Source organism: Callorhinchus milii, unplaced genomic scaffold, assembly GCF_018977255.1.
Source record: "Callorhinchus milii isolate IMCB2004 unplaced genomic scaffold, IMCB_Cmil_1.0 Scaffold31, whole genome shotgun sequence".
Taxonomy (NCBI): domain Eukaryota; kingdom Metazoa; phylum Chordata; class Chondrichthyes; order Chimaeriformes; family Callorhinchidae; genus Callorhinchus; species Callorhinchus milii.
Window position 1 is genome coordinate 1,741,765 of NW_024704772.1, and position 278,947 is coordinate 2,020,711.

The 278,947-nt window shown below is 49.1% G+C and overlaps 19 protein-coding genes, 2 long non-coding RNA genes and 1 other non-coding gene across 36 annotated transcripts in view; 10 read left to right on the top strand and 12 right to left on the bottom strand.

The window, feature by feature from the left end:
- Positions 1-1,084, top strand: part of LOC103189245 (transcription factor AP-4) — an 8,076-nt gene extending 6,992 nt beyond the window's left edge. For both annotated transcript variants that reach the window (XM_042345122.1, XM_042345123.1), the window contains exon 7: positions 66-1,084. In XM_042345122.1, the coding sequence (XP_042201056.1) occupies positions 66-356 (291 nt within the window). In that variant the 3' untranslated portion in view covers positions 357-1,084. The remainder of the gene's footprint in view (positions 1-65) is intronic.
- Positions 1,085-3,967: 2,883 nt separating this feature from the next.
- st13 (ST13 Hsp70 interacting protein) lies at positions 3,968-14,563 on the bottom strand. Its single transcript, XM_007909578.2, has 12 exons — positions 14,330-14,563; positions 10,904-10,961; positions 10,259-10,334; positions 9,665-9,735; positions 9,241-9,307; positions 8,552-8,636; positions 7,833-7,943; positions 7,075-7,177; positions 6,253-6,369; positions 5,714-5,774; positions 5,313-5,416; positions 3,968-4,311 (listed from the first exon to the last, which is right to left on the bottom strand). Exons 1-12 carry the CDS (start codon positions 14,437-14,439, stop codon positions 4,183-4,185), a joined length of 1,092 nt encoding a protein of 363 aa, XP_007907769.1. The 5' UTR covers positions 14,440-14,563; the 3' UTR covers positions 3,968-4,182.
- A 306-nt stretch (positions 14,564-14,869) lies between these two features.
- Positions 14,870-21,616, top strand: xpnpep3 (X-prolyl aminopeptidase 3, mitochondrial). Its single transcript, XM_042345157.1, has 10 exons — positions 14,870-15,199; positions 15,925-16,041; positions 16,573-16,980; positions 17,165-17,367; positions 18,050-18,112; positions 18,384-18,497; positions 19,039-19,124; positions 19,604-19,787; positions 20,196-20,316; positions 20,973-21,616. Exons 1-10 carry the CDS (start codon positions 15,142-15,144, stop codon positions 21,134-21,136), a joined length of 1,518 nt encoding a protein of 505 aa, XP_042201091.1. The 5' UTR covers positions 14,870-15,141; the 3' UTR covers positions 21,137-21,616.
- A 621-nt stretch (positions 21,617-22,237) lies between these two features.
- rbx1 (ring-box 1, E3 ubiquitin protein ligase) lies at positions 22,238-25,575 on the top strand. Its single transcript, XM_007909576.2, has 5 exons — positions 22,238-22,357; positions 23,760-23,838; positions 24,522-24,592; positions 24,710-24,795; positions 25,215-25,575. Exons 1-5 carry the CDS (start codon positions 22,283-22,285, stop codon positions 25,225-25,227), a joined length of 324 nt encoding a protein of 107 aa, XP_007907767.1. The 5' UTR covers positions 22,238-22,282; the 3' UTR covers positions 25,228-25,575.
- Positions 25,576-26,778: 1,203 nt separating this feature from the next.
- Positions 26,779-26,850, top strand: trnaq-cug. Its single transcript has one exon. It is a non-coding gene; the product is annotated as a tRNA-Gln (tRNA).
- Positions 26,851-30,241: 3,391 nt separating this feature from the next.
- Positions 30,242-81,062, bottom strand: LOC103189241 (histone acetyltransferase p300). Of its 2 annotated transcripts, XM_042345158.1 has the most exons (31): positions 80,946-81,062; positions 58,853-59,568; positions 52,409-52,585; positions 51,851-52,127; positions 51,370-51,483; positions 50,663-50,905; positions 49,855-49,963; positions 49,179-49,319; positions 47,816-47,933; positions 47,260-47,434; positions 46,405-46,482; positions 46,070-46,182; positions 44,673-44,831; positions 43,656-44,087; positions 43,067-43,252; positions 42,676-42,829; positions 42,175-42,293; positions 41,214-41,453; positions 40,636-40,724; positions 39,653-39,733; positions 39,330-39,386; positions 38,694-38,771; positions 37,654-37,721; positions 37,213-37,363; positions 36,885-37,031; positions 36,069-36,182; positions 35,475-35,640; positions 34,786-34,953; positions 34,045-34,206; positions 33,517-33,798; positions 30,242-32,792 (listed from the first exon to the last, which is right to left on the bottom strand). In XM_042345158.1, exons 1-31 carry the CDS (start codon positions 81,016-81,018, stop codon positions 30,444-30,446), a joined length of 7,536 nt encoding a protein of 2,511 aa, XP_042201092.1. In that variant the 5' UTR covers positions 81,019-81,062; the 3' UTR covers positions 30,242-30,443. The 2 variants fall into 2 exon arrangements, with proteins under 2 accessions (XP_042201092.1, XP_042201093.1); XM_042345159.1 differs by lacking the exon at positions 44,673-44,831.
- Positions 81,063-84,824: 3,762 nt separating this feature from the next.
- Positions 84,825-85,447, top strand: LOC121851308. The gene is made up of 2 exons (XR_006085880.1): positions 84,825-85,060; positions 85,168-85,447. It is a non-coding gene; the product is annotated as an uncharacterized LOC121851308 (long non-coding RNA).
- Positions 85,448-87,637: 2,190 nt separating this feature from the next.
- On the bottom strand, positions 87,638-100,899 carry l3mbtl2 (L3MBTL histone methyl-lysine binding protein 2). 2 transcript variants are annotated; one of them, XM_042345160.1, is made up of 17 exons: positions 100,846-100,899; positions 99,135-99,309; positions 98,676-98,809; positions 97,929-98,049; positions 97,410-97,489; positions 96,725-96,842; positions 95,937-96,071; positions 95,549-95,637; positions 94,852-95,083; positions 94,285-94,367; positions 93,885-93,989; positions 93,563-93,710; positions 93,012-93,091; positions 91,206-91,443; positions 90,556-90,624; positions 90,082-90,180; positions 87,638-89,477 (listed from the first exon to the last, which is right to left on the bottom strand). In XM_042345160.1, exons 2-17 carry the CDS (start codon positions 99,295-99,297, stop codon positions 89,371-89,373), a joined length of 2,001 nt encoding a protein of 666 aa, XP_042201094.1. In that variant the 5' UTR covers positions 99,298-99,309; positions 100,846-100,899; the 3' UTR covers positions 87,638-89,370. The 2 variants fall into 2 exon arrangements, with proteins under 2 accessions (XP_042201094.1, XP_007907765.1); XM_007909574.2 differs by having other exon boundaries at positions 100,802-100,898.
- Positions 100,900-103,619: 2,720 nt separating this feature from the next.
- Positions 103,620-108,566, bottom strand: LOC103189239 (chondroadherin-like protein). The gene is made up of 4 exons (XM_007909573.2): positions 108,410-108,566; positions 106,205-107,887; positions 104,578-104,744; positions 103,620-103,949 (listed from the first exon to the last, which is right to left on the bottom strand). Exons 1-4 carry the CDS (start codon positions 108,518-108,520, stop codon positions 103,772-103,774), a joined length of 2,139 nt encoding a protein of 712 aa, XP_007907764.2. The 5' UTR covers positions 108,521-108,566; the 3' UTR covers positions 103,620-103,771.
- A 4,503-nt stretch (positions 108,567-113,069) lies between these two features.
- On the top strand, positions 113,070-118,601 carry LOC103189238 (chondroadherin). Its single transcript, XM_007909572.2, has 4 exons — positions 113,070-113,318; positions 115,533-115,986; positions 116,386-116,993; positions 117,478-118,601. Exons 1-4 carry the CDS (start codon positions 113,082-113,084, stop codon positions 117,970-117,972), a joined length of 1,794 nt encoding a protein of 597 aa, XP_007907763.2. The 5' UTR covers positions 113,070-113,081; the 3' UTR covers positions 117,973-118,601.
- Positions 118,602-122,211: 3,610 nt separating this feature from the next.
- rangap1b (Ran GTPase activating protein 1b) lies at positions 122,212-135,391 on the bottom strand. 4 transcript variants are annotated; one of them, XM_042345163.1, is made up of 16 exons: positions 135,316-135,391; positions 132,115-132,236; positions 131,562-131,689; positions 130,015-130,074; positions 129,568-129,747; positions 128,829-128,963; positions 128,130-128,288; positions 127,578-127,691; positions 127,258-127,357; positions 126,488-126,572; positions 125,639-125,837; positions 125,010-125,120; positions 124,115-124,223; positions 123,859-123,947; positions 123,515-123,636; positions 122,212-122,869 (listed from the first exon to the last, which is right to left on the bottom strand). In XM_042345163.1, the coding sequence occupies exons 2-16, from the start codon at positions 132,224-132,226 to the stop codon at positions 122,800-122,802; spliced, it is 1,773 nt and encodes a 590-aa protein (XP_042201097.1). In that variant the 5' UTR covers positions 132,227-132,236; positions 135,316-135,391; the 3' UTR covers positions 122,212-122,799. The 4 variants fall into 4 exon arrangements, with proteins under 4 accessions (XP_042201097.1, XP_042201098.1, XP_042201095.1 ...); XM_042345164.1 differs by having other exon boundaries at positions 132,115-132,239; XM_042345161.1 differs by lacking the exon at positions 135,316-135,391 and adding an exon at positions 135,212-135,307.
- A 1,890-nt stretch (positions 135,392-137,281) lies between these two features.
- On the top strand, positions 137,282-155,344 carry zc3h7bb (zinc finger CCCH-type containing 7Bb). The gene is given in 24 exon segments (XM_007909570.2): positions 137,282-137,611; positions 139,978-140,077; positions 140,473-140,512; positions 140,811-141,008; positions 141,628-141,786; positions 142,312-142,392; positions 142,716-142,760; positions 143,192-143,234; positions 143,468-143,721; positions 144,191-144,443; positions 144,794-144,858; positions 145,294-145,477; positions 145,713-145,874; positions 146,305-146,510; positions 147,087-147,187; positions 147,832-148,013; positions 148,203-148,273; positions 148,644-148,777; positions 149,269-149,374; positions 150,614-150,722; positions 150,986-151,119; positions 151,638-151,680; positions 151,683-151,800; positions 152,363-155,344. Coding segments are annotated over 23 exon segments (2,949 nt in total). The 5' UTR covers positions 137,282-137,611; positions 139,978-140,009; the 3' UTR covers positions 152,556-155,344.
- A 1,881-nt stretch (positions 155,345-157,225) lies between these two features.
- Positions 157,226-159,874, bottom strand: LOC103189235. Its single transcript, XR_489049.1, has 2 exons — positions 159,822-159,874; positions 157,226-157,510 (listed from the first exon to the last, which is right to left on the bottom strand). It is a non-coding gene; the product is annotated as an uncharacterized LOC103189235 (long non-coding RNA).
- On the top strand, positions 159,788-166,981 carry LOC103189236 (TEF transcription factor, PAR bZIP family member). 2 transcript variants are annotated; one of them, XM_042345106.1, is made up of 4 exons: positions 159,788-159,946; positions 165,247-165,546; positions 165,747-165,970; positions 166,457-166,981. In XM_042345106.1, exons 1-4 carry the CDS (start codon positions 159,850-159,852, stop codon positions 166,670-166,672), a joined length of 837 nt encoding a protein of 278 aa, XP_042201040.1. In that variant the 5' UTR covers positions 159,788-159,849; the 3' UTR covers positions 166,673-166,981. The 2 variants fall into 2 exon arrangements, with proteins under 2 accessions (XP_042201040.1, XP_042201041.1); XM_042345107.1 differs by lacking the exon at positions 159,788-159,946 and adding an exon at positions 163,938-164,215.
- Positions 166,982-178,554: 11,573 nt separating this feature from the next.
- LOC103189233 (protein Tob2) lies at positions 178,555-193,058 on the bottom strand. Of its 2 annotated transcripts, none has more exons than XM_042344969.1 (2): positions 192,978-193,058; positions 178,555-179,799 (listed from the first exon to the last, which is right to left on the bottom strand). In XM_042344969.1, exon 2 carries the CDS (start codon positions 179,722-179,724, stop codon positions 178,804-178,806), a length of 921 nt encoding a protein of 306 aa, XP_042200903.1. In that variant the 5' UTR covers positions 179,725-179,799; positions 192,978-193,058; the 3' UTR covers positions 178,555-178,803. The 2 variants fall into 2 exon arrangements, with proteins under 2 accessions (XP_042200903.1, XP_007907760.1); XM_007909569.2 differs by lacking the exon at positions 192,978-193,058 and adding an exon at positions 181,782-181,909.
- A 7,341-nt stretch (positions 193,059-200,399) lies between these two features.
- On the bottom strand, positions 200,400-214,758 carry phf5a (PHD finger protein 5A). The gene is made up of 4 exons (XM_042345126.1): positions 214,639-214,758; positions 213,307-213,330; positions 201,233-201,399; positions 200,400-200,731 (listed from the first exon to the last, which is right to left on the bottom strand). Exons 1-4 carry the CDS (start codon positions 214,688-214,690, stop codon positions 200,642-200,644), a joined length of 333 nt encoding a protein of 110 aa, XP_042201060.1. The 5' UTR covers positions 214,691-214,758; the 3' UTR covers positions 200,400-200,641.
- Positions 214,759-216,112: 1,354 nt separating this feature from the next.
- On the top strand, positions 216,113-228,843 carry aco2 (aconitase 2, mitochondrial). The gene is made up of 18 exons (XM_007909568.2): positions 216,113-216,155; positions 217,819-217,958; positions 218,366-218,624; positions 218,889-218,981; positions 219,572-219,730; positions 220,606-220,756; positions 221,259-221,363; positions 221,793-221,884; positions 222,421-222,526; positions 223,111-223,268; positions 223,923-223,996; positions 224,746-224,857; positions 225,172-225,294; positions 225,569-225,724; positions 226,258-226,449; positions 226,617-226,749; positions 227,233-227,354; positions 227,828-228,843. The coding sequence occupies exons 1-18, from the start codon at positions 216,120-216,122 to the stop codon at positions 227,957-227,959; spliced, it is 2,343 nt and encodes a 780-aa protein (XP_007907759.1). The 5' UTR covers positions 216,113-216,119; the 3' UTR covers positions 227,960-228,843.
- Positions 228,844-229,957: 1,114 nt separating this feature from the next.
- On the bottom strand, positions 229,958-236,139 carry LOC103189253 (GATOR complex protein WDR24-like). Its single transcript, XM_042345078.1, has 10 exons — positions 236,063-236,139; positions 235,378-235,760; positions 234,805-234,982; positions 234,299-234,371; positions 233,487-234,226; positions 232,984-233,090; positions 232,520-232,630; positions 231,668-231,999; positions 231,072-231,256; positions 229,958-230,315 (listed from the first exon to the last, which is right to left on the bottom strand). Exons 1-10 carry the CDS (start codon positions 236,137-236,139, stop codon positions 230,147-230,149), a joined length of 2,355 nt encoding a protein of 784 aa, XP_042201012.1. The 3' UTR covers positions 229,958-230,146.
- Positions 236,140-237,567: 1,428 nt separating this feature from the next.
- On the bottom strand, positions 237,568-242,230 carry polr3h (polymerase (RNA) III (DNA directed) polypeptide H). Of its 3 annotated transcripts, none has more exons than XM_042345065.1 (6): positions 242,090-242,230; positions 241,021-241,117; positions 240,222-240,308; positions 239,319-239,382; positions 238,820-239,042; positions 237,568-237,670 (listed from the first exon to the last, which is right to left on the bottom strand). In XM_042345065.1, exons 1-6 carry the CDS (start codon positions 242,198-242,200, stop codon positions 237,659-237,661), a joined length of 594 nt encoding a protein of 197 aa, XP_042200999.1. In that variant the 5' UTR covers positions 242,201-242,230; the 3' UTR covers positions 237,568-237,658. The 3 variants fall into 3 exon arrangements, with proteins under 3 accessions (XP_042200999.1, XP_042200997.1, XP_042200998.1); XM_042345063.1 differs by having other exon boundaries at positions 237,568-237,674; XM_042345064.1 differs by lacking the exon at positions 237,568-237,670 and adding an exon at positions 238,201-238,574.
- Positions 242,231-247,437: 5,207 nt separating this feature from the next.
- On the top strand, positions 247,438-250,998 carry csdc2a (cold shock domain containing C2, RNA binding a). 4 transcript variants are annotated; one of them, XM_042345067.1, is made up of 4 exons: positions 247,438-247,637; positions 249,359-249,565; positions 250,167-250,289; positions 250,836-250,998. In XM_042345067.1, exons 2-4 carry the CDS (start codon positions 249,390-249,392, stop codon positions 250,996-250,998), a joined length of 462 nt encoding a protein of 153 aa, XP_042201001.1. In that variant the 5' UTR covers positions 247,438-247,637; positions 249,359-249,389. The 4 variants fall into 4 exon arrangements, with proteins under 4 accessions (XP_042201001.1, XP_042201002.1, XP_042201000.1 ...); XM_042345068.1 differs by having other exon boundaries at positions 247,438-247,562; XM_042345066.1 differs by lacking the exon at positions 247,438-247,637 and adding an exon at positions 247,843-247,892.
- A 2,648-nt stretch (positions 250,999-253,646) lies between these two features.
- On the bottom strand, positions 253,647-258,697 carry LOC103189228 (phosphomannomutase 1). Its single transcript, XM_042345069.1, is given in 9 exon segments — positions 253,647-254,024; positions 254,563-254,678; positions 255,121-255,196; positions 255,489-255,588; positions 255,844-255,935; positions 256,308-256,345; positions 256,348-256,383; positions 256,885-257,002; positions 258,375-258,697. Coding segments are annotated over 9 exon segments (753 nt in total). The 5' UTR covers positions 258,450-258,697; the 3' UTR covers positions 253,647-253,922.
- A 6,235-nt stretch (positions 258,698-264,932) lies between these two features.
- LOC103189227 (desumoylating isopeptidase 1) lies at positions 264,933-273,512 on the bottom strand. 2 transcript variants are annotated; one of them, XM_042345071.1, is made up of 8 exons: positions 273,488-273,512; positions 270,909-271,019; positions 270,312-270,494; positions 267,074-267,095; positions 266,473-266,542; positions 265,923-266,032; positions 265,480-265,602; positions 264,933-265,075 (listed from the first exon to the last, which is right to left on the bottom strand). In XM_042345071.1, the coding sequence occupies exons 3-8, from the start codon at positions 270,409-270,411 to the stop codon at positions 264,985-264,987; spliced, it is 516 nt and encodes a 171-aa protein (XP_042201005.1). In that variant the 5' UTR covers positions 270,412-270,494; positions 270,909-271,019; positions 273,488-273,512; the 3' UTR covers positions 264,933-264,984. The 2 variants fall into 2 exon arrangements, with proteins under 2 accessions (XP_042201005.1, XP_042201004.1); XM_042345070.1 differs by lacking the exon at positions 273,488-273,512 and adding an exon at positions 273,253-273,315.
- Positions 273,513-278,947: the final 5,435 nt, after the last annotated feature.

Sequence of the window (278,947 nt, forward strand, 5' to 3'; positions counted from 1 at the left end):
GGGCGCACTAACCACTGAGCTACAGGACTCCACACCCTGATGAACTTTCTCTGGTGGCTTTCTAGGCGATTCAGCACATCGAAGCCACGCAGCAGGGTATCGAGGAGACAGTGGTGGTGGAGACAGAGGTGGTGGAGACAGAGGCGCTGGTCTTGGCGGGCGAGCAGTACGGTGTGAAGAGAGCTGGGGACTGGCAGGGGCTACTGGCTTCCTCGCAGCTCCTAATCAGGGGCCCCTTTGGCCACCCGGAGCCTGAGGTGCCAAACCCTGCTCGGAGAGAACTGCTGGCGGCTTTACAGAGGCCCAGAGGGGAGCAGATCCCCTCGGTATTAATCGCAAGAAGTGGCGTGCACTAAAACTGTGCGTCTGAGAGGGACAGAGGACTGACATGGCACCTTCTAGCGAGATCACAGGACCTTTGCGTGTCACTTTTCTCTCCCAGTCTCGCACCCTTTTCCCCCTCCAAGCGAGCTGCGTCCTCCCACCACACAACTTGCGTTTATAAATAGCGTCCCTCACGCAGGGTGACAACACAGAGCACTTAAACACACACACACACATACAGTAACCCCACATGTCTCCGTGCAGACGTCACACCTCATTGCCCCACCGACCGTGTCAAAGTGTGACGTTCCCAATCCGGTGGCTGGTTGTTGGCGATTCCCAAAGAATGTCGTCTTTAAAAGGAGATGGTGAAAGGGCAGGGCATTGGGATCAAAAGATCCGTCAAGTGCTTTAGAACCATAAAAATTTAGGAGGCTATGCGTCCCTTCCTGCTGGCTCCTTCCCTGCCTACAGTCCCACTTCCCTGCCTGCGCCCCCCCCACTCCATACCCCTGGAGCATTCTGCCTCAACCCCAGCAATGAATCCCATGTGCTTCAGGATGTTTGCCCTGGAATCTGGAACTCACTCTCTTCCCCCAAAAGGTTGTGTGTGGACCGTAGCTGGATCCGTTCACATTTTCCATACTGAGTTGGATGGATATTTGTTAGGTCAGGACATCAAGGGATATTGGGGCAAAGGCAAGTAGATAACTACTTGCATTTATATAGCGTCCCTCACACAGAGTAGCGTCCCAGGGAGCCTAATGGAGTTGAGGTACAGATAAGCCATGATCTAATAGAAATAGGCTCGAGGGGATGAATGGCCTCTGCTCCTATGTTTAAATACACAGGAGGATGGTTGCTGGTTTAAGTCATTCGAATGTCACTCAAAAGGTCACTGACCGACTGGACAGGACTGGCTGAGTTGCGGACGTGTTTTTTTTTTCCATGTGTGCCCAAATCTTTCGAGCCAGGCGTGGGTTCCACCTTTCAGGAGGAGGGTTCGGGTGCCAGCCTGTGCCCTCTCCCGTATCTGGCATGATCTGGGCAACGGACCTTTGTGGGGTTCAGCAGAAGCCTCGTCAGAATGGGCAGCAAACGGCACAATGCGGTGCGGAGAAGTGGCAGACGTACTGAAGTTAGGATCTCACCCTATCGCTGCCTTGCCAGCCCCTTTGCGCTGTGTGCTTATGTCTGCGCGTATTGTATGCGCTTGTACAGCAGGCTTGTGCCTGTGCGCGCGCTTGTGTCTGGATGTGCGTGTGCGCGCACGCGTGCTGCAAGCCTGTCCGTGCGTACACGCCGCGTGCTTGTGTCTGCATGCGTTTGCGTCTGTGTTGTGTGTGCGCTCGCGGGACTGGGAGAGAGATGTACTCACTTCTGGAGCACTTATGTCACGTTTCGCAAGACTTGTAAAGTTTTCTCTTCCCCCTGAATGTTTCGCATTCTGAGCTGCGATGTGGCCTTAAATCCCCTTTTTCCTTTAACTTTCCCCCCCCCCACCCCTCCAAGCACAGAACTGACATTTTGTCTTATTTTTATATACAAAAAAAACAGGTTCCAAGAGGATCTTGGACCAGACTTTCTCTCTTTTTAAAATACATTAAACAAAATTATAATGCTATAATACTATTCATTTACCACTGTCCAACTGAGAGACATTATGCAGCAGAAGGTTTAATAATAATCCTTGCATCCAATGTGGCGCCTTATCACTCTTCGAGACATCTCAAAGTGCTTCACAGAATATATTGTAAAGTGTATTGACTGTATATTTTGTGGGCAAAGCCCTCCCCCATGTCTCCTGCTTGTGTTACTTTACAACTCCCCCACCAGGAGTAAACAGTAAACTTAAGCGAGTAACGGGGGGGGGGTGCGGGGAGCTACTAATGTAAAGTACTTGACAAGAATTGGGGCTTGGCTGTGACAAACCCCCCACACCCCCATGCACACACACTGTTGTATCAGCCAAAAAAGCAATGCAAATAACAGCTGAGTTCTCACAGAGGCCGTTAGATGGCGCTCTCCCCAATCAGACACCATCTTGGGAGGAGATGGTTTGGGAGCAGTCTCTCCCCCCCCCCCCCCCTTACTGGATGTAAAGAGAATAACATCAATGGTAGTCCAGGTAATAATAATAATCCTTATGGTAATAATAATCCTTGCTTTTGGTATAGCACCATTCAGGTCAGGAGGGCATCTCAAAGCGCTCCATAGGAAACCCTGTACAGCGTAGTGACTGTTTTGTGAGCAAAGCGAGGCAGCCAATTAATTGCTCACATGGGGTTGTCCCACAAACAGCCCTGAAGTGAAGTGAATGACCAACTGGGGGATTGTTGGCCAGGACACCGGGAGAGAGGGCGAGAGAGAAAGAAACTCCCTTCTCACCACAGGAGATCTTTAAAGTCCGCTTGAACAGGCAGACGGGACCTCGGCAGACGTCTCATTCCAAGGGGGCACCCCCCCCCCAACAGGCAGTGAGAGATTTAACAAAAGGAGAGATAGGTTCATAAATTGTAAAAACCCGCAAGAAATGGCAACGGTTCCCTTTGTCCATCGCTCAACCAACGGCCACTCACTGTGGCACCGACTATAAAACTGCTTTCAATATACACTTCTCTGTAAAGTCTTTCGTGAAAAAAAAAAAAAGTTTTTCTAAAAGTCCCTTTTTTTTTACATTTCTAGGATTAGAGAAATGTACATTTGCAAAATGTCCGATTAAAAATTATGAACTTTTGTTACAAAATGGCTGCCGTGCTTTTTTGAAGGAACCTTTCTCTCCGGTGTCAATAATAATACTTGCATTTGATATTCCACCTTATCACATCTTCCAGACATTAATTCTGTGTTTTACGTACCTGGTTGAACGTATCCAAACCAGAAGTTCTCTCAAAGCTTAAGCCGTGCGTGTCCTGAGTACACCAGGTAAGTCCAGGGCAACTGTGAGCAGCTCATTAAATCCGGCCTCTCGATAAATAATCCTTGCAATTTGATAGCACCTATAATGTGGAAACATCTCAAAGTGCTTGACCAGTATTACCACCGGGTGAAGTGACCGCAGGCAGACGCAGAAGCCAATTCACACGCAGCAACGATAGTAAAACCTGCATTTGACACAGCGCCTTATGTTATTGAGACGTTTCAAAGCGCTTCACGGGATGGATTGTAAGCAACGTCAGCAAGCAGCCATGGTCAATTGATCTGGGGGATTGTTGGGCAGGACACAAGGAGAGAGAGAGAAACTCTCTTTCGCAATAGCGTCAGTCCACAGTCGTGGATTAAGCGACCAAATTTTTTTTTTTTTTGGAGAGGGATTATGACCCCCTTAAAAACGATGCACCAAGCAATTAACAACTGGGTTCCTACTTACTGCTGCGTAAACAGAGGTGTGTGGGGTAAGGAAACTTGGCTACAGGGTCAACCCGGGTCTTCTCGCTTGTGAGGGGAGCGCTCTAACCGATACACTACAGGACTCCACATCCTTCTACTGGCTGAGCATCCATCCTTATGCCGGTCTCACAATACAGTGGCAATGTGACAAGACCTTGATGTCTCAGCAACAAAAACCCATCCATCACCCACCCGCCCGCCCTCCCGCCACACCCTCAGGGACAATCATTATTAATATGGAATTATTAACATCTCGTGTTCAAATAGCAACAAGTTGCCTTTTAATTCAAAAAAAAAAGCAGAAATCCAAAATGTCAGAGTGTGGCTCAAAAATATAGCAAGCAAATCTAAACAGGTTGTAGTTTTTTTTTTTATATTGACCCAAGTAGTGCAACCGGTTCTCCTTCCCTCTCCCCCCCCACCCCACCCAGTTAGGACTTTATTTCCTTCGTTCAGTGACCTGCTTCTTCAAGGCTTAGCGCCAAATTTGGAGGAAAGTTTGCCCACGAAGTTCATGACTTTAGGATTGTTCTGATACTTCGAGATGTTGGCGGGATTCTGGGCCACATCTTGGAAAGCTGCCATTATTTCTGGGTCCTGGACCGGAACAGAAAGGGTTTAACACAAGGGGTCGAAAGACACAGACACACACAATACAGAAGTAATCCCTCGGGATAATTCATCATGCATTTTGCTCTGCTGTCAGTTCTCCCCCCTTCTCCCCCCAGCAAAGGTTCATGGCAAATCCGTTTCACACCGTGCAGTAAGAAATAACAACAACAATCCTTGCATTTGATATAGCGCCTTATCACGTCTTTCAGATGTCTCAAAGCGCTTCACAGAATATACTGTAAGGAAGAAATAGCGCCTTAGCTTGTTGAAATGTCTTGAAGGAAATGTGCGTTGGTTTAACTCACCGGAGTTTAAGGTGTGAAGACGTTTAGAAGTAAACACATTTTGTGGGCATGTGGCCCAGCAAAAGTGAATAAGCATCTACTTGTTGGCACTGACAAGAAGGACAAAACAATACTCTCCGTACCCCCCCCCACCTACACGTGCTCTCAAGACCTAGGTGAATTGAGCCAATAAAACCTGTGCTGAGAAAGAGAATAAAAAAAAGAAAAGAAACCTAACCTGGCCGATGGATTTGCTAAGTGTGGAACCACACACAAAAAAAATAAACAACATCCACTGACAGAAGCAACCAGAAATAGCAACAACACCCAGAGCTTGATACTTCACACCTTGCATTCTAAACTATACAATACACTTTTAAATTGACATCCCAAAGTGCTCAACACTGCTGACTGGGGTTGAGGAGCCGAGGTGGGGGAGATGGGCGTTGAATGAGGCGATGGAAGGAGTTGGGAGTTCCAGAATGGCTAAAAAAGACCGCCTGTCGATGGTGGGGCGGATATGGTGAGGGGGGCATGAAGCAGGCAGGCTGGTGCTCACACAAGAGCGCTCAGAACAGCCGAGGAGACACAACCCATGGCACAACCAGCCCCCGTGCACCACCACAACAAAATGGCGCTGCTGACACCATTACTGCGAGCATTACAAACCCCATGCAAACCCCACCAATCTAACAGGTTTACCTGCATGGCTCCAAGCACTTCTGGGTCACCAAGAAGGTCGTTTAGCCCTGGCATTCCTGCCATTCCAGCCATCCCAGGCATCCCTCCCGGGAAAGCACCAGCTCCTAAAAAGAGGAAAGAAAAAAAAACAACCCTGTTTAAATAAGGAGATCGGCACATCATGGCTTAAAGCTGCCTGAAGATCGGGCCTTGGTTTCGGTCTGTTGCGAGCAAGCTGCGCTGCTTCAGGAAGTCAAGTGGGATTCGAAAACTCCGGCTGATGTCAGGGACGTCCAAACCCAGGGCCTGACCCACGCGAGAGACCCTGGCATAAGGGCGTTCCCATCAGTCAGTCTCCCTGGCCAGTGATCTGCCTGTCATTTCCGGAACATTCCTTAGTCCATCCCCACCGAAAGACTAACCTGGGAAACCTCCGAATCCGGCCGCTCCTGCTCCCGATCCCTGTCGCCGAGTTTCTTCCTCCTAGAGAGAGAGAGGAGCACAGAGGAGGTTTAGAGGATGTGCCATTCTGTCCATTGACAGGTCAGGTCAGATCGGATCAACCCAGAGACATTCAGCATTAAAACAAAGCCAACCTCCAGGCCATTAGGTCACAGCCAACGTCAACTCCAACCGGATAATAATAACAATAATCCTTACATTTGATACAGCGCCTTATCACATCTTTGAGACGTCAATCGACTAACAACCGGGTTCCTATTTACTGCTGGGTAAACAGAGGCGTGTGTGTGTGTGGAGTAAGGAAACTTGCCCAACGTTTCGCCTAATGGAAATCAGGCGAGCGCTCTGACCAATGAGTTACAGGACTCCACTTAGGAACAGGAGGAGGCCATTCAGCCCCTTGAGCCTTGGTTAGGATTCAATAGACCCCCTTTACCATATATTATTACAGGGGCCTCGCTGAAATCACCATGTCATCTCTCTAAACAACCCCACTTACTTTCCGTGCCCTCTCATGTTCCTCCTTTGCCTTCTTCACCCTCTCCATTCGCTCCCGAACCGCCCTCTCTTCACGTTTCCTCTCGTACTTCCTTTTGTGGTCCACAATTTTCTGGGCCTGAAAACAAGTGTGTTTCACACTGAATTCCCCCACAAATCTCCCCATACAGTGCCTCCCCGCTACACAGGGCAGAGCCCAGAAGAGCAACGAACATCTAACAAGTAATATGGCTGAAACCCACGAATGCCGCTTGAGCTCCAGTGTAACATTTAACAGCATAGAAGGGTGTGGGAGGGAGTAATGAGCACTGGTTGGGCCGAGCAGCCTGTTTCCGCGCTGTACAGTATTTGTATATGTTTGTAAAATCTGGCACATTCGATTCATTTTGCCATGTCTTTTCAACCGCGCTGGCTGTCCTAATCTATGGGTGTCAGCCGTTTACCTAGACATCCTCAACATTGTTTCCAGAAGAGTTCCTTGCTGACTTATCACAGCCCCTTATACAGGGTAGCGCCCCGGAGCGCTTAACAGTGGCGAGCACAACACCAAGCTGGGGGGAGTTGACCGTAGGCACAGTCAAAGGCAAAGGTCGTCAGGGCACGACCTGAAGATGGGGAGGGAGAGGGGCAAGGCGGAGGGATAGAGGGAGAGAGAGAGAGTTCCAAACTGGCAAATTCAGGGACCAAATACGTTGAAAGCGCAGCCACCAATGGTGGAATGGAAGGAACGAGTGACAAGCAGGAGGCCGGAGCCAGTCGAGTGGAGGCAGCGGGTAGTGGGTTGGAGGTAAGCAGGTCAGAGCAGTAGGGAGGTGCCACTTACCCGTGGTTGGACCTCCTTCAGCATGCTGCTGGTGTCCTCATCATAGTCCAACTTACAGGCTGTGGCCAAGTCCCGGGCTGCTTCCTCCCAGTGTCCAAGAAGCCTTGTCCCGGGCAGAAGAGTACATAGTTAACAATTGATGACACTATCCGATCTCACACATCAAGGTTTGTTACTAGTTGTGGAATTTCTCTATGTCTAACACCTCAATGTTACACGATAATAAATAATAAGTAATAAATAAATGCAAATCCTTGCATTTGATATAGCGCCTTATCACGTTTGAGATGTCTCACAGGGCTCGACAGGATATACTGTAAAATGGAGTGTGTGTGTGTTTTGGGTGCGAAACATAGCAGCCAATTGCGTACAGAAGTGTCCCACAAGTAGTTATGGATTGAAGTGAGCGAGGGGGGGGGGATTTTTGGCCAGGACACCAGTAGAGAGAGAGAGAGAGAGAGAGAGAGAGAGAAAAAAACTCCCTTCTCTTTGGATTATTTGCATGGGATCTTTAATGTCTGCTAATATAGACCTATATAAAAAGGGAAGCTCAGTTTGTGTGTAATGACTGCCAAGGTCTTAAGCAGCTGGACAGCAGAGAATACATTTAGAGACAATAAGGCTGCTCATTATTATTCTCCAGGGTTAAACTTTCTGAACTAGATTTCATCCTATTATTTACCCTCAGTGGCAAATACAGTGACCATCAGTTTCTCTCCTTCCCCTCTCTCTTACAGTGTAATTACCAGCTCCTTTACCTGTGTGCTTTTCCCCTCCACTTGTAGGGCTGGGCTGAGTCGGGGTTGATGCTGATGGCTTTGTCACAATCCCGAATAGCACCGTTTGGCTTCTGCATTTTCACATACACACTGGAAAGAAACACCAGCGCACGTCTTAAGAGCACATTCACTCCTCAGAAACAATAAATGACAATTGTTTATCAGCCATCACCGTCGCAAAGATCCCGGGAGCGGAGGGTGCAGACGGGCTGATACGGTGTTCGGAGGTCGCAGAGGTAGAGGGGAGCGAAACCATAGAGGGCTTTGAGGGTAATGTTGAAAACACGAGCAGAGCGAACAGTGCAAAACTAAGATACAGCTTAACGCCCGTCAGCAAACATACCATTTCTAGACCAATTATGGACCCACCCTGAGATTACATTACACAGCCTCAAGGTAGTACATATTAGATCAGGGAGGCAGGTCCCAGTTCATATACAATTAGGTTTCCCTTTATTTTATCCTCTTTAAGATTATCTCCTGCAAATATGCGGGAATCCCCAAACCACTCAACGTACAGAAAAGTCACCTGGACTTTTCCTTCCAGCCTCCGGGCATCGCTGTCCTCCCCTGGAGACTGGCAACTCCCTCAGATCCGTGTTATCCCGAAGAGTAAGACCTCGTGTTCTCATGGGACACTATATTGGCGCACGGGACATTGAACATTTCCAGAACACGCCAGTGTACACAGCCCTTACCTGGCTCGTTTTGCAAAAAGAATGGCCGAATGTGGGTTCAGTTTAATGGCATCGGTGAAGAATTCCATGGCTTTCTCAAGATTTCCTGTGGGATCGAGAGAGAAAATGTCATGAGGGGAGCCTCTATTATTATACAATTATTGTTATACACTTATACGATTGGAATCCAGTGGTTTCAGTCCTTAAATCAGGACAACTCTCCCATCGTAAGGTGCACACAACACCAACAAATGATATTTACGCAGCGCCTTTCACGTCGGGAGGCTGTCCCAAAGTGCTGGACAGTCAGGGATCTGCACGCGAGCTTGGGGTTGGGATGAGGAGGAGTGGAAGGGAGGGTAGGGGAAGTGGGGTGACCGAAGGCACGGTCGAAGTGGGTGAGGCGAAGTGACCGTGGAATGGAATTCCAAAGGGTGGGGGCAGAAAGACCGCCGATGAACAACACTAGAAAACAGCCATTGCTGTCAACACGACAGCCAATCTGTGATGAGCAATGTTCCTTGCACCCTCCTACCCCACACCCCCCACCCCATATGACACACACGTACTTTCCCCTCACACAGACACACACAAATACATACGCTCCCCCACCCACACCCCCACACGCACCAGGTGTCCCAAAGCCTGTGTGCTTTGCATAAGAAGTCATCCAGTTAACATCTTATCTCTGACATCCAGATAGCACCTACCTTCACCTAGGGCATTAATGGCCTCCACTTTCTTCTCATTGGCCTGGTCCATCAGCTCCTCAGTTACCTGGAGAAACAAATTACAGGAGTCATCAAGTCCCCAAAGCTACTGAGCGGAGGCAGGTTTTGGTTAACCAGGTGTCTCGGTACACGTGGAAGCCCATCACTGTGCTTAAGAGTATGCAAACCAGACTGAGCGTGAACAGCTACCTGAGGACCTGTGCGCAAACTTATGCGCAAAATTGGCTGCTACGTTACGCTCACAAAATGCACAGTCACTACCACTCGACAGTAGTAGCAGAAACGTCTTGCAGACGTAAAAGGGCACTTTTGTCAAATGCAAAGATTATTATTATTATTATCATCATCCTCCTCCTCGGGACTATGAAAGCTACTTTGAGAAACGTAAGGGATAATCTCTTACCTCGAGATTTTCGTCTCCCATTTCCCGAAAATCTTCAGTATCTGGCTCAATCACTCCTTCATTATCAATCTCTGTGGAGAATAAGTGACACCTCCTTAAAAACCTGACTCTACACTTAAAGACCACAGCTTAGATTCAATCCCTTTTGAAAGTTGTGACTGAATCTGCTTCCAACCACCCTTTCAGGCAGTGAATTCCAGGTCGTGACAATTCAAGCTCAACTTACTGTATTTTTGGGGGGTCAGCCGGGGGGGGGGGGGGGGAGGGAGGGAGGGAGTCTGACACACTCGGAAACCCATCACAGTTACTCAAGTGTCTCCAAACCAAGATGAGAACTCCATGCCTCCCACCTACCCGTGGAAATCTCAGAGATGAATTGCTGGAATGGAATGCGCGTTCTCTCTCCCTAAAGGGATGAATCCTGTTTACCTAATTCCAGATGGCAGGATGGCAAGAACTTGGGGGGTGGGGGGGGGAGCACAGCTTGGCTCAACTTAACAACTGTAATATAACTTGAAACCATAGCTGGGGTAGGAGGGAGGAGCCCAGTGTTTTATGAAGGGGCCTTTGACGTGTTCAGCAGGTAACACTCACCGAGGTCACTCTCTTCACTCTCTGTGGGAAGCTCTGGCCCTGGAGACACATCAGGTTTCTCTTCTGCTTTTTCCTTCTGTACAAAACAGATTATTCAATTATTCATTGGCGGCCGAGCCTTCAGCCACTATGCCCCGAAACTCTGCAACTCCCCCTCTGCCTTGCCACCTTCCTTTCCATTTCTCCACCCTCCCTCTCCCTAGGGTCCAAATCCCTGACTGTTCTGTTCAGCGCCTTGGGTTGCCCTTTCGACGCGAAAGGCGCTATACAAATGCAATTTTGTATTGCATCTTCAGGCCTCTCCCTCACCCCCAGGTTGTGCTCCTGATATTGTCAAGGGCTGAAACACCACCCTGTGTGAGGGACTCTGTGTAAATGTAAGTTGTTGTATGAATTACGACAGCCACAAAACAAGCAGTGGGGGTGAAATTTGTTGAGTGACCAATTTTTTTTAAAAAAAACTCTTAAAAAAACAAATTGGGGAAGAGGCATTATTCCTACTCAAGGATACAGTTCTCATGAGGTTGTACAGTACAGCGTCTCATAACCCAGCTTCGTTACCTCCCCAAAACTCTCCCTTCCACCAAGGCTTCAGGAAACACACCAACCCTACAATATCCCCCACAGCAAATCCACACGCCTTACCTTTGGAGAGTCCATAAATTTCGGGTGCTCAGCTGCAGGAGGAATGGTGGCTCCTAAACTATAAAGGAAACGCACGTATGAATTTTAGTTTGTCACTCCAACATGGAAACACAGTTAGAACAAGGTTCAGTTGCATGTCTGAGGTAGAGTAATGGCTGAAATGCAGCAATGGGTCCCCAGAAACCTGAGGAACTTGCCTGCTGCCTATACGCTAAATGGACAGGTTGTAATTATGCACTTCACTAAAAGTAACTGTCACCAATACAATGAATTTCACATGGAATGATTGGCTTGAAATGCTTCACAATTATAGTGAGGGGCACCAAACAGGGAGAAGGGAAAGCGGAGTCATGTACCGTAGTGGTCAGAGGGATCGCCTCGCAAGCACCCGGGTTCTAGTCTCAGGTGGGGTGAAACCTTAGGTAAGTTTTCTTACTACACACACGCACCTCTGTTTACATAGCAGCAAGTAGGAACCCGGTTGTAAGGGACATTGCTGCGGCGTTTTGCCCACAAAATACACACTGAATTTCCTTTACAATATGGTCGGTGAAGCCCTTGGTGACATCTCAACGACACGATAAGGCACCATATCAAATGTAAGGATTATTAAAGAAAGGGCCGTTCGTCAATTCACTCGTCTGCCCTCCCTCGAGAGCGCGTCCAGGTAACAAAATTGTACAGGAATAAAATGTGCCTTGGTTTGTTACTGTGGCACACACCACGCAAGGCAATCCACAGCATTTGTGCAAGAGCACCTGTTGACATTCATTTCAATGGTCTGGGTCTTTAGTTAGCAAAGTGAATCAAGCAGCTGAAACAATGTGAATGAGAGGTGTTATTGTCTTGCACGTGTGGAACCCCACCACAAAGCGTACGAGTTCCACATAATATTCCATCTGCAGGTGGAAATTTCTGTATCCGTCCTGGAGTGGGTAAGAGCGGGGAGTGAGAATAGTCGGTGGCTCTTTCAAAGAGCCAACACAGGCACGAATGGCCTCCTTCTGTACAGTAAGATGGTAAATAATAATAATCCTTGCATTTGATATAGCGCCTTATCACGTCGTCTAGACGTCTCAAAGCGCTTCACAGAATATTCTGTAAAGTAAATTGACTGTATGTTTTGTGGGCAAAACACAGCAGCCAATTGCGAACAGTTGTGGATTGAGTGACCAAATTATTATTTTTTTGAAGGAATTATCGATCTGCCAATCGAAAAACAATCGGGTTCCTACCTACTGCTAGGTAAACAGAGGCGTGTGGGGTAAGGAAACTTGCTCAAAGTTTCTCCCCGCCGGAAATCAAACCCAAGTCCTCTGACTTGCGAGGCAGGCACTCTAACCACTAAGCTACAAGACTCCAAGATTCTATGAAAAGGATGGGTGGACAATTTGATCTTATACAAGACTGAGTGACACATATTTCCCCTGGTAAATTGCCTCTGCTCCATTCAGCACTAATCTGGGTCAGGCTTTCTGCAGAGCCAGAGATCTATCTATATTACAGCGTTGCTGAGAAATACCGCACAAGATAGAAGGGGAAAAAAAATCCCATTTATTCTAAATGTTCTGAAATCCGCAATGCCTCATTTGGTGTAGAAGAGGTAAGTGGATTATTCTGAATTTAAAAAAATCTCCCAATTTAAAAAAAATAATTCTGGTTACTCTATCCATGACTGTTTGTGGGACACTACTGTGTACAATTGGCTGCCACGTTTATTAATAATAATATTATTATTATAACCTCTCAAATCACTGACCAGGATAGCACAAAATGGGAGGAAAGCGATTTTGCCTGCCAACCTTTAATGTTTCTGACATCTGACCAACACGTTAGCCACTAACATCCTCCTCCATTAAAGACAGACGTGGTCCAAATGTGAGAAATTAAGATTTCATGACCCACTTTCCCGGACTGCAGATTCCACCTTTTGCAAACCAATCCCTTGTCGAGGAAATTACATAATCAAGTCGTGTTAAAAAAACAACTATCTTCAAGTCATCGTCTTTAACATCTCAAGGAGGGGGAAGACGTCTGATAGCAAGCGTGGGGGTGGGAGGGGGATTATGAGTTGGGGTGGGGGCTTAGGAACAGCAACCTTGTTTTTTCTGTTGAGCCCCTGCTTCTCAGCCTCTGCCTTGGGAGAGACAGAGGGGTCATTGGGTTGCCGTTAACCCTGCAAGCCAAAGCCCTAGAGGGTAGGGTGGTCCTAGCTGGACAAGCAGTGGGAAAGTTTATCAATGGCAAGCGATGTGGTTTTTAGCTGGTTAGACCCCAGCAGTTACCCCCCAAAGCACACTCTGGGCTCCCCACAAGCCTCGGCTCTCGCCAACCTGCGCCTAATACTTTCCGGAATTAGGTGAGCAGGGGGGCGTCCTGCCAGAGAGAGAGAGAGAGAGCGCATTTCATTCCAACAATCAATCTCTGGGATTGCCATGTGTAGGTGGGAGGCAGGGAATTCTCCGCTTGGTTTGGAGACACTTAAGCAACGGTGACGGGTTTCCACATGTCAGACAAAAAAAATTGTGTGTGTGGGGGGGGGGGGGGGGAGAGAAAGAATAGAATATGAGTTGGGGGTGGGCACTAGAAGTTATAAGGGGAGACTATGAGTGGGGGTGGGACCAGAGCCAGTAGACTTGTTTTGGTTATTATTATTTGGGCAGGCGACGGGGGCTGTGGGAGTGGCGGTGGTGGGGGGGGGGGGGGGGCTGGGGATCTGAGACATCTCGAAGCGCTATATCAAATGAGACTATTATTATGATAGCCTGGGGGGGGGGGGCGCGCGGAGACCATGAGGTAGAGAGGGTGGGTGGGGAAGAGGAGAGAGACGAGTTGGGGGGGGGGGGGGGATACGAGTTAGGAAAAGGGGTGGGCGGGGGAGGACGTTGCAACAAAAACAGTTGAGTGTGGGCGAGCGGGGTGTGGGGGGTGAGGGAAGAGAGGGAAATGGCGGTAAAAGCCTCCCACCCCTCATTCAGCCTCCCCCACCCCCCACACATGGCCCCTCACCCACACAGCCACTCACTTCCCCCCCCACACACAAACAGCCCCTCACCCCCCCCACACACAGCCCCTCACCCCTCACACACACACAGCCCCTCACACACACACAGCCCCTCACCCCCCCACACACAGCCCCTCACCTCCCCACCCCCACCACACATAGTCCCTCACCCCCCCCCATCCCACCACACAGCCCCTCACCCCTCCCACACAGCCCCTCACCCCCCCACACAGCCTCTCACCCCCCCAGACCCTCACTCCCCTCACCCCACACGCACAGCCCCTCATTCCCCCCCCTCACAGCCCCTCACCCCCCCTCACACACACACACACAAAACCCCTCACCCCCCCCCACACATCCCCTCACGCTCCGCCCCCACAGCCCCTCACACACACACACATAACCCCTGACCCCTGAGTTACCTCTCGAGCCACTGCTTGAAGAAGCTCAGCTCGGGCAGGTGCAGGACGGACGGGTTGCTCTGGCACAGCTGCACGAAGGAGCCGAGGTCGCGCACCTTCTGCGGGTCCATGACTGACCGCGCGGCCGTCTGGTCTCTCAGTGTGAGGCGGGAGGGCCTTTCCGCCCCTTTCCAGAACCTTCCTGCGCGGGCAGGGCTGCCCGGCGCGCCGCCTGACTCATCTCACTCCAACCCCCGCCCCACCCACACGCAAACCCCTCAAACTCCCACCCCACCCCCACCCACCCACCGTGAGCCCCCACCCCCAACCTGATTCCGCGCCACCCGGTTCCGTGGCCAAGCTCCCGCCGTTTCCTCTCGCCCTTCCACCCACCACCCTCTTCTCGGCGACCGGCATCGCCTCGGGCAGCCATTTCCTCCCGCCTCCCCGCGTCTAACCAATCGGGGGCGACGGCGGTCGGGACCGGCAGCCAATCGGAGCGCGGCGTGGTTTGGGGCGACGTCACGGAGACGGCGACGCGACCGGCGGAAGGACCCCGAAAGGGCTCCATGGGGCAACGAACAACATGGCCGCCTCTTAGAAGCGAATGGCGAGGGAAAGGGAAAAATAGTTTTTATTCCTTCATATTGAAGCGATTTCCCACCAGTTTACAAGTCCAAAGTGACCAGACCAGCCCCATCCCATAAAAAGTCCCGAATTTAGCGGGGCTCCGTCGTGCCTTTAGAAATAACTTGTCAATTGGGTGCAAATGACCCCCTCCCCCCCAAAAAAAAAGGTTTATATGTACCAAAACTTATTTTAACTCAAAAACTATGTTCGCCAGGACAGTGAGACAGATCAGTGGTGTGGCGAGGAATTCTAGGATGCAAGGTCAGCATTTCTCTGGTCACCCCCACCACTGGCTTTTTAATGTCTTCCCCCCCACCCCCTCATCACCTTAACATCCCCTCCTTCCACCCCCCCCACCCCCACCCGCCCCCCAATTCAATGGCTTTCGATTAAATTTTTCGCCTCCGCCAAGCGCACGGGTCGCTCCGCTCGACGGTACGTTCGGCCGAGCGCTTCGAGACGTCTCGGTGACGCGACAAGACGTCTCGAACGCAGCAGCAGCGATTTATTATGGTTATGACCCCCCCCCCACATTCACACACACTCTCTCTCTCTCTCTCCCCTCTGTTCTCTCACGCCCCGCGTCTCACCCGCAAACCAGCAGAGGGTCTGGTGTCCGTCCAGGCTGCGGTTTGCGAGGGTGGGGTGGGGGGGGGAACGTCCCCGTGTGCAAATCGCCCGCAAAACACACACCGGCTCCACTTTACGGTAAAATCCTGATGCGGTCCTGCTTTTTCCAACAAAATGCACGGTCGAGCCACTTCACATTATATCCCGTGAAGCGCTTTGAGGCGTCAACAACAGTTTTAAGGCGGTATATCAAATGCAAGGAATATTAGTGAGACATTGCAAATTAGCTCTTCCGTTTGCCTACAAATTGTAGAGTCACTTCGCAGTAAATCTTGTGTCTTTCTGATGTGAAATACTTATTATTATCAGGAAGCTAAGTTGCAATATTACGCTATGCCTCCGTTCATTCCTCCCAGGGTGTGCTGCCTGCCTCCGGAGGCAATTCGGTATAAAGCCTGTTGAACATAAGAGGTTTCCCCTTCGCTATCTCGGGCAGCCCAGCCCCTTCACACACCCTCATCTCCTTAAAGCAGGTAAAGTGAATAACTCACTCACAGTGACACTGAAACCAACCAGCCACACCAGCATGTTATATCAAGCCCCACATCAGTCTAACCTGACGCTCCAATGCATCTCTAGGGGTGCGTTGTATTGTTGGGGGAACTGTCTTTTGGATTAGACGTTAAACCTGGGTCTCGCCTGTCTGTTCAGGTGGATGTTAAAGATCAGGTGGCACTATTCTCCAAGTCTCCTGGCCAACAATGCCCCCAATGAAAAAAAAACGTTCACTCACTTCATGGCTGTTGGTGGGAACGTCGCTGTGCGCAAATTGGCTGCTGCGTTCATCGTCAAAACACGTCGCACAAGACGTCGCATTTTACAGCGTATCCTGTGAAGCGCTTTGAGACGTCCTCGGTGACATGATAAGGTGCTGTATTAAATGCAAGGATTATGAAATCCTGTGAAGCGCTTTGTGACGTACCCCCTGACGTGAGAGGCGCTGGATAGAATGGAAGGGTTCTTCTTATTGTCATATCACAGAGCGGTTTGTGCTTGACTTGCAGATGAGGTGACCCCAGGATTGACGCAGACAGAATACGCCCTGCGTCGTCACAAGCTGATGAGCCTCGTCCGGCAAAAGGCCGAGACCCTCGGATCATCCGAGCAGGCGGTCATTGTCCTGTCCAATCCCACCTACTACATGACGAATGACATCCCCTTCCCCTTCCACCAGAACACCAACTTCCTCTACCTCTGCGGCTTTCAGGAGCCTGACAGTATCCTGTTGCTGCACAGCCACCCCGGGAGCAGCCTGGCTTCCCACAGAGCCGTGCTCTTTGTCCCCAGGAGGGACCGGAGCCGGGAGCTGTGGGACGGGCCGCGGTCCGGGGTTGACGGGGCGGTTGCTCTGACTGGGGTGGAAGAGGCTCACAACACCGAGGACTTCAGAAACTACGTACAGAAATTTAAAGGTTGGTCATGTGGAGCTAACCAGCAGCTTGTTCTTATACAGCGCCTTAATTTAGAGTCCGTTGCAGAGCGCCTTTAAGAAAATATAATAATCCTTGCATTTGATAGCAACGTAGGAACAGGAGGAGGCCATTCAGCCCCTCGAGCCTGTTCCGCCATTCCACTTAGATCACGGCTGTGTTGCAGAGGAGGGCTGCACCGTGTGGTACGACCAGGAATCGGTCGCTCACCCGAAGCTGCACCAGGATTACCTGGAGCCTCTGGTGCGGGTCAAGAGCAGCAGCGAGAACCGGATCCAGCCCGTGAGGACCCTCATCCAGTCTCTACGGCTCGTCAAGTCAGCCGCCGAGGTCAGGTTGTTGACCACAGCTGCAGGGATCACCTCAGAGGTAGGAAGCTATAAGAGGGTCTTGTGGTGGAGATAAGGTTCAGGGTCTTTCCTGCTCCATCCGTCCTACAACAACCACTTGCGTTTACATAGCAGGCTTTAATGCCGGGCATCTTGAGGCAATTAACAGTGGTGGAGCCTGGGTGGGCAGGTGACAGATTGGGCTTGAGGGAAGGCGGTGAAATGGAGTTAGGAATATCGAGGGCTGGAGAGTCGGAATGCTTCACAGCTGTTATTTCACAGGGTGTATCTGTGTCTCTCCTCTCCTGCCTTCACCCCCCCCCCACGGAAAGATTAATAACATTAATTAATCCTTACGTTTGATATAGCTCCTTTCACGTCAGGAGGACGTCACAAAGTGCTTCACGGGAATTACTGTATAAAGTGCAATGACTGTGTGTGTTTTGTGTGCGCGATTTGTGGGTGAATGTCTCAGAAACAGCCACAAAGTGAGTGACCCATTTTATCCAGGGAATTGTCGGCCGGGGAGACCAAGAAAGAGAAATTCCCTTCTCTTTTTGAATAGTGTTACGGAATCTTTAACGTCCACCTGAACAGGGGAACGTCTCATCTAAAGGATGATAAACGACAAAACCCTCTGTTTGTCCACAGCTGTATTTCAGTTAGGGAGATTCTCTGTGTTGTATTTAAGTGTTGATTTCTACCCCTGCTGTTCATTGCAGGCTTTCATCAATACAATGGCTTCTTCCAAGGTACCAGTCGAAGAGTCCTATCTGTACGCAAAGGTGAGCTGTGCTGAGTTAGGGGTAGAGTTCGTTTCTGTGTATTTGGGGAGACAACAGGCAGTGGATCAGGACAGGGAACCATGTGAAGGTGGAGTCGTTTTCCTGGCTCACAGCCTTCCTCTTCGACCGCATCTTTGGTTACCCACCTACCCCCACCTTCCCTGCCCTCCACCCCTGCTGATCCCAACCCCCAGCTAGGGTCTAAATCGCTGACCTGACCTGTCAGCGTCCTGACATATAATTTGTTGTTGTTGTGGATGATCGCCCGCAGTTTGACTTTGAATGCCGGGCTGGAGGGGCGGATTTCCTGGCTTACCCACCGGTGGTTGCTGGGGGCAACCGGTCTAACGTGCTGCACTATGTGAAAAACAACCAGACGATTAAGGTAAGGACCCGAGCCTTGTTTTTCTGAAGATACATCTTTACGTTGGGAATTTTTCAGGTTTTTTTTTGCACAATCATTCGTGGAGTCCTGTAGTGTAGTGGTTAGAGCGCTCGCCTCGCAAGCAAGAGGACCCGGGTTTGATTCCTGGGCAGGATGAAACCTTAGACAAGTTTCCTTACTCCACACACACGAGTATCCAGCAGTAAGTAGGAACCTGGTTGTTAGTTGACTGGCAGATTGCTTTTCCGGGGGTATAACCTTAAAAAAAACTCAATCCACGGCTGTTTGTGGGAAACTGCTGTGCGCAATTGGCTGCCATGTTTCGCCCACAAAATATACAGTCAATTCACTTTACAGTGTATCCTGTGAAACACTTTGAGACGTCTCAACGACATGATCAGGCGCTGTATCAAATGCAAGGATTATTATTGTTATTATAATAGAGTGGAGGAGCAGAGAGACTGAGGGCGGGGGATACAGAGACATGATCGAATTTTACGATTTCCCCAAACCTAACACTTCTCACCCGTGGTCTTGTCAGGACGGAGAGATGGTGCTTCTGGATGGCGGCTGCGAGTACTTTGGTTACGTCAGTGATGTGACTCGCACCTGGCCCATAAATGGCAGGTGAGTGCCGGGCTGGCAGACGAGAGCTGGCAAGTCGCGGTCGGTCCGTTAGCCTCGCCTCTGGACACCGAGGAACAGACACAGCCGAGCTACAACACAAAACATTTTTTTTTTTTTACTTTACTCACTCACTCCATGACTGTTTGTGAGACGCTACTGTGCGCAATTGACTGCGACGTTTCGTCGTCCACAAAACACTTTACAACACTCTATATCCTGTGAAGCGCTTTGAGAAGGCTCTCAATGACGTGATAAGCCGATTTTTCAAACGCAAGGATTATTATTGTTACATTTACACCCAGTAACTTTCTCATCGAGGGGGACGGAGGGGGTCTGTGGGAATCAAGGGTGTTTGTTTTTCTCCCTGATGCCTGTTGGATAAAATCGAGGTCCGATTTCGGGGTCGAAACCTTCTAATTCTGCGTAAGGCGTAATCTTGTCTTTAAAGAGGCTCGTCTGATGCTCTGTGCTGTGTGCAGGTTTACTGGGCCACAGTCGGAGCTATACCAGGCTGTCCTTGATGTTCAGAAGTCCTGCCTGAGTCTCTGTATGCCTGGCATCACCCTGGATGGTATCTATGCCTACATGCTCGCCCTGATCAGTAAGAAACTCAGCGAGCTGGGCATTGCGAATGCTGGCTCCAAGCAACTGGATGTCTACAAGGTAAACAACAATAACTCATATTCATATAGCGCACCTCACACGGGATAACATCTCGCAACGTTTAACAGTGACGGAGCACGACGCCGAGCAGGGGGGAGGTGACCGTAAGCACGGTCGAAGAGCGAGGTCTTCAGACATGATCTGAAAAAGGCGAAAGAGGGTGAGGTGGAGGGATTGAGGGAGAGAAAGACAAGAGTTTCGGGGCATAGTGGCTGAAGAGGGTGGGGAAGAGGGACCAGCAGGAGACCAGAGCCAAAAGGAGGCAACGGGTGGTGGAGTTGGGGAGTGAGCAGGTCGGTGAGGTGCCAGGACGCGAAGGGATTTGTAGACAAGCGAGAGGATGTTTCCGGCAGTGCAATTTGCCATTAAAATGCTCGCTCCTCTCGATTCTCTCTCTCCCTCTCTCAGGGCGCTCGCAAGCTGTGTCCACATCACGTGGGCCACTACCTGGGAATGGATGTGCACGACACACCAGACATGCCCCGCTCCGTGCCACTGCAGCCGGGGATGGTGCTGACCATTGAACCAGGTAAGAGGGTAGGAACGTAGGTGAATGCAGCAACCCGCAGGGCTAACCTTAGTCCTCTGGCATCTGCACCAACAACATTTGTATAATACCCTTTGTGTGGGATAGCGTCTCAGAGCGTTAAAACAGTGGCGGAGACCGACACTGACCCGGGGAGAGGGGGAAGGTGACTGTAGGTGCGGTTGAAGAGAAAGGTATTTTGTAGGCGAACCCAACCATCAATTTGCGCACAGTAAAGTCCTCACAAATGGCCATGGAGTGAGTAACCATTTTTATTTGGGAGCTTGTTGGCCAGGACACCGAGAGAGAGAGAAACTCTCTTCCCTTTTCTAATGGCACCAAGGGATCTTCAACATCCACCTGAACAGGTACAGACGGGGAGCTCAATTTAACATCTATTCCAAAGGACGGCGCCTCTGACAATTTAGTGCTCCCCCCACACACTAAGCTCAAAGTCCCCGACTTGGGGCCTTGAACCCACAACCTACAGACTCCAAGGCCAGAGCGCTACAGATCGAGCCAACAACAACAAAAGACATTTATATAGTCCCTTTCACGTCGGGAGGACGTTCCCAAGGGAGTGGGACAGTCAGGGCGCGGTTCAAGAGGTGCATCTTGAGATGGGACGATTGATACAGACGCTCTTCTTTGTACCTCAGGGATCTACATCCCGGAAGACGAAATGTCCGTCCCGCAGAAATTCAGAGGTTTGGGAGTGAGGATCGAGGACGATGTGTTGGTGACGGAAGAGGGACCGGTCGTTCTCTCTGCGTCGTGTCCCAAGGAGCTGCTGGACATCCAGGAGATCTGTCTGCGGAGCTAGTGGAGTGTCCCATTCCCAGGCACTCTCCTCACTCGCTCTCAATGGTGCAAAACTCCGATCCAGGCTGTCGTTGGAGTCCTGTAGCGTATTGGTTAGCGCTCTGCTCGCTAGCGAAAGGACTTGACTTTGATTCCTGGGCAGGTCAGGGCGAAACCTTAGGCAAATTTCCTTACACACGTCTCTGTTTACCCAGCAGTAAGCAGAAGCCCGGTTGTTTGTCGATTGGCTCTCCCGGGGGGGGTAATAATCCCTCCAAAAAACAATATACATGGTGACTCAATCCACGACTGTTCGTGGGACACTGCCGGCTGGCGCCACTGTAATAAAAGGGACAATAAAATGACATTTTATTGGATAAAAGGAAATAACAAGAAATTCCCGAGAAAACAATACGAAAAAATTATTTATAAGGTGACACGGTTTTCGTGGGGTTCAAATCGTTACGTATTCTTCTAATAAAACCTATTAAAATGGAACGAAGAACGGAATTCTGCAACTTCTTCGGCGTTCCTCTCCGCCGGTGTCCGGGCCGACGCAATCCCCCAAATAAAAATCGGCCGCTCGCTCCGCTGACGGTCCGATACACTGATCCTCGGGACGTCCTCCCGACGCCAAAGGCGTTGGACGCAAAGGTCATTTTGTTGTTGTGGTCGTCCGCGGCCGTTTGCGGGACGTGGCGCGGAGGCGGGTCAACTGGGAGTCGAGGCGCGCAGATCGGCCGTGAGCTAAATAGAATGGCCGGACAGGCTCGAGGGGCTGAATGGCCTCCCCCTCTCTCTCTCCTGCGCCTCCTGTGCAGGTGATGAGATGACGATGGTGGTGCTGATGCTGAGGAGGTTCCAGGTGCACTGGTGAAGCTGAATGGGTTGAATGGCCTCTGACGGTGCAAGTGCAGCGCGGACAGTGGGGGGCCGCCAGGTGGCGCTGTGCGGGGCGGGCGGGCGCCACTGAGCGTGCGCGGCGGCGACGGCGGTGGTGGGGAGGAGGGGCCGCCAGGTGGCGCTGTGCGGAGCGGGCGGGCGCCACTGAGCGTGCGCGGCGGCGGCGGCAGTGGTGGGGAGGCGCCGCCAGGTGGCGCTGTGCGGGGCGGGCGGCACTGAGCGTGCGCGGCGGCGACTGGGGGGGAGGGGCGGCCAGTGGAGCAAGATGGCGGCGGCGATGGATGTGGACGCTCCCAGCGCGACGAACAGCGGCAGCAAGAAGCGGTTCGAGGTCAAAAAGGTCTGAGGCGGGAGGGGGGCCCCGGGGCCGCGGGAGAGGGGGGGTTTGTGCGGCCGAGAAGTTAAAATAAACAGACGGGGATTTTTGTTCCCCCACAAAAAGGCCACCGGAAGTGGGAGCAGTGACTCTCTCTCTCTCTGTCTCTGTCTTTCTGTCTATCTTTCTCTTCTCTCTCTCTCTCTGTCTCTCTTTCTGTCTATCTTTCTCTCCTCTCTCTTCTCTCTCTTTCTGTCTATCTTTCTCTTCTCTCTCTCTTTCTGTCTATCTTTCACCTGTCTCTCTCTCTCTCTCTCTGTTTTGTCTCCTTCTGTCTCTCTTTCTCGCCTTTATTTCTCTCTCCGTCTCTTTCTGTCCATCTCTCGTCTTTATTTCTCTTTCTGTCTGTCTGTCATTTCTCTCTCTGTCGTTCTCTGTCTCTCTCTCTCTCTATATATATATATATTTCTCTCTTTCTGTCCGTCTTTCTCTGTCTCTCTCTCTCTCTTTCTGTCAGTCTTTTTTTGTTTCTCTCTCACTGTCTTCTTTGTCTGTCTGTCTGTCTCTCTCTCTCAACAACAACAAGATTCCATTTATAAAGCGCCTTTCACGTCAGGAGGACGTCCCAAGACGTCCCTCTCCCTGTTTCTGGACTGTCTGATGTCTGCGCTGAGTGCTTTCGGATATTTTGATTGCGCGCCTCAAATAAACGCCTCACCTCTTGCGATGGGGTGGTTTGTTTGTGTTCTTCGCTCACCTGTGTTTGGTGCTGTGAGTCAGCACATCTAAACCTCGTGTGCGACGGGTGAAACACAGTTGACTGAAGGCTACTAAAGGATTTGGAAGTGGAATGTTTTCCGGGCCAAAGGCACTCTCTCCCACAGGGTTCTTGGATCTTCACTTTGTTAAATGGGGGCAGTGAACCCTCCCACTCAGCTCCTGTCAACCCCGCGAGCCGAAGCCCAAACGGGTAGCCCAGCGGGAAAGCTTGGCCAGACAGCGCTCTCGATGGGCAAGCCGTGTGGTTTTAGCTGGTTAGACTCCAGCAGTTACCCCACGCACACTCTGGGCTCCACTCCCCCACCTCACTGAGAGTTGGCTCTTGCCAACTTGTGCCTAATACTTAGGAAAGCAGAATGCGTCTCTCCAGGGGGAGAGAGAGAGAGAGCATTCCACTCCAACCGTCAATCTCTGGGATTTCCACGTGTAGGTGGGATGCATGGAAATCTCAGTTTGGTTTGGAGACTTTTAAGCAACGACGATGGGTTTCAGCCAACCACCCAGTTGACCCCAACCCCCCCACCCAAAAAAGTCTTACCTTTTGCCACTCACTCGAGTACATCACTCGAAGATTTCTTTGCGTCTGCTTTAGTCCTCGTCACCTCCTCTTCCTCACTGGTCTGTGTTTTATTCCTTCTGTCTGCAGTGGAATGCGGTTGCTCTGTGGGCCTGGGACATCGTGGTGGATAACTGTGCCATCTGCAGAAATCACATCATGGATTTGTGTGAGTACCTGTGAGCAAGGGATTGAGAGCAAGAGAATTCTAACTACACCGAACCCGCGGCTACCAGAATAATAGGGGGGTGGGGGGGAGATCATATCTCTGGTCCGACAAAGCCGTTTTTTTTGGCCGACTGCTCAACCTAATCTCAGATATTTAAAATAAATTTAAGTAAAAAATAAATCCTCCCTAACATTTAAAATTAAAAATGCCTTAAGGATGTCCTGGCGTCGCGAAATGAGCTATATATACAAATGTAAATTTTTTGACAAATTTTAAATAAAATAAAATAGATCAACAATAGTTCTGTTCTCACCACTGGTGAGAGGCAGCTCTGTTGATGCCCACGGATAAACCGATCAGTGTCAAACTGTGGGCATCACGTAGGCTGGTGGGAGTTTGAAAACGTGGGGTGGGCTATCGAAGCGCGGAAATATTTGTCAGACCTTGTCCTGGTCCGTCTTATTCCGAATACTTGGGATCCGGACAGCCGGGGTTTACTGTAATGAGTAATAATCCTGCTAATCAGTAAGAATGTTCCCCGGTCGGGCATCACTGTTTCGGGCTTAGTTGCAATGCCTCTCTCTCTCTCCCCCCACCCAATCAAATTATCTTCTCATATTCAAAGCCTCGGGCTTTCTCAGAAAGAGCCGGGTGTATAACGTACTCTCTCTTCTAACCTACAGGTATAGAGTGTCAGGCAAACCAGGCTTCAGCTACTTCAGAGGAATGCACTGTGGCCTGGGGTGTGTGTAATGTAAGTGTAGAAACATCAATGGTTCATTCAGCCCATTTAGTTGATGACCTAAACTGGCAGTTACCAGCTTACTGTACATTTCTCTGGACTCTAACCCGCCTCGTTCCTCTCTTGCAGCATGCTTTTCATTTCCACTGCATCTCACGTTGGCTGAAGACCAGACAGGTCTGCCCTTTGGACAACAGGGAGTGGGAGTTCCAGAAGTAAGTGTGGTTACAGTGTGCAGAGGGGCTTCATCCAGTTAATACAGGGGAGGCGCCTTTCACAGGTGGTTGTGTTTAGTGTGCTGGGCCTTGACTGAATGTTACAGCCTATTGGATCCCACCTGTATCTTCCAGTGGGATATATAAGAACCACAGTCATAGCTGTCTTCATAGGGGTGACACAGAGGGCTAGAGGGTGGGAGGCATAGGTTAGAGGCATAGGAGCTGAAAACTCAGGCAATGATGGTGGGGCGGAGAAGAGTAGAAGATAGAATATTGGAGAGATGAGGAGGTGCCGGGAGAGAGCTGATGGATTTGTAGGTGAGGATAAGGAACCTTTAAATCTATCTGCTGGGAGAGAGAGGCCATATTGTACCCCACTAATTAAAACTAATTGCTTTCTCTCTTTCTATTTTCAGGTATGGACATTAGATAAAAAGATACCATTTGTTTAGCGACCTCCGCAGTAACCCTTCTCCTCCACGATATCCTGACCTGTGTTCGGCGTTCCACCCACTCTAGCCCAGAGTTTGGCAAGGAAAACTTGTGACACACACCGTGCTGTCCAGTAGTCAAATTTGTGTATTGTAATAAACACAAATATCAGAAATGTGTTTAGTTCTGTTCCTGGAGGGAGGGAAAGCATTATTCCGCAGGCGTTTTATTTTTGTGACGTCCCCTCCAGACTCCAAAGCACTCACAGGCACGGGAAATACCAAGGTCCAACTGATCCCTGTACTGAAATGTATTTAATTTAATAAAAACCTGTTTGAAAAAGAATATTTTGTCATGTTTTGGAGGTGGGAGGGGTGGGGGGTGGTAACTGTGAGCAACGTCTGACCACTTTGCGGGGACGTTGCTGTGCACAAACCGGCTGGAGCATTGGCCCACAAAAGTAACTGCGCGTTACTGAAATCCCGTGGAACGTTCAAAGACGTTTCAGCGACACGGTAAAGGCAGAAGATCAAATGGAAGCATTATACTGCACTCTTTGGGCTTGGATTATATATTATATTATACGCCGAATCTGCTGAGGCGAATCAATTTCAATTCACATTTGATGAACCTCGAACACCACCACCGCAGACTTACAATAGCGTCTTTCACATCAGGAAGACGACATCCCAAGGCTCCGGCTCCGGCTTCTCGTGCGGGTTCCTTATACGTTAGAGCAATATAGAGCGCGTCACTCGGGGTATCTGGAAGGGTATTCCAGAATCGCTGAGGGACACTGCTTCGCGCAAACCGGCTGCCGCGTTGCACCCACGAAATACACAGTCAATCCGATGACGCGCTTTGAGACGTCTCCACCACGCGACGTCGCGGCACGATGTCGATCGCAAGTATTATCACCAAATGCGAAGATTATTATCGGATCAGAATCCTACACTACCCTTTCAGTAGATCTTTTTTTTTACTTCGACAACGTTCGAGGAGTTAAACTGTCCCGGGGGGGGGGGGGGGGTGGGGGGGCTGTCGTAATCTCAATAAACAGCAGCCAACGTTAAGTGTAACACACACTGGGCAGGGAGGGAGGGAGGGAGGGGGGGAGGGTGCGTGGGTGGGGGGTGTGGGGGTAAAGGGAGAAGTAAAATAACATGAAAATGTCCTTTTCACAGTGTTTTTTCACCTGACGCCGGTACGGAGGTACACCGCGTTTGAAGCCCAGGGCGGGGCGGGGAGGGGGGAGGGTTATTAGAAAGGTACGGTTTGTTGGGCGGCGGTGGGGGTAAAAAAAAAAAATTTGGGGTGGGAGGGCGGGGGGGGGGGGGGAAATCTACCTCTAAAAGGGGAAGGGAGTTTCAGTCGCTCGGGAGGAACCCGTGAACAAAGGATCAAGTCTTTCTCCCGCTTTTTTTTGGGGGGGGGGGTTGGAGGGGGTAAAGGGCCAATGGCAACAAAGTCACCAGTCGGGGTTTAAATGGATACTTTTTCCCGCCAAATGTCTGGCACTCTAATACATTACAGCTGTGAACCACACGTGGTTCCATGGTGTAATGGTTAGCACTCTGGACTCTGAATCCAGCGATCCGAGTTCAAATCTCGGTGGAACCTGTTCGTTTTTCCCCCTTACTCTCTGCCATATATATTACGCGTATATTATATTACACACATATACATATATATCTATTTATGGATCTATAGATACGCAAATTTAAATAACCGTTCAAGTCGTCTCAAAGGGACGGTAATGAATCGTAAAATAAAAATCAATAGTAACGGGCTCGCTCGATCCACAGGTGTCCGTGGGACGCTGCCGCGCGCCTTTGGCGACCGCCTTTCGCCCGGAAAAATAGTCGATTCATTTTACAGCAATATTGTAAATTGAGGCGTCTCACTGACGTGATACATCAAATGGAAGGATTATTACAACAACTATGAATGGCTTTGATCTCCCCCCCCAAACAAGTATGAAACATGTATTTGGGAATTTTCTTACATCTGAAACGTTTTTACAAGGATTCGGGGAATTTTTCTGTCCCCAAGTCCTTGCCACGGTGTCAGTTCCCTCCCTCCCCCCCCCCCACCCGCCCGATAAAATTTGGCATCATAGCTTACACGTACTGTATGTTCGTATCTTTTACCAATCATTAGGATTATTATTAATATAATAATCCCTGGTTTGAGGGAATTCGGCACAAAGGAGGGATATTGGAAAGGACCCCGAATCTTAGCTCACCTCAGGGTGTTGTTGAAACAAAGAGTGGAAACAGCCTGTACGGGTGGATGTTAAAAGATCCCACAGTGCTGATCTAAAAGAGTTTCTCTTACCTGGTGTCCAGCCCAACGATCCCCTGAATACAATTGGTCACTCACTCCCTGGTTGTCTGCGAAACGGGCCGCCGCGCTTCGCCCACCAGCTACTCACACGAGAGCTCGTCTGCTGACCAGCACGGACAGATAGAGACAGGTAACCGGCGAGTCAGCGAGCGCGACGTCTTTAACTTTGGGCTTGAACCTGGGTGAGAGCGCTGCTAGCGAGTCAAGGACACTGCACCTCTAACAAACGCACGTCCGCATGAGCTTCGGACTACGTGATTCCAAGTCCCAACACGGGGCTTGAACCGACAACCTCCTGACTCGAGAGAGAGAGAGAGAGAGAGAGGGGCGAGAGGGCTACCAACCGAGTCACTCCGCCGGTGGCACTTTGTGGGTCGTTCCAGCGACACGATAAAGCGCTACGTCAAACGGATGAATTTATCGTCGTTAAAATCTAATCACTTGGAAAATGCTATCGTAGTATCTCCTCCACCTCTTCTGAAGAGCGACCCAGACCCGAGTTGCGGAAACACCACGCGATCTCCAGTGGGTGTTCTTCAGGTGTTGAAAGTGGACAGTTTGTGATAGCAGTCATTTGACCAAAGGGGACGAGGGCTATCGAGGCAAGTCCAGTTGTGTCCTGGCGAATAATCTTCTAGGTAACTTGGGACATTCACTTCATGCTCATACACAGATAGTCCTTCCACTTGACAGCATAGTCTCTGTGAGGCATTGAACGTTACAAACACTGTACGAAATGCATATACAGTAAAACTAAATCATACCATCGCCCAAGTCGTACATCTGCCCAGGTCCCGTTGAATTTCCTATTATTTCTACGTTCCACATACTCATACTTTGCACAAGTCATATTAAATATATCGCACCAACCGATACAAACTTTGTGAGGTTTACTGTACATTATTATTATTATTATTATTAATTATCCGGTTACACACTTTTCCGCAGATACCATTAAATCGCAAGCAGTAGAAACGTGGGCAGATTCTTTCCCCAGTCGCACCGCTGTGGATTGATCTGACCTAACCCCATCCCCAACTTAGACAAGCTACTTCACATCAGAACAAAGTTCAGGGTCTGCGTGCTTCAACAACACATATTTACACAGCGACTCTCATGTCGAGAGGACATCCCAAGGCACCGAACAGTCAGGGATTTTGACCCGAGCTGGGGGTTGGGATCAGGAGGGGTGGAGGGCAGCAGGAGGAGGGTAGGGGTAGGAGGGTGACTAAGCGTAGTCACAAGGAACAAAAAAAATGTGATCACTCAATCCACGACTGGTTGTGGGACACGGTTCACGGTGACAATGACAATGAGATAAGGCACCATATCAAATGCAAAGATTATTATTATATCATTATAATAATCTCCATCATCCTCTGATACTTTACACCAAACATGAGTGAAGCCAATTGCTAAGTATACTAATCAGAGTGATAGGCACTGGATAAATCCAGGAAGCTCGCAATGGTTTTCACTGAAAAACTAAACCACTTTCTTTCTTCTCTGTGGGGTTGTTAAGAGTCAAGGCTCCTGTTTGCCAACGTCAGGAACTTGTTATCCACCGACCTGGGAAATGTGGCCAATAATCTTCCAAATCCTGTCCGCCAAAAAAGAAAAATGCACTTTTATTTCACTTTCTCCCGACAACATAGGCGAAGAAAGCGTGGATTAAAAACAGGCAGTGACACTGTTGCACACAGTTTATTCAACAATATGGTAAATAAGAAAGAAATCAATTTGAGCAGTCTATACAGTGATCCAAAGTTCGTATTTATAATTATCAATAAATTGCATGATTTACACGGTTTCAAGATAGGGTTTTTTTTCCTTTTTTTTGCTTGCCCATTTGTTTTTTCAAGTTTTACACAGAAGTCTCAAAGAGGAAAAAAAAACCAAGAGATGTGTTCAATAAAATCAGCCACACAGTTCTTTCTCTTCTCCTAAAGGATCCTTCGAGAAGTCTCACCAAAAAAAAAATAAGTAAAATCGTCACCAAGAAACTGAAACAAACTCCCTCCCACCCACCCCCCCAACCCCCCCACCCACCCCCAACAATATTCTACATCCGCAGGACGTTTAATTTGGCAGCTGCCAGTTTGTGCAAGTCTCTCGATCTAACTGTACAAATCAGTAATACTTGAAATTTCTGCTCAAACCCTTTGTATAGAAGTGAAAAAATTAAGGGAGAAGGAAGGAGGGTAAAGGGTGGGGTTACCAGGTACAAGAGGTATTGGAATTTTCACTGTCAAAACGGTCATGTAATCGAACCTGGACGCAGGCCTCATATTTTTTTTTTTTCCCTTCTGTGTGAAATGCTTTGTGTTAAATGGACAAAAAAATGCTTACAAGATTTTCTTTCGGAAGTTAGAAAATAAAAATATGAATTCAACTCTCCTTTTTTTTTCTTAAAAAACGTAAGTCCTTGGGCTGTCCGCAATTGGAATTGAAAAAAAAATAAAAATAAAAACAGAAACGGGGGTTGGGGGGGGAGGGAGGTGGGTGGGGGGGGGGTGGAGAGGGGGAAGAAAAAAAAAATGAAAATAAACCGAAACGGAAAAAAAAAAATGAAAACAAACGAACACAGGGACTGACTCTGTGGTCACTCCGGCCGTCAACAAAAAAATATATTCTTTTGTATAATATCCCTCGTTTTTTTTTCCTCTCTCTCTCTCTCTCTCTCTCGCTCTCTCTCTCTCTTTCGTCTCAATAAATCGAGTTCGCTGAATTCCTGGGATTGGGGGGGAAAAAAAAATAGTCCTCCCGAGAAAATTCAAAACGTTTTTTTTTGTTAATTCAGTACAAAAGCCCTAAGGAAAGACGAGGAAAAAAAAAAAAAATTGGGGGAGGAATTAGCTCCCAAAATGCTACAAGATGTCTAGTGTATTGTGATTAATGTTTGTGCCCGTCACGTCTGGGTTGTCCGAACCCAAGCCAAGGTCGTTGGGGGCCCCGTGTAACCCGGCCATTCCAGGGTTGGCGAGCTGAGAGAGCATCGCGCTCTGGTCCGGAGCGGAGAAGTGTCCTTGATCCATGGGGTTGGCCTGGCCGCCCACCATTCCCGGGTGCGGGGAGTTAGTCTGTGGCGAGACGCGGTGTGGCGAGGGCTGAGGCTGCATCCTGGGCGAGGGGCTGGAATGAGGCGGCTGCGACTGCGGGCGGGGCGAGGGGACGGGCTGGGGCGAGCGGACCTGGTTGCTGAGCGAGGATGGGTGCTGGCCCTGGAGGTGCGGTGATTGGGCCTGGCCCGAGAGCATGTGCTGCTGGGGGCTGATGGGGTTGGGCTGGGCGGATGAGCCCATCTGTTGTTGTTGCTGCTGCTGTTGCTGCTGCTGCTGCTGCTGCAGAAGTCGCTGCTGGAGGGCCTGCTGGAGGCTGGGGTTGCCCTCGGCTCCCATCGCCCCCTGCGGGAGCTGGTTCATCTGCCCCATGGCTCCTTGCTGCATCGACATGTGGTGCTGCATTCTCTGCGGCTGAGGCATGGGGTAGCCCGTAGCCTGCGGCTGTTGAAACTGGTTGGCCATCCCCCCGCCCATGCCTGGACCCCCTTGCTGCTGCTGCTGCTGCTGTTGTTGTTGTTGCTGCTGCTGCTGCTGTTTCTGCTGCTGCATGAGCTGCCGTCGGATGAGAAGATCCCTGAAGTGGGTCATGCTGGGGTGGTTTATGGGCTGCCCCTGTACGTTCACCCCGGCCATGCTCTGCTGCTGCTGTTGCTGCTGCTGTTGGGGCAGGTTAGGCCGCTGGACCACGGCCTGCATGGGGGCCAGGCTCTGCATGCCTGGGTTGCCGTGCATCCCGGGCTGGCCCTGCATGCCCGGCTGCGGCTGCATGCCCGGCTGCGGCTGCATGCCCGGCTGCGGCTGCATGCCCGGCTGCATGCCGGGCTGCTGCTGCATGCTCTGCTGCTGCTGCTGCATGGCGGGTTGCGGCTGATACCTGGCGGCCCTCTGCTTGATGAAGGCAGCCATGAGCTGGGGGTTGGAGCGGAGGATGGTGAGCACCTGCTGCTGCTGCATGGGGGAGCTGGGAGAGCGCAGAGTCCTCAGCAAGTCCTGCAGGGCTCCGTGGGAAATGGCTCGGTTCGGCTGACCCACCACCACCCCTTGCGCAACCTGGCTCATGGCCTGCGTTTGCTGCTGCTGTTGCTGCTGTTGTTGCTGCTGCTGCTGCTGCATGGTCATCTGCTGGCTTTGCTGCGACATCTGCATGACCTGCCGTTGCATGCCCGGCTGCACGGGGTGAGGCTGGGCCATCCCTGACTGTGCCCACTGCGGTGGGGCCTGCTGCATGCCGGCCGGCCCCATCCCCTGGTCCATGTGCATGGGGCCTCGCTGTGCCTGCTGGGGGCTCATGCCCTGGATCTGGCTGATGGGCGCCATCTGGTGGGGGTTCATCACCCCAGGCCGGTGGTAGGGCTGCTGGTGTGCCATCTGACGCTGGGCGTCAGCTGCCCGCTGGATCTGCATGGCTATCTCCACAGCCGCGGCTGGTGGCGGATGGGCGGGGGCCACGGCCTGGGCGGAGGAGGGCAGCCCCTGCCCCACGGGCTTGCCCTGCGGGAGGGGAGCTTGGGGCTGCCCTCTAGCCATGCCGGTGTAGGGGGAGGTCATGGTATTGGGGGGTTGGGGAGGGGGCTGGGCTTGGGGAGGGGGTTGGGGCTGGGCCGGGGGGGTGGGCTGGGGTGTCTGCGGGGTGGTGGGCTGCTGCCCGGTGGGGGTGGTGGGAGCCGTGCCGCTGGGCGAGGGGAGGCTCTGTTGCCCCACCGCCCCTCGTTGCTGCATGGTTGCCATCCTGCGGCGCAGCATCTGTGCCTGCTGCAGCCGATGCTGCAGCTGTTGCTGCCTCAGCTTGTGCTTGATGTTGAGGCAGAAGGGCACGGGGCACTTAGTCTCCTGGCAGTGCTTGGCGTGGTAGCAACACAGCGCGATCAGCTGCTTGCAGATGGGGCAGCCTCCATTGGTCTTGCGCTTGCAGCCCTTGGTATGTTGGACCACCCGCTTCATCTTCTGGCACGAGGGCAGAGAGCAGTTGGCGTTGCGGCACTGGCAGGCGTGGACCAGCGACTGGATGCAGCGCTGGATGCTGAGACGCCTGGAGTCGCCCGTGCTGGCTGACGAGCCCTGCGAGTTGCTCTCGTCGTCTAGCCCGAGCCCCAGCTTCTCCATCTTATGCTCGTGTCCCTTGATGTTGAAGCAATTGACGCACAGGTCATAATCCTACGAGAGAGAGAGAGAGAGGGGGAACATGAGAATTGCTAGACTAAAGAATCATAAAATCTTACAGCATAGAAGCAGGCCATTTGGCCTCTTGTACCTGTGCTAGGTATTTGAAAGAGTTATCCAACTGGTCTCACTTCCCCTGCTCTTTCCCCATAGACCTGCACATTTTTCCTTTTTAAGTACCTATCCAATTCCCTTTTGAAGACCAAGATCCATCCAGTTGGCCTTAAACCATCCTGACAAGTCACGTGCAGAGAGGTCATGTCCCAAACTATAAACCGTAGCCCAAGATATTATTTAACAATACATTAGAAAATAATACGGTTACTCAATCCATGGGACGTTAACCGACCCCAAAGAGTTTGCTCTGAAAATCGGAATGAATCAGTGTTTTATGCCTAAAGGCAGCTTTTTGAAATCGCTCATGAGTCGATGTGCTTGTGTGACTGAATTCGACACCTCTAGCTCCCTGAATGGCCTAAGGTCATAGTTTGTTCACATGGCTTGCCTGAACCCAAATCTCCCTTCAATGGCTTGAGCTTGGGTCAGGTAGGAACCTTCTTGAAACAAGTGAATGGACCGAGGGAAGAGTGATGTGCGATGTGGGTGCGATTTAGTACAGACCGCCCTTGGCTGCAGTAGTCTAAGCCTCAAACAATAATATATAGCGCCATTCAAGCAGGGCAGTGTCTCAGAGTGCTGCGTTAAGAGCAACACGTACCTCACAGACCGTGCAGTGCCACCTAGTCTCCACGTGGTGCTTGCACTCGTTGCACGTGTACACGAAGCGGTCCTGGCCCTGGTTGTGAAGTTCCACTAACATACACATGGTGGACCACTTGGCCCTTCTGAGCGAGGAGAACTCCATGTGTTTGTCCCGGGCCAGCGTCAGGAAGGCGTCTCGCCCGTCCATCAGGTCGCAGGCTATCAGCGGGTCAGGGTCCATGATGGTGGGCAGTGAGTTCGAATTGGGTCCCGCGATCAGCCGGATCACAAAGAATACCTGTGAAAGCAAACGATGAATGATAAGGATTAGAATGGGACTTGGGCAAATGTGCAACTTTGGCGATTATTGGCTGCCGTGTTTTGGCCGAACAAAATATACAGTAAATCCACTTTACGGTATATTCTGTGAAGCATTCTGAGATGTCTTGATGACGTGATAAGGCGCTATATCAAGGATTATTAGCATTATAAGATTTATACAGATGAGACTTCAATGTAGTTGGATGTGAAAGAGATGGCAGACCTCCTTGTGTTTCTCCATGGTAGCATAGAGTTTCTGGGACAGATCATTGGACACGTTGGGCATTCCCGGCTTCTTCTTGTTCCCTCGGCTCAAGCTGCTCTTATTCTTACTCGTTTTCTTATTGTTCTTTTTCTTGGCGCTTTTGCTGTCTCCTTTCTTCCCCTTAAAACAGAGAACGTTAAAGAGACAGTCATGCGGTGCATCAATCAGTCAAGTCAGTAGCGAAACGTTATTTCAACCCACGACTGTTTGTGGGACACTGCTGCATTTCGCCCACAAAACATACTCTATAGTATCTTCTGTGAAGCGCTTCGAGATGCTCAACGCACATGTTAAGGGACGACGTCCACACGAGTAACTTGGTTCAATCCCAAACTCCTGCTGCTTTCCCCATACCCTTTACTAGATAATATTTCCACTGTTTCTCCGACAAATCAAAGGTGCTATATATCAAATCAAGGATTACTATTATTATTCTTTACTATGAGTTAATGTCAAAAGCAGTCGAGTTCCGCTTGCTTTCTTGTGTAGCTTTATGCATGAAATGGCAGATGAATACAGTTCAGGGAGAAGCACTGTGCAGTTTTGAGAAGCTAAAGCAACATTGAGAAACTAGTGATCGCACAGATTCAACAATAACAACTTGTATTTATATAGCGCCCTTCACACAGAGTAGCGTCCCAGAGTGCTTTCGTTCGTAACCCCCGCCAACCCTAACCCATGCTGAGTGGGGTGACTTACATCAGTGCTCTCACACGAAGTGTTGTTCTCCTCTCTCTTCCTCTCCTCCTCCTCCTGTTCCAGTTCCTTAATGCTCTCCTCTAACACATTCGGCCAGAAGTCGCCTTCAAAGTACGGGAGCTCCTTCGCACTGGTCAGTCGGTCCTCCGTTGCCTGCTTAAATATATCCTGCAGGGAAAAGCGAATCCTCCTTTAAACTGTGTTAACTCTACCAATGCCAGACTGAATGGAAAGAACCAGACAACAACAACTGTATAGCGCTTTTCACGTCAGGAGGACATCCCAAGTTGCTGGACAGTAAGGGATTTGGACCCAAGCTGGGTGTTGGGATCAGAGAGGGTGGGGGTAGGAGGGTGACCGAAGGTGCGGTTGGAGAGGAGGGTCCTGAGACGTGCTTTGAAGGAGGCGAGGGAGAGAGCGAGGGGAAGGGACTGCGGTATTATTATTATTAAAGCGCTCAGAGACCTTACTCTACAGGAATTTACTGTATTTAAATGTACCGCTCCCTCTCTCTCCCTTTGCCCCCACACTCCGAATCCTGATAAATATACTGAGAAATTCCCTTCTCTTTTCCCGACAGCACCGTGGGAGATCTTTAACGTCCGCCTGAACAGGGCACGAACGGGGAGTGAGGTTTAACATCTCATCTCAACCTGTTGTACCAATGAAAGCCTTGTACAGAAAGATACCTTGTAATCATGAATTATTCGCTCCGTCACCGCCTTGTCTAACATCTTCTTGTACCACTCCTGCAGTCTTTTGGGCTTGGGGATTTTCTGGTCCAGTGGATGGCAGTGGAAAATATAATCATCCCCCTCACTAGGGGGACAGGCCCAAATGTGACCAGCCGTGTATCTGGGGGAAAGACGAACACGGCCACGTTAGACTAGTTTAGCGATACAAGAGGGAGAGATAGAGAGGAAGGAGAACACAGGAAGAAAAGAGAGAAAGGAAAAGATTGAGGAACAGAAAGTCAGACAAAGAGACAGAGAGACAGAACAAGAAGTCGAAAGAGAGAGCGAGAAATAATGCAGAGAGAGAGAAGCACAGAGAGAGGAGAGATAAGGAAAGATACTGAAATAGAGAGACAGGCGAAGAAAGCGACGAAGACAGATTGAGAGAAGCAGAGAGAGAGATACAAATATTGCACAGAGAGCGAGAGAGATGGAAGCATAGGGAGGAAGAGAAAGATGTTATTAAAGTCTGATTTGCATATCAAACTGTCAATACGATGTTTCTGGCTAGAATTCTGCCACATCCCAACCGCGGGAGCATTCACTTACCCCAGTTTCCTCACGTATTCTAAATAGCCAATCAGAATCTCATGATAGACAGCCGTCCTCAGGCATCGGGGGCGGAAGAAATGTACACTGTCCAGGTATGATATGTACACACGTCTGGAGATGGAGAGAAAAAAAAACCATTGAATCTCCCAACTGAGAGCATAAAACTGAGAGACGTACTCCTGCCCGCGAAACTGCTGCGCCAATTGGCTGCCGCGTTTCTCCCACAAAATATAATCACTTTACTTTACAGTGTATCGTGTGAAGCGCTTTGAGACGTCTTGACGACGCGATAAGGTGCTGTATCAAATGCAAGGATTATTATTATTAAAATACACTCAGGTTTATAACATTCCTTCTAACTAATCTACACAACCCAACTTCCCTTTGGTTTTCAATGTTATAAGCCTTATTGGATATTCAGAGCAATTTTTTGGTTTGGTTAAGTTCGAATTCTGGATGCCCGGATTAAGGCACAGGTTAACTGTACTGTCAAGCGCTCTCACTTTCTGCCTTTCGATGGTGTTTATATAAAAAAAAAGCCACCTCAGTTCTCTCCCCACCATTGGCGAGCAGACCTTCAGCCTCTCTGCCTCACCATCTGTCCATCCACAGTTCCTGTGCCTCGTCGCCTCCCTTGCCTCCTTCAAGACCTGTCTCCTCTGACTGTATCTTCGGTCATCCTCTTACACCCACCCTCCCCACCCTCAACCCCTCTTGAACCCAACCAATAGCTTAGGTGGGGATCCCTGACTGTCCAGCGCCTTGGGACGTGAAAGCTACTGTGTAAATGTCATTTGTTGTTGTTGTTCTCACCTCTGATTGGGGGGAGGGCAGTCAGAGCCGTACTCCTGCACGTGCATGCCAAAGAAGCACACGTCCACCCCGTCAATCTCCTCGAAGGCAAACAGAGCTTTTGTTCGATAGGGGAAAGACTCCGCCATCTCACCGTTATCTACAAACCTGCAGAAAAACACAAGGTGCTTCTAAAAACAAAAAAATGCCATCACAAGACAAACAGCACGAGACTCACAAGTAGCTATCAAGGCTAATCCAATTGGTTTGTTCAGAAGCTATCTAGATGAGCACCAGAGCAGTAAAACATCAGTGGCGCTAGACAAATGTAGTTTTGTTGTTGTCTCACCTTGTCTTCATCCCTGGTTTGACTTCCACAGTTTTATCGGAACTGTGCACCACCCGAACAGTGCATTCGCCTGCCTCCGGATGATTTTGTCTGCGGAGGAAGTCGTTTATCCTGGTTTCCAGGTAAACACCCAGTTTAGTGGTTGGTAACCCTACAGAAAAGAGAGTGAGAGAGAAGACAGTTTTTAAACCATTCATTAAGACTAAATCCCCTCTCCACTCAATGCTGTGATTTTGAAGCACTAATTGCAGGAATAGATCTACACTGAGTTCAATATAGTGTCACCACACTTGACGGTAAATCCCGTGAAATGCTTTGAGATGTCCTAAAAGCGCTATATCAGATGTAAGAATTATTTTTATCATCACCCCTTTGGGTTAAAGGTGCAATTTTTGATCTATCTACTTAACGTCATACACCCTGTCAAGGCAGGTTACTTACTTTTTGCACAGAATTTGTTTTCTTTCCTGGTTTTCCCAATTTTCTTTAAGCAAGGGTCACAAACGAACCTGAAAGAAACAGTGCATATTCAGCAGGGCTCTGATGTAATACCTGGCATCTCACAATCTAATGCTCTCTGCTAACTTATGAGTGTCAGATTAACCTCCTGGAAACCCTTAAGAGGAGTTGAGGTATCTTTGGGTAAGGTAGGCTCCTTTGAAATTGAGACATTAATCTTTCAGTTTTTTTGGGGTGAAAAGCTTTCACCACCCATTTTAACATGTTTTGAACCCTCCAACCAGGGAACCTCAATTCATAAGCTTAAAAACCTCAGCATCTATTTACAAGCTTAATATGTTAATAATAATACTCAGTCAGTTGTACAATGACAGGAACATAGAAACAAGAGGCCATTCAGCCCCTCGAGCCTGTTCCGCAATTCCATCAGATCACGGCTGATCAGTACCTTAACTCCAATAATAACACTAATAACAATATCTACTTGAACATCTACCATCTAAGAATCATTGTGCAATATTCCGTACCCTGGGTCTTGCTCTTACGCTTCAACGGAATCAAAAGGTTGCTGAAAAAGCTTTCACCAACTTCTTTCAGACCCAAACAGTCTCATTCCCTACAGCCCACTTTAGAGCTACTCTCGAACGTATCCCTTGCGAGTCGACTTAATATCGTCACCGATGATGAAAGCCCTCGATAAGTAAAACACTCAACAGAAAGACAAGGGGATTTGGGGAATGAAAATACATTCACAATGGCTGTCCCAGTCCTCCTTCCCTCCGCACAGAAAATTTCACAAATAATTGCTTTGAATGGTTGCTTCCAAGTTGCCAACATTTACAATGATCTGAAATTTGAAACTGATGGCCTTGAGGCTCGAGCTAAATGAAATTTTCTTCAGTTTGTGGGATAAAAAGCACAAAGAACATTGTTAGTATGGAATAACTTACATCCTCCCTCAATAATGTTAGCATTTACATAGCAAAAGCAGCCCTTGTTACCTATAATAGTATATTACTTACCCTGAGGGCCAAATAAGTTCATGGTGAAGGACACAGATCTGATGCATTTTCCGACCACATTCACTACATTCAACAAATCTGCAGAGAGAGAGAAAAAGAAGCCTAATGTGTTAGCTAAAGGATAGAAAGTCCTTAGAACCACCTTGTAAACAGCTCCCAGTTCTATAGTCTGCTGGCAGAGATCTTTAGTATAAGGCAGAGAGAAAACAACTGAACACTCACCCTGGTAACTTATTGGCTATAACCGATATAGTAGCCAACTTCAGGGATGATAGCAATTGCCTCTAAAACTGATCAAAGTGACCAATTGGTCTTGGTTTCCTGCCAGATTCATAATATAGAGAAGGACAGCCAAAGGGTAGAGCGGATCAGGCACTGCTGTGAATCTCTGCAGAGCGAGTTCCCCATTTTGACTGTACCATAGGGAGAAGCAGACTTTGGCTACAGAGAAGGAACAAAATGGCAACTCATTCAGGCTGGGTTTGTATCCCTCATGAGCTGTGTTGGCACAAGCCCGGGTACACAGTGCTTTCTTAGTCAGAGAACAGACTGTAAGCCGAGGACCCAAGCATTAGGAAAGAAAAATAAATGGAAGCTATTTATTACTGAGGAGAGAATTTTGCTTTAAACACTTACGCTTCAGGGTCCAGTGTATCATTCTTCTTTTTTGAGAACTGCTCCTTCGAAATGGTCCTAAAAAGGTAAAAAAGGAGGTGTAGGTAGATACAGGGGTGGAATGGATTTGTGTGTCTATTGGTCAAACACTAGCACACACGCAATGGACTGTTTACAAGAGACACATTAAGTGGTATGGCGAAAGGGCATTGGTGTGGTAAGATCCAATACGCTTGGACTTAAATTCATAATCTTCTGACCCAAAGGTGACAGAGAGTGCCACCAACTGAGCCAGGTTAACACCTCCTGGGGTGGGGGGAGAAGAGATTTTAGATTACACTTACGTCTGAGGCTGTGACGGGTCATCGCCGAGAGAAACGGTCTCCCCTTGAATTTCATTGAAACATTTCTCGCAGAAGTGATATCTGTTAATGAGAAAAGCCACACAGTGAACACTGAACACTTATGTTCAGTCAACTGAGAAGCAGAGACTGCAAGTAGGAGGGGGAAGAAGGGGCAGGTCATCACAATGGAAGCCGTTCATCTATATCAATACTTTGGGATCAATTTGTGTGTAGGGTTTTTTTTCTTAAAAGAAAACACACGGTAATTGAGGGCATCGGAGCGGTTGGACAGTTTAACAGGCCAACACATTCCAAAGATAACACAAAAAAACCTCACAAGCCAAACATTTACACTCAATTTCCCTGAATGAGGTTTTGCAAGCCGCGACGATCATAGTTATTATCGTTCAACCATAAATACAGCTCTGACCGTCCCGTGACAGGCCCTTTACACTTTTAAGCCCGTTTGACTGCCTGGGAACTGTAGGAGAGTTCAGAGTAGGTGTGTGTGAACATGGCCAACAGCAAATTCATTCCAATTCACTGCACCAGTTAATGAACTGCAATCATCTTGAAAGCTTCGTGCAGGTCACTCGAAAAGAGTAACTGAACAGCATGACTACCCGACCAGCTCGATCCAAAGGGAACCCCTACACCCCACCCCACATACCCCTCGTTCTTTCCATCTGAAAGGAGTTGGGGTGAAGACAGATGAAGGGGCAAACACCAACGCTGATAACATGGGTTAAATGGCCTCATGCTGTGCTGGAAGATTTCTATGATTCTATGGATTCAACAACTTGCATTTATTTATACAGCGCCCTTCATGCAGGGTAGCACCTCAGAGCGCTTAACAATGGGGGAGTTTGACACCGAGCTGGGGGAAAAGGGGAGCTGACCATAGGCATGGTCCAAGAGGAAAGTCTTCAGGTACAAGCTTGTTCTTACACAGGGGAAGATATAAGGGAAAGCAACTATCTTACCTGTTCTGATAACTGTAATAGGTAGAATCCCGAGGGATTGTACACAACTGTTTTCCATAACAACAGAGGGTCTGGGGAGAAAATTCCAGCTACGAGAGAAAAAGAGAGTTTAACAGTGGATTCCACAGAAAATTCCAAGCAGAAGAGTTCCAGAGGGCTATTGCTGGCCAAATGTTACAGTTAAGGCCATTTTAGCAGTGACACATTTTACGTTCTTTAAACATCAAGCAGGGTTACTACAGTGAAACTGTACATGTTGGGGCTGGCAGAATGATTGCTTCGGGGATCACCTGGACAGGATGAGAACAGAGAGAAGATAGGAAGGAGCTAGAGGGCTTTTTATGATGTAGTTGCAGTGAGGTTGATGGCAAAATGTGCTGGAATCGGTTTCAGGAAACAGAGATTGTATTTATTATCAAAACCTGCATTTACACAGCGCCCCTCACGCAGAGTAGCGTCCCAGAGTGCTTGACAGTGGGGGAGGAGGGGGCGGCGCATGGGGAAGGTGACAGTATGCACAGTCAAAGTGGAAGGTCTTCAAGCGGGACCTGAAGATTGGCAAGGCGGAGGGAACTAACCTTTCTTCCACAGCAATATCCCAGGCTTTGCATGACAGGGTCGATCTCCTGCTCGAAGACCTCTGCCAGCTTAGTACAGTATTTATACACACGCGACGTCTTGCGGTTGTAGGTCCACGCATTGTTGAACATCAACCAGATGTCGTCCACATATTGCCAAGGCTCCTGATACTGGCCAGTGTCTAGCTTGCGCTTGATTGTAGAAAGGTCCATTGGAGTTTTCACTATGTCAAAGTAGTCCTTGAAGAGAAGAGAAGGTTTAGTTCCCTACATTCCTTGAAGAAACAGGAGGAGGCCATTCAGCCCCTCGAGCCTCTTCCACCATTCTCCTTACAGTTACGTGAGTTACATTCTCACTACACTTATATAAATAAAGCTTGGTTCCCAGCAACGCCCACCCCAACTTTTTAATATTATGTTTCGCTAAAGACTGTTAGCTTGGCCAACGGTATTTAGTCTCTTCTTGCAGGTTCACTAAAACATCTGCGCAATATACTCCATGCTAATTTCATTTCACCAATGAATTTTATTGCGAGAAGACTAAAATTGTCATCCTAAAATGACACAGTACGCAACAGCATGGAAACGGGCCATTTGAACAGCCCAACAAGTCCTTGCCGGTGTTTATACTCTACCCAACCCTCCTATTCCCTTCTTTCCTTTTCCCTCATGTATCACTGATTTTGGGGGCAGGCGGGTCAGCCGGGTGACTTGACACGGAAACCCACCACCATGTTAAGATCCAAACCACACTGAGAATTCCAAGTAAGTTGATGAACAAGCTAGAATACATACCCAGTGAAAGACATTTCAACACAGATAGTTCTTAGTGTAATAAAGTTATGTCCCTTCCTTCCTCTGTTTAGGGATTTACCTATCCTTTATCCAGGATAGGTAAATCCTTAACCAGAGAAAGGAAGAGACAGAGCAAGCACTAAACATGGCTGGAAGCTGTACGTACAGGAATACCCAGGAGATGAGGATCCACAGGCTGCCGAAAAGGAAGTGACTCAGGGTCCTGACGGTAAAGTGCTTCCAGTGTTGGCATTAGTGCCTGTCGCAATTCCTCTGGCTTAAAAACTAAAGGATGAAGAGCGGAGNAAAAAATGAGCAGGCAGAACTTAATCCTGGCATTATCCAGTCTTTGTTGACATCAAGTACTTCATGGAATATACAACAACAACTTGCATTTATATAGTGCCCCTCACACAGGGTAGCGCCTCGGAGCGCTGGACAATGGCGGAGCACCAGGCCGAGCCGGTGGGATGACCATAGCACGGTTGAAAAGGAAGGTCTTTAGGTGCGATCTGAGGTGGGGAAGGAAGGGGCAAGTCGGAGGGAGAGTGGAAGAGTGTTCCAGAGCACAGTGGCTTAATGCGCAGCCACCAATTTATATAAATGTGTGTGTGTATATATATATATATATAGGCAAAACTTCTGGAAAAAACAAAGATGTGCTTACTCTTTTTGCGTGACTGACCACTCGCAGGGGATGACTGAGTCGCTGAGCTTGTGCTGTCTTCTTCCTCCTTTGCTTCAACTTTCATCTCCGGTTTCTTCTCATCAGCCTCCATTGGCTCCTGTTTACACTCTTCGGTCACTGGCTCTTCCTTTACCTGCAAACGACATCCAGAGTAGTGCTGTTACTTAATAATAATCGTTGTATTTGATATAGCACCTTATCACATCTTCGAGACATCTCAAGTGCAAGTGGAGGTTATGGGGGGGTGGGATTGGAAGGAACCAAAGGCACGGTCAAAGAGAAAGGTCTTTAGACGGGTCTTATAGGAGGCCGGAGCATTGGGCCGACAATTAAATGTTCCCGTGAAATGTGACACTGGGTTTGTTCTTACCTCCAGTTTTTCTTCCTGTTTCGGCTCAACAGGCTCCGCCTCAGTCTCCTCCTCCTCCTGCTTCACCTCCATCTTCACATCGGACGCTGGGGCCTCAGCAGCCGCTTGCTGGGAGTTTGTGTCCGTGCTGCTGACCGAGGCAGGCGTGGACACACGACCATCCGCACTCACTGCTGACTGCGAAAGCTGGGAAAAGCCAGAGGAGGCCATCAAGATAAACAAATGACATTTACGGAGCATCTTTCAAGTCAGGAGGACGTCCCAAGGTGCTGGACAGTCAGGGGAGGGGTGGAGGGAAGGCAGGGAGGGTAGGAGGGTGACTGAGGTCGCAGTCAAAGAGGAGGGTGTTGAGACAGATGTTGAAGGAGTCATGGGAGGGGGAAGGCGGAGGGAATGTGGGATGGAGTCCCAAAGGATCAGCTCAACAGTCTAGATGTGAAGCAACAAGCGCCCAGGAACGAACCCAGGTCCTCTCGCTTGCAAGGCAAGAACGCTACCCACTAAGCTACAGGACTCCACTGATAAAGAAACCAAAGAAGGAATCCTACGAACACTGACGTAGATTCCTGTTGGATGTTCCTCTACTTACTGGAGTGCTGGGATGTTGAGGCTGTATTGGTGCGCTTGGCGTCGGGGTAGTTGGGGTTGTGTTCTGCTGTGATGCTGGCTGCTGCTCCCTCTGTTGTTGCTGCTCTCGTTCCCGCTGCTGTTGTTTCTGGCCGGCCGTGACTGGGGTCTGTGGCTGGCCTGGCGGAGGGGGAAGCTGAGGCTGCGGTGGGGTGTGGGCCTGAGCTGGTGGTGGGGGCATGGACTGAGGCTGGGTGCTGTTAGGAGGTGGGGTTTGCTGGCGCTGTTGAGGAGGAATGCTAGGTGACGTCAAGTGTGGGCTCCTCGGTCCCGGAGAGGGGGAATTCTGATGGAGCGAAGGCTGAGGAAGTGGTGGAGGGCAGCTGAACTGGCTGTTCTGGCCTCCTGGCTGCATGGAAGCTGAACTGCTTACAGGCAGCGAGGAATTCTGAGCCTAGGGAAAGAAATGATAGTAAATAAGGCCATCAGAAAGCTCACAAGCAGTCGTTTATTGTGGCATCTTTTACTCTGTGATTGCATGAACTGTGTCGATTGAATACAAGCAATGAACAAGTCTGGTGGAACAACACAGCCCAGACTGTGAGGCGTTTTAGGTTAAGTGCACAAAGTACTGTAGCTAGCCAGCGATTCTCCTATACACTAAAAGAAAACATGTTATATGAATCAAAGTATAAAATCAACAGATATTCAGAAGGCACATCCATCGATTTAGATATAGAGCAATGTTCCATCAACAAGACCCCAATGATGTACCTCAAGCCTTAGACTCAAAAACACAAGAAATAGTTTGGGACTTGACATGTCCATGCGACCGCCAGGAGGGTGGAACAATGAATGACATTTACACAGCACCTTTCACGACGGGAGGACGTCCCACGGTACTGGATAATCAGGGATTTGGACCCGAGCTGGGGGTTGGGATCAGGAGGGGTGGAGGACGAACAATATGGACATTGGTCTTCTTTGGTTTAGCAATTCTTATGTTCTTAATGGGTTTATAAGCGAGAGAGTTAAATACCGGAGACATGACTGGCTGGTTGTTGGCCTGCGTCATGGTGTTGCTGCTCGTATTCATTCCAGGAGAGGAGACTGGGAATTGGTTCTGCGAGAGGAATTGGTTCTGAGCAGGGTGCTGACTAGAGAGAGGCTGCGGCATGCGGGAAGTGGCTAATCCCATCTGTACACAGAGAGAGAACAGCAATACTGTGAGGACATGCACAAAGCTATCGCAATATAGGTTTTAATGCCATCCTCCTTCTACACATCTTAATACCAATCATAGCAAAGCCAAGTTCAGTTAAGAAAATAGGTAAAACCGTGGTGGTGGGATTTGACAAGATGATCTGTGAAGGGCAACATGAGGCACTATACACCGCTGACCCCTTGAATAATACTAATCCTTGCATTTGATATAGCGCCTTATCACATCTTCGAGCTGTCTCAAAGCGCTTCACAGGATACACTGCAAAGTGAGTTGACTGTATATTTTGTGGGCGAAACGCAGCAGCTAGTTGCGCACAGCAGGAATACGCACAGCCAGGTGTCATGCATTCAGTTCCCAAACTCAGCCATGCTGCTGTGTGGAAGCACAGAATTCCAAGTCTTTTCGGATGAGGGAATCTCTTAGGCACCTCCGCCTCCCCCTTCTACCCTTACCACTGCCACTAGCAGCTGTATTCAGAATATTAACACCAGCCCCACCCACTCCCATCGGCCTGGGATTACGTAATGGCACTGCATATCACTAGTGTGGCTTGAGCGATAGGTCAATACAGGCTAGCAAAGCAACGCAAGACAAACAATACAATAGTAAAACACAAGAGATTTGCAGAGACATGCAAACTAATGCTAAGTGTACTATTTCCCAGTCAGTGCACTGGGTTTACGTTAACATTTAAGACAGCCCAAGGGCAGGTATTTAATATGAAGGTTGGTTGGCACCTGAACTAATTGTAACCTCTGTCACCAGCTGTAGGCGGTGCACTCCCAGTTTCGGCTGGGTTAGAGGCAGGGCTGCCAATATGACTCCATGATGCATTTGTCGTTGGGCTCGTCATTTACCAATAATACAATCATTTGACCTAGCGCCTTATCACATAGTTGGAATACCTCAAAGCGCCTCTCCGAATTTAGTGACTGTGTATTTGTGGGCAGCCAATTTGTGCACAGCAACGCCTCACAAATAGTCAAGTGAAAGGACAATTTTTTAAAATATGTTTTCAACAACAAATCATATTTGCATGGCACCTTTCACGTCAGGAGGACGTCCTAAGGCGCTGAAGAATATCAGCCGTGCTCTTGTGTCAAACCCAACTGTGTGAATGACTGGCGCCAACACATATTGAACCGAGCTGGGCTGATGTTGTCCTTGGTTTAATAGTGAAGTGATCCCTGATATTAAATCACAAACCATACCTGGCTCATAGGGCCCGTTTGGGTCATCTGTCCCGGGTGTGGCAGTGGAGGGGTTGAGCGCTGTCCCAGACCAGGCATTGTCATATTTGACATCTGCGGAAACTGGCTCAATCCTGGATTGATAACATACAACAAGAACAATTTGTTGAGTGAAAAGACGAAAGCAGACAAGTGTAATTTGTGAGCGAAACACGGCAGCCCATTGCACACAGCGGCGTCCCACAAACAGTCTTGGAGTGAGCGGACAAATTTTTTTTTTTGAAGGATTCAAAAACTCCGCAGCGAAAACACCCTTTACACGTTTATAATAGGACAATCAGAAGGTTTGAGTTTACCACTTGGAGTCGACATCCGGTTCATCATCTGGCTTGGCACATTTGACCGCATCATGGTTGGGTCAGCAAGAGGCCCGTCTGAAACACAACACGACAGGATTGTGTTTAAACAAGCGCACAAGATGGTTGGTACGCAAACAACTTAAAAAAAACAAATAGCGCCTTTGACATCGCGAGGACGTCCCAAGGCGCTGAAATCTCACGAATGCTTTGCAGGTTTCCGTTTGCCCAGTGAAGTCAACGGCTAAGCCCAGGTTCGAATTATTAACTCGCCCTTCATTGATTTATACCCTCAACAGGCCAAGATCCTTCACGATACACAGATCACGCTAACCTAGTGCCTGCACCACCTAATTGTTATGTACACTGTGTGGGTGCTTGTAAGAACACTTTCGAGATCTTAACATGGAAAGACAGACGCTTAGGAAAGGATCAAGGTCATCACGCTCCTTTGGTTGTTAAGGTTTCCGATCTGAGGCAATTTTAGTTCCAATCTTTTCCTAGTGGAGGATATTAGAAAAATAATCTAGAGTCTCATTTAGTGATATTCGGAATCTTATGGAATTTATGAGTAAATTTATGAAGCACGGCTCCCTAGGGAGAAAATGGAAGCAGAAAATGAAATTTGTTTCAAGAACAAATGAGATAGATTTCTGCTGGAAAATAATATCTTGGGATACAGTACATAGATTGGGGACATGACATGTCAAGCGACTGCCAGGATGGTGGGAGGCGAACTAGATGGACCTTGATCTTTTTTTGGCCAGAAATTTCTTATGTTCTTATAATCTCTGGGCTCCGCTAAAACTCTTTGACCAAGTTTCACATGCAAGGAAGAAAGGCTTAGCTTCTTACTGGGAGGGAGACCGGCCTGCAGTTGGGCCAAGCTCGGGGGCTGGTTTGCCCCAGTGGGTAACATGCCCCCTTGATTGGGCATCACCCCCTGCTTCTGAAGCCTCGTGCGCCGCTTCTCCTCCAGCTCTTTCTGAATCTTGTAGATCTTCTCAGCCAGCAGGTGGTAATATTCCGCCTGAAATGTTAACAAGGTAGACAAAAATGGAATTAAAAGAATATAGCGCGCGTGAAAAGCACAATAAAATATTTTACACTGTACTGATAAATATAGGTTACACATTGTGTCTTAAGGGGGGGGTAAAGAAAGAGAAAAGAGGTGACGTACTCTACATAAGCATAATATTGCCTATTGTAACAACCCTTATGTTATAAAAATAATAACAATCATTGCATTGGATATAGCACCTTATCACTTCATTGAGACATCTCAAGGCACTTCACAGAATACAGTTCCACTGTTGGCCACACCTTATTGACAGGCAAATACTGAATGGTTTAATTCCAAAGCTGGCAAGATCCACTACTGCCCATACCCTCTGAATGCAACACAACTCACCCTGCTGTTAGCAGATTCATACATATCTCCCTCCACCTTCCGTGCGTAAGCCACAAGGTTTTCCATCCGTCGATCTTTTAAGGCCGCCGGGTCAGGTGTTGGGAATATGGCTTGGACTCTGCGGATAAAACAGCAGGCGGTTAATTGAGGACAAAGCTTTGGTTCCGAAATGGTTCAATCGAACTGCTTAACAGTCCTCAAAGCAAATGCTTCAAAATCGCAGATGAAGATCAATTCAGAAAACAAGTCCCTTGAAATGCAGTGTGCAAGACTCCCACAACTTACTCACCTTCAGGGAGAACTCATCCGAACAATCCATTGATATCTAATGTGTATGGGATTGCACTAGATTCTAAAATTGTACTGAATCCTGGTTTACTCCAGATGAATGGATCAGAGAGGTAGGGAGGTGCCAGACCGTGGAGTGATTTGAAAGTGAGAATTTTGCAATTGATCTGTTCTGCACCATTCAAGCCTGGTGAGGACTGGGGTGATGGGGGTGAGGACAGAGGCTGCAGATATTTTTTGGACCTCACTTATAGGAGCTGGGAAGCCCAATAAGGAAGGCATTGAAGAAAATGAGGCACAAAAACTCATTGACAAATTGGTTTTCGGTTTCGGATTAGATATTTGTAAATCATGACATTGTATTCCACAAATACCATAGCAACACGAGGCTTAATCCACAAGTACTCGAAAGGATCAATATCAATTCAAATATGTGTGTGTGTGTGTGTGTGTGTGGGAGGAGGGGGGGGAAACAGTGATAGACACACAAGATGATTTTGACATTTAAAAAATGTGTCAAAATAGTAAGTGGTTATGCAGATGAGGACACAAGAGAGTTAGCCACCCACTCTCAAAGTCCAATGGGGTAATAAACTCATCTGCAGTTATAAATAAGTTACAGTATTTAGAGCTTAAATAGACAGGACTACCCACCCCCATACATATTTAAGTTAGCAATGTTGCCTTCAAGTGCTTGTTTAAGTGCCTTGTTGCTACGGGGTCTAATGGACGCTGTGGAATTAAACAAGGCTGATTTGCAACCATAACATTTAATAAGCGGTGGTCGATGGAAACTGAAAGCCAATGCAATATTTGTGAATGAACTTGTGTGAGGGCTCACGGTGTAACTGGGTGTAGGAATATGAAAGCTGGCTTGCAACAACGACCACAATATGCGTACACACGCGATTTCCCACCTGAGAAACAACTGAACCCACACATCATCCATTGTTGCAACGTCCTCAACCAACCCCACCACCTTGTGTTTTTACACGGCGCTTTTCACGTCAGGAGGACGTCCCAAAGCGCCGCACCTTGCGCAGCCCTTCCCTCACGTCACACCGCGCGCACTTACAGCTTGTGAACAAGGTGATTGCGGAGGTCCTGCGTCACATCTTCGTGCCATGGCTTCCGAACGCCTGTGCTGGAGGGCGGTGCTGCTGTGGGCACGGCACCCAGACTGCCAACGCCACTCGTTCCATCACCCATCAACGGGCTGAAAGCGTCGAGAGATTGTTGTGAGGACAAAATAACAATACTTGCCTTTGATACAGCGCCTTATCACATCTTCGAGACGTCTCAAAGCGCTTCACAGAATAACTGTAAATTGAATTGACTGTATACTCTGTGGACGAAACGCGGCAGCCAATTGCGCACAGCAGCGTCCCCACAAACAGTCACGGATTGAGCGACCAGATTATTATATATTTATTATTTATTTTTTTAAGGGATTATCGTCCCCGGAAAAGCGATCCGCTAATCGACTGACAACCAGGTTCCTACTTACTGCTTGGTAAACAGAGGCGTGCGGACTAAGGAAACTTGCCTCATATTTCTCCCTGCCTGGGAATCGAACCCAGGTCCTCTCGTTTGCGAGAAGAGTGCTCTAACCACTGAGCTACAGGACTCCATACTACAGGAAACACACATATATATATACACACACACCACAAACACACACTTTGTGTCCACAATGACTCCTAGCAGAAAGCAGTCTGAAAGGAAAAGCAAAGAGCGGACACTCAACTTACTTTGGTGAGGTCATGGACGAGATCAACATAGCATCGTGCAGTAAGCTGGACTGCTGGCTGGATGCCTGCACTCCCATACCCCCTCCATTCACACCAATTTGACTGGAACCTGTAAAAACCACACACATTAGTGATCAATTTTATTGTATTTGCAGACGGGTGACTGAGATGTAATCGTTGCGTCCGTTCACTTGCAGGCAATAATTCCCCAGCACTGCTTCAATATATTTGACACCAGTGGAGTTGATTTGTTCTTCCCACACTCCAAACGTGCACTTTACGTAGTAATGCAGAAACAAGAAAACGCCAGTCAGTTACTGAGCCCGTTTCATTGAGTTTAAAAAGCGGTGGCCATTTTAATCTGATTTTTCTGCCTTTGCCCTACATCCCTTAATATCCTTGCTTGCCAAATATCTATCCATCTCCCTTTTAACCAAGCGTTCATCACACCTAGGATGGATTATGCCAACTCCCCGCTTGTCGGCCTTCCCAACTCTTCCTCCACAAGCTGCAGATCATCCAGAACTCTGCAGCTCGTGTCCTCTCCCGCACCAGGCTCCGTGAATCCATCACCCCACCATCGCCTGGCTCCACTGGCTTCCCATCCCTCAGAGGATAGAGTTCAAAATCCTTACGCACAGAAGGAAGCCATTCGGCCCATTGGGCCTGACTTGTGACCCGTGTGACTATTTTTAACGCATGCGTAATGTGATCCGCGAGCTGCAAGTTGGCTACCCCTGCTCTAGGGGATCATTATAATCCAGTAACTAGTTTTCAGTACTCAGTTTGCATTGCCGCTTGTACCTACCCATAGTATTCATCGACCGCATGGACTGATGCCCCTGTGAAGACTGAGACGATTGTTGGTTCTGAACCTGAGGCTGAGGCTGCATCTGGTTGCCCTGATACGTTAGTCCGAGCGCTGCATATGCTCTCTCTATGGAGCTTGGGTCAATCTGACTGGTAGTGTTTAAACTTGGCGTGTTCGGCTGTCCGACCCCCACTGACCCTAAAGAATTTCCTAATCCTACAGCGGCTCCAGCTAGTAATGCTGCGGAGAGAGAGGAAAAGAAGGAAAAACAGATCAGTCCAAGTTCAGGTACATTCCTTGCCCCAGTTCAACTTAAGTTCCTTAACTCCTTTTCCCAGCAAACTGAGTTTCAAACACGCTTCACTAGAACATGGAAAGCTTAAGGAGGCATTTGTTGTTTTTTGCTGAACTTTTAACATAACTTAAGACTCATAAAAATATAAGAATGGCTAGACGAAAGAGGACCAAGGTCCGTCCAGTTCGCCTTCCACCATCCTGACAGTCACATGCACATGTCATGTCCCAAACATATACTGTATCCCGAGATTCTTTTTCCGAACAGAAATCTATCTAATTTGTCCTTGAAAGACTCTCGTGTTAAATGCATTAACAATCAGTGGTATATTATGAAATCAAAATGGAGTTATCTTTATCCCAATTCCTTTTAACAATTGGGAGCCATTGCCTCTGGCAGGTGAACTTACATTGCTGGTTTCGCTTGTCCCCAGCATTTTTCAGAGGGAGACAGACAGGACAATCATGCCTTGTGCAATTCTTCCAGTGGGAGATGATCTGACGTGATGAAGCACAGTGTGCGACTGCAAAGAAGCAACAGGAAACACATGTGAAACTCTACAGACTTAAAACACTCAAGGCAGTTACAACAGTAACTTCACTCTTCACCCACTCAAATAAAAAAAAAATTTATAAAGCAGACATTATAGTTTCAGATTTGAGGTTTCCACACAGGTTTTCACAAACTGTGCCTTCAGTTCCTACATTAGGTGACGGATTCCAACCACCTCGGGTATTTCTGTACTCGATTTGGAAAATTTCACTCGAATTCTGGGTACGAATTATAGGCAGGATTTGAAAGTGTGGACGAGGGGGATTGAGGGAGAGAGTATACAGCATAGAATCGAGCGCTGCTGCCGATGGCTGATCAGCAGGTTGACTGGTACTCACCCTGACAGGACTTGCCAGCCTGACAGTGGGTCATGTGATTGAGGACATTCTTCATGGTCCGGCAGTGTGGCAGGTTGCAGGGCCTGACTTCCCCGTTGGCCTGCTCTCTGCGCTGACACTTGTGTGCGTGGAGGAGCAGGACCAGCTGTTGCTGGATAAGCTTGCGTTTCTCAGGATCGGCTGTGGGCGCGGAGCCCATTCCCTGCCCCGGGGGCTGGCCCATGCCTCCCTGCTGCACCTGAGACGGCTGCTGCTGCTGTTGCGGCGGCGGCTGAGCCTGAGAGAGAGAGACGCACACGCACAAATGCATTTCATATCATTCCCGTCAAGTCAACCCATCAATGACTTCAATCCGCGACCGTTTGTGGGGACGCTGCTGGGCACAATTGGCTGCCGCCTTTGGCCGACAAAATATAGTCGATTCATCCCCACTGGGTGCCCCCATTCCCCGATCGGCTTGCTTCATGTCCCCCGGCCCTGCCCGCTCCACCACCGGCGGTCAGGCCTCCAGCATATCTCTGGAGTCTCTTCGATTCACCCCTTAGTCCAATCACTCACCATGTTTGGCATCCCAGCCACAGCAGCAGATTTCTTGTCCATTGTAAACTGAGGCAGGCTGTTCACCAAGCCACCCTTGTTCTGCAACTGTGGCCCAAGGCCGCTGCCACCCAACTGCTGACCAGTGTTCTGACCGTACGGCTGTCCGTAGGGACTGGGGTTCCCCATCATTCCCATCTGTAATTACACAAAAAAAAGGATTAAAATGTTATTTTTGTTTGGAACAATACCCTTTGAACATCAGTGCGTTTTTTGCGTGCAGATAGTGTGTGTGTATATGTGTGTGTGTATATACAGTGTGTGGGGAGTTTAAAAGAGAGTGAGAAAGAGGCAGAAAGCCACACAAACGCTCCAAGACGCTACCCTGCGTGAGGTGCGTTATATAAACACAAGTTGTTGTTGTAGTGTATGTATAGTGTGTTTGTGTGCGTGTGTTTGGGGGGACGGGGGGGGGACGGGACGGGGGGGGGGGGGGGGGGCGTTGAGAGAGAAAATAAAAAAAAACATTTGCCTCATTGGAAGAAAATGGCTTCCAGCTGCACTGGCAAGAATTCGGCAAAAATCAAACGCGTGTTCTGCGCAGGATGAGGAACAGGAGAAAATGTCCGTTTGAATTTCACGGGACAGATCTCACGGCTAAACTGAAAGGAACCCTGCCAGCTTTCTTGCCACTAGATGGATGACGAGTTCACCAAGGCCCCTAGTGGCAGAAAGCCACACGACGCAAGGTTAAAGCTTGCGAAATAACTGGCGGAGCTGCTGAGCGCTTTGAGTCATTCATCAACATTCGAACGAACACACCCACAAGTAAAAAAAAATACACACACGCTTTCCTTCCTGGTTTTAACCTGCTCGCTTAAATTTTCTTTCACGCTGGCTTACCAAGATCCTCACACTCGGGCACTTTAATTCCCTGGCACCTACCTTTTCACCCACAAAATATACAGTCAATTCACTTTACAGTATATTCTGTGAAGCGATCTGACACGTCTCTAAGACGTGATGAGACGCTATATCAAACGCAAGGATTATTATTACTCTACGAGAATGATCTTGGTTCAGATCTGGAAGGTAGGCTACAGTGTAAGCGGTTTAGAAACTTGCCGATTTATTTCTATAACCCATTGGGTAGTAAATGTTTTATATAGAAAAGTAGAATGTATGCAAACTTAATGCTAAACCATTCAATAGGTCAAATGCCCACGTTTCGCCCACAAAATATAGTCAAAACCGCTTTACCATATTTCCTGTGAAGCGCATTGAGGTGTGATATCAGATGCAAGGATTATTTGAATTGCAGAGAAACACACCAGAACTCCCAATCGTAACCATGTTGAAGTGGGGAAACAGCCAACCCGCACCACTTGCACAGATGAGGGAAATCGATACAGGACCATTTACTACCTAACGGCTATCTGCTAAGGAATATTGATCGGGGAGCGTGCTTTCAAGCTCACAGCCTGGGTAAATATATGGCACAAGGATTTCATGAGGAGCAAAAAAGGAGAACAATCGTGGAGTGCTAAAAATAATCCTTGCATTTGACATAGCCCTTTTAGACAACACAGAGTACAGTGAATTGACTGTAAATTTGTGGGCAAATTATATTTGTGTTAAAAAGATCTAAGAGCAGCAGGTGATGCTACTATAATTCTGCTGAGCAATCTTGCAACGTATGCTTGCAGCGCCACCGAAAATTACCACTTCAATCGGATCCAAACTGCACATAATCAGTTTTCTTTCTGACCACTAAACCACATGATAAGGTAGACAGCAGCACTTAACCTGTGGAAGCAGCAGGCTTGATGGGTGAAATAACCTCCTTGTGTTCTATGCTTTCTTACAACCAAAAAGCAGGTCCGCAAAAGTGTTTAAAATTTCGGATTAAAAAAGCTTTTTAAGAATGTACAATCAACAGATTTTTAGTGCACGGGAATACATGGGTAGAAAGAAGGATGTTGGAAAATAGCAGAAATAGTCCAGTTAAAGAGATAGTCAAAATAGAAATTAATAATAATAATCATCATCCTTGCTTTTAATAGTGTCTCGTTGAGACATCTCAAAGTGCTTCACAGAATATATTGTAAAGTGTGGTGACTGTATATTTTGTGGGTGAAAGACATCAGCGAATTGCACATAGCAGTGTCCCACAAGTGTTCGTTGAGTGACCTCAATTTTTTTTTGATGGGACTATCACCGCTGGAAAGTGATCCTCCAATTGACTATAATAAATGCATGATTGAGATAGGGCAATTTGAGAGAAACTGGGGGGGTTGAATAATACACCGTACTTGTAAATCTGTACAACTAATTCAGATCTGGAACACCTTATGGCTGTAAAGCCATGAATACCTTGGAAAGCAACGGGTCTGATCCTGGCTATTAAAGTACCATCGTTCTAATGGTTACATCACAGGACATGAACAGGCAATTAAGGGTTAACAGCGATATTGCCAGAACTCAACAGTGCACAGACAAGCCATGTGGCAGAACGTTTACTACAGTAGCATATTCTAAATTACAGTCCCAACAAACTACGATGAGTACTGCCGAATGCTTCTTGAATGGAGATGCACTAGGTGCGGTGGATGAGGAATTTGGCTCGAGGATCGCAGATCACTGACAAATCGGTTGACGGGGACAAGTGGCAGTCAAAAAGGTCATCAAGATGTCTGGGCGTGAATATAATAAAATGCTTAGCGGAAGTTAAATGGATTAAGTTTTCAAAACGATTGTAAAAAGCTGATCAATCTTCTCCCCTCTAACGACTGCCCCTTCCTTTTGCTGGATTTCACTTCTAAGGACCCCAATCTACTACCTTGTCCCCAAGTGGAGTCCGAGTCACTCATTCCACAACTGTTTGTGGGGACGCTGCTGCGCGCATTTGGATGCGCGTTTCACCCACAAAACACACACTCAATTCACTTTACAGTATATTCTGTGAAGCGGTTTTGAGACGTCTCAACGACCCTCATCGGCGCTATATCAATGCGAGGATTATTATTATTATTTATGTAATGACAATGAGCACTGGTCAAGTGTTTCACCGCAAGGGACATTGGAGATGAGAACAGTCACTTCATGTGATATCCATATTCACTTGCACAACAATCTTTTGGTAACAAGTGCTTACTAAATTTCACCACTCTAATCCAGGAGCCAATTTGTAGCGTCTCCAACAACGATTGGCTTCCTTAGCACAAACATTTGCAAATGAGTGAACTATTTGAAGTAGGACATGTATTAGTGTGGGAGAGTTACTCCGTCGTCAACTGACAAACGGGAATCATTCAAAATCTCAGCACCCTCACAAATCCCTCTGCTTATTATAGAGGCAAAGGGAAATTAATGAAGTGCAAATGATACGGTCTTGATAATAATTATCATTACATTTGATGTAGTGCCTCATCAAGTCAGGAAGATGTCTCAAAGAGCTTCACAAGAGATGCTGCAAAGTGAACTGCACTACATCTGCGTGATTTGTTGGCAAACGCGGCAGCCAATTTGCACACAGCAACAGGCATGAATTTTATTATTGGCTTGCTTCTCAAACATAACATAGGGTTTGTGAGAAGACTTAAGACAATTACAATGTGAAACGTCTCATCTTAAATCTTTTTTAAATATGTCCAGGTGATATGTAGCGTATACTGGTGCGCAGAACTTAAAACAAATTCACAAATCTGCTCTGATTACACATGATAGTTGCATAGATTTTATCAACCTTTATGTCTGAATCAGGATTTCAGCCCATCTCAGGACATTTTAGTGTAGCACTAAACCAGCTTTATTTTAAAACAAATCAGATTTATAATGTCCAAAAAAAACACAGCTATTAAGGAGTATGGCAAAAGGGCAAGTTATTGGGATTATAGGATCTTCCAAGAATGGTGGAACTAGCTTGATGGGCTGAATGGCCTCTTCCTGATCCTGTTTTCCTAAAAAAGAAACCCCATTGGTGGAAAATGGTAAGCGTAACCATTTCTGTTATACCCAAATTAAATAGGTTTTGGGTGGACCTATTTTTGACACACAGGTGCTTCCTACATTTAACAACTTGCATTGATTTTGCACCTTTGACAGAAAAATAAAACATCTCAAAGCATTACGAAAAAACTGCTGATTCAAAAGGAAGCGAACGTCATGTAAGTAAATACAAATAATCCCAGGCTACAGCTTCCCACAAACAACGGGGCGAGCGGCCAATTAAGGTGAATTGGAGGGTAAATTTGTACAAGGAGGGAAGTGTAAACGGGTTGACCAGAAGAAAGACGGACATTTTGAAATGGCAATAATAATAATAATAATAATCAATGGCAGGGTGGCCCCTTTAAAAAAAATGTTTCACCCACAAAATATACACTCAATTAATTTTACAGTACAGTGCTTTGACACATGTCGAAGAGACGTGATAAGGAGCTGTATTAACATTATTATTAGGTTACTAATGTATATACTATCAATAAACTATTATTAGATTAATAATATTAACATCAAGCACTTTGAGACGTCTCAAAGACGCTATAATCCACTATATTAGTAATTAGTTATTAAGTCTAGCTGAAGCACAAGGCAGACAGAATTGAAATTATCATTAATAAAATTACCATTACTTTCCAAAAAAAATGTAGATTGTTTGATTCATTAAGAATGGATTGACAAGCTAGCAGCAGGACCCGCGAGTGAGTGCCATTTTCTGCTTCAGGGAATATCATCACCGATCATTGTTGTGTGCAATCTCACTCGGAATGAAGCAGAGAACGATGGATTGAGGGCCTACGTTTGCCTCTTTAACTGGCCGTTTACCCTCCTTGATCCAAGTCTGCGCACATCCCATCACTCTCAGGTCTTAGCCTCGTACTATTCTGCTCACCCATTACCCTCAATTTCCTCATATTCTGTCAATTTGTGACTGAATTTACATCTACATCAGCAACTCCATCAGGTCCCCTCAAAGTCAAGATACATACGGTACATCCCACAACTCAGTAACTTCCTCAAAAAGCAGCTCAGCTCACTAGAGACTAAATGTTCAAAGGCAAATACTTGACAAACAAGGTATGCCCAATTTGTTCATTTTGTTTGACTACTATACATGGCAACCTAGTAAACCTTTATTAATAATAATCCTTGCATTTCATATAGCACCTTATCACATCTCAAAGTGCTTCATAGAATATACTGTGAAGTGGTTGACTGTGTATCTTGGTGGCGAAATGAGCCAATAATTGCGCACAGCAGTGTCCCACAAACAGCCAAGATAATTAATTTAATGCAGAGACTCCTTAATGGCTCAATTAGTGAAGCTTTTCCCCAGTGTGAAAGCGAGCCTTATAGACCCAGAGGATATAGGTTAAGTTCGGAATCATCTTCCTAAATCACGATCCATTGATGCCTCCTTGACCTATGCAGGGCGAGGACAGAACTTCCTTCCCTCCCACAGTATAACTCGCACAGTTTCGGCTCACACAAGAAGAATGACTGCTTGAGTGGAGTACTGGAGGAAAACTGACACCTGTAGAACGATTCACTGGAAAGAGTCAGCACCTGTGTGCATCAACGTCCCCCAAACAGCCATGCAGCGAATGACCAATTTTATCGGGAGGAGGGGAATTGTTGGCCAACAGAACTCCTTTCTATTCGTACGATAGTATTTACCATCCACATGAACGGGCAGATGGGACCTCGGTTTAACGTGTTATCCAAAAGGCTATTAAACTAAAACCATTAACTTCCTCTTTCTCTTTCCAATGCTGAAAAACCGTGCTGTGCATTTTTAATCTTATTCTGTTTTTACTTTGGTTTATTAGAAATGACCAGTTTATTTTGTTCCTTAAACCTTCCTGTCAATCACCTGTAGGCGCTAAGGTTTTGCAAGGTGTGGTTTCATAGAAATCCGTAAACCTCTGCTACTCATAAAGGGAAGGTTGTGGGCTGCCCAACACACTACCTTTTCTCGGCAACGCATGTGCCCAATTGGCTTCCCACAAAATATACAGTCACTACACTTTACTAAAAGGAAAATCGGTGTGGTTAAAATTACCACATATTTTCCTTTGTAATAATGATAATAATCCTTACATTTGATACAGCACTTTATCGCGTCATTGAGCGCTTCACAGAATATACTTTAAAGTGAATTGACTATGTATTTTGTGGGTGAAACGTGGCAGCCAATTGCGCACAGCAGCGTCCCCACAAACAGTCGTGGATTGAGTGACTAATTTTTTTGGGGGGGATTATGACCCCAGGAAAGCTATCCGCCAATTAACAATCGGAATACTTCTTACTGCTAGTTAAACAGAGGCGTGTGGAGAAAGGAACTTGTCTAAGGTTTCGCCCTTGATACTCACACACACAGTTTTTTCCCTTCCGTAGTTCAATCCAATCGCATCAATTGGTTCCATCAGGCCTTGTGTGGACGTAAAGCGCACAATATCTTACCTTGTTCATAGCCCCAGCTTGGGGACCTTTGAGACCGGCTCCCATCTGCGGTGATCCCTGTGTCAGTGTGTCAGCGAGCATGTTATTGGGGTTGGACATGCCAGGGTTGGGGTACTGCATGTTGGGTCTACCCCTTCCTGCGCCCAGAGAACCGTTCATCACCTGTGCCTGCATCATGCTCGGAGCATTGCCACCGCTCATCATGGCTGGGTTCATGTTAGCGTTCATGCTCATTCCACCTTGGTTACCCGAGCTGTTCACACCGGGAATCAGACCCGTTGCTGATGTGTGAAGCTGATCGTGTTTCTGTGGGTTCATAGCTTGTGGTGTTGGCGGTCTCTGGTTTGCTCCGCTTGCTCCCATCCCCATATTAGGAGGAGATCCAAGGCCGCCTTGAGTTAAGGGGCTCTTGACCATACTGCTTAAGCTTCCTATATTAGGACTGTTCTGTTGACTTTGGCTGCCTACCGACTGGACTGGGCTATCCATGGATCGGGATGAGGCCCCCCCAGAGCTGACACCCCCCAGGCCCATGTTGAGACTGGAACCGCTTCCTGCTCGTAAGAGTTCGGAGAGCTGTTTGTGCTTCGAGGCAGCGTCCATGCCAACGGCTGACAGCTGAGCCAGGTCACCGCCATTAGACAGGCCTAATGGATCTGGAGGGATCAGTTCATCCGGCAAGTTATTTTCAAGCTCCAGAAATAAGGATCCGAAATCTGAAAAGAAAAAGATAAGCATTACAATTCCCATCATCAATGACAACTATCTTTTTGTTTTAAAAAACGAGAGTGCTCTATACATTTCCAACTAGCCATGGCATCTATATTGCTCCAAAGTGACCAGCAATGCTTGAGAGGGTCACCAAGACAGTAACGCAAGCTAAAAATTAAGGGAATAGAACGGTAAACTTCACAAAATATACTGTGGTATCAAACATTGCTGCACCACTCAGCCCTTAATCATATCTGTGTCTTAAGCAATCCCACAATGTTACATCACAACACAAATACTTTGCATTTTTAAGCTGTAAAGAATGCAAGATTCTGAACTATTATATTTAGCTTTTAGAACTATTATATTATATTCTAAACTATGTCTTAAAGCGCTTAATTACAAATTTCTGACCAAAAGCAGAGGTGAAAACATTTTTAGGAAGATTTTCAAGGCAGCGAGATGGTGAGGGAGGTGAAGAGGTTTTGGAAGAGCCTTCCAGGAGGCAAAGGAGTTTGGAAAAAAAGGTTTGGCTACCAATTGTCAAAAGGGAGAAAATGAGAAAGGAGGAATATAGCAGAAAATAAGGAGCAAGAGATCTGGAAGGGTTTTAAGATAGGCAAGGATGAGATCACAGAGGGATCTGAAAGTCAGGCCAAGTATTGTAAAGTCAATTGACAGGAGTAGTAGAAGTCAGTGAAGCCTGGCAAGGATTGGAGCGATGTTACACAAAGCACAGTGCTGAAAGAGTTGGGAGTTGTTGGAGAATAGAGTTAGAGAGCCTAATGATAGGAGCAGAGGTGACAAAAAGATGTTTCAGCAGCACAGAGAATAAGGTAAAGACATAAGTAGACAAAGTACAGAGATGGAAAAAGGTAAAGTAATGGATTTTAAGCACAGCTAGGGGTCAAGAGTACCAAGATTGTGCACCAGATGATTAAGCCTGTGCGAGGAGCCAGGGAGGGTTGATGAGAGTCAGAGCTGGAGGCAAGAATGGAAAAAGATGTCTTTCGTTCAGCTGAAGGAAGTCAATGCCTTGATAGTCAATCCGAACAGCAGAATAGAAAGAACGCCACGAAAATCAAATCAGTAGCTTTGATTACCTGGCCCACCATTATTTTGAGAAAAATGTAAAAGAAATAAATTAAAATGGACAAAAAAGGATTTATCCTTAAAATCAGTCTACTCAGCAGAAATGCTGGCGTATTTTTGTTGCCCATTTTACGGTTTCATAACTTTCTATCGATTCTTATGAATGTAATACACTTGCTAAATTCCAACATTTTCCGTCAATTATTTAAATGAGAAACTCACAGGCTTCACTAAAATTGATTAATAATCTATTTTAGATTAACATTACCACCTAGAATATTACTTGATATAAATATATGTGGGTTATATATAAATATCAAGTAATATGAAGTAATATAAATATCAAGTATACATCAGTTTCGCCCACAAATTACACCGCCAATCCACTCTACAGTCTAGAAGTCCTGTGAAGTGCTTTAAGGTATCTCGACGATGTGATAAGGCACTTTATCAAATGTAAGGAATGTTATTAAAATACTTTCAAGAATAGGTGGTGCTTAACTAACGTTTTCAATCTTACCAGATATATTTGAGGACTGTACGATGTGCAGAATACGTGGGGCACGGAATTCTATCGTCTGCAGAAAAAATGCTCTAACGCCTACTGAAAGATACCAACTACACTTCCACTGAAGGTACAGTAAGGCATTTGCTTTGTGATTACACCCTGAGTTATAAAATCTCCTTGTTGACTGTAACAGTGCCAGAGCTAATAAAATCCTGATCAGGTATACTGAGCTGGTATTCCACCATGCCACCCACATATAGACTAGACTGACTTTCCAGTCATGCTGCCTGTTCAGACAATAGCAAATGCATCACAGGTGAACAGAAAGATTCCCCTGAGTAAGAAAACGTCAGGCATCTCCTAAATCAACAACAACTTGCACTTTTATGGTGCCTTTCACCAGTCTAGTTTTTGTGGGGGAAGGGGTGGAAAGAGAGGGGAAGGGAGTTAGCCAATGGTTTGGTCAAAGATAAAATTGATCATTTACTTCATAGTTGATTGTGGAACATTGCTGTGTACAAATTGGCTGCCAATTTTTCCGCCAATATATAGTCACTGCACTTTTTAGTAATCGTGTGAAGTACTCGGAGACGTCCTGCTGACCTGAAAGGCACTATGCAAATGCAAGGATTATTTATCTTAACTATTGCATTAATGTTTCCTGAACCTTCTTTTTCATGTGCCATTCCTGGTGTCTGTTGAATCCGTTCATAACTCAGTCGCCTAATTCCAGCTGTTATGTTGGTGTCAGCTTGATGCAGCAGGTAGCCTCTGGGTCAGAAGGTGAATCATGTCAAGACTCAAACACAGGTCTAGGCTGACACTCCAGTGTACTACAGGGAAGTGCTGCACTGCCGGAGATTGGTCCTTCAGATAAGACGTTAAACTGATGTCCTGCCTTGCTTGCCTCTTCAGATGGACGTTAAGGATCCTATGGTACTATTCATAAAGAGCCACTTGGTGTCTGGGACAACAATTGCCCACACTTATGAGTTATTCATTTGTTTTTTTTGTGAGAACTAATTGGAGCAAACGGCTTCTCCATTTGCTTATAATATAGTCAATATACCTGATGGCAATTATGGTGCAGCACGTTTAGAAATTTAAAGTGATCAAAGCAGCTTGATGCAGGTTACTGAATTACTAAAGACCTGTTTGGCTTCATCAGTCACATCTCCTTGGAGTAATCTCAAACGCAAGAAGCTCCCAATTTATCTCAAGATACAGTACAGACATGGAAATCATCAATATCTAAGATCTGGTCCAAATTTAAAAAAAAATCAAACTGGAAAGAAAGAAATGGTAACTGTAATGAAGATCTCCAACCCATGAGATAATTAGTTGGATTCCATTATTTTACGAAAAAGGGAAGCAGTAAGATTTGGGAGTGCAGAAAGTTTCAAGAGGGAAGAGAAATAATTGACTGTGAAGGAGTTTGGAGAATATACACGTGAAAATGGTGCTGGGCAAAATGGACTGCTATGGTCTGTAAATTTTTGCATTGCAATACAATATATTTCTAAATGGGACTGGCAACCAAAGAAAAGCTACCTCACATGACAAGTGTCCAAGATACATGAAGAAAATAGGGGACAGGAACTATATATAGACCGATCAACCACCTTATGGTTCGGAACTATTACTGCAATGCAGCATTTTATGTCAAACACGTCACCTGGCTCAAGCAGCCAGTATGGCTTAGTTCCAAAGAAATTTTACTTTTATCTGTACTTCCAATTGACAAATAATCTCCTAAATGGTATCTCTTTTTTCAGGTATGGCGGACTAGCAAATTGGTAGCTGAACAAACAGCTGTCAACCACGACAATGTTTAAAGCATTGCCACTATTACAAATTTTTCTTCATTTTTCCATTCCAGGTTGTCTGAAGAGGTGCAACATTCTGCATTCAAATTAGGATGAAATGAGATCTGAACAAATTGTTGAACTGATTAATAATACTTGCATTTGATATAGAGCTTCATCATGTAGTTGAAACATCTAAAGCACTTCACGGAATAAGCAAAATATGTGCAACAGTGTTCCACAAACTGTCATGGAGTGAGTGATTAATTTTTTTTGAAGGAATTATTTACTAATTACTATTACTGCTAGGTAAACAGAGGCATGGAGTAAGGAAGGAGTAAATCCTTTAACCAAGTCCTCTACCCAATACATTACAGGACTCCACGCATCCACGAATACTAGTTTCCCAGAACATTAAGATAAAGACTGGACCTAAGATTTTTGTGTTTAAGAAATACTGAAGTGACTATTGCAACCAATATTTGGGATTGCAGACTGTTCTTTTGTGGGCCTTTAAAGCAATCAACATGGAATTCTCTCAGTCAGTTAGAACCTCCACTCAACGAGTGATCCACCTGACCATAACTCTCATGTTAAGACTTTCACTTTCCATATCACTACAGAAATCGATTGAAAAAGTCCAACTTCAACCAAGAGTGAAGAAATGTTTTCTTTAGGCATAGGAAATGAACATTAAGAAAATTACTTTTACGGTCACTTTGGGGGAGAATTATGTCAAAATTTGTACACATATTACCTGCATCTTCCCGCATGGGTTGTGTTAAATTTCACCCACAAATATACAGCCAATTCACTTTGCAGTCTATTCTGTGAAGCGCTTTGAAATGTCGAGAAGACGTGAAAAGCACTATATCAAATGCAAGGATTATTATTATTATATTATTATAAATGCCGAACATATAGCGGTAATGGTAAGAAATTTCAAAGCATTTATAACAGGTGACTGATACCAAACCCATTAAGAGTATCCTTGAGCTACTCAAAACTACAAATGAACAGTGAAATCAGCATGTGAGCAGTTGTACAGATCTACTCGTATTTACATCGTGTGTTTCGTGCAAGACAAATAATGCTTGTGCTGTTCTTGTCAAGAGAATGTCTCAAAGCACTTTACAGCTTCACTGCAATGTGTAGTGTGTTTTCTGGCAGCCAATTTGCACCCAGCAATGTCCCACGAACAGCCACAAAATCAATGACCAATTCTATCTGGGCACTGTTGGCCAGGACATCAGGAGAAACTCCTTTTGAGGGGGAATCTTTAGACTTTCATTTGAACAGGTAGATGAAACGTTGGTTTAATATTTACAAATATTTTCTGTGCATTGCACCCATGTACAGAAAATGTGATTGAGAAAAACGTCAAGGGGGCAAAGAAAGGAAAAAAAGGAAGAAAGTGGCCATTTTCAGTACAGGAGATCAGTATCTGAACCCTCCCAGTTGACAGAAGATCCGCTTTATAATTGAGGTACTACTATATCAAAGAGTATATAGGAATATTAAAAGTACCGTCAAATAAATTATTATAAACTTTGTCTTGAATTTATCCGACTAATCTATCTCTCCTTTCCGCCTCAATTTAATTCTTCACCAAAGAGCTATCTAATTTCCCGTTGAATTTGTTAATACAAATTGCCTCCACTCCCTTCCTGGGCATGTATTCACCAATCCCCTTTGCGACATAATTAAACACGAACACAGTTCACCTTCTATCTTCCAAGTCTTTGAATATTTGTCCCTTATACAGATTTGTATGTTGAAGCAAGGTTTCAGTTTACCCACGCTCTTGAGGATGTCAAATACTTCATTAAGATCTGATGAGTCTTAAAACAAAATAATCCTAAAATAATCTGTGCATTTGATACAGCGCCTTTGATGTTGGAAAGGCTTCTCAAAGCGCTCCACGGGATGTACGATAAAAAATTGTTAGCGATACGTGTTTCTTGGGCAAACGCAACAGCCAATTTGCGCACAGAAAATTGTCTCACAAACAGCAATGACCAAATTTTTTCAGTGGGGTAGTTGGCCAGGACACCAAGAGAAACGCCCTTCTCCAGTTCAGGATGAAAATCTCCCGTTTCTGTAGCTTTTGCTCATAATTCCAGTACCCAATGCCAGTTGGTCAACCCAAGTTGCCCCCTTCACTGTATTCTTCTCAGCAATTCCTCTCGATCTGGTCAGCCTGTTGTCAATTATTTAGACACCTCCGAGCTTGCCATGATTTCCAACCATGACCACTTTGCGTTATGTCACTGCTTTCAGTCTTAGTTGAGCTGCTAATCAGAGCAGTGCAGTACTGAGCATTCCACCAGAAAGTAGAAAAGGTTAGCAGGACAGCTCTAACCTGTCGCGATAGTTTACAGAGCGCCGGGTTCGCCAGTTTAGGAGCAATAAGCATTAAAGTCTCTCAGCAAAGCAGACAGGTGAGTGGCAGGAAGAGCAGAGGGACGAGAGTACAATTTGAAAATCACGAGCGGAACATACAGTAAAGAAGTTATAAGGCAACAGCTTGAGATGCGTAAAATTTCAGAATAGTCTTATAATGGAGCGCAATCAAGAACAGCAGCAACCCTGATTCACCAAACGCATGACCAATGATAGCACTGAGCACCAATAATAATAATCCTTGCTATAACGTCTTCGAAACATCTCAAAGCACTTCACTGAATATAATGGAAGGTGAATTGACTATATATTTTGTAGGAGAAACGCGGCAGCCAATTGGGCACAAGCCGTGTCCCACAAATAATTGTGGATTAAGTGAACAAATTATTTTTATTTCATATTTTCTTTTTCCAAAGGGTTTACCCCCTGAAAAGTCAATCGACTAACAACCGGGTTCCTGTGTACTGCTCGGTAAACAGAGAACTGCAAGCACGATGTGAAGCTGTGACGACAGATCGTTAGGTCGGAAATATTGTTGACCACAGCCTAACTATGGTTACAAGCAAACCCTCAATATGAAGCAACACGTTCGAAGTGATTCGATTGTATACTCGCACATAATCTGGGTTTGACCTTAGGAAATTCCCTCAACACTAATACTAGCATTAGTACCATTGGAGAGATAGAGAGAGCAGAGAGAGGGAGGGAGGAGAAACAAACAGAACAGAGCAACAGAAACAAACTAGGAAAAAAATGACAAAAAAGACAAGCAATTTATCATTTATTTTTTGAAAATGCGCTCCTTATCCACAAATAACTTCAGACCGCCAGCCCTGGGAAGGCAAAGTTGTGATATAACATTCTAGTGTGTACGTAAAGCTCATGAAAATCCTACACGTTTCATTCACTGCGATCAGCTAACTTGTAGCTGGTCAGGCTGACAATATGAGAACATTTTGCTATTCAGTAAATGAACAGAGGCACTTTGGAAGAGTTTACGTGTAAAAGCGAATGGGGATAAACTATGCAATATCCTACAACATTGCATTTGATACACTTTATTCATTCGTAATATGATACAGGACATCATTATTCCTGCCCCAAGTACAAACATAATATAGCGATCACGCAGTATTCTACAATTCCTATTGAAAGGAAGAGGAGGGTTCGCCGTTGAACCACTAGCAAACTGGTTCAGAATTATTTCAGCAGCGGCAGCCATGTTCTGAAGGTATTCACCATTTCTGCTGAAACGTTAATATTACCCAACAATGTCGCCTTGGAATTAAACAGAATTTTTTTTTTTTTTTTTTTTTAAAAACGTGCCTCCTTTGGCTCGATTTCAAAACGGTGACGAAGAAATTCTCGTCAGTATTAGCTGCCATGATTGTCAATTGTGAATTCGTCCAGATTCACAATGCGTTGTGGTTCACAAGCTACAATCCACGTCAATTTACAAAATGAGGTGCAGCGTTAAAATGGTCTTGCCCTGTCAAGCAAAAGCTTATCAAAGCACTGTAACTGAATACACGGTGCTGCTAGCAATTGTGCGTACAGACACACGCGGTACATGTTTAAAAACATATACACCCAGTACAAAATTACATTCCTATAGGGCCTTTCACGTCGGGAGGATGTTCCGAAGTGCTGGACAGTCAGGGAGGGGGATCAGGGAGGAAGGAGGACCGGGGGCTAGGAGAGTGGTGGCCGAAAAGGATATATATTATATATATATTCTTCCTTCCAATAAAGTGTTCCTCTTCAGGGAAGACAAAAAAAAACGCTGTGCATTGATATAGCATCGTTGACCATCTTTCAGTGAGTCACACAAGTACTGTCCACCGACTTTGCATTTTACTATCACACGCCGTGTCCTTATAAAATAGTGGTTCGAACCCTCTTAACAGAACAGACAATTGATTTTGGCGTTAATTGTGCTTCGCAAACCTTGAATGTGTCAATCTGAAAAGCTCAGACTTCGGAAAGTCTGATCTGGCCTCTGTGATTATTTTACTGTTTGGCCAGCAAAGTCTGAATTGCAACAATTAACTGGAGCCGCAATGTTAAATAAGGGCTGCAAAATGGAGTGCAACGAGTTTATACACTTTTAACTATTAAAAAAAATTCACAAACACAGGGATGAAAGACTACACAAAATACCGAGTGCTTTCTCCCCCCTCTCTTCCGCCTCAAGAAACTTTTGGACCAAACGTTAATCTCACGTTGGTTTTGTAAAACCCCCCAAAATTAAAAATCATGTTTATCACCAGAATGAGTTGCATTCTCGATCAGATTTTCACCAAAACTCACCAAGTCAAAGGTATTATACAGTTAAATTTAAAACGACCAAATACTTTGCGCTTGAATGCAGTGCTTTATCGTATCAATGAAACTTCTCAATTTCACTGAAATGATTTTACTATGAAGTGCCGTGACTGTGCATGTGTTGGGAAACATGACAGCCCATTTGCACACAGCAACGTCCCACAAACAGCCATGAGGCGAATGGCCAGTTTTATCCAGGATTGTTGGTCAGGGCAGTGAGAGAATCTCTCTCTTTTAGAACAGTGCTATATGAAATTTAAAGGCCATAATGCGGGGCTCCCCCAGAAAATATGAATATGAAAATATGAAATATGAAAATATGAAGTCGGTGGACAAATGTTGCTTCATTTGATTTTACTCGGGTTAGAATACAATGCTAAAAAAAAAACTACGGATTGTTAACAGATTTAACAAATGATATTTAATTCAAGCAGTCAGTCATTGATACTATCTAAATTTTAATCCTGCTTGAAATCCAGTCAAATCCATTTTAGACAAAGAAAATACTACCCAATGAACAAGGGCAGTTAAGGCTCTCTGATGTAAGCAAATTCATGTTATAAAGCCATAACCATTTACTGTAACAAGTGTAAGATACTGACCAAACTTCCAGCGCAAGCTGTTTCCTTAGGTTAACCAAACTGAGTTAACTGTACATTTTTTAAAAATACTGTAGATATTTTCACCCAAGTTCTGAATGCTAAATGAACCACTTGGGAGTCAGAAACCAGTTCGCATCAAACACAAAAACCGCCAAGCTCATTTCAACATATCTTTCAAATAGACTTGAAGAGATACCACCCAATTAAGTTTGAATAAAAAAAATCCCTACCATTTAAATACGACCTCAGATCAACTTTTTGTTTGAACATTATATTTTCCTCCTTTATAATCCCAAACAAGGCATAAATCCACCGGCATAGTAGCCCCATTGATCCTTTCTTTGGAACTACAATACCCAATGGATTTTTAGTGACTCACTGTTCAGGAAACTAAGTGTAGAAAATACCTCCGTCATTTAGATCTTAAACTAGAAAATGAAACTGTTTACGGGCTGCTCACAGTCTGGCTCGTCACTACGGACATGACTGTACAAGAAGCTGAAGAGCACATGAAACATCGAAACCAACTCCAAATGAAATTTTGTCCTTTTAGAACTTTTATGGAGTATTGTGAGTATTTATGCTGAGACATTCGTGGAGGAGCTAAAGCTTAATTGGTTTAAACGTCAAGGGTCACAACTTTGAGGTAAGTGAGAAATACTAATAACCCTTGCATTTGATATAGCGCCTTATTGCCTTGTCCAGACCTCTCAAAAGGTTTCACACAATATACTGTGAAGTGGCGCTAATATGTGTTTTGTGAATGAAATGGGATGAGAATAGACAGCAACTGTGTGGGGTAGCAACACAATGATCTGAGTGAATTCAGTCTATTCGGAAACTCATTACTTTCATAAGTTATAATACTGAATCAAATTGGAGAAAGGAGGCAAAGAATTATTTGCAGAATTTTCTCTTACTGCAGATACAGTAGAATAAATTGTGCAATAAGTTATGAGACAACCAAATAACTGCAAATGAACGGTTTAATTTCAATGAATTCTCCAACTATTTGTGTTTCAATTTAATGGCAGTTTTCTCCCACAAAATGCAGTCAATCCACTTACAATATCACAAGCACTTTGAGACATCTCAATAACGTGATAAGGCGCTATATTGAATGCAAGGATTATTTAAGTTGAAAAGGAAGATAGTAACAAACAAGTGACTTCCACTTGTAAATGGAGTCTGAATAAAACTGTAATTGATGTTGGCAATTTGACGGTTAGACACAACAGAAATAAAATCATTCCCCACAACTGGGAGTCGCAGCAACTACTCCAAAAATCAAATAAACTTCAAATTCTGCTGAGCAAAAGGCATCACTTCACACTGCAGTCAACAGGCTTTGAAAAGCTAATCACTGCTGCACTCGACTGATCAGATCTACTCTTTTAATCTCAGTCCTACAGTTTGGAGCTTCCGTTTTTCATCATGTTGCTCAACGATAAAACAACCCGAAGGTCTAAAACCCTAAATATTCACCTTTGCTTTCGAATGACGTCGTACTATGATCGTTTTGGTTGATAACATTCGAGTGAAACCGACTACAACATAAGCAGTACCGCTAATTTCATTGGAAACTTTTAGCCACTTCTCCAGCCGTGACTTTGGGTGGAATTGCATCATATAGTATGGCGCACGCACACACACACCCACACCGAGCAGGTCCCCAGGCTCTGTCACGTTACTCACACAGCCATTCACTCAACGCAGCACTACTAATTTCAATGTTGGAAAGTTCAATGTTCAATGCGCATATGGGTAGATCTGGGCTTGGCATCACTTACATACACCTCTCTCCCCCTCCCATCCAATCCTCTTCAACTTACTTGGGAAAAATGCCAGATATAAAAAGACTAATTCTGCCTGTGGTAGGTATAGCTCCCTTGAAGGTGTAAATTTGTAACCGAAATTGGGGTTTTAAAATACTGGAATCTATTCAGATTTTTTCTCATCCCTGCTTAAAAACATCGGAGGAGCGAGTGAGCGAGCAAGCGAGACTACATGATGCAATTGCTGTAAGCTCGTCTGCCCGGCCAATTGTATTTTTACAACAATGATTAAAAGATTCTATTTTTAATAACGGGGCTGAGTGATGAGCACCATTTTAGACAAAAAAAAATCAATTCGATTGGAATCTACTCGCTTTATAACATCAGTTCTATTTGTCTGGAGAAAACCCGGTCAGTTCAGAGGTGAAAATAATTAACTCTTAAGTGTATCAGGATCCAACAGCACATCAGTTCTGTCTTGAATATCTAGTACCGCTCAGAATTTTAAATCCCCAGCAGAAAGCTTAACGATACTCTTTGGATAAATACATAGTGAGGTAGTGAATTCCCACAGGTCAGGATGATCCCAAATTTAATCCCCAATTTTGCCGTCAACTAAAGCAGGGGTCCCATATCACCGTTAACCTCAGCAAGCCAAAGGGGGAGGCAGGAATGCTTTTGGAACTCCTATGGAGGGCATTGGATTCGGTTCCGACACACTCTCCGTTGCATTCGCTAAGCTCCAGCGTAAAACACGTCAACACGAGCAAGGTGCTGGAGGTCTGTCAGTAAGCATGGAAACAACTTTCCAGCAAGTGACCGTCTTCAAGGAGGAAAGGTGGGGAAAACCAGATAGAAATGAAACCCAGCACTGTGAGCTCTTCTCTTCGAGATCTTATAAGTCTAACCTATTCTCAGGAATGTTGCAATCCAAAGTACTTTTTTTTTAAACACTAAAAGGATGAACATTGATATAAGGTTCTCACAATGATACCGTCACAAGGTTATATGGAAAATTTGTTTCAAACCATAATGTCGATTACGAATAATAATACTTGCATTTGATACATCAAATACTACATCACTGAGACATCGCAAAGCGCTGCACAGAATATCCTGTATTTTGTGGCTGAAAATTACTGTAAATTAGAATGTTTTGAAGTTCCCCCCCAAAAAAAATTTACGACTATTTATTTTTCAGGAAAGCTCCATTTCAAAAGACTTTCTATTGGCACTGAAACGTCCTAACTTGAATTAAAATCACTTAAATTGACTTATTTTAATCGGTCACATTTGTTAAGATTCCATGACATAATAATAGTGTACGAATAATTTGAGACACAACAAGGGTAGTATTGCCCGTCAGAACCAGGCAACTTTGGGTCCAAGGTTCCCAAAGCTTTGCACTATATTGGTCGTCTAATCAATTCGGAATTAATTGCTATCAACATCTCCAATATTGTAGCATGCGATTAACAGAATGGCAGAAGGAGAAATAGATGGACCGTGTCTTTTTTTTTTTGTCTCGTGCCTTTGACATACTTCCTGGGTGAGCCTCGGCAGGGAATGTCGGGAAGCCAACGGATTGAGCAGCCTGATCCTGCCCCAATAAATACACACAAACACTTCCCAGCAACTAGGAGTGCCTGAAAGCAATGAATGAATTCTGTTTGACATTTCTCTCCCTAGTTCAAGAGCCCTAAAGCTTTGACCAACTGAGCTCTGCTACAACCATCATCAATCTTTGGTAATCTACAAATTCAACATACAGAGAAGACTAGAACCTGGAGCTGACCAGGTATTCATGGCTGAGTTCCAGACTTAGCTCAATCAACGAGGACATGAAGGATCCACGTTTATTGTGTACTTTAAAAGGCCCCAAAACAGTTCGATGTTGTAAAAATAAACTCGTCAATGAAACTGTAATGAATGCTTCTTTCCAGGAAAAAGTATTTGAACTGGAAAATGTTACATCTGTAAATTACTATTCTTTAAACCCTAGTATCGTAACGTGATCTGCCTGGTATGTCCAACCCGACAAGAACTGACTAGAATTGGCTATCACGTTTTGCCAAAAAATATGCCAGTATATTTTGTGAAGCGTTTTTAAACGTCTCAACGACATAAGGCGCTATTTCAAATTCAAGGATTATTATTATTGGCCTTTTTTAAAAAAAACACTAAAAACATGACTTCACTTTTTTCAAAAAGACATAATGACTTCAAAGCAGGATTACGGTAATGACTGCGCTTCACAATTTAACAGATTAGTCATTTTGGCGCATTAATAAAAATGTCAAATATTGTACAATCCAACGGTGAGCAAAAACTAGTACTCTCCGACCTCCTAAATCCAAGTTTCTGTTGTTAACTCCCTACCATCCTAACATCCTCTGCCTTGCTCGCCCGACTATCGGCAGTCGGGCCTCCCGTCACTCTGCACCCATCCTCTGTCTCGCCCCACCTCAAGACCCTCCTCTTCGATCGTGCTGTCGATCTCTCTGCTTCCCTAACTGCCCTCCCCCAACCCCGACCCTCAGCTCGGGTCCGAAACTCTGTCTGTCCAGCGCCTTGGGACGTCCTCCCGACGTGAAAGGCGCTATACAAATGTAATTTTGTAGTTGTCGTTGTAGTATGCTATGATTCAATGTATTTAATAATAAAAATATACTGTAAAGTGAATTGACTATATTTTGTGGGCGATACTTTAAAATTGGTAAGCCAAACCATTGTTTTTATATTCTTAAGCAGGACACAAACTCTTTCCTGGTATAAAAGTCCATCCAGCCAGTTGACTTTCTCTTCCAAAGACTGACTGAACAGCTGTGCATTTCTGTTTTTATTCCGCTAACTACATTAACTAACTGCACGTTTGCAGGATCCAGCCATACCCCAGTAAACTATGCTTTTGTGTTACTGCCCGCAATCACAATAACACAATACTGCATACGGAGATAAAATGCAGAATCAGAACCAGAAATCCTGAATATCGTGGTACTCGAGCACACGGTCACAGCCTGAGCCAGGAAACAGGAACACGGCAAAACTATCAGCCGAGAATCGGGCCCCTGCAAAACTCGTTCAGAATCAAAAGTCTACCGATGTTGTCTCCTTAAATTTACATTGCAGGTCTTTTTCAGATTAAAACCAACCCTCTAAATTTAGTCAGGAACTTCAAAGCAAACAACAACAACAACTTCCATTTACATCGCACTCTCACGCAGGGTAGCATCACAGAGCGCTTGATTATTATTGCAAAGATTCATGCACCAACTGGCCTGTTTTTCAAACTTCAGCTATAACTGTTTTTAAACCATAGTACAAACATGATGTGAGATAAGGTGCCATATCAAAGGCAAGAAACATTACGATTATTTTTATTACGATTAACACAATCCAAGGAACGCTTTGAACTTTGCAATGAGAAATGTTCGAGATTTACATTTTTCATAATAAATCTACTTGTTGAGGCCACAGGACAACACATAACAAGCATTTGAATCCCTGTAAATAAACAGTATATTCCGTGAAGCCCTTTGGGATGTCTCAACAACGTGATAAGCCTTTATATCAAATGAAAGGATTATTATTATTATTAGCATTCTTAACCTGGTGAGCAATTATTAGCACTTTTTATCGTTTAAATAACTTATTGAAAAGTACCCAAACCCCTCATGTCAACCCAGTCAATGAGTGAATGTGACATTAGTAAACAAGGAGTGAGTAAGGAATTACTACTTGTACGTTATCCAGGGACCGGACTGGGTTTTTGCAAAATCTACAGCACTTGATCTATAACTCCTAAGCACCACAGGCATGAGTAGGTTTCAGCAGCCATGTGTGTTCTATTTATACAAGATATTAAAAACATTTGCACTATTCATGCCATCATTATCACACACACACACACAAAATCGCATCACACAAAGCCACTGAAAAGAGAGGGAGAAAAAGTTTGCAAATACGTTTTCTCATCAAAGCCCGGCCAATTACTTTCAGGATTTGTTTTAAATGCCAGGACACACCAATCATATTATATAAAAAGGGATAATTCAGTCGAGCATGCTGGAGACTGGAAAAAGTAACTTGGAACCAAAGAATTAATGACTTTTAAAAGCAATAAATGAGTTTTAAAAACATTTTATCCACACAATATACAGTCAATTTGCTTCACAATATATTCTGTGAAGCGCTTTGAGACATCTCAATGATGTGATAAGGCGCTATATCAAATGCAAGGATTATTATTACTATTAGCATTCTTAACCACATTAGCAAAATATGGCAAGTAGGTTAAAGCGCACCAAAGATTCTGATCATAACCTATTCTACCATGCAACTGTTCACGAGTCTTTTGAGGCTTTTTACTGGAAGTGGATTACCAGAAATAACCATTATAAAGTAGGTGTATTCTGGAGGACAGTAATCATAATGGCATCTTTCACGTCACGACCAATGATCTGAATGTCCCATCTTCAGAAATAGATAATAATAATAATGTTCTAATATTACACAACAGCCATGTTTGTGTGAATTAATGATGGCGACCGTATAAAATGGGATCAGTTTGCACCCACCAAAATTAACTTTAATGTAATTTTCAACATAGAATATTACCTCAATACATTTAGCACACCTTACAAACTAACAGTTAAGTTATTCTGGAAAAAGCATAAAACCATGACCATTATAGTATTAAACGCCAATTTTTTTTCACAATTTTCTTATGCGATATTACAATAGCATCTAGAACTTGGCTTTAACTGGCAAATACAGATTTACCTGTTAATAATTGATATGTAGAAGAGGCCTTTACGCTAAACAACAACAAGATTACATTTGTATAGTACCTTCCACGTCGAGAGAACGTCCCAAGGCGCTGGACAGAGTACAGCATTTCAGACTTGAGCTGGGTTCGGGGGGGGGGGGGGGGGAGAAGTGGGGTGGCAGATGGCATAGTCGAAGAGGAAGGTCTCGAGGTCGGACTTGAAGAAGACTAAGGAGGGGACGAGGAGGAGTGATGGAGAATGGAATCCCAGAGGTCGGGGGCAGAGTGGCTGAAGGCTCTCCCGCCAATGGTGGGGCGGGTGGGTCGGGGGACGTGGAGCAGCCAGAGCCCACTGAGCGGAGGGAACGGGCAGGTTGGTAGGGGGTTAAGAGGTGGCAGAGGTAGGGTGGGGCGAGGCCATGGAGGGCTTTGCAGGTGAGGACCAGGATCTTGAACTGGATCCTCTGAAGGATAGGGAGCCAATGGAGTTGGGCGAGAGTGGGGGAGATGGGGGGGGGGTCATGAAAATAACTGACATGCAAATGTCGGATATTACGCTGACAACCTTGTTGTTAAGATAAACTTTTTTCGCACGTGTCAGACACCCAGCTGACCCCCCAAAAATCACCGGCCACACAAAAAAAATGGCTATCGGCAACACTGAATAACCAGGACCATTTTTTTCACAACACGAAGGCGGTTTACAACAGGCGTGCCCGAGAAAGAACACTGTTACTAGTGTGTTATTCTGATCATTAGGCGATGCCCGCCAAGCTCCCAAACAAATCAAAATTGTGATGCACATTGAGGTAGTAGTTCGTCTCAAAAGTAACAGGTTTTTGGCAAACTAAATGTAGCACTTCCACCAAATTGTGGTTTAATCTCTCCTCATACTCTCTCTTAACTGTAACTAATGAACTGCTAGGACCAAAAGCATCTCCTGGCAATGACATTATGGCACCATTATTAGTTACACAGACTGTTCCACAACACTCCAGGACGTGTATCCCAACCGAATCATCTGTGCAATAGGTTAGATTTTTTTAAAAAAAAAACACAGATCTGGCTAATTTACCTTCTGTCAGCCTCAGAAGCTTGACCCGTCAGGTATCAGTTCAAAACAGCCGCACGAGAGAAAACTTCCAGTTAAATTATCACCAGGTCCTACTACGCACAATAAAACTCCAGGTTTGAATCAATCCAACTCAATGACAAGTAACTTGTCACCAAATGGCAACACAAACATGATCCGGCCGTACTGAATGCTTTCAATATTCCATTAATTACGGGCGAATTACTGGCGGATTCCAATAAAAATGCGGATTGTGTAAAGGAAGTTCCAAACTGACCACGAGGCACATTTTAGTTGCACAGGTGTTTGTTTGAAAGTTTCTCAAAGAACTTTCCCTCAACTGATCAGCTTCCTATTTTCATTAAGACTAACTTTTTCTGTGCGCTATTCATAGAATCTTACAGCGCAGAAGGCCATTCCGCCCACCGTGCCTGCGCTTGGAAAGAGCTATCCGACTCATCCCACTCTCCCGCCCTTACCCCACAGCGCTGAAAAATGTTCCTTTTGAAGTACCCGTCCAATTCCCTTTTCAAAGTTATTGTCGAATCAGGCAATGCGTTCCAAAAAGGGTAAATACATTTCTCCTCGTCTCCCCTCGGGTTCTTTAGCGAGGAATGATTTTCTCAATCTCAACGCAAAAGAAAAGAAACGATAAGGTGCTCCCAAAAAAAATGTTGCTCGCTCACCCTTCTTGGGAGAGTAATAAAGCATGGCACAAGAAAGAGAAATAAAAAGGAAGGATTTTGGGTGTGGGGGGGGGGGTGGAAGAGAGTTTGGTCACAACCAATCAACTGACCGCTTTACAAATTCAGAAGTTCAAGACAAGATATTTTAGTATATATTACTAGCAGTAATGTTGCACTGGGTGGGTAAGACGGAGCATTCTGAGAATCTGTGTCCAATGATCTTGGAACAGCCCAAGTACAAGATTTCTGCCATTTCAAACATTATTTTACCCATGGAGAGGACGAATTAAGGCATCCTGCTACATTTGTCGACCACAGGAGATTATGACATCCCTTTGGATAGATTTTGAAGACAACAGCGACAACAAATTGCATTTGTAGAGGGCCTTTCATGTCAGGAGGACGTCCCAATGTGCTGATTGCAATGGTCCTATCCCATTTAGCTTCTACAGATTGAAAAGGTGAAAGGTTTGCAATATATATTATGGTTAACAAATGCCTTGTGTTTCCAGTTGGTCAGTTTATGGACAACCCATTAATTCTCGTTCAAGAATCCTGCACCAAAAGGTTTTGATGAGAACTAAATGCTAGCAAAATGAAAGTTCTTCGCAACACTCTTCCAGGTGAGAGATGATTTGTTGTGAAGCAAATCAAAAAAAGCAAAAAACGTGTTCCAAATTCAGGCTAAAAGCAATGTGAGTTCATTTCTTGCAAGATGTCAATCTAAACTACGTGCATCGGGGCCAAAATGTAGCTACAAAAGTGATTGAACTACAAATCCTGCCTCTTATTGGAGATGTACGCCAATGGAACCTGCACATTTTGCGCACTGAATGTATGGACTGCCACTTTTTGCATTAAAAGGGAGGTTAATAGGAGGTAAGAGAACACAACAAATTCAGAGTGGATTCACCGAACGGACACTATGGAGAAAACATTAATAGAGTTGGTGCAATAGGTTACTGCTCTTCCAGGTGAGAGATCATTTGATGTGAAGCAAATCTAGGAGTTACTAACCACATAATAAATATTTCTACGGGTAAATCTGTATATTATTTTATATTCGAGCAAAACAATCTTACTCTATCATTAATATTCCATTTCTTAGTTGATTCTTTCCCAACCTTTAAGTTATGTTGACGAAACGCACACAAATACATACATCTACGCAATGTGATTTTTTAAAAATTTCCACTCAGAAATCTGTTCGTACTTCATTTTCACTGCTACTCCAGTCTAGTCACAACACTTGAGGAAATAATATCTCACACAGTCATGAAGTGTCTATTTGGATTACGAGGAGAGTTTCAACTGACTGAGGACCATTGGGAAACCTATCGGAGACTCCGCTCAGAATCCGTCATTTTCTGCATTACAGTTGCTACTGAATGTCAGACAAGTGAAAGTGAATTTTTAAGCTGCATATTCAATTCATAACAACCCTTGCATTTGCAATTTTGACCAAACCAACTTGATATAAACCAATCATCTGAAGAAAATACATGCAAAAGGGCATGTTGTTAAATTGTACTAGCAGTTTGGTCACAGTATGTGCCTTTATTAACTACCAAAAAGACAGGTTTTGCAAAACCTATTGTTAAATCAACGTATTGCTTGAACAGCGTCACGCACCTACTAGATTTTATTCTAAAAGATCATTTTATTGTTTGGGTTTCGTACATTTCTCAATACACCACACACCCTTCACAATTCATAGCAATCCTCATTTTGAATTATACTGCAGCAAACTGTAGGATTACTGGAAAGACCAATGGCCAATTTCATTGTATTTTAATAAGAGCCAAAATGAGAGTTGGACTTATTACCTGGAGAAAAACTATCCCTAATCAAATGTATAATTTCATCCTCCTCGCAGAATAAGTAATTACGGCAAAATAGTATATTAAAAAAACTCTGCAACTATAAGGCTGATATGTATCTGTAACACTATAGTAAATGCAGATCATAACATTACTCATGGCGATCTGGCTAATGAATTAAGTACGAAGATCACTTACTCATGGTTCTCCACAGCTCTTCACGGCCAAAATGTATCCCAATTTCAGGGCCAACTTTATACTATGCGTGTGATTCCTCTAATGTACAGTGAAATTCTATAATGCACAATACGGTGGGATGGACAAAAAAGCAAAACACACTTATCTGGAAATTTGATGCCTTTGTATATTTTACTCTTATTTACACTGCACATATCTCTCTCTCACACACATACACACCACACACACATGCACACACACACATGCACACACACACACACACACAAAATGTAGCTTGTTTTTCCAATTAAGTGAATTTTAGATTTTTAAGAATGTTTTCCCTCGAGCTTCTCAAATGCTTAATAAGAGAGCTGCAAGCAAACAGAACAATGTCCCTGACCAAATTTCCACGCGTCTAAACATCCCTCCCAGATTTCAAATGGTTTAAAGACCCTTACACATTGCATACACTCTTCTTAAAATGGAGCACGAAAAAACACACCACTTCTGAACTAAAATACGCTTGTAGCGCTGTAAACCTCATGTTTTACCTTAGAACCCAGCTTATTTACTCGACACCCATGGAATACAGAAAACAGGGTTTACAAACGTACAGTGGAGAAAAATGCTCTTAAAATGATATACTCTTACTCTCTATTTACACATTTACACAACCAAAAACAAGAGCATTCCCCTCACTCAACTTCATAAATCGACCATTTGAAAACAAAATGAAGTTGAATATACCCTTTAAGGAATGAAACTGCAGGAAACTATTTTCACCCTCCACAATAACACACAGGACACCACTACAACACACATCTCATTTGAGCCCACGACAGTTTCATTCCTCAAAACAGTGCAGAATTTGCCCTGCAAAATACAGAAAAGTTGTAAGGAGAAAAAAAAAGTACAGTTGGCATCTTTATTCCCATCAGTTTCAGATCAAGTGTAAGTTCAAAACACAACCAACAGAACCATACTTTTGAGAATGCGACATGTTAAACACACACACACACACAGGGCCAACTCAGAGAGAACACTGTACATCCATTTCGTTTAGCCCTCATAACCACACACTGGTTGAACAAAAAAAAAAGAACGAAGCCATAATAATTTGCTGAACTTTCGTCTCAAACACAGATAAGCACAGGTAATGAAAAGAAATCGAGCCAGTTAAAACACGTACCGACTGTACAAAGCCACTCAACTCACACAAAAAAAATGCATCGACTGACTTAACGAAAGGCAATAAAATGGGACTGACTGCTCCATCGTCCAAAACAATACATTGCAGCCAGAAAATATCCTGCAAGAAAAAAAAACTAGTAACCCTGGCTAAAAAAAAAGGCGTGTGCTTTGATCGAAAAATAAAAGCACAGAATACATGTAATATAAAAAGTAAAAGGTTTTTTTTTAACACATCCACACACCACACACACACATATATATGTGTGTATATATATATACGTATATGTTTTTTAAAAAAGCAGAACTGTAGGAAGGACCGACTCTCTTAAGTCGTGATTTGCAATGATCAAAACAGCAGCTTTTTTTTTCGGTGGTGGTGGTGGAGGAAAAGGGAGAAGGAATGGCGTGATTCCCCCTACAGAGACATGGGATTCATTTATCTCTCTCTCTCTCTCTCTGTGTGTTAAGCAACGATTCGTGCACAGATCAAGCCAACACACGACCGAAAAGGGTAGAGGGGGAAAGGGAAAAGGAGGGTTAGGGGTGGGGGGGGAGAGAGGTTGGGGGTAGTAGGTAGGGGGGGAGAAAAAGGGGAGAGAGGTTGGGGGTAGTAGGTAGGGTGGGGGAGAGAGAGAGGGGGAAGAGAGGTTGGGGGTAGTAGGTTGGGTGGGTGGGGAGAGAGAAAGAGAGGGGGGAGAGAGGTTGGGGGGTAGTAGGGGGGAGAGAGAGAGGTTGGGGGTAGTAGGTAAGGGGGGGAGAGAGAGAGGTTGGGGGGTAGTAGGTAGGGGGGGGGGGGGAGAGAGAGAGAGGTTGGGGGTAGTAGGTAGGGGGGGGAAGAGAGAGAGAGGTTGGGGGGTAGTAGGTAGGGTGGGTGGGGGGGGAGAGAGAGAGAGAGGTGGGTGGAGGTTGGGGGGGTAGTAGGTGGGGGTGAGAGAGAGAGGGGGGGAGAGGTTGGGGGGGTAGTAGGTGGGGGGAGAGAGAGAGAGAGAGGGAGGGGGGGGGAGAGGTTGAGGAGTAGTAGTGGGGGGAGAGGAGAGGGGGGGGGGAGAGGTGGGGGTAGTAGGTGGGGGGAGAGAGAGAGAGAGAGGGGAGAGAGGTGGGGGGGGGGGGGTAGGGAGAGGGGGGGAGATGTTACAAACCAGTTGGGGGTTACATTACCTGTGCTGTCGCTGCCCTGGGAAGAGATTTTAGACCGCTTGGTTGGCGGTCCTTCCAGCAGGTTCTCTGCCATTTTTTTCCCCCTTTTTTTCTCACTTCGAATATATTTTTTTCTCCCTCTGAACGTTACGCGTTTAAACTTTTTTTTTTTACCCCCACTCCCCCCCCCCAAAAAAAAAACACACGACGACAACCTGTCCTGTCCTCCCTCCCTCTCTCCCCCCTCAAAAAAAAGAGAGAGAGAGAGGGGGGAAGAGAGAGAGAGAGAGAGAGGGTGTTGGTGGTGGGGGGGGGGGGGGATAAATCAAATGAGAAGAAAAACACACACAACCACCGAGGAGGGGAGGGGGGGTATTAAAAAAAAAACTCCCTCTCTCCAAAAGAAAACAGTTGGGGTTATTTTTTTCTCTCTCTCCCTCTCTCTCTCTCTCTCTGTGTCCCTCAAAGCAATTAAAAATGATCTGTTTTTTTCTCCTCCTCCTCTTCTTCCTTCTTCTTCTTCTTCTTCCCCTACTCCTCCTCTCTCTCTCTCTCTCTTCTTTCTCTCTCCTTCCCCCCCTCCCTCCCTCCCTCTCTCTCTCTCTCCTCTCTCCCCTCTCTCCTTCCTCCTCTCACTTCTTCTCTCTCTTCCCCCTCCCCTCCCTCCCTCCCTCCCTCTCTCACACTCACTCCCTCCCTCCCTCACTCGCTCGCTCGCTCGCTCACTCAGAGCCTGAGGCCTAACGCCAAGGCCCAGGCTTCTGCAGCCCGACGCTCCATTGACACCGCAAGCGGCGAAAGAGAAAGGCGTTTGGAAGAGGGGAAGGGGAGGAGGAGGGGAGGGGGGGGGAGAGGAAAGGAGAGGGGAGGTGTGTGTGTGTGTGTGTGGGGAGGGGGGGGTGAGGGTTGTGTGTGTGTGTGTGTGTGTAGGAGGGGAGGGGAGGGAGGGGAGGAGGAAGGAGAAGAAGGAGGAAGACAAGAGGCCGAGAGGTTAAAGGCGCCGACGGAAGAGAGACAAGCACATCCCCTCTCTCTCTCTCTCTCTCTCCCTCACTCTGTCTCTCTCTCTCTCTCCCTCTCTGTCTCTCTCTCTCTCTCTCCCCTTCCTACATCCCCGGGGCGCCCGGTGGGGAGGAGAGGGGAGAGCGGGAGCAGCAGCGGCGGCGGCAGGGGAGGAGGAGGAGGAAGGAGGGATGGTGGTGGTGGAAGAAGAGGAAGGAGGAGAGGAAAAAGGGGGTGGTGAGGGAGGGAGGGGGGGGGCGTGTGGGGGGTTGAGGGCGAAGGAGGGAGAGAAAACCCTGTCAAACACGACCAAACCCCCCAAGGAAAAAGCCCCCTCTGCCACAGGACAAGAGGGAACAATTCATCCACCTTTCCCCCTCCGCTCCTTCCTTCCCCCTCTCTCTCTCTCTCTCTCTCTTTTCCTCCTTCCTCAAAAAAAATCTGTTTAAAACCCCCCTTTCACTCTCACCCTCTCTGTTTAACCCCTCTCCCCCCTCTCTCTCTCTCTCCCTCTGTGTGTGTGTGTGTTCAACTCCCCCTTCTTCTTCTTCGCTCTCTCTCTCTCCTTCCTTCTCACTCTCTCTCTCTCTCTCTCTCACTCACTCACACACTCACTCTCTCAATTCGCCCCAAAATGTTCTGGAGGTTTTTGGAACATTTTTTTCCCCCTTTCTTTCCCTCTTCCTCTCTCTCTCTCTCTCAAACACACACACACACACCTATATGTATATATATATATATATAGATATAAATATATATTAAAAAGAATATCTCTTCTTTCCTCCCTTCCCCTCTTCTCTCGTTCTCTCTCTCTCTCTTTCTCTCTTTCTAATTCCTCCTCCTTTTCCTTTTTTTTTAAAAAAAATAACGGAAGGCGAAAAAAAAAAGGTGAGTTCTTTTTTTCGGGGGGTGGGGGGGAGAGAGGGGAGAGAGAGAGAGAAGGGGGGAAAAGAGAGAGAGAGAGAAAAGAGAGGAGAGAAAAAAAAACAAAGTCGTTTCCCCCCACTACCCCCTCTTCCCCTTAACCCCCCTCCTCCCTCCCCCCCCTTTCCGCTCCCCTCTTTCCTTCCCTCACTCCCTCCCTCCCTCCCCTCACACACTCCCTCCCTCTCTCTATCTCTTTTTTTTCTTCCTTCCCCTCTTTTTTGTGTGTGTGTGTGTGTGTGTGCGGTGTGTGGGGGGGAAATCGGGATTCGTGGCACCGAGTTTTTTTTTAGTTCGGACGGGTGTCCGCCATTTTTTTTTCGCCGCTTCTCCCTCACACACCGCCCCCCCCCCCTCACCCCCACTTTCCTTTCCCCCCCTCTCACACACACACACACACCCCTTTTTTTCCCCCTTTCTCTCTCTCTCTTTCTCTCCTTCCCCTCCCTCCCTCGCTTGTTTTTTTTTTGGAAGGGGGTCTTGTAATGTCTTCCCCCCCTCCTCCTCCCTCCCTCCCTCTTCCCTCAACAACAAACCAACCAACCAACCAACCACCCTCGGAGGACACTTCCCTCCTCAGTCCGAGCGGTGCTGTTTCGTGTGTCTCTCTCTCTCTCTCTCTCGCTTTCTTTCTTTCTCTTTCTCTCTCGCTCTCTCTCTCTCTCTCTCCCCCCCTCCCCCCTCCCCCTTATCTAAATCGCTCGCTCCCTGCCTTTGCCCCGTTCTCCTTCTGCTTAAACAAAATGGCGGCTTGTTGTTCTCTCGCCGAGCGGAGCGCAGCGACGTAAACTCTTCCCCTTCCCCCCCACCACCACCACCTTCTCCGCTCCGCTCGGCTCCGCCCTCTCGGCTCGAGTCGGTCGCTCACGGAAACGCCCGAGCGCCTCCGTCCCGATTCGGTCGGCCCGCGCGCACGTACACGCACGTGACCACTCACGTAACCCCGCCCCCCCCCTCCCTCCCACCCAACTCGCCGGCACGCGGCTCGCTCTTCCCATTGGCCCGCGACGCTGACGTCATTTAACCCCATCGCCGCCGGTCCTTTGCCACACACACACACACACATACAGTCTGCAAGGTGTTGGGGGGTGAGGGGGTGGGTGTGTTTGTGTGCATGTGTTTGTATGTGTGCGCGCGTGTGTGTCAGAGAAAGGGGGGGGGGTGGGGGCAGATATTCCACGAGCACACGCACACGTATGAGTGCGGCGAGAAATATGTGCAAAATGCAAATATGTACACACACACACACACGTATGTATATATATATATAGACACGCGCCAATTGATCAGGCGTGCATTTCCCCCACCAATTGCGTTCCCGCCATTACATACGTGTCAACGCGCACATACACGCCAACGATCGGCGACGCATTTCCTTTTTTTTTTTAATTCACCAATTTTGCTTTCCCCCCCCCCCCACCCCCCCACCCACCTCTCGAAAAAATACACCCCCCCCCTCCCTCCCTCCCGCCCGCCTTTTTGCTATGGTTGCAGTTTTGCGAAATATTCACCCGGTCCCAACTCTCATTTTTCAAATTGGAATTCCATTTGATTTCTGCCCCCCCCCACCACCCACCCACCCACCCACCACCCCCGAAGCTCATCTCCATCCCCCCACAACCACACACTATTCCCTTATGCGTTGTGTAACATTTCGCGCATGCGTGCACCAAAAACATGTCGTGCCTTGACCAACGCGAGTGTTTGCAAACTAACAGTTCCCACCCCTGAACCTTCCATTAGCTCTTACTCCATTCCAGCATCTGGCCTTCACTCCCAATCTCAACTGGAATTCCTGCAGTTCCTCCATCACCAAAGCTTCACAGAATACACTGTAAAGTGAATTGACTGTATATTTTGGGGGTGAAACGCAGGGCAGTGACCCAAATTTATTTTGAGGGATTACCCCCCCCCCGCCCCCCCGGAAAGTAATCCACCAGTCAACTAGCAACTGGGTTCCTATTTACTGCCGGGTAAACCGAGGTGTGTGGAATCAAACTCAGATCCTCTCGCTTGCGAGACAAGTACTCCAATACTCCAAGGACTTCTTCACTGTCCCTCAACCTTCCCGCAAAGCTACAGCCTTTCACAACAATTTACAATATAATGTCTTAAGAGACCAGCTTTACAAAGACTTAAGTGGAAGCCTGGCTAGAGAGTTAGCTGGTGGGACAAGGGAATGGAGGGTGGACACGAGTACGATCGAAGAGGTAAGTCTTTAGACAGGGTTGAAAAATAACTTAAACCAAGAGTTGGCTAACCATTACGTCACAATATTTACCTGTGTGTTTTTTTTTTTGTTTGGTCATCTTTTCAGCCTTGTCGATGTCCTGCAAAATGGAGCGAGCATCATCCCCTTCAGTAAAATCATGTTAGCGAGGGAAAAGAACATAGGAGTAAGGCAGAGAAAATAGTCCCAAGTGCAGTGTGCTTTCAAAGGACTTGTATCTGCGGAAGCACAGAGCTCACAGTTGAGAGAAGAAATGAACTGCGATGCATGGTATTAAAAGTATTTTAATATTTTCGAAAAAAGAGCAGTGGAGGAAAAAATGCAAAGGTTTAAAATATTTCAAATAAATGGTGGGAGGCCAACTGGATGGGTGGACCATTGCCTTCTTTCGCCTAACAACTCTTATTTTCTTAAATGATAATAATAATCCTTGCATTTGATATAGCGCGAGGATTGAAGTGACCAATTTTTTTCTAAGGAAATATTACCCCCGGAAAAATGATCCACCAATCGACTTAACAACCGGGTTCCTACTTACGCCTGCTCCAACCACTGAGCTATGCGGCTCCAGAATGAATGAATCTTACCAGTACACAGAGGCTCCTTGAATTCCCCAGAAGCTTCATGTCTTTGTGGATTTCACTCGGGGGCACTTGACAGCACTTAGCACCTACAAACACTCAGACAGTTACGTCACACTTCACAACTCCGACAGACTAAGCTTCTTTGTGACGGTAACAAAAAATCAGAAGCGTCGACTTCAGAAATACTCAAAAGGGACATGCTTATGTTTACGTTTATCCTCACTGGGATAAACACACCGTTACAACACACCACAATACTTTCAATTTTTATCATACTATAATAATATAGCATTTGATATATCACATCGTTGAGACATCTCAAAGCTCTTTGCCGAATATATTGTAAAGTCAATAGACTGTATATTTTTTGCGGGCAGCCAATTGCACACAGCAGTGTCCCACAAAGAGTCGTGGATTGAGTGACCAAAGTGTTTTCTCTTTTTGGAGGGATTATAATCCTTGGAAAGCGATCCACCGATCGACTAACAACCAGGTTCCTCCTTACTGCTAGGTAAACAGAGGCGTGTGTGTGGAGTAAGGAAACTTGCCTAAGGTTTCGCCCTGCCCGGGAATCGAACCCGAGTCCTCCCGCTTGCGAGGTGAGCACACTAACCACTAAGCTACAGGACTCCACTATTAGACGTTCAATCCTTCCCCTTATGCAGAAACGCTGTTCGCTGTGGGCTGTTTGCACTTACCGTGGTTTGAGCCGTTGCTGAAATAAGCAGTCATCTTTCAACCTCCAACTGACACCTTGTTTGACCACAGAGGTAGACACTGAGATTGGCGTCCAAACAGAAGTCAAGATGTTCTGTGTGACACGCATACGATTCGCTTCTTAATGGCAATCTCGCCAACTTTAGTACCTGTCGCTCTTCAGAAAGTGTCTAAACAGGCTTATTAAGACAGGGGAATGTATTGGAACAAAACTTGTCAACCGCATACAGAGATCAGAGATTCCCACAAAAATAGAGCAAATTACACACATTGTTTTACCTTTGTTCTTGTCAGAAAATAATAATAATCCTTGCATTTGATATAACACCTTATCACATCCCTGAGCCGTCTCAAAGCGCTTCACGGGATGTACTGCAAAGTGAATTGACTGAGTATTTTTGCTAATTGAGCAGAGGGACCAAATTATGATAATAATACTTGCATTTGATATAGCGCCTTATCACGCACGTCGTTGAGACATCTCAAAGCGCTTCACAGAATATGCTGTAAAGTTTAATGACTGTATAACCCTGTTAAGGTTGGAGGAGAAATTGTCCAAACTGTTTCACTGTTTCGTGAACAGGAGGCAAAACCACAGACAGGAACAAATGTAGAGTACTTGCATTTATTACCAGGATTAAAAATCATTACAATAAGTTGAAGCTTTACAGACCGGGGAATGAGGTGCAACGACAACAAAATGATATTTGTATAGCGCCTTTCACTTCAGGAGGATGTCTCGAGGCGCTCGTCAAACATAACGAGGTCAAAACCTTGTGTTGAAGAAGGAGATGCGAAGAATTCGAAGCGAGTTAGCCACCGATAAAGAGCTTCGAATAAATCGATATTTTTAAATTGAAGGTGAAATATCATTTCATATTGGACGTTCCACATTCCCATTGGGGAATTTTCTCCCTGCTTTCATTTGTTTCTCGAGTGGCACATTCCCGCCTCGCAAATCCCCTGAGTGTAAGTCTCATCCAACCATACTCTGCTCTGCGACAGGATATCGCAGTCCAGCTGAATTCTTCTAGATTAAACTGATCGTTCACCTCGCGGTGATTTTCTGCGCCCTAAAAAACACTCGCTGTATTTGACAGTATTTGACAGCGATGAGACCTTTCAACATCATATTAAAAAAAAATCACTGCAGAGGCTGGAAATCTGAAATAAAGACAGAAGTCGCTGAGATCACTCAACAGGTCAGGCAGCATCTATGGAGAGAGGTAAGTGAGTTAACTAATTTTCCTCTCCCTCTAGATGCTGCCTGGCCTGCTGAGTGTTCCCAGGCACTTCTGACTTTCATCCCAAAAATATAAAGCCATTGTATTTTGTTTTCCCCTCCGCCCAAGCTAAAGGAACTTTGTCCTGGCAATAATGCGGAGGGACAGGACGACTGAGTCTGCAATGATCAAGCTAATCAGAATCGCTCTGAGAACCAGTCGTTACATTCTCATAGTCACAATTCCCATTTCATCACGTTTTGTATTAATTCTCATTTCATCACGTTTCTACATTGCATGCGACACAGAAGGGGAAGAATTCTATTGGGTAACATATCTCCAATATGAAGAATGTGTTTCTCACAGTAAAATCTGGCCCTGACTCGCGGCCCTGACCAAATATCCAGAGTAAAGAGAGATACAAGTGTGATGTTCACAATCTAATCTAAGCGTCGTTAGTTCAAGCAATTTGCACAGCACCAAATACCTACCAGAATTGATGTCCATGATTCTCCCTATTATTTTCCCTAACCTTCCCCCCACCCCCCACCCCCAGGTAGGTTCAACTATACTCACATCAAGCGCCAGCACCCAGCATCTCAAATGACTAACTGTTTGACAAAAATGTCCACTAGCTTCGACCTTCTCCTGTCTGTCTGTTCAGGTGGACGTAAAGGTCCCCACGGTACTACTTGAAAAGAGAAGGGAGTTAATAATAGCAATAATGTAATCCTTGCGTTTGATATATCGCTTCACGGAGACGTCTACTTTGGTGTAAAATCAAAATAACTGTATTTTGTGTGAAGCGCGGCAGCTACTTGCGCACAGCAGTGTCCCGTAAACAGCCGTGGATCGAGAGACCGAAAAAAAAGTTTTTTTTAAAAAGGCCTGGCATCTATTGTCACTCATGCCTAATAATTGAGTAAAACTTTGAGTGTATTGTCTTTTAAAGAAGGATAGAAAGTTCTAACCCTAAGGCAAGTAATAACCAGGTTCCTGCTCATTGCTGGGTAAACAGAGACATAAGGAAACTTGCCTCAGGTTTCGCCCCGTTAGGGAATCGAACCTGGGTCCTCTCGCTTGCGAGGCGAGTGCTCTAACCACTATGCTCCAGGACTCCACTGCATTTAAGAACCGAGGCCTGGACACTCAGAAGTGCTACATGGATAAATTTAGACCAGGTGGAATTTCTCTCAATCGGAACCTTGCAACATATCCAACTATACCGAACAACAAGATTCCTGACTGGGGTTTTCGCTGCTTAACCTTTCCCGTTAAGCCTTCGGTGTGGGACGCCTCTCACTTGTTGACTGTCGCGATCAACATCTGCCAACGAACGTCTGCCCACCCAACTTGCCTCACGTGACGGGAAGCTTCACAGAACTAGACCGAGCGACGGTGGACACCAGAGGGTTCGAGCCGGGGGGGGGAAAAAGAAAACCGACACATTTTTGGCGTCTCTACATTATAGCCTTAAACTCACATAAATCCACGATCCACTGGGTTATGACCAGCTTATTGTAGAGCGCCCCTTATTGCTCAATAAATCATCCGCATTTCTGGAAAGCCTGGGATTGGTAACAAGGGGGCCCCATTGGTGGGAATACCAGTCCCTGCCGGTTCAAACTAGTCCGAGCCATTTCGGAAAGGGCCACAATAATCCGGGGCTGTGGTTTTTCCTGCTTCAACACAGCCTGTAAACAGGAGGACTTACAGTGAGCCCCATTGAGGCTGGTCCCCCTCTTTTCCCAGTGCGTCACAGGAGCTCAGTCCACTGGCTCCTGTTTGATGTTTTCTATCGGAATCAGGAGGTTGCTGGGATCCAGTGGTGTTGACATGTCAAATGTCTCTTCCTTCACTTTGACTGCAATGACTGAGGGAGGGGAGGGAATTGGGAGAGAGAAATCCTATTAGTTTGTCCACAGTCATGAGATGAAATGTTTAATCGTCAGATGTTAAACCGGGGTCCCATCTGCCTATTCAGTTGGACGATAACTTGCCCCCTGAGCGCTTGACAGTGGCGGAGCACGATGCCTCGCCGGGGGGAGGGGGAAGATGATTGTAGGCACGGTCGAAGAGGAAGGTCTTCAGGCGTGACCTGAAGATGGGGCAGGATAGGGTGAGGTGGAGGGATTGAGGCAGTGTTTCTAGAGTTTGGAGGTGTAGTCCCTGACAGCGCGGCCGATGATGGTGGAATGGAGGGCACGAGGGACAAGCAGAAGGCTGAAGCCACAGGTGGACGTTAAAGATCACACAACACTACGGGGTCTTGACCAACAATTCCCCAGCACCGCCCCCCCAACCCCAGATAATATAGGGCATTGCTTAGCATGGCCGTTTGCAGGATGTTGCTGCGGCGTGATAAGACGCTATTTCAAACGACACGATTATTATTAGTGTCATAACTGCTTCGAGAAGTTCTCCTGAGGTGAAAGACACTGATTGGGGAAGGCAACGTTTAGGATTCTCCTTCTTACTTTCATCCGCGTTCACCTCCTGCTTCGGCAGTTTGCCTGAATTGAACGATGTCCCACGTCTGCCCTTCCCTCCACATTTGAGCATCAGCAGCCTTCTCCCTGTAACAGCAACGTGCATTCACATAGTGCTCCTCACGCAGGGACAGTCTAAGCTGACTCTCCAATGCAGCGCTGGGGGTGGGGGTGCTGCAGTTTCGGAGGTGCCGTCCTTCGGATGAGATGCTAAGCTGAGCTTCCCATCTGCCTGTTCAGGTGCACGTTTAAGATCCCATGGTGCTATTCAAAAAGAAAATGGGATTTCTCTCTCTCTCTCTCTCTCTCTCCCCCGGTGTCCTGGACGGCAAATAATCACTCGCTCCATGATTGTTTGTGAGACGCTGCTGTGCGCAAATTGGCTGTCGCGTTTCACCCAGAAAATAAGCAAGGATTACTATAATAATATAAAAACGTCTCCGTTACGTTAAGAAGACGTACTTTTCCTGCCAAAGTGTTTTTTCCTCGGTTTGTTAGTTTCGCTGACTTTACCCTCTGTTTTCTCAAGAGCTGCAGACAAAATAAGAGAAACAAATAGACTGTCAACATATCATCAAAGAGCAAAGCACAGTCACTCCACTTTACAGTACGTTCTTGTGAAGCTCTTTGAAAAGTCACAACAACTTTCACCCAAAGGCTCGTGGAAATCTGGAACTCCCTCCCTCCCCCAAAAGGTGGTGGACCCATTCACATTGTCACGGCTGAGGTTGGACATATACTTGTCAAGTCAAGGTATCAAGGGATTTGGGGCAAAGGCATGTAATTGGAGTTGAGGTACAGATCAGACATGATCTAATAGAATGGCGCTACAGGCTCGAGGGGCTGAATGGCCTCCTCCTGTTCATATGATGCTATCAATGCAAGGATTATTATTATTATAAAGCACATGGCTATTCAAAGGTGAAACGGAATATTAGAACAATCTGCCTAAGGTTGCGCAAACCTTCACTGTCCAGCACTTGGGACGTTCTCCCGACGTGAAATGCGCTGTGTAAATGTATAAACCCTTAAGCAACGGTGACGGGTTTCCGCGTGTGTGTCAGACACCCGGCTGACCAAAAACAATGGTGGTTGTTGTAGGAAATCTTCACCTGATGGGTTCACAGGTGGCTGCAGTTGGTAGCCGGTTAGCTCGCACCAGCCCACTGGGTAGATATCAGGCGACTCACAGTCTACCCACTGATCGTAGTCATCTTCCCAGCCGTCAAAATGGATCCGCAGCAACCGATTCACCACCCGGGTCACGGTAGCCACACAGATCAGCCGGGGTTCCATCAGGTCCACAGCCTCCAGCTTCATCCCACACTGGAAGCCGTGACTTGGGATGTCCTAGGGAAACAATGGGATGACACGTTCATTACCTTTCAAATCATAGAACCTTACAGCATCGGAAGGAGGCCATTCGGCCCACCGCGCCTGTGCTGGCTCTTTGGAAGAACTGCTCAACTAGTCCGACTTCCCCCCCACCCGCTCGTTCCCCTGAATCCCTCTAAATCGTTTCTTCTCAAGAACCTGTCCGATTCCCTTTTGAAAGTTGCGGCGGAATCTATTTCCACATGTAATACAATACAGTAAAACTCACCCAAGTCTGATTTGTATAATCGCCTAAGTCCTGTGTGCATCTGCCCAACTCTCGTTCGAGAATATATATTCTATGCAAGTTTGACATAACAATAACAAGTGACCACATTGGGGGGGGGGGGGAAACGGAGGGATAATTACCCCCTGAAAGTGATGTGTTAATCAACCAATATCCTACTTACCGCTACGGTTTTGCCCGGCCTAGCAACTGGACCCAGGTCCTCTCGCTTGCAAGGAGAGTGCGCTGCCCACTATGCTACAGGACTCCACTCTACCTCTCCTTCCCTCTCCCTCTGTCGCGTTTGTCTACAAATACAGTCGTTATAGTTGAGAGTATATATTTAAAAAATCCCCAAATGTGGTCGGGCGCTATACCAAACGCGGGCATCACTATATTATTTAAGCTTTACTATCGCGCCTGAAGGCAGCCCTCTTCGATCGTGCCAATAGTCGCCGCCCCACTCCCCTTGGCTGGACTTCGGGCTCCGCCACCGTTAAGCGCTCCGGGACGCTATCCTGCGCGAGGGGCGCAAGTTGTTATTGTTTGTTTGTTGTTGTTATGGAGCTTCGTCCCCGTACATCTGAAAGCACAAGCGGCACTGCAGTACCACTGCTGTCTTGTTGGAGGAGCCGGTGAGTTTCCACGGTCAAGTTCTGAGGAGCATCAACAGGGCCTGAAGTTGCCGCTCAAAAATTGCACTCATCGATTGCAAAACCATTTTGTTTTACAGTTTCCAAGATCGTGCAGCACTGCGCGAGCCTTTGCGATCGAAATTGGAAGCCGTTCGCCTTTAAGGATGACGGAAGGAAAGGAAAGCCGGCTTCCAAATTACGGCTGAATTTTAAGAACCGTCTACACGTCTGAGCAGTAATAATCATAACAAGTATTATATAATGCTATCAATCCTTGCATTTGATAAGGCGCCTCATCATGTCGTCGAGACGTCTCAAAGCCCTTCACAGGATATACTGTAAAGTGGAGTGACTGTGTGTTTTGTGGGTGAAACGCGGCAGCCAATTGCGCACAGCAGCGTCCCCCCAAACAGTCGTGGATTGAGTGACCAAATTATTTATTTATTTTGACGGGATTACTACCCATGGAAAAGCGATCCGCAAATCGACTAACAACCGGGTTCCTACTTACTTCTGGGTAAACAGAGGCGCGTGTGTGTGGGGAAAGGAAACTTGCCTAAGGTTTCGCCCCGCCCGGGAATCGAACCCAGATCCTCTCGCTTGTGAGATGAGCGCTTTAACTGCAATGCCAGTTTAGCTCCAAGGAGACCTCGTTTGCCTCCCCTCAAGGAGGACACACTCACCCTGATAAACAGACTGGCAGGAGCAGCCACAGCACCGGTGTCTTTCAGATATTCGAGCCAGTTAAAGGGCTTTCCATAACCTGGAGGATAAAGAGGATAAAACGATGACAAACGACAAATAAAATGAACCAGCAACAGATTATTAACCTGGTTACAATACCACACTCCACGACTGGTGGCAAGAACAAACTTAATCAAACGGAAAATAGAGCTAAAACTCCTTTAACCGCTCTGTGTAATGGGTTAAGAGTCTCTCTCTCCCTCAGGGAATCACCCCCTCATTCATGGCAGGAAGATGACCTCTCAGAACAAGGGAAGACAAAATACTGGTCGATAGCGCTCTCTCGCTCTCTCTCTCTCCAAGTCAGATGGTTGTGGGTTCCAGCCCCCACCACGTAGGGACTTGGAATCACATAGTTTAAACCGATCTCCCCGACTGTCTTGGGACGTACACTCCGCCGCTGTCAAGCTCTCCGAGACGCTACCCCGCCGGCTATATAAATGCAAGTCGTAGTTGCTGTGGGCTTAATCTCTGACGTGGGGCTTCTTACCTCGCGGATGGGTGAGCTCGATGGCATTCTTGCTGCAGAATTCCACAGGGAAGATGGAATAGGCGGAAGCGTGGTAACAGAACCAGTCAGTGCCGTCCTCTGCCTCCGATCCATCAATCCCAATCATCAGGTAGCCATCCATCAACACCTGCAATTGCAAAGGGCAGAGAGGGGGAGAAAGAGAGAGAGAGAGCGCTTTTCGCTTCAAGCCCAACAAAAAATTAAAAGGCTAATCCATCCCTGCAGACAACTGTCCGTCACCCACATATGTGGCATCTTCTGACATGCATCACGTCACCACTTTCCCAGATCTTCTCCTTACCTTTCGGACCGTGGCGACACATATGGTGGATAGATTCAGGGGATCGATGGCTTCAAGTTTCATCCCCTCCTCAAACCAGTCGTCATTCGTATAGACCACTCGGACCTAAAATGGCAGGTTTTAGACACAGTAATATAACTAAATGATCCTTGCGTTCGGGACATACAGCACCTTGTCATGTCGGAAAGACGCCCCAAAGCGCTTCACAGGTATAGTGTAAAGTGGAGTGACTGTGTGTTTCGTGGGCCCTTCGAACAGCTGTGGTGCGAGCGACCAATTTTTATTCGGGGGATTGTTGGCAGGTCATCTGAAGGACGGTGTCTCCAACCCCTTCCCCACCGCCCCCAGAGCGCGTTTCAGTGGGAAAACTTGTCTTTAAAAAAGAAATCTACTCACATACCTTTTTGAAGAGATGGGGCACTGCATCACAGTAGATTTTCCTGAAGGTAGGATGGCAGCCAAGATCTGCTTTGCTAATTCCATCTGTAAAGGCACGATTCAAGTCTCACTTAGGACGCAATCAGTCTAACTTCGGTTTAGTTGACAGCACTTTGGGTTAGAAGTTCTAGGTTTTGTTTTCGGTGGTAGATTTAAGCGCTCCGAGACCCTGTCTGGGGTGAAGGGCGCTATATAAATGCAAGTGAGTTGTTGTTGTGGATGTCAAAGCGAGTTCAGGAGAAACATCTTGACGTACACTCTAGCGGTTATCCCAACACACACTCTGGGCTCCCCCCACCTGCGCCTAATGCTGTCCCGAATTAGGTAAGCAGGGTACGTCCCTCCAGAGAGAGAGAGAGAGAGCGCATTTCATTCTAACAATCCATCTCTTATGTAGGTGAGATGTACATACACACACACACCCTCGCACACGCCTACATGCACTCAAACTCACATATACACACACTCACATGCACACACACGCGCTCGCACGCACACCCACACACGCACCCACTCGCCCTCAGCTCACCAGATCGCTTGAACCTGTGACTGACTTTCTTTGACCAGCCCACGGGGTGGATGAGGGGGCTCCACATGTGGCACCAGAAATCCTCGTCGTCCTCGCAGTCCTCGTACAAGAGTCTCAGGCGCCCCCCGATCACAGTGTCGACCACGGCTGTCCGGGTGCGCGAGATTTGCGTCTTGTCCACCACCTCCACGCGCATTCCGATCCGGAAAGGGTACTTCATGCTCTCCACCATCTGCGGCAAGGAAGAGAGCGACAACAACAACACATTACATTTGTGGGGGCTTTTCGGTCATGGGTTGTAGACTTTTATCTCATATTTATAAGCAATTTTGTCTCACGTTTTATCACGATATAATTATATATATTTATAAGCTGATGAAAGGTCATTGACCCAAAACTTTAACTCCCTTTTCTCTCTCCATAGATGCTGCCTGACCTGCAATTCTGTGTGTGTGTATATATATATATATATATATAGAATTGGCTGTTGAATTTCACCCACAAAGACATAGTAACTACACCTTACATCATATGCTGTGAAGTGCTTTGAGATGTTTCAGCCACGTGATAAGGCATTATACCAACTGCAAGGATTATGATTATCATTATACTAAGCTCTTTATATTTACACTGTGACTAATAGACCACATCACAAGGTACGTACACCGTGAGTTAGAGTGTACAATCGCTTCCCTACCTTGTAGTGAAAGTCAGCAGGTAACGTCTTAGATCCAATAATTTTCTCCAGCAGATAAGTTCTCCAGTCGGTCGTCTTGGTGTGCACAGCTGTAAGCAGAAAGGCTTTTAAAAAAATGTTGTAAATATTTTTTGAATGGATTACTTCCCCTGGAAAAGCGCTCCACCAATCGGCTAATAACCGGGTTCCTGTTGACTGCGAGGTAAACAGAGGCACAGGTGTGTGTGGAGTAAGGAAACGTGCCTACAGGTTTTGCCCTGCCCGTCCACCCGGGAATCGAACCCGGGTCCTCTCGTTTGCGGAATAAAGCGTTCTGACCACTACGCTCCAGGACTGAGGCAACGAGGGCAAAGGTAGAGGTGTTTAAGTGAAGAAACCAGTGACTTACTCTGAGGCGGCACAAGAGGTTTAGCGATGGTGGAACACCAGCCAATGGGATGGACATCTCCACTCCCCAGATTATACCAGAAATCCTTGGTGGAGTTATTCCCGAATCCCTCGTACCGCAGCAGCCCCTGGTATCCTGAACAGAAAACACACACGTCAGGCTGCTCCAAACTTTTCGGCTGCTGAGGGCCTTCGCCCTCTCTGACCCCAGCACCTCCTTCTTTCCAACCTGTCCTCAAGACCCTCCTCTTTGACTGCGCCTTCGGTAACCTTCCTACCCCTACCCTCCAGGCCCCAACCCCTCCTGATCCCCACCCCCAGCTCGGGTGCAGATTGCTGTCTTGGGACGTCCGCCGGACGTGAGAGAGGCTGCACAAATGTAATTTGTTGTTGTTATTACCTAAAAACCACCCACACCCCCGCCCCCAACCCCCCAAAAAATCTTTAAACGCACCACTAAAGTACTTCAGTGACGGGTAAAGATTTCAGGGGAGCAGGAGGTGGAGTGGGAGGTAAAACTTAATAGCAAGGGGATTTGTAATGCAACCTGAATAGGTGCAAATTACATCAATTCAAGCTGCGGATTAAACCAAGGGCTCTTTAATGTGCGCCTTGAAAGGGTACAAATTGCATCAATTCAATCCACAAAGTGGAGTCTCTCTCTCTCTCTCTCTGTATTTCGCAGCCAATTTGCGCACTGCGATGTCCTTCAAACAACCGTGACCTGTTACACACACAAAAAAAGAAGTCATGAAGTGAACCCTTACTAAGGCTTAAAGAAAGACCTACCTGCTAGTTTAGTGACAGTCGCAATCCAGTAGACTTTGTTGGGAAGGTTACAGTCTTTGTTCAGTACCTCGATTTTCATCCCTTCGATAACATCCTCCCACTGATCAAACAGCGGAACCTGTTACAGGAAATAGACTGCATATATTATAGACTGCAACCGCAACAACAGACATTTAAACGGCGCCTTTCATATCAGGAGGATGGTCAGGGATTTGGACCCGAGCTGGATGTCGGGATCTCGAGGGGTGGAGGGCGGGGAGGGTAGAGGTGGGAGGGCAGACCAAAGGCGCGGAGGGATGTGGAGAGGGCTGGAGGGAGCGGACAGGTTGGTATGGGGTTAGCAGGTCCCAGGGGTAGGGAGGAGCAAGGCTATGGAGGGCCTTAAAGGCGAGGAAGTGAGTCTCCAGCGCTTCACGGGATTCACAGCGAAGTGGAGTAACTATGTATTTTGTGAGCAAACACGACAGCCAGTTTGCGCACAGCAGTGTCCCGCAAACAGCCATGGGGGCGAGTGACCAATCTTATTCGGGGGATTGTTGGTCAGGACACCAGAGGGAGAGAGAGAGAGAGAGAGAGAGAGAGAGAAAAGCTCCCTTCTCTTTTGGTGACCATAGGATCTTTACTGTACATGGTGTTTACGATATTGAGAACATGATCTCGGACAGTCAGTACGAGGTTTACTCACATGTTTGAAGCAACTGACAGGGGCTGCTTTGCACATTTGCTCCTGAATATAATTTCCCCATTGAAACCCTTGATTTGCACCTGGAATGAAACCAAAAAACAGTCAGAGTTAGAGTTGTGTAGTCATCCTTAAACCTTGCGTTCGATAATAGCGCCTCTGGTGGAGTCGAAAGTGTGGAGGAGGCCCATGGAGTGTTATGAAGTCCTGTAAACCTACTGGTTAGAGCTCTTGCCTCGCAAGAGGTTCGATTCCTGCGCAGGGCGTAACCTTAATAATAATCATTGCGTTCGACATAGCGCCTTATCACATCTTTGAGCCGTCTCAAAGCGCTTAACAGGATACAACGTAAGGTGTAGTGTCGGTGTATGTTGTGGGAGAAATAAACCTGAGGCAAATTTCCTTACTCCACACACAAACACACACACACACTCTGTTTACCGAGGAGAAGTAGGAGCCCGGTTGTTAGTCAATTAGCGGATTGTTTACTGGTGGCAGATAAGAGGACACTGCGAAACTCACCATTGATGTTCCGCAGAGAGCTACCCGGCTGCCCATTTGTTGGGGGCCGCAGAAATGCTTCCAGTTTCGCTGACCACGAGGCTTTGTGCAATACCTTGGCTTTCTTTGTGGGCGGTTTTCCCTGTGAAACAACCGACAGAGGAGTTCCCTTTCAATCAACGTGAAACAATATTGCAGCGGAGAATCGAATACCTGATCCGATACTCGCAATCTAACACAATTTACACTTACATCAAGTGCCCCTCACTTCGGGAAGATTAACCTTGTTGGCCAGGACATCAGGAAGAAGTTCCCTTCCCTTTTCATTTCAAATCGCGCCAATGTTAAGCGAACAGGCAAGGACGGGACCTCAGTTTAATGTCTCATCTCTAGAGAAAACATGTCACCTCCGACAATGAGGGGCAGCGTCTCAGAGCACTTTAACAGTGGCGGAACATGATGCCGGGCCAGTGGGAGGGAGGGAAGGAGGTGACCTTTAGCCGCGGTCGAAGAGGAAGGTCTTCAGTCTTGATCTAAAAGAGGGGAAGGGAGGAGAGGGCAAGGGGGAGAGATTGAGGGAGAGAGTTCCAAGGTTTCGGGGGGGTTGTGGCTGAAAGTGCAGCCGCCGATGGTGGAGTGGAGGGTGGGGGCGAGGGACAAGCAGGAGGCTGGAGCCAGCTGAGCAGAGGANGGGGGGGGGAGTAAGCAGGTGCAAAAGGGCGTGAGGGAAATAACAGCGCTGGATATTGAGGCGTTGCTCTCACTAACCTGTAACCTGGCGAGAATGCTGGCTTTCTTTGAGTTTGAAGAGTAACTTCGAGAACAGGAGACACTGCAGAAACGTTTGGTCTTCGAGAAGAAGGATTCCCGGGCTCCTGTTATCCCACACATCTCACAGGTCGCTTTTGGAAGATGAAACAGAAAACAAAATACACCTTAAAAGCTTCGGCAGTCTCGGGTGATCGTGACAGATAAATACATGATGGGTTCCTTGCATTTGATACCGCGCCTCATCAAGTGGTCGAGACACGACACAATACAATACCAAATTACACTCGTAAAGAGCCTTTCGGATCGGGAGGACATCTCAAGGCTCTGGGAATGACGTCAAGTGAAGTGGCTGTGTAATTTGTGGGGAAAAGCGACAGGTGTGGACGAACGGGACCTCAGTTTAACGTCTCGCCTCTGGAGAAGGATGTCGCGGCCCACAGGGTGTCGAGGACGTACCCATTCCCAGCTTCTCATCAGCCCCGGACTCGTCGTCGTTGATCTCGAACGGCTTCCGGTCCGCCCTGCTCCCCTCGCTGGATCCATCCGTGCTGCGGTTACTGCGATCCTCCAGACTGTCGTAGCCGTCGAACAGGCAATAGTCTTCCTCGGCGAAATCCATCTCCTCATTGACCTGAACAGGTAAAAGAAGGGATAACCATACGAACTCCTGGAGCTCAGTGGTTAGTGAGCTCGCCTCGCAAGCGAGGGGACCTGGGTTCGATTCCCGGGCGGGTCAGGGCAAAAAAATTAGGCAATTTTCCTTACTCCACACACACACACTTCTGTTTACTCAGCAGTAAGTAGGAACCCAGTTGTCAGCTGATTAGGGCATCACTTTTCTGGGGGTAATAATTCCTTCCAAAAAAAAAAACAAGTGAATCGGTCACTCGGTCCACGGCTGTTCGCGGGACCCGACGGCGCACAATTGGCGGCCGCGTTTTGCCCACGAAACATCCGGTCAATTCGCTTCACGGTGTATTCCGCGACGCGCTTCGCGCCGTCTCGAAAAGAGAAGGGAGTTTTTCTCTCTCTCTCTCTACCTACCAACCCCCCCCCCCCACACCCCACCGGTGTCCCGAATATACCGCGAAGCGAACCCACGGTGAATTTTGTGGCTGAAAGCACGACAGGCGATCGCGGGCGGCAGTCTACGTAGGGACGTGGGGCCGGAAAGGAGGGCTGAGGGTCACGCAGGACAAGGGCGGTTTCGCGGACCGACTCTCGGAAGCCCAGAGAGTCAGGAGGTAGCGAATATTTCTACACTTATCCTCAATGTTACTTTATCGACGCGGCTTCTACACTGTTGCGACGCCGAGCACCGCAAAAGTCTGCGCCCGGGGACCGCCGATACAACTCGAAACATGGTCTCGAGGGCTCGGAAAGCAGCTGAACCTGAGTTTTCTTCTGCTCCCCCCGCCCCCCCCCCCCCCCCAAAAAAAAAAAACTTCCCGTTCATCTCGACCGACCCCGGGGCGTCCAATTAAACGCGCGAACTGTTCGCCCCGCTCGTTAAAAAAAAAAACTATTCGCCCGTGAAACGCGATGACAGGCGAAGCGCTTCGAGGCGTCTCGACGACGCCGTACGACGCCACATCAAACGCAAGGATTATTATTGTGATTGTTGTCGTTCTTGTTGTCGGGACAGAAAGCGACGCGGAAAAAAAAGATCATTTCACAGGTCCCGAAGCGAGAGGATCACAACCCAACACGTACGTACGTACGTACGTTCACAGTTCCCCCTCTTCACACTTTGATACGTTATTATTTAACATAATAATACTAATACTTGCAATCGATATAGCACTTTATCACGTCGTCGCGATACCTCGAAACGCTTCACAGGATATAATGGACAACAACATCTTGCGGTTGCATTTATCATTATTATTATTATTATTATTATTATATAGCGTCCTTCACAGGGGTAGCGTCCCGGAGGGATTCGCAGCGGCAGAACCTGGCAACGAGGCGGGGTGCGGGGGGAGAGAGAGAGAGAGAGGGAGAGAGGGGGAGAGGGGAAGACTGTAGTGACTGTGTGCCTGATGGCAGCCGACGGCGCACAGCGGTGCCCCACCGACGCTCGCGGGTTGGACGTATGCAACGGGAAAATGCGGAGGACTCACGGAAACCGCGGGAGGCTTTTCCTCCATCTCCTTGGGGCACAGACCTTTGTGTGGGGATCAGGAACGCCGGGCTGCCATCTTTGCAAAGAAAAAAAAAGCCACTTCCTCACAACATGCTCGCTCACTGGAAGTGCCGCGGTTAACCAATGGTGGTGTCGGACTATGTATAAATGTGCACTCTGGGAGCTGTAGTCCGTGTAAAGCCGACCCGACATCGGCAATAGCCTCACCGAGCGATGGAATTCCCTGCCAACGCCAACAACGACACTTGCATTCGATCCAGCGCCTCGTCGTAGGATTATACAGTGCACGGCAGAGGCCATTCGGCCCATCGTGCCCGTCGCCGGCTCTTTGTGAAGAGCTTTTCCAATTCAACCCCACCGCACCCCCACCCCCTCCCCGCTCTCCCCGCACGGCCCTGCCGACTTGTCCTCCCCAGATAAATATCTACCTCTCCCTTAAAAGTTGTTACCGAATCGGCTTCCGCCAGGCTTTCGGGCCACCGGGACGTCTCGAATGCGTCACGTGCTCTAACTGGGCAAAACACGGCAGCCAGTTTGCGCGCAGCAGTGCCCTGTCATGGAGCGAGTGACCAACTTTATTTGGGGGGGGGTTGGGGACGGGACGCGGGTTGTTGGCCGGGACACCAGAAGAGAGAATAACGCCAGGGGATCTTTAACACCCACCCGTACAGGATGGCGGGGAGCTCTGATTGATGTCTCATCTGAAGGACAGCCTCTTCAACAAGGCGACAGCCCCCCCACCCCCCAAAGCTGCACTGGAGTGTCAGCTTAGACTACGTGATCGCGCGTCCCAACGTGGGGTCTGAATTAAGAGATTCGAATCGTGTACCTGACTTAGCTTTAACCTGTTTAGACCATTGGGGGGGGGGGGGGGGGGGAGAGAGGGGGAAGTTGTATTATTCGTGTGGGTTTTTTTTTGCTCCAGAATTGTAAATACGTCACATTTCGTTTGATTTATTTCCAGATGGCAACCAGAAAAGTGTGCGCTCGACATATTTTGATCAGCTACTTCCTAGCGCCCTATGTGCCGAGATGCGTTTTGCCTTCGACCGTGCCTTCAGCTCCCCTCTCGACTCTCTACCCCCTCCTCGCCCCCTCCCTTGCCTTCGACCGTGCCTTCAGCTCCCCTCTCGACTCTCTACCCCTCCTCGCCCCCTCCCTTCCCTCCCCTCACCCTGACCATTTCCCCCCCAATGCTCGGGTCCTGACCCAACTGTCCAGCGCCTCGGGACGTCCTCCCGACGTGAAAGGCGCTCTATAAATGGAATCTTGTTGTTGTTGTTGTTGTAGTAATAACAACAATACTCCTCTCGCGAGGCGAGGGCTCCGTCCACTACAGGACTCCGAGTGCTGGTCTCGAAGACGCGAGCGATAGAAATCGCCAGCGTGTTGCGCACCAACTTTGACAGGGGAGAAGTGTTCAACCAGATGTATAACCAACTCAGGCACGTGCAAACATGTCCACCTCCTGCAGAGGTCACTGGATACCAATCAACTATTCAGCCCCGGTTCCAGGGAGCAACAACAGCAACAACTTGCACTTACATAGCACCCCTCACGCGGTGTCGCGCCGCAGAATGCTTGACAGTAGCAGAGCGGTAAGTTGGGACTCTCAAGCAACGACGGTGGGTCTCGGCATGGGTCGGACGACCCGACTGAAGAGAGAAGAGAAACCCGACAGGCTATCAACTGAGCCAAGCTGACAGCTGCCAGGCTAACAGGTTCTGGAGAGCACGGGAAGCAAGTGTACGCTTTTTATTTGATGTAACATGAGTTTGTGTCACTACAGAGTCTGCATAAACACAAGGGTAAAATGATCATCTCCTACTCGCTCACGCCTTACAGGAAATTTGATCGACAAAGTCGTGCAGAACTTGGACTAGGTATAGCTGGCACCTTTCACTTCCGGTGGACACGTCGCTTGCACCTCTTCGCCCAAACGCAACGGAGTGATCACCGAGCGAAAAGGGAAAGAGAATGAACTTTGAGGAGGTTGACAAAAGACGGGGTCAAAGAGACAGAAAATGGGATGGAAAAGTATCTCGAAAAAAAATAAACAACTCCCCTATCTACAAGGTTCTGGGCAGATTTGTCTACGAACTTATATCTGTAGGTATCTTCTGATGAAGCTGTTGGAAAGAAAATTGGTTTCGCCATTAGGACACCTGTTTAAAGAAAACATATGAAAGGTGTGATGTTTAATGGAGTCTGAGGAGAGCTTTCCTCCTTCGAGTGGGAAGATTCCTTCTCCCAATGGGAAGAGGAGTGGGTGCGTTTCCAGTGTAAGATTTCTCTTGTTTAAGACTCTTGATTCCGTCTTCCAAAATTCCCCGACTCCAAGAACTCTTGTTTAATCCTAAATAACCCACAAACAACAGAAGAGACAACAACAACTTGCATTTACACCGCACCCCTCATAAGGGGGAAGCATCTCGGAGCATTTAAAGGTGATGGAGCCTGACCCCAAGCAAGAGGGGAGGGAGCTGACCGTAAGTATGGTCGAAGAGGAAAGCCTTCAGTCTGATCTAAAAGCAGGGAAGGAGGAGGGGCGAGGCGGAGGGATTGAGGGGGGGAGTTCCAAATCCTCGGGGTATAGTGGCTGAAAGTGTGGCCGACAATGGTGGGGCAGAGGGAGGGGGCCGAGGGACAAGCAGGAGACCGGAGCTGAGCGGGGGCAGCGAGTAGTGGAGTGGGGAAGAGAGGTCAGAGAGGTAGGGAGGTGCCAGGGTGTGAAGGGATTTGTAGACGAGTGAGAGGATCTTGAAATCGAGCGGGAGGGTGGGGTGGTGGTGGGGGGCGTGGGTAGTGGGGGGTGTTGAGATAAACAAGCCTCCTATTTAGAAACATCAAAGATGTCCCTTGTTCTCTCTGTTTGTTCACCCATTCTGTTGCCAGATTGCCCGGGGTATATACAGTCCATTACATAGGGTCGTTTCTACTGTATTGTCTATGTCATGCTCCTACTTTTCTTTCTCTTAAGAACCTTCTTCTTCTTGTTCGCTGCAGGCACTGCCTTACGTGTCCCGTTGCAGTTCTTAAAGGGAGCGAACTTCACATCCAGCCCAGCGGCGTCTTTGGGTAAGGCACACGTGGCAGTCACCTTAAGGTTAGAACTTTCTATCCATCTTTAAAAGACAAGACATTCAAAGTGTTACTCAATGATTAGGCATCGTGGCGGATTGGTTGGAACGCTCACCTCGCAAGCGAGAGGACCTGGGTTTGATTCCCGGGCAGGTCAGGGCGAATTCTTAGGCAAGTTTCCTTACTCCCCCACAGCCCCCCCCACCCACACACACCCACACGTCTCTGTTTACCCAGCAGTAAGTAAGAACCCAGTTGTTAATTGATTGGCACATCGCTTTCCGAGGGGTAATAATCCCTCCAAAAAAATTACGGTCACTCAATCCACGACTGTTTGTGGGACACTTCTGTGTGCAATTGGCTGCCGCGTTTCACCCACCTACAAAATATAGAGTCCATCCACTTTACGGTATATTCCGTGAGAGGTCTCAGCGATGTCTACATCAAATTCAAGGATTATTATTATTAGTAGTAGCATTATCCACCTGTCTAGATTTACGTACTCTGTTTATAGGCCAAGGAAAGTTGCTTAAGATCTCATTCTCCCCAGGATTCATACCATTCCATGAATCCAATGGGATTACTTACCATAGAATTCCTCAATTAAGGAATGCTGTTAAAGAACTTTAATAAATAGGATCGTTTGGGTTGAGGTTCGCCAAGAGCTTTTACCTGCGGAGATGGAGCAGTCGGCAGTCACAGTTCAATGGATTATTGGATAGATTGATCGTGTCCAGGCTCCTGAATTGCTTCAGGTTTGGAATGTGGCTCAGTTTGTTATGGTCCAAATGCAGACTCTTCAATCCTGCTCCCAGCCCAGCAAAGGCCCCGTCGGAGATCTGCAAGGAAGGGAGCAAACATGTAGCGGAGGAACATGGAGTACCCAGTAGCATCGTGGTTAGCACACGCTCGCCTCGCAAGCGAGAGGAACCGGGTTCGATTCCCGAGCAGGGCAAAGCCTTAGGCAGGTTTTCTTACTCCACACACACGCCGCTGCTTACCCAGCAGTAAGTAGGAACCCAGTTGATAGTCGGTTCCCGGATCGCTTTCCGGGGGTAATATTACAAGTAAAATTATGGACAGAATGATGAGTAATTTTAAACAAAGCAACCACTAATCCTCATCACATCATTGAGGCGTCTCAAAGCGCTTCACTGGACATACCTCAAAGAGGATGGGCTGCGTATTTTGTGGGCGAAACGCGGTAGCCAATTGCGCACAGCGGGGTCCCACAATCAGTTGTGGATTGAGTAACCAAATTATTCTTCATAAAAAAAATTTCCTGGAAGGAATTATTAACCCCGAAAGCGATTCCCCCAATCGACTAACGAGCGGGCTCCTACTTATTGCTCTAACTGAGTGTGGAGTAAGGAAACGTGCCTAAGGTATTGCCCCGCTCGAACCCAGGTCCTCTCGCTTGCGAGGCAAGTGCTCTAATCACTACTCTAAGGGACTAGTAATTTGGTGGTTACCTACTGCTCATCCCTTACACAATGTAGGCCTCTCACTGAGTGGAATTAGGTACTAAAGGCCAGAGTAATGTTCTGCTCTCAATCCCACTGTGCACAGCGAACCTAAATTCCTTTCATTTTTTGAAATGTATTGTCCTGCAATTTCACAACTGGTTGGAACTGCTCTGGTCTGGATTGCTCAGCCTTGCAGTGATGGTGACGGGGGTGGGGGGTGGGTGGGGGCGGGGGGGTGGGGAGAGAGAGAGAGAGAGAGAAATGCTCAACCCAGCTGTCGGTCAAACTTAAAGCTCCTCCTATTCTCCTGCACCAGGCGATGAGGCAACTGAGCTCTGAAGAGAATAAACGGGAACATCGGATCTGAATGGATCTGAGGCTGTTGGTTGTGGCGTCCTGTGGTGCGCTGGTTATAGCGCCTCGCCTCGCAAGCGAGAGGATCCGGGTTCGATTCCCGGGCGGGCCGGGGCAAAACCTTTGGCTTGCGTGTGTGGAGTAAGGCAACTTGCCTTTGTTTACCCAGCAGCAAGTCCGAACCCGGTTGTTAATCGATCGGGGGAATCGCTTTCCGGGGATTACAATCCCTTCAAACAAATAATTTGGTCACTCAATCTCCACGACTGTTTGTGCGCAATTGGCTGCCGCATCTCACCCGCAAAATACACAGTCAATTCACTTTACAGTATATTCCGGGAAGAGCTTTGAGACAACAACAATGAATCACATTTGTTTAGCACCTTTTACGTCAGGAGGACGTCTCGACGACGTGATAAGGTGCTATGTCAAATGCAAGGATTATTATTATTATTTATAATAATAAAAGCAAACCTTACCTCCTCCACACCCATATTGTCCAACCACAGGTGTTGGAGAGAGTCAGACACGGGGAGGAAGGCTTTGCTTCCGATCTGTCTGATGGGATTCCTGGAGAGCTTGAGCTCGTCCAGAACATGCAGTCCCCTCAGGGCCTCGGTGGGCACCTCGCTCAGTTTGTTCTCGTCCAGGAAGAGTTTCTGCAACCCCTGGACGGCAGCCAGGGCATTGGGTTCGACGTAGGTGAGGTTGGTGCCGGTCAGATACAGCCACCGCACGTTCTCCGCTCCTTCCACGTTCTCCGCGGTGAATAGGGGGATGGGGTTGTGTTCCAAGTGGAGGGCGAAGAGGTTCGGGAGGAGCTTGAAGGAGCCCTTGGGTACGGAGGTCAACTTGTTGAGATCTAAGTACAGGTAGGTGAGCTGCGGAAGGCCTTCGAAGGCAGAAGGCTCGAGGCTTGAGATCTCGTTGCCCGACAGGTAAAGGTAGACCAATTTGGCCAAGGCTCGGAAGGCTCCTGGTTGAACATCGTGGATCCTGCAGCTCTGCAGGTGAAGAGAGACCAGGTGCTTGGTCTCCATGAAGGCGTTCCTGGGGACCACTTGGAAATCATTGTGCCTCATGTCCAGGAGCTGGGAATCCTTCGGGAATCCCTTCGGGATCTTGCGAAGCAACTTGCCCTCGCAGCTGGAATGCTGGAGGTCGTGCTTGCAGTCGCAGTGCTCTGGGCAGGGAAGGTGTTCTTCCCCAGTCTTCACCTTGCTCTCCTCCGGCTCCTGGTTCTCCTCTTCCTCATAGTCTGAGGACTGTTGACTATCGCATCTGAGGTCGACCGGACGTAGGGAATCAAGCCTCTCGCCTCTGAACAAGCCGGGGTTCCTACAGAACACCTCTGCCTTCAGATTGGTATAGTTAGATATCCACTCCCTGAAAGGCCGCATGAAGCAATTACACTGTATGGGATTGCCGGTCAGGTTAACCTTCCTCAAGGTTTCAACTCCGACCAAGGGCTGGAGGGAACGCAGCTGATTGTATTGGAGGTCGAGTACTGTCAGCTTGGGGCACCACTGGAAAGCTAAGAGGGACATGTCTTGAAGAGACATGTTCTCCATGGACAGATGTTTCAGCGATCGCATGCGAACTGCCTCCTCCCCCAAGTAGGTCATCGGGTTCCCACCCAGATCCAGCCTGGTCACCTCCGTCATCCTAGATAGCGCCTCACTGGGAAAGTACTGTAGCTCATTACCGTCCAGACTCAACCTCTTCAATGTCCAGAGCCCAGCAAAGGCTTCATCAGCGATATTGTTGACCATGTTTTTGGAAAGGCGGATGTACCTGATCTGCAACAGGCCCTGGAACAGCATGTTGGGCAGATAGACCAACATGTTCTCACCCAAGTTCAGGAAGTTAAGGAACCCTAGCTGGGTGAAGGACCCTGGAGATATCTCCTCTATCTTGTTGTTGTCTATTATGAGCTGCTGGAGGGATGAGAGGCCGTCGAAGGTCTCCTGGTAGATAAACTCGATGTCGTTGAACCCCACATTCAGGTAGATCAGTCTCCCCAGGCCACGGAAGGCACCTTCTGCTAGTCGCTGGAGCTTGCACTTCTGCAGGTTCAGGTGGGTCAGATAGGGGATGGGATAGAAAGCTCCATTCTCAATCACTTTGATGTTGTTCCCTCTGACGTCAAGCTTCTTGGTCGCCTGTTGTAAAGCAACAAGTGGTGTTATGTACTTTCAGCCATTTGCTTTACGTTTGCCCCCTTCTACCCTTCTTGAGTCCCTTAGCATAGTGGATAGTGCCGAGTGAGCGAGCGAGAGGACCTGGGCAGGACAAAACTTTAAGCAAGTGTCCTTACTTACTCCACACACACACACACACACATCTCAGTTACTAGGAACCTGGTTGTTAGTCGATTGGAAGATCGCTTTCCGGGCGTGATACAAACCAATAAAATTGTGGTCACTCAATCCATGACTGCGTGCGTAATTGGCTGCCAAGTTTCACCCACAAAAATACACAGTCAATCCACTTTGCAGCGCATTCTGTGAAGCGCTTCGAGACATCTCAAGGACGTGATGAGGCGCTACATCTTAAACCTAAGGATTATTATTATTATTCTATTGATATTCCATTGCCAAGCCTATCACTTGGAACCAGCTCAACTGAGCAGTTGCTAATGGAGAGGACTTAGCTGACCCAAAGTTGCCCACAACTGTACCAACCTCAGGGATGGTGATGGGAATCTCAGTTAGTTGTTTCCTGATACAGCTGACTGCCCCGTGGATGTTGTCACAGATACAGTTTGGTGGACAAAACCCAGCATCGACCACCATAGCAGTGAGAGCAGCGACCAGACCCCAGCAGCTGAGAGACACACCCCGGCTTGGACCCACCTTAAACATCTGCGAAGATGAAATAATAAATGATGAATAAAAGCAGGGAGTGGTACAGAGAGTGAGCCGTAGATATACACACCAGAGAAAACAATTAGCCAATGTCACATCATCAGCCAAAATTCCACCCACAAACTAGACAGTCACTCCACTTTGCAGTGTATTCTGCGAAGCGCTTTGAGACGTCTCAACGACGTGATTAGGCGCTGTATCAAGTGCAAGGATTAATATTGTTATTGTGCATTGACAAGGAACACAAAGGCCCCAATAGCTCTGAACGCAGGTGAAATAAAACCTACAAAGCTCCCCTCGGAGAACAGCGAGCTGATGATTTTACATGAGTGAGCCCGTGATTGACTGGCGTTTGCTTTGGCAGCGTTTTGTGACCGAAAGGCCGGCAGATCTGGGCTAATGACTGAGAAACTCTTAAAAGGGGTTGGTTTTGATACAGGGCCAGGGCGCAACCTTAGACAAGTTTCCTTATTCCACACTACCCAGCAGTAAGTAGGTGGGACACTGCTGTGCGCAGTTGGCTGCTGAGTTTTCCCCATAAAATATACAGTCAATTCACTTTACAGTATATTTTGGGAAGCGCTTTGAGACATCTCAAAGATCAAATGCAAGGATTATTATTATTAATGTTATTATTATTATAGAAACATCTGGAAGTTTACATTTTTGGTCAGCCGGGTGTCTGACACACACAGATACCCATCACCGCTGCTTAAGTCTCTCCAAACCTAACTGAGAATTCCATGTATTCCACCCACATATGGAAATCCCAGGGATAGATGGTTGGAATGGAATGCACACTCTCACTGGAGGGATGCATCCTGCTTACCGAATTCCGGAGAGTATTAGGCACAGGCTTGTTGTCCCCGGAGTGTGCACTGGGGTAAATGCTGGAGTCTAACCAGCTAAGACCGCACAGCTTGCCCATTGAGAGCGCTGTCTGGCCAAGCTTTCCCCCTGCTTGTCCAGCTAGGACCACTCTACCCGTTAGGGCTTTGGCTTGCAGGGTTAACACGAGCTGAGCAGGATTACAGGCTGGCGGGAGAGAGAGAGAGAGAGAGAGGGAGAGAAAGACTCTCCAGCTTGCTTCAAATATCTGCAAGCAACATGATAATCCTTGCATTTAACCTAACGCCTTATGGTGTCGTCGAGAGGTCTCAGAGCGCTTCACAGGACCCACTGTAAAGTGGTGTCTCAACACAGAGTGGGGAATTGAACCAGGGACTTTACACTGACTGTAAACAAGTCAGACACTCACCGGATAAACTCATTGAGCCTCGATGGATGCGATTTCTATTTTAAAGCTAACGGTTAAACAACAGTTTGCTATCCCGTAGAATAGTGGTTTGCGCACACATCTCGCAAGTAAGTGGACCCGGGTTCGATTCCCTGGACAGGGCGAAATCTTAGACAAGTTTCCTTACTCCACACACACACACGCCTCTGTTTCCCTAGCAGTAAGTAGGAACCCGTTTATTAGTTGATTGGGGGATTGCTTTCTGGGGGTAATAAACCCTCCAAAATCAATCCACGACTGTTCGTGGATGCTCCTGTGCACATTTGGCTGCCGTGTTTCATCCACAAAATACACAGTCATTTATATACCTTGTGAAGTCTCGATATATCTTTGAGACGTCTCAGCGAAGCGATAAGGCGCTATTTCAAAAAAAAAGCAAGGATTATTTTTATTATTAACTTTAACAGTCGCTTACCTTTGCTGGGCTCCTGGGTTAGTTATTTGAATCAGTTTCTTTTGCTTGAAGCTAAGACCTCCAGTCGACAGTCGATGTATGCGTGTCCTGAAATCCTTGCGAGACTGAACCACAGGCATGTACGTAGGCAAGCAGAGGCTTCAAGCTGAGCTGTCAGACTTGAGACTCCTCGCCTTTCTCGAAGCTGTTTGAGAAATTCCCAACAGACACACTGGAGCTTTGAAGGGACCAGTGTTAGCCTGACCTGCGTGGCTGCGTCCAGGGGAAGAGGTCGGAGAGGGAGGCGTTAGAGGGTGTGAGTGGAAGGGTAGAGGGTGGGTGGCATGATTGCAAATGAATCCGTCTTGGAATTTTCCGCTGACTGACCACGGAGAAGTCTGTTCGCCGTCTTAATCCCGCGGGGAGCAGCTCTCTCAGCTCCAGGTACACGGACAAAGAGGCCTTTCAGCGTAACCTTTGTGGGACTGTTTGTGGGGACGTCGCTGTGCGCAACTGGCTGCCGCGTTTCACCCACAGAACAAACAGTCCCTCCAGTTTACACTAAATCCTTTGAAGCGCTTTGAGACGTCTCGACGACGTGTTAGGGAGGAGGAAAGGAACCCCGGGTTCCTGCTCTCGTTCCCTCTTGAGCGCCCCCTTCCTGGTAGAACGCGTGTGGTCTCGTCAGGGTGGAGGGTTTGATTTAGCGCCTTATCATGTCGTCAAGACGTCTCAAAGCCCTTCACAGAAATACACCGTAAAGTGGATCGGCTGTGTATTTTGTGGGCGAAACGCGGCAGCCAATTGCGCACAGCAGCGTCCCCCACAACCAGCCGTGGATTGAGTGACCAAATTTGCCTTTGGGGTGGGAGGGATTATTACCCAGGAAAGCGATTCCCCGATCGATTAACAACCGGGTTCCTACCTACTGCTGGGTAAACAGTGGCGTGTGCGTGGAGTGAGCAAACTTGCCTAAGGTTCCGCTCTAACCACTAATGCTACAGGATCAGCCAGAGATACCTGGAGGAGGGAGTTGGGGGGCGTGGGGGGGGATCCAAAATTTACGAAGATGCTATTACTCTCAGCCACAGTAGCTCCTCTCAGGGGCCCCTTCACACACACTGCAAAGAGTCTGAGAAAATCCTTGCGTGTGTGTAAAAAAAAGGCTGGTCGGGGAATAAAAATAACACAGCAGAGAGTTGTCTCTGAGTGCCAGGAGTGTGCGGAAGACATCTTACTGCTATACAGGAGCTGCATTGTCCAGCTAAGCTCTCTGCCCTCGTTTCCTCTCTCCCAATACAGCATGGTAATTGTTATACATGTGTGTGTTTGTGCGTTACTCAAACATCCGACTCTCTCTGGCTGAAAGATGGGGGAAAACTGGAGTTGCTGTGTTGGGTGGGTGGGGGCGATGCTTGTGTACAGCAGTCATTCCAGCACCCCCCCCATCAGAGAAATTTAACAACAACGATAACGGACATTTATATAGTGTCCTCCACGCAGGATAACATCTCAAAGCGTCTGACTTTGAGCCATGGAGGGGTGGGGGGGGGGTGAAGGTTTTCAGGCGGGACTTGAAGAAGGGGCCGGGGCGGAGGGGGTTGGGGGGGGGTTAAGGCAGAGGGACTGAGGGAGAGTATTCCAGAGTTTCGAGGCAGCGACGAACAAAAAAAAACTGCATTTATACAGCACTTTGGGAGGATGTCCCAAGTCACTGCCGGGCAGTCGAGGATTTGCAGCCGAGCTGTGGGTTGGATGCGAAAGGGGTGGGTGGGGGCTAGGGGGGTAGAGACGGAAAGATGAACGAAGGCGAAGGTGGTGAGACAGGTGTATATCTCCTTTCCTTCGCCTCCTTCAAGGTCAAAGTGAGGACCCATCAGAGTCTGCACTGAGTCACAAAGCCCGGTGTTCGTTCAATGCCGCTGCTCTGCCCTATCCCCACTCCACTTCAAGTCTCCATCCTTCACCACTTCAACTCGTCTAACTTCCCTCTTGAACTCCACACCGACACCGAGAGGAAAGCTCTCTTCTCGTTTCCACCAGGGCGACAGGATCTGGTGTACCGCCCAGAAAATACACAGTCAAGAGTCCTGTAGCGTAGTGGTTAGAGCAACCACCTCACAAGTGGAGAGGGGACTTGGGTTCGATTCCCGCACAGGGTGAAACCTGGGCGATTTCCTTACACCCCACACTGTTAACCTGGCAGTAAGTAGAAGCCCGGTTGTCAGTCGATAGTGGGTCGCTTTTCCGGGGGTAACAATCCCTTCAACTGTTTGTGGGACGCTGCTGGGTGCAATCGGCTGCTTTGTTTGCCCACAAATATACAGTCAATTCACTTTGCTGTATGTTCTGTGAAGCGCTTTGGGACGTCCTCCCGACGTGAAAAGCGCTATATCAAATGCAAGGATTATTATTATTATTATTATTATGTTCTGTGAAGCGCTTTGGGACGTCCTCCCGACGTGAAAAGCGCTATATCAAATGCAAGGATTATTATTATTATTATTATTGTTTCGCCCACAAAATGAACAGTCACTGCACTTTACAGTATATCTTGTGAAGCGCTTTGAGACGACTCGGCGATGTGATAACATGGTACGTCAAATGCAAGGATTATTATAGTTATTATTATTCCCCTTGATTATTATTATAATTATTCCTTCTGCTATTCCCCTCCCTCCCTCTTCCCACTGTTCCCCTTCCCCCTCCGCCCTCCCCCAGCTGTGGACAATGGCAGGAAACTCCATTTCCGTTCCGTGCTTCCTGCTTGCTCGCCGGCTCTGGCTCTCGCTTGCTCTATGCCCAGAGACGGAGCAAGAGAGCAGCATAGCAGTCCTGCCAACCCACCCAACACCTGCCCCTTCGGGCTGCGAGAGCTGACAAGCCAGCCAAAGACGAGACAAGCCCAGCCCAGCTCGGGACCACTCGAGGAAACCGAGCCGTCCAGCAGTGAGGACAACCAGGCTACAGGGACTCTCCTTCCCTTCCACTCACACACACGCACATCACAGGAGGGACCGGCTACCTACTCAGAGGTGAGAGACAATTCCCATTATTTCGAGCTCACTCTGGCTCAGTAATAACCTTGCATTCTAATAATAATAATAATAATCATCCTCACATTTGATACACCGTCTTATCGCGTCGGGAGGACATCTCTCAAAGGCCTTCACGGATTCACTGTATAACGTAATAATAATAGCGACTGTTTCGCAAGCAGCTTAAGTTTATGACCCAGAGGATTGTCTCCCGTTCAAAGCACAGCACCTATTCCCCAAGTGACAGCCGAGACTGATTCTCAACACTTCTTAGAGAGGTGTCACCTTGGCTTATTCGGTACCCCCTCTCACCTCTGGGTCAGAAGGTTGTGGGTTCAAGTCCCCTACTCTTCTCGACTTTGAGCACGCAGTCCAGGCTGACAGTACAGGGCACCGTTGAACTATCAGAGCTGCCGTCCTTCGGAAAAGATGTTAAGGGTCAATGCTAAATCGGAAAAGAGAAGAGAAGTTTCTCTCTCTCTTCCCCTTTAGTGTTCTGGCCGACAATCTCCTACATAATAATATTGAGTCATTGCTATTTGTGCCGCTATATGAAACAAAAGGATTATTATTATTATTATTAGTTGCTGTGAGCAAAACTCCCTACAGAAATACGCAGTCACAATACTTTACGGACAGCTTCGAAATGTTTAGAGATGCCTGCGTCAAATGCAAAGGAAACTGAGGCAGGCTTTCCCAATACCTTTGGGAGTTTACCCAGGGTGTGGTTGAAACCATTACATCCTTGGCATGTTGTTGGTGTTACAGGCATTGTATCAAGTAAAGTCCTGCAGTGTATTGGTTAGAGTACTTGCCTCGCAAGCAAGAGGACCTGGATTTGATTCCCCCAGCAGAACAAAACCTCAGGCAAGTCGCCTTACTTCATACACACGCCTCTGTTTACCCAGCAGTTGTTAGTCGATTGGCAGATCGATTTTCCGGGGGTAATAATCTCTTCCAAAAAAAAAATTGGTCACTCAAGCGCGTTTCATCCACAAAATACAGTCAATTCATCTCACAGTGTATTCCGTGAAGCGCTTTGAGACGTCTCAACAGCATAAGGTTCTATATCAAATGCAAAGATTATTATTATCATCATCATCATTATTATAAATGGTGAGTTCAGTGCCCTGTATATCATGATGAGAAACTCTTTTGTCTCACTTGTATTTGGAGATAATTATATATATATATATATATAGATGTATTTTTAAAGCAAATAAAACTCAAAGCACTTCACAGAATTTACTGCAAAGTGGAGTGACTGTGTATTTTGCGGGCGAAACACCGAAGGGGAAGGTTGGAGGTTACTTCTACCCGCCTCAAACAGTCTCACAACATTGGCTTGTAGTCTGTTTCCCAGATATTTAGGCGTGAACGAGAGAGAGAAAAAAAACTGCAGGAAAAAGAAGGTTGGTTCTGTTCTCCAGATAAGAGTATTCCGTCAGGAGAGGTTCTGCACTGTTGACCTCCCCACAAGCGATTTCCTCTGTTGACTTTCGCAGCTCACATAAGCTGACTCTTTTTTTTCCCCCCCCCGCCTTGCAAGCCGGGAAAATAAACTCGGGTAAACACGGGAACACGAAAGGCACAGGGAATGTTAATGGGATTTTTTTATAAGCCTTTTTTCTCACCACTCCCGCCTCAAAGCGATGTGCAGAAAATGATCCCTTTCCAAATAATAATAATAATAGTTGGGTCCACTCAATCCACCACTGTTTGTGGGCGGCTGCTGTGCGCATTTGGCTGCCGCGTTTCGCCCACAAAATGCACGGCCACGTTTGATTCTGTGTCGACCACGTGACAAGCGACGATGTCAGATTGTGAGGATTATTATTATTTCAACGTGGAATCCCGTAGCACAGCGTCCTTACCTCGCAAGCGAGAGGACCTGGGTTCGATTCCCGGGCAGGGTCAAATCGCAGGCAAGTTTCCTAACTCCACACACCTCTGCTTACATAGCAGTAAGTAAGAACTCCCGGTGATTAGTCGATGGGCGCGTTGCTTTTCCAGGGCCAATAACCCCTTCAAAAAATAATAATAATTTGGTCACTCAATCCACGTCTGTTCGTGGGACACCACTGTGCAATCCGTTGCTGTGTTTCGCCCGCAAGACACAGTCACTAGACTTTACAGTGTATTCTGTGAAGAGCCTCGGGGACGTGATAAGGCGCTGTGTCAAATAACGATAAAGTATCTTTACCTTTACAGAAGGAAATGGAGGAGCCAGTCACTCTGCTCCTCGTGCTGTGTCTGGCTGGGGACGCTGCCTCCACAATGAGCACAGTCACCCCCACCCAGGGTGTTCCTTGTCCCTCGGACTGCTCCTGCGTGGTCTCCCAGCAACACGTCACCTGTGAGGGTGGGCTGACCAGCATCCCGGAGGGTCTGCCGACCGACACCAGAGAACTGCGCCTCTCGTCCAACCACCTGCCGCTCATCGGCTCGGGCTGCTTCTCGAACCTCTCGCATCTCATCGCCCTGCACCTCACAAGCAGCCAAGTGTCTCTGGTCAACCCTGGGTCCTTCCAGGGCCTGGTCAGCCTTCAGTACCTGCACCTGGACCAAAACCGAATCGAACAGCTGGAAGAGGGGGTGTTTAGGGACCTCACCGCAGTCACCTACCTGCATCTGGCAAACAATCTCATCTCCGCTTTGAAGCCAGGTACACGCTAGTCCCTGCCTTCCCCAACCCCCTTTTTTTCTACGAGCGCTAAATTCCATCACTCCCCCTCACATCACGCCAGGCTCCACTTGCTCCTTATCGTCGAATGGATCGAGTTGTGGAGTCCCATTAGCTTCGCGGTCAGAGCGCTCGCCTGGCAAGAGAGAGAGGACCCGGGTTCGATTCTCGGGCAGGGCAAGACCTTAGGAAAGTTTCCTTACTCCACACACCTCTGTTTACCCAGCGGTAAATAGGAACCCAGTTGTCGGTTGGTTAACAATACCTTAAATAATAATAATTTAAGGCATTGTTAATACAATGGGAGTGGGGAGGGAGGGAATTGGTGACTATATCAAATGCAAGGATTATTATTATTATTAATAATACCTCCCTTCTCAGGCCTGTTCTCCTCTATGAAGCAACTGAATGTTCTGTACCTCAACGATAACCAGCTGACAGAGATTGCAGCTCGCACCTTCCAGGGGCTGACTAGCCTTCGCTGGCTCTACCTGAGCCAAAACCGTATCTCCAAAATCTCCCCCTCCGCCTTCCAGCGTTCGAGTCCTTTACAGAGGCTTCACCTCGACAGCAACTCACTGACGAACGTGTCTGCGGATGCCATGCGCCTCCCGAACAGACTGACCGTCCTCAACCTGAGCAACAACAAGATCAGACGCCTTCAGTACAACTCCATCCTCCGGCGGCTGAAGTTCCTGATCGAGCTCGACCTGGACAACACCAGCCTGGAGGCTGTGTCCTCCAAGGCCTTCTCCAGGCTCTACCGGCTACAGGTGCTGAACCTGAGAGACAACAGGCTGGACACGCTGTACTTCGCCAAGCGGCTGAAGTCCCTGGCCCAGCTGCGGGTCAGCGGGAACCCCTGGTGCTGTGACTGCAGGCTGGTCTGGCTGAAACGTTGGCTCCAGGACTGGAACGAGACGGAGGTAGAGCGAGTGCGATGTGGCTCCCCTGACGCCTTGTCTGGGCTGACGTTGGTCGAGGTCCCGGTAAGAATGTGGCACGGTCCCGGTGGTGGGGGGGGGGGGCGGTAGGGGGCGCCCGAGAAGGACACGGGTGAATTTTTGGCCTGTAGCTCCCAGCACAATTGTCTGCCTGCCGCGTTTTGCCCACAAAATCCAGTCGCTTCACCTTACAGTGTATCCTGTGAGGTCAAATACACGGATTATTACTAGTATTATTATTAGCGATAGGATGTCTCTGTGCGCAAATCGACCGCTGGCTTTCATAAGAGCCTGCCGGGCGAAAGAAGACCCAGGTCCATCTAGTTTGCCGTCCACCATTCCTGGCAGTCGCTCGCCATGTTGTGTCCCAAACTACAATAAGAACGTAAGCGACGTACTGTCGCGGCGCTTCACCGTACGTTCGACGAAGCGCTTTGAGACGGCCTCCGTGTGAAAGGCGTTGTAACCAACGCGAGGATTATTAGCAATAAATAATAATAACGCAAGCGGAAAATGGTTTCTCTCGCAGCTGCAGCAACTGACTTGTCTGCCCGATGCTCAGAACACCTCCACTGTGCCACCGAAACCCGTCAGCGACGGAGTCCACGTGGGCGGTGTTTCTCTGTCTGCCCGTACCAGCCCGCGCCCTACCCTCCCGCTCGTGCCCGCAGTCGTTGCCCCCCGCGCCAGGAAGATGGCGACGGGCCTGATCGCTCGCCGGGACAAGACGGCAGATCTCTGTCTGTCCGAACGCATCCGGACCATCGCCGTGAGCGAGATCGGCGAGAGCACCCTGGTGGTCAACTGGCACGTGGACCGGGACCTGGGCGACGAGTACGAGGTGAGGTACGAGACAGGGGAGCAGAGCAAGGGGCTCAGGATGATTGGCGGCGTGAGCGAGGTGGAGCTGAGCGAGCTGAGCCCGGAGCTCTCTACAACGTGTGCGTCATCCCCCAGGGCGGAGCGGGCTTCAGTCCTTGCTTACAGCCCGAGCCTCAGCAGTGCGCCCAGGCCCAGACTCTGACCGTCTCCTCCTCCTCCTCCTCCTGGGTCAAGAGGCAGCAGTTTGCCCTCGGGGTGGGGGTGACGGTCGTCGTACTCCTGCTCCTGGTTGCCGTCTTTCTGGTGGGTCTCAGGGTTAAGCTGAACCGTGCCGGCTTCCAGAGACACTACGACGACGACGACGACAACGTAAGTGGTTACGTCGAACATTTCCACATCGACCAGGGCGGGTACGATAACACGGCTGCCGTGACAGTCGACTACGTAAGAACATAGGGACTTGCTCGACCGAAGAAAGAAAGACCGAGATCTGTACTGCACTGTACTGTGCCCCGAGATATTATTTCCTGAAAGAAATCTAATCTAACCTGCTTCTTGAAAGATTCGACACTGTCTTGCTTCCACCGTCTTGTCTTCCTAGGGAGCCTGTTCTGTGCATTTACCACTCGCTCACTAACGTGGTGTGTGGGGGGGGTCCAGTGGGGTATTGGTTAGAGCGCTCGCCTCTTGAGCGACCGGGCCAGGATCCGATTCCCGGGTAGGGCGAAACGTTAGGCGAGTTTCCTTACTCCACCCACGCACACGCGCACGCATCTGTTTACCTAGCAGCAAAAGAAACCCGGTTATTAGTCGATTTCCGGGGGCAATAATCAATTCAAAAAAAATAATAATAATAATTTGGTCGCTTAATCCACGGCTGTGCGGGGGACACTGCTGTATGCAATCGGCTGCCACCTTTCCCCCCCACAAAATGACAGTCGATTCACTTTACAGCGTGTCCCGTGAAGCGCTTCGAGACGTCTCGAAGACGTGATAAGGTGCTGTATCAAATGCGAGGGTTATTGTATTATTAAATAGCCAAACCCCACTGTGCTTTTTGTCTGTGTTTTACATACAAATATATACATATATATATATATATATATATACACACACACACACACAAAGCCAAATAGCCTACCCCCCAGCTATGGCCGTGCGCTCTACACCAGGCTCTAATATTCTAGGGGCTGGAGGGTGACCTAAGGCGCGGTCGAAAAGGGTCTCTTGAGAGACGGTCTTGCGGGAGACGAGGGGAGGGGGGGGGGCTGGCGGAGGGACTGTGGGATGGAATTCCAGAGGGCGGGGGGGGGGCAGAGAGGCTGAAGCCTCAGGGTTTGGGGTAGCTTACGGGGTTTGACCTGCCTCGTTATTCTCTGGACGTAACACGTCAGCCCACCCCCAAAAGCCGCTCAAGGCATTGGAAGACATGACAGGCACCAGGCACACCCGTGCCCTCTTGTGGCAACACGCGAGCACTCAATTTCAACCCAGAACATTTCACGTCCCACATCCACAGCGACGGTGGGTTTACTCTCTTAACCCACTTGCGTCCGATACGGCACCTTTCATATCGAGACTACGCCTCAAAACGCTTCACAACAAACATACTGTAGAGCGTAGCGAAATTCCATCGTACCCCCCCCTTTCCTTCCCCCTTCGACCGTACCTGGCAAGTAGTTGTCGTGGCTGCGCTTTTTTTTTTTTCCGCGCGAGCGAAAACGGCAATGAATTCGCACAGAGCAATATCCCGTGAACAGCGGTGAAGCGAATGAGCAATTTTATGGGGGTGGGGGCAAATCTTAGGCAAGTTTCCTTACTCCACACATACACACCGCAGTAAGCAGGAACTCGGTTGTTAGTCGATTAGAAGATCACTTTCCGGGGGTAATAACCCCCCCCCCCCAAAATGTGGTCACTCAATCCATGCCACATTTCCCCCACAAAATCTAGTCAATCCACTCTACGATATATCCCGTGAACGCCTCGAGACGTCTCAGCGACCCAATAAGACGCAATATATCAAGTGCAAGGATTATCATTATTACCATTGCTACCCCAAACCGAGACGAGTTTTGTGCCCAAGTCGAATTTTATTTATTTTCTGATACAAAAAAAAGTGATGGAGGGAGGAGGGTGGGGGAGGTGGGGGGGGGTGAGTCGGGAGGAACCAGGAGAAATTAGGGAGATAGAGACAGGAAATAAATAAAGCAGGTGGCGGTTCAGAGAGAAGTTAAATTTTAAAAGAAAGGACGTGCCTGTTCAGTGGAAGAGACGAGGTGAAGGCTGTATAAAACAATAACGGAATACAGAAGCACATTGATGAACAAAGCGGAGCGGTAAAGCACTGTACAATGAAGCGGAAGGGTGTACAAATTCACAAAACCGCCTGTGTAAAACTAGAATCCTATTCACCAGCAGTGAGCAGCGATGTTTCATCCAAGTAATGATCCAAACCAAGCAGGGAGCGGATGGAAAATGCGGGGGGAGCGCGTTGATTCTGAACAGAAATGTCGCATTCACTTGCGCGCAAAATAGGCAGCGGCGGAACAGGATAAAGGTCTTCCAGTTTGTGAGGGAAAGTACAATCAGCTGTCTATCTCCTGGGAGGAGCGAACAAAATTGCCTCCCTCTTCCACAACCCCTCCACCCGCTGCTTCCTCAGCTCACAGAACCCTGCGCTAAAGGGCTGTAGTCGCATTGCAGTTACCCCAACGCACACTCCATGAGCTCCCCACGAGCCTTGGCTCTTGCCAACCTGTGCCTAATACTCTCCCGGATTAGGTTAGCAGGTTACATCCCTTCAGGGGGAGGGAGAGAGAGAGAGAGAGAGAGAGAGAGTGTGCGCATTCCAACAATCCCTCGCTGGGATGTCCATGTGTAGGTGGGAGGCATGGAATTCCCAGCTTGGTTTGGAGACTCTCAAGCAACAGTGATGGGTTTCCGCACGTGCCCGACACCCGGCTGACCAAAGCCAAGTGGATAACTTCCCGGTGTTCGCTGGCATTGTGAGTAGCAAACGTCCCAAGTTCCCAAACACAAGTCAAACCACTTTAGCAAAGAGAGAGAGAGAGAGAGAGGGGGGGCAATATATAGGAGCAAAAAACAAAAAAAAGCCCCTCGTATAACCTTTTGTGACATTTACCTGAAATTTACCCGAGGACATCTGGGAGGAAGCTCATATCTGGAATTAATCGTGGGAGGTTTGGTCGGGTAAAAAAAAACAAAGATTTAAATACTATTTACACACATTAAAACACTCTCAGGCTAAATAACTCCTGGAAACTCAGCCCAATTATCAAGAGCCTATTCCAGACACGGGGAATTTCCACGTAGGTGGGATACACAGAACTCTTGGCCTGTCGCGGATACTCATAAGCACGGCGACGGGTTTGTGTGTGTGTCAGACACCCGGCTGATCAGGGATTTGTTTTTCTCACATGTCAAACACCCAGCTGAACACAATGATGTCTTTCCACACATGTCAAACACCCGACCGACTAATACACTGGAGCTCAACACTTTGCTGCTGAGGTGAACTTAAGCAAAACGTTAGAATACGACGGCAAAGCTGTCTATCCTGTAAGGTGAGGGAATGGACCACAGAGTACGACAGAGATGGATTACACACACACACACACAGAAAAACACTGGAAATTTAGTTTTCTGAGTCACAGCACACTCTGTGCGTTCAGCTCTCGCGCTCACGATTTGCACGGCGAAGTGAACAGCTTGCGATATCGGCGTTCCTCTCTCTGCTTAACGCATGGAAAGCAGATGCACTGAGTAATCAGCTCCCACAAGCGACTCATGACAAAGAGAAACCGCCAATGCCGGAAAATCTGAAGTAAGTGCAGCATTAAACCCGTCCCCTTCAGATTACGATCCACTTGCTTCCCACGCTCCTGGCAGTTTCTGCTTCTATTTTACATCACTTATTCAAAAAAAAAAGAGACCGAAGATCTTAGCAAATGGACGGGCACAGTGAAGGGAAACCAGAATTGGCCAGTTTCGGGAGTGGCAGATACCGGCAAACAAGCAACAAGCAGGTACCTTACCTGCCTTCAAAAAACATTAGAGAGACAGAGCGAGAGAGAGACAGAAACAAATAGCAACTCCTCCCTCCCCTGAAAGTTATTAAAAAAAAATGCAGGTTTTAATAATCCTTGCATTTGATGTAGCGCCTTATCGCAGCGTCTTCGAGACATCTCAAAGCACCTCACAGAGCGCACTGTTTTGGCAGAAACTCTTTAGAAACAGAGGTTTAAAAGCGTCAGGGGATGGAAGCGAATCAATCGACGCTGAAACTGCATACAGCACGTCACAACCGAAACTGAAGTGCCAGCTGTCAACCGCGCACCCCCCCATCCCACCTCTCTCTCTCTCTCCCCCAACGTGAAGGACAGAATCCCTATCAGTCCGTGATTAACAACCCATTTCAGAGTGAAACATGTCCGTGTATTTTTTTTTTAAAAAAAGGAAAGAGTCCGATAGAGTCAAAATGTACCACAGGGTCCTGTAGCAAAGTTCTGGAATGTCCCTCCCCCTCCCACTCCCCCACCCACCCCACGGAATCCACCCTTTGCAAAAAAAACACAACCTGGGCTAAAGAGACAAGGCGATTCAGCAATCAACAATGCCTAGAATTCCTTTATCAACGATCCCTGAATATTTGGCTTAAATATCGGTTGCCCCATCTCCCCTCCCGAAGCGGTGAAGAGAGAGAAGGGAAGAAGAAGAAGAAGAAGAAAAAAAAAATGTCTTTCAGCGATCGATCTCTGGTGTCTCCCAAACGCCAGGGGATCGTTTTCCGGTTTAAAAAAAAAAAAAAAGTTTTCCTCCGGGCGAGAAGCAAAAAGATTTCAACCCACAGCTACCGGTCGGCGAGAGAGAAAGCGATCGTAAATTCCAGCGCTGCTCAGTTGGCTCTGCAGGGGGCGCAAGCCTCCTCCGCATCAGCGAGCGTCCTAGATGCTCTAGCACAATGTCCCCTGCTCGTCTCAGCTCCTCCCGTGTCCCGAAGCGGTTGCTAAAGCTCTTGAATAGTCTGGAGTAGGCAGCGCTGGGCTGAGATGCAGTTCTCAAACACGTGGCTAGGCCTGGAGAAGACAGAAGTATTAGACTAGAGAAACAGCCCCCCCCCCCCCACACATCATAGCCAGACATACGCACTGGTGTGTGGGAGTGTGTATGCATTATAGCGTTCATATAATACTCCTTGCATTTACAGCGCTATCTATGTATGTACTGTAAAACACAACGATAATAATCTGATAGGTGCTTGAAAAGGAAAAGATTTCAGGGGGGAGAAAGAGCGGGGAGTGGGACTGATTGGGAAGCTCTTCCAAAGAGCTGGCACAGGCACGATGGGCTGAATGGCCTCCTTCTGTGCTATAATACTCTATTCTAATAATCCTTGCGTTTGATAAAGTGCCTTATGACGTCTTGGGAGTCGTCTCAAAACGCTTCATCGGATATACTCTAAAGTGAATTGACTGTATATTTTGTGGGCGAAACTTACTGTGTGTATTATTCACCCACAAAATACGCAGTCACACCACTTTATAGTATATCCTATGAAGCGCTTTGAGCTGTCCCAACAATGCGATAAGTTGCTGTAAGCATTATTATTATTATATAGATATTGAACCCATTTGTTGGGTCTAAATTTGAACATGGCAATATCCCACAAACAGCTGTGAAGTGAATGACCAGCTTCACATCAGAACATAATCTTTCCTTACTTTTCGAGGAATGCTAAGAGAATAGGGAACAGGTTGCGAGGGAAATACGTCTGTTGAACCACGTGGTTAAGAACCATCAGGGGCTCCATGAGATTACCAATCGCTTTAATCTTCTCTTCACTCTGTGAGGAAAGAAGAGAGCCACATTGTTAGACGCTATCAAAACCGTAGTATGTACAAACAGGCCCACGCCTTCAGCCATCCTCCTTACCCTCCCCACCCTTCCTGATCCCAACCCCCTACTCGGGTCTAAATTCCCTGACTGTTCTGCACCTCGGGATGTCCTAGCGACGTGAAAGGCGCTGTGTAAATGGTAATTTGTTGTTGTTGCTGTTGATGCTCACCTTCAGAAGGCCCATGTACACCAGGAGGGCGGTGATGAAGATATCGTGCTGAAAGTCCGAGGAGTTGAAGGCTTTCTGTAATAGCGCGTCTACAATGGGAACAGAGGGAAACCTCACAATTAGAGAAGTCTTTGGCACCTACAAGAGGACCAATGACGACATATGGGCGTTTAAGATTCAAAGATTATTACACTCATTCGCAGAGCTTCAGAAAGGGCTGCGGCTCTAAAATTAAAAGACCTTAAATTGACAGTACCTATAATTGTAAGCACTGCTGGCTTCATTTCCTTGTCCTTGGAGATTGAGGTGAGCTGCAGAAAAATTCGGGCCACTTTCTCTGCCTTCGACACATCCACAGACGAGACCTTACAGGAGGTGCACAAGATTTTAAACCGGGATTATTGAGTGAGAACAAACAGAACAATGCATTACAATACACCGACAGCAGAACAGCAGAAACCCGACAGCAGGTTTAGAGTTGAAAGGTGGAAAAAAAAATCAGGACAGACACCAGAAAGTATTTAGAAACATAGAAACAGGAGGAGGCCATTCAGTATCTCAAGGCTGTTCACCATTCTATTATATCATAACTCCCCGTATACCTTAATACCCTAACAAATAGCTATTCACCTGTCTTTCTTTACAGACGGTAATTGATGGTTGGAATCCGTTGGTTTGAGGATATACTGGGAGCAGAAGAGATCAAATGGGCTGAAGGGCCTTCTTCACCCAAACCTCTCTGGCGATCTATGAGCCCAGGCACGCATGCACACACATGTACTGACACTATCAATTGAGCCATAAGTGTTAGCTTAAGTCTCTTTGCTTCCCTCTTCCCCCATTCCTAAGCAGAGAGGACGCAAAAGTGCCAAGCTGGCTGCAAGGAATAGGGGGAAGAAAGCTGGGATTAACTTATACGGAGGGTTTTTCCCTGATTTCCGTCCTACATTCACGTTCGTTTGACACAGACAAGCCACAGACAAATTGTGGAGTGCTCCCCTTCAGCAGGCAGCCCATAGAGTGAGAGAGAACCATTGCAATGGCTCTCACATTACAGCACTTGCATTTATATAGCGACCTTCACCCGGCTTATTCTCCCGGAGCATTTGACAGTGGCGGAGTCTGACAAGGATTACAACGACAACGATTACCTGCTGTACTATGAGCTGTATCCCCTTGGGTCCCAGGTTGCGCAGTTTATCTGCTGATGGAGAAGCCATGAATATGGAGGCGTCCAACTGCGGGTTCACAGGGATTGTTATCTAAAGGCAATAGGAATTAATTGTTAATAATAATAATAATGCTTGCATTTGATTATAGCCCCTCATCACACCGTTGAGAGACGTCGCAAAGCGCTTAATAGGAAATACTTTAAAGTGGAGTGACTGTGTATTTTGTCGGCAAAACGCAGCAGCCAGTTGAGCACAGCAGTGACCTACAAACAGTCGTGGAGTGAGTGACCAGTTTTATTTGGGGGATTGTTGGCCAGGACACCAAGAGAGAGAGAGAGAGGGACTTCTGTGTCTTTTTGAACAGTGCCGTGGGTTCTTTAACATCCACCTGAACAGCTAGACAGGAAGCGAGGTTTAACACCTCATCCGAAGTCGGCACCTCCGACAACGCAATACCCACCCAGTGCTGCATTGGAGCATCAGCCTAGGCTATGTGATTCTGAGCCCTGATGTAGTGGGGGCTTGAACCCACAAGCCTCTGACTCAAGAGGAAATGTTGAACTCAATTTATTGGCAAAACCCAATAGGAATATTCAGACTCAATTTACCACAGTGGGTTTAACTATGTGTTGTGGTTCATCCACAGGAGATTCCTTCTCTGTCCCCCTGTCTTCCTCCTCCTCCGCCTCATCCTCCTCATCTTCGTTCTCCTCCTCCTCCTCCTCCTCCTCCACCTCCTCTTCGTCATCATCGATATCTTCCTCGTCCTCATTCTCCTCGTCGTCCTCGTCATCACTCTCGTCGTCACTGAACAGCAAAGACATGGGATTGAAACTGAACGACGGACAAAAGGTTTGCTTCACACTTAAACTGAACAGAATCCAGCTTTATTTTCTTGATAATTCTTTATAAAAATTGCTATGCAACATCTCTCTAGAGGTAATTACAGGGTTCGGATTCGAGAAGATGTGGGTTCAAGCCCAACATCAGAACTCACAGCCCAGGCTAACGCTGCAGTGTAACACCAGTGGGGTGGGCGGGGCGGGGGGGGTGGGGGCGTTAGGGTTAGGCGGACGTTAAAGATCCCGTTGTGCTATTCAAAAAGAGAACAGAACTTCCCCTGGCCAATAAGCCCGCAGATAAGTAATCTGTTGTTCACTTCATGGATGTTTGTAGGGAGTTAAAGATTCTGTTTCATTACTGGAAAACAGAAGGGAGTTTCCTCTCAGTGTTTTGGTCAACAATCATCTGACAGTTTGTGGGGCTTCGCCAAGTTTGCCACACAATAACTCAAGTCACTACACTTGACAGCAATTCTCTGTGAAGCCCTTTGAGAAAAATAATCCTTCCAATTGATATAGCAACACACCAGGTCCTTAGGATAAGGAGGAGGAGAGGGAATAAAAGTCAAGTTGGGCACTGCTCTCGAATCTACACAGTACAATTCCTCACTTTACCTGAGAGTGCCCAATGCATCGCTTTTGTTTTGGCCATCAAAGATTTTTCTCAAATGGACACGACCCTCTTCTCCTAAACAGTTGCCTAGATAGGTTTTAAAAAAAAAGTTAATTCAAGAGGTCAAACGACTGCGCAGGTTAAGTACGGTCACACTGATACACGTTGATCTTCAAGCACAAGGTGGATCAGACTAAATATTAGTCTCTCACTTCTGAGACCCTATTCAGCAGATCGACAGGAGGAAACTCCTGTACTGGACTCGAGTGAAGAGTTGGGGGCAGCCTCAATCCAGCTTGCAGTGAAGAACGGATGCACAGAAAGCAAAACGACATGAGACGACAAAACACTTGAGCTCGCGGGTAACATCTGATCAACCACACCCCCGCAAGAAGCCAGACAGCACAAACTGGCAGTGACCACAGCTTGTGACATGGCAACTCGTAAGTAGGGGGGAAGAGAGAAGAGATCAAAAACAACAATATAGCAGCCCTCAAGCAGGTTAGTGTCCCACAGCGCTTCTCAACAGTGGCTGAACACAAAGCTGAGCTGTGTTTTTTTATATCTATTCATTTTTAAAAATAATATTTAATAGGGCACATTTTTTTTAAGGGACCCAAAACATGACAACTAAATATATAGCCCTCCTCACACAGGGTAGCGTCCCAGAACGCTTAACAGTGAAGCCGAGCTATTAAGAAACCACCGATAACACCAGGAGTTAGGACACATATACGCGCGCCCCAAACAAACACCACACACACACACGTACCATTTAGATCAATTTTTTCCAACAGGGATTTGTGCTTCACAGCTTCAGCCACTGCAATGGCTGCGTCTTTCTTGATCTCCCCAAAGGAAAGGTTCAGCTCCTGTTGACACACGTGCGGAATTTAACGACAAGTGTGACGGACGGAGCTCTGAGACACAAACAGAAACTGGACACAGGTTCTCTCCTCCCTCTCCCCACATAAGCAACATCTTTAGACAAGGTCACACAAGATCCCCGATTTCTCCTGCAAGCAGACAACAGGAAGCAGATGGCCCACCCATCCAACATGAGCTCAATCTTAGGGAAGATTTCATGCGTACCTTGAGTTTACACAATCCAGACTCCACCGCCTCAGCGATGGCTTGTGCTCCTTTGGATCGCACCAGGCAATCTCCGAAATTGATGTATTCAATGTTCTGGAGAGTCCTCAGAGTCTACAAGACACAGAGAGGGAGAAAGAGAGAGAAAAAAAAATCATCAGAGGCAGTTAAGCTATGAGTAGAGGGAGGGAGAGAATTTTTATCACATTCTGTCAATTTCCTTCCATTCTCGTCAACTCTTGGGCACAGTCGCTCACAGTCAACCATAATAAATGAAAGGCGGCAGCCATTTACCCACAGCACTGTCCCACAAACCGTCGTTTTTTGAGGAATTATGACTCCCGGTAATTGATGGGAGAATCGACTAACAACCGGGTTACTTACTGCTTGGTAAACAGGCATGTGGAGTAAGGAAACTTATCTAAAGCTTCGCCTTGCCCGTCTGGGAATTGAACTCAGGTCATCTCGCTTGCGAGGCGTGTCTCTAACACTGCACTACAGGACACGGAGGAAGTCAAAGGAAGTATCCCACTGGCCACCAGTTGCTCCTACCTCAGCCATGGCGATGGCTCCTTCCTCCGAGAAGGTGTTGTCATTCAGGTTAATGACTCTCAAGCGACGGTTGTCGGTGAAAGCCTTGGCGAGGGCGGTGATGCCCTCATGGTTGATTCCATTCTGTGGCATATGGACCTCCTCCAGGGTTCCTATTGACTGCAGAAAAAACGTCACTCCGTTAGTTGCTCTTCCACTGTCCGTCTATTCTCCTCTCTTCCCAAGAAGCGTTTAAAAAGATTCTGAAAGAATTCAATAAGGTGGACGTAGATGATCTGTTTTCACTTGACAGTGAGTCCGAGACAAGGGTAGGGTAGGGCATTGACACGAGGTGGTGAAGAGCGGATTTAACAGGGAGTTTAGGAGGAATGTCTTCACTCAGAGCGTGGTGGCAATGTGGAACTTGCGAGCCGTGGGTGAAGCAGAAAGTGTCAACGTATTTATGAGAAAACTTGATGCACACATTAGGGAGAGGGGAACATAGGGGTAGAGGAGAATAAAGGGGTGCAGGAGAGGAGAATGGAGGAGTTGCAGGAGAGGGGAATAGAGGGGTGCAGGAGAAGGGTGTTACAACGGTCTAAATTCCAAGCACTGATGTTCCAACACATTATGTTTCCTGACCCAGTCTCCCAACTGAAAACAGGCAACTTCAGAAAAACAGAAGGCCTTAGGAAAAAAAACACTTGAAATAGTTTATACCTTGAAAGCATCAGCCAGTGCGATGGCGCCCTCGTTCTCCAGACGATTCCTGCCAGCTATAAAGACTTTCAGGGCCAGTGGCCTCCCCAAAGCCCTCGACTTACTGTGGCACTCGCTCAGAGCTGCAGCCAGAATCTGTAACACACGGGAAATGGGAACAGTCAACTCACAGCTAGTGACTGCCCTTGGGTAACACTGTAGTATCCCTGCATTTCATGCAGTGCCGATAAAGTAAAGACGCACTTCAACTTGGAAATGCTGCCAAATATAGTGACTTGTGTATTGGTAGGCAAACGCAACAGCCGACTTGAGCGCAGCAATGCCCCACAAACTGCAGGATCCGGCTTGTCTGTCTCTATGTCCTCCGTCCACCCATCCCCCCCAATCGAGGTCAGACTTTCAGCTTCTCTGCCCCCACCCTTTGGAAGTCCATCCCAGTCCCTTTGCCTTCCTCCCTCCCTTCAGGTCCCTCCTCTTCGATCACCCTTTCAGTCACCCTGCTACTCTGATCCCAACCCCCACCTCAGCTCCAAATCTCTGACTGTCCAGAGCCTTGGGACGTCTTCCCAACATGAAAGGTGCTACGTACCTATAATTCCTTGTTGCTGTACTGGAATGACCATCTGCTCTGTGAGCTCCGAAACCCAACGTAGGTCTTGAACTACAACCTTCTGATCCAGCGTCACCAGAGTTATCAATCAAGCCAGGCTATAAACAAGTTATATAGATATAATAGTACCTTGCCACCGCCAGTTCCCATGCCGCAGTTATTCAGTCGGAGCTCTCGCAGTGAGTAACACGCCTGGCTCTTCAATAAGGTTTCAAAACTACTGACTCCGTCAGGCCCAAAGGCATTGTCGCTGAGGTCCAGCAGTTTCAGCTGGGCCCCAGCATTCTTCACAGCATCGCCGAGAGAGATCTTGGGAGGAATTGAGGACATTTAGGAATAATAAGTCGGACTTTACGCTAGGACTTTCAAGAAGGAAAATTAATGATACACAAAGCGGATTTAGAAAAGAGCCACCGGTAAAACTCTGGAACACTGTCCCTCAATCCCTCCGCCTTGCTCCCTCCTTCCCCGTCTTCAGGTCACGCCTGACGATCTTCTCTTCGACCGTGCCTACGGTCACCTAACTCTACTGCCCTTCCCAATAAAAGCAAACAGAGAGAAATTGATTTTGCTCACCAGCGCTGGGGGAATCTCGGATCTCAGTCTTCCTGTGAACATGTCACTCCAATGGCAGTTCTTCAGAGAGAGGGGAAAAGGGAGAGAAAAAGAACACTGTTAATTCACATTTGTTAAAAACAAAGTACTTACAGCAAGCAAACTCAACTTGCAAAATCACCTCACTCATACAATGCAACTAAAAGACAAAATTTGCCTTCCTGTAGCACCTCATCATATTGAGCGAGCTCACGGCACATCATATTGTCACGGGTGCCTTTTTCTCTAGGCAAACAGCGCAGCCATTTGGAGAATACATGAGAGAGAAGAGAGGGGTAAAGGTGAGCATGGGGGGGGGGTGACAGGCTCGTGTGGAGTATAAACACTGGCACAAAATAATTGGACCAACTAGATTGTTTGTATGCTGTATAATTCTATGAGCTATCAATTAATCTGGAGGATTGTTGGTCACCAGGAGAAACTCCCTTCTCTTTATCGATAACGTTGTGGGATTTTTAATGTCACACGTAAAGAACAGTCAGAATGGACTGCAGCTTAATGTTTCATCGCAGCACTTTAAGGGTGTCAGACTGTCAGATCAAGTCTTAATGTGTGACTTAAACCCACAACCTTTTTGTTCTGCCAACAGAACCAAGCTGATTGCCTAAATGCTCTACCGGCTACATGAATGAATTTTCACCTCCCACATACTTAATTTTATTATGCATCAATCACACCCCTTAGCAACCAGTCAGATGCACATCCCTGGAAGCAGGTAATCTGTTAATCGCCTTTTGTTACTGCAGTTGGCGTGTAAACCAGGAGAGGTCAAATAACCCACACAGAGAATCACGACTGTGCTAATCTCTCCCGTGCTGGTCAGTCAAATAAATAAATAAATACCTCAGCATTGCTGCGAGCGACTGTATTGCTCAATTGGCAGTTTTATTTGCTGACAAGTATACCAGGAAACATTCCAGCGTACTACTGTACCAGTGTCAAAAGTTCAAAACAACCGGGCAATAAAAGGTGGTTGAGTCCAGTACATTTGCTGTGAAGATAGGGCCATCAAATGGGCCAAATATGAGCCCTTATCTAAACCACTCTTGTGAACACACATTAGGAATAGGATGCTACATATAATAATCCTTGCATTTGATATAGCGCCTTATCACGTCTTCGAGAGGTCTCAAAGCGCTTCACAGAATATACTGTGCGTTTTATGGGTGAAACACGGCAGTCAACTGCCAATTGCACAGCACTGTCTCACAAGCAGTCATAGATTGAGTGACCAATTTTATCTTGAGGGATTATTACCACGGAAAGCTATCTGTCAATCAACTAACCACTGGGTTCCTACTTACTGTGAGGTAAAAAGAGGCATGTGTGTGGATTAAGGAAACTTCCCTTTGGTTTTGTGCGCACGGGAATCGAACCCAGGACTGCTTGCTTGCGAGACAAGTGCTCTAACCACTACGCTACAAGACACCATTTTGTCTTTCAGCAAACAGATTGAGGTTTGTCTACCCGGGGTATGTAAGTTGCAGAATCCTTACTCCAAACCTCACCTCTAAATCTTTTTTGTTGGCCAGGCATTTGGCAATCGCTTGGGCAGCCTCCACCCCGATGGTATTGCCTTCCAGTCGCAGGGCCTGCAGGCCCTCAAATTCCTCAATCTGCTTGATGATTTCAGCAGCTGAACAAAGAGGATGAAATAAGGCTACGCATAAGACTACACATATTTAACAAGAATTAATTAGACCTCCGATTACACAGTCATAAACCTTGCACTTGACACAGGGCCTCATCACATTATCAAGACATCTCAAAGCGCATCACAAGATTACTGTAAAATGTAGTGACTATATTTTGTAGGCAAATGCGGCAGGCAATTTGTGCACAGATTGTTGACTAAGGCACTGAGAAAAACTCTCTTCTATTTTCTAATAGTGTCACAGAACCTAACTGAACAGAAGGATGTCAGTTTAACATCCTATCCGAAGGACCACGCCTCTGACAATGCAAGTCATGTACAAAAGTGTCTACAAGCACCCTGTGGTATTTACAGTCCCCCACCCCGCAACACCACTCTCTGTGACACTGCGCTCTTGGCCCACATACCAGCCTCTGCTGTGTTCAGCTTCTTGCCCCAGCCCTTGAAGCTCAGTTCCCCACCGCCCACTTGAGTTTTTGCCAGCGAGTCTGCCAGCTGAGAGATATCCTCGGAAGCCATCACCTCGACTCTGCTGGGGAACAGAGGACATTTAGAATTATTGATGAAGACAGAACATAACAACAGCCGACTACATTTTTATAACATCTTTCACGTCAGGAGGACTTCCCAAGGCACTGGACAGTCAGGGATTTGCACCCGAACTGGGGATTTGGATCAGGAGGGCAGGAAGGAGGGAGGCACACACACACACACAGAGGCGGATTATCCCTGAGCTCTGTCACTGAGACCCTAACAAAAACACACTGGGTACTAGCTAGAATGTGTCAGCAAGGACTCTACAGTGATCAGGAGCTTTAAAGCACTCCAACGTGTTATTTCTATGTGGAGGGTGCTATTTAAGTACAGTGTTCTCTTCTCTTTCACCCTCTCCTATTCAAAAATGTGTTTCCTCTTTCTGAGTTCAGTTTCCCTGGCACCAAAGCCTTCAGAGCATTGTGGTCAGTCTTCTTGTGAAATGAGTGACAATAGACTACCCAAATGAGGTTGGGCACACCTTCCCACACTCCCACCCCCTCACCTCCTTCAAGACCCTCCTCTTAGACTGTGCCTTCGGTCACCCTCCTACCACCACCCTCTCTGCCTTCCACACCTCCTGATCCCAACCACCAACTTGGGTGCGCATCCCTAACTGTCCAGCGCCTTGGGACGTCCTCCTGGCGTGAAAGGCGCTATACAAATGTCATTTGTTGTTGTTTTAGCAGGGTTCTCCATTAGGATTCGGAACTCTGACCAACCCCCTAACCCCAGCAAAAACAAGACTGATTTTAGTATTGCTACCTTCACTCTGATCGAAAGCTGCTACGTCAGCGCATGTTATAGGGAATCAAACCTGACACCGTCCCGATTGATCTCTGCGGTTAGGTGCTAGAATCCTCAGTGCTAAGCCACTAAGCCGTCAGGGGCGAGAACAATGGCATGGATTCATGCTCAGCCGTTACACAAAACCCAAATTGTTGACCTAAAACGCATCAGAGACACTTGGGTATGACACCGTCATGACACAAATGATGCAGTTTTTCTTGTCATCCTCTTCAAGAGGACAAATTCCATTCCAGACAAGAAAAGGTCCACCTGTAGCGTGCAGCATACAGCAATAAATTACATTTGTATCGTGCTTTTCCCGTCAGGGTCTTAAGACGGGTCTTGAAGGAGGGAAGGGGGTGGAGGGACTGTGGGATGGAGGGACTGTGGGATGGAGTTCCAGAGAATTGGGGCAGAGAGGCTGAATGGTGGGGCGGGCGAGGCGGGGGACATGAAGTAGGCCGGAGCCCGCTATGCGGAGGGAGTGGACAGATTGGTAGGTGGTTAGGAGGTCAACGCTCATAGGGAGGAACAAGGCAATGGATGGAGGGGGGCTTTGAAGGTGAGGACCAGGATCTTGAACGGTGTCCTCTGAGTGATACACATGGAACTCTCGATCCGGTTTGGATACGCTCAGACACTGGCGAGGGGTTTCCGCAAGTGTCGGACACTCGTCTGACCAAACAAAAAAGGGATCGTTACTGGAAGAGTTAAGTGGGAGCGTTACAAGTTGGACGAGAAAGCTTTATTACAAAGCAATTTTAAAAACAAACTGTAAAAGCGAGGGAAATATTTTACAGTCAGGAAGTAATCAGGAAGTACTTTGGGCTGTCAAAATAAGTTACAGCCTCTCTCTCCCACCCCCTTGCTCTCACTCCCCCACCCTCTCTCCCAACCACTCTCCCCCCTCTCTCACCCTTCCCATTCTCTCTCCCACCCCCCACACCTTACCTCTCCCCACACCTTATCTCTCTCCCCACCACACACTCTCACCACCCTTTCCCTCTTGTTCACCCCCCCCACTCTCCCCCCCCACCAACACCTCTCTCCCTCCCCCCCCACCATCACCTCTCTCCCTCCCCCACCAACACTTCTCTCCCTCTCCACCACCTCTCTCCCCCCCCACCACCTCTCTCCCTCCCCCACCATCACCTCTCTCCCCCCCACCATCACCTCTCTCCCCCCCACCATCACCTCTCTCTCCCCCCCGCCCTCACCACCCTCCCCGCCCCCACCACCTCTCTTCCCCCCACCACCTCTCTCTCTCCCCCGCCCACCATCACCTCCCTCCCCCCACCACCTCTCTCCCCGCCCCCCCCCTAACCTCTCCCCCCCACCATCACCTCCCTCTCCCCCCACCATCACCTCTCTCCCCGCCCCCACCATCACCTCTCTCCCCCCCCCACCACCTCTCTCTCCCCCCCCCACCACCTCTCTCTCCCCCCCACCTCCCTCTCTCCCCCACCGTCACCTCTCTCCCCCCACCGTCACCTCTCTCCCCCCACCGTCACCTCTCTCCCCCCACCGTCACCTCTCTCCCCCCACCACCTCTCTCCCCCCCACCACCTCTCTCCCCCCCCACCACCTCTCTCTCCCATCACCACCACCTCTCTCTCCCCCCCCACACCACCACCTCTCTCTCCCCCCCCACCACCACCTCTCTTCCCCCCCACCACCACCTCTCTTCCCCCCACCACCACCTCTCTCCATCACCACCACCTCTCTCCCCTCCCACCACCACCTCTCTCCCCCCCACCACCACCTCTCTCCCCCATCACCACCACCTCTCTCCTCCATCACCACCACCTCTCTCCCCTCCCCCACCACCACCTCTCCCCCATCACCACCACCTCTCCCCCATCACCACCACCTCTCCCCTCCCCCCCCACCACCTCTCTCCCCCCACCACCACCTCTCTCCCCCCCCACCACCACCTCTCTCCCCCATCACCACCACCTCTCTCCCCCCCCACCACCACCTCTCTCTCCCCCCACCACCACCTCTCTTTCTCTCCTCACTTTTCGCTCTCCTCTCCTCTCGCTCTCTTCCTCCACCATTTCCTCCCCCCCCCCTTCTCTCTCTCTCTCCCCGCTGCCATCTCTCCCTCCCGCCCGGCTTTCAACGAGAGGAGAGACGGTGTGTGCGCCGCATCGAAACCCCTCCAAACGCGAACGTAATTACCGGCAACGTCGCCAATTCCAAACACACAGCCGCGGCCCAATTTCCTCCACACGCCCCGGGTTTCTCCACCCTCCCTCCCCCGCCTTTTTTTTTTTCCTTTTTACCTCACGCACTCCCCTCGCTCTCTAATGGCGGCCACCGCCTCTCCAACCCGGCACCCGTCAAACCTGGGCCGTCGCCTCCCGCGCGCGCGCACGCGCGAGCGCCGGCCGCGCGGTGGGCTTCTGGGAGTTGTAGTCGCCGCGCCGGCGTCACCCAGCGGCCGGAGCGGTCCTCGGAACTCCAGCTCCCGGCGGGCCGCGCGCGGCGGCGATGCTTGCGCTCGCTCGCCCGCCTCGCGGGGGAGGACTACAAGCCCCGGCATGCCTCTGGCCTCGCGCAGGCGCGAGAGAAAATAACTGTCAAAGTTGACGGTTGGAAAGGGCGCCTTTCAAAAAAAAACCGATGGGGGGGAAAGGGAGAAGGCGGCCCAATGGCGTCCTTGCATCTGGCCTCATGCTTGATTGATTAATCCCTTTGGCTTTTCCCATCGCCGCGTCTCGAAGGTGCTCCGCGGTGTCCCACCGGTGAAAGCGGCGGCCGATTTAAGGCGGGGTGGGGGCGGGGTGGGCGGTGGCGGCGGTGGTGGGGTGGGGGGGCGGAGAGACGCCGCGTCCCCGCGGACGACGGCCAACACGTTCACGTCGGGGAGGACGGCCCGAGGCGCCGAACTGCCATGAAGTCGGCAGGCGGTTCCACCAGGGGGTGGGGTGGGGTGGGGATTGTCGGCCGGGACGTGAGGAGAGAGAGAGAAACTCCCTTCTCCTTCCCGGAGAATCTGTTAACGTCCGCCTGAACCGGGGCGCCGATGGGGGCCGCCTCGGTCCAACGTCTCGCCCGATCGGCACGGCGACGCTCGTGGGGTGCAGCGGACCGCGGGAAGGAAAAAAAAAGGAAGGAAGGAAGGAAGGAAGGGGCCGGCAACGGCTTGGCCGCGTTGGGCCCATCCAACAAAAGTCATAAGATGGACAGTTATTGCCATCGTTAAATAAAGGTGAGATACCGAGGACCGAGGAGAGAGAGAGAGAGAGAGAGGCGTGACTGAGAGGTTTATTGTGCTTCTGCTCTAGAGGTTGAGGTGGGGGGGGGGGGGGGGATAGGTGCAGCAACGTTGACAATGTACCTGGTCTGACCGTTTACGGTCAAGAAAAAAAAATCCAGGTTTGACCCCTGGTCGGTGTTATTTGATCACAAGATTAGCTTATTAGTTAACTTGGCCAACTTGAGCTCATCCCCTCCAGAATAATCTCAGCGATGGAGGACTACAGTTGATTTAGGGGCTATAATGGGGGGGCTAAAAGGGGGAGTAAGGGAGTAAGGTTGGGTGCCCAATCCTCTTCTGGATTGCGTCCGTTGTTGGTGAAGTTGAGGTTTCGCTCCTGCCATCTCCCCGACGGACTCAGCGTTAACGCAGCCAGAGCGTACAAACGTCAAGCCGTTGCTTGTTGTCGCATCTCTTGCGACACGTGTTTATTTGGAGGCTGCGATTCCTAGCCACACGGAAAAGGAACCCAATGAGTGCCAAAGCAGCAGGAATAAAGTCTAAAGCATTGAGATTGGCGTCATTCGCGCCAATGAATGGGGAGTGCCAGTGTAGGCTTGGTGGGCTGAAAGGCTTCAAGAACCTGTATCCTCTTGAGGGATAGGTTAGCAACAACAACAATATTCCTTGCGTTTGCTGTTGCAGCTGACCACGCCACCCTTGACGCCTCAGAGTGTTACGCGGTATATACAGTAAAGTGGTGTGGCCGCGTATTTTGTGGGAAAACACATTTTGTACAATCACATTTGTGTAGAGCCTTTCACACCCGGAGAACGCCCCCAGAAAATACAGCAGCCAATTTGCACCACAGTGCAAAAACAATCCTTGCATTTAATATAGCGCCTTTCATATCGGGAGGATGGCTTGAATGTACAGGATGTATTGGAAAATGTAGTGACTTTTTTATAGGCCAACACAGCAGCCGATTTGCGCATGGCAATGTCCCACAAACAGCTGCCAAGCAAGTGCCTAGTTTTATGGGGGGGGGCAATTGCTGGCCAGGACATCAGGAGAAAGAAACTCCCTTCTCTTTCCCAAGAGACAGATAGGAGCTTGGTTCTCTCTTTTAACCATTACATTCTGAAAAGAGAAAGGGCAGGAGACAAGTACACCAGTAGGAGGAGAAAATAGCTTTGCTCAGTATCAGGGGAGGTTATTGTGAGTCAGTAGCAGGAGGAGAAGTGGTGAGGAGACATAGTTAACTTTCAGAAAATATATTTTAGTATTGAATAAGGCGAGATATTAATTCGCATATATATGTGTGCAATACATAAAAGTCTGCTGACCAGACAGAGGAACAGAATAATAATTACAAAAAGGTAAAATTTTACATTCTTTTACATTTTTTTAAAGCACTTTTTGGTAAAGGAACAAAAAGAAGATTTATTTACACAACATGGACGGTGGTTGAGACAGAAATAGTTCCAATTACTTTTACGAAACCACAAATAAGGAATTTCATGGAAGTTTATTTTAAATATATATCTTTTAAATGATGCTTTTACAGTCTCGATTTTTGAGGGATTTTTAGTTTTGAGCTCGATTTTTTTTGTGTGGTGTGCGTTGGACATTTATCTCTACTTCTCTCGCTCTGTTTGTGAAAAGTTTTTTTTTATTTGCTGCCTCGTGGTTAAACCCCCAGCGGGAGGAAGTGTCGCAATGGCGGGCGAGAGGAGCTAAGTGAGCCCGAGGCTGCGACAGGGTTTGAAGGCCTTAGCAGTGAATTGTGCTTGTTCCACCCCCCCTCCCTCTTTTAACTGGTCCTGATCTCCTGACAATAACCTGTGAGGTTTCACCCGCCACTTGGACAAAGATTTTTTATTAAAAAAAAGATTTCTGATGGTATAATTATTATTTAGTTCCTAAGTAATGGGCTTGTTAGCCGATTGGCTGATCGCTCTCCGGGAGGGGAGGATGGGGGGGGTAATAATTCCGCCTAAAAATGTATATACATAATAATTTGGTCACTCAATCCGAGTGGCACGCTGTTGCACGCAATTGGCCGCTGCGTTTTGTCCACAAAATGCGGTCACTACACTTCGTGGAGTCCTGTAGCTCAGTGGTTAGAGCAGTCGCTTCTCAAGCGAGAGACCTGAGCTCAATCCCCGGCAGGTCAGGGCAAAACCTCGGGCAAGTTTCCTTACGCCACACAGAGCCTAATAATAATCCCTCCAAAACCAAAAACAATAATAAATTGGTCATTTTCAATCTACGACTGTTTGTGGGACATTGCTGTGCGCAATTGGCTGCTGCGTTCGCCCACAAATATACGGTCAATTCACTTTACAGTGTGTTCTGTGAAGCGCTTTGAGACGTCCTCCCGACGTGAAAAGCGCTATATCAAATGCAAGGATTATTATTATTATTATTATTATGTCAACGGAAATGTTAGACCAACCTTAACCTAATATTTTCTGGAATTAGCTAAATCGGGTGCATCCCTCCGGGATCTACTCCAAAATTACTGTGTAAATGTGGAGAATATAAGGGGAACTCTGTCTGTTTTGGTAGCCCTTAGGCATGGTGATGGATTTCCACGTATCAAACACTTTGCGGACCGAACAAAACAAAGTCTCTTTCGACTCTAGTGTAGGAGGTGGCAGCCTCCAGTGTATAGCTTGCCATATGCTCTGTAGGCCTCTGGAGTTCAGAGGGTAAAATCACTGTATTGTACAAAACATTCAAACAGGTCGAGGCCATTGAGCCCATCAAGCCTGTTCCTCTTTTATTATTATGGGACAGCTTTCAAGCTGCACTTCTTCCACAACCTTTAACACCCTTCCACCCCGCTTTACAGCAAATTCTGTGAAGCACTTTGAGACATTTCAATTATGTGATGGGTTGTTTTCAATATTTAACTCTTATTTTTCCTCTTAAGAAACATGAGCATTGGTGTCATCTGTCGGTGCTTGAGAGCATTTTTTTCTCCAAGTATCATGCCACCCAGTTCAGGAAATGAAACTGAAATGTAATTTCAAATCCATAGCAAGTCAATAAGCCCTAAAATACAAAGTTAGGTTAATATTAAGATGTGGTCTTTAGACTTACTCCGGAATGAGGAAAAGTTGAAGGAGTTTAGGTTTATGTGTCCCCTTGGCTCAGTCAGTAGCACTCCCACCTCTGATCAGAAGGTTCTGAGTTCAAGCCCCACCTTGGGAGAACTAAGCTGATCTTCAAGCCCAGTATTTAGGGGACAGTGAGTTGTCAGAGATGCTGTCTTCTAATAAGATGTTAAACTGAGATTGTCTGCCTATCAGTGTGGAAAGACTATTGGAAAGCCAATATTCTCCTCTCTTTCTTGTGCTCCCATGAGCATTAGCTAGTCTCCGACTCCGTAACCAAATGGTCATTTGTTGTGGTCGAGTGCAGATAGTAGTTTGGTTCCTTACCAAAGTGACCTTTGCGCATGTAAGGGTAGACATCGAGGGGGGGGTTGGGTTCTATTCAGCTGGTCTTCCACAACACACATATACACACACAAATTTTCCAGAGAGGTTTTCGGTGTAGATAGCAATCAGAGAAGAATGACTGATTTCCCCTCAATCACCTTCCTCCTTGACTGTGAGGACAATTACAGGCCTGGATGAATGAGATCAACCAATTCAACACAGATCTGTGACGGTGAGGGCGGTAATCTTTACACACAGCATTAGTAACATTGCTTTACTTTGAAATCTCTCCACAGACATTGACCGACACTATCACTGCTCTGCTGAAATGTCCAGCACCTCTCCAGGCAGACAGCAACGCAAGGAGCAAATTCAGAAAGGACTGCACTTTATCCAGTACGACAATCACTCTCTCTCTCACTTTGAAATTTCACTTTACTGTAAATCGAGAGGTCACTGTAACTCGTTTTGCTCACTAATCCAAATTAGCTACCCATAGCTCTCTGGGTTAGAAGGTTGTGGGTTTCAGATCCACGTTGGGACTTTGAGCTCATTCTAAGCTAACACTCCAGTGAGGGAGGGGGGGGTGTATTGCATTGTCAGAGGTGTGGCCCTTCAGATGAGAAGTTAAACCGAGGTCCGTCTGCTTGTTCAGGTGGATGTTAAAGATCCTGTGGCACTATTTTAATCAAGAAGGGAGTTTCTCCTACGCATCAATATAGTTTGGCTGTAACTCACAGATTTTTTGTGTTATTGATACAATGCACAATAATGCTGTTTCCTCTCCTCAGATCTCCATTATCTTATCCCGGAAGCCAAGATGAATATAAGGTATTCCAAAATTTGTTTTCCATTTACCCCCAGGCTCCACTGGCTCCCAGATACAAGATCCTTGCCCTCACCTTTTCTTAACTTACCACTGCCAATCTTCTCTGGCCCGATATCTTACTCCATGTGAAAGCGCTATATAAATGCAAGTAGTTGTTACTGTTGTTGTTGAAACATACCACTAATCGGCATATTATTTATCTAAGAAGAATTCTTGCATTGAGTTTAGCTATTATCGCAAAGAGCTTCACAAGTGATTGATCCCAATTGTAGTGACTGTCATATTCTTTCTTGTTTGAAGGCTTTTCTACATCAGCTTGTCAAAAACCTACTGGAAGAAGGCAATGCTCTGTACCGAGAGTGGGAGTACAAGGCAGCTTTGGCACAGTATGTGGAGGCATTGAACGTAGCAGATTATGCAGAATCAGACGGGGTTATCATTTCACAGCACTTACTGGAGAATCTATATGTTAATCGAGCTGCCTGTTACTTCTTTATGGTGAGTATTCTCACTCCAACTCCCAGCTCGGGTCCAAAACCTGTGACCATCCAGAACCCTGGAACATCTTTCCGATGTGAAAGGCGCTATATAAGTGTAATTTGTTGTTGTATTCACAGAGGCGTTTCCAGGACTGGAACAGACCCATTTCTGGCTTTCTGACCAGTTTCATTTTAAGGGATAATTACTAAATAGGGATTTGTCAGGGCAATTTTGAAATGGGTTAACCGTAATGCATGGCTACTCATCCCCCTCCCCCCAGCTCCGCCACTGATAAGCGTTCTGGGACGTTGCCTCGCATGGAGGGCGCTGTGTAATTGCAAGTTGTTGTTGTTTGTGGCGCCATCCCAAGCAGAACATTTCTCTCTTACTCTGCTCTGTGATGTGATAAGTCTCCTCCGGTGAGTGCAGGATCTTGCTCCTCCTTCTCAGATCTCTGATCTCCAACCCCACTGTCCACCACGAATATATACCATTGCCAAAGGGAGAAAGGAGGGAAACCTTTAAGCGTGAGAGGCTGTTGTAACAAACAAAGCGCTCTGAGACACTACCCTCCGTGAGGGGCGCTATATAAATGTAAGTTGTTGTTGTGGGTCGTTGACTGCTTCCGTTCTTGCAGAGTGCATATGAGAAAGCGCTGGAGGATTGTGAACACACCCTGAAGCTCAATGAGAATAACTACCGAGCGCTTTATCGCAAAACCAGGGCCCTGAATGAGATGGGGAAACATAAGGAAGCTTACGACTGTATCGCAAAGTGCTCACTCGCCGTCCCCCAGGTGAGAATTTCTGGTTATAATGTAATGATGGCACGGGTACATGTGTCTTGTCTGCCCGGCTATATACGTATCGTCTGCCTGGACGCATGCTGCCACGCTTGCTTCTATAACGTTCACTTCATTTTTAATTATTGTTGACTATCAGCCTGGCTCAGTTGGTTGCGCTCTCAGCTCTGTGCCAGAAAGTTACAGGTTCATTCACCATTAAGGACATTAGATCTCAGATTAGATTGACGCTATAACTCAGTACTAAGGGAGTGCTGTATTGTCAGTGGTGCCGTACTTTGAATGTGATATCAAAACAAGGTCGTCTCTCTCAGGCAAACGTTAAAGATTCCACAGTATTGGAAAAGAGAAGGGAGTTTCTCCTGATGACCTTGCGAACAATCTTTGAGATAAATTGCTGTTCCTCTTGTGCGTGGGAATGTGCTATGCATAAACTAGCTACCATATCTGCTTACAAAAACATTCTGAGTTGTTTCATTCACACAAAAGGTATCTTATAACGGAGTTGTCTTTGTTTAGGATGAGAATGTAGTGAAATTGACTCAAGAACTTGCACAGAGGTTGGGGCTGAGGATCCGTAAGGCGTACATCAGAGCTCAGGTAATTGTCTGCCAGATATGTGTGTCATTGTATTAATCTTATCACAAAGTTATTATAAGGACTTGAGCTCGCGGTCTAGGCTGATGCTCCAGTGCAGGACTGGGGGAAGTGGGGATATACTGCAAATTTGGAGATGTACTTCTTTGGTCATTCACCTCCTGATTGTTTGTGGGACATTGCTGTGCACAATTGCCAGTCGTGTTCACAGCCACTACTTAACTGTAAAGTGCTTTGAGACTTTTCAATGTCATAAGGTGCTGTATCAAATGCAAAGATCATTATTTCCTCCCTACTGATTGTTTCTCTCCCTCTCTCTTTTTCAGCATGATTTGGATACAGTGGGTCTGGCTTCCACCGCCACCAGTCAGGTAAATCAACACGTTTGTTTAATATGATCTATCGTACCCCACTAGGAAGCTGATATGTCTTAGTTTCATCCAGCAGTCGTGGGGTGAAACTCAGCGAGTTTGTCAACAAATGTAAAGGCTGGTTTTTTTCTGAATAAATCTGTGATTCTCACAAATAACAATAAATTGGTTACTCATTCCACGACTGTTTATGGGACACTGTTGTGCGCAATTTGCTGCCTCGTTTTTCCCACAAAATATACGGTCAATCCAATCTACCGTATATTCCGTGAAGCGCTTTGAGACCTCTCGACGCTGTATCAAATTATTATTATTTTAACTTCCTAAGCCTGACTCAGACACAGAGCTGTATCAGTTATTTGAACACATCTGTCAAACAAGTATAAATCATACTGAAAGGCAATTACAGCTCTTCTTTATTCCTGTTCCAGCTCTCTATGAATGGCATCGGCAATATAGATGATATTGAATCAGGTGAGCTTGTGTTTCTCTTTGAAATGTGAGTCCAAAGGTCTGGTCGGGACAACACTCTGTCCTTCCACGTCTGAGATCTCAGTTTGCGTCCAGCCTGGGCTGGTAGGGTGAAAGCCTCTTTCTGGTTAAATAAGGATTTAAGTTAAATGTTGCTTTTTTTTCTCAAAGACATGATAAGGCGCTATTTCAAATGCAGTGATTATTATAACCCTTTGCCGTTTCCGTTGCCATAGACTCTCCCTTGGATATTCCGTGTGTTGCTGCCCCAACTGCCACCTCAACCCCAGCCAGCGAGCCTTCCATCTCCATGTCCGGCTCCATCTGCATCCAAGAGTCACCATCCCCACCTCCTGCCTCCCTGGAGCCACCCACAGCTGGTGATGGGGTGTCTCTCTCTGTGCCAGAGTCCACCGAGGAGTTCACAGATGGAGAGATCATTGGGGAGGATATCGATACCCTTCTGGATTCAATACAGGATTATCCAATGGTAACGTGGGGGGCAGGGAAGGCAAAAACCTTCAAAGATCCATTGTGTTACCAAATCTGTTACTGCAATCTCCCCTCATACATTTGTCTTCTTTCTGTCTCTGTCCCTTTGTAAAGCACTTTAAGACATTATCCTCTTCTATACCCCACCATGGCCCTGACTGTCCAGCGATTGGGACATGGTTCCGACATGAAAGACGCTTTGTAAATATGATTTGCACATCGAGTAATAATTCCTTTGAAAAAGAATAATGATAATAAATTGTTCACTTCAATCCACGCCTGTTTTGGGACAAAATATGCGCAATCGGCTGCCGTATTTCGCCCACAAGATACCCAGTCAATTCACTTTACAGTATATCCTGCGACGAGTTTGAGACGGGTCTGAGACGCTATATCAAATTCAAGTATTAATATTATTTGTTGTTGTTTACTCTAGTATTTATTCTGGAAGTTTTTGTGTTTTGCAGTCTTCAGCACCAGGACCCATACCAACTAACGTACCCGCCAACGTGTCGAGGCTGCCCTCAGTCTTTCCTGTGGGGACTCCCTTACTACCCCCAGCAGTCAAGGGCAGCACAGTCCCAACCGTCGTCACCCTCCCGTTGGTGTATTCCATGCAACCCACTCAGAAAATGGACACTCTTGATAGCATTGGCCCAAACAAGTCTGTGAACAGCCTCGATACCTTGGACCTCTTTGTTGGGCCGGATAGCCAGGCTGGTAAGCATTCACTCCTAAGAAATGAATATTTGATATTCCTAATAATCTGGTCATTCAATCCACGGTTGTTCGTGGGACCCTGCGGTGTTTGTCGTGATTCACCCACAAAATACACAGTCGATTCACCTAACAGCATATTCTGTGAAGCGCTTTGAGACGTCTCGAAGACTTGATATCAAGGATTATTATTTTTTATTCTTATTGATATTGTAGTAAGAATAATCTTTGCTTTTGATATAGCTTTTGGTCTTCACGTGCAGTGGTGATTGTGCGCGTGTGTAGTTTTTGTTTCCCTGAGGAAGCATTTCTTTGGGGCAAAAGATTAAACAGAATGTTTCTGTGCTCAACAGCGCCCAGGCTTCTGACTCCAAGCAACTCTAACAGCAGTCACAGCACACCAGGGAGCTTTTCCTTGGTGAGTTCATGGCTTCGCTCCTTCTCACAGCTTTATCGCAATAAACAGTCACACCGAATCTTGCGTAACTCCACAACTGTTTCAGTGAATCATTGCGACCCCTAGCTACACATTCACCTACCCAAAAGATTCCTTCCATACATCTGTCTCCCTCACTCTGAATCCGTTCACATAACTCAACAGACAATGTCAGAAGATGGCATTCATCTCCTACTTCCTGCTCTTCAACCCAGTGCCCTTTCCTAAGGTCGGAACTCCTTTTCTAACCCAGCACAGACTCCTTTTATTATTATTAGGATTATTATTATGCACGTGTGAGCCGTGGCTCAGTGAGTGTGGACAGGTTGTGATTCTGTCTTGTACAGTCTCGCTCCTGTCCTCCCCTAACATGCACACTGCGTCCCTCTCTCAGTGTCTCCTTTCTCTCTGGTGCAGGGTAGACACGTGACCAACACTCCCCCATCAGTCGGACTCTCCTCAGGCAAGTGGGATACAGCAAGCTTGTTGCATGTAGCCCTGCGAGGAGCCCCTGGGTGGGTAGTGCCACCCCTGACCAAGAACCCACTTGTTGAGACCCACGACTTACGTCAGGCTTGCAACATGTGCTTCATTAAATCAGGTAAGATCCTGCTTCTCAGCCCAGCTCACTTGGTGAGCACTCTCCCTCCTGTCGGAGTCGGAAGGTTGTGAGGTTCACGCCCCATGTTGGAGCTTTGAACTCACGGTCCGGGCTGATGCTTCAAAACAGCGGGGGGGGCGTTACACTTGACAACAGTTCTCACATCTTAAGAATCGTCTTACCCTTACACCCCACCTCTGATGAAGCTTCTCTTCCCCCTTGTGCTGCTGTCTAGGTTCCAAGGCCTTCGATTACACTTATAACCCTGAACTGGATCATAAGTGTAAGAACGATCTGCTGATTGGGAGGCTCAAGGTCTCAGCAGACCCTCGATGGAAGAAAATCCGACCCCGACCCACAAAGAATAATTATGCAGGCCCGTACTACATATGTAAAGGTGGGTTCTGTAGCGTTCATATGGTACCAGAGAGGTGATTGTCTTATCGTGTGACTAAGCTCTCTTACACCTGTCTAACGACAACAACTTGGCACGCCTCACGCCGGGTAGCGTCCCAGAGCGCTTGACAGTGGTGGAGCACGACGCTGAGCCAGGGGGAGGTTACCGCAAGCCCGGTCGAAGAGGAAGGCCTACAGGCGCGACCTGAAGATAATAATAAATAATAATCCTTGCATTTGATATAGCGCCTCAACACATCTTCTAGATACACAGGATACACTGTAAAGTGAATTAACTGTATATTTTGTGGGCGAAACGCGGCACACGGGGAAGGGCGAAGGCGGTGGGAGGGGGCAGGCGGAGGGAGGGATGCAGGGAGAGCGTTCCAGAGTTGAGTGAGGTGACATTGAGCTCGGGTTTTGTCTTACAGACATAGCCAGTAAAGAGGATTGCAAGTACGGGGATAACTGCACGTTCGCCTACTGCCCCGAGGAAATCGACGTCTGGACGCTGGAGAGGAAAGGAGCCATTAACCGCGAGCTGCTCTTCGATCCACTAGGGGGCAGCACCAGGAGCAGCCTCACGGTGGCTAAAATCCTTAAGGATCACCTTGGCCTCTTCATCTTTCTGTGTGAAGTGAGATAATGATAATAACCCTTGCACTTGATATAGCGACTTATTACTTCTTTGAGACGTCTCAAACCACTTTGCGGGATATACTGTAAAGTAAATTGACTGCATATTTTGTGGGTGAAACGCGGCAGCCAATTGCACGCAGCAAAAATACCTTCATGGCTGTTTGTAGGACATTCTACTGTGCCAAATATTTATGTCCCAGAACGCTTACAAAATAAGGTCGCTACAGTCGTGACCACAACTGGTCAGCTGTTAGTAATGAGAGCAGGAATCATCTCTTCACATTGTGAGAATATGGAACGCACAGCTCCAGAAGCTCAAAGGAGAGGCAGAATTAATTGTGATGCTTAAAAGGGAGATGGATGGGATATTTGGAAAGTAAGGGATGTTGGGGCAATGCAAATAAAACTGTACCTTTACATCCTGGCTGAAGAGACCCCTTCTTCTGAGCCGCTCTTCTGATCTAGTCATTTATTGTGCACAATTACAGTGCTTCCTACCTCAGCACTCTGTTTCTCTCCCAGCTTGATTGACCACGACAGGTTCTCAATCTCTTTGCTTTCCGTCCCGATCTAGGAATGTTTTGACAGCAAGCCCAGGCTGATAAGCCAGAGGAACAAAGCGAGCCCAGCAGTCTGCTCCAATCTGGAAACCAGCCACAAATTTGACACGAATAAGTGAGTACTGTTGTTGGGAGTCCTGTTGGAGTACTATAGCGTAATGGTTAAACCTGGCTTGGGTTCCTGAGTGAGACAAGTTCCCTTACTCCACACGCCTCTGTTGACCTAGCAGTAAATAGGAACCCGGTTGTCAGTCAATTGGTGGATTGCTTTTCTGAGGGTAATAATTCCTGCAAAAAAAATGGTCACTTGAATCCACGACTGTTTGTGGGAACGCTGCTGTGCGCAATTGGCTGCCGCGTTCGCCCACAAATATAGAGTCAATTCACTTTACAGTGTGTTCTGTGAAGCGCTTTGGGACGTCCTCCCAGCATGAAAAGCGCTATATTAAATGCAAGGATTATTATCATTATATCCTGTGAAGCGCTTTGAGACGTTTCAAAGACGTGATAAAGCACTATATCAAATGCAAGGATTATTATTACTGTCCATAACTGGAGAGGGTTCAGTTCAGGCCTGACATAGGGAAGCTTGGGAAGCAATAACAATATAATAAAGTGCTATATCAAATGGAAGGATGATTATTATTAATCTCCCCTGCACTTTTTGCTCAGCTCATATACTGTTCCCACAAAGGGGTGCCCAAAACCGCACACGAGACTCCAGTTGTTGTCCAGCTAACTGTGTTTTCCGGACTTCAGGTGTATGGTTCACATGCTGAGAACGACGACGGTGAATTACTGCAAGATTCGTCAGTTCAAGGATTACTGTCAGTTTGACGTGTGCCGCCATGAGGTGCGGTACGGGTGTCTGCGGGAAGACAGCTGTAACTTCGCTCACAGCCTGGTCGAGCTCAAGGTCTGGGTCTTGCAGCAAAACTCAGGTAATGTCGGGAGGGAGGGGAGCAAATCTCCAGGCTTTCTGTTATATCTGTGCGCAATTGCCTGCTGCGTTTCATCTACAAAATACGCAGTCAATTCACTTTACAGTATATTGTGAAGCGCTTTGAGACGTCTCGAAGATGCGATAGGTGCTTTATCACATGCAAAGATTATTATGTTTTACGTTGCAGCGATCTCGCACGAGGAGATTGTCCAGGAGGGAAAGCAGTACTGGCAGAGCCTGGAAGCCAGCAGAGCACAGGTAGGTAACCCTGTGTCAGGCAGTGACTGGGATAGGGAGTCAACTAATGCCCACTTATAGCCATCACATGTACAACAGCAGGGCCTGGAGCATGGGGGTGGGATTCCTCCCACTCGGTTCCTGTTAAGTTCCAACTGAAGCCCTAGGAATTTTTCCCAGTTCTGCACCATCTTAAATCTTAGATACACAATGGTTTCATGAGCTGAGACTGGGTGAAATTGTCAGACCTCGGTTGTCTCAAAACATGTTGACGACCTGAATTCAGTTTGTGGGTTAGCGATCCGCAGGGATGCTGGTTCAGTGCCTCACTCTTTCGTGTCCTCTGAAGGTTTGCATTGACTCTGACAGTCCTGTGCTTTGATTGATTGAGGTCTCACCGAGCATTGGAAAATCCCCCTCTCTGGACATGAAGATGAAGTTTGTGTGCGGCCAATGCTGGAGGAACGGGCAGGTCATCGAACCCGACAAGACCCTCAAGTACTGCAGCGCCAAAGCACGACACGGGTAAGGGCACCAATGTCGGGGACAGTAGATTCCAGATAAATTGTCTGTGTAAGTAGAGTAAATCTACAAATCTCTTTAGTCGCTCGTTGTTTCCTGAGGAGAGCAGATCCTCATGATCGTGAAGGGCTGATAATACAGCGTTTCGTCCACATAATACAGTCACTGAACTTTACATTGAGACGTCTCAACGACGTGATTAATATTATAAATAATCCTTTTTTTAAAAAAAAAATTGGTCGCTGAATCCACGACTGCTTGTGGGGATGTTGCTGTACGCAATGGGCTGCCGCGTTTTGCCCGCAAAGTACACAGTCAATTCACTGTACAATATATTCTGTGTCGTGATCAGGGGGTATATTAAATGCAAGGATTATTATTATTGAAATTGCACGTCAGTATCTTCACCTTCCTTGGCCGTGGAGGCAGCTGGTTCGCATTGACAAGAAATGCAAGTACTAGATTGATGTTTGTTCCTGTTCCTTTGGGGGCAGATGGACCAAGGAGCGCCGGGTGCTGCTGGTGATGTCAAACGAGCGAAAGAAATGGGTTTCCATCCGGCCTCTCCCTCCCTGTAAGAGTCAGCCCCAGCAGTATGATGTGAGTAGATAGAAACATAATGAACTGTGTTTGATACAGCGTCACATCGAAACGTCTCGCAGCGAGTCATGTGTGACCACATATATCCCCCACCCACCCACCCCCCCCACCTCCCGACCCCCCACACACACACTTCCTCAGGTTTCACCTACTCTCAGCTCAGGCTCCCAGTCCGCTCTGTGAAGAGCTTTGAGACGTCCTCCCCGTGGGAAAGGCACTGTATAACCTAATTGTTGTGTTTCATAATAATCCTTGCATTTGGTCCCCTCTGCCTGTTCCGATGCTGGAAGAGTCTCTGCCAATCTTTGGAAGAAGAGCAAAGAATTTCTCCCAGTGTTTTGACTGATATTCCCCCCCCCCCCCCCACCGAATAAATGACAAAGAAAACCCGCTGTACATGGGAGCTCTCCCGCGTAGATTGGCTGCCAATGCGGCTACGTGACGTCCCTACTCTTCAAAATCACTCACTGCATTGAAGCGCTTCGAGCCTTTCAGACGGCAGCAATTGCCGGTCATTCAATTTCATGCCAATTAATAATTTGCCGATATCGTAAACTTGCGTCTGAGCGACATGGCTTCCGGGGGACACTTCCAAAATGGAGTCCCGGCTCAGTGGTCACACCGGCTTCCGCCAGCAGAGGGCGATCTCCTGCTTTGAATCCCGTTCTGCGTCCCCTTCCCCGGGCTCCCCCCCCCCCCCGCCCCCCCCCCCCACCCTCTGCCCTTCGCGCTCAACCTCAATTAGCGGCTCCTATTATTAGAGGGTTTTTACAGCGTAGGAGGGAGAACCAGAGCACTTGTTCCCCACAGATGGGTTTCAATTCAGTTGACTGTTTGTCAGATTCCAAATGGGACCCATGGTCAATCCACTATTCAATGTAATCCGTGAAGCGCCTTGAGACGTCTCGATGATGGTGGTGATGATGATACTAATAGTAATAATAATAATCCTTGCATTTGACATAGCATCTTATCACATATGGGATCTTTGAGACGTCTCAAAGCGCTTCACAGAATCTGTTGCAAAATGTACTTAGTGAGGGATATGATGTGATAAAAGTGCTATATCAAATTCAAGGATTATTATTATTATTACCAATTAACCAAGATGACATCTGGGCAACTACCTTTTGCCCGCACCCCTTAATGCCTGTGTGAAAGTTAGCACATCGAATGTCTTATTTTGCACCCGTCTATATTATTTTTTAACAAACAGTAACCTTTTATTTTTTGTTCCAGTTGTGTTTGCACGTCACCAATGGGAAGAAGTGCCAATATATTGGGAACTGTTCGTTTGCACACAGCATTGAGGAACGCGAGGTCTGGACGTACATGAAGGAGAACAACAGTGAGTTCACGTCTTTTCTTTTCGTTTTGCCCACAAAATACAGTCACTACACTTTTACAGTGTATCCTGTGAAGCGCTTTGAGACGCGTCAAAGACGTGATAAGGTGGTCTATCAAATGCAAGGATTAGTATTACTATTATCCCTGCTCCAACTCTGGTTCCCCTTCTTCTTAGCACTCCATGAGGTACTGAATAAAGGAGCTGTGAGTCACTTTAGCAATAGTCCCTTATTATTACTATTACTCTGCCTGTCCCCTGTACAGTGCATGACATGCAGCAGATGCACGACATGTGGCTAAAAAATCAGAATCCGATGAAGACGGGGGAGGCGACGGTTCTTACCACCAGACAGACCGAGAAGCAGATCCACATGCCGACTGACTACGCAGAACCCGGGGTAAGCCCCTCTCCTGCTTCAGCATCAACCGTTTCCACTGCTTGTGATTAATCATTTCAACGGGCATGGCGTGGACGTGTGGAGTCCTGTAGCTCAGCGGTTACAGCGAGAGGATCTGGGTTTGATTCCTGGGTAGGTCGGGGATAAACGTTAGAAAAGTTTCCACACGCATGCCTCGTTTACCTAGCAGTAAGTAGAAACCCAGTTGTCAGTCAATTGGCGGATCGCTTTCCAGGGGTTTTAATCCTTTCAAAATGAATAATAATTTGGTCACTCACTCCACCACTGTTTGTGCTGCTGTGTGCAATTGGCTCCACGTTACGCCCACAAAATATACAGTCAATTCACATTACAGTATATGCTGTGAAGGGCTTTGAGACAACAACAAAAACAACGAGACATTGAGACCTCTCGAAGTCGTGATCAAGTGCTATATCGAATGCAAGGATTATTATTATTATTTATCTCGCAGCTCTGTAAAAATTGTTGAGCCATGTTTGTCCCTGTGCCTTGACTAGATGGGTTATCACTGCTGGCTTTGTGGGAAGAACAGCAACAGTGAGAACAGTGGAAGAAGCACATCACTTCCGAGAAGCACAAGGAAAAAGTCTTCAACTCCGAGGACGACCAGAACTGCTGGCAATATCGCTTCCCCATGGGCGAGTTCAAATTGTGTGAGAGGTGAGCTTCAATACGGCAAAACACTGCCGTAGAGACCAAGGTTGTGTGTGTGTGTGTGTGTGTGTGTGTGCCTTTTTTCTCGTCTACTCCCTGTCTACTCCCATCTTGCAACCCATCATATTATTTTATTGCCCTGTAGAGACCTGTAGCTTATTGGTTAGAGCGCTCACCTCGCAAGCGAGAGGACCTGGGTTCGATTCCTGGGCAGGGCAAAACCCTAGGCAAGCTTCCTTGCTTCACGCACATACTGCCTCTGTTTACCTAGCAGTCGGTAGGAACCCGGTTGCCAATTGATTGGCAGATCACTTTTCTGGGGGTAATAATCCCTTCAAAAAAGTAATAATTTGGTCACTCATTCTACGACTGCTTGTGGGACACCGCTGTGCGCATTCGGCTGCCGTGTTTCACTAACAAAACATAGTCACTCCACTTTACAGTATATCCTGAGAAGCGCTTTGAGACGTGTGGAAGACGTGATAAGGCGCTGTATCATATGCAAGCATTATTACTATCATTAACAACATATCTGTATCATGATATTATTAACATGCTGTCCTGACAGGTCAGTGAAGAACAAGCCTTGCTCAGACGGAGAGGCCTGCCCATTTGCCCACTGCCAGGCGGAGTTGGACGAGTGGTTGGGACGCAAGGATCTCTTGCAGATGAAGTTAGCTAAAGCAGCCAAAGACAAGCTGATCGCCACCAACGACAGCGACTTTGGCAAATACACCTTTCTGATGAAAGATTTAAATTAACGTATACGTTCGGGTTCAGTTCATTCATTCTGGCTGCAACCTTTTAAGACGACCTTATATATAAGGAGAGCGAGCGAGAGAGAGAAAGAGAGAACTAATCAAACATGTCATAAGACGGAGAGGAGGTGATCTCGCTCATCGCCTTCAAGTCTCGAGGCTTCTTTACGGGATGTTGATCACATCCATCCGAGGACAAAATGAGTGTTACTAGCGGAACAGTTCCTGAGAGAGAGAGAGAGAGAGAGAGGGAGAAAGATCCAGGTATTTCTGATAGATGTATATCATAAGAAGGTACTTAATTGAGAATGCTGGTTATAGAGTATTATGTGGCTCAGAGGGTAAGGGCATTGTCCAGGGCAACACTGGCCTTAAGGACCATGGATTAGATTCCTCCTGTACTAAGATCAGCCAGGGTAGCATTAATATGCAGCTACAATTGACCTCAGCAACCCCATCCTAGCACCCAACTCACTGACAGGCATCCCACATTAATAGCTGCCACTTAGGTGAGGTACAGGAGAGCTCCCACTTCAGCAGAAGGGAGAAAGTGGTCAGACAAGACATTGAACGCCCAATTCCTCTATCCAGTGATTCATACCCAATGATATGAACCCAAGGTGATTCTGTCGCCGTTAGTTTTGAAATCATGGGGTTTGTTCTGCTGACTGTTACAGTAGAATATCATTGAGATACGCACACCTCTAATATATATTATTATTATTATTATAAGACTATGCTCTGGTTTGGTCTAGATATTGATGAGATGGGGAATAGATGTAAAGGGAAACTGTCTTAAACGTACATTTAAAGAAAATATATTAAGTGAGAGCGGAACGATTGGAATTGTTTGAGGTGTTGGACGCATGTCTGCTTGAGTTGAATAACATGGAGGAAGAAGCTTTACTGTGAATGTTACCTGTGCTGGGTTGGACAGTAAAGAGATGGCTTTAATCTACATCTAACCTCTGTCAAAGCAGGGCGGTGCACAGGCAAGCTTTATCTAACCCATCCCATCTCACATACTGCTTATATATATCAGAAACTGTAAAGTTAAAGTAACAACTGCACTGGATAGTTATTTGAACAAACAGTGGATATGTTTGCACTGGATATCCCTCAACTCCCCCACCCCCGTAACTCGGTAATTATTTCAACTTTACATTTATACAGGAGCTTTCCTGTCGGGAGGACGTCTCAAAACACTTCTCAGAGCCTGGCCAGGGTGTGAGAGAACTGAGGAGGGTTGGGGAAAAGAAAGAAAGAAAAGAAAGTTTTAAGACTGGTTTTAATAGTTGGGTGCAGGGGGGAGGCAGAGGGATGAGGTGGAGGGACTCCAGGAATTGGGGTTCCAGAGAGAGTGGGGGCAGAAAGTCTGAAAGCCAGTCCCCCTCCCTCCTGTCCTTTCCTGGGATGGGGAAGACACACAGATTAGATTAAACACTTGCATCTTTTGACTTTAAGAGAGCTGTATTGTTTTAATTGATAAATGTGGTTCAGTGAATTTTCCTTTCTGCTGCAACCATTTTTTTAAGAAAAAAAAGTTCCTCAAGCGAAAGCGGTCGAACGCTTATCATATTATGAAAGTAATAAATAACTTGTTGGATTCAGTTCCACTACTATTTCTATATAAAAAATATTATAACGCAGTCAATGGAGCCGGTCTTGCGAAGGTGTTCATGATTATGCAATGATTTGATATGTCTTATGTAGTTTAAGAGGCATGTGCAATGGTTAATGTTCTTTTTGTCTATCAATGAGTTGAACAAACAGCAGACGGCGATATTATAGATAAATACTGTGCACTTGCTTTCAAGCACTGTTAATTAATGCAAATCGCTATATCAAAAGCAAGGATTATTATTATTATTTTTATGCTTCACCCCGTGATAAGGGAGTTCAACCACCACAATCTCGGCCTCTGAACTCGCTGATCTCAGCCACTTGCAAGAGGCGGAAGGTATCACAATAAGTAACAACTCTTGGGGTAGAGAGAGGCAAAGCACAAGGTTTAAGAATGGAACAATTTTTCCCCTTCCCTCCGTCGCTCGCTTTGAGATGTCTCAACGACGTGTTAAGGCACTATATCAAATACAAGTATTATTATTATAAATGCACATTTATGTAGCACCTTTCACGTCAGGAGGACGTCCCAAGGTGCTTTTAAGTTTCTTTTCAAAAACTTATCAATACACCCAGGTAGAATTTCTCTCCTGTGACTGGAATGGGGGCGGGGGGTGGAGGGGGGAGGAAAAGAGACCGAGATGGAGGGCGCGAGAGGGGGGTCTAGCAGCCCAAAACAGTGCAGTCTTCAGGTGGCCTCTGTTATTAATGTGAAATGTGGAGTTGAAGTTTTAATTCAATTTGCAATGAACACTTACCAGATCAGACCATTTTGAGTGATGCATTTGTGTGTCTGAGGTGGGGAAGGTGGAGAAATGAGAGCAAGGCTGAAAGTAGAAAGAAATCAAGTTATTGATTCCTCGCCAAACTCTGGGGAGGGTTTGAATATCAGCTGCATGTAACCCTGCTTATAATTCAGGTGAATGTTTGTGTATAAAATAAATAAAATACTGTACTTTCCTTACAAGCAGAAATAATGTGTGTCAGAACCATTTTACACCTATATTAAGGGGTACAGGTTAGGGAGTGTTAATGCTGTCTCCTGTACTCTGTCTTTTAATAATACTAATTGTCTACTACTGTTTTACTTCATGCCGGGAGCCAGTGTATGAGCATTGTATTTGGGGTGGGGTCTTTGTAATAATAATAATAAAAATAATAATAACTTGGCCACTCAATCCACGACTGTTTGTGGGGGACGCTGCTGTACGCAATCGGCTGCTGTATTTCGCCCACAAAATAGAGTGTCAATTTGCTTGACAGTCTATTCTGTGAAGCACTTTGAGACGTCTCGAAAGTGTGATAAGGCCCTATGTCAAATGCGAGGATATTATTGTAACCCACTGATCTCGTTGAGGCGGACGGGGGCAGAGGACCTCAGAGGCTGTTTGGCCATCGACTTTGGCTCCCAAACTCTGTGGAGGCTGAGTCGATCTCCTACGCTCCGCGAGGGAAGATGAACATTGAGAGCGGAGTTTGACGGGTGGGTAAGAGAGAGGGAGTCGGCTTCCCAAGCATCTGGAGCTAATACAGTAGTTACTCATTGCATTCGTGGCTCTCCAAGGTTTGACCCACTTGTGAATGGAGCGGGGAAAGGGGAAAAGAGAAGTCTTGTGAATTCCTCGTGACAAGCAGACGGCCTAATAAAGGGAGTAAACCAAACCGTGCGCTGTGTGTGTGTGTTTTGCTGTTTGCTTAGCGTTGCTTGTGTGTGTGTGTGTGTGTGTTTTAGTTGCTCTTCCAGTAACTTGCACAGTGGGTGATGGGAATGAGTGTTTACAAGAACCACATCGGAAAATAGGAGAGAAATTCCACCCATTCAGCCCCCCCCGAGCTCAGTGTATTTATGTTGAATTTCACAGCAAGTGGAATTTGGCAAATTCCTGAATTCAGTATTGCCTTCGAAGCCGTTTTTCTGCCGTTTTTTTTTTTTTTGAAAAAGAAAACCGGCTTCAGAAACGAAATACGTTCAAACCCGGACACACTGAACCGCAAAGAAAATGGTCAGTTTAAACGTCAGAGGCTTTCGGGTGAGACGTGACACCGAAATCTCGCCTGTGCCTGTTCAGGGAGATTGAAACTGTGCCGCCGTTTGGAAAGAGAAGAGAGTTTCTCTCCGTCTCTCTGGGGCGCTGGCCGACAATTCCCCGAATGAAATCGGTCATTCGCTTCGCAGCAATTCGTGGGGACATTTGCTGCGTGCAAATTGGCTGCCGACAAAACACCCAGTCACTGCACTTTGCAATATATCCTGCGAAATGCTGCGAGCCTGAGAGACGCCGCTGCAAAAGGCTTTGAGCCGTCCTCCCTGATCTGAAATGTGCCGTACTAAAATGTAAGGACTATTATTATTATTATTATTATTATCATCTGGGTGAAATTTCACCCTCCATAAATGTCTTGAGGCACAGAATCATGGCATGTTACAGCTCAGAAAATGGCTGTCCTACTCAAGTCTGTACACGAGCCAGTCTATTCCTGTTCTCCTGTTAGCCTCCGGTACACTTTAATATTCCTCCTACCCAATCACTCAGTTCCTTTGGTAGGAATTAACTCTCTCGGAGCTCCACGATGGGACTTTGAGCTCACTGTCTAAGGTGACACCCCAGTACAGTGTGGAGTGGTGCACTTGTTGGAGCTGCGCACCGTCAACAACAACAACTTGCACTTCTGTAACGCCCTCCACATCGGGCGGCGTCTCAGAGCGCTTAGCAGCGGTGGACGCCCAAGGCCGAGCCAGCGGTAGGGGAAAGTGACCGTAGGCGCGGTCGAAAAGGAAGGTCTTCAGGCGCGAACTGAAGATGGGGCAGGAGGGGGCGAAGCGAAGGGGTTGAGGGAGGTGAGGTGTTAAACTGAGTCGCGTCCACCTGTTCAGGTGGAACTTGAAGATCCTGTGATGCTATTGGAAGTGTAGTGACTTGTATATTTGCAGGCAGATGCAGGGGGCGTAAAGATTATTTCCCCCTCCCTTCACCCCTTTTCCTTCACCCCTTTCCCTCAGCTCGAGTCCAAATCCCTGACTGTCCATTGCCTTGACGTGAAAGGCGCTATACAAATGTAATTCCTTTTATTGTATTCCTGCCAAACAAGTTGAACGGATGGAGCGAGGATGAGTCAGCGCCTTGGGACGTCTTCTTGTTGAGGTTGTGCTGTGTGTCTCTCTGTGTGGTTTAAACAGCAGAGAGGATGAAACTGTGCCTGGGACTTTTTACCCTCGTGTCTCCATTCGGCTCTTGTCTCGTGTCTGCTCGTTGCTTCAACCGTGACATGTTGATTCCCCTTTGCCAGCCCGGGCTCAAGTTACCAAGCTTTGCATGACCTCTTCAGCTCTGCGACTAATCCAGAAAGGAGAGGGCTGTAAACCCATGACTACCAGGATTATATCAGTTTATTACAGACTCACATTGCCTCTCTCTCTCTCTCTCTCTCTGCACACCTTCCAGACGTCCAACCCACGTAACGCTTCTGGGGAAAAAAGTCTCTCTGTGTGTCCTGGTCGACAATCTCCCAGATTACATCGCGTCGTCAAGACGTCTCAAAGCACTTGACCAAAGTAACGTAGTGTCTTGTCACGTCAGAACATCCCAAAAGTGCTTGACAGAAATATACTGAAATAAAGTGTTGGGACCGTGTGTTTTGGAGGTGAACGAGGCAGCCGATTTGTGCGTGGCAACGTCCCACAGACAGCCACAGAGCAGAAGATTGTGGGCAGGACACCGGGCCAAACTCTCGCCTCTTCGGTTAGCGCTTCGGGATCTTTAACGGCCACCTGGACAGGCACAGAGGGGACCTCCATGTCTCACGTCTCATCAGAAGGACGGCTCTTCTGACATTGCAGTGCATTCGAGAAACGCTGTCTATTCAACAACAACTTGCATTTGCTATAGTGCCCTTCAAGTAGGGTAGTGTACCGCTTGACAGTGGCGGAGCTGACACTGAGCCAGGGGGAGAGGGAGGGAGCAGGGGGAGGTGACCCTAAGCACGATCCAAAAGGAAAGTCTTTAGACAGAATTTGAAGGTGGGAAGGGAGGGATGGAGGGGGCGAGGCAGAGGGATTGAGGGGGAGAGTTCCAGAGTGTCGGAGTTGAAGGCACGGCCACCGATGGCGGGACGTGGGGCCGGAGCTAGTCGAGCGGAGGCAGCGAGTGGGGCCTAAGCAGTTCGGAGAGGGAGGGAGAAGGGAGGGCACGAGGGGATTTGAAAACGAATGAAAGGATCTTGGGACTCGAACCCACATCCATCTGATGAGGCCAACTGAGCCAGGCTGACTGGCGGAAGAAACATCAGTTGTCTCGCTGCGCGGGGACGTGGTGACGCGAAGTGGAACAGGGAGGGCAAGGATTTTTTTTCTTTTTGTTATAAACAGTGAATGGCGCTCTTGACAATAAATCCATCCCTGAGCAATTTATACCCTTCACGTGTACCAGACGTCACAACAAGTGAGGGAGTGAGCGAGTGAGCGAGCGAGCGAACACGGTGACCTAATTTTTTTTGGTGGGGGAGTGGAAGGAAGGAAGGAAGGAAGGGAGGAAGGAAGGGGCTGGACAGCTAGAAATGAATCCTGCTATGAAAAGTGCTTAACAGGCGGGTGTGAGATGAGGTGTACAATGAAACAGCATAGGTCACAAGTGGCGGAGAAATGGGCAAAGCCGTCGCTTCATTCGTAACCACGGGCCATCTCTCTTTTCCCTGTGTGGAATCCGATACCATTTTGTGGAGCAACTCCAAGGCCGCTTTCAAACACAAGCACGTTGCGGTTCGTTGTGCTTCGATGTCTTGATTGTTCTCTCCCACAAACAGCCGTGAAGCAAATCATAGTTCGGTCGCTCGCTCCGCCACTGTTTGTGGGACGCTGCTGTGCGCAATCGGCTGCCGCGTTTCGCCCACCACACACACAACAACAATCTAAATTTATGTAGCGTCCCGGAGCGCTTATACAGTCAATTTACTTTGCAGCATATCTTGGTGGCATTCGCCCACAAAACAGACAGTCAATTCACTTTACAGCACATTCTGCGAAGCACTTTGAGACGTCTCGAAGACGTGATAAAGACGCCCTATCAAATAAAGATTATTATTATCAGTTCCCCTACTCCGATCTTTCTATTTCCTCTGCGTAAGTGAAAGTTGTTGTTGATATCAGTAATAATATTTGTTATTCCACCAACAGTTTCCTCCCACCACCACCACCACCTTTGATCACAGAAGTGTTCTGTCCCGACAAGTGTTAAATCATGAGAGAGGGTGTTTCCTAGTTGCGGGATGACTCGCTACTGACGTCTGCATGTTTGAAGGATATTGCCTAACCCACCACTCAGCTGATTGGTTCTAAGTCTATTTCACTGTATTACCATTAGCTGCTCAGTTGTATCAGACATTGAAGTCAAATACATCCTCTGTCTTGTGACTTCTGGTGTGTGTGTGTGTGTCTGTGATTTAATTTTGCATTGCCCCCATCTATCCATAGATCTCTCCATCTATCTATCTATCTGCTCAGTGAAGTGCTCACGTGCTTTGTCTAACCCCTGGTTCCTGATCAAAGCCTTTTCTTTCTCCTCCTCCCTCTCTCTCCCCCCCCACACACCCCCCCAAAAAAAACACACGCACACACACGCGCACACAAAGAAGAAACTTATTTCTACTCACCCACGTCTCCAACCGCTTTAGCCGAATCATGTCCTCTGAGTTTGGAAGCCTTGGCGTCGCTTTGGATAATTACGCCGAGGTCTTGAAGACTTTAATGGAAAATCCTTTTGTGGGTTCGAACGAAGGTAAGAGAGCAAGTTAGCTGCCTGGCTGGCGTTTTGATCGGATCTCTGTGCTTAAATCTACCGCAGTAAAACCTTTTTTTTCTTAAATGTGGCTTGAATTCAACAGGAGTGGGTGTGCGATTGCTTAGAATTTAATTTAATAGGTGTAAGTGACTGGTTAGATTTTAAGTCAGCCCCGTACTTCTTATTGAGCTCTCAACGCCTCTGTCGAGTGAGGATCTGGCATTTGGTCAGGTCCAGATATCCTGTGATATAATAATAATCATAATATAATCTTGCATTTGATGGACAACAGCAGTCGTGGATTGAGTTAACAAATTACTACAATAGGGATTAGTTACCCCCGTCAATCGACTGACAAACCGGGTTCCTACTTGCTGCGAGGCAGTAACTACAGCATCAACAAACAAACAAACAAACAAACAAACAAACAAAATTGCATTTGTATAGTACCTTTCATGTCCATAGGACGTCCCAAAGCGCTGTGAGTAAACAGCTCACACGTTAAAAAAATTGTGCATCTCACTCTCTCCAGTACTACTTTGGCATTGAAAAATTTGCTATCTTTTTCTCTGCTGTGCCGGTGTTTTTTCTTTGTGTGTGTGTGTGTGTGTGTGTGTGGAAATAATAATCATAATCTTGCATTTGATAGAGCGCCTTAGACATCCCAAAGCGCTTCACAGGATATACTGCGAAGTGGAGTGACTGTGTATTTTGTGCGGATGCGTAGGGGATTTATTTGGCTTAGATTTAACTCCCCCCCCGCCCCCCATCTCTCACGCGAAGTATTTTCTCGTCCTGAACCGATTTCTCCCACCCCACCCCACCCCACCCCACCCTAAAAAAAGAATGTGTTCGAGTTCAAAGGAATCGTGTCTCCGAAAACTGCTGGCTGTTTTATATGTGAAAAAGAAAGTTTCATTGTGAAAGGTCTGGTAGTTTGCGAACTGTGATGGGATTTGGGTGTGATCAAAACACAAATGGAAGCAGGTTATATTACAGGATAAAGTGATTTGGGCGTTAGGTTTTACTTTATCCTTGAGAGCACAGCAGCAACATCTGTCAGTTGCTTTTGTCTCTGTCCATGTCCGGCCCCGATTACTGCCAGTGAATCCATTAACTCATCGTTGGCTATCAAATACAGTCGACTCCTGATGTGGAATTAGTTAAGAGCACTCGCCTCAGAAGAGGACCCGAGTTCGATTCACTCCCTCAGCAGTGAGTCGGAACCCGGCTGTTAGCTGATTGCCAATCGCTTTCCGGGGTGATAATCCCTTCAAAAAAAAAACATTGTTAGTAATAGTAATTTTTGGTCATTCAATCCGCGACTGTGGGTGCCACGTTTCACCCACAAAATATCTGTGAAGCTCTTTGAGACGTCTTGAAGACGCAATAAGGCGCTGCATCAAATGCAAGGGTTATTAGCATCATTATTATTAACTGGCGACGGAGGCGACCCCCCTCTCAAATGTTATCTGTTTATAAAATATGTTGAAGTGCTACACAGGCAGCGATCTTCCTTTGATGATTGAGGTTTGCCTTTGAACGCTTTGACCGGGTTCCATCATGTGCTTCTGCTGAAATGTAATCAGTCGCTTTTGCTGCAACTCAAAAGCATCTCTGGTTTGAGAAACGTGGAGCATGTGCTTGAGCCACGTGAGGTAGGGATCCAGGGACAGAGCCTGTGTGCGCGTGTGTCTCTGTGTGTGTGTGTGTGAGCGCGCGCGCGGTGTGTGTGTGTGTGTTTGCATGCGCATGAGACAGATTTAAATGCCTGGCAACCTGTTTGTTGCTGAGAGGGAGAGAGGGGATGGGGGAAGTGTGCATTGCAGTTGCTTGCTCGCAGGTCAGACTATTGCCAATGATGGATTCGACGACGACCACCTACAATGTATACAGCGCACTTCACTTAGCAGTTGGCCACTGGGTTCAGAGGCGATCTGATCACCCCCTTGACTTGATCGGGTGGATCGTGATGACAGGCGTCGGGTCCGCCATTCGTCCTGTCGACAATTTTGGATTCCGTCCAATCCGGGGCGAAACCTTATGCAAGTTTCCTTACTCCACAACGCCTCTGTCGACTTACCAGGGTGGTAATAATCCCTCCCCCGAAAAATGCGGTGACTCAATCCACGACTGTTTCGCTGTGCGCGATTCGCCCCACAAGATGTACAATCCCCCCTCTTTGCAGCATATTCTTTGAAGCGCTTTGAGACGTCTCGAAGACGCGACAAGGGGCTATACCGAACGCAAGGACTGTTATTAATTAATAATTATCGTCAATCATTGTCACGGGCAGGTACAATGCAGTGGCTTTCGCTGAAACAGCCAGCCGGCTTCTGCCTCCGATTCATTACGGAGGGTAATATTTCGTGCAAAACAAGTAGGTGAATAGGGGAGGGAGGGATTAACAGGTGAAACAGCTCAGGTGTAAGCAATGTTTTGTACAGCGCCTTTTTATCTTGAGACAGACAGACAGACAGACAGACAGAGAGAGAGAGAGAGAGAGAGGAACATCTGGCAGGTGGGATGCACAGAGCAATGCTTTTTGTACCCGTTCAGCCGCCTGAGAATACAATAGTGATCCTCGTTTTCAAAACGTCTCTGTAAAGTGACTGTTGTCGGCAGCCAATTTGCGCACAGCAACCGATCCCACGGCCAGGGCGGTGAGGTTAACGTGCGGTTTGAGCAGGGGAGGACACCCGTGGCCGTGGGGGCAAAGGAGGAAGGGGGGAGAGAGAAAGAGAAAAAACTCTCAATTGACGGATCACTTTCCGGGGGTAAACAATCCCTTCAAATAAATAAATGAAATAATAATAATAATAATTTGCTCGCTCGATCCCCGACTGTTTGTATTGGACGCTGCTGTGCGCATCAGCTGCCGCGTTTTGCCCACAAAACACACAGTCACTACACGTGACAGTGCATCCTGTGAAGCGCTTTGAGACGCCCCTTTGAGACGTGACAAGGCGCGACGTCAAACGCAAGGATTATTATTATTATTTTATTATTAATCGGATAATATCCGATTTGAGGGTGGATTGTTGTTGTTGTCAGTCACAGCTGGGGGGGAGGTCATGTGATGCGGAAGCCAGCTGCCTCTCCCCCCACACATCATGTGACTCTCTCTCTCCCCACGTGACCCCTCATCTGTTTACCCATGATGTGAGATATTACATAACGTGGGACCGAAATCCTCCCCTTATCTTTGTTTTGCCACCGTCTAAGGTCGGTTTTATAACAGGAATAATAATCATAATAATCCTTGCATTTGATGCCGGGCTTCGAGGCGTCTCAAAGCGCTGCACAGGAACACGCCGTAAAGGGGAGCGACTGTGTGTTTTGGGGGTGAAACAACGGCAGTCCAATTGCGCACGGCAGCGCCCCCACAAACAACCGTGGTTTGAGTGACCCAATTATTATTTTTTTCGGCGGTGGATAGATAGAGAGAGAGAGAGATCTAGAGAAACAGATAAGACAGTTATGTTAGGTTGGGGGCCTTTCCGCCCATAAAACACAGTCACTGCACTTGGCAGTATATCCCGTGAGACGATAAGTCGCCGTATTAAATGCAAGAATGATGATTACTATTACTATTTACAGTATATTCTGCGAAGCGCTTTGAGACGTCTCGTGAAAGGACTATTACTATTATTAATAATATAATAAAAGGAGGATAGGGACCAAATTTTTTCACACACACACACCACCCCACCCACCCCAAAAAAAGTGTTTTATCGCTTTAAGTGGGAATTATCGCTTTAAGAGGGCCAATGGGGCGGGGCCAGATTCCCCCCCCGCCCCGCCGCCCCCCCCTTTTACCCGCGCGTCACGCGCCATGCTGATGCGACGTAAACGTCACCGCGCACGTCGCAAGCACGTGAGAGCGTCGGCCCGAACGCCGGGGGGGGGGGGGAGGGGAGGGACGGGCGACGGCGCCTGCATTAATTATGATAATGAGCCCAGGACGTCACGACGTCGGGCGGGGCTATGCTAATGAGGCGACGGCGGCGGCGGCGGAGGAGGAGGAGCGGCGGAGCGGCGAAGGACGGACGGACGGACGCGGTTCCCTGCGGCTCCCGTTTTTCCCGAGTCGTGTGTTTTTTTTTCCCCCCCGTGTGATGTGCGGGGAGAGGGGGGGGGCGCGGCCCGGACACTGACACTGACTGACACCGACACACCGACCGAACGACATGTCGCCGCCGCCGCCCGCGCTCCACTGCCTGATGCCGCCTCCGCCGCCGCCGCAGAAGCTTCTGGAAAGCGAGGGTGAGTGAGGGGAGGGAGGGAGGGGCCTGGGGCAGGGCAGTGGGGGGGGGGACAGGGGGAGTGGGGGACAGGGGAGTGGGGGGAAGACGGGAGGGGGGAGTGGGGGGGAGGGGGGGGAGGGGCAGGGGAGAGAGGGGCGGGGCTGGGAGAGGGGCGGGGCTGGGGAGAGGGGGCGGGTGGAGAGAGGGGCGGGGTAGAGAGGGGGGCGGGTGAGGAGGGGGGCTGGGGTGAGGGGGCGGGGCTGGGGTGAGGGGGCGGGGGGGGTGAGGGGGCGGGGTGGAGAGAGGGGGCGGGGCCGGGGTGAGGGGGCGGGGCTGGGGTGAGGGGGCGGGGCGGGGGAGGGGGCGGGGTGGAGAGAGGGGCGGGGTGGGGTGAGGGGGCGGGGCTGGGGTGAGGGGGCGGGGCTGGGGTGAGGGGGCGGGGCTGGGGTGAGGGGGCGGGGCTGGGGGAGGGAGGGAGGAGGGGCGCCTTTTCAGTCAGGGATTTGGATTCGGTGGGTGGAGGGGGTGAGGGGGTCGGGATCAGGGGGTGGGGTGGGGGTGGGGGGGGCAGGAGGGTGACCGAAGGCCCTGTTGGTCGAAGAGCGGGGTCTTGAGTCGGGTCTTGAGGGGGGTTTGGGAGTGGGGGGGTGAGGCGAGGGGACTATGGGGTGGAATAGCCCCTTCCACACACTGAACCCCTTTATAAAGCAGCCCCCCCCCCCCCCCCCACATGCACACACGAACCGCTGTATAACGCTCACACAGCCCCCCACCCCTTCCCCCCCTCCCCACCCCCTCCCCCCACCACCACCACCAAATGGACCCTCTAATAATGCTCCTCCGCCCGAGGTGCATTGTAAGTTTAGTCGATGGGCGGATCGCTTTCTTGGGGTAATTTAAGCCCTTAAAAATAAAATAAGGGATGATTTGGTCACTCACATCCACGACTGTTTGCGGGGACGCCCACACAGTCACTCCACTTCACAGTACATCCTGTGAAGCGCTTTGAGACGGATTATTATTGCTGCTGTTTTTATTCCAATTTGCCAGAAAAAGACCAGGACAAAGACAAGAGCTTAGATGGCGACGAGGCCGCCAGCAGCAACACAGCAGCCTCTGCCTCCCTCATGCCAACCATCTGGGACAAGACCATTCCGTACGATGGCGAGACCTTCCACCTGGAGTACATGGATCTGGATGAATTCCTGCTGGAAAACAGCATTCCCTCCAGCCCAACCCAGCTGAACGGGCTGATGTCCGTGGATGAGCTGGAGGAGGAGAAGGAGTCTCAATCCTGCCCGCCCTCTCCCACCCCCTCGGGCGTGATGTACTCTGTCCTGGATGACGAAGGTGAGTCTGGGGGCGCGCCCGAAACCTCTGGGAGCAGGGACTCTTCCCACTCCCGCTCTGCTGTTAACCTTGCCCGAATGGATGGGTCCCAGCAATAGGAAAGCCAGCCAGGCAAGCCACGCGCTTTTACCCGATTAAACTTCAGCAGTTACCCCAATATTATTATTATTATTATTATTATCTTCCGTCCCACTCGGCAGATAGTGATGACAGCGACTGCGGGCAAGACAACCTGAACCCCGTGAGCACAGAGGCGGTTGAGGTGCCGGTGAACTTCGAGCCTGACCCGACAGACTTGGTGCTGTCCAGCGTGCCAGGCGGAGAACTCTTCAACCCTCGTAAGCACAAGTTCTCCGAAGAAGAACTCAAACCCCAGCCCATGATTAAAAAGGCAAAGAAGGTCTACGTGCCGAATGAATTAAAGGTATTTCTTTTTTTTTCACATCAGGCTCTCTGCCTTTCTGCTCAGTTTCCACCCCCCCATCTAGTGGAGTCCTGCAGAGTAGTGGTTAGAGCACTCACCTCGCAAAGCAAGAGGACCTGGGTTCGATTCCCGGCAGGGTGAAGCTTTGGGCGAGTTTCCTTACTTCACACATCTCTGTTTTACCGCGCAAGTGGAACCCGGTTGTCTGTCGATTGGCGGGTCGCTTTTCCGGGAGTAATAACTCCTTCGAAAAAAAATAAAATAATAAATTTAGTCACTCAATTCCTTCCCGTTTGTGGGACGCTGTCTGTGCGCAATTGGCTGCCGATAATCGCCCGCAAAATATACAGTCAATTCACTTGACAGTATATTCTGTGAAGCGCTTTGGGACGTCTCAGAAGGAGTGTTAAGGCGCTGTACGAAATGCAAGGATCGTTATTATTATTAGGCACGTATTTTCATGTGTGTGTGTCTGTGTAAAAAAAGGATGAAAAATATTGGACACGGCGTAAGAAGAACAACGTGGCAGCCAAGCGGTCTCGCGATGCGCGGAGGCTGAAGGAGAACCAGATCACCGTGCGGGCGGCCTTTCTGGAGAAGGAGAACGCAGCGTTGCGGCTGGAAGTGGCCGAACTTCGCAAGGTCGTCAGTCGCTGCAAGTCAGTGATCTCCAAATATGAAGCCAAGCACGGAGCCCTGTAAGAGAGAGTAGGTGTTGAGAAAATAATTGTCGTCCTCTCTACTGCGACTGGTCTTATATTTATCATTTGTACCCGAGAGAGCAAGGATTTATAATCATTCTAATGATTCCTTTTAGCCTGGTGTGTGTTTTTATATATATATATAATATATATATAAAAATAAAACAAATATTCTTAACAAATACATGGAGTGAATAGTAACCAAAGGAGTTGGCTGTTTAAAGTAATTACTTCCCGGCTGACAGTGAAGATTGCTGTACAGAATACACTCACTGCACTTTTGCAGTGGGCCCTGTGAAGCACTTTGAGACAACGTCCTGACATAAAAGGCCGTTATATCGTTGTTGTGCACAAATTGGCTATCGCGTTCGCCCACAAATAGTCGCAGCAAAATTCCCTATGGAGCATTTGAGACTTGCTCCACCTACGGGTGTGATATCGTGTGATACCAAGTGCAAGGTTGTTTATTAAGTGTAATGTCACGATTGTTTCTATGGGTGTTTCTATCCTCCCCCATTTGTTTTCTCCCCCGTTTCTCCTGATGCTTTGATTTCTGCTGAGAGAGGTTTACTGCTTTGCCCGAGTTGAGCTTAGATGGTTCCTGCGGGCAAGGTAGTATGAGTCACAGCCGATAATCTCCTTTCACGAGCACTTGCCAGCACAGCTCATAGTGATAGTGCGAGGGCACTATTTTTATTTTCGTCCCGGTTTGTCCGTATACTATTTGTCTTAGTAAATTAGCAGTGAGTAGAAACCCGGTTGTTAAGTCGATTGGCAGATCGCTTTCCCTCAGTCCACGATGGTTTGTGGGACACTGCTGTGCGCAATTGGCTGCCGTGTGACTGCACATTGCAATATATTCTATGAAGCGCTTTGAGACGTCTCAGCGACGTGATAAGGGACTATATCAAACGCAGGGGTTATTATTATTAATTTCTTTGGACAAGCTCTTAAAGATTTTTTTTAATGTGCACCGATTAAGTTTGCTTTTCAATTGGAAGCGTTGGGTTGTTATTTGTGATGTTGTGGAAGACAGAAAACTCGGATGACGAGTTTTTTTTTTTTGCGCATGAAGCCAAAAGTGCTGTCTGTTTGTCTCTAACCGCCTGGTAATTTCTGAATGCAGTTTCTGAACTTTCTATTTGACTCACGTTTGATGGAGAAATTGACAGGAGCTCCTTTAGTGAAGGACAGTGGCTCATCAAGAAGTCTGTTCAACAGCGACTTGCACTTACACAGAACCTTTACTCGCGGTGACCGGCCGTGCCAAATTCATACACGATAATATAATACGTTTCGCCGACAAAGTATACAGTCATTTCACTCCACAGTGTGTCCTGTGAAGCGCTTTGAAAGCTCTCAACAACGTGATAAGGCACTCTATCAAATGCAAGGGTTCCTTTTACACGCATTTGTCCTCTGTGTTTCTAAGTTCTGTTTGGCGTAAGTTTTGACCCAATTAAGTAAGAGATCACAGAGAAACTTTTTCTTTAAACCCCCTCGGAATTGTTCTGTTTTGTTCAATGTGTGACGGAGTGTTAGGAATTGCCTCCGCTCCCGCTCACTGGAGGTCAGGTCGGCTTATTAATAATACACCTTCTACAGTAATATTACCGACAGTTATTTGGAAATGGTATGTTCTGCTAGGATGAAGGATTGACAGAAAGTGATCGAAATGGGTCAAATACAACAGGAGTTCCGGATTGTTTCATTAGCTCATGCAGATTGGCAGTGAGTTCAGTTTATCTGCATTTGTACATAGGTCTGAGTGTTTAACCATCACTGATTAACACTGTGGTGTTTGTACACATTTTAAGCCTTGTTCTACCTGGTACTCGGGAGTCAAACTATCCCTGATGACTTTCCCCTCTCTCCAAAGCAACTGTATAGTACTAGTCGCTAATGGTAACTGTTTATACCGGGTTACTAACCATTTAAATGGCTTAAAATGGTAGTTTTATTAACTTCTGGTCAACGTGATATATTGCCCTTTCTGAATCGAGGATGATCCAGTGTTTTATTTAACTGCCGTTTATTTCATCATGTTAACTTGTCACGTATAGACTTTATATAATATATACAGCTATATACATCGATTGTACCTATATAAAGATATCGCTGTGTCACAGTAGTTGTGGCTCTACTCACTTGAAGAGCGCTATCTATATAAACGCAAGTAGTTGTTGTTTAGTGTCTGAATTTCACACGGAATGACGTTTAAACCTGCAACGGAACAGAACTACATTTTGTTTCAGTATCTTCGAGTAATGCGGAACCTGAGTAGCTTGCCTTTTGTTTTGGGGTGTTGTGTGTAAGAAAAAAAGGCCCCTTCCAGCGTTTATTAAACGTCAAAAGGCATAAAATGCTTGAAATTTTAATTCTATTAAGATTGGGTTGATCTGAATTAAGTTGTACGTGTCCTTAATATTTCAAGGTGCCGCAAAATGGTGGACAGAGTTTATATACTCCCAGAAACTTGCCCTGTAGAGCAGTAATCACCCAATGCAGGTAGGGGGGGGGTCACAAGAGAAACTTTAAAGGGTCTATTTTAAACGTAATGCATCGCTTTGTTATATCTAAGGCTATTGTGGTATTGGCCACGACATTGATTTTTAAAAAAAAAAGTCATGCAGTCACTGGGAACATTTATCAATCTGTCTTAATTTGGAAGCTTTCCTTAAGAACTCGGAAAATCCGACTTCCAAATTCAAGGCTAAAACCGTGGGGATTGTCTTTTTATTTGGGGGGCGGGGGGGGAAAAAAACGTGCTTTGTACGCCGGTCATTCTCGGAAGTTCAGGGTCCAGTACAAAAGGCAGCCCACAGCTCCTATCCACTCGCTCTTAGATGAGTTTCTCGTTGAGGCTGCCGCGGAGATGGCACACCAGCAATATTTTTTGGTGGTCGGGGGGTGGGGGGGGGGGGGAGCTTTATCAGCTTTCCTTGCTGAAGTCAGACTCCGAGTAGCTGATGTTTGAGCAGTGTACAACAGGGTGGTCCAAGGGGTGGAGGTTTTCCCTCCCTATCTGGTGGGCATCTGGCATCTGGCCCACCCGCTCCCTCCACAACCTGTAGGTGTTATGGTGCGTTTCTGGAAGGGGAAACACAAAAATATTGCTGATGCGGCCTGAAACAGGACAGCCAGTCCGCAGCAGCCAAAAGGTTGGTCGAGAGGGCGATATGAGAATGATTGGTTTCCCCTTCCTGCACTGGAGATTAGGGCTGTCAGGCGGGGAGAGCGGGCGGTTGGGGGAGTTTTATTGTATAAACCCATATCTGGGTTTTAGCGATGGAATTCGATTTGACGCATGATGTGTAATTTAAGCCCTGTGATTTCTATGTGTATAAAAATGTACATTTTAACTGTTACCGATGTGTAAAGTTTTAAAAAGTCTATTTTTGATTCTGTTTTTGTTTTCTTTGTACAACTATAAACTTTTAAAACCTCTGTAGTCATTCTCTCTATGGTTTTTATAAAGGCTTCGGCAATAGTGATCAACCGGTGTGTGTTTGCCTGAGTTAATCATTGTGCTTTCTGTGGAATGAAAGCGTTTCGTTACGTCTATCAGTGGTACGTCTATCTCTTCCCACTCAGCTCTTCTTGACCCTGCAAGTCGAAGTCCTAACGGGTAGGGTGGTCCCAGCTGTGTTGTCTTAGCCGGTGTGACTCCGGCAGTTACCCCCACACACACACTCTGGGGTCCCCAAGCCTCGGCTCTTGCCAAACTGCGCCTCATTCTTTTTTTGCGGTATTCGTTTCCGGGGCGGGAACAGAACTCTTACCGTGTTCGGAGCTGCGGAAGCAAAGCGCGGGGTTCCCGCGTGTGTCAGGCCGACCCCTGGCTGGCCAAAAAAAAAACTTGGCTGTCATTAAAAAAAACAACATGTTTTTGCATCATTTTTAGTGGAAACTCAGTTATGTAAGATCTTATATAAAAAAATAAACCTTTGAGCCCCGATACGGTTCCTGTGGCTGTGAGGGGCAATACTGCCATCTCCTGGCACATCCCACACAGTATAACTAGGCTAATAATAATAATAATAATAATCCTCGCATTTGATATAGCGCTTTTCACGTCGGGAGGACGTCCCAAAGCGCTTCACAGAACACACTGTAAAGTGAATTGACTGTATATTTGTGGGCGAACGCGGCAGCCAATTGCGCACAGCAATGTCCCACAAACAGTCGTGGATTGAAAAAGGATGTAGCTAAGCCTCCGAACCCAAGCTATACTGACGTCTTATATACCTTTCTGTCTGGAAATCGAAAGCCGCTTTAAATGTTTTATATATAAATGCAAATTTACATAAATGGCACCTCTCTCGTCAGAAAGGACTGACCGCCGATGGTGGGGCTGTCAGGGCGGGAGAAAGGGGAGGAGGCCGGAGCCCACTGAGCGGAGGGAGCGGGTGGGTTTGTATCAAATGCAAAGGATTATTTATTGAATGGAGACACCCAGGATCAGAGGAGCTTGGGTTAGAAAGTGAAGTAAATATTGTTGAGCAGCTCAGAACCACAAGACTCCGCTCTTTCATTCCTCGCATGTCCTATTTTGAGGTTTCCCCCCCCCAAACCCAGATGAGGTTAGCAATTTAATTCCAATTGTGGCTGTTTTTCGGTGTTGCTGCGTGGAACACAGCATTAAAGCTAATTATAGTGTCTGTGTGTGGGTGTGGATCTGTCTGTGTGCGTTTGTGTAAATGCTGAACGGGCACCATTCCACCGCAGTGCTCGAGGATGGTGGTGTGGGGGGAAAAGAGTCACAGTGGTTTAACAAAGGATCATTGTATGTAGACAATGAGGTCAGTCCGTTCCATCATCCCACTTCCCTTAATGTCACTCCCTTGCCTTCTCTGGGGCAGATGGTTGTGGGTTCAACCATGGTGGGACTTTGAGCTCAGTCCAGGTTGACGTCCCAGTATGACATTGGGGAAGAGCGATGCTTTGTTGGAAGTTCCGTGCTTCAGACAAGGCATTAACCCAAGGTCCTGTCTGCCTGGTCAGGTGAACGTTAACGGCTCCATGACGCTACTAGAAAAGAGAAGGGAGTTTCTTCCGGTCGACAATCTCTCAGGTTGAATAGGACCTTAGAGAAGTGCTATAGAATCCCTGACTACGCATGCACAGACGGGACCTCGGTCCAACAGCTCTTCCGAAGATCAGCACTTCCAATAACACAGTGCTCCCCCACCCCTCCAGCACTGCACTGAAGTGTCAGACGAGAACTATGCGAGTTCAGCGTTCCGTCGCGTGGCTTGGAACCCACAATCTTCCGACTTAAGAGGTGCGAGTGCTACCAACCTGAGCCAGGCACAGGGTGAATAGCGACTGGTTCAGATGGACAACACAACAACAAGTTATTGCATTTGGATACAGCGCTTCACAAAACACATTGTAAAGTGGGATTGACTTTGTAACTCGTGGGCGAAACACAGCAGATAATTGCGCTCAGCAGTGTCCCACAAACCGCCGTGGATTGAGTGACTCCATTTTTTTTGGAAGGGATTGTTATCCCGGAAAGCGATCCGCCAATTGACTAACAACCGGGTTCCTGCTTACTGCTCGGTCAATAGAGGCGTGCGGGTAAAGGAAACTTGCCTAAAAGGTTTTGATTGCCAACTTGCCGAACATTTTGCCCTGCTGGGCATCGAAACCAGGTCCCCTCGCTTGCGAGGCCCGCACTTTAACCACCACGCGACAGGACTGATCGGAACGGTGTGGGAGTTGGTTTGCTCTGCTGTTAAGTGCATCACAGATTGTATCTCTGCACTTGTAACTCGACATCTCCCCGGCGCTCTCTCTCTCTCTCTCCTTTCTGCTCAGGAACAGATGCCCTGTCGACAGCGAGCAGTCAGGGACAGTGACCCAGTTCTGTCATTGTGTAACCTCCAGCTCAGGGCTCAATGCCAGCATCGCCTCAACACTTTTACCCCCACCATCCTCCACAGCCGACTCATCAGTACTCTCCTCCAAAGAAGCGGTCAACTCTTTTAACAACAACAATAATAATCCTTGCATTTGACATAGCTCCTTATCGCGTCTTTGAGACGTCTCAAAGCGCTTTGCGCTGCAAACTGAATTGTCTGCGTATTTTGTGGGTGAAACGCCGCAGCGCAATGCGCACAGCAACTTCCCAGTCGTGGATTGAGTCAACCAAGTTATTTTCAAGAGCGTCAGGTCAGGGTATCGAGGGATACGGAGCAAAGGCAGATAATTGGAGTTGAGGTTCAGATCAACCGTGATCTAATGGAATGGAATGGGATTGACCACACCACCTTTTGGCTCGAGAGCTACTGTTTGAGCCGGGCTGACACACACTTCACACTGGGTGCGAAGGATAGAGAGGGGTTCATAAACCAAACCCGAATAATAGGTCTAATATAGTCACAAACACTAACCGAGGAAAGGGTGGGGGGGGGGGGGGGGGCGAGGGGGAAGAGAGAACAGATTCTGGCACATGCAGAAGGCGAGCAGTCAGCTGAAGTGCAACTGGAATCCTGCAGCTCAGTGGTTAGAGCAAGCGAGAGGTCCAGGTTCGATCCCCAGTCGGGGCGAAACCTTAGGAAAGTTTCCTTACTCCACACACACGTCCATTTGTTTACCTCACAATAGGAAGTAGGAACCCGGTTGTTAAGTCAATCAGTGGATCATTTTTTTTCCCCAGGGTAATAATCCCTCCAAAATAAACAAATTTATTAAAATTTGGTCATTCAATCCAGGACTGTTTGTGGGGCACTGCTTAGAGCAATTAGCAGTCAATATACACAGTCAATGCACTTTACTGCTTCGCAGAGGCGACAAGTGCGGAATGGATGAGTCAGGGAGGCCGCGAAACAGATTGAGTCCGGAAATTGAACGAGGTACCACACAGCTATTTGGCAAGGTACCAATGAGAGAGAGAGAGAGAGAGAGAGAGGTATGAAGATTAGGGTTATTTTTGCCCCAAGCTCCAGGTGACTGACTATCTTTGAAGGCAAAGCAATCTCAAGAATGTCAACCAGCCGGGCTGCATTCTCACATTTGTGTCAGAAGGTTGTGGGCTCAACAATATTTACACAGCACCTTTCACGTCACAAGGCGCTGGACAGTCAGGCGTTTGGACCTGTGGTGGCGGGGGGGGGGGGGATCAGGAGGGGTCGAGAGCGGGGGTAGGAGGGTGGGCGAAGCTTTGTGCGAATGTTTGGAGGGGTAGGGCGCTTCCTGAGGCCCCAAGGGCCGTTCCCGGCCCCCGGGTCACAGGTGGCCCACGAGTGATCAAGGCTGACACTCCGATGCAGTGTTAACGGGGAGCGTCGCTGTGCACATCTGCAGCTGCGTTTCGCTCACGAAATACGCAAGTCCAATCCACTTTGCGGTGCATCCTGTGAAGCGCTTTGGGACGTCTGGAAGCTGTGCGAGGATTATTACTAATAAAGGCAGAGCACAGCATCTAGAATTAGATTCTACCCCAACAACAACAACAACAAAATGGCATTTGCGTCGCGCCATCGTAGGAAGCTAAGGAATTCACGCATGAAAGTCATTCACCCCACATTCTCTTCTCCTCCCTCCCTCCCTTCTTTCAAGGCGCGTCCAAAAACCCTCCTCATCGACCGCGCCCTTCACCCACCCTCCTTACCCCCCCCACACCCACTGCCCGATCCCGAACCCCAAATCCCTGACTGTCCATCGCCTCGAAGGCTTTATACAAATAGAATACAATGCAAAATTATATTGGCTCAAAGACGCGATAAGGTGCTAAATCAAACACAAACATTATTATTATTATTATTAATATTCAGGTCTCGGTATAGATTTGACGGGAAGATCAATGACGGTGGGCGGCCGGGTGGGGTGGGGTGGGGTGGGTGGGGGGGGAGAAACAGACAGACACGTAAATCCCTGCAAAACACCACACGAGGGAGGAAGCTCCAATTAAATTTTCATGCTTTTAATACAAACTTAAAAAATTCTGGAACATTATAAACTATACACCTCTGGTCCTCACCTACAACAATTCTGCAAAAAAAACCCATCTCAGCATTAAGCAAGTATTGCACAATATATGTTCCAAGTAAGAAAATCGGGAGATCTCTCTCTCGTTCTTGTTTTTTTTTTTTTTGTCTCTTCCAGTTTGCGATAACGGAATAGTTTGCATATCTGTGTATTCTTTTTCCTTAACAGAAAATAACCTATTTCCTCTGGAAAAAAGTAAAACGTCAATAATTTTCAAAATAAGTCTCTCAAGACAGTTTTTTTTCCCTCTCTCTCTCTCTCTCTCTCTCTCCCTCTTACCGCACGCTCACAACTTAACACACTCACTCGCTCGCACCCGCGCGCACTTGCGCGCACATTCGCTCGCTCGCTCGCACACTCTCGCACGCACAGGCAAGGTTTACTGCTAATAATAATAAGTCTCGGGTTTTCGATTTCTTTTTTTTTTTGAAAAAATAATTGTCACGTTATGAAATCTGAAATGATATTACAATAAATGTACATTAGAAATATAGACTTTGAAACTTTACAAAGGGGGGAAAATTATCCGAACGAAGGGGGAACGGGCAATGGGAGTTTTTTTTTGTGGTTAGATAGAATCTTGTTTCGTTAGTGCCAATTTCTGTGTTGGGGGGGGGGGGGGGGGGGGGTGTTGGGAGGGGAGAGGAAGGGAGGAGGAGAAAGAGAAATCAAGCTAATGTAATTAATGTTCAAGTAAAGAAAGGCTGAATATCTTGCAGAATGCATCGCGTGGATGAAAAACACGGAGGAGGGCAGGAGACAAAACGAATGAGCAGAAATTTAAATGATAACCCCTCGCTCTCTCCCCCGGCTCCCTCCCTCCCCCGCCTCGAACGACTTGTCCTACGTCTGAGCATCTTACCACCTTCTCTGACCACCTTTATCCCCAGCGACTACATTCATGAACGTTAATTAAAGTCAATGCCCACCCCCCTCTCCCCCCCCCGCCGAGTCAGTGCTCCGAGATACACTGTGTAGGACTGTCCTTCGAGGTTCCCGTTCAGTGGCCTCAATTCTGCTTGGAGACATTGTACGAAAAAGGAGAAGGACGGGGAGAGGGGGAGAAAGAGAGCAGAAGGAGGGAAAGAGTGGGGAAAGAAGTTACCCCTGGAAGTGCACTTAACACGTTTGCCCATCTGACAGCCCCCACCCAGCCCCAGCCCCACCCCAGTCCCCTCCTTCCTCACATACACACACCTTGCCCCATCCAACTGGCTAATGTGGGGAACAATGATGGTACCTCAGCTGAGAGCAGCCCATTTAGCACATATCCAGGCCCCTCAAATCTGGGACTGTTCATGTGCCAGGAACCTCCTCTTTCCAACCCAAGGAGACTCCAAACTGCTCCTCTCTCCTCTCCTCTCCCCACCCCACGGAAAAAAAAACCTCTCTGGATCTCGGGAATATCCCCCCCCCCCTTACTCTGTCTGAAGTTAGGCGCCGACGAGAAATATTCAACTTATGCTTGAACCCCCTCTGATTAACTTCTCCCTCCTCAACGCACTCCTAACAGCAATCCAAGAGACACACAGACTAGCCAGCCAACACAGCCCCCTCCCCACATTCACACCCCACACAGTGCAGCTCAACCAACTGGTGAGCGTCCTCCTTTGGTGGGGTCTCCTTGGGAGTTGGAACAGGTAACAGGTTACCCAACAGATTGTCGGAATCGAGCCAGCCCTCTGTGCCCTAGTCCCTCCCGTTCCTAAGCCAGTTCCGTTCCGCAGTATTCCAGGGCACTCGCTGCTGATGACGGCACAGCCCAACCCATCGGCAGGACTTGGGAAGGGCAGACCAGTCACTGGGCTGTAGGGAAACCTCCCACTCACTCAGCTCCTGTTAACCCTGCAAAGCCAAAGCCGTGACAAGCCTCCCTGAGGGGTAGGTTGGTCCTAGCTGGGCAAGCAGCGGGAAAGCTTGCAGTGCCAATTCACTACAGGGCTTGCATGGACAAAACACACTAGCCAACCTCATAAAAGGCAGCACTGACTGCCCCCCCCCATCCACACGCGCACACCCCTCCCCACCCCCCACCTGGCTTCACTTCTCTCTGGACAGGAATAACCCGTCCTATCACTTAGGACAAGATACGACGACAAGCTGAGACATTGCTCTTGCCCCCGAGGGGAAAAATGACACTGAGGAAAAACAGCTTCTTTCTCTCCTTATATAGAAAAAATTTAAGAAGAAAACAAATCGCTTATTCCACACACAATTCCGTGAGGTGGAGACTGGCTGGTGGGCTGATGGAATTGGAGCTCTAGTGGTTTTTTTTTTAGAAAAAACGGGATATAATGCATTCAGAAGAGGTGGGTGGCATAGACATACACACGCACACCCACACACACAGAATCACACACTGGACACGGTCAAAAGTAGTGTGTGTGTCCATTCACTTCACACTCAAAACCCTTCGCCAACTGTCCTGCACGGCTCCCGACAGTGGGATTGGAAAACTGCAGCCTCCCCCACCACTGACTCCCATCGGATCTTTCCAAACTCCTGTCATTGTGCTCTGAAGAATAGCAACAGAAAGTTCACACGGTTGGGAGGGGGGGGGGTGGGGGAGAGAAATGAGGGAGGCAGGGAAAAACACCTCCCCACCCCCCAAATAAGTGCAACCCTTCCGAAGCCAGGGGGACACTGAGAAAGGTTAGGATTCCTCAGTGACAAATTCTGCTGTGTGCGAGCGTGTGCGTGGTCTTGCAGGTTCTATTCTCTTCCCTCCAGGACTCCGCTTTAATAAGAACTGTTCTTTCACTCCCACCTCTACACCCGCGCCCCACCCCCCCCCACCAACAACTGCGCTCATCGCCCCGTCCCTTTCCATCATTCCCCCCCCAAAAAAAAACAATCTCCCCCAAAACATGGGAGTTGGGGAGAGAGAAATGATCTGACATCTTGTGCGTCTCACGCCATCACTTACTGCCACCAGTCTACCTACACTCTTACTCCAACCCTTGCTTCACCTGCCCACCGCCCCACCCTCCATCGATGACTCTGCCTCCACCCCACCCTCACTTTGCCTCTGTCCGTCTCTCCCTCCCTCTGCCTGACCGTTCATCTCTCACTCCACCCCTAACCCACCCTCTGTTCGTCCCTCCCTCTGCGTCTCCCTCCACCTCCATTCCTCACTCTACCTCCACCCCACCCTCACCCATTCACTTCACCTCACTCTCTCTCACTTGAACACAAAGCGTTTGCTTCAACATAAAGAGGACACGACTTTTGTCCCCTGGGCTCAGTCCCCACGTACTGGGCAATAACGGGTTAAGCAGTAAAAAAGGCACACTTGTTCGGGGGGGGGGGGGGGGGGAGGGAAGGAGGAGGAGTGGAGAAGAAATAGAAGAAAGGATGGGGCGGAAAAGAGAGAAAAGTAAAGAGGACAAATATTAAGAGTCTCCAATAAATAATCGACTTTAGCACTCACCCATTAGCACTCACCAATTCAGAGTACACACTCCCTGATTAACTGTGCCCCCCACCCCTCTACACACTGCCGACAAGGCAAGTTAAACACCAATAAATACAGGCGTGAGAATCCCCCACCCACCCCCCCAAAGCTGAGTGCCAGGGAAGAGGTTCCCCTCTCCCTCCACAAACTCTAATATGCAGCCTTTCAATATCCTGCTTTGTGAGCTCTCCTCTCCTTTTCCCTCCTCACTATCCCCCCCTCTTCAAAAGGCATCTTCCCTGGAGGGGTGGGGGTGGGGGGTGGCAGGATTTGAGCGAGAGAGAGAGAGAACGAGAGAGAGAAAGAGAGAGGCAAGCGATTGTAACACACAGCTTTACGCAATGGCAATGCAATTGGGGAGGCGGAAACTCAATGGAATATGGAAGCTTAGGAGATGCAACAGAACGGTTGACTGTGTGGGGTGGGGCGGGGGGGGGGGCGCGGAAGAGAGGGGGATAAAGGGAAGGAAAAGATAGGGGAGCGGGAGTAAAGATAAAGGGCAAGGGGGTTGATGGTGATGTGTGTGTTGGGGGAGATGGGGGTTAATAGTGTTCCCAAAGTGCTCTTCACCACAATACACTAATGCTGGCCTCCTTTGAGTAGTGTGTGTGTGTGTGTGTGTGTGCGTGTGCGTGTGTGCATGTGTGTGTATAGAAAGCAGTCCGTTGTCACTCAGTCAGTGTCTAGTTGGCCAACACGACGGGCTGAAATGGCTGGTTGGGATACTGCATGGCGTTCAGGTTGAAATCCAGCCCTTCGCCGAAGGGGCCCTTGTCAGCCAGGCTGTTGGTGCTGCTGTAGAGGGGGGGCACTTCAAAGGCGCTGGGGAAGGGGGCTGGGCCTGAGAAGGAGGGGGTTTCCCCGCCGAAGTACAGGCTCAAGCCGCCCGGGTACACAAACTCCTTGGCATTGGGCGAGAGCGAGGAGGGTGGGATCTGGTTCCCCCCCAGCACCAGCGAGTGCATGGAGTTAGACAGCCCCTTCTGCTTCATCAGGTTGTTGGTGGGCGAGCGGGTCATCCTACGCCCCCCCGTCTTCATCTTGGTCGAGCCGAACTTGGTGGCAGCGAATGCGGCGGTGGTGAAAGTGATGGGCTGGGTGGACCTGGGCATGAAGGTGGGGCTCACAGAGTTACCAAAGGAGGGGGAGGGCGAGTTGGACAAGGAGGCGCCTTGCTCGGTGATGGGAGTGAAGACTTGAGCCTCAGGGTTGAAGCTGCTCTTGATCTCCTTGTCCAGCTCAGCGCTGCTCTCATGATCATCCATGTACAAGACCTTGACAGCACTTTTCTCCCCAATCTGGTAGGACACCTCGAAAGGGTCGATCCACAGGCTTAGCTCCTGAGGGACATTGGCCCGAATGTCTTCGATATCCAGCCCGCTCCTCCGGGCGGCCTGTTCCACGATGGGGTCAACTGTCTCCCCGATATGCAGGCACCTATAGCCGGAGCCTTTCAGTGGCTTTTCGGGGTACCAGTGTCCCTCGTACTTCTGCTTGAGCAGCCGCTCCAACTCCTCGCCAAATAGGTCTGCCCGACGCCTTGGAAGCTTGTTGTACAGGTAGGAGATGATGAAGTTTAAAGCTACTTTGATCTCCAAATGCATGCTTGGGTTGGTCTTGAGAGGGCTGCGGTGGGAAGTGCCGACAGATCGCTTGAGATAGAGAGTGTCCGTTGAATCCTTTAAGAGAAGACAAGGATAATCAGCTCTCTGCCAACTCCCATTGCGCAGTAAATCGGCACTGAAAACTTTGCAATAATAATCCTTGCATTTGATGCAGCGCCTTATCACATCATCAAGATGTCTCAAAAGAAATGCCAAATCACCCCCCTCACCCCCCCAACACCGTATTGCGGCATAAGCATCAGATATTGTATGGACGAAGACATCACCATAGATGAGAGGAGTTCACGTAAGGAGAGAGACTTAAGAACAGTACACCTCAAGATTAAGGGGTGAACCGACAGAGGTCTCTACGATTACGCAAGATTACGTTGGGATGAATGGTGAGATTATTTCCGCTGTCGGCCAGTCAGCCACAACGGGGGAGTAAAATTAAGACGCTCGCAATAAGAATTAAAGGGGAGGTTGGAAAGAATTCTTTGCCCAGAGGGTGGTTGGAATGTGCAATTCTCCACCACAAACACAAACGTCCCTAAATTCTTTTTAAAAAGGCAATTTGGTTTGAAAAGCGGGTGGGAAGGAGGCGAGATTGTATTCAGAGGCTTGGGCAGAGAGAGAAAAAACATAATGCTGGCTCGATGGCTGTGTATGGTAACAGCCCACATACTGTCTCAACCGAGCAGGAGAAGAGATGTCAGGCGAGCTCAGTTGGTAGCACTTTCGCCTCTGAGTCAGAAGGTTGTGTGTTCAACAACAAACAACAGATTATATTTACGCAGTGCCTTTTACATCGGAAGACATCCCAAGGTGCTGCACAGTCAGGGATTTGGATCCAAGCTGGGGGGGCTGGGATCAGGAGAGGTGGGGGGCTGGGATCAGGGGAGGTGGGGGGGCTGGGATCAGGGGAGGTGGGGGGCTGGGATCAGGGGAGGTGGGGGGGCTGGGATCTGGAGAGGTGGGGGGGGCTGGGATCAGGGGAGGTGGGGGGGCGGGGATCAGCGGAGGTGGGGGGGCTGGGATCAGGGGAGGTGGGGGGGCTGGGATCAGGGGAGGTGGCGGGGGCTGGGATCAGGGAAGGTGGGGGGGCGGGGATCAGGAGAGGTGGGGGGGCGGGGATCAGGGGAGGTGGGGGGGGCGGGGATCAGGGGAGGTGGGGGGGGCTGGGATCAGGGGAGGTGGGGGGGGCTGGGATCAGGGGTGGTGGGGGGGCGGGATCAGGGGAGGTGGGGGGCTGGGATCAGGGGAGGTGGGGGGGGGCTGGGATCAGGGGAGGTGGGGGGGGGCTGGGAGGGTAGGGGTAGGGAAGTGACCTAAGGCGCCGTCAAAGAGGAGGGTCTTGAGATTCGCCTGGAAGGACGCGATGGAGGGAGCGAGGCGAAGAGACTGTGAGATGGGAGTTCCAAAAGATGGGGGCGGAGAGGCTGCCTGGAAGCCCGATTCAAGTCGGGAACTTTGAGCGCACAGTCTCGGCCGACGCTTCAGTGCGGGACTCGAGGATGGCCGAATTGCTGCGCACAAAATGGCTGCCTCATTTGCCTACAAAACGTCCCCAGGTAGAAAGTCCGGGTCGACATAATCTACAGCAGGGCTGTAGGATCGTCTTAAGCGAGAGAGGGGAGCCAAAGGTCCCCACAAGCTGAACGCCGAACTATACTGCCATTCGAGGATGTACCGGGCAGACAAGCCAAGACCGGTCAATCCATGACTGCTGTGCGCAGTTGGCCGCCGCGTTTCGCCCGCAAAATAAGTCAATTCACGTCAGCGTATTCTGTGAAGCGCTTTGAGGTGTCTAACCCTAACTGGCAAGGATTACTGTATTGTCTGACTATTGCTTTCCGCAAAGGGGAAAGGCACGAAGAAGGGAAGCGCAATGCAACGATCTTTCCGATTCCCACTCTCTTCCAAACCACGGCGTGACGAATCCCGACTGTCTCGCTCCCGAGTTTCCAACTTGGAATCTCTTGCCAAGTCGGAAAGAAATTGGGAGACAAGGCACACACCCGCTCCGTTGCGTTCAAAAGGGTCGTTCAACTGCTCACCGACGTGCGACACAGACAGGATACAGCAATAAGAATAATCCTCGTTATTTCATACAACAGCCTTTGCTTCGAGGGCACATTTCACAGGACTGTAAAGTGTAGTGACTGTATTTTGTAGCCAACCCGAGCAGCCAATTTGAGCACAGCAACGTCCCACAAACGGCCACAAAGTGAGTGATCAACTTTATGAGGGGGAAGGAGAAAGATCGTTAGCCAGGACACAAGGAGAGGCGTATATATGCAGAGTAAGGAAACTTGCCTAAGATTTTGCACTGCGTGGGAATCGAGCCAGGGCCTCTCGCTTGCAAGGCGAATGCTCCAACCAGTACGCTACAGGTCTATAGCCTTATCTCTGGAATTCTCTCTCCCTCAACCCTTTCCTTTCCCCCCAGCCCGCCCTTTGCCTTTGAATCCCTCTCTTACGCACGTTTTTGGTTAACAACCGATATTCTCCTTCTCGGCCGGCCTGCCTGCCTGCCTCTCCCTCCCCGGTGTCTCTCAAGATGCTCAACCGGTACGCGAAAGGCACCAGGCAAGGAAGGGCGAGCGGCTCACAAACGCAGCTTGGACACTGGGCCACACAGCCTGTGTGCGAGTTTAAAGGGGATCCAATGTTAAAGGCATCGCTGTAATCCACTGACACCCAATCTGTGAAACTAATCCTGTACTAGATTACACCGGTCTCTCTCTCTCTCTCCTCCCTCATAGACTGCTTCACGGTGCAAGTAAAGATTGCTTGCGAAATTGATGTTACGTTTTACAATAATATTAATCCCTGCATGTGATAGGCCGCCTTGCACGCGCAGACGACCCCTCAAAGCACTTCACTTCAGTTATGGCAAAGTTCAGCGAGACTCTGTACGCGTAGGCAAACCCGGCTGCCAATTTGCGCACAGCAACACCATCCCACAAACAGCAACGAAATGAGCGAGCGATTTTATCCGGGGGATTCTCGGCCAGGACACCGCAAGAGAGAGAGAGAGAGAGAGAGAGAGAGATATACTCCCTGCGCTTTTTTTTTTACCCGCGGGATCTTTAACATCCACCTGATCAGGCGAAGAAGAGGAGCAAGTTTTAACTTCTCATCCAAAGGACGGCGGCTCCCACATTACGAAAGCACTCGAGGAAAGCAACTCGTGTCTGGGGTGTCTCAAAGCGTTTCACAGGAAATTACGGCCCAATGCAGTCAGCGTGAGGCAAACGTCGAGAGCAAAGCCTCATGAACTTCCATGAGGTGAATGAGTAATCTGGAGGATTGTTGGCCCTGGAAAGTGGAAAGAAAGGGAGAAACTCCCTTCGCCTTTTCAATAATATCACAGGATTAAACGCCCACTGGAAACCGGCGCAGACGGGAGCTCGGTTTAGTGCCTCATCCGAAGTATGGCACCTCTGACAATGCAGCGTTTCCCTGGAGGAATCAGCCTAGACTGTGAGCTCAAAGTCTTCAAAGAAGGTTGTGCGGCAGGTTCAGAGGTGAGACGGAGCCGGGCTGCCCATGCTCTCCAAACCAAACACCTGAGATGAAGGCTCAGAAACGGAGTGGTTAGAGCACTCGCCTCCGAAGCGGGAGGACCCGGATTCAAATCCCAGGCAGGGCAAAGCCTCAGGCGAGTTTCCCTACTCCACGCCCACGCTTCGGTTTACCGATCAGTAAGTAGGGACCTGGTTGTCAGTCGGATTGGCGGATCGCTTTTCTGGGGGTAATAATCCCTTCGAAAATAAATAAATCCGGTCACTCAATTCACGACCGTCTGTGGGGACGCTGCTGTGTGCAACCGGCTGCTGCGTTTCGCCCACAAAATACAGTCAATTCACTTTACAGTGTATTCTGTGAAGGGCTTTGAGACGCCTCGAAGACCTGATTAGGCACTATATCATATGCAAGAATTATTATTAATAAATGTGGAGTACAGCATCCAGATTTAAATTCTATCCCATCGTAGGAACCTAAGGAATTCATGCATTAAAGTGGCACATCCCACCTCCATTTTAATGCATGCCACGGGATTCACATAGAGCTCCTCTGTGTACACAGAACAACCTTCTCATTCCCTCCTTCTCACTCTCCTCTCCACATTCAGGGAGACCTTAAAGTGAAGGGAGTTTCTGTCTCACCCTCCCACCACACCCCGGTATACTGACTCACAATCTTCCCTCTCTCCACTGCCCCGAGATAAAATTCAGTCAATCACTTGGTTGGCTGTTTGTGGGACGTTGCTTTGCGTAAATTGGCTGCAGCATTTGCCTACAAAATACGCAGTCGCTACCCTTTATGGTAAATAATGTGAAGCGCTTTGAGATAAACAACCTCCTGACGTGAAAGCCAGTTTCAAATGGAAGATTATTATCATCTCTCTCTTACCTCCGCCCAATCCCGAATCCAAAGGGTTCAAACTTCTGAACACAAGTCACTGAGTACAACGTACCCTGTTCATCCCGTCTCCTGTGGACTATGCAGTGAAGTAGCTAAGGTCAACTGTGTGAAAGTTAATGGCTCATCCAAAGGACAGCAGCTCTGACAATGCAGTTCTCGCCCCAGCATCATCAGTCCATTGCCCATTAGGGCACAGTCCCCTCCCTCAAGTCCCACACAGCCCAACTTCGAGGTAAGAGCGCGCCCCACCAGCGAGCACTGCTTTCCAACATCTTTATAACTTTCACGCAGCGTCCTTCGTGTGAAAGCGCTGTACAATAAGGAAATGTGTGCAACTTTTTGTCCTGCCTAGAAATTCGAACCCGGGTGCTGTCGCTCGCTCGCTCGTGAGGCAAGCGCTCTAACCGCGACGCTACAGGACTCCATGATACAGGAATGCAACGCTTTTAAGCATTTGGTTATCTGGGCTGCCTTACATCAGCGTGTTAACGTCCCTGCGCTGAGGAAGCGCCCTTTACCACGGCTCCTACAGGTCGATCATTAAAGCACCAGACTCCAGAGTTAGTTACCTGGCTCTGCGCCAGTCCCACCCCTCTGTGCACCATTCACAGCCAGGGATGGTATTCGAGATATGTTGCACGGGGCACGTGCTCAGTCTGTCCACGTCACCTCACGCCCCTGGGCTGGGTTGAGCAGAGGATCTAAAATGGATGCTTCTATTCTCTGTGTCTGTCTCTCTCTCTCTCTCCCCCCCCACCCCCTCCGTCCTTACCTGAAGGCAGCAGCTGTTAACAGGCCCGTCATAAACCCTGCCTTTTAACACTGCGCCTAGAATATCTCACAGGGCCTCGCAGGCTGTCAACTGTGTGCTTTGTTGGCACGTCCCGACAGCCATTTTGCACACAGTTAAAAAACAGCCATGAAGTCAACGACCAATTTTAACTGGCGGAATGTCAGCTCGGACCTTGCGAGAGAGAGAGAGAGAGAGAGAGAGAGAGAGAGACTAGCTCCCTTCTCTTTTCTAACGTCGCAGGATGTTTAACGTCAAGCGGATCAGGCACCGTACCGTGCTCCCCACACCCCCTCTTCCCCAGCACAAAAACCTTCACAAAATACACTTTACAGTATATTATTGCGTGAAGCGCTTCGTGAGTCGCCTTGAAGACGTGATAAAGCGTGATATATATGTATCATTACTATTATTTATATAGCGTCCTTCACGCAGGGCAGCATCTCGGAGGGCTCTTGCAACACTACGCTGGAGTGTGCTGGCCTGATCCAAATGAAAGATTTAAGAAACTGTACTAACTGAGAGACACTATTGGGAAAGAGAGGGGGTTGATGTGGAGCTAGCAGGCTTCTGACACAACACAAGACTGTTCCAACACCAGGGTCATTGCACAACATCCCTGTTAGCATCCTTCCTACTCGGGTTGGGATCAACATCTGTTGAGGGGCGATTTAAGTCCTAAAGCCCCGCATCGATTATCCAACGGACACGACTCACGGCTGCTTCCTCAATCACTTCATTTTAAGAAGGTAAAGCTGGAGGCTGGTGTTACCTAGAGAGCTGTGATCAGCTGGAGGTCCATCTCTGGATTCAGGTGGTTTATATATAGAAAGAAACTTGAGGGAATTACTGGCTATAATCTGATCGCAGGGTTCAGGTGCATATTAAGAGTAAGCTTAGGCAGTAAGAGAAGAGAGTCTCTCTCTCTGTCTCTCTCTGTGTGTGTTTCCTGGCCTACAATTCCCCAGATAAAATCGGTCATTCATTTCATGGCTATGTGGAGGGACGTTGCTGTGTTAGCAAATTTGGTCACTCAATCCACGAGTGTTTGTGGGACGCTGCTGTGTGCAATTGACCGCCGTGTTTCGCCCACAGAATACAGAGTCACTACACTTTACAGCATATATCCTGTGCAGGCTCTGAGACGCCTCAATGATGCGATCCGACGCTATATCAAATGTAAGGATTATTATTTTTTTTTGAAATTGCGAATCAAGGAGTCTTGAACCCTCAATCTGTGAAATCTCACCCCCGACTATTAGTCCTGAATCCACCCAATGCTTAACTTTGCACGGATCAAAGCGGCGGTGGTGGTGGTGGGGGGGGGGGGGGAGGGAGTTAAATGCTGCTCACATCCATTTTTCGCACCAAAAACTATCCTTGCTGTACAGATTGCAGCTGGAAAAGAACTCCCTGTTCCCACTCCGCAGGGTCATTCAGACGAGAGAATTAACAAGGTCACCGCTGGAGGCTTTATGTCCACAGTCCAGGGTCAGAAATGCTTATTAGATACAAAGTGAGAGACTGCGTTTCCTTCGCTGGACCAGAAAAAAAAATAGGTCCTCGAACACTTTGTGGGGTTACTGAACTGCCCGCGTACTGTACTGTACCAAACCCACCCATGACGCCACTCGCTAGAATCCCTCCATCTCTATCAAAAGACTCTCCGACTCTCCTCCACTTTCAAAAACAGTCTAAAGGCATTTGCGCTTTCCAACAACAACGCAGGTTAGCGTCTCGGAGCGCCTGAACAATAGTGGAGCACGATGCCGAGCCGGGGGGGGGGGGGAGGTGACCGTAAGTACGGTTGAAAAGGAAGGTCTTCAGGCGCAACCTGAAGGTGGAGAAGGAGGGGGCAAGGCGGAGGGATAAAGGGAGAGTGTTCCAGAGTTTCGGGGCGTAGTGGCTAAAAAGCACGGCCGGGGTGGTGGAACGGAGGACACGAGGAACAAGCAGAAGGCTAGACCCAATCCGTCGCCTAGCTCAACCTGCTCGCGATCGTGCCCATTGCTCTGAAGAGCTCAAGACTGTTTCCTACATGAAAGGGGCTGTATGTGTGCAAGTCTAGCGTTATTATTGCAACCCAGACCACAACCCCAGTTGACGTAACCGGCCACAAAGTCCGTTCAACAGCTAAGGTTTGGGACGGTTTACTCACTCACCCCACCATTCGCCCACAAAATACACAGTCAGTTCACTTAGACAGTACATTCTGCGAAGCGTTTTGAGAAGTCTCGACGATGCGGTAAGGCACTATATCCAATGCAAGGGTTTTTTTTTTCCTTTCCAGAAGTGTCATCACCTGGCTAGTTGATAGCTCCGCAGACAAACACACACACACACACACACACACACCCAACTGAGTTTCAAATGCATTCGACACGACCCATGGAAATTCTCGTGTCTGGAAATAAAAGGTGTATAAAATTTTAAACAGGGGTTGGAAAAGTAAACCCAGAACAATACTTTCGGATGCACCGAGACAGTAGAACAAGGTTTAGGGTTGCAAAGAGGCAATTTCAGAAGACACCAAGAAGTTTTTCTCAACCCAGCGGGTAATTAGTGCTGTATTATCAGAGGTGTTGCGCCGTTCTTCGGATAAGATGGTAAACCAAACTCCGTCTGTGCCTGTTCAGGTGGACGTTAAAGAAAATTCCGTCGTGCTGCTCAAAAAGAGAAGGGAGTTTCTCTCTCTCCCAGTGTCCCGGCCAACAATCTTCTGGATAAAATTGGTCACTCACTCCACGGCCGTTTGTGGGGCTTTGCTGTGTGCAAACTCACCTACAAACACAATAGTTAATAATCCCTTCAAAGATAAATAAATATTGGTCACTCAATCCACGACTGTTTGTGGGACACCGCTGGGGGCGTTTCACCCGCAAAATATACAACAACGAAATTACATTTGCAAAGCGCCTTTCATGTCGGGAGACATCCCAAGTTGCTGATATACAAAATATACAGTCAGTTCACTTGACAGTATATTCTGTGAAGCGCTTTGAGATGGCTCAAAGATGTGATAAGGTGCTATATCAAATGCAAGGATTATTATTATAATAATTATTATATTTACTCTGGAAATCCTGCTTTGAGACGTGGTAATCATGTGATAAGGCGCTGCATCAAATGCAAAGATTAGTATTACTATATTGTCCTTTTAGGTAAGTCAGCGCTGAAGAGTAGAATATTTTCCAGCTTTTATCAGCGGTCATCTGGAACTCTGTCACTAAAGGCGTACTTGGAATCAAGCTCCTTCTGATGCTACCTCAATGATGGATATTATCCTCAGAGAAACGTGCAGCATTTTCAGTTCTGGTCCTTTCCTTTCCCTCCTTCTCCAAGTCTACCATTTTGAATTGAAGCACTGCTCCGCAGCCAACAAGGTCAAAGTTCTCCCGAGTTCATTTCACCAGAGGGCCGGCTTCATCCCATCGTTCCCAGCCGGTTTCGCGACGTTACAGACCTGCACAACTCCGGCTTCGCAATGAGAAGGGTTGAGACAAAAGATGGCTCCAGGGCAAAATACCTTTTCGGCGGCACGGGGGGGGCGGGGGAGAGGAAACCGCGCACTTTACCAGCACTCACAGAGGGGTGTGGATTTCTCATTAACACCAACAAGAGGCAGATAATCCCCAGTGGCGGAAGTTGAAGAGTTTCCAAAACACTCCCTCAAACGTACATGGTTAACACATGCCACCAGAAACTCTGTGAACGATACACATAAGTATTCTTAATTTGCAATCCACGGAGAAGCCGACTTAATCAAAGAATTTCACAGCACAGGAGCTGGTTCTTCAGACCATCTTAAAAGAGTTATCCACCCGTGCTCGCGACTCTGCCTTGCCAATGCAAAATTACACTTGTATAGCAGCCTTCACGTCAGGAGGAAGTCCCAAGACGGTCAGGGATTTGGGGAGTGGAGGGCAGGAGCGCAGCCGAAGGCTCGCTCGAAGAGGAGGGTTTTGAAACTTGCCTCGAAGGAGGCAGGGGAGGAGTGAATAGATCGCCCTCCTCCCTTGCTTGGCGTATACAGTCAATTCACTTCACAGTATATTCCGTGAAGCGCTTTGAGACGTCTAGAAGACGTGAAAAGCGCTGTACCAAATGCAGGGACTATTATTTGATATAATCCCTCGAACATGCACCGCTCCGAGATGCTGCTTCAAGGGCGCTACATAAACACGAACTGTTAATGCTTTATATCAAATAGTTAACTAACTCCCTCTTCAAAGTTATTATGGCTTCGCCTTCAACCACTGGGTTTTGTAGGGCACTCCCACGTCCTGACTGTCCTGACACCCTGACAGTTAGATACTGCGGATCATCGGTCACTGACAAATAATAAAGGAACAATCGCCCAAATCTCACTAGTACATACAGTACAGTACTGTGTTCTTCAAGAACATACATAAAAGCTAAAAGTCCTGGCCAGCAAATTGTCCTTCACGTCACGACTGTTTGCAGGACCTTGCTGTGTGAAAATTGCCTGCTGCTTTGTGCATACAAACGCAGTCACCAATTACCCGTGAAGTGCTTGGCAGCTTTCCATTTCTATGGTTCTAGCTGGAACTCTCTCTCTCCCCCCCCCACCCCACCGCCCGCCCGCCCGCCCGCCCGCCCTCCCCCACGCAGCTTTTCAGCCCCCACCTTAAAACGCACCTCTTCGACCGGACCTATGGTCACCTCCTACCCCTTCCCTGCTCGGCAACCTTAAAAAGCACTCGAGATGTTATTCAATGTGAAGTGCGCCATATAAATAGAAGATGCTATTGCATGATAATAATAATCCGCCAATAGACTAACAACTGGGTTCCTACTTACTGCTAAATAAACAGAAGTGGGGGGGGGGGGGGGGAGTGGAGTAAGGAAACTTGCCTAAGGTTTTTCCCCGCAGGGAATCGAACCCGGGTCCTCTCGCTTGCGAGGCGTACGCTCTAACCGCTACGCCACAGCACTCCAAACCCAACAGAAGGCACTGTAAAGCGCTCTGGGGCGCTACCCTGCCCGGGCGGCGCGTACATTAAACGCAAGGTGCTGTTGTAATTCCGCGGCTTGGCAGGCTGCTGGGAGTTTCTCGTCCCGCAGCAGTTTCACGTCGCCTCGGCCATCTTTACAGCCCGAGCTGCACTTTCGGTGGGGGGGGGGGCAGCTGGTGTGAATGAACCCGGGAACCCACACGGAGCACTGGCTGAGCAAACAGAGGACAAGTGCCAGCAGCTGCGCTGCACTGTGGGGACTGTAGTGCAGTCAGTCGGCGAAACAACTACAAATTCCAGGGTGCAGCGCATGCCGGGCACATGCGCACTGACCCACTTAAAGCCCCCCGACGCATGCGCAGCCGCATCCCCCCTATTGCTCAATATTAAATGTCTCTCAACCCATTCCACCCCCACCTCCCATCAAATTCCATGCAACCCCCCCCCCCCACCGCCCCGCCGCCGCCGCCGCCACCCCGAAAGCCTTAAAACGTCTCGGGTTGCGATTGCAATCACCGGCACCCACCAGAGTGCAATACATTGGAGGAAAAACACACACAAGTTGTGTGCAGTCGAAGAGAAAATCTCATTAAATCTAAAAAAAGGAGCTACACAACCAGAGGACTTTAACCTTCCAAATCTCCTTAAAGCCTCTTATCACAATCCCAGCACCGGTTACATTTCATGCATCGGTTCTCGAGAGTTTTAAACCCTTCCTTCCCTTTTTTTTTACTACCCCCGCTACCCCAAAGCTGTGTGCGTGTGTGTGTGTGTGTGTTGTTTGACCGATTATATATGTGATATAAAAACAATCGACACCTCGTACTGACACGCCGCCGGTCAGAGGCATTACTGCCTGACACGTCCACTAAAACCCTCTGGTACATTCAAGAAACGCAAGACAATATACATATTGTTTCAGAACATCTACATTTCAGAATATCCTTAAATAGGGAAAGTAGTAGAGGGGAGTAGGAGCGGCGGCGTGGGTGGGGGGGGGGAAATGAAATATAATAAAAGCAACTGTATTTTTAACCATTTATCCAAAACGATATTTAATGTCGCAAGATTCAAACAACACCTTTTTTTTTTAAAAGATGAAAAAAGTAAAGTCTCCATTTAAAACCCATGTATTTTTCTTACACACACGTCCATGGACATTCATTTTTCATATAAAAACAAAAGTCAGCCTCAGTTTCTGCCCACCGCCCCCTCTTAAAAAAACATTTCTGAAATAGATTTGAATACACACATCCCTATACGCTATGGTTTGCACTCTCTCTCTCCAAATGTGTATATATATATAATACACAAATTGTATCACATATAGATTATAGTATTTATAGATTATATATTAGACTGTAGCTGCATTCTATTTGTACTGCACAGACACACACACATATATGTACACACACACACACACACACAAAGAGGGAGAAATCTTTTAACATCTGCTAAATGCAGTTCAGTTTCGCCTACAAAACACAGTCACTACACTTCACAGCAAAAAAAAAATCCTGTAAAGCGCTTTGAGACTTTTCGACGGCGCGACAAGCCAAGCTGCGGTGTCAAATGCAAGGATTATTATTATTATTATTATTATTTTCATCGATAACAAATCATTCGACACAGAAATACTCTGGCGGCGAAGGATCTTTCTCTGAGGGGGTTGTGGGGGGAGTTAGTTGTACGCCGGGCCGAGAGTGGGTGTGCTTCTGTGTGGGTGTGAGAGGTAGACAGAGTGGGGTGGGGGGGTGGAGAGGGGAGTAAAACATCTCCGTACCCTCACCTCAAAACATTCACACTTATTATTATTGATCCTTTGAGGAGATATGTTGCTGTCTTAAGTGGGTGGGGGGGGGGGGGGAGAGAGCGAGAAGGTAAGAGAGAGGACATTATCCCCTTTCCCTCACCCCCCCCCACTCCACGTATACCACAAAATACACCCCCCCCCCCACCCAAAAAAAACCACTTGAGATTCGTGATGAATAATTATCATTGATGCCTTGAGGATAAATGGTGTGGGCTCTGCCCCCCCCTCACCCCACAAATCCGCCCCGAAACACTGACAGTTAACTCCTGAGTTAATTGTGTACGATTCCTTCCCTTCAGGAGAAATGGGGTGGGGGGGGGGGAAGAGAGAGAGAGAGAGAGAGAGAGAGAGGGGGTAAGAGAGAGGACATTACCCCCACTTTCCCTCAAACCCTCCCCCCCAAAAAAAACATTGACAGTTACCCTGAATTATTATATATTATTTCTGGAGGAGAAATGGTGCTGACTTGAGAGGGGGGGGGGGTGTTGGAGAGAGAGAGAGAGAGAGAGGATAAAAGAGAGAGAGAGGACATCACCCGACTTGTCCCTCCCCCCTCCCCTTTCCCTACCCCCCCACCCCCTCCTTTTTCCCTCACCCCCCACTTTCCCTCTCCCTCCCCCCCCTACACACACACACATCGACAGTTACTACGAATCGTTAATATATTATTCCTTGAGGAGAGAGAGAGAGAGAGTTGAGGCGGTGTGGGGGGGGGGGAGAGAGAGAGAGGGGGGGGGAGAGAGAGAGAGAGAGAGGGGGAGAGAGAGAGAGAGAGGGGGAGAGAGAGAGGGGGAGAGAGAGAGAGGGGGGAGAGAGAGGGGGAGAGAGAGAGAGAGAGGGGGGAGAGAGAGAGAGGGGAGAGAGAGAGAGAGGGGGGAGAGAGAGGGGGAGAGAGAGAGAGAGAGGGGGAGAGAGAGAGAGAGAGGGGGAGAGAGAGAGGGGGGGAGGGGGAGAGAGAGAGAGGGGGGAGAGAGAGAGAGAGGGGGGGAGAGAGAGTGGGGGGAGAGGAAGAAGGAAGGGGGTGGTGGGGAGGGGGTAAAAGAGGGAGAGAGAGAGAGAGAGGAGAGGGAGAGACATTAACACGAATCACCCCCTTTCCCCTCACACCCCCCACACCGCCTCCCCCCCACCCCCAAAAAAAAAAAATCCCTCCCCCTCCCTCCCTCCCTGACGATGATTCCCCGAGGAGACACGGTGTCGGGGAGGGAGGGAGGGAGGGAGGGGAGGCCCGGCCCGGCCCTACCTGAGGTGCCTGCAGGGAGCCCGGGGCCGGTGCTGCTGCCGTCGCTCGCGCCGCCTCAGCCCAAAACTTTAGCCGCTTCGCCCTCGCGCACTTATATAATCTCCCCCCCCCCCCTCCCTCCGCCGCCACCTCTCAACGAGCCGCCCGGCACTACTTTCCCCAGCCTCATTCCTCCCTCAACTCGACGACCCCCCCCCCTCCCCACCACCACACACACAGCGACTCCCCCCTCCTCCACCCCCCCCCACGTGTGTGAGTATTTAGGGGAAGAAAAGGGGGAGGGGGGGAAACGCGTGGAGACCCTTCAAAACACACACGGGGGGGGATTTGAGTGAAGGGCACTATTTTTTTGCGCGCGCGCCCGGCGCGGCGCGGAGGCCGACGGTCACGTCGGGCGCGGCGCCGGGTCGCGAGGCGGCCGGCTCGCCCGATGCTAAAAATAAAGCGGCGTGCTAGCAACGCGCTCTGATTGGTCGGCTCGGCCCGGCCCGAGCCACCACTCAGGGCCGCGCTGCTGACGTCAGAGCCCGTGACGCGCTTCGGCGCCACACCCACACACCCCCCCCCCGACCCCTCCCCTTCCTCCTCTCCGTCACCCACCGCGGAGCAGGCTGGGAGATGTAGTCCTGCCCTCTTGCAGCCAGGTCTTCTGTTGCTTGGGTGGGTGGGTGGGTCAGGGGGGACATTAGGCAGAGAGGGAGGTCATTCAGCCCATCCAGCCTGTTCAGGAGCATGGCTCACCTGCAACTTTCCCCATCTTTTCATCACAGCCCCTGGTTCCTCTCCCTCCCTCCCTCCCTCCCCATCTGACAAACATCCACCTGTTATCAGTATTTGTATCTGTTTGCCCGTAAAAACAGTCACCATACTTTGCAAAGGGGCGGCGCGGAGTACATACATGCAAGTTGTTGTTGTTGTCGTCGTTGAAGCGCTTTTGGGATGTCAAACGCAAGGATTATTAGTTATGATTTAATCTATCTTCCGGCCCTTTTAAATTGTTTCGTCTTATGCCCAATATCCACAACAACGTGTATTTCCAGCGCTTTGGGACTTCCTCCCGACGCGAAAGGCGCCGCACAAATATAATTTGTTGTTGTCACCTTTACATGACGTCCCTCACACAGCATAACGTCTCAGGGTGGTTTTTTTCCCCCCCCCACCCCTTGGACGGTGTCCCACCCTGTCTTTACAATACACAGGGTGGGCCACTGACCCAGGGAGAAGGGCGCAGAATGTGCCGCATTCCACCATCTCTTTGTGTGAAGAAATACTTTCCAGTTATTAATTTCACTCATAGCGAAACGAATGATCGTAGGAACAGTCGGGAGGCCATTCAGCCCATCGAGCCTGTCCCACCAGTTTTCCTGTTCATGACAAATCTTTTAATCCCACGTCCCCTCCATATCCACCACTGTTTATCGGTTGCAGATTAGCTGTGGGCCTTTCATTGCTAATCAATTATCTTTTGGAAAGCGCTTTGACAGACATTTAATTTTTCCACGAAAAAGGCTATATTAATGCGAGTTATTATTTTTATCGCTTCAAAACCTTCTCAAATTTCTACCCGTCTCCCCCAGTAAACAGCCTGATCAATTATGCCTCGGCAGCCTTCTGGGGCTCCGTGGTCTACATTCTCACAAGCCTGCGCGAAGAAATATTCTCTGGTCTCACTTTTAAGTGTCCTACTTCTTTCATTAAGACTATGCTGCCTTGTTTTTGAATTATGGATTTTGTTTTAGCGTGCAAAGCAAATAGTGCTCCTTAAATCAACAAGAACGTGCGTTTACGTAGCATCTACTTCGAGTCGGATAAATCTTCACAATGACGGGATTGGACGCCAAGCAAAGGGAAAAGGGGGGGGGGGGGGGGGGGATGAAGACAGGTAGAGAGGGCATGAGATGGATGGGTTAAGGGAGGGAGCAGCAGGAGCTAGTAGCTGAGTCAATACCAATCTGTGTTATAATAATAATAATCCTTGCATTTGATGAAGCGCCTTATCAAGTCGTTGAGACGTCTCAAAGCACTTCACAAAATATACTACAAAGTGCAGTGACTGTATATTTTTCGAACGAAACAGGCAGCCTATTACACACAGCTGCGTCCCAAACAGTCGTCGTTCGAGTGATTATTACTAGTCATTACTTGTCATTTAATTAATTTTTTTTGAAAGGATTATTACCCCCCCCCCCCCGGAAAGTGATACGCCAATCGACTAACAACCAGGTTACTACTTACTGCCAGGTAAACAGAGGCTTGTGGAGGAAGGGAATTTGCCAGGTCCTCTCGCTTGCGAGGCGAGTGCTCTAACCACTCACTCTGCTGCAGGACTCTGATGATTAAACAGAAACCAAGGGAGGCACTTACAAGCAATAATATACAGTAGTACTGTCTATAGACAATTTACAAAGCTTTTCACACGGGAGGTCACCTCAAAGCGTATATAACTGGGATCGCTGGCCAGCTCCCGGGTAGAATATTAGAAGCCTGGGAGTTTGGAAAAAGGCGTTGCTTAAGAGAGTTGAATGATTTATGCAGAATAACTGTTACTTGACTTGCGAGTGATTACTCGGCAGTAATCTATCCAAGGGGCTCGCATATCACCCCACCCCATAGACCACAAAGCCCGTGCAGCGAATCCGGCAATGAATTTTGCAGCCCCGCGATCGTTCCCGTGGCCCTCGCTACTGTTTACACTATTTGTTGTTTCAACGTGACGTGGCCTAGTCAGTTCTGTTTTGGGTTTGGCTGTGCTGGGAGTGCGGACACTGAGTATCCAGGCTGGGCTCCGAGTTCCCTTCAAGCACAAGTGACCTTCGCACGAGAACTACGGACTGCGGTGTGATTACAGGCAGGTTCGTTCGGAAATAATCCAGTGACTCGGAAACGGACATGAACGAACCTTGCAATTCACGATCCTGGAGCGCTTCACAGGATTTACTGCAAAGCGCAGCGACTGTGTGTTGTTGTGGGTGAACAGAATGGGGCATAGCAGTACAGTCGTTTCTGACATTCATCCGTGTACACATCGACACCCAAAGCACCACTGAACCCACAAACAGCCGTGGAATGAGGAGTGACTAATTTTATGTAGGTGCGGTCGTTGCCCAGAATACAGGGAGAAAGCAACTCCCTTCTTCTCTTTTCAAAACAGCGGGTTAAACCAAAGACTCACACGACCCGTTTACATTTTTGCCTCTTACACGGTATTAGAATTTTATATGGATGCAAACCGTGGACCTATTTGCTCCGGCTTGTGTTTCACTTGGCTTTTGAGAGCATCATTAGGGCAGTCGAACAATTCAGATTGAATGCGTCCCCGGGTTTGAATGCAGTAAATGTTGAGCCAAAGCCCTATTGTAACAGGATTAGCAAAACGCTGACCGCACAGTGAATTTTCTTTAAATGAACGGACACCAACAGGGGAAGCTTTGCTTAGTTGATGAAACTGCTCATTGCTAAGGAAATTGCTCAGTAACCAATGCGTCCTTTTATCCCACATTTGTTTTGGAAGCGGGACATTTCTGACATTCATTCACGTACACATCGACACCCAAAGCACCACTGAAGTCACCCAGGCTGGAGCAAACCTGGCCTTTGGATGAGACATTAAACCAAGGACCCATCTGTGTCTGTTCAGGTGGTTGTTGAAGATCCCATGGTGCTCTTGGTAAAGAGAAAAGGTTCCTCTGTGTCCTGGCTGATGATAATTCCCTCAGATAAAACGGCTCGCTGGCCACGTGGCTGTTTGCGGGACCTTTGCAGTGTGCAAACCTTTGCTGCCGCGTTCCACCACAAATACACAGTCACTACACTTCAAGGGTAAATCCTATGAAGCGCTTCGAGATGTCCCCCTGATGCGGAATGCAAGGACGGTTACGATTACTGCTCAGTCTCATCTGACCACCACAAATTAGATTTGCCTCAATTTGACCGCAAATTACAGTCAATTCACTTTATATATATAATATATAATATATATATATACTCTTTGAAGCGCTTTGAGGCAAATGTAAGGATTGTTATATCATTATTCAGATCCCTCAGTATTCAGTCAGCCGATTCCGTTATCTCCTTGAACCTCTGCTCCCAGCTCCTTAGTACAGAACCTTCCTTTCCCAATCGCTTAAGGACTTTTAACTGTTTATATTTAATTATTTGACAGTTACTCAGCTTGGGTTTGTAACAGGATGGCTGATTACAGAGCACTGCATCCACGGGCAACACTATCAGTAATACGTCAGATCAGGAACTCAAATGCAACCTAAATTTGTAAGTATTGGATCACGCCAGCAACTAGATGTGCGTCACTCTGACTGTCGGGAACTTCATACCAATGGCAACGGCTTCCGGTCGGGAGTGATGTGTTTCCATCACCATCTGGACGTGAGAGCCGTGTGTGAGTCAGCTTGGTTCATTCAGTGACCACCTTGCCTCTGGCTGAGAAGTTTCCAGACTCGAATCCCATGTTCGAGTGGGACTTGAGCTCGCTCGCACGCACTCACACACCCGCGCGCGCACTCACGCAGTTGACACTCCAGTGTAGCGTTGAAGGGGAGATGACCTGTCGGAGGTCCTTTCTGCCTGTTCGCGTGGACGTTAAGCAATCCTGTGGCACTCTTCAAATGAAGTACTTTTAAAACCTCGTGTTCCGGCTAGCAATTGTCCACACGTATCGGTCGTGGCTGTTCGTGGGGCAGGGTCTCGGAGTGCTTCACAGTGGCGGAGCCTGACCCCGAGCCGGGGGAGGGGGGAGGAAGGAGGTGACCGTAAGCCTCGGTCAAAGAGGAAAGTCTTCAGTCGTGATCTAAAAGAAGGGGATGGAGACGGGCGAGTTGGAGGAATTGGGGGAAGAGAGTTCCGAAGCTTCGGGGCGCAGTGGCTGGAAAGCGCAGCCCCCGATGGTGGAGCGGAGGGAGGGGAGAGCCAGCCGAGCAGGAGGGCTAGTGCAAGCATGGACTCAATGGGCCGAATGGCTTGTTGCTGTTAGAATCCTAGAATCTTACAGCGCAGAAAGAGGCCATTCGGCCCATCGTGCCTGTGCCGGCTCTTTGGAAGAGCTGCCTAATGAATCCCACTCTCCCGCCCGCTCTTCCCCCATATCCTTGCAATGTGCTCTAAGATCCAACACTGAATGCTGAGGCTACAGTAACAGCAGGTGATGCACAAGGCCACCGGCTCACTGTGCAGATTTTGTGCTGCAGTGGGACACGTGCCGGAGGAGACTTGCCTGTTCGGCAGCTTCATCCATTTCCACTTGTAAATTATTCAGGACCTCCAGAGCTCACTCAACCCCATACACACACACACACAGAGCTGCCAGGGCACTCACAAGGCACCACAACCATTCTCATTGGGAATTAAACCCATCTTTCACTGGTTTCTCCCCACACTCTTCTTTTCCTAAATTGCCGACTCAAGGTTTGGGCACGGGATACACTCTGTCCTTTGCCCAAGTGGCTGTTCTTCACATAGGAACGTATAGCAGCAGGTGGAGGTCTCTCAACCCTTTGGGCCTGTTCTGCTATTCTATTAGATCATGGCTGACCTGTACATCAACTCCCCAAACCCAGCTTTGCCCCATCCCTTAACACCCCGACGTAACAAAAATAAATGGTCACTTAATCCACGACTGTTTGTGGGACACCGCTGTGCGCAATTGGCTACCGCGATTCACTGCAAATATACAGTCAATCCACTTCATAGTATATTCTGTGAAGCGCTTTGAGATGTCTCGAAGACACGAAAATATCAAATAGATGAATTATTATTTTTATTATCTATCCACCTGTGTTGAAAATTTGAATGGATCCAGCCATAATCCACAGCCTTTTTGGGGGAGAGAGAGATCCACAGGCAAGCCAGGATAATGAGCTTGCCGCCAGCCGTCACCAACACCAGCTAATACAGGCCTGCTTCATGTCCTGTGTCTGATCCGGCCCTTTGGATCAGTCGGAAAGCTTTCAACCGTTCAACTCGCTGGAACTCCATCTCAGATTCCCAACCCGCCATGCCCCTTCCCTCACCACCTTAAGCCCTAGCTCTGACCGCACTTCTGGTCGCCTCCAGTGAGTACAATGAAGCCAAGCTGCGTGAAGTAAAAAAACTGGTTTAATACTTGAGAGTATGAAATGGGGGGGAAAAAAGGCGGCAGATCAATAATTAAAAGCTTTGTTCACAATCTTCTTGGGTACGAGTGAAGGTAGAGACGTGATCCGTAAAGGCAGCTGTTGTGTCGAGTGGTTCGGAACGCTTTTCAACCCGCGGTCCGAAGCTGTGTGTGTGTGGGTGGGTGGGCGTGGAGGGGCGGGGTGGGGGGTGGGGGGGGAAGAAGCATTAAAATCCTGGCTTCTTAACACAGAGTAAAGCCTGGCTTTATATTTTGGGTGAACCGATATCTTTTCACTGAAAGGAGAGGGAAGAAGGAGAGGGTGTGTGTTTGTGTACGCATATACGTCATAGTTCCTCCAAGCACACCGCGATTTAACAGGTATTAAAGGAATCCTCCTCCGCGCTTTCTTACCCCAAATTCAGGACAAGTTTAATTCTAACAGTGCTTCTATTGGGAGTGCGTCTCAACCTCCTCTCTCTCTCTCTCCCCCCTCCTCCTCCTCCTCCTCCTCATTCCACAAGCCGATTCTCTGGGAGGTGAATGGACACTTTGTAATGCAGGACTGCACTAAATTGTCCACATCACCTTGGCTCACAGCAGCGGGGAATCAAGCTGCTGGGAGCCAGAGTCACGTGTAGATATCTCCCCCCTCCCGCATCGATCTGAGTTTAACAGGCGGATTTGCAGACAAAGATAAGGACTTGTGCTGAATCCTCTACGCAGGCCTTTGGTACACAGGGAACACAGTTAATCCCACCCCCTTCAAATACGAGGCACTCTCCGTCTTGAGAAAGGAGAATATTATAGATCATTAAAGAACCTCTAGAAAGCTGGGGGGTGGGTGAGGGGGAGAAGTAACAGGAGTAGTACGGGCACAAAGGTAGAGAGGGAATGAAGGACAATAGCTTCTAATTTTACTTGCTGCACAAGCTGTTAAACTCTTGAACCTTCGCAGGTGAGGCAATAAGGGGAGGCTGCTCTGTAACCCGAGTGGCTGTTCTTGAAGGCTCAGCAGATCTGAAACCACCCCTTGAACAGAGGCGTCAGCCGGTAGAACTGACGTGAATACAAATTGTTCACAAAATGGCACCCGTTTCTTCCAGGGTATCATTCAGTGGTAAACTTGGGGGGGGGGGGGGGGGGGTTTCGAGGGAGGGAATGAAGAAAATGACTTAACTGAAAGACACGCAAAGTTAGCACATTTTCCCACTTCTAAAGCCAGTGATGTCTGAAGGAGGCTAGCGACACAGCCCAGAAACACACGTCAGTACTAACCGGGAGGAAGAGGGTGGAGGAAGGTGATAAAATACACCTTTACGATTGAGAAACATTTAATTCTGTCCCATTCACTGCCTCCCCCCACCCCCCCACCCCCCCCACCCTCCGCCCCAAGAAGCTGCCTGCCTGATTTGAGATGTCCGCTTTGATGTCCGTGCTTGTGAAATAGTCGACGGGTAAAAACCAAAATGTCCCCACGCAGATCACGCTCTTGCTCCCTCTCTGTCGGCGTCTGCACCTCCAGTTGGGAGCGAGCGGCTCGCACACGATCCCAGGTTCACCTCTTCTTGAAGCCGTACTTTTTGCGTTCGTAAAACAGGTCTGTTTTGGAGCTTCCCAGATTGACGATCTTTGGGCAGCCGTCTCTCTGCAACACAACGAGAGGGAGCGTTGGAAAAATAACAGCAGCAACAGCTTGCAAATTTACACGAGCATTCTCCAAACGTCAACAGGAATAAATAATTCATTGGAATTTTTGGTGCACGTTTGGTTTAAGCTGTGATGAGACCAACAACAACGGGACAGCATCACTGAGCGCTTAACAGTGACAGAACTCTACGCCGAGACACACGCGCGCACACATCCTTCCTTGTACCTGCCCCCTCGGTTCAGGTGGACGTTAAAGATTCCACGGCATTACTCGAAAGAATTAAAGAGTTTCTCCCAGCGTCCTGGCCAACGTGTTCTTTCACTTCATGGCTGTTACCGCGACGTTGCTGCGCGCAAATTGGCTGCCGTGTTTCGCCCGCAAAATACACGGACAATCCACTTTACAATGTATCCCGTCTTCAAGATATTTCAGCGACGCGATAAGGCGCTATATCCAATGCGAGGATTATAATTATTATAGTTTTATAATAAAACTTACATCCTTCTCTTGGATGGTGCACTCCTTGCAGTAATAGGCGTCGGACACGCCTGGGCCCCCACAGATCACACATCGCCCCTGGTAGGAGCCGTAGTTACACTCGTCGCAGATCCGGACCAGCGTGCACGGACGCACATAGGAGTCGCAGATGACACATTTGCCGTCACCTGAAAGGACAGACGAGAGAGAGGAAATAAAGCATTAAACCAGCAACAGGGGCTCAGCGATGAGAAAGATTTTGGCTGCCTCATTTCTCCCACATACAACAACAACAACAAGATTCCATTTATAAAGCGCCTTTCACGTCAGGAGGACGTCCCAAGGCGCTGCACAGTTGGGTCATGACCGAGCAGGGGGGAAATGGGAAGGAGGGAGCGAGGAGGGGGAAATGGTCAGGGTGAGGGGAGGGAAGGGAGGGAGCGAGGAGGGGGAAGAGAGTCGAGAGGGGAGCTGAAGGCTCGGTCAAAGAGAAAGGTCTTGAGACCGGCCTTGAAGGAGGAAAGGGAGGAAGCGGCGAAGGCACTGGAGGATAGAGTTCCAGAGCCTCGGGGCTGAGAGGCTGAAGGCCCGACCACCGATGGTAGGGCGATTGGGGCGGGGGACGTGGAGCACAAGTCAGTCAATCCACTTTCCAATCACAGTAATAGTACGAACCCGTTTGTTCGTCGAATGGCGGATCGCTTTTCCGGGGGTAATAAACCCGTTGAACACATAATAATAGTAATAGCAATTTGGTCACTCACTCCACTACTGTTTGTGGGGCACTGCCATGTGCAATTGGCTGCTGCATTTCGCCCACAAAGTCGTGGATTGAAGTGGCCAATTTTATTTTATCTTCAATTCATTGCAACACTTCCATGACCTCTTCTACCTGAGCCAGCCTGGATAGCAAGAGTCAGCAAGTTATTCAATGAGGGTTCCTGGGGCAAAATAGCAAGGGTCAGCGACAGTGATCCTTCCAAGGGCCAATTTTAGATTCCAACCTGCTGCTTGACTTGAGATCAGCTAACAGCACAAAAGGATTGAACTTGGGACCTTCCGGGTCTGTTTGCCTCACTCCCACAAAAATGCGCTGTTACTCACCATCTGGGCCCATAAAAATAATACTTGAGATTCATATAGCGCCTTATCAAGTCACCGAGACGTCTCAAAGCGCTACAGAAACCTTAGGCAAATTTCCTTAATCCATATATCGCTGTTTACCCAGCAGTAAGTGGGAACCAGGTTGTTAGTCAATTGAGGCATTGCTTTCCGGGTAATATTCCCTCCAAAAAAAAAGGATTATTATTATTATATGTGCGTTTAAACAAGTTTAACGGTCATATTGAAAGGGTAGGAGTGTGCTTTCAGAGAGCCAGCATGGATAGGATGGGTTGAAAGTCCTTCCACGGTGCTGTAAAACCTTTTGACTCTACGCTGTCCAACACTATGCAGTGCCACGAGAAAAAAAAATCTTTAGGTTTTTAAAAAAAAAGGTAGTATGTTTGCATTGGATCTCGCACTAGTGTTAAAATATTCCTGCTCTCTTTCCAAATACCTTACACAGGATCTTTCACATCCAATTCAACAGTGAGGTTTAACGTCTCATCTGAAGGATTCCATGGTTCTCCCCACTCCTCCCAATTCCCCCTTCCCCCAACGGGCGCACATGCACACAACTACACTGCAATATGGACCTTGGGCAGGAGTTCGAAAAGGAAAAAAAGTGCTACCATTGGCGGCCATGCATTCAGCCAATACTTTCCCAAACTCTGCAACTCTCTCCCTCGATTCCCTCCGCCTTGCCCTGCCTTCAGATCGCACCCGAAGACCTTCCTCTTCGACCGTGCCTCCCCTCTCCACCCCCCCACCACCCGGGTCGGCATTGTGCTCTGAAGGGCTCTGAATTTCCACCCCTCATGAAAGTCACTGTACAAATCCAAGTTGTTGCGGCAGTGGTGAAATTAATTAATTACAAGATCTCTCCGCGGCTGTGAACTTCGAACTTGCCGGGGCAGAGATTCAGGGCAGCTCCAATTAGCTCTCCCAACCAAGCGATTTGGATGGGTAATAAATCCGACAGTGAAAGGTTATGGCTCCTGCAATGGCTCAGCAAGTTGATTCAGCGAGCAGCTGAGACATATAGATAGGAACGTTTCCAGGTCCCAATTATAGGCTGCTTGAGTTAGCCAAGGTACCGCTAAGCGTGCTACGCTGGGCTGCAGCTGCTTGGGGGTGGTAAGAAAAACAGTCGTCAGCCAGTGTTCCCACATTGTGATCTCGAGAGGTTGGGTGGGAGTAGGTGTGGGTGAGAATAGGCTCAGGCTCACTCACACTCAGTCTTGGCTCACACACATACACGCTCGCTCGCTCACACACACACACACGCCACTACACTGGAGTCCAGGAGCTTAGTGACTAGAGCGCTCGCCACACACACGATTCCCGGCAGGGCGGGGCGAAACATTGGGCAAGTTTCTTTACTCCACATGCCTCTGTTTACCTAGCAGTAAGCATGAACCCGGATGTTATTCGATGGGCGGATCACTTTTCTGGGGGTAATAATCCCTCAATTTTTTTAAAAAAAAACTCATAATAATTTGGTCACTATCCACGACTGTTTGTAGGTACCGCTGTGCGCAATTGGCTGCCGCATTCTGCCCACGAAAGCAGACAGTGAATTCAACTTTACAGCGTATCCCGTGAGACTTCACAAAGACGTGATAAGGCGCTAAATCAAATACAAGGATTATCGTTATTACGCACATTCACATAAACCACACACACACACACACACAAAAGCAGTGCGTATAGGAGCTCAGTACAGCTCACTACAATAACAATTTGAGGTTGCGGTAAGAGCGGAAAGGGTTGCATTGAAAGACTGGGTCTTGCTCCTGTTATGCATTGACACCCAGGCATTTCCCAGCAGTTATAAATCAGGCACAAAGTGGAATAGCCTCGCTGTGTAAAAGGCCCGAATGCAAATCAGGGAGCCTGGCAACGCTACCCGGACAACAAGCCGACGAAGCCAATTCTTCCCCCCATATTGTTCAGGCCGCATCAAAGGTCCATTGGAATCACTGCAGCACGGAAACAGGCCATTTGGCCGGTCAAGTCTTCGCTGACGCTCACAGGATACACTGTTCGGGGGGAGCGACCCCGTTTTGTAAGCAAACGGCAAATAATAATCCTCACGGTTGATGCACGGCCTTGTCACGTCATCGAGATGCCTCGAAGCGCTTGCCTCACAGTGTAAAGTGATGCGCTCGCGCGGGCACAGTACGAAAGCTCCGGAGAAAGGAGTTGCTCCCTCCCTGCATTTTGGCTGCAAAGGTCAGTAGATTCTCAGAGGTGAAGGACCTTTCGGGGAAACGTTTCAAAGTTATCGGCGCAGGTTTATAATCTGCTGCTAGGCACCTGCTCGTTCGGGAACCTTTTCCTGCAACAGATCCCACAAATAAATACTTGGGTAATGGAGATATTAAAGAGCGCGGGACTAATAGGGTTAGGCCTAATAAACCAGTGGAACGGGCCGATGGTCTGAATGGCCTCCTCCTATTCTTGTTCGTTGGAACTCTCTGCCTCAACCCCTCCGCCTTTGTCCCCTCTTTGCCCGTCTTCAGATCGCACCTGCCTACGGCCATCTCCCCTTTCTCCCCAGCTTAGGGTCAGGCTCCACCACTGTTAAGCACTCCGAGACGCTACTCCACATGAAGGGCCACGACAACAAATTGAGTTTACGCAGAGCCTTTCACATCGGGAGGACGTCCCGAGGCGCTGGACAGTGAAGGGTCTGCACCCGAGCCAGGATAAATGCAAGTTGTTGTTTTCTTCAACACCTCATCCCCTGTACCTCTTGCGTTTGAAACAGATTGCTAGCTCACTCCACAGCACATCCCTCTCGAGGTGCAGAGTGCCACCGCAGCGATTATACATTAGCTTAAGGTTTGCTTTCGACCTTACAGCAAATAGTGTGTGTGTGTGTGTGTGTTCCCAGACCCTGTTTCAGTGCACGCTCTGGAAATCAGGGCTGGAAAATTCCACTCTGGCAGGCTGGGCAAAGTGACTGAGCAAACCTGTCCTCAACGCGGAGACAAAGGGGCGATTGATTGTGCAAGTCGAAAGCGTGTGAACGCCGGGGTCTGTTTAATCCTCCGTTTCTGCCTCTCGTGTGGGAAGACAAACGGCTTTTGCGACAACTTTACATAAACTTTAGATTTACACAGCGGCGGTTTCGGCGGGCCGGGGAGAGAGGAAAGAAGATTCTTTCAGCGTCGGGGAGATTTTACGGGCAGCAATGTTAAGAGAGTGCCACACCACGAGGCGAATTAGCCCAATTTGCAGCACCATTAATAGCTCACAGTGTGGCAACGCGGCCAGCCTTGAATTAAGTCGACAGGGCACACATTTAAGAATTAAAGGGGAGGTTAGAAACAGATTTTCACAGAGGGAGGCTGGAATGTGGAATTTTCTGCCACCGTTCTCTTTTTTAAAAAAAAAGGGAATTGGATAGATGCTCAAAGAGGCACGACATCGATAATAATGTCAATAATCCTTGCGTTTGATCTCGCGCCTCATCACGTCGACGAGACGTCTCAAAGCGCTTCGCAGAATACCCTGTAAAGTGGAGTGGATTGTGTGTTTTGTGGGCGAAACGCAGCAGTCAACGGCGCACAGCAGCGTCCCCGCTAACAGTCATGGATTGAGTGACCTCATTTTTGTTTTGGTGAATGTGTGCGTGTGTGTGTGTGCGCGCGCGCCTCTCTGTGTGCGCCTGTGTACATTTAAAATAAAGAGATTTTTTTTCCCCTTTAAAACACTTACATTAAAGGTTAGGTGAGTGGGAGAGGGCGTTCGGATTCGGTGACTCATGCTGAGGAACACACACAACCAACACCTCAGACTGGTTTGCTCAAAGAGCCTGTTTCTGTGCTGCACTATTTGTGTACCTGGGCTGGGTGGCTCAAACCAGGGCAGGTTCAGGAGCAACAATGAGTAAGATCTCAAGCCTCACACTCACGGCTCTGAAGATAAACGGCGATCCTTACGCTTGATACATAGCTCCTCACGTCAGGAGGACGCCCAACCCGCTCCACAGAACATATTGCAAAGCGTGGATTTTGTGGGCGAACTCTGCAGCCAATTGCGCACAGCAGTGCCCCACCAACAGCAGTGGATTGAGTGACCAATTTTTTTTTCCCCCCCGGAGGGATTATTACCCCCAGAAAGCGACCCGCCAATCGACTGTCTTACCGCTAGGCAAACAGAGGCGTGCGGAATAAGGAAACCTGCCTACGATTGCGCCCCAGCCAGGAAGATTGTAATAACTATCAGCAGATCACTCGCCTATTGTAATGAGCAATGATTCCTTGTAGGACGCTGCTGGGCGCAATTGGCTGCCGCCTTTGACCCCCAAAATATATACATATGGTCAGTGTATTCTCTGAAGCGCTTTGAGATGTCCCGAAGACACGATCCGGCGCTCTATCAAATGCAAGTTTTATTATCGCTGTTGCTTCCTTACCCAGGGAATGCTACACAGGGAGAAGGGTTGGATGAATCGCTGGCCTACGGTGACACAGATTAGTTACTGCAACTGGGTTCTACCCAGTGGAATTTTCCATCACCATATTCAGGAAGTTTCAGAGCAGAACACAGTATACCCACAGCGCCACACTACCCCCCCCCCCCCTCCCCCCCCCCCCGTCACAGTGACTGCTGTTCAATCACACACACACACACAGAAAGACCTTCAGCATTCCATGCTTCAACACCCACAGAGTAAAAGCCAGGCCAGTCTGTTCCAGAAATCCAATGTTCCAATGCTAGCGAATGATTAATCTCAGTTCAGACACAGCAAGCCTCTCTCTCTCTAAAAAAAAAAGAGCCGGGCCATACTTCAAAGGAGAAGGCTTCCCTATCCCTGAGCACTGCAAGCGAAAGGCATTCCTAACCCTGAATCAGCCTATGCAACAGCCCCCCTCCCCTGTGAAACAGCTTACACGCACTGTCACAGTGTCAGACTGTTATCTCGTCACAGCACCTTTCTGCTGCTCATTTCTGCGCTCGCATGCCCATCGCTCCGATCGACAGGTCTCTGTTTACCCAGCTGCGAGTAGGAACCGGGTTGTTAAGCCAATTGGCCGATCGCTTTCCGGGGGTAACAGCCCCTCTTTTTTTAAATTAAAAAAAAATGTGTGTGTGTGTCACTCAATCCACCACTATTTGTGGGACACTGCGGCCCGCAATTATCTGCCGTGCTTCGCCCACACACTGCACAGCCGCTAGACTGTACGGTGTATTCCGTGAAGCGCTTTGAGGTATCTCGAAGACGTGGTAAGCCGTGGATCTTATGCAAGGATTGTTATTATTCAGGACGTCCCAAGGAGTCGGACCAGTTAAGGATGGGGGGGGGGGGGCACGGTGAAACAGGAAGGTTTTTGAGATGCCTCAGTTTGGTTTGGATACTCTTAATCAAGCACGGGGTTGGGTTTCCGCACGCGACAAGGTACCCAGCCGACCCGCCCCCCAAAATTGTTAAACATTCCCCCCCCCCACAGCATCTCTTGTTCAAAGCACCTTTTTTTAGCCTCTCTGCCCCATCCGTGTGGAACTCCATCCGAACGTCCCTCCGCCTCACCCCCTCCCCTTCCCTTCCCTCCTTCAAGACCCCCTTCCTCAACCGTGCCTTCGGCCACCGTCCTACCCTCCCCGTCCTCCACCCCTCCTGATCCCGACCCCCAGCTCGGGTGCGGATCCCGGACTGTCCCCGACTCTAACTTTCATTTACACAGCGCCTTGGGACGTCCCCCTGACGCGCAAGGCGCTGCGTAAATGTAATTTGTTGTTGTTGTTGTCCTGAAAGTCCCAGTCAGTGTTAACAAGAAAAAAATCAACAGCAACAGCTCACTGTGTGCTGAGCAGCGGAAACAAAGTCATTCTGGTGCCTCAGTGTGTCTGTCTGTCCATCTGGCGAGTGCTGAGCCAAACAGAGAGTGGAGGGGGCTTTGCTGAGCTGCCTGATCTCTCAACTTGCCGAACATTTTGCCGTGCTGGGAATCAAACCCAGGTCCACTTGCTTGCGAGGTGAGCGCTCGAACCACTATGCTACAGGGCTTCATGTACCCGAAGCCAGACTGCGCGCCCGTCAAGCGGAGCTGACGCAGCAGAAAGCCAGAGGGAGGACTGGGGAAACCGGTTTGTGCTTTCAACAGAAAGATAGCGCAGAAAGGACCGTGCAATTTTCTTTCTCCCCTTGCATGCACTAATTGACATCCTTGCTTGCGTTTCACACCACCGCTGCAAGTGCGCTCGCTGATTATTTTGTGGGAAATGTTTTGTGTGGGACTAGCTGCCAGAACCAACCATTAAGTGAACGCCCAATTTACCTTGAGGAGTTTTGGCCAGAACACTGAGAGAAACTCCTCTTTTTGAATTGTGCTGTGGGAACTTTATGTCCAACTAGACAGGCAGACAGATAGGACTTCAGTTTAACAATAACAAACTGCACTTTATATAGCACCTATCACTTCGAGAAGACGACTCAAACTGCCGGACAGTCGATCTGTGCGTGTTGGGGGGTGGGGGGCGGGGGGGGGGGAGAGGGAAAATGCCCAAAAGCGCCGTCGAAGAAGAAGGTCTTGAGACGGACCTCGAAGGAGGCAAGAGAGTTCCAGAATGGTGTGGGGCGAGTAGGGTGGGGGCATGAATCAAGCCAATGCATCGACATGTCATCTGAGGAACAGCAACTCTGATAAAAAATAGACTCTCCCCCACCCCCCACTTTACTAGTTTAAACCTTACTGATGTGTTGTATCAAAAGAAACGAAAGATACATGGGGGGGGGGGGGGGGCTGTGTTCCGTAAGACTACATGACCTTGAGCCCAGATAAGCATTTAATGGCTCAGTTGGTAAAGAACTTCAGTCTGGAACCCAACCGCAACAACAAAGGAAGGTCTCAGGCTTAACCCACGCTTCCCGAGCGAGTCGGTCTCACCCGAACCTCCGCAGGTGATGAATAATAAGAGTCCTTGCATTTGACATAAGGCCTCGTCACGTCGTCGAGACGCCTCAAAGCGCTTCACAGAATACACCGTGAAGTGGATCGACTTGTGTGCTTTGTGGGCAAAACGTGGCAGCCAATTGCGCACAGCAGCGTCCCACAAACAGTCGTGGAATGAGTGACCCTATTTCTGAAAGGGTTATTACCCCCAGAAACCGATCTGACTGACAACAGAGTTTCTACTTACTCCACACGCCTCTTATTTACCTAGCAGTAAGGACAGTTGCCTAAGATTTCGCCCCGACCGGGAATCGAACCTGGGTCCTCTTGCTTGCGAGGCGAGTGCGCTAACCACGACGTTGCAGGACTCCAGGACTGGTAGGTAGGGGCGCTACGTAAGTCTCAGTGCGTCTGAGCTACCCTTTAAGAGAAGCGACCGTTTCCTAACTCGCGTTCAGCAGGTCCTATTGGCAAGCAGTGTGACAGGGATAGAAAGCAAATATAGTAACAGACACTTCTGTGACGCCCCGGGCAAATATCCTGCCACTACATGCCTGGACTCACACATGAAAGCTGACAACTCGGGTGAAATACAGTGGGGACAGCGAAAGAACGCTGAAATTTTGCAGCCACCCCACATTAAGACAACTCAAAGTACTTTACAGGAATCAATGGCGGGGGGCGGGGCGGGGGGGGGGGTTTCCGCAGGGAAACGCAACAGACACTTTGCACGTAATGTCCCACAAACGGCTGATTCATCTGGAAGATTGTTGGCCGGGAATAACGGGAAGAAACTCACTCTTCTCTTTTCACAAAGTGCCATTGGGACTTTGTTTATCGTCTCATCAGAAGGAAAGGCGCGTCTCTTATTACAATGCAGCCCTCACCCCCCAGAACTGCCCTGGCGTGTCAGCTTAGATTGTGAGCTCAAAGTCCCGATGCGGAGCGGAGAGGTGGGGGAGGGAGGATTGAATGAAGGGATCGGGGAGGAAGTAACAGTGAGGCGCAACTAAAAGTCTGGCTGTTGTATGAACAAATACAGAAGGGCTTCACTGTACCCAGTGCCCACAGGAGACTGGTTCCAAACCGCAGTCCCTCACTGTATGGACTCAGTGGAATGCACGCTTCACTGCATGCCAATGTTTATTTCACAAGGAACATTTATTTAGGCACAGATTCAGTCCCCAGAGGTGGGAGACTGAGCAGAGGAAGACAGCCCAGTCTTTTCTCTCCCTCCCCCACTCTCTCTCCCCCCCCCCCCACCTACCCTCCAACGCACACACACAAAGCCGGTCTCAGCCTCAATGCGGTCTTTAGCAGGGACGGGTAACCTTATCTGGCTGCAGTACAGTAAGCTGTGAATCGATTTTCTGTGGACTAATTAGACCAAGAAACTTTGAGAAACAAAAACATTCCTGGCTTCAATGAAGTTTTGTTTCGATTCATTGAACTCTGGAAACCTCAAGCACAAATAGATGGTCCAAATCCAATTTTGGATCCACTTCCCCCTCTCGCCTCGGCCCTGCACAAAATACTTGTGTGCCACCCAGTGGCACGAATGAGAAAGAAAATAAAGAGGTAATTCGGGGATGTAGAAACACAACAACTTGCGGGGTAGCGTCACAGTACGCTTAACAGTGGCGGAGCTTGACACCAAGCTATTTTTTTTTTACACAATAGTATTTTATAATAACAATAATAATAATTGCATTTGACACAGCGCCTTATCGTGTCTTCAAGACGCCTTCGCAGAACGTACTGTAAACTGAATTGACTGTGTATTCTGTGGGCGAAACACAGCAGTCAACTGCGCCCAGCAGCGTCCCTGTCATGGATTGAGTGACCAGTTTTTTGGGGGCGGGGGGTGGAGATTACTATCCTCGGGAAAACAATCTGCCAGTCGACTGACAAGTGGGTTCCTACATCCTGCGAGGTAAACAAGAGGCATTCGGAGTAGGGAAACTTGCCTAAGGTTTCAACCTGCTGGGAATCGAACCAGGGGCGTGCGCTATAGCTATAGCCATAACCGATACCCTACGGGACACCACGATTAGCCATAAAGCGTTTTATTTCTACAAAAGGAACCATATAAAGAGACTCCACACTACAAACCGGCACAGAAATCGGATGAAAAAAATCATACAGCCTTAAAGCTGGGTCCTTAATAGCCAGGGCTGTTGGAAGAGACAAGATCTTACGGGCAGGGTTTTGAAATCGGGACAGCTCACAGGAATCTTCAACGCGGGAGGCAGCAATCAGCCCATCAGGTCCGAAAGAGCTATCCGCCTAACTCTTTCCCCAAACTCTTAAAAGCTATTATGGATTTTGTCCAACTTCCAATTTATGGCAGAACATTGTATGTCCCGATAACCTTTTGTGGAAAGAAAAATGACCCCAACCTTTCTTTCTTGGGCAGGAAATATTTTTGCACTGCACCCTCTATTGGTCGACAATAACTTCCCCCACCCCTCCACCAGTAGAGTAGAAGCAGCTTCCCTGGTTTGACCTTATCAAAACCCCTCTCGTAATTTTAGGCTCACTAGGTCAGTGAATCGATACACTGAGTAATGCACCTTTCTCGCGCGGGCTTGTCAAGAAGACACGAATCAGCCCAGCTCCACTGGCTCCCCGTCACTCAGGATGGTTTCAAGATTTAAAGCCCTTCATGGCCTAACCCTAACCTAATTGGCTGCTGCGTTTCGCCCACAAAATATACAGTCGCTCCGCTTTACACTTGCCTTAAAGGCTTATCGCGGCCCTGCCCCTTTGTGACCCCCTAACCCCCCCCCACCCAACCTGTCCGCTCACTCCGCTCAGCAGGCGCCAGCCCGCTTCGCGTCCCCCGCCTTGCCCGCCCCACTAGCGGGCCTTCAGCTTCTCTGCTCTACCCTCTGGAACACTACCCAACGTAAAGGGCGCTGTATACTTGCAAGTTGTTGTTATTGTGGAACTCCATCCCACAGTCCCCCCCCCCGTTTCCTTCACCCATGCCTTCGGTCATGCTCCTACTCTCCCCACTTCAGGATCCCAACCCCCAACTCAGGTGCAGATCCCTGACTGTCCAGCGCCTTGGGATGTCCTGCTGCAGTGAAAGGCGCTATACGAGTGTAATTTGTTGCTGTTGTGCTCTGCAGGACTTGGCTGGTTAGCTGCTAAACTTGCCTGCATACACTTACTGAACTTTGTGTGAAGTTTCACCCATAAAATACACAGTCAGACCACTTTACAATATATTCTGTGAAGCGCTTTGAGACGTCTCAACAATGTGATAAGGCGCCATATCAAATGCAAGGATTATTATTACTGGTAGTACTTTGGGGACTTTTTGGATGGGTCAGTGCTTATTTCACATAAGGTTTTTTTTGCTGGCCATTAAAGAGTGGTTAAAAGGCCACATTCTCTATAGGAATTCAATAGGTGGGTGACTTTCTACAACTAAAAACCAGCACTTTCCAGCAAAGTTTTGAAGTGACAATGGTCTCAATATTTTCATCAGCCTGTAGGGATTGTATTCATGTTCCAATCACACAACAAACTGTGAACCACTTGTCTCCTCTGCTAACTATACCCAAACCGTGTCAGCCTGGCTCAGCGGTGGCACTCTCACCTCCGAGACGGAAAGTTCTCGGCTCAAACCCAACACCGGGACTTTGAATCCAGTCTAGGCTGACACCACAGCGCTGGAATATGCTGCATTATTGGAGGTACCGCCTTTGAGGCGAGATGTTAAACCAAGCTCCCATCTGCTTGTTCAAGCAGACACCAAACATTCCACAGCACAATTTGAAGAGAATGTCTCCTCGTGTCTTGGCTAACAGTCTTCCAGGTAAAATCGTTCATTCGCTTCATGGCTGTTTGTGGAACATTGCTGTGCGCAAATGGGCTTCTGCTTTCATCTAAAAAAAAGTCACCCCCCCCCCTATTTTCAGTAAAACCCAGTGAATCACTTTGAGATGTTAAGACCCCGGATAGGAAGACAAACCTCCCCAGCAAGTCACAAGGAAGGTGCTGTAGCAAATCCATCGCCTGTTAGTAACTGGCGGGGGAAATAAAATACTGAAATAAAAAGATTCCAAAAATGGTACTTACATTTCTCACACAATCTTCCAATAGCTGCAAAGTAAAGAGAGACAGATTCAGGTCAGACTCAGACCTACACACGCCATTAACTGTTTGGCTTCCCCAGTTGACTCCTCGCTCCCCTTTGCTGAAGCTATTGGCTCAAACGGATACAGGTATTGACTGGTGAGCTCTCCTCTGCCATTCTCCACCTTAATCCCCAACCGTTTACCCTTTAAGAAGTTTAGAGTCCCCTCACTCTGCCTCCACCTCATCTTCCCCCCCTCCCATCCACTCAATATCCACCCCCCCCCCACATCTCTCTCCCTCTTCCACTCACCCCCTCTCGCTCTCTCTCACACACACACACACACAAACTCTTCCTCTTTCTCACACACTCCCTCTCCTTCGCTCACCCCCTCTTTTTCTCTCTCTCTCTCACACACACACTCTTTTTCCCCCATCGCACACATGCTCTTTCTCTCTCTCCTCCCTCACACTCTCTCTTTCTCTCCTGCTCTCATTCATTCACGCCTTCATTCATTCACATCCCCCTCTTCCTCCCACACTATCTTTCTCTCATTCCCTCCCTTTCTCTCTCACGCACACACCCTCATTCATTGATTCACACTCCCCCTCTCCCACTCGCTCTCTCTCTCTCACACAAACTCCCTCCCTTCTTCCCTCACACTCTCTCCCTCCCTCTCCCACACACCCTCTTTCTTTCTCACACTCTCTCTTTCCCTCCCTCTCTCACACACTCTCTCTACCTCCCCCTCTCACACAAACACTCTCTCTCTCCCCCCCTCTCTACCTGCCCCTCTCTCTCACACTCTCTTCCTCCCTCCCTCCCTCTCATTCTCCCCCTCCCTCCCTCCCTCTACCCCCCCTCACACTCTCTCTCTCACACTCTCCCTCCCCCTCTCTCTCACACTCTCTCCCTCCCTCCTGGCTCTCCCCCACACTCTCCCTCCCTCCTGCGTCTCTCTCACACTCTCTCCCTCCCTCCTCTCTCCCCCCACACTCTCCCTCCCCTTCTCTCTCACACTCTCTCCCCCACACTCTCCCTCCCTCTCTCTCTCCCCCACACTCTCGTTCCCTCTCTCTCACACTCTCTCTCCCTCCCCCACTCTCGCTCCCCCTCTCACACTCTCTCCCTCCCTCCCCCCCTCTCCCCCACACTCTCCCTCCCCCTCTCTCTCACTCTCTCCCCCACACTCTCCCTCCCCCTCTCTCTCACTCTCTCCCCCACACTCTCGTTCCTTCTCTCTCACACTCTCTCCCTCCCCCACACCCTCTCCCTACCTCTCTCCCTCCCTCCCCCTCTCACACTCTCTCCCTCTCTCTCTGCCCCTCACGTACCCACGCCGGCCTGTTTCCTGCAGAAGATCAGGTCCGGGTGGTGTTTCGCCATTGGCCTCGCGCGCGCGCTCCGAACCCGCCAACCCTCACCGGAAGTGAGGCGTGACCTCGCCAACCCTCACCGGAAGTGAGGCGTGACCCCCCCCCCCCAGCCCCGAGCCAATCACTGACAGGGCCCCTGAGCCACTCACCCCGACACCTGGATATTTCATTGTCAATCTGCACATTTCACAGCAAAATCTATACATTTCACATCAAAAATCTATATATTTCACATCAAAATCTATGTATTTCATTAAAAATCTACACATTTCACATCAAAGTCTATATATTTCACATCAAAATCGATATATTTCATAAAAGATCTATACATTTCACATCAAAATCTATATGTTTCACATCAAAATCGATAGATTTCATAAAAGATCTATATATTTCACATCAAAATCTATATATTTCGCTTCAAAATCTCTATATTTTATAAACAACCTATATATTTCACAGCAAAATCTCAATATTTCACAGAAACATCTATATATTTAATTGAGAAATCTATGTTTCACCCCAAAACATCTAATCTCCCTTTCAAATACCCCCCTTCCCCCCAGACACATTCCCCCCTCCCCGGCAGCTGATTTTTAAGGTTATTTTTACCATTATTCATTTTGATTATTGATAATTAATCAACTAATAAAAATTAAATATTTTATTCACATTGATCATTGATAATCATGTATATTTATTGAGAAGTCCTGACGTGATAAGGCGCAAGGAGTATTATTATTATTGATTAAAGTTCCTACTAATGACTCCACACACCACGCACACACACACACCTGCCCAACCTGCCAAAATTGATTAATAATAATAATAATCCTTGCATTCGACATAGCGCTTCACACCTTCAAGACGTCTCAAAATGCTGCGCAGAACAGACCGTCACGCGAATTGACTGGATGTTTTGAGGGCGAGACGGGGCTGGGGGGGGGGGGTTCAAGCCCAAGCCCAAGCCCAAGCCCAGCCGATTGCCAGCCAGCAGTGGCCAAAATAACTATTATTTATTTTGAAGGAATTATTATTACCCGCCCCCTCCCCGACCCTCGGAGAAGCCATCCGCCAATACGACTAACAACCGGGTTCCCAAATTCCTGCCGGGTAGACAGAGGCGCGCGTCCGTGCGCACGCGCGTGTGTGTACGGAGTAAAGAAACTCGCCCTATTTTTCACCCTGCCCTGGGTGGGATCGAACCCAAACTCTAACCACTGAGCTACAGGATTGATTGATTCTATATATATATATCTCTCTCTCTATATATATATATATATGTGTGTGTGTATATATCGGCCAGGACCTCAGACCTCAGTGATTGGCGGAAAAAAAAACTGTACCGAGCGGCCAGGACCTGACCTGCCTTTATATACGTCACCCCCCCCCCGACGTCATGACGTCACACGCGGGCGGCATCTTTGTCAGTGAACAAAATGGCGGCTCGCGTCCTCACCGTCCGCCGACTGCAGGTAAACCCGGGCCGAGGCGCGGTGTGTGAGGGAGGGAGCGGGCCGGGGGGGATGAGGGAGGTCGAGCGGGACGCTCCCGGGGTATGGGGGTGAGGGTGTAGGCGGGGAAGAGGCGGGAGGCGGCGTTTGGTTTCTTCAGCGGCCGCTCGCGGGGCCGCGTCCGCCGCCGCCGCCTCCAGCGGTCGGTTCGCCTCCCGCTCGAACGGGTAACCATGGCAACCGGACCTCCAGCTGCAACCCACCGCCATCCCCACACCTCTCTCTCTCCTCACCCCCCACCCTCCACCCCCTCCCCAAACCCGGCTCCGGGACCCAAGGTGAAGGCAAGGTTAACGGCGAAAAACCCCCCCTGGGTCGCTGCCCACCCCCCCCCCCCACCACCCCCACCCCCTTACCTTTCCCCTTCCTCCTTCTACCCCCCCACCCCCCACCACCACCCCCCCCACCTCCCTCCACCATCACTGTCTCAAGACGCGGGCAGCTCCCTGCGCCTTCTTTTCCTTTCCCTTTCGCCTTCCCGAGTCCGAAGGTCGCGGGAAAGCGTTCTCACCCCCTCCGTCCCCCCCCTCCCCCGTCCCCCCGTCCCCCACCACACACTGCGAGGCTGCGGGTTTTTTTTTTCTCTCTCTCTCTCTCTCTCTCTCTCTCCGTCCCGCCACCCTGTCCGCTGCGGCGCGCTCCCCGCCGGGCGCGGCGGGCTGCAGAACGCCGGGGTTAAGGAGAGAGAGAGAGAGAGAGAGAGAGGACCGGGATCTCGACGAGGCAAGAGGTCAAAGCGCCGGGTTCGGGCCCTGACCTTCAGCCTCGGAGGTCCTGCCGTCGATTTCTCTGACCTGAAGTTGACCTTCAAAACCCTGAAGCTGCGTGTCCTCTGGCCTGGGCTGGGCTGGGCTGAGCTGGGCTGAGCTGGGCTGGGCTGGGGTGGGAAGAAACTCCGATGGCTGCCAATTGGTCGGGTGCCGAGCTCACTCAAGCTGTCTGTCTGACTGTCGAGCGAGAGGGAAAACAGACTCGCTGTAAAACTGCAGAAAGCTGCCAGTGTTTCAGAGAGAATTCAGCCACTACGCCGCAAAGGTCTGGAACTGTCGTCCCCTCAATCCCTCCGCATCGCCCCCCCCCTTCCTTCCCCCTTTTTTTTTTGACTGTGCTTGTGGCCACCTCCACCCCCCCCCACTGCTACTAGACACTGCCCTGCGTGAAGCGCGCTACACAATTTGAAGACTAAAGTTCAGTGAGCGACGTGATCTCAAAAGACTGAAAGGCGAAGTTAAGGCTTCAGCTAAACAGGTTATTGGCAATCACAGCCCTCGACTGAAACTGAGACTCATATGCTGAAGGTGGCTGAGTTTTCGTGGTTGTTAGAGGCTCGTGACTTGCCTTCGTGGCCCTGGTTCGTGCTCAGAGCGGGTGATGGAAGTCACAGAGTATCCCTTAACTGACCCCGCCATCAGCATTGCATGACTGGGAGCAGAATGTTTTGCAGGAACAGTTTCCTTGAAGTGCCTTCCTCATCGCAAGGCACTGTGTTCTTCTATTTTCTGGCTACCAAGTCTCGTGGCTAAAGTGATGTGTAATGGGGAAGGTTTTTTTTGTGGGGATGCGCCAACTGCTCTGGATAGTTACATGAAATGTGCAGTAATGGCTGATCTCCTGTTCTACGTAGCAAACCCTCGGCCATGGGGCACGGACGTATCGAATCTCTTCGGCCTGTCGAAGAGCCGCAGTGTCAATGAGCCGTTTCGAGCCCAACGAGTTCATCAACTATGAGAAACTGCACAAGAACCTTGGCATTATTCGCAAAAGGTAATTGCTCCCTACCTCTCTGACCTGGTAACCCCATACCAATCTGTCCACTCCCTCCGAAGGCCCACCCTCCCTGCCCCACCATCGACGGTCGGGGCTTCAACCTCTCTGGCCCTATCCTTTGGAACTCCATCCCACAGTCACTTCACCTCGCCTCCTTCAAAGCATGTCTTCCTCTTTGACCACGCTTTTGGTCACCCTCCTACCCCTACCGCTCCCTCCTGAGCCCAAGCCCCAGCTCGAGTCCAAATCACTGACTGTCCATCCAGTGCCTTGGGACATCCTCCCACCATAAAAGGCGCTGAGTGAATGCAATTTTGAAGAGAGGAAATTGATTTTATTCCAAGTTACTCGTGATTGATGAATAACCTTCCCCCCCCCCCTCCTCCTCCCCTTTCTTGGGCCAGGTTGGACAAACCACTCACTCTGTCAGAAAAGATTGTGTACAGTCACCTGGATGACCCCGTCCACCAGGACATTGCCCGGGGGCAGACCTACCTCCGGCTACGGCCAGACCGCGTGGCTATGCAAGACGCCACCGCCCAGATGGCCATGCTCCAGTTTATCAGCAGCGGGTTACCTCAGGTCGCCGTGCCATCTACTATCCACTGCGATCACTTGATCGAGGCTCAAATCGGAGGGGAGCAAGATCTGGCCAGAGCTAAGGTACGTGAAGAAAAATCCCCATAGCACAGTGGTTAGCACGCTCGCCTTGCAAGCGAGAGGACCCGGGTTCGATTCCCAAGTTAGCGAGGCGAAACGTTAAGCAGGTTTCCTCACTCCACACACTTCTGTTTACCTAGCAGTAAGTAGGAACCCCGAATTGTTAGTCAATTGCAGGATCACTCTCTGGGGATAATAATCCCTTAACAAAATTTATTGAATGCAAGGATCATTATTACTATCATCACTTTTTATTTTAATGTGCAGAATATAAATGAAGAAGTTTATAACTTCCTGGCGACGGCTGGAGCAAAGTATGGAGTTGGCTTCTGGAAACCTGGCTCTGGTATTATCCATCAGGTAAAATCTTCTTTGACTTAGTTTTTGTGATCCTTCTCTGACCCCATCGCCTGTACTGTACGACTGACTCGGCAGCTCAGGGTTTGAGAGAGTCCTTCCCATGTGGAAGCTCCTACATTAGTGCGGGTTGGCAATGTGCTTTGAGGTTCTACCCCACGCTCCTTGAGTCCTGTAGTGGTTGGAGCGCTCAACAATACAAGTCAGGGGACCTGGGTTTGATTCCTGGGCCAGGGTGAAACTTTGGCAAGTTTTCTTACTCCACACACGCTGTTTACCGAGCAGCAAGCAGGAACCCGATTGTTAATCGATTGGCGGATCACTTTCCGGTGGTAATAATCCCTTACAAACATTTTTTTTAATGATTTGGTCACTTGATCTATGACTGTTTGTGGGACACTGCTGCGTGCAGTTGGCTGCCGTGCTTCACCCACAAAAACGTACAGGTAATTCAGTTGACAATATATTCTGTGAAGCACTTTGAGACGTCTCAACGATGTGATAAGGTGCTATATCAACTGCAAGAATTATTTACTATTCTATAAATGCAAGTTGTTGCTGTCGTCGTTGACTACGGGAGTTCTCTGTTGCAGATTGTCTTGGAGAACTACGCTTTCCCTGGCGTGCTGCTGATCGGGACCGACTCTCATACGCCTAACGGTGGTGGGCTGGGTGGTGTCTGCATTGGGGTTGGAGGAGCCGATGCAGTTGATGTGATGGCGGGTATCCCTTGGGAACTAAAGTGCCCGAAGGTAAAAGACTCCAGTTTATCCTTCCGGCAGGAAGCAATCTAGAGTGGGATTGTTTTTCAAATCCCTTCATGTCCTGGCACCTCCCTACCTCTCTGACCTGCTTACTCCCCCAACCCACTACCTCTGCTTGACTAGCTCCGGCCTCCTGCCCTCCGTGCCACCTTTGGTGGCCGCTCTTTCAGCCACTACATCTACACCCTGAAATTCTGGGCTACGTCCTCTATCCCTCCGCTTGTCCCTTCCCCATTTTGAGGTTGCGCCTGAAGACCTTCCTGTTCGACAGTGCCTACGGTCACCGCTCCCTTCTCCCACCCCCCAGGCTCGGAATTATGCACCGCCACTGTCAAGTTGTTGTTTTGTTTACGATGGACTTTTGGGTGTCAGTCGGTTCAAGCCCCTCGTCACATCAAGGCTTGGAACTCATTCTGTCTAGCCTGAGGCTAAAAATGCAGTGCTGGGGGAACACTGCATTTTCCGAGGTCCGTTCTTCCGATAAGACCTCAACCTGAGGTCCCGTCTGCCTGTTAAGATTCTCATGACATTGTTAAAAATAAGAGAAGGGAGTTTTTCTATCTCTCTCTCTCTTCTGGTATTCTGGCCGACAATTCCCTTTAAATAAAATTGTCCATTTGTTTCATGGCTCTTAGTGGGCAAATTGACTGCCACACAAAATACAGTAAATCTGGTGAAGACATCCTCCTGACTTAATAGGTGCTGTATAAAATCTAATGGATTGCACAAAATATACGGCCACTACACTTTGCAGTAGAGTCTGTGAAGCGCTTAAGAGATGCCTCGAAGACGTGAAAAGGCGCTCCTATCAAATGGAAGGATTATTATTATTGACTGAAAACGCTCACTGAAATACCTTGCAGGTTATCGGTGTGAATTTGACGGGAGAGCTGTCTGGGTGGACTTCCCCGAAAGACGTCATCCTGAAAGTAGCCAGCATTTTGACGGTTAAAGGCGGTACCGGCGCTATAGTGGAGTACCACGGGCCGGGAGTGGAGTCCATCTCTTGCACAGGTAACACACGCCGGACAGACACCGACTAGTACAGCAATGATAACCGAAGTCGCTGGGAGCACTCAGCAGGTCAGGCAGAACCTATGGAGAGAGAGAGGAAAGTGAGTTAACATTTCAGGTCGGTGACCACCTGAATATTTTAGGTGTCAAATCAGGAAGCCGTTTTTCACCCAAAGGGTAGTGGAAATCTGCAACTCTCTTCCCCCAAAAGGCCACGGATGCTGGATCCGTTCATATTTTCAAGACGGAGGTGATAGATATTTGTTAGGTCGGGGTATTAAGGGATATGGGGCAAGGGCTGGTAACTGGACTTGAGGTACAAATCAACCATGATCTTATAAAATGGCACAACAGACTCGAAGGGCGGAATGGCCTACTCCTGATCCTACTCATGCTTAGTCTGGTTCCTGAGGCGGAAACCTGCAGGTCTGCGTGAGTCAGATGCCCGGCTAACTCCCCAAAAAGTATTCCACCCTCAAGTGAAACTGCTTTCCATTCGCAGGCATGGCTACCATCTGTAACATGGGCGCTGAGATTGGTGCCACCACATCAGTCTTCCCTTACAACAACAGGATGAAGATCTATTTGGAGAGTACCGGCAGATCAGGTGAGTTTGTTTAAAGGCAAAAAAAGGTTCTCAGCAGGAAAGCTTACCAGACAGCGCTCTCAATGGCAAGCTGGTTTTAGCTGGTTAGACTCCTAAGTTACCCCAACGCACACTCTCGCTCTCTCCTCTGGGGGTTTTGGTTGAAAAGATCCAAGGCTTGGGAGGAGAGAGTGTGTGCACTCTATTCCAGACACAAAGAAGTGTAGGAGGTGTACATATGTAGAATTCTTATCTGGTTTGGAAACTTTTATGCACAGATAGATGGCTTTCTGCATGTGTCAAATACTTGTCTGACCACAATTTGCCCACAAGAAACTTTACCTAGTGCGCTAGATGCCAATTTAACGCCATGGGATGTCTATAAAATCATTGGGTGGTATAACCACATCATTACAGCCGGTTAAGAATTCCTCTGCCCCTTCGTTTCAGAGATCGCCAAGTTGGCTGACGGGTTCCAGGACCTGCTGGTGCCCGACAAGGGCTGTGAATACGATCAGCTGATTGAGATAAACTTGAATGAGGTAAGTGGCTTCACGTGTGAGCAGAGCCAGCAGAAGCTTACTTAGTCGCAAGGTGGCTCTGACAGTCCTTGTTAACATCTTACTCCACCGAAGGGCTGGTGTCACTGGCATTTATACCCTCAACTCTGAACCAGAGACTGCTACAGAACTCCTGTAGCGTAGTGGTTAGAGCACTCGACTCACAAGCAAGAGGACCCTGGTTCGACCAGGGCGAAACCTTACTCCACACGCCTCCGTTTACCTAGCAGTAAGTAGGAACACGGTTGTCAGTCGATTGAAGGATTGCTAACCGGGGATAATAATCCTTTCAAAAGAAAATAATAATATTTTGGTCATTCAAACCACGACTCTTTGTGGGACGCTGCTGTACGCATTGATTGCCATGTTTCGCCCACAAAATATACAGTTAATTCACTTTACAGTATATCCTGTGAAGTGATATGAGATATCTCGAGGACGTAATAAGGTGCTATATTAAGTGCAAGGATTATCATCATTATTATAATCACCGTGCTTCTGTTTTCTCTATATTTTAGCTCAAACCGCACATTAATGGACCCTTCACCCCTGACCTCGCTCACCCAGTGTCTGAGGTGGGGGCAGCAGCAGAGAAACATGGCTGGCCTCTGGAGATCAAAGTGGGTGAGTGATCAGAGGATCTCGCCGTGACGGAATTCCAGCTGCGCATTTTGGATCTGGTTTCGCTGTCCCAGGAGTGAGCTTAGGAAACGGTCTCCCTGTGTTGTATTTGACGGGTCCTATTGGGGAGGGGATGGCTTTTAAGTCTGTGTTTTTTGCCACTGCGGAAACTTATGAGATTCCATTTGGTTCAGCACACTGTGTGTGTGAGATGTCTCCTTGAGTGCACTTGACAGCTGAAAATGGGAAGAAGGAGGTGGGGGCGGAGGGTGATGGGATAAGGTTACACTCGCTTCCCACATCGCTCATCTTACCCACCGACCCACATTGTCTGAGCTCGCACGCACAGAATCTGCGATACGCAGCGCCTTATTGAGACGTCTCAAAGCGCTTCACAGGATACGCCACAAAGTGGAGTGACTCTGTATTTTTGTGGGTGAAACGGCAATACACCGAGGTGTACATGGAGGTGCTCACTGTTGTGCTGTTTGTGAACGAAACAAGGCTTCTTTTCAGAGGGGAGGGAGGTGGTTGGTTGTCTGCTCTCACCCTGCGCTAAGCCGGCCACGGTTGCTGTGTGTTGGCAGGTCTGATCGGCAGCTGTACCAACAGCAGCTACGAGGACATGGGGCGTTCGGCTGCTGTTGCCCAGCAGGCCATCGACCACGGGCTGAAGTGTAAATCCCAGTTCACCGTCACGCCAGGCTCCGAGCAGATCCGAGCCACCATCGAAAGAGACGGTTATGTAAGTACCCCAGCTCCCTCGTACAGTGAACCTCGCATCAGGCGCAACAACAGCAACTTGCATTTACACAGCCCGCCCCTCGTGCAGGGCAGAGACACAGAACCCTTGACAGTGGCGGAGCCTGACACCGAGCCGGTGGTGGTGGGGGGGGGGGGGGGAGAGAGAGGTGACCGGAGTCGAAGTCAAAGAGAAAGGTTTTCAGGCACGACCTGAAAATGGGAAAGGAGGGACAGAGGGGGTGTTGTCCAGTTTCGGAGCGTAGCGGCTGAAAGCGCGGCCACCGGTGGTGGAACGGAGGGCACGGGGGTCAAGCAGGAGCCCGGAGCCAGTCGAGCGGAGGCAGCGGGTAGTGGGTTGGGGGGGGGGGGAGAGGTAAGTAGGTCGGAGAGGTAGGGAGGTACCAGGGCGTGAATATTAAATGCCTCAGTTGGGACCATACATTTAATGCGACTTACGCAAAGTAGGAGTTAATGTCAAACTTGTGTTAAACTCTTGTAACGTGGAACTTGGCGATTATGTGATTTGTCCAGATCAGACTTGTGTGAGTTTTACTGCATATATTGAACAGCTTTAATGCTGAAGGTGATCTGTGAAGGGCAATGCTCTGTGATCTAACCCGACTCTCTCTCTCTCTCTCTCTCTCTCTCTCCTTAGTCCAAGATCCTGAGAGACTTTGGTGGGGTGGTTCTAGCAAATGCCTGTGGGCCCTGTATTGGACAGTGGGACAGGTAGAGGTGGCTGAACAGCACTTTGCTCTCGCTGAGACACTTAAGACTACTATAATAATTAATAATATTAATAATCCTTGCATTTGATATCTTATCCTTATCACGCCGTCCAGACACCTGAAACCACTTCACAGGATACACTGCAAAGTGAACTGACTGTGTATTTTGAGGGCGAAATGCGGCAGCCAGTTGCGCACAGCAATGTCCCACAAACGGTCGTAGCTTGAGTAATTTGTCTATAATGTCCACACGTCTCCCAGTGCTTCACAGCAATTGCTCTTCACCGCGTTTGAAGGCAAAGCCAAAGCCAACAGTGAATTTATGTACATCAGTGTTCCACAAAGAGTCAGTTAATTTTATGGGTGTGTTTTTTTTTTTTGGAGGCCAGGAAACTGGGCGAAACTCCTCTCTTAACAGCAGAGCCCTGGGTACTGCAATGTCCACCTGAATGGGCACAGATGGGACCTCGGTTCAGCATCTCGTGCGAAGGATGGCAACCGTAACACTGCAGCATGTTCCTTTCTTTCCTCCCCCTTGTCTCCCTAGACTGTGAGCTCGAAGTCCCCCCCCCCACCCACGACCTTCTGATCCAAAGGCCATCAACTTTCATTCGTGTAGCCTGGTGCCGTACCCTCACCCAGGGTAGAGCGCCCTGCCAACGCTGCAGTTAACATGAGATTGGGTGCGCTGCTGTTAGCTGCCGTGTACAGTGTGTCTTCTAACCTGCACATAACCCTTTCCTATCGAAGGAAGGACGTTAAGAAAGGCGAGAAGAACACCATCGTGACTTCTTACAACAGAAACTTCACTGGCCGCAACGATGCCAACCCAGCCACGCACGCCTTTGTCACCTCTCCTGAGGTAACTGTGTGGTGTGTGTGGCGTGTGTGTGTAGTGAATATCTAGGTGTGAGTGTGGGATCGGTCTACCTGTGGTTTAAGCACGTCTGAAAGTGGGAATAGTTTAGGTGGTTGCCTTTCCTTCCCACCCCCCCCTCCCTCCCATTCCCTTACTGGGGGGGGGGGGGGGAGTGAAAGCAATACAAGTTGCAAATTACAAGAACAACAACAAATTTGTATAGCGCCTTTTCCATCGGGAGGATGTCCCAGGTGCTGATAACGCACTGAGATGTGTCCTCACTGCTGTGCTGATTGTGAACGTTCTCCAACCGACAGATCGTCACGGCTTTAGCCATCGCCGGCACCTTGAAGTTTGACCCCGAGCGCGACATGCTGACCGGAGCCGACGGAGAGAAATTCAAGCTGAAGCCACCTCACGCCGATGAGCTGCCATCCAAGGTGTGTGGTGGCAAGTGGTCTGTGTGGTGACAATTGCGCTTCATTCTATCAAACCCACGCTGTCACTGACCTGTGAGAGTGGATGCAGTCTAGAGGGAACTTTACTGTGTCTCTAACCCTGACCTGGGAATGCGGACGGACAGTGTACAGGGAGCTGTGACGGTTTGTAGAACAATACTAGACACGCTCTGGTTGAGGTTACTAGTTGCTGTAACAGATGCCGAGGGACGGCTGTGATTGTTTGTCTCCTCTCTCTCTCTGCCCCCGTATAAAGGGCTTTGACCCAGGCCAGGACACCTATCAGCACCCACCAAAGGACAGTCAAGGCATCACTGTGAAGGTGGATCCCAAGAGCACCCGACTGCAGCTACTGGAGCCGTTTGACAAGTGGAACAAGAAGGATATGGATGACATGCCGGTGCTGATCAAGGTGTGTGGCCCTCACACTCACTCCTGCAATAATAATCCTTGCATTTGATATAATAATTACAATAATAATCCTTGCATTTGATTGATATAATAATCTTTGCGTTTGATATAGCGCCTTATCATGTCGTTGAGAGACGTCTGAAAGAGCTTCACAGAATACACTGTGAAGTGTCCCATAAACAGTCGTGGATGGAGTGACCACATTATTATATATTTCATTGGGAGTGGGGTGGGGGATTATTATTCCCAGAAAGTGATCAGCCGATTGACTTAACAACCGGGTCTCTACTTATTGCTGAGCGAACCGCTGCAGCCGGTTTGTGCAGCACCACGAGACGTCCTCCTGACGCGAAAGCCACCTTATCAAATGCGAGATTAGTACAATCATTTTAAGTTAACACAGCGCCTTTCACGTCCGGAGGACGTCTCGAAGTGCTTCCCAGAGCCCACCTGTCGGTCGGTCGGAGGGGAGCTCGGTTGCGGGTTGGTTGTGGCCGTTGGGGTTGAGATGTCCTGTTCGGTGTGTGTCCGCAGGTGAAGGGCAAGTGCACGACTGACCACATCTCCGCGGCGGGGCCTTGGCTCAAGTACCGCGGCCACCTGGACAACATCTCGAACAACCTGCTGATCGGGGCCGTCAACAGCGAGAACGATAAAGTCAACGAGGTCACCAACCAACTGACGGGCAAGACCGGCTCCGTGCCAGACACAGCGCGCGCTTACAAGGTGAGAAGAGGGTAGAAAAACCGCACCTCACAGCAGGAGGGGGGATAAAGAGGGCAGTGAAACTTGCGAGGTAAGTCAGAGGGTGCGTGAGCAGGGAGTGGGTGGGGTGGGGGGCGCGGGGAGGCCATGATGAACGAGGACGCTAAATTGTTGCTCTGTACGTGTAGAAAGAAGGCATCAGCTGGGTGGTGTTTGGCGACGAGAACTACGGCGAGGGCTCCAGCCGGGAGCACGCTGCCCTGGAACCGCGTCACCTGGGCGGCCGAGCCATCATCGTCAAGAGCTTTGCCCGCATTCACGGTAGGCGTGACTGGCCGAAGTGCGCTTGTGGGGGGCGCGTGCGCGTGTGAGAGATCTCGCCCGGAGACTGGGCCTGTTAAGGAACAATCAGTGGAGTCCTGTAGCTCAGTGGTTAGAGCACTCGCTTTGCAAGTGAGAGACCTGAGTTCAATTCCAGGCAGAGGGCGAAACCTTGGGCAAGTTTCCTTACCCCACACAGAGCCTAATAATAATCCCTCCAAAACCCAAAACAATAATAAATTGGTCATTTTCAATCTACGACTGTTGTGGGACATTGCTGTGCGCAATTGGCTGCCGCGTTCGCCCACAAATATACAGTCAATTCACTTTACAGTGTGTTCTGTGAAGCGCTTTGGGACGTCCTCCCGACGTGAAAAGCGCTATATCAAATGCAAGGATTATTATTATTATTATTATCTGTATCTGCGCTGTGCCGATGAACTGGGGACAGAGGGAAGGTAATTTTGGGGGCTTTGTTGGCAGAAACCAACCTGAAGAAGCAGGGCCTCCTGCCCCTGACCTTCGCCAACCCGGCCGACTACGACAAGGTGCAGCCAGACGACAGGGTGTCCATCCTGGGCCTCAAGGACTTTGGCCCGGGGAAGGTGAGTGACATTACATCGCTAAACGTCATCGCATCGCGCCCTTTCACTGCAGTTCCAGCCCAGGATATTAAACGGACAGACACAGTCAGACGCGGGAGCTCGGCTTAAACGTCTCAGCAAAAGCGACTCCCGACGATGAAATGCTCCCTGGAACCTGCGCTGCACAGCCCAGCGTCAGCCTAGACCGTGAGCTCAAAGCCCCGGACACGGAGGCTTGAACCCACAGCTGAGCCGGGCTGACATCTTTCCAGTCATAATAAGGGGGTGACCGTAAGAAGAGTTGAAGAGGAAGGTCTCCAATGGTGACCTTCAAAAGAGCGCCAGGCGGAGGGAGAGCTTCAAAACGAAACACTTTAGTTAAACAAAACCAGGTTTTGTGTTCATAAATCGGTGCCCTTCCCATCCCCACCACTCCCGGTGTTGTTTTATACATTTTTTTAAGAATTGCTTTTGTTTCTCCTCTCCTCCCGCAGCCCCTCAAATGTACCCTCAAGCACAAGAACGGCTCGGAGGACAGTTTCCTCCTGAACCACAGCTTCAACGAGGGCCAGATCGATTGGTTCCAGGCGGGCAGTGCGCTCAATAGGATGAAAGACCTCCAGTGAAGCCGCCCATCCTCTCGCTCGCTCCCCACGAGGGGGAATGGAATAGTGCTCAAGGACTGATTGTATTAATAACTCAGCGCACAGCCTTGATCTTGCCTCTGGGTCAGTCCCCCCTCACCATGACCACCTCGTCTGTAAGCAATCGTGTTCAGTGCTGTGTTTCGTCTCAGGCCATCTCTTGGGACAATCGCAGATCATTTATTTTTTCCCCATCGTCGGCCTGGTTAAGCGATTTTTTTTTTTTTTTTACAAATGAAAACAAAGGAATTTTGTTCGCTCTTATTATTTCTTAGCTCAGGGTGATACAACTGGTGGCCTGCCCTCTTTCCCCCACCCCCCCCCCCCACCTTCATAGGAACAGGAGCAGGCCATTCAGCCCTTTGATGCCTCTTCCACCATTTCATTAGATCATGGCTGATCCGTACCTCAACTAATCCTTCAAATTCCAATTTCCTGCTTTCTCCCCGTACCCCTCAATACCCTGACCTACCGGATCTTATCAACATCAATCTTGAAAGCTCCCTCCGTAACCCGTAAATGTTATGTCACGTCTCTGGAAGGGAAATACAAAAAAGCATTGCTTGTGTGTCCATGGACGTTCCTCAAATAGGGCACCTGGTCCTCGGCAGCCAAAAGGTTGGACTCCCTGGTCTTAACCTCCTCGGTAATTAATGGCATTTTAATGGCGTTCTGACTTCTTGTAGTGTGGATATTACAAGCTATTTATTGTTAAAAAAAATGCTGAATATTTTTGGTGTCTCTTATTTCCCTCCCTCTCGGGAACAAAAAAAAACGTGCGAAATTTGGTCAATTTCATTGTCGCTCGAGGGATGAATGACCAAATGAACGTGTGTTTTTTGGGAATTAAAAACTGACCTGATGAACGTAACAATCCAAAGCTGTGCTTGTTGAATTCGTAACAGACTTGGTCGTCTTAAGAATCTTTCTGGGGGTCAGCCGGGTGTCTTGACACTTGCGGAAACCCGTCACTGTGCTAAAGTGTCTCCCAAGACAAACTGAGCGTTCCACTCGTCTTAGGATCATATTTATAAAAGCACCTTTCACGCCGGGAGCACATCTCAAAAGTGCTTTACACAGGCGGCCGGCGGTGAACTGGGAAGGTGGGGTGGCTGAAAGCACAGTCAAAGAGGAAAGCCTTGAGAATGATCATAATAATGATCCTCGCATTTGACGCGGCGCCTTAATCACGTCTTCGAGACGTCTCAGAGGGCTTCACAGGACACACTAAAGCGAATTAACTATTTTGTGGACAAAACGCAGCAGCCGATTGCGCACAGCAGTGTCCCACAAACCGTGGTGACCCAGTTCTTTTTTTGGAGGGATGGTTAACCCCAGACAAGCGATCTGCCAGTCAACTAACAACCGGGTTCCTACCTATCGCTGGATAAACAGACTTGTGGAGTAAGGGAACCCGGGCGGGAATGAGTTGTGAGAGAGAGTGGGGGAGTGTTGTGCAGTCAATACAAAATAAACATTCCCATGGGGAGGGGAGGGGGGGGGGAAGACATCACAAGTGCTTAACACTAGTGGTTGGAGGAGGGAGGGAATAGGGAAGAGAAAAATGACTGAAAGTGCATCTTTTCCCCATTCCCCCCCCTGACCCCAAAAAGGTGCCTGAAGAGAGACCGACTCCCATCCCAGCTGCTCAAACCGCCGTAATTCCCAACACCCACCAAGGGAGCGGTTCGTAGTCTAGGACTTCCACAAATAATTAAATGTGTAGCATTCGTTCAAATTATATTATTATTATTATTATTATTAAATATTTACAGTCGTAAAAATTGATCGACTCGCTGGCCTCCACCCCCGTCTGGGCCACTGAGGCAATGCTCCAGCGCTGAAGGCTTAATTTGCCAACAACCACTTAGGTTCGCGCAGCGGAAAATGCTTCCACGGTCTCGGGTTAATGACTCATCCAAAAAAGATGACACCTCTGACCATGCAGCGCTCTCCCCACTCCCCCTTCTATACCTCCCCTCTCTCTCTCCCCCCCCCTTCTGTCTCTCCTCTCCCTCTCTTAAGCCCCAAAAGCCAAGCTCGCTTTTCCCCCCCAACCACCACACCACCACTTGTCCAGTGAGCGAATGATGGCAATGTCACACACTGGCTCAGCTATGGCCAGACCCATGGACTCTCTCTCTCTCCCCCCTCACCCATCACCACCCACTACGTGTACTCGCAGAGATGCCCGCACCCCGCGGGGCAGTGTGCGTGAAGCTGGAACCACTCTCTGATGTGCTGGAGGTGCCCTCCGTGGGCACAAGCCTGGCACCACACAAACAGGCCCTTCACTGCGTGGTGACAGATGGCACAGGAGCTGGCTCGGTGCCGACACCTGGAAGAGAGGAAGGGAAAGCGCTTAGAGCAAAACACACAGTCACTACGTCTCACAGTAAAATACCACCATACACTTTGAGACCAGGTGAAAGATGCTGTAACAGCCCAAGGATTATTATTATACTATTATATTATTTGGAGTCCTGTAACATGGTGGTCAGTGCGTTCGCCTCACAAGCGAGAGGATCTGGGTTCGATCCCCTGGGAGAGTCGGGGCGAAACCTGAGGCAAGTTTCCTCACTCCACGCACACACACACGCCCGCGCGCGCACCTCTGTTTACCCAGTAGGAACCCGGTTGTTAGTCGATTGGCGGATCGCTATTTCAGGGGTTAATAATCGCTCCAAAAAAAGTACAGAAATAAATTTGGTCACTCAACAATCCTCGGACTGTGTGCCGTTGGCTGCCCCGTTCCGCCCATAAGACACACTTTGCAGTCAATTCACTTCAGGGTATATTCCGTGAAGCGCTTTAGGACATCTCAAAGGACGTGACTCGATTACTCGAGACCCTCCTCTTCGACCCGCTTCTGCCCCCACCCTCCCGCTCCCCCACCCTTCCTGATCCCAACTCCCATCTCTGACTGTCCAGCGTCTCGGGAACGTCCCCTCGACGCGAGAGGCGCCGTGTCAGTGCCGTCTGTCCTTGTGATCGGGCGCTATATCAAATGTGGGGATTATTATTATTGTGGTGATACGTTCAGCTAACATCGGTCGCCAGATTTCCACGGAGACCCTCCGTTTGCCGCGCTCACCTCTCGCACACCCAGCCCCGTCTGTTCATGGGCCGCCGGCAGTTGCTGCAGTTGATGTGGAGGGTGGTGGATGCCTGGTTCAGGCCACTGACTGACCTGCACGGGCTCAGCTTGATCACCTCATTAGCCACGTTCCACAGGCGGAAACGCTGCAGCAGATCGATGTACGACATGTACCAGTGCTCCTGACCCCGGGAGAGAGAGAGAAGGGGAGAGAGAGAGAGAGAGAGAGGGGGGGGCAGAGAGAGGAACGTAGGAGGAGGGAGGGAGAAAAGGGAGTGAGAGGGAAAGGGAGAGAGGGAGTGAAGAGAGAGGGGGGGAAAAAGGGATGGTATTTACTTCTGGAAAGCATTTAAGACGAGAGCGCTTACAGAGTTTTGTGCACGGCAGCGCCTCACAAGCAGTTGTGAGGGATTATTGGAGGGGATTATTACCCCCCACCCAACCCCGTAAAAGCCATCCGCCAATCGACTCACAGCCGTGTTTCTTCCTACTTACTGCGCGGTAAACAGAGGCGCGCGTGTGTGTGCGTGCGTGTGCGTGTGGAATAAGGAAATTTTATTTTAATTTTTGAGCAGCGCGTGTGAGCGACATACCTGTGTTTGCTCGTCGATTTCCTTCCTGATCCTGTCGCCGAGGACGACGAGGACAGAGACGGCCATCTGCACGTCCCCCCGCTCGGCGTACAGGCACATCATGTCCCTGACGATGGGGTTGAAGTAGTCGGGGGCGAAGCCGGGCTGGGGGAGAGGCTGGGGGAGGGAGAGCAGCGAGATGCCCTCCGTGGGGCTGAGCGACACACAGTCGGTCTCGCCGCCGCTGGGCTGGGGGGAGTCCGTCTCCTCCGCGAGGGGGTCCGGGGTGTCGGGGTGGTCCACGAGCTCGTGACGCAGCGTGAAGCCCTCCTGAGGCAGGACCAGCTCCTCCCCTGCGCGGCAGAACGATAGCCAACATTTTAAGCAGGATTCATTAACAACAACAACAACAACAAGAAATCCTTGCATTCGACAAGAGCACTTGGACTGATCATCGCCGCTGAGACGCCTCGAAGCGCTTCCCGCGATATGCTGTCAAGTGTAGTGACTTGTGGGCGAAACTCGGCAGCCAATTTGTGCACAGCAGCGTCCGTTCCCCCCGCAAACAGTTGTCGGCCAGGACGCCGGGGGGGTGGGGGGGGGGGGAGAGAGAGAGAGAGATAGAGAGAGACTCTCCTCTCTTTTCCAACAGCACCCCCCGGGGATTTTTTTTAACGTCCATCCGGCTGGGATGGGAGCGAGGTTTGACGCCTCATCCTGAAGGAATGCCGCACGCACACGCACACATACACACGCACACGCGCGCGCGCACACACACGCACGCACGCACACCAGCCAGCGCTGAGCTGGAGAGTCAGCTTGAGACCGCGCACTCGGAAACCTTCCCGCGCCCGGTCTCCGGCCATCGCTCACCCCGGGCGCTGTCGTGGTCGTCGGCGAAGAAGAACAGGTCGTCTTCCTCGCCCTCCCCGTCGGCGAACAGCCCCTCGGCCGCCCCGTCGCTCCCCTCCGTCCCCTCGTTTTCTGCAAGGACGGGGGGGGTTTAATCCGACTCCAAACGGGAGAGAGAGCGGGGGCGGGGAGGGGGAATAGACCTTGTGGGGTGGGGGTGGGGCGTGTGGAGGAACGAGGGACGGGGGGAGTGAGAAAGGGAAGAGTAGGGAGTGGGGGTGAGAGAGCGTGGGGAGTATGAGGAGAAAGAGAGAGGGGAGAGAGAGGGGGGAGTTTGAGGAGAGAGAGAGGGGGGGAGTATGAGGAGAGAGAGGGGGGTGTATGAGAGGGGAGAGGGGGGAGTATGAAAGGGGGTATGAAGGGGGGGAGAGCTGGCGGTGGGGATGGGGGGGGAGGGGGTTTGCTTCCTCTCCGCTCACTGTTACCCTCGTTGTGCTGCAGCAGGGCTGAGGCGGGGGCCAGGGGGGTCAGGCTGTCATCCCGGGACTCCAGGCGGCCGCAGTCCAGCTTCTTCTCGCTAACCAGAGTGGGGCTGCGGACAGCGAGAGGGGGGCGCGGGGGGGAGAGAGGGGGTGGGAAGGAGAGAGAGAGTGTCCATCAGTCAACTGCGGCTTCAGACCCCCATCGACCCGCTGACCCCCGACTCGCAGACCGAACGACTGACCCACCAGCGCCCGACCGGCCGGAACTTCCAGGTCCTGCCGACGAGCCAGGGCCGGGCTACCATCAGCCGCGCACCCCCCCCCCCACACACACACACCCCACATACACCCCCCACCCACACATACACACCCCCACACACACACACACCCATATACCCACCCCCCACACATACACACACATACCCCCACATACACAGCCCCCACACCGCCCCACCCACACACACACCCCCCCCCCTCCCAGAGGAGCTGACGAGGAAGCGGGTTACCTGCTGAGGGAATGATGATGGCCCCCTCCCGCCGCTCCCCCTCCGGTGCCGGTGCTGTTGCTGTCGGCGGCGGTGCCGTAGAGGATGTTGAGCGCCCGCCAGACGTGCGCGGCCCGCGGGCGCCTCAGGGCCCGGGCCACGGCGGCGTTGTGCTCGCACAGCTCGGGCAGCGGGCGGCCGGTCAGCCGGTAGCGGGCGGTGGTCTGGGTCCCGGTCCGGGTCGGGGCCGAGCGACGGTCACCGGCGGCGGCACCGGGGGGGTCACCGGGCCGCGGCTCGAAGACGCCGAGGCGGCTGGAAGCAGCCGCCGTGGGCTCGGCGGGGTCGGGCCGCCGGGCGAAGAAGAACGGGTGCGTCCGACCCCCTCCGCCGCCTCCCCGGTGATCCCCGGTCCCGGTCTCCTCCCTAAGGGCGAAGGCCAGCTCCCCAGCCGGGCCAAAGCTCAGGCCACCGGGCCGCCCGCCCAGGTCCGGCCGCCGGGCGTCCCGGAAGCTGTGCTGGTACAGACTGCCGTCCCGGGAGCCCGACAGCAGGCGGTGCGGGTCCCGGGCCCGGCGCCAGGCCAGGCCGGTGGCCACGTCCCGGTGCCCGGCGAACAGGGCCAAGGGCACGCACGGCCGCCGCACGTCCCACACCGACACGCTGTGGTCCAGCATCACGGCGCAGGTCGCCAACTGGTGCCGCCGCTCCGGCCGCCACGCCACCCGCCCCACCGGGGCGATGGTCTGCACGCAGTGCAGCTCCCGGGGCGGCGTCGGGGTCCAGGGCGGCGGAGACCCCACTCCTCCCGCAACGCCCCCTCCGACTCCCACACCGCCGCCGCCGCCACCGGAGACGTCCCACACCTTCACCGTCTTGTCGCGGCCGCCGGTTGCGAGCACGTTCCTGGGAGGGAGAGAGAGAGAGAGAGAGTGTCGGGAGGAGGGGGTCAGGCTGGACGGGGGGAGGGGGTCACGCTGGACAGGGAGGGGGGGGGTCAGACTGGACAGAGGGGGGGGTCAGGCTGGACAGACAGAGAGAGAGAGAGAGACACACACACAGGGAGCCATGGAGAGATCAGTGGGTCAGGTTGTCCACACGCACACAGAGAGAGAGAAGGGGGGGAAAGACACACACACGTGATGTGCGAACATGTATGTGTGAGTGCAGAGACGTGTGGACGTAGCGTGTGCTGGCGTGCGCGCGCATGTGTTGACGTGCAAACGTGCTGAGTTGTTACGTGTGTGCGTTGACGTGTGTGTGTTGATGCGCGCGCGTGCGTGCGCGTGTACGTACACGCGTGTGTGCCCAGCCCGCGCCCCCCCCCCCTCTCCCCTACCTGTCGTCCGGGTGCCAGTCGCAGGAGAAGACGGGCCCGTTGTGGGCCGTGAACATCAGCTCGTACCGGTCGGGCCTCCGCATGTCCCACAGCTGCACGTTGCCGTTCTCGAAGGTGGCGGCAAAGGTGAACCAGTCCCTCACGCTGAAGTGCACGTCTCGCACGCTCTCCGACTGGCCTGGGCACGGGAGGGGGGGGGCAAAAGGAGGAGGGGGGGGGCACGTCACCCACCGCAACACCCCGACGACGACGACAACGTGACTGCGTGCCTCTGTGTGTGTGTGTGTGTGCCTCTGCTTGTGTGTGTGTGTGTGACTGCGCGCCTCTGTGCATGCGCATGCGCAGGGTGGGAGGGGCGCAGTCACACACACCCCCCACACACACAGGCACACAGTCACACACGCACCCCACACACACACACACCCCACACACAGGCGCCCAGTCACACGCACACACCACACACAAACACACACACACACACAGGAGCGCAGGCATGCACACGTCTGTGCATGCGCACGCGCGGGGTGGTGTGGGTGGGAGGGGGGGGGGAGGGTTGCGTCTCTGCGCGGCGACCTGAGAAGGTGCAGACGGACTCCTTCCTCCTGAGGTCGAAGCACTTCATGAAGCCGTCCTGGGAGCCGCTGAGGAGCAGGGCGATCTCGGCCGGGTGGAAGGCCACCCTGTTGACCGTCCTCTTGTGCTCCATGTACAGCTGCTCCTGCTTGTTGCGAGACGCCTTGCCCAGGTTCCAGGTCACCACGGCCCCGTTGGTGGCCGCCGTGGCGAGCAGAGCCTCGTCCAGCGGGTGCCAGGCCACGTCGGAGCAGCTCAGGCTGAGCGAGGGCTTGCGGCCGCAGCGGAGGTTGCAGCGCTCGGTCAAGCCGTTCTCCTCGATGCCGTAAATCTTGAAGATGTTCCTCCCGGCCACGGCCACCTGGTCTCCATCCCGGCACATGCTGATGAGAATCGGAATAAGCCGCGGCGGTCCTCGGGTTTGATAATAGCGCCTTCTCCCCCCCCCCCCCCCACCCACTCCCACTCCCGCCGTCGGGAGGGATTCCCCGCAAAACAGTCGCGGGGTGTGGAAGGGATTATTACCGCCCCCGGAAAAGCAATCCGCCAAGCGACTAATCAACCACGTGTGCGTGCACGCGTGTGCGTGTGTGTGTGGGGAGTAAGGAAACTTCCCTAAGGTTTCGCCCCGACCTTCCCCCCCCCCTCCGGGAAACGAACCCCCTTGCGAGGCGAGCGCTCTGACCTGATGGCGTTCACCGGGGCGTCCAGGCTGCAGAACATGGTCCCGCCGCCCGTGGGGGCTGTGGCTGCCTTCGCCATGCCGACCGGGCGCGAGCGGGGTGGGGGTGGGGAGGCTTGACCACCCTCTCCTGTTCACGTGTCGACGTGTCCGCCGAGCGAACGATCACAACGAGGAAGGAGAGGGGCAAAGGAGAGAGAGAGAGAGAGAGAGGATGGTAACAGGAACAATAATAATAGTCGTCGCATTTGATACAGCCCCACGTCTCAGCTGAGGCTCCAATGCAACGCTGGGGAGGGGGGGGGGGTTGCATTGTCGGAGGTGACGTTAAACCTCACCCCCCCCCCCCGTCTGCCCCGTTAGGGTGGATATTTACGATCTCTCGCGGGGCTGATCGAAAAGAGAAGGGCGTTTCTCTCTCTCTCGGCCGGTGGTCTGTCCAAAATAGTTCACTCACTCACTCGCTCGCTCGAGGGCTGTTTGTGGGACACCGCACTGTTTCGCCCGCAAGACACTCAAGTCACTACTCCTTACAGTGCGTTCTGCGAAGCGCTTACGTTCGAGACGTCTCGATCAGGCGCTGCGTCAAATGCGTAATTATTACTAGGATTATGCCCCGATGCACTGGAGTCACAACAGGGGAACGAACAAGAGCGCGCAGTCGGGCTCTGCTCCGCATCTGTTCCTGTTTGTGAAGCCACAAGGTCTAATTATAGAAACGTGAAATGAAAGTCCGAGCTCCCGCGAGGCGTGTCTTATAATCTCCCCAATATAACATCGCTCGTCTCAGTCTGAGAAAGAGCGAGAAGAATCTTGTAGAACTCTGTCTAAAGACTGTTCAGGACCTTGGGACATCTCTCCGACCCGAAGGGTGCTGTGGAAGTGTGATTTGTTGTTAATAATAATCCTTGCATTCGACACAAGGGGGAGGACGTCACGAAGCACTTCACGGGAGTTAAATGCGTTATCAATGTTTTTTTTGTGTGTGGTGGTGGTGGGGGGGGGGGGGCGCGCACGTGTGTGTGTGTGGGTGTGCGCGGGGAGGGGGACGTTGTCAAACTATCTGACAAAATTCGCACTCGTACAGTTTGCACTCAACCGAGCATCTGACGTGAAGAAGTTTCAAGCAAATCTCTGAATGAAAAAGGATCACATAAAGTGCACTCTCCCCCACATCCCCACCCCCACCGGCAATATAATGACTACGACCCTCATCAATTCGTTACGGCGCCTCATCACGTCAGGAGGACGTCCCGAAAAGCGCTTTTACCGCGTATTACTCGTGGGAATTACCGTGAAACGGAGAGAGTGCGGTTATGAGGCGATATGTTTCGAGAGACACACACACACACACGCACACAGTTAAGAGGCTGTGCTTCACTTTACCTGACCCTGGATTGAGACGAGCGGCACAGCTGGGGCTCAGTGCAAGAAACGACTCTCTTGTGGTTGTGCTCACCCGGGCTTTTTAAATTGTTCCTTCCTCCGTGAGCCGCTGTAAGCTCCTGCGCCTCCTCGACCACTCCCAAAGCGATAGCCGTCACATACCCGCACTCAATGCCTCTCTCCTTCTCTCTCTCTGTGTGTGCTCTCTCTTCGCTAAGCTCCCACCTGACTGAGGAGACGAGAAATCAGTAGAGACTCCAGACAGCCAGACAGCTGATAGTCTCGGACAGCCACGCAGGGCCATCTAGAGGCTTGGGGGAAGCAGCCATCACTGTGAGTGACTGAGACCAACATCAAGAGCCAACCAACTCCTTCTATCAGCGCTCAGACACTCCCTACACCTTCAGATACCCCACGTGACGGGGGTCTATATAATAAACATAATAATCCTTGTGTTTGATATAGCGCCTTAAGAGTGCCTTTGAGACGTCTCAAAGCGCTTCACACTATATACTGTCGAATGAGAGTGAATTGACTGTATATTTTGTGGGCAAAACACATCGTTCCGAGGTGCCGTCCTTCGCGTGGGATGTTAAACACAGGTCCCTACTACGCCTGTTCAGGCGGACGTTAAAAATACCGCAGCACACACAGACGTGACACACACACCACACACATACCCACCCCCCCGACACACACACACACACACACAAAAACACTGTCACTCCGACACAAGGCAATTGGTTCACAACGGGTCCCAAGTGAATGCAGTTATCTTTATTGCCACGTTCCACCTCTCCTGTCACACCTTCCTGCGGCAACAAACACACACGCAACGAAACCTCCGCCGACGGTTGTTGCTGAGCCGCACTCTCCGCCCATCCCCTGTTCCCGAGGGGACGACGGACGGGATACGGGGGAGAGGGGGGGGATCCCGGATAACGGGAAGATGGGTTTTTTTGTTGGGGAAGAAAATGATCCGAGTCCCCCCCCCCCAAAAAAAAGGAACAGGAGATTCCCCTCCCAGCTCCGCACTCCACGTTTCAGTCACAGCCTGCTCGGCCGGCTTTCCCCGTTAACCGTTTGTCCACCAGGACAACAGCCCCAGTCCTGGCTCACTGATGGATCCCTGCACGAGAATAGGGGGGGGAAGAGAGAGAGAGAGAGAGAGAGAGGGGGTGAAACCCGCACACGTTACAACTCATTAGACTTTCCAACTGGCGCCATCTTTTTGGCCGGTCAACAAAATTAAATCAATCGTACTCTCTCCCACACCCCCACACTCCTGTTCTCTCTCCCCCGCCCCTAAACCCTGCAGCTCACACACACTCTCGCCCCAACACCCCCCCCGCACCTTCACCAGCGCGGGCTTACCGTCAGCGTGTAGGGAGACTCTTTTTTCAGGGTCTCCTCTGGGGCGGGGACAGGGGCCGGGGCTGGGGAGGGGGTGTCGGCTGCGCTGGGGCCTGTAGGGGACGTGTCGATGAAGATCTCGTCCACCATCCGGAAACGCACGTCCTCGCCCACATCCATGTACAGGTCGTGGGTTCCCTCCTCCGTCTCGTACTCCCACATCCACACCTGCTCCGTCTCGTCACTGACGATACCGTCAAGGAAGACGTCACAAGGGAAAGCTTCTCCCTCGCACACGCCCCGTGTGCACACACACATACACACCACACGCACAAAACACACCACACGCACAAAACACAACACATACACAATCATACACACAATGTGCGCGTGCACACACACACACATGCACTCAATCACACCCACAGGTGAAAAGTCAGTCACCAGTTACTGAAACACCCGCGTCAAGGGCACTAAATAAACGCCAGCTGTTGTTGTTGTTGTTGTGACTGAAGGATACAACTTTGCCGGTTGCTGTAAGGACTCCGGAGGGATCAGGATGTCATCGAAAAATCCCAGAGTCACTGTGAGGGAGAGAAAGAGGTGGAGAGAGGGATTAAACAATAACAACAACAAATGACATTTACAAAGCACCTTTTACGTCGGGAGGACAACCCGAGACACTGGACAGTCAGGGATTGGCGCTGTCAAAGAGGAGGTCAAAAAGGAGGCAAGGGGGGAATCCCACACTGCTCCTTCACCTCTGCCCTTCTCTGTGCCACTGTGAGAGCCGTCAGGCATGGGGGCAACATTTATACAACGTGTAGCTGGCGCCTTCACTTTGGATAATGTCTCGGGGCGCTGCACAGAGATGGTGGCAGACACTGAGCAGGACCAGGGGAGGGGGGAAGGGGGTGGGGGGGTTTGTGTGTGTGTGTTTGTGTGTGGGAGAGACCACCGGCATGATCGAAGAATAGGATATGAAAATAGAGAGTGGGGGGTTGATGAGAGATAGAGAGATTCAGAGAGAGAGAGCAGTAGAGTCACAGAGAGAGAGGAGGCAGACAGTTTAATCGGACCTCAGTTTAATCGGAAGGAAGGCACCTCCGACAGTGCAACACCCCCCACACAGTGCTGCATCTTAAACTGTGTGGCCCCAAGATCCGATGTTGGGGCTTGAACCCACAGCCTTCTGACTCAGGAGCCGAGAGCGCTGCCGACTGCTATAAATAGCGGCAGCTATAAATACTGAAGATGCAAACCCCACTGGTGTTGGGTGTCTGTCTACACGATTAACAAGCGCTGGAATGTCCAATGAGAATAGATTTGTTTACTAACTATCTCAGGCGCTGACTCAGAGGAAATCTCCCGTTCTGCGTTAGTAACTTTCTATTACAGCTCCCACAGCTAAGTTGACACTGACCGTACACCCCCTCCTGGCTGCAGCCTTTAATTTTCCCGATAATAATCTCATCCAGAAAAGGTCTGAAGACCACATATCGGAAATGAACTGTGGACAAAATAAAGCAGACAATTAAAAGGGGAATTAAAAGTGGCCAAACATATCTGAGCCCAAATTCCACTAACACTTAGCCCGCGAGGCCATTTTAACTGGGGGTAAGTTAACCATTTGGGAGAAACGTAGCAATCAACACGCGCACAGCAACGTCCCACAAACAGCCATGAATTTAACGACCAATGTTGTTCGGGGGGTTGTTGTCCAGGATAGCGCCGCAGGATCTTTAACATCCACCTGAACAGGCAGCCGTGGAGTGAGCTTTAGCGTCTCATCTGAAGGACGGCGTCTCAAACAGCACAGCACACCCCCCAGCGCTGCATTGGGAGAGTCAGCTGAGACTGTGTGATTCTAAGTCCTGATTTAGAGACTTACAACACTGCATGTGTGTGGCGTCTTTCACGTCGGGAGCATGACCCAAGGTGCTGGACAGTCAGTGTTTCGGACCCAAGCTGGGGGTCAGGATTGGGGAGGGTGGAGGGCAAGGGGTTTGAGGGGGAGAAGGAGGGTGATCAAAGGTCCGGTCGAAGAGTAGGGTCGTGAGACGGGTCTTGAAGGAGGCAAGGGAGGGGGGCGAGGCGGAGGGACTGCGGGATGGAGTTCCTGAGGGTGGGGGCAGAGCGGCTGAAGGCTTGGAGTGTAAAAACCGCGCGTGTAAGGCAGAGTCAGAGGCTGGGTAGAAGGATCTGGATCCGAGCAATCTGACCTTTGGAGTGAGATGCCCCGTCACCAGGGAAAATGTACGAGTCTTCCAGCTTGGTAATGTCGTACAGACAGATACACAGGCCGACCTTGTACACCACCTGCAGAGGGGAGGGAGGGAGAGACACAGATTTATTTGGATCACCCGGGGTTTTGATACGGGCTGAAACCCATCATCGAACCAAACTGAGATTAATAATAACAATAAAATAATAATCCTGGCATCTTGATATAGAACGTTTCGCGTCTTCGAGACGTCTCAAAGCGCTTCACAGAATATACCGCGAAGCGAATTGACCGGATATCTGTGGGCGAACCGCGGCAAACGATTGCGCACAGCGGCGTCCCACAGACAGTCGTGGATTGAAGTGATCAATTTACTCGTGTTTTTTTTTCTTGAGGGATTATTATCAGGCGTGTGCAGTAAGGAAACTTGCCCAAGGTTTCGCCCTGCCGGGAATTGAACCCAGGTCCCTTGCTCGCGAAGCTGGTGCTCTAACCATTGAGCTATAGGACTCTTAGGGTTCTCTTGCTGTGCAGCAAGAGGAAGAGGGTGACAGACGGACGGACAGACAGACAGACGAGAAGATGGGAGTGAGAAAGATTAGAGGTAGAAGGGGGAGGAGAGAGAGCGATAGAGACACACACACACACACACACCACACAAGGGGGAGGAGAGGGAGAAAAGGAGAGTGTGAGAGAAATTGAAATGGAGAGAGAGAGAGAGGGAGGATCGAGAGGTGGAGAGGTTTTCTCTTTGACCGTGCCTTCAGCTCCCCTCTCGACTCTCTTCCCCCTCCTCACCCTCCCTTCCCTCCCCTCACCCTGACCATTTCCCCCCAATGCTCGGGTCCTGACCCAACTGTGCAGCGCCTCGGGACGTCCTCCCGACGTGAAAGGCGCTTTATAAATGGAATCTTGTTGTTGTTGTTGTTGTTGAGGAGAGGGAGAAAGAGAGAGAGAGGAGGGAGAGGGAGAGGGAGGGGGTGGGAAGAGAGAGATCCGTAACAAAGCTCACTGCCGGCGTTCGAACAGCGCGTGGTCTGAGGCGCTCGCTGTGAGCCGCGCGTTACCTTGTTTGCCAGCTTCTTGTTCAGTTCCTCTGCGATGGCATCGTTCAGCCGGCGTTCGAACAGCCAGGGGGGGATCCGCACCGTGTCCACCATCTCCACCAGCACAAACATGGCGGTCACAGGCCGAGCAGAGAGAGAGGGGGGGGGGGGGAGAGAAAGACAGGGGGGGGGGGGGAGAGAACGAGAGAGTGACCTTGGAAGAGGTCAGTTAACTCGTCAGTTAACGAGTGCCCTAAAGGGGCCAAAGGAGAAAGTGTAATAATAAATAAACAGTGAACAGAATAAGGACAATTAATGATAATAATCCCTGTATTTGCACATAGAGACACACACACAGATCCCGCACACACACACCATACACTCACACACCCCCCCACCCCCACACACCACCCCCCACACACACCACCCCCCACCCCCACACACACCATACACTCACACACCACCCCCCACATACACACACACACCACCCCCCAACCCCACCATACACTCACACACCCCCCACCCCCACACACCACCCCCCACACACACCACCCCCCACCCAGCCACACACCCATACACTCACACACCACCCCCACCCCACCATACACTCACACACCCCCACCCCACACACACCCCCACACACACCACCCCACCCCCACACACACCATACATCACACCACCCCCACATACACACACACACACCACCCCCCACCCCCACCATACACGCACACACTTGCCCCACCCCACCCCCCACACACTCACACACCACCCCCACACATACACAGAGACACACACACAGAGATCCCCCCCCCACCACCATACACACACAGACCCCCCACGCAGAGACCCCCCACACATACCGCCCCCCCCCCACACAGAGACACATAGTCAGTCACACAGACTATATATATACACACACACACCACCCCCAGAGACACCCCCCACACACACACACAGTGACCCACACAGTGACCCCCACACACACACACACAGACCCACACAGTGACCCCACACAGTCACCCCACACAGTGACCCCACACAGTGACCCCACACAGTCACCCCACACAGTGACCCCACACAGTGACCCCACACAGTGACCCCCACACACACACACACAGACCCACACAGTGACCCACACATTACCAGTCAGTGCTGAGGGGGGGGGGGGGGGGGGGAGAGTGGCCCCTCAGGCTGCCTGGGGGGGCGGGTGTAGGTCAGGGGTGGGGGTGTGTATCAGGGGGGGGGGTGTGGATGGGGTTCAGGGGGTGGGGGGTGTGGGTGGGGGTGGGGTGTATCAGGGGGTGGGGGTCAGGGGGTGGGGGTCTGGGGTCGCGTCTCCTCTCCAAACCTTCCCCCCACTCCCTCTCACGCGTTCCCGCCTCTCCTATGCGCTCACTTTACGGCGGGAGGGCAAAACCGCCACTTTACGGCAGAAGGGGGACGTTTTACCACAGTTTGCGACAGGTTCACAGCCTTTAAAGGTATATCGCAATAACAATAATGATAACTAATAATAATAACACCAATAATAATAATAATAGTAATAACAATAATAATACCAATAATGATAATAATAATAGTAATAACAATAATAATAACAATAATGATAATAATAATAATAATAACAATAATAATAACAATAATAATAATAATAATAATAACAATAATAATAACAATAATGATAATAATAATAATAGTAACAATAATAATAACAATAATGATAATAATAACAATAATAACAATAATAACAATAATAACAATAATAATAACAATTATAATAACAACAATAACAACGATAATAACAACAACAACAACAAAAACATAACAACAACAATAATAACAACAATAATAACAACAATAACAATGATAACAACAACAATAATAATAATCTTTGCAGTGGATGCAGCACCGTGTCACGGTGTTGAGAGGTCTCAAAGCGCTTCAGAGGATACAGTGTAATGCGAATTGACAGTGTATTTTTTGGGGGCGAAGTGCGGATTACGCACAGTGACATCCTCACAAACAGTCTCAACGCCGTACTGCGGCACTACACCAAATGCAAGTCGGGATTGTCACAACAACAACAACAACAACAACAAAATCCCCTTTCTTTCGCGCCCTTTCGTGTCGGGAGGAACGCGAAATAGGAACCCGGTTGTCAGTCGATCGGCGCACCTCGTTTCCGGGGGGGTGGGCGGGGGGGGGGGGGAAACAATTCTTTAATAAAAAAAAGATGCGGTCACTTCAATCCCCGCCTGTTTGTGGGGAACGCCGCCGTGCGCCATCGGCCGCCGCGTTTTGCCCGCAACGTACCGCGGTCCCTTCGCTTTGCGGAGTATCCTGTGAAGCGCTGTGAGGCGTCTCGAAGACGTGATAAGGCGCTGTATCAAACGCCAGGATTATTATTATTATTATTAATATTAATATTATTATTATCATCACATTGATGGAGTCCTGTAGCTCAGTGGTTAGAGCACTCGCTTTGCAAGTGAGAGACCTGAGTTCAATTCCAGGCAGAGGGCGAAACCTTGGGCAAGTTTCCTTACTCCACACAGAGCCTAATAATAATCCCTCCAAAACCAAAACAATAATAAATTGGTCATTTTCAATCTACGACTGTTTGTGGGACATTGCAGTGCGCAATTGGCTGCCGCGTTCGCCCACAAATATACAGTCAATTCACTTTACAGTGTGTTCTGTGAAGCGCTTTGGGACGTCCTCCCGACGTGAAAAGCGCTATATCAAATGCAAGGATTATTATTATTATTGAAGGGTTCGCCTGGACTGTGAGCTCAAAGTCCTAACGCGGGACTCGAACTCGAGAGTGATCTGCTGCTCCCCTGTGGCAGGATTAAGGACTCCATAGCTTGACGTTTCAGAGTGGACCTCTCGCCCATCGCTTCAACCATGCGCTTGGCGGAGACGCAGCAAAAAAAGAGGGGAGGGGAGAGGGAGGGGAAAGGGAGAGAGAGAGAGAGAGAGAGAGAGAGGGGGGGGGGAGGAATACCTTAAAATGAGGAACATGAGTCTTTGCGTTCGCTTACAGCGCCTTTCACGTCGAGAGGACATCTCAAATTGTACTTGAAGCGCATTTATTGTCTGCGTGTGGTGTAGGCGAACAAAGCGGCCGATAACATCACGTGAACGGGGCGGGAGTGGGTGCCAAGTTTTATCTGGGGGGTGGGGGGGGGTGTGGGGGTTGGGGGTGGATGGTCAGCCAGAACACCAGAGAGAGAGAGAGAGAGAGAAAGAGAGTGAAACTCTCTTCTCTTTTCGAACAGCGGGATCTTCCCCAGTACTGCATCGGAGCGCCGTCCTCGACGACATCAAGTCAACGTCCCCAACGGGGCAGGGAGAGGGGTTGGGGGAGCGTCAGCGGGAGGGAACTGAACCAGCAAACCTTCCGATTCGGAGGCAAGAGCCAAGCCGACGCACAAAAGACGCACCAAACAAATGAGTAGGCATTGGCTGCCATGGAGCCGATTTTGGGACGAAAGGGGAAGTATTTTCACACGCAGAAGCCCTGCTGAGGATTTACTCACCCCGCAAAAAACAGCAACGAACCTGGCTCCCTGACAGAGCAACGCGCAACAGCGCAGGAAGCCGCCATTCACCCTGCATACAATTCCACCCTCGCGCCACTCTCACATCCTGCGAGGCATCGCAACGACGTGATAAGACGCTGTATCGGGGATTATTACCGGCTGTCGCCAGTGTTTCTACTCCGCACGATCCCTCACCCTTCCGACTCCCCTCTCTCCTAATACCCCTTGAGGTGCGAGACGAAAAGATAGGTCACCCGCAAAATACACGGTCTCTACACTTCGTGGTGTATTCTGTGACAGCGCTCTGAGACGTCTCAACGACGGGACCAGGCCCTGTATCAAACGCTAGGGTTATTTTAGGTCTCAATATAATAATAATAATAATCCTCGCGTTTGATAGTGCGCGTTACTAAGTTGTGGAGACGTCTTAAAGCGCTTCCCTGGGTTTTACTGCGAAGTGGTGTGACTGTGTATTTGTGGGCGAACACAGCGTCCAGCTTGTGCACAGCAACGCCCCACAAACAGCCGTGAAGTGAACGATTTTATTTGGGGCCAGGACACAGGGACAGAGAGAGAGAGAGAGAATCCCCCTTCTTTTAAATTGGGCTTCAAATGAGGGGGTGGGGGGGAAGCAGAGAGACACTGGGATTGAGTTCCAGAGAGCGGGGGGGTGGAGTGGCTGAAAGCTCGCTCGCTTATGGTGGGGCGGAACGAGTGGGGGATGCGAAACAGGATGGTGGGAGTTGGTCGGGCGATTTAGAGAAACAGGCTATAGTGGCGCAGACGTACACCCAATGGAGGAAACTTCCTCCTTCTCGCCAGAAAGTTTGTCACTTTCCCCTAAACAGTTCCTCTACAAGTGACCATCTAAAAATTCCCCTTCAACACTCCCTCCACCTCCTCTGTTCGCGGGGATTTGCCGAGCAGCTGAAAACGCGCAGATACAAAGCGCTTGAATTCCCTTCTCTCGTCCAACAGATCGTTGACGCCCGCCCGAAAGGCCACGGCTGCGGTCCGAAGCACGGCGTCTCCATCAATGCGACGCTCCCCCCACACCCGGGCACAGCGCTGGAGTTTCAGCCGGGACTGTGAGCTCTGAGCCCCTCAGGTCCCAGAGTCCTTGCCCCTCTGCAACTCTTGTCCTAACTCTTGTTAGGCTACACCTAACGGTTATCGCGCTCGCCAGCGAGCGAGGGGGGAAATCGGGTTCGATTCCCGGGCAAGTCGGGTCGAAACTTCCTCCTTCTCCCCACCACCCCAGACACACAGTCAACCCACTTTAATAATAATAACAATAATACTGTAATATACTTTACAGCATATCCCGTGGGGGGGCTTTGAGACGTCTCGACGACATGAGATCAAATGCAAACATTATTATTATTATTATGATGATTATAATTATTTATTAGCTTGCCTGCTCGAGGCTGGTTATAATAATAATAATAATCCGCGCATTTGATACAGCGCTTTTCACGTCTTCTCGACGTCCCAAAGCGCTTCACAGAATATACGGTAAAGTGAAAAATTGACCGCATCTTTGCGGGCGAAACGCGGCAGCCGATTGCGCACAGCGGCGTCTGTCCCACGGGCACAGCCGTGGATTGAAAACGACCAGTTTATTATTTTTTTGGGAGGGATTATCATTAGGCGGGTGGAGGGAGGAAACTTGCCCGAGGTTGTCGCCCTGTGACCTGCCTGGAATTGAGCTCGGGGTCTCTCGCTGGCGAAGGACTCCACCTGAGCTCCAGGACTCCCAACGGCTGTTGGGACTGATGTCCCCTTTAAGGGTTGTGTCTGTGCGGCTCTGCTCCTGCCCTGGCACGACGGCGCACATGATCTCTTTCAGCTGCGACGACGTCACAAAGAAGGGTGCAGTTGCGGTCTGTCAGTTTACAGAGGAAAATATTTCACATCAGTAGAAGCAGCAGCTGTTCCCACACACACAGGTAGGAAGGAGAGGAGCGGAGAGGCTGAGCTGTTCTTTGCCGGCCAGCGTCGCTGACGGAAGACAACACACAGGGGTAGCTGTTATTATCGCACACATCTCTCTCTCTCTCTCCCTCTCCCTCTCTCGATTCTTTCTCTCTTTCTGCGAGAGCGAGAGATAATAATAATGATGATTTGATGACTTGCATTTGAATGTGTTGTCACGTCTTCGAAGACGTCTGAAAGATATGAAATTGGCTAATGCCCTCTTACAAAGGGAAGAGTGTGTGTGTGTGTGTGTGTGTGGGGGGAGACGGGGACCTCATACAATGCTATTGTACGATGTGTGTGTAAGTATGTGATGCTCTCTCTCTCTCTCTCTCTCTCCTTCATGGCTGTTCTCTTTCTCTCTCTCCTCTCTCTCTCCTCTTTCTGTCTCCATCTCTTTGCTCTTTACCTCCCCTAAGGTTTCTTTTTTTCCCGTGGTGTCTCTCTCTCTCTCTCTCTCTCTCCCTCCCTTTCTCGCTCTCGCTCGGTGCAAAAAAAAAGAGAAAACCCACCCCAAAATCATTTTGCATTTGGTTTGAATAATTTAGGTTTTTTTTTTCTTTGACGTTTTGGGTTTGATTGAAGGTGGAGGGTGTGTGTGTTGTGTGTGTGTGTGGGAGGTGGAGTGGAATGGTCGGGTGTAATTCCCCCTCCATCTAGCACCCCTCCCGTCCCCCCCGTCCCCCGTCCCCCCCCACCCTCTCCTCAGGCTTTCTCAATGCTGCTAGAACCAGATGTTGGGGGTGGTGGTGGGAAGCTATTTATAGATGTTTGGGGCGGGCGGTGGGGAGGGGGGGGGGGTTTGCTGGAGCTGTATGGCCAGATATTGGGGTGGTGGAGAGGGCATATAACCAGATGTTGGGGTAATAATCCCTTCAAAATAACAACAACAATAATGTGGTCACACAATCCCTACGATCGTTTGCGGGGCACTGTTGTTTTTCGCCCCCCCCCAATCCCACCCCCACCCAAACATACATATAGTCGTACACTTGACAGTATATTCTGTGAAGCGCTCTGAAACGCCTCGAAGAGGCGATGAGGCAACGTATCAAATGCAAATGCAAAGATTATGCAAGGATGCTGCATTGCCGGACGTTGAGGTGAGGGAGGAGCTGAATGGCCAGATGTTGGGGGTAAGGTGGGGGGGGGGGCTGCTGTATAGCCAGATGTTGAGGTGGTGGCGGAGGCTGCTACATTGCCAGGTGTTAGAGTGAGTGGGGGCTGCTGGTTTGGAACCAGATGTTGAGGGGAGCAGGAGTTGAACGGCTGGATGTTGGAGCTGTTTAACCCACGATGTTTAATCCACGACTCTTTGTGGGACAGTTTATTATTAAATGCAAGAATTATTATTGTTATTATTATTATTATGAAGGACGGTGCCTCTTACAATGCAGCGCTGCCCCAGCACGGCACTGAAACGCCAGCCTGTACTGTGAGCTCAAAGTCCCTGACGTCGGGGAACGAGTGGGACACCGCTGTGTGCAATCGGCTGCCGTGTTTCTCCCACACAATGTACGACTGTCAATTCACTTTACGGTGTATCCCGCGAAGCGCTTTGAGACGTCTCGCAGACGCTACGCAAAGCGCTAAGGTGATAAAGTGCTTTATTAAATGCAAGGTTTATTATTATTATTACTATTATTAAATTGAAGCCACAACCTTTTGACTGAACGGATCGCTGACTTGACTGTTGAACATGAATTTATTTATAAATTATATTTATGAATTTATCCCTCTTCTCTCTCCCTCTCCCTCTCTCTCGCAGACATACTGCAGCCGGGAGTCACACAGACGATATGTCATCAGATCAGGCAGAGCCCCCCCTCTCCCAGCAGCTCCGCTCCCCCCGCTCCCCCGTCCTGCCGTCCCTCTTCTACCCCCACGAGGGTGGAAGGAGCTGGGAGCGCGGGGGCATAGTCCCTGGTGACCTGCCCAGCCCCCTCCCCACCAAACGCACCCGCACCTACTCTGCGTAAGTATAATAACCCTTGCCTTTGACGCAGCGCCTTAACACATCGTCGAGGCTTCTCAAAGCGATTCACAGAATATACTGTACAAAATGACATTTGTATAGAGCCTTTCACGTCGGGAGGACGTCCCAAGGGTCTGGATGGACAGTCGGGGTGTGGTGTGAGAGTTGGAGTGAGGGAAGGTGGAGGGCAGGGAGGGTAGGGGGTAGGAGGGTGGCCAAAGGCACGGTCGAAGAGGAGGTTCTTGAGACGTGCCTTGAAGGAAGCGAGGGAGGGAGCTGGGAGGCGAAGGGACTGTGGGATGGAGTGCCAAAGGGTGGGGGCAGAGAGGCTGAAGCCCTGACCGGCGATGGTGGGGTGGGCCGGGCGGGGATATGGAGCAGGGCACAGCGTGCTGAGTGGAGGGAGTGCAGGGATTAGCCGGTCACAGAGGTAGGAAGTGGAGGCAAATGTAACGTTGAGTGACTGTGTGTTTTGTGGACGAAACGCGGCCGCCAATCGCGCACAGCAGCGTCCCCACAAACAGTCGTGGATTCAGCGACCAAACGATTATTACTTTGGATAATGCTATGTTCTTCGGTGACGCTCTCTTTCCTCGCGCAGGGCTGCTCGAGCCACGTTGGGCCCACTGTACAAAGGGACGTGCAAATGCTTCTCCCGATCCCAGGGACACGGTTTTATTATCCCCAAGAAGGGGGGAGAGGACATTTTTGTACATATCTCTGAGTGAGTCAATCCTTCTACCTTGAATGTTCTTCTTTTTTTTAATTTTAGCCGGCCGGGTGTCCGACCCACGCAGAAACCCGTCAACGCTGTTTAAGAGTCTCCGAATCACGTTGAGAATTCCAGGATTCCCACCTGGAAATGAAAGATAATTGTCGGAATGGAACGCTCTCTCTCTCTCTCTCTCTCTCTGGAGGGATGCGTCCTGCTTAGCTAAGCATCAGGCGCATGTTTTGGCAGGAGCCAAGGCTTGGGGGGGGGGGGGGGCAGCCCAGAGGGTGCGTTGGGGAAACTGCTGAGTCTCCCGCTGCTTGTCCAACTACCGGTTAGGGCTTTGGCTTGCAGGATGAACGGGAGCTGAGAGCGAGAATTCCTCGCCTCCTTAATAATATTAATAATAATACTTTCATCCGATGCAGCGCCTCATCGAGTCTTCGAGATGTCTCAAAGTGAATTGACTGTATATTTTGTGGACGAAACCTTGATTAAAGGTTATATTCCTTCTCCTCTCTCTCTCTCTCCCTCTCTCAATACTCTCCCTCCCGCTAGCATCGAGGGCGAATATGTACCTGTGGAAGGAGACGAGGTGACGTACAAGATCTGTGCCATTCCCCCCAAGAACTTGAAGTACCAGGCGGTCGAGGTTGTGCTGACACACTTAGCTCCGGGAACAAAACACGAGACGTGGTCTGGGCAGATCATGCATTCCTGAGGCTCCGTCACCCTCTGATCACCTCTACAGGTGCCACCTTGACCTTTTGAAATATATGTACATAGTTAGCGGACAGAGAGAGAGAGAGAGAGAGAGGGAGAGAGAGGTGTTTTTTTCTGTGAAGTGTATTTTTTTTCCGTTTGTTATCGCCGTAAAACTGTTATGGTTTTTTTTTCCACTAATACGATTGTATAAAAGTAGCTTTGAGTTTCTAATGAGTCGGTGAGTGAGAAAGGGTGTGTGTGTGTGTGTGTTGGTCGGGATGGGAGTGGGGAGGGAGGGGGGGGGGGCGAGAGAGGGGAGGGAGGGTGTGTGTGTTTGTGTGTGGGGAGAGGAGGTTACTGAGGTTGCATTGGGGGGCGAGAGAGAAAAAAGGCAGGAGCGTAGAGGGTGTGCGTGTTTGTGTCTGGGGTGCGTGGAGGGCGGGTTAGGGTAAGAGGGAGGGGTGCAGAGGGGTGATGAGGGGTGGGGAGAAGGTGAGAAAGAAAAGGGGTGGGGGTGGGAGACACGTGGTCGTTTCTGTGCTGTTTTCTTTCAGACCCCGACCCCGCCACGTCATGTAACGGGATTTCACACTGTTAAAAAGTCTTTAGGTTGAATGTGCTCTGACTGCCAATAAAATATGCTGTCTTAACCTTCGATGGTGTCAATCACCTTGTCTGTTCCCCGGGCACTGGGGATGGGGGGGTTTGGGGGGACGCCTTGTTGTTGCTTTCTCTCTCCCTCCCTCCCTCCCTCCCTCCCTCCCTCCCTCTCTTTCTCTGTCTGCGATGTACTGCGAAGAGAGGTTCCGGGAAGGATGAGATCAAATGGGTCGAAGGACCTTTCCCACCCCTCAGGATCTTATCCGATTCCCTGTCAACAACAACCGCACCTTCCAACAACCCACAGCGCCCCTCATACGGGGTAACGTCTCGGAGCTCTGCCGGTCCGTCTGACTATCACTGACTATCTCACTGGCTCTCTGTCTCACTGACTGACTGACTGTCTCTTTGTCTGTCTGACTCACTCACCTCTCACTGACTGTCTGGGACACGGGAACCTAGAAACAGGAGGAGGCCATTCAACCCCTCCAGCCTGCTCCGCCATTCTATTAGATTATGGCCGATCTGTAGCTTGACTCCCAATTATCCGCCTTTGGCCCCCGAGTCTGTCTGTCTGGCAGACACACTTGCATCGCTAGAGGTGCTACACCTAGTCCCAGGTGGAATTTCATCCCAGATGGCCCCCATCACAGGATCTTTCTCGCTCACACTCACTTACACACACACACTCTCGGACACACTCACACACACACACTCTCACACGTGCGCACTCTCACACTCACAAATCTCTCTGAAGGTGACTTTACTCTCTTGTACATCAAGTGTACGTGCGCGCGCGCGCGTGTGCGCGCGTGTGCGTGTCTGTGCGCGCGCGGGTGTCTGTAGAAAAAGAAAAAGGGGGTCATTGTATTATTAATAATCTGTGCTGGTGGTTTCCACGGCGATGTGTGCATTCTGGAAACCCTCCCCGCTGCCTTTGTGGGGCAAAATTAATTCACGGCTCGCTCGGTCCGCAGGACACTGGTCTGCTTGTCGGGCAGCCGGTTGAATTAAAGAGTCCAGGGGCTGCGTTGAATTAAAGGCCCTGGGATCAATCCAAAAGGGGCTGCGCGGATTGAAATCCTCGAGCCTCATTAGTGCTCCAGTCAGGTCGCTCCTAAAGACTGCAGCGTTTTATTCTCATTGAAGAGGGGGTGGTGGTCACCTTGGGGGGGGGGGGGGGGGTTGGTGAACTGGCTCCGGAGTGACGTGTTTGGCAAAGGAATGCTGGAATCGAGCCAGCCCTCTGTGGCGGTCTCTCTCTCTCTCTCTCTCTCTCTCTCTCGGGAGTCCCGAGCCAAAGCCCTGACGGAGAGGGTGGTCCCAGCTGGACAAGCAGCTTGCAAGCTTTTGCCAGACACCCGCTCTCAACGGGCAAGCTATGTGGTTTAACTCCAGCGGTCAGCCCCAACGCACACTCGAAGCTTGCCTCTGCACAACTGCCTTCCCCCTCACCGCCCTCCCGCCTTTACTCTAACTAATGCAATCCTGCAGCATGTCCCCTGGCCCCTTCGCTTCCCTCACCCCCCAGCCTCTGGAGTTCCCTGCCTTGCCTACCCCCAACCACCCCCACCTCACACTTCACCACCATGTCCATGGTTCCCATCTCGGCGTCCGATCACGCCGTTGTGAAGCGCTGTGAGACTCGGCACGTTCCCGAGTAAGTCAGACGCCCGGACGACGAAAAAAAAACAACTTCCATCACAGTTCAAATGATTACCGTGGTAATATAATAACCTTGCATAACATACAGCACCTTATCACAGCATCAGGATGTCTCTAAGTGCTACTGTAAAGTGGAGCGACTGTGTATTTTGTGGGCGAAACGCGGCAGCACAATTTGCGCACAGCAGCGTCCCCGCAAACAGCCATGTAAACGACAACCAATTTTATTTGGGGGGGGAATTGTTGTCCAGGACACTGGGGCAGAGAGAGAGAGAGAGAGGAACTCCCTTCTCCTTTCGAATAGCACCACGAGAGATCTTTAACGTCCACCTGAAACAGGCACAGACGGGGAGCTCGGTTTAACGTCTCATCCGAAGGACGGTGGGGGGCTTGAACCCACAAATCTTCTGACTCGGAGGCGTGAGAGACTGAGCCAGGCTGACACGCGCAATTTACCTGAGAGGCTACGTGAATGGAGCAGAAGTGGGGGAAGTGGGGAGCGGGGGTGGGAGGGGGTTTGTGTCTGTGCATAATCCAGGGCTCGCGTACCTCCGCCCCACTCGGAGGTGGGGGTGGGGGGGTGGGGGGGAACCTGTTCATTAGCCCGACCGGCGGTCAGTCTCGCTTTCTCTTCGATTCCACCATTGAGCTTTCGACCAGTCGGTGGCCACCGGCTCAGTTGAAGAGCTCCTTGCACAGTCTGACTGTGTCCTCGGGAGACGCCACCGTGTGCCCGATTGTCCTCGGGTCCTGGAAGATCTCGTGGTCATTGCCGCCCTGCGCCAAAGGCACACAGTCAACCCGGAGAAAGGCTTTCGGGACGCACCAAAGATTCACAACTCGACGTGGATTTGCACGGGACTGTGCAGCACGGAAATGGGCCACTTGGCTCAGTCCGTGCCGGTGTTTATACTCCACACATTAACAATATTAATAATAATATAACCCCTGCCGTATCGCGCCGTTGAGACGTCACAAAGCGCTTCACAGAATATACTGCGAAGGCAACTGACTGCGCAAGTCTCTCCCCCACTCCTTACTCCCTCTCATATCCTTCTATTCCCCTCTCCTTCACGGGAAAGTCTAGCTTCCTCTTGAATATATCTGGAGTCCCTGTAGCGTAGTGGTTAGCGCACACGCCTTGCGAGCGAGAGGAGCCGTGTTCGATTGCCGGACGGGGCGAAACGTTGGGCGAGTTTCCCTCTGTTTACCAAGCGGTAAGTTGAAACCCGGGTGTTAGTCAATTTGCGGATTGCTTTCCAGAGGGTAATAATCCCTTCCCCGCGCCCACCACACCCCAAAAAAATCCGCTTACCGGATCTGTTTCGTTCCCGAAAAAGTGGATGGTTTTAATTCCATCTTTCTCCAGGATGTCCAGGCAGTAGCGTTTGTCCCAGCCTTCGGGAAAGACGTCGAAACTGATCATCCCTCCTGAGAAAAGCGTGGAAGGGGAAGGGAAAAAGTGAGGCGTTTTGGGGAACAGGCACACCATTCCTCACGGCCTTAGCCTGCGAGACGCTGACTGTTGGGAAACCCGGTTCACTGGTAGCTCTCTCACCTCCGAGTCAGAAGGTTGTGAGCTGTAGCGCCCAGGTCAGGGATTTTGAGCTCATTCTAGATTGACACTCCGAGACAAATACACTCACACGCGCACACATACACACACACACACACACAGCAAGAAGTACACATATACTGTAAACGCAGACACATATATGTATAAGCAGATCAGAATTTGCTACCATCCTGGCAGTCGTTTGCACGTGTCATGTCCCAAGCTATATATTGTATACTAATACACACCAACACACGCACTCACAAGCTTACACGTGCGTACACACGCACGCAAGCACGCAAATACTTCCTCACGTGCCTTTCGTGAACTTCAGTCCTTTGCCGGCAAACTCCTTCTGCAGAGCTGCCACGAAATTCTCTCGTATTTTTTCCTTCTGTTTTAAGAGAAAGATCGTAGAGAGAAGGGAGGAGACCGCACAGAGAGAGAGAGAGAGGGAGAGAGAGAGGAGATAATCATAAATAATATCAATGTCTTGAGGGGACAGTGGGATCCTTGCATTTGACATTGCGCCTGATCCCGCAGTCGAGACTTCTTTTGCGGTTCAAACGCGGCAGCCGCCGATTTGCGCACAGCAGCGTCCCGCAAACAGTGATAGAGTGAACGACCAATTTTATTTTGGGTGGCGGGGGGGCGGGAGGTGGGGGGAGTTATCCTTCCACTCTTACCTTGTCCGTCTCGGAAAATTCGATGCGTTCTTCCAGGCTACAGCTCCGGCCTACGGGGGAGATATTCAACATTCCATTCCGAAATTCAATGAAGGTTCCCCTGGAACAGAAGGAGGTGGGACAGTGGGTGTAAGCGCCGGGGGGGTGGGTGGGGTGGGGGGGTGCGGGGGTGCATTGACGGAGGGAGGCACCATCCTTCGGACGAGATGTTGAACCTTGTTCCCCGTCTGCCTGTTCAGATCCGATGGCGCTATTCGAAAAGAGGAGTTTCTCTCTCTCTCTCTCCTCTCTCGCCTCGAAGACGTGATACAGCGCCATATAAAATACAAAGGATTATTACTAATATTATTATTACCGCTTCCTGGGCAGTTTGATCAGAGCCATGTAGCGGAGACAGAAGTTGATGAGGTCCTGCAGCAACTCTTCACCCAAGCAGTTCTGGATGGCCTGAGGGCAGAGGGAGGGAGGGAGGTTGTTCTGGTTAGAATAGCGGACAAAAACCCATGTAACAAACACAAAGAAACATCATAATAATAATAATAATAATAATAATCCCCTTGCATTTGATTCAGCGCCTTATCACGTCTTTGCGACGTCTCAAAGAGTTTCACAGAATGCACTGTAAAGTGAATCAACTGTGTATTTTGTGGTCGAAACAACAACGTCCTTCCGCCATCCACCCCTCCTCTCTCTCCTCTCCACACTCTCTCTCTCCCCACACCCCCCACACACCCCCCCCCCAGTCAACCACGCAAATCAACAGCGCGATAAGGCCCTATATCAAATGGAAGGATTATTATTTAGTGTACATGGACTTACCTCCTTTGCGATAAACATACCATCTCGATACTGGACTGTCCGTTTTCAGCGAAGACGTAATCAAATTTTTGAATGACTGGAACAGAGACGAGATGCAAATAATGATAATAATTGGTATATAACAATAATAATAATAATGGACAAGAATCATCGCCCCCACACCTCGCACAAGTCAGACGGCCAATGGTTTCTTGAGCGAGAGCGAGGAAAATAATAATAATCCTTGCATTTGATATAGCGCCTTATCACATCGTTGAGACATCTCAAAGCGCTTCACATAATATACTGTAAACTGGATTGACTATAATAGCTTTGTGGGCGAAACGCGGCAGCCAATTGCGCACAGCAGTGTCCCACAAACATTCATGGATCGAGCCACCAATTATTTTTTAAAAAATCTTTTTTTGGAAGGGAATAATAATAATAATAATTTCACGGAGGATGGGAGAAAGGAGGAAGAATGGGAGAATATTATGAAGGCTTGGGAGGGCCCAGGGTGTGCGTTGGGGTAACTGCTGGAGTCTAACCCGCTAGCATCCTCTTCATTAAAGGTCCCCCAAACCCGAGCTGTCCTTACCTTCCTCTCCGTCTCCTAGTTGCTCTGCGATCTTGGAGTAATCTGAACCACCGACCACACCAATCTTCACCTTCTTTCTCAGCCCCTGGAAAAACTCATCCAGTTCTGGTGCTATTTTCTGCGTGTACACGAGGGGCGGAGGGTGAGGGCAGAGACAGAGTGAGAAAAAGTGTCTGATGATTTCACGGAGGGTGGGAGAAAGGAGGGAGATGGAGAGAAGGGAAGGATAGTAAAAGTAATCCTCGAATCACATATAGCGCTTTATCACATCATCGAGACGTCTCAAAGCGCTTCACAGAATATACTGTAAAGTGAATTGACTGTGTATTTTGTGGGTGAAACGCGGCAGCCAATTGCGCCACAGCAGCGTCCCCACAAACAGCCGTGGATTCAGCGACCAAATTATTTCTTTATTCATTTTTTTGAAAGGATTAATACCCCTGGAAAGTGATCCATCAATCGACTAACCGCCGGGTTCCTACTTACTACTGGGTAAACAGAGGCGTGTGTGTGTGTGTGGAGTAAGGAAACTTGCCTATGGTTTTGCCCTGCCCGGGAATTCAACCCGAGTCCTCGCGCTTTCGAGGCGAGGGATCTAACGGGACTCCACACAGTCACTCTTCTTGTGACTAAACATGTTATAAAGTACTTCTTCGCAGAGGGAAGGAGCTAACAGCCGGAATCTGTGTGACCGGGAAAAGGGTCATTTGAGAAACAGCTGCAATGGGAGGATAGTAGGATGAGTGTTCTTAAAGGAACCCTATATTAATGAGTTAAAGATTCAGCGTAGAGTTAAATCAATTTACCATTACTGAAGGACACAGTGCTTTTACCCACTGTCCCCTCAAGACACTGACTAATTGCATTGTACAAGTAATGTCTCGGATGAGACGTTACCCTGTTCGAGTGGACGTAAAGATCTCCCGCGGCGCTATTTGAAAAGCGAAAGGCTTCACAGAAAATTGACGGTGTATTTTGAGGGGCGAAACATGGCAGCCAACTGCGCTGCAGCAGTGTCCCACAAACAGTCGTGGATTGAGTGACCCAAATTTCTTTCGAAGGGATTATTATACCCGGGAACAATCCGTCGATCGATTAACAACCGTATTCCATTCGGTCGGTAACAGAGGCGCGCGCGCGGGTGGGTGGGTTGAGGAAACTTGCTTAAGGTTTTGCCCTGCTCGGGAATCAAACCCGGGTCCTCTCGCTTGTGAAGCGAGCGCTCTAACCACCTCTGTATAATCAGCTGAGTGACCTTAGCGTGTGAAACACACTCTTCTTGTTTTGACTCTCCTTGACAAGGGGATAGCGTGTAGGTCAGAATTAAACTTAGCTCAGCTCCTAACATCTGAATCAACAGTGGGGAGGGGGGGGGGGGGAAGGCTCAAGTGAGCCTTACACCGCATTGTGCATAACACATACACATACACGCACGCACACAGACTTGACAGGTATGACCTTGTCACAATAACCTCTCAAGCTTACCTTACCTGTCTGGCTGGGGTGAGAGTTCCATCCACATCAAAGAGGCAGAGGGTGTGTGGCTCTCGAACGGATTCATCCATCTGCTTTGTCACTTCTTCTCTCCTTTTCTTAATTCTTTGCCTAGTTTGAATTTGATTTCTCGGCTCTGGGCGCGCGCGTGTGTGTGTGTGTGTGTGTGTGTGTGTGTGGGTATGTGTCAGTGGGTGGGGGAGCAGGGAGGAACTTGCGAAACTGACACACAATTGACGCCAGTGATCACATGCCAAGGGGAAGTGGATTTATACACGTACAACAGAGAGAGAGACACACACATACACACACACAGACACGGCTAGAAATGCACACACACACACGCGCGCTCGCACAGGCAGAGACAAACACACAGACGCACAGATAGAGAGAGAGAGAGACAGAGAAAGAAACACAAACACAGATACACACACCAGAAACACGCACACGCGCACGCACACACAGGGAGGGAGATAGCTGATATTAACACGCTAATTCCAATTCTGCAGACACTGCACATCTGCAAGGAAGGAGGGAGGGAGGGAGGGAGCGAGGGAGGGAGAGAGAGGGAGGCAGTCTCTGTAAAGGAAGTCAGAATCGACCAGGGAAGCAGGAGGGAAGATTTAAGCGCTGGCAAGCAATCGATCGTTTCACAGAGCCTGGAGCAACACAACACCACACAGCTCAGCGATTGTCAGATAGAGATTAAGTCTTAAATAATCTCGTAAGGTCACCTCCCACCACCACCACCCCCGCCTGGGCTCGGGGGTCAGACTCCGGCACTGCTAAGCGCTCCGGGAGTCTACGCCGTACAAAGGGCGCTATATTAGATGCAAGTCTTCGCCCACAAATACAGTCAATTCACTTTACAGTGTGTTCTGTGAAGCGCTTTGGGACGTCCTCCCGACGTGAAAAGCGCTATATCAAATGCAAGGATTATTATTATTATTATTATTTGTCGTTGATCTCGATCCCCCTCCCCCAAACGCTCCGACAGTAATAATCCTTGCATTCGACATAGCGCCTGGACACGTCGTCAACACAGGATACGCCGTAAAGCGCAGTGACTTTATTTTGCGAGGGAAACACGACAGCTGATTGCGCACAGCAGCGTCCCACAAAGCAGTCGTGGAACGAGCGACCGATTTTATTCGGGGGTGGGGTGGGGTGGGGGGTGTGTGTTGTTGTCCAGGATTCCGGTCGAGACATTACAGATGCGGTATCAAATACAAAGATTATTTAAGTTATATTTTCAAGCCCTCTCTAATTCCTTCCCTCCCTATCTCGCTCAGGGTCAGGCTCCGCCATTCCACTCCCCGAGACGCTGCCCTGCCTGAAGGCGCATTGTACGAGCGCAAATTGTTGCTGTTAAAAACTCCTCACGAGCTCGAATTCCCGGACAGGGGGACAGTGGCCGTGGCTTAATAAAAGAACTCTTTACTGGCGATTCTGAAAACTTCAGCCCTGCTCACATCCCGCTCCTCTACCCGAGCCCTTCCCTCAGCCGGCTCCGGTTTTCTGTACATTCATCGTCCCGTCCGTCGATTCCAACCAACACGTCCCCAAAACGTGCGAGTCCCTGTCTCAATTCCTCCGTCTTAACCCCTCCTTTGCCTGCCTTCAGGTCGTACCCGAACGTCTTCCACCTTGCGTGAAGTCAGCTCCATTCCCTCCCAACTCCGCTCCGAGTCCCTGCCCTGCCTGAAGGGCGCCGTGAGGAACCCAAGTCGTTTCCGTAAAAAAAAAAAAACTCTTGGCAAACTCGATTTGTCCGGAATGCCGTTCGGGACATAAGGCACGGGGGGGGGGTGGGGGGGGTAAGCAAGTCTTTAATAAAACTCTTTATTGGCGATTCTGAAAACGTACACGGACACATTGAACAAAAACAAAATCCGTACAAGACAAACGAGGTCGATTTCTGTGCAAAAGAACAAAATACAGGAACAGAAACAAAAATGATATACGTTGGACCTGCACTGTTGGTGCCGGTGGAAAAACTCGTGCCTTAAACCCAAAAACGAGGACTTTCCTTGTTAGGTTGAATTCAAGACTGCGCTGTTTGCTTTTCGATGAGTCTGATACCCTGATGTTATCTGTGCTTTCACAGTGAAAAGCAAGTAAAATATTGGGGGAGGTGGGGGTGGGGGGAGCAGAGTTTCCTCAGTCAGGCTTGGATGTAAAGGGGGGGGGGGTATGCATGTTTTTAATGCGGCGTGGGAAGGGGGGAGACTTAATGTCATTTCTCACCCTGCCCTCCCTCACCCCTCCATTAGGATGCAAGCTCCCTCCCCTCTCCGCCTGGCTCAGGAGCCGGAATACCGAGACCGCCACAGAGGGCTGACTCAATTCCGACACTCCATCGCCAAGCATGTCAACTTGGAGTCAGTTTAGGGTGGTTTTAGGGGAGAAAACAGGCAAAAAAAAAAAAGAGACGACTGGAAGACAATTCATGACTGAGCAGTCACAAGGTCAAAGGGTTGTGCAACACAGAGAATGATGAGGAAAACAAGCATTCCAGACACACCTCACGTGTACCTGGGTCTCAGAGATTAAAGTTCACTTCTACATACCTGACCTTCCGTACCTGTAAACCTGAGTCTGCGGCATCGCAATCTTGCAGCAAACACCCAGCAGTCGCAGACTCACTGACTCTAATCAGCTCTTGGGCTTCGCTGCTATAAAGCCTGAACTGACTCACGTTATGCACCCAACTCGTTCCTCTTTCTCAATGGAAAGAGAGAACCAAGGAAGGATTCAGCCGGATTCGAATGGATTTCCTTGGGAGCTTGCGTGGCAGGCAGCGATTCGTAGTCAGATACAACAAGGTCATTACAATAAACCTTATGGGGAAGAAAGAGAGAAGTTTCCTTTCCCTGTCCGGGTGCTTGGAATGTGATATTCTCTGCCACAAATAATCCTAGTAAACCTTAACACCCTTGATGTGGCGCCTTGTCACCTCATTGAGAAAGCGCTTCACGGAGCTTCCATCTCATTTGGACGCCGCGCCCTGCGGCGTTACAATAATAATAATAATCCTTGCATTTGATATAGCGCTTTTCACGTCGGGAGGACGTCCCAAAGCGCTTCACAGAACACACTGTCAAGTGAATTGACTGTATGTCTGTGGGCGAACGCGGCGTTCAACGAGGACTGCTGCGTGTGGAAGAAGTAAATGTTTCTGCGCTACCGACTTCAGGTGACCGCACAAGTTCTGCTAACTCACACCGGGAGGCAGCAGTTTCAGGTCGCGCAAAGCAGTGATGGAGAGGAAACGGTAGGGAGGGCATCCTGGAAGGATGGGCCCCTTCTGCACTAAGCTAATTATATTATATTATTACATAATCTTCCGATAATAATAGATAATAATCTGATAATGATCGTCAAGATTACGAAGGGTTACAACAGGATAAACAGTCACAGATCTACGCTGCTGGTAAATAAAAAAATCCTTGCATTTGATGTAGCGCCATATCACGTCTTCAAGTGCGTCTCAAAGCGCTTCGCAGAATATACTGTAAAGTGAATTGACTGTGTATTTTGCGGGCAAAACGTAACAAGAGAATGGGTGGGGGTGGTGGGGGCGAAGGGAATAAAGAGAGAACTTTCTTTTCTTTGTACAGGGGCTTGGAATGTGATATTCTACGCCACAAACAGACAAGAGAAGGTCTGGAGTATAAAAGGAGGTGCCAGCGTGCTTGAGTTATACAGAGAGCTGGTTAGACCTCAGGGGTATTTATTGTGTTCAGTTTGGGGCACCTGATCTTAAATTGGAGGGCACTTCTAGCAATGGTTCACTACGTCAATACCTGAGATGAAGTGACTTAGCTATGATAGGCAGACTATATATATAGCCAATAATAATAATCCTTTTATTTGATACAGCACCTTATCACGTCTTCGAGACGCCTCAAAGCATTTCACAGAATACATTGTAAAGTGAATTGACTGTATATTTAGTTGGCAAAACGCGGCAGCCAATTGCACACAGCTGCGTCCCACAAACAGTTGTGGATTAAGCGACCAAATTATTATTATTACTTGAATATATATATATTCCCTACAGTGGAGGAGGTTGGAAGAGGTGACTTGATTGAGGTATTTAATAATGAAAGGAACTGACGGGTTAGAACTGGTTAGAAGGATCTCTTACAGGGAAGGGGGGCGGCGGGGGAAAATGAGGCATAACCATAAAATCAGAACCAAAACAACTAAGGTCACAAAGATAATGGGTTCTGTCGATGTGGGCCACTCTGCCCAGAAAGCTGTAGAGGCGGAATCCATAGGAATGTTTAAGAGCGAGATAGACACGAGTGGATAAGAGTTACTGCGAAAGGGCAGGACGTTTTAACAGGTTCGCCAAAGAATGTGTAAATCGGTGGAACAGGCTCGACCGGCTGAATGGCCTCTGCCTACTCCTGACTCCCTATGTTCCTAAAGCACCGTTGGAGTGGAGTCGTATCGTTTTATAAAAGGGAATTAAATCAGGATTGAGGTGGAGGAAGATTAAAGAGTATGCGGGGAGGGGAAGCGAGCAGCTAAGTGGGATAAAACATAGCTGGTGAAGAGAGACGTCAGTGTAGACTTGGTTGGCCGAACGACCTATTTCTGTCTGTGCTGCAAAGTTCTTTGCACAGCAAAACAGTTCTACGGTGCGTGGACAAGGCACCAACCCCATCTCTATTCCAGATGGGAAGTGCTTTTGTCCCTGCGTTCCACCAGCAACGCACAAGAGCTACTTTCAAAGCAGTGACAAGTTCAAAAGACATCATCATCTGAATCCGCTCAGTGAGAGACAAGAGAGAGAGAGAGCTGTTGCTTTGGAAATTAATCCTGGATTTAGCAGCCGGTAAGTGAAGATAAGGGACAGAGGGAAAAGCAGCCTGGAGAGCTTGCTAGCAGCACTGGGATAATGGTGTGCGACTGATACGTTTAGCACTGCCTGAATATCAATGGTGGATAGAAACGGCATTGAACTCCCGCACCCACCCCCCACCCCCAACGTGTGCGCGTTGTCAGGCAGGGAAACGGATACAGCGGAACTATTCACACACACGAGAAAAGCAAAGAATTTAGACAATTCTCAATCTGATTTGCAACTTGCCCATCAAAACAGCATCCTTCCTGCCTTTTGCTGTGTCGTTAGGTCGGAATAAACACAATACCAGAATAAAGTACGTAAAATATTCCCGCGCGCAATAATAACCGTGGAAAGGGCGAAACAGCTATTTGTCCGCGTCAAAAGATTTAAAACACACAAGGGGTTTCCACGGAAGTTTAACAGGCGAGAATGTTTACCGATACGGGATAACAGAGAGAGAGAGAGAGAGAGAGAGCGCAAGAGAGAGAGAGCGTGCAGCAAGTCAAGTCAGCCCAGGGTCTCGGCAGACGAGCAGAGCAACTGACGTGGGCTGTGAAATGAGCTCCGGTGCGTGGAAACGGGTCACGCGCACCCCTGCCACGCCAGTCTTTGCCGCCCGCGTGTCTCTGCCACGCACGCACGCACGGAAGGAAGGCAAGGGGCAGCTTTAAAGCCACAACGAAAGAATTTGCCAGCGGAAAGTGACCGCCTGCTTCTGGAATGCAGCAGCAGCAGCAAATGAGGTAAACATCAGGTGGTTTTCACTTTTGCTCTATTTTTAGGGCAGGAAGCTTCGGTGGGGCTCAGGAGTGTAAATCTCTCAGCAACAATAGGACTTGACTTGACCCAGTCAAGTGTTATTTCACGCATCGTTGGCGAGGAGGGCAGGATCATTTGCATTATTCACCTCAAGTTGAGTCCGATTGGTAGCATCTCTTAGCAGGAATGTGGGGTTAACAAATTTCTAAAAGCAAAGTAATTTAGAGATTCCACAATCCCACATTTCTTATTTCGGAAACCGGTTGAGAAACACTGCAAGCTAAGTGCCGGTACAATCGGACCGCGTTATACCGTGGCGGCCCGCGTTAACACGAGATGCGTTGTGTAAAAATAGCTGCCGCCCGACCCAACTTCCTGCACGCGGCCCACGTAAAGTGGCGTCACTCGCTGCGCGTAAGCGCCACGTGCAGGAGGTGTGCGTCCGTCCGTTTCCCCACCCACCCCCACCCCACCCCACCCCCGGGCGTGGCTTCCAGTCAGGGAACTGAAAGCATGGCGGGGGTTGGGGGCTTGCGGTATACCGGCCACGGGAACAGGAGGAGGTCATTCAGGCCCTCGAGCTTGTTCCGCCATTCTATCAGATGGTTGATCAGTACCTCAACTCCGATTTACCCGCCTTCGCCCAGCGCATGAGAGGCAGGCTGCACGACACACTGGGGGACACGTTTCAACAGCGACCGACTATCTGTACAATATACGTTTCCATCCCACCCCCCCCGGCCCCCAAAAGGAAGTTAAAAAATACCCCGACTACTTTTGAACCGTCCTAAGTTCAGATATGACACAAAAGATACTTGAGTGGAAATCTTCATTCTTTTTTTTTGTAGAAAAAACAATGCACAGTTCTGTGAGGCAGAGGGTGTGTCTCTCCCAGGTCCTGGATAGCGACCCGCACGCCTCTCGTCAGTTGGGGGGTGGGGGGGGGGTGGCGGTGGGATGTGTGTGGGTGGGGGCGCAAATCGCCCCTATTAGCTCTGGTTGTGGCGACCTCCGATGTTCCCTCCCGCCGGGTGGATCTGCACAGAGTCCACAATGGGTTTGATCAGCTGGCCAAACGGGCTGGTGGTGGTTGAAGGGAGAGAGAGAGAGACAGAGTGTCAGAGAGGAGAGTGAGGGAGGGAGCAAGGCGGGGAGGGAGCGTGGGATCGAGGTAGAGAACGAGGGAGGGGGCCAAGGGAGAAGAGAAAAAACACACACGGTAGAGCAATAAAATGATACAACAATCCGAACAGCAAATCCCTCTAAATAATTCCCAGTGCTCCAGTCACTTCACTAAAAAAACTGTGGCAAACTGGCACCTGTCCCTCTGTGCTCTGGGATGGACTCTGTGTGAGGGGCGCTATATAAATGCAAGTTGTTGTTGATATCAGGGCTATTCCCATGATCCACTCCCTCCCTTGGAGCTCGGAGTCTGCATTGCGCTGCCCCCCACCCCCCGCTTCAAAATCAGGTGGAAAACTCACGTAGAAAGGATCTCAGCGGGCAGGTCCATGATATGTGATGGAATCTTCTTCCCAGTGAGGAACTGAGAAACTTCATTGCTGAACGTGTTGCAGTTGTGCTCAAACAGTTTGTAGCACTCACCTCTGCGGCAAAAGAGAGACTTTAGAGAAAGGCTGATGCTACCAGAGGAGAGGGCAGAAGGGTGTGGGAAGTGGGGGGGAAAACGAGGGAGAGGAGAGGAAATCAAACTCACAGAGCTGTCCCTTCTCTGCAGTAACAGATTCTACAGCATGTAAAATCCCCACAGCAAACAGCCTCCGTGTATGCACTGTAAATCATTATTTGGGGGGCATCAGCCGGGTCTCACACACATGCGTGCACATAAACCCACAACACGAGCAAGAGTCTCCAAGCCAAACTACTGTGAGTTCCACATGTGCATGGAAGTATCGCTTAAACTGACCTGAAAGAAGATTCTCCAAGTGACGATAAATAGTCCATGAATATCTCCTCCGTTACTTCTGTGGTACCAAGGTCAATAACAGAGTCCGGGGGCCCTAGTAAAGTGCCTCCCTGGGGAGAAAAAACAGTCATATCACTGCAGGAATTTCACTCTCACCTACAGAAACACGGTCATTCCGCTTTACAGTAAATCCTGTGAAAAGCACTGAGACGTCTCGATGATGTGATAAGACTCTATATCAAATGCAAGAACTATTATTATTATTATTAATGTAATAATTCTATACAGTGAGATGAAGCAGAGTTTACAAAAAGGACTCACACACCCACATAAGAACATAAGAATTTGCTAGGCGAAAGAGGTCCAAGATCCATCTAGATTGTCTTCCACCATCCAGGCAGTAGCATGACATGTCATGTCTCAATTATATATTGTATCCCGAGATATTACTTCTTAACAGAAATCTATCTGATTTGTTCTTGAAAGAATCTGCTTCCCCCGTCTCCCGAATAATAATAATTCAGTACAGAAATGAGAGAGCGTGACTTACTGGCTGGCAATTTGCAATCCCACTGGATCCATAGAAGAACTCCTCTCCATTGACAACAACTGCAGTGTGCCTGAAACACAGACGGACATTGTTATTACAAGGTGACTAGCAATAACAAAAGACATCACCAAAGCACTTTCCGAATAAACCTCTCGACTACCAAGGGACTGCGCTGCCTTTCAAGTCTTTCCAGTTCTCAACGTCAGCTGAGAACATTATTTCCCATAACCATTTATCTTTGCAAAAAAGTTAGCACAGAACAACAACAATGACAAAATTAAACTTATAGAGCACCGTTCACGTCGGGAGGACTTCCCAAGGTGCTGGACAGTCAGGGGTCAGGACCCGAGCATGGGGGAGGGGTGGGATAGGGGTGAAGGAAAGCAGAGAGGTGGGAGGGCGACTGAAGGCACGATCGAAGAGGACCGAACTTAAAGGAAACGAGGCGAAGGGACTGTGGGATGGCGTTCCAGAGGGTGGGTCGGGCGGGAGAGGTTGGGTTAGTGAGGTTGGGTGTGCAGCAGAGCATTTGGGTCAAAGGTGCGTTTGACCCATCTAACTGCGCATCTGTTTAGCTTGAGAAGCATCCACATTTACTTACCATATTCCGTCAAGCTGCTTTCCTGTTTAGAAACAAACATAAAAAGAAAGAGAAAAATAACGTCAATCTCAGTCTGGGTCAGTTGGTTACACTCCAGTCACTTGAGTCTGAATGCTGTGGATTCAAGCCCCACTTGGGATTTTGAGATCACTGCCTGCTTTATTGTTGGTCAGACACACATGGAAACTCACCACATACTCAACAGTATCCAAACCAAACAGAGTTCCATTTTTGGATGTGATTTACACAAGGAGGTTTCCATGTCTGGAATGGAACGTGCAATCGCTCCCTGGAATCATACATCATCATTTTTAATGAATTAACTAATTAATTTGTAGACAAACACGGAAGCCAATTTGGGCACAGCAATGTCCTTCACAGTGAGTGAAAAAAATGAATCGGGACTACTTTTGCAGCACTATACTTAAGAATAATAATCCTTTCATTTGAAATAGCGCTTTATCACGTTGTTGAGAAAACAACAGCAATTTGTATTTATATAGCGCCCTTTATGCGGGTAGTGTTCTGGAGACATCACAGGATTATATTGTAAAATAGATTGACTTTATACTTTATTGATATATACAGTACTTTGCAGTTTGAACCATTTTGAAACGTCCTCCTCTCCTGATGTGAAACGCAAAGATTATTTTCATCATCATTATGATCAACACCCTCATTTCTCACACAGGGATATGGGAATCTGCAGCATGTGATTCAAATCCCACAGAGTGGCTTACCCCAGCACATCTGCTTAGGATTAACAGTCATCATATGCACCACAGTGAGATACACAGACTCAATGCCATCAAGGCTTTAATGTAAGGGCAGCAAAGCCTGCATGAGAACATGAAGGTCTCCACTGGATTATTATAACAACAATAATATAATAATCCTTGCATTTGATATAGCACCATTTCAGGTCGTTGAGGAGTCTCAAAGCACTTCACAGAAAATAGTGTGAAGTTAATTGACTTTATGCTTATTAATATATACTAATTATTACAATTATGAGTCAGGATTACCCACACAGGATTGGGACGCTGCTGTGCGCAATTGGCTGTCTCGATTCACCCACAAAATATGCACTCTACAATATATTCGGTGAAGTTCTTTGAGGCGTCTCAACGACGTGATATGGCGGGCGCCTTATCAAAAGCAAAAAATGATTGCATTATATTATAAGCACCCACTTTGCACTAGGTGTCGCTGCTAACCAATCCCCCCGGCTGAACTCTCCCAAACCTGCTCCGTGGGTGTGGAGTTCAAATACAGTATCCCTATGGTGATCAGCTGACACAGCGGCGACTGAAGTTGGCAAACCTTTGCATTTTTAACGCGGAGCAATGCCAATTATGAACAGAGGCAACAAGGGAACCAGAACTGGGCTAATGGCCTGTAACACAGTTCAGGTACATTTGAACAATCCTCGATTTCATAGCTCTTTTGTTCAATGGGCCCCAAATTCCACCTAATCGTAGCCTGTGAGACCATTTCGCCCACAAAAGGTACAGTCAGTCCACTTTACAGTATATCACGTGAAGCGCTTTGACGTAATAAGGCACTAGATCAAATGCAAGGATTATTACTTTAGCTTAAAATGTTAGGCTGAGCGGAATTCTCAAATGCAACGTAAATTCGTAAGACGACAAATGATATTTACAGAGCGCCTTTCGTGTCGGGAGGCTGTCCCCTGGTACTGTGCATTTAGTGGTGTGGGATCAAATGAGATCAAATACTTGTACGTGGAAAGTGACTTATTCGCACTTCCCGAAGACGTGCCGCCTCTTTTAACGAGCGTGAATGTAGGTCAAGCAGTCCCTGCCAGTGTGTGTGTGCGTCTGTCAGGTGGATGTGTGGGATGTGTCGTGCTTTGTACTGGATGCCTGGGCCCTGTCACACATACAGTCCTCCAGCTAAATCAATATTTGATGAATCACTGTGGCTGCTCCCAAGCACCTCCTGGCGGTTGAAAAGAGGGAACTTTGAAGATCAGGGTGGGGGGTGGGGGGGGGGTTGTTTCAGATCATTAATCCTGTGCTGGTTCACACACATGCGGGCACTGGGTGAGGGCAAGGTCGAGAGTCAATTGTAACCCTCCTCCCTCTCCTGTAGGCATCTGATCTGCCCCCAACCCCCAAAAAAATTGTCACTCAATCACAACTGTTTGTGGGACACTGGGCTTTTGGGGTTAAGAGCTGCTGAGAGACAGTCTTGCGTCTGGCATGATGAGGCAGTGTCTGGGCCAGGCTGGTGGCCCACACACACACACACACACGTAATAATTACAGCACGACTCTGATGTTGGGTACGAAATATCTAAGCTGTAAGGACTGTTCCAGTGACAACAACGATAACTTACATTTACACAAAACCCCTCACGTAGGATAGCGTCCCAGAGCGCTTGACAGTGGTGGAGCACTACACCGAGCCGGGGGAAGGTGACTGTGGGCACGGGAGAAGAGGAAGGTCTTCAGGCGGGACCTGAAGCCCAGGAAGGAGGGGGCAAGGCAGAGGGTGGCAGCTGCGGAGTTTGGGGGCATAGTGGCTGAAAGCGCGGCCTCCGATGGCAGAGCGGAGGAGGGTACGAGGGCCAAGCAGGAAGGCCGGAGCTGAGCGGAGTCAGCGGATAGGGGAGGGAGTAAGAGGCAGGTAGGATGGAGGGATAAGAAGGTGCGGGAGAGGATGACAAGAAAGACTTTCATTGAATCATTTTGTTTCCAATTTTAAAAAATGATATGGAATCCTCGCCTTCCCTCCAAGTCCCCAGTCAAAAAAAACGTTGTGGTATCCACACGCGCACACCCACAGTCCCCAGGACTCACTCACCCCACCCAGTATTGCTATCCCTGAATTCCCACACAGAGAGAGGAGAGAGACAGGTGGCCCACAGAAGCCGCAGAGAGACAGACAGGTGACCCACAGAGACAGAGAGAGAGAGAGAGAGAGGAGACAGACCGAGAGAGGGAGAAGGGAGAAGAGACAGCGATAGGAGACAGAGAGAGAGAGAGAGTGAGAGAGAGAGGGCTGGAGGGAGAAGAGAGAGAGAGATGGAGGGAGAAGAGACAGAGTGAGAGAGAGAGAGAGAGAGAGAGAGAGAAAGGTGAGCTTGGGAACATGAGAATCATTAACAGAGCCAGGCGGGGAGAACCTCAGTCTGACAGCTACAGGCCCTCCTATACCCAGCTGTTGCCCGGCTCTCCCCCGCCCCGAGGCATCAATGCAGGCGCACACTCACCCAGCATCATGGGGCTGAACTGCCGGGCCAGCCCCCGTGACAGGTCGTAGACGTATAGCTTGACGGGCTGAGGCAGTGGCTCCATGGCGAAGCGGCTCATTGAGGAGCTGAGGAGCCGCAGCAGAGGCGGCGTTTCTCTCTCGCTCTCTCTCTCTCTCTCTCCTGCTCTCTGTCGGCACTGTCCTGCAAATGAGAGCAAAAATGCACTTTCTTAAAGGGGCCGCGCAGGTCCTGACTGACACACACAGTGACGAACTGCCCCTCTGTTTCCCTAATGTCCTCCCATTGGCCTCTCACACATTCCGGGACTAACATTAGGGAAACAGCCACTCACACCGCCCTACCGTTGGCCTGTCTCTCTCTCTCTCTCTCTCTCTCACCACACACACACACACACACAGAGGGAAACAACCACTCACACCAACCTCAAATTGGCCTCTTTCTCTGTGTCTCTCTCTCTCACACACACACACAGAGAAACTGACATTAGGCAAATAGCATTGATACCAACTTCCCATTGGCCTCACACACACACAGAGGGACTGACATTAAGGCAAACAGCCAGTGTGTGTTTGTTTCCTGGGGATTATTTTGTACCTGGAAATGTTTTTTTCTGGGTGAAGGGAGGCAGCTAGCTTGCTCGCATTGATTGCTTAGGTCCAGCTCTTTGTTGTACTGTACAACATTCCCACATAACAACCGCAGTCCCTAAGGCAACAAAAGGCAAAATAAAAGTTACCTTAAAGCAAAACTAAACACAATAGAGCACCAGCTCATCAGAGTTTTCTGGTGTTAGTTGATGATACAGATCAGCCTGTCCCTCCCCTCAGTCTGTGGACATTTAACATTTTTATACGTTTGACATTTTCAATGCACCGCTGTTTGTGGAACACTGCTTTGCTCAATTGGCTGCTGCGTTTTGGAAACAAAACATACAGTCAATTCACTTTTACCGTATATTCTGTGATGTCTCAATGATGTGATCAAGTGCTTTAATAATAATAAACACCTACGCACAGAAATCTCCCATACGGAATTTGTACTCTCTGCTTATCTAATACCAGAGGGTATTAGGCACAGATTGGTGAGAACCATGGCTTGGGGGGCCCCAGAGTGTCCATTGGAGCAACTGCTTGAATTTAACCAGCCAAAAACACACTGAGAGCACTGTGTAACAAACCACCTGCTGCTCGTCAGAGAGTTTCGACAAGTTATCACGTCTCAACAACATGAGAAGGTGCTGCATCAAATGCAAAAATTGATATTATTATTCTGACGATAGATGCCCTAAAGAGGTGTGTTAGGGTACTGCTGGAGTCTAACCAGCTGAAACCGCAATATTCATCAGTCCATGGGAGCAAAAGCTACTCTCCAACTCATTATGTCCTGTGCCATGCTCATGCTGTCTGCCTTTCAACCTTTGGGTGGTGCTCGATACAGTGAGTCTCCGCGTCCTCCCACTCAATGAACTCTTTCAAGGGTTTCTTGGCTAAGTCGGTGGGAACCTTGCCTTTTATGTCAGAAGGTGGCGAGTTCAATTCCCAAGCCTAGGTTGGGCTGACGCGTCCAGACCGGGGTGAGCGAACGAGCGGGTGGCGCTCAATCCCCAGAAGGATTTTTGGCTGAGGCGTTAAACTGAGGCGCCGTCTGCCCGTTCAGATGGACGTTAAAAGGATTTTTGCAGCACTCTACGAAAAGAGAAGGGTGTTTCTGTCCCGACGATCCCCCCCCTCCCCTCCGACAAAATTGGTCATTCACTTTCTGGCCGTTTCTGTGACTTGGTGCGTGCAGATAGGCTGCCTCGAATTCATTTTATACAGCAAAGTGCTTCAGGACTTTTGACGTGACAAGGTTAGATATTAAATGCAAAGATGATTATATACACACACAGTACTTTATGCCAAGGGATACACAGTCACTAATACTCTACAGTAAATCCTATGAGAGTGCTTTGAGGCACTTTGACGTGAAAAGCAGTATATCAAATGTCAGCAGTATATCACTGTATTTTGTTATTTGCCTAAAAACAATACCCAGTCGTTACCCTGTGGGGGGGGGGGGGGGACGAATTATCAGGAGTTTCCAGTATATTTGAGGTGTTTAGTTTCGCCCACAAAACATACACCTCATAGTAGACTCCGTGAAGCGCTTTGGGAGACGTCTCTCAAATGCAAGGATTATGGTTATTGTTAATAATCCCTCAAAAACAAAAAAACACGGTCGCTCAATCCACGGCTGTTTGTGAGGACTCAATCAGTTACCGCGTTTCGCCCGTAAAACAGTCACTCCCATTTTACAGCGTACCCCGCAAAACACTTTGAGACATCTCGACGACGCTATATCAAATGCAAGGATTATTATTGTTGTTCTTGTGGTCCTCCCATTCCCCCCCTGAACCCCCCCCCCCCACACTCCCACTTACCACCCCCCCACACCAGCCCCTGAAACCCCCTCCACCAACCGCCTGAACCCCCTCCACATACCCCCTGAACCCCCCCACCAACCCCACTGAACCCCCTCCACCAACCCCATGAACCCCTCCACCACCCGAACCCCCCCATGAACCCCCTCCACCAACCCCGAACCCCCCTCATCAACCCCGGAACCCCCTCCACCAACCCCCTGAACCCCCTCCACGAACCCCCCGAACCCCCCTCCACCAACCCACTGAACCCCCTCCACAACCCCCTGAACCCCCTCCACCATCCCCCCCTGAACCCCTTCACCCCCATAAACCCCCTCCACCATCCCCCTGAACCCCCTCACCCCCATGAACCCCCTCCACCAACCCCCCCTGAACCCCTTCACCCCATAAACCCCCTCCACCATCCCCCCCTGAAACCCCTCACTCCCATGAACCCCCTCACCCCGTGAACCCCCTCCACCAACCCCCCCTGAACCCCCTCACCTCCCCCCACCTCAACCCTCCCCCCCTGGTTACCTTGGTTACCGAGGACAGCGGCCGGAGGGACGGCCTCTCTCGAGTTCATTAAAACAATTTTGGGAGGTGAGGGAGAGGTGGTGGGGGGGGTGGGGGGTGGGGGAAGGGAGCGGGGGTTGTGGTAAAAGAATAAAAAGTGAGTTTGTGAGGGGGGGGGAGAGAAACCGTGAGGGGGGAAAAAAAAATTAATTGACAGTCAGTCAGTCCGCGAGACGCCTCATCTTCCCGCCCTCACCCCGTCAACTTGTCAACGGTCAACGCGAGGCCTAAGCCCCGCCTCCATCCCGCCCCTCCCCCACCCCCTCCCCTCCCTGATTGGCCCCGGCGCCGTCCTATTAAACAAAGGCGCTGCTTTCTATTGGCCCAGGCGGCTGTCAATCATTCACCCCGCGGCCATTGGCCATCTTGAACCTCCCCCCTCCCCTCTCCTTTGTCTGTCTGATTGCCCCGCCCTCCGGCTCTCGTTTCCATTGGTCCAACCGCTTGTCAATTACCGGCGCCGCGCTCTCTGATTGGAACCGATCCCAGTTTCCCGCCCCCTTCCCCCTTCCCTCGCCTCTGTCTGTCTGACGGTCCCGCCTCGACGCTCCCGCTCGCTCCTCCCCTCCCGCCCCTTTGCCCGCGATCCTATTGGACCTGCCCGCCGTCAATGAGCGGGCGCTCCCTTCTGATTGGTCGTCTGGCCGGACGACGGGGGCCGGGGGGCGGGCGGGGGCGGGGGAAAAAAAAAGCCCCCGCCCCTTTCCCGCCCAACCCCCTCCGCGCTGTCACTCAAAGCCCGCCTCCCGCCCAGCGCGCCGATTGGCGGTCAGGCGGGTGCCAATCATAATTCATTGTCCCTGATTGGCGGAGGCGCCCGTCCGTCAGCCCGGAAAGCCCGGCCTGAAGGGGCGGGTGCTTCCGGTGGCCATGTTTCCAGCCCCCGGGGACGGACGGACGGACGCGGCGGCAGTGGCTTCAGGAGGTAACGGTGCATTCGTGGGGGGTGTGTGTGTGTGTGTGTGGGGGCGGAGAGAGAGACGAAACTGACCGCTTCTGCTGCTGCCCCTTTGCAAAGGACGTGGCAGGAGGAGACCGGTCACCGACCTCCTTCCCTCCCTCCCTCCCACCCTCCCTCACCCGCTAACCCGGGGATGAGGGCCGGACAGTGGGCGTGAGTGGCTGAGGTAAGCGGCGACGGCAATGGGGGTAGGCCCGAGCGGGGCAGAGCTCGTGCCCGAGGGCAAACTGGCGTCAAGCAAGTCAATGGGGCAGAGGGGGGAGAGAGAGAGAGAGAGCAAGAGAGAGGGAGAGAGAGAGTAAGAGAGAGGGAGAGAGAGCAAGAGAGAGAGAGAGAGGGAGAGAGAGCAAGAGAGAGGGAGAGAGAGAGAGAGCAAGAGAGAGAGAGGGAGAGGGAGAGAGAGCAAGAGAGAGGGAGAGAGAGCAAGAGAGAGAAAGAGAGAGAGAGAGAGCAAGAGAGAGAGAGAGAGCAAGAGAGAGGGAGAGAGAGCAAGAGAGAGAGAGAGAGCAAGAGAGAGCAAGAGAGAGAGCAAGAGAGAGGGAGAGAGAGAGCAAGAGAGAGAGAGGGAGAGAGAGAGAGGGAGAGAGAGAGCAAGAGAGAGAGAGAGAGAGCAAGAGAGAGAGAGGTGATAAGACTTGATGAGGTGTTATATCAAATGCAAGGATTATTATTATTATAATAGTCCTGTCCTGAGCTGGACAAAGAGCGAGAGAGAGAAGTGTGTGTGTGTGGGGGGGGGGGAGGGGAGATGATGACGATGATGATCATGTGTAATGATAATAATCCCTCGCGTTCGACGCCGGCGCCTTATCGAGGCGTTGAGACGTCTCGAAGCGCTTCACAGGACACACCGTGAAGTGGGGTGACTGCGCATTCCGTGGGCGGAATGAGTTACGCTGAGTTATCTGGGCCCCGCGCAGAGGGAGAGAGAAAGGGGTGTGTTGGGGAAGATAGTCCTACCAGAACCTAGACAGGGGTCTCCTGTGGCCTGGGTAGAGAGAGAGAGAGAGAGTGTGGGGGTTAGCCTTTGCCGAGACAAGGGGGAGCCCCCTGGGTAAACTAGGCGACGCTACCTGAGCTGGACAAGGGATCTGGGCAGAGCGATCATACGAGGGATCTATCTGAGCATAGCCAAGGGGCATACTGCGGACCTGAGCAGCGAGAGATAGAGAGAGAGGGAAAAAAGTGGGCGGATTGGGGGGGGGGGGATGGGGGAGAAATGAGATGTTAAACTGAGGTTCAGTCTGTGCCTGTTTGGGTGGATGTTGGAGATACTGAGACAGTTCAAATCAATCATGATCCTATCCTTGCAAGGAGCTTCGGGGCAGGAATGAAATGTGGTGGTTTGTTGGCTTTCCCTTTCCTTCTCTTCTCCACCTCCCCCCACCACCAGAAAAAAGACCAGGATCTCGAAGCCGATTAGGACGCCCCGGTTCTTGACCCCCTTTGACCACACCTCGTGGGTTTACTCACTGAGCAATGGGGACGTGGCTTAAGAATTCCAATAATCCCTTTGTGTTTCTTTCGTTCTTTACTTTCTCTTTTTTTTTAGATCTTATGTGTGTTTGTCGGGTGTCAAGGCGTGTTGGGTTAGTTATCTGACACCTGGAAGCCTGAATCCAAAGCCTTTGTGCTTTGGTGGGCCGAGTTACTGACACCAAGGGACAGGTGTGGTCAAAGAATAGTGCAGGTGCTCTGAAAGGTTGTCGAATGCTGTTGTGAAGGAGCTTCGATAAGTAGTAGGTTTGTATGTGGACTGTTTAACACTGTGGTGCAATCTGATGTGTGACTCATACAATGTGCTCCCTTCCCGCTGGGGCTGGCTGTAGGGTCCACCACGAACTGGATCTGTGATTCCACAGTAGGACGGCTGTATAAATGCCCCTTATTAACAATAATCATAATCATTGCATCCGATACAGTGCTTTGTGCCGTTCAGACGTCTTGAAGCACTTCACAGAATATCCTGTAAAGTGAATGACTGTATATTTTGTAGGCAAAAATCCATTTTATTGCGCCACATTAGCTCAAGGTTGGTCTACACGGAGTCAGCACTCAGTCATCAGTTCTCTGGAACTCTCTTCCCAAATCTCTCTGTCTCTCACACACTTAAAAGCTTTCACCTTGACTGCGCTTTCAGCCCCTATCTTTTTCCCAGCTTGGGATCCATCCAGTCTTTGTAAAGTGCCTTGAGACGCTCTCCTTTGTGTATAAGTCAAATTGACTTGCATCAACATTTTTCTTACTGGAATGGTGGATCTGTGTGTGACCTATATACTTGAGGCTGCAGCTCCTATCTTTTGTACAGATCTTTTGGAAAGATAGGATATTTATAGCGCCTTAAAGTTGGAAATGTCTCAATAATAATAATAATCCATGCGTCTGAGAAATCACACCATTGAGACGTCTCAACGTACTTCACCGAATGACTGTATATTTTGTTGGCGAAATGCTGCAGCCAATTGCGCACAGCAGTATCCCACAAAAACAATCGTGGATTGAGTGACCATTTACGTAAAAAATGCTTCACAATAGTTACTGTCAAATGTAGGGACTTGTCAGTAGGCAAAAGTGGTAGCCATTTGTGCACAGCAAGTTCTCACAAATAGCCACGAGGCGAATAACCAAATTAACACTGGGAGACACTCCCTTCTCCTTTCCAATAACATCACAGGATCTTTAATGCTCACTTGAACATAGCGAATCAGTTGAAAGATCCATCTGACGGCACTTCTGTCAATCCGCACTCCCCTCTCCCCCCCCTCCTCCCCCCCGAACATTGTACTGAAGTGTCTAGACTCTGAGCTCAACGTCCAATTTGGAGCTTGAGCCCACGACCTGCTGTCCCGGGGCGAGGCCAGACTTGGCCAAGTTGACGCCTACTATTGGAACAGTGAGTCAGTCGGTTGTGTTGATGTTGGTGCAGTAATCCGACAGTCTCTCCGGTGATACTTTAGCGTCAGTGAAAATCCAAGCAGTTTTAGGACGGGTTGGCCCATTACAGACTGTTAGTGTTGGTTGTTATCACACGCATTTACTGGACCGGGTACATTGAGGGCCCGACCCAACCCAACCGAGCCCCAGAGCTCACACCAACGCTTCCACAAATGCATTCCAGCAATCCAATCATTTGCGAAAAAGATCACAGGCCTTTCTGCTGCGCATCACAGGAATGCGCTGTTAATCTAGTGCCTGGTGTTTTGATGAGATGTTCGAGATGCTGTTTTCTGTTGATACCTCTCTTCTCAACCCCTTCTGCCCCTGACAATTTTCAGCAGGCCATAATCCGCCTTGCCCCCTCCTTTCCCCATCTTCAGATCGCGCTTGAAGACCTTCCTCTTCGGCCGTGCTTATGGTCACCTCCTCCTGGCTGTCCACCTGAGCCGGGACCTCGGTTTAATGTCTCGCACCGAGGGAGAGAACGGGAGTTGATGCAAATGGCAGTTTAAAACCCGGGTCGGTCGGACGCACCGTGCGCTGAGTGGATTCCCTCCACGGTGAAAGTTTCTCTGCTTGTTACGAGACGGAAAGTTTCTCTGTCCGTCACTCGGTCGGTAGCAGTGTGAAGGCTGCTCTGTAAATCTGCACTTTGGTAGCCTGTTGTGTTTCAAAGCTCACTTGAAACTGCGGGTGTGAAGCTTGTACGTTACCCTGGCACACATGTGTGTGGTAACACCCTGGACTTGATTGCTGAAAGGGATTTCCTTCCATTGTGTTTCCTTTGGTCCAGTGCTGCCGCCACTCTCCTTAAGAGCAACGCTCCTGGTGGGGGTGGGGGAGAAATCGGAGCCTTATTCTGTTGCTGCTAATCTGGAATCTGACCAAATGCGTGCAGCTCGGCTCGGGGTCGTGCTCCACCACTGTCGAGCGCTCTGAGACGCTACCCTGCATGAGGGAGAGCTACGTAAATGCAAGTTGTTGCTGTTGCTGATCACACTCCTCACTGGGACATCACGTAAAGTACTAGTCTTGCTGTAATGACTGCACGAAGGACAGACAGGCTGTATAAAGGTCTGACTAATCTAGAGCAGGATTGTCAGCATCACAGGATGTTCAGACCTATTCTGGGATGTGTGGCTTTGACCTTAGTGGGGGGGTGAACAGTGACTTGAGGTTTGGGTGGGTGAGTTACGTGGCGCTCAGCTACCCAGGCCGACTGGGACCTCTCTAGTTAACGAACGTCTATGAGCGGGTTCCACGCAGTGACCCACGCACCCCTTCCTGTTTGAAACTGCTGTACTGTAAGGGCTTTGAAATCCCCACCTGTTTTTTGAGCCCCAAACGTCACCAGGTGCTAACCACTATGCTACAGGAGTTAGTGAGCTCACCTCGCCAGGGAGAGGACACGGGTTTGATTCCTGGGATGGGCCAAACCATAGGCAAATTTTCTTACTGCACACCCGATCCAATTCCCTGGACGAGCACAAACTACCAGCGAGGTTTTTGGGGGGGATCGGGGAGCGCTGAAGGCGGGGAGCATTGGTTTATTTTCTCTCTGCTCTTTGGTTTGCACAGGCCTCATCTGCTTTCTTTCTCTCTCTCGATCGCTTGCAGGGTTTGTGTCTGAAGACGTTGACTTTAAGCATGGAACAAAGGTGGGGTGTGCCTTAGAAGAGGCAAGTCAAGCACCTACCGAGGTACGTTTCCGAGGGTGTGGGGCTGGGTTTGGGGATAATTTCCTGAGGGAGGGGGACA

Bases quoted from the DNA above. Each gene is read 5' to 3' on its own strand.
- rangap1b (XM_042345163.1), bottom strand. From the start codon at position 132,226: ATGGCTTCCGAGGATATCTCTCAGCTGGCAGACTCGCTGGCAAAAACT. The intron at 129,748-130,014 runs GTGAGCAAAATC...ATTCCTCCCAAG, and splicing joins CCGAGATTCCCCCAGCGCTG to ATCTCTCTCGGCGATGCTGT. The intron at 123,637-123,858 runs GTGAGCATCAAC...CTTTCCTCACAG, and splicing joins TGTACATGGGCCTTCTGAAG to AGTGAAGAGAAGATTAAAGC.
- st13 (XM_007909578.2), bottom strand. From the start codon at position 14,439: ATGGACCCGCAGAAGGTGCGCGACCTCGGCTCCTTCGTGCAGCTGTGC. The intron at 7,178-7,832 runs GTAAAGGAGCTG...GCCCGGGACAAG, and splicing joins TGGAGGGGAAAAGCACACAG to GCTTCTTGGACACTGGGAGG. The intron at 5,775-6,252 runs GTAAGTGGGGTT...CTCTCTCTCTAG, and splicing joins AACATGAGAGGGCACGGAAA to GAGGAAGAAACTCGGCGACA.
- l3mbtl2 (XM_007909574.2), bottom strand. From the start codon at position 100,828: ATGGAGGAAAAGCCTCCCGCGGTTTCC. The intron at 96,072-96,724 runs GTAGGTCTTTCT...TTTTCTGTTCAG, and splicing joins GACTGTCACTAAACTAGCAG to GATACCAGGGGCTGCTGCGG. The intron at 95,084-95,548 runs GTAGGGAAGCGA...TCCTTGCCGCAG, and splicing joins CTGCTGACTTTCACTACAAG to ATGGTGGAGAGCATGAAGTA.
- polr3h (XM_042345063.1), bottom strand. From the start codon at position 242,200: ATGTTTGTGCTGGTGGAGATGGTGGACACGGTGCGGATCCCCCCCTGG. The intron at 239,383-240,221 runs GTCAGTGTCAAC...TCTCCCTCACAG, and splicing joins CAGCCAGGAGGGGGTGTACG to TGACTCTGGGATTTTTCGAT. The intron at 237,675-238,819 runs GTAAGCCCGCGC...TCGTCTCCTCAG, and splicing joins AGTCTCCCTACACGCTGACG to TCAGGTGGGAGCTTAGCGAA.
- xpnpep3 (XM_042345157.1), top strand. From the start codon at position 15,142: ATGTTCGCCAGGACAGTGAGACAGATCAGTGGTGTGGCGAGGAATTCT. The intron at 18,113-18,383 runs GTGAGCTGTGCT...GATCGCCCGCAG, and splicing joins AGTCCTATCTGTACGCAAAG to TTTGACTTTGAATGCCGGGC. The intron at 20,317-20,972 runs GTAAGAGGGTAG...TTTGTACCTCAG, and splicing joins GGTGCTGACCATTGAACCAG to GGATCTACATCCCGGAAGAC.
- LOC103189238 (XM_007909572.2), top strand. From the start codon at position 113,082: ATGCCCAGAGACGGAGCAAGAGAGCAGCATAGCAGTCCTGCCAACCCA. The intron at 113,319-115,532 runs GTGAGAGACAAT...TTACCTTTACAG, and splicing joins GACCGGCTACCTACTCAGAG to AAGGAAATGGAGGAGCCAGT. The intron at 116,994-117,477 runs GTAAGAATGTGG...TTTCTCTCGCAG, and splicing joins TGACGTTGGTCGAGGTCCCG to CTGCAGCAACTGACTTGTCT.
- LOC103189233 (XM_042344969.1), bottom strand. From the start codon at position 179,724: ATGCATTTGGAGATCAAAGTAGCTTTAAACTTCATCATCTCCTACCTG.
- LOC103189236 (XM_042345106.1), top strand. From the start codon at position 159,850: ATGTCCTCTGAGTTTGGAAGCCTTGGCGTCGCTTTGGATAATTACGCC. The intron at 159,947-165,246 runs GTAAGAGAGCAA...CCAATTTGCCAG, and splicing joins TTTTGTGGGTTCGAACGAAG to AAAAAGACCAGGACAAAGAC. The intron at 165,971-166,456 runs GTATTTCTTTTT...GTGTAAAAAAAG, and splicing joins ACGTGCCGAATGAATTAAAG to GATGAAAAATATTGGACACG.
- LOC103189239 (XM_007909573.2), bottom strand. From the start codon at position 108,520: ATGGTGGTCGATGCTGGGTTTTGTCCACCAAACTGTATCTGTGACAAC. The intron at 107,888-108,409 runs GTTGGTACAGTT...GCTTTACAACAG, and splicing joins TTCCCATCACCATCCCTGAG to GCGACCAAGAAGCTTGACGT. The intron at 104,745-106,204 runs GTAAGGTTTGCT...CCTTCCTTGCAG, and splicing joins ACAATATGGGTGTGGAGGAG to ATCTCCGACGGGGCCTTTGC.
- csdc2a (XM_007909564.2), top strand. From the start codon at position 248,629: ATGAGGCAACGTATCAAATGCAAATGCAAAGATTATGCAAGGATGCTG. The intron at 248,694-249,358 runs GTGAGGGAGGAG...TCTCTCTCGCAG, and splicing joins CTGCATTGCCGGACGTTGAG to ACATACTGCAGCCGGGAGTC. The intron at 249,566-250,166 runs GTAAGTATAATA...TTCCTCGCGCAG, and splicing joins CGCACCCGCACCTACTCTGC to GGCTGCTCGAGCCACGTTGG.
- LOC103189253 (XM_042345078.1), bottom strand. From the start codon at position 236,139: ATGGCGAAGGCAGCCACAGCCCCCACGGGCGGCGGGACCATGTTCTGC. The intron at 234,372-234,804 runs GTAGGGGAGAGG...TCTCCCTCCCAG, and splicing joins GACTGGCACCCGGACGACAG to GAACGTGCTCGCAACCGGCG. The intron at 230,316-231,071 runs GTGAGCGCGGCA...CCTCTCTTCCAG, and splicing joins CGGGGCTGGGTGTGCGAGAG to GTGTCGGCACCGAGCCAGCT.
- aco2 (XM_007909568.2), top strand. From the start codon at position 216,120: ATGGCGGCTCGCGTCCTCACCGTCCGCCGACTGCAG. The intron at 218,625-218,888 runs GTACGTGAAGAA...TTTAATGTGCAG, and splicing joins AAGATCTGGCCAGAGCTAAG to AATATAAATGAAGAAGTTTA. The intron at 222,527-223,110 runs GTGAGTGATCAG...GTGTGTTGGCAG, and splicing joins GCCTCTGGAGATCAAAGTGG to GTCTGATCGGCAGCTGTACC.
- LOC103189241 (XM_042345158.1), bottom strand. From the start codon at position 81,018: ATGGCAGAGAACCTGCTGGAAGGACCGCCAACCAAGCGGTCTAAAATC. The intron at 39,387-39,652 runs GTAAGTGTAATC...TTACCTTTTTAG, and splicing joins GACCCGTCACAGCCTCAGAC to GACCATTTCGAAGGAGCAGT. The intron at 32,793-33,516 runs GTACGTGTTGCT...TCTCTCTCGTAG, and splicing joins GGCACTGCACGGTCTGTGAG to GATTATGACCTGTGCGTCAA.
- rbx1 (XM_007909576.2), top strand. From the start codon at position 22,283: ATGGCGGCGGCGATGGATGTGGACGCTCCCAGCGCGACGAACAGCGGC. The intron at 22,358-23,759 runs GTCTGAGGCGGG...TTCTGTCTGCAG, and splicing joins AGCGGTTCGAGGTCAAAAAG to TGGAATGCGGTTGCTCTGTG. The intron at 23,839-24,521 runs GTGAGTACCTGT...TCTAACCTACAG, and splicing joins AAATCACATCATGGATTTGT to GTATAGAGTGTCAGGCAAAC.
- LOC103189227 (XM_042345071.1), bottom strand. From the start codon at position 270,411: ATGAGCCGCTTCGCCATGGAGCCACTGCCTCAGCCCGTCAAGCTATAC. The intron at 266,033-266,472 runs GTAAGTCACGCT...TTTTCTCCCCAG, and splicing joins GGATTGCAAATTGCCAGCCA to GGAGGCACTTTACTAGGGCC. The intron at 265,076-265,479 runs GTGAGTTTTCCA...AACCACCACCAG, and splicing joins CCCGCTGAGATCCTTTCTAC to CCCGTTTGGCCAGCTGATCA.
- phf5a (XM_042345126.1), bottom strand. From the start codon at position 214,690: ATGGCGAAACACCACCCGGACCTGATCTTCTGCAGGAAACAGGCCGGC. The intron at 213,331-214,638 runs GTACGTGAGGGG...TTTACTTTGCAG, and splicing joins CAGGAAACAGGCCGGCGTGG to CTATTGGAAGATTGTGTGAG. The intron at 200,732-201,232 runs GTAAGTTTTATT...GTTGTGTTGCAG, and splicing joins GCACCATCCAAGAGAAGGAT to AGAGACGGCTGCCCAAAGAT.